At 36.5% G+C, this 241,670-nt stretch overlaps 2 protein-coding genes across 2 annotated transcripts; one reads left to right on the top strand and one right to left on the bottom strand.

The window, feature by feature from the left end:
• Positions 1–1,359: 1,359 nt before the first annotated feature.
• Positions 1,360–183,366, bottom strand: LOC129364191 (carbohydrate sulfotransferase 8-like). Its single transcript, XM_055036684.1, has 5 exons — positions 183,239–183,366; positions 154,874–155,373; positions 130,607–130,800; positions 9,210–9,238; positions 1,360–6,493 (listed from the first exon to the last, which is right to left on the bottom strand). The coding sequence occupies exons 2-5, from the start codon at positions 154,897–154,899 to the stop codon at positions 5,441–5,443; spliced, it is 1,302 nt and encodes a 433-aa protein (XP_054892659.1). The 5' UTR covers positions 154,900–155,373; positions 183,239–183,366; the 3' UTR covers positions 1,360–5,440.
• A 41,494-nt stretch (positions 183,367–224,860) lies between these two features.
• pepd (peptidase D) lies at positions 224,861–235,711 on the top strand. Its single transcript, XM_055036979.1, has 15 exons — positions 224,861–224,918; positions 226,596–226,779; positions 226,888–227,015; positions 227,103–227,166; positions 228,578–228,625; positions 228,921–228,982; positions 229,605–229,649; positions 230,585–230,660; positions 231,296–231,342; positions 231,676–231,744; positions 232,288–232,365; positions 232,580–232,728; positions 234,445–234,629; positions 234,968–235,159; positions 235,327–235,711. Exons 1-15 carry the CDS (start codon positions 224,902–224,904, stop codon positions 235,456–235,458), a joined length of 1,476 nt encoding a protein of 491 aa, XP_054892954.1. The 5' UTR covers positions 224,861–224,901; the 3' UTR covers positions 235,459–235,711.
• Positions 235,712–241,670: the final 5,959 nt, after the last annotated feature.

Genomic DNA, 241,670 nt, shown 5'->3' with positions numbered 1-241,670 from the left:
AAAAGTCTAAAATTTTTCTTTCCTATCAGTTATCTACTATGCTAGACAAGTTCTGTCAAAGGAATAGACAGCAGTATTTCAATCTGGATCAACTCACACAGAGAAAAATAAGCAGTTAGGAGATTTTAATGAACAAATCTTTGGCGCTCGAACCGGCGGAAGACTAGTGAGCGTAGATCGCCGGGGGAAGATGCTGAGTCCGGCGAAGCTCACTAGTCTTACCCCCCCGGTCCGAAAACTGGTGATGGAGCGGAGCCTTGGATGGAGGAGCGCGTAGGGCGCCTGGAGAATGGTCATCGGGCTGAAGGTGGAGATGGGGAGGAGGTGGGCGAAGCACAGCTGACGAGCAGGCAGATCCCCGAAGGCTCGACTTCTTGAATGGACCGGCTTGACGTTGATTGCTGGGACGCGCAAGGGCGCCGATCCTGATTGGCCGCAGCGGGGTGTGACGTGATTGAAGTGGATCAGCTTTGTTTGTAGATCAGCTGTGTTCTGTCTCCCAGCTTGAATTTACGCCTTAGCTCCATTACACATAAAATCTGTCAGAATGCATTGTCCTGAAACAAATCTTGACTTTACATAATCTGGTAAGAAAATAAAAGAATGAAAACATGAAAACACAGTGAATATGCTAAAAGACAGTTTTATTAGTAGACACTCATCAGCCAGAAATAACCACCTGAAAAAGGTCTTCCTGAAATACACCATTAGATAGGCAGTGTAAAAATAAGGCAAAGGGCTTAAGATAATCAGTTTCACACATTTGCACCAAGAATAGGTTATACATTCACTTGTTACTGTAGTTATGCTCATGATAAATTTGTCCCCAGTTACCTCAACACAACGGTGTAACAACACTTTTCATAATGCAATAACTGCTTTGGCAACAGCTTGGCAAAAAGGACAGAGTTTACCCAAAACCTCAACAATAGGTAGAACCTGGCAATGAAGCCAAGTATGTCTCCACAAAATGTTCATATAATTAACACCAGTTAAAGTTTATATTGTTCTGGTGACAGTGTTTTCATGAAACCTGTTATAATGTGTGGCATAGATTTTATGAATTACATTTTATTGTATTCAACAGAGAAATTAATTTCCCCATTATTCACTTTTCAACACAAACATTTCAAGAGAGCAAAAGCGCAAAGCAGAATAATGATTAATTAGGTTTTAATAGGCGTAAAAACATAAATATTTTTAGTTACAAATTGTTACCTTGAAGTTACTGTCTTGTGTGTCAGAAATGTAGTCATTTCCCCCCTCAATTTATCCTGCAAGCTAAAGCTAAATCAATGTAAATGTAAATGGTAATTTAGAGACCTCAACCTTCATTTCAGCTATTAGTCAGATTGAAGGTTCACAGTGAGCCAACAGTCTGAACAATTTTTATTTTTTTCTCTTAATTTTAAAGCCATGCTTAACTCTACAGTTAAAATGTAATTTAGCAAATGATTACAAAGTGCAAGTATGCATGAGTGAGAAGGTTAGTGCACATTAAGTAGTGTGACCTGCATCAAAGAGACAAATAACAACAACAACTAAAAGCAAGTCTTACGCTGCGTTCTGTTTGTCTAAGAAGTTGGAGCTTGGATCTGGGAATGATGTCACACTGATTGGGAAAACCAGTAGGATTTACGAGTTGCTGTGTTGCTACCTACCGTTAGCAATACAAGACAATAACAATGCATTTCTCTCCATCTTAAGTGTTTAAAACCACTAAAAGGAACACTTTTACTCATAGATATTTTACATCACCCTAAGTGCAACTGGTTTAATAAGATATAAAGTGTAGAAAGTGTTATCAATAGCATCTGCAGATTTCACAAGCTGTATAAGATACTGAACCTGCTCGGTTACTTGATGATTGCTGACTTTGGAAAATCTGACTTTTGAGTCCAAACAGAACGCACTTTTCGTGCTTTTATGTCTTGAAAGTTGCATTCTGTGTGAGGAATATATCAGTGGTGTATTATCATGGAGATGATAGTGCTGCTCCAGTGTATTTCCGCAGTGTTTCTGTAATATACACTTTCAGAAGGGTGAAAGACGCTTTTTTGTGACAAGGATCTAAAAACCGCATTCAGTGCCATCCATGAAGCACACACACAACTAATTTGGGGTTAAAAAAATATCAGGAGCCAAGATGTGTTATGAGGTTGAATTAAGCTCATCATACATCAGAGTTTAAATAATTAAAGAGCTTATTTCCAAACTTTTATATATCCTTCATTTTTTTTCTTTTTTTTAACAGAATAAGATGCTTTCTTTTCTAAAGGTGCATTTCCACAATGAGACCCAGAATTATTCCAGAGGGACTTAATTTCCTGGAAACATTTTTTTATCCTTGCATTTTATGTGCATTTTGTCTGTGGTCACTCACACACTATGTGCACTGACTCTGAGTCACAGACAATGACTTAGACAACCATATCTGATATTGTGATCACTCTTTATAGTTTACAGAGTCACTTGCATTCATAATTTTTAAGTTATAGTTGCAACTTTAACTTTGGAAGATTTTGTTGTGAATCAATTGAGAAAAAAGGAAAAAGGACAAAATGCACTGAGTTTTAAAACTTAAAGCCTCCATTGACAGGACTCAAAGGCTGCACAAGCTTCAATGTGTCTGCTAAACTAAAATAAAACCAAAGATATGCATTAATTAATGCATCTGAAAATATAAATGTGATATAATATTATAACATTGACAGTTAAAATGTCTAAAAATCAGCTTTCACACAAATGTTACTCTCCAATTTCCACAGAAGGCTGAAAGTAGAAATCTGTGATTCATTTAATTTATTCAATTAACCACTAAGCTTAGATGATTTCATTAATGTGCTTGAATGTTAACATGATGCTCAACAAGAGCGAGTGATTTATATGGTTTGCAAACACCATTAATAATTACTTTTGTCTCATTATTTAAAATTAACTGTAAAGAGGTTAAGCTGGGATGACTGGAACAGAATCCTGGGATATGTTCAACCTGTAAAAAATTATCTTGCAACCACAGCTCAAAGGCCATCAATTTTTTTTCCCACCTCTATCAGAACAGCTTTTGCATATATTTCTACCTTGGTTATATAATTTGGCCCTTGTTTCTGAAAAGGAAACCAAGGTAAAAAAAAAAAAAAAACACCTTTGTTTCCTGGAAAAGGTTCCTGCAGTGGAAACGCACCTTAAATCACCAACTGTTACAATTTCACCTACGCAGAATCTTGTGTGCTCAATTTGTTCCTACGACTTCAGAAAGATTTTCTGCTGGTGGATATTCAGCTTTGGAAAGAAACTCTTCAGTGACACAATACTACACTTGTATTACTCAAAGAGAGAAAAATGACATCAAATAGAGTTAAACGTACTTTCACCAAGAAGCACTAAATATACCTTTTTTTTTATATTCACATGGATTTTAGAAATACGTAGAAAAATATATAGTAATCTGAATGCCCATTATACAATTCTACTCAGTAGAGTCAGAAAGAAGCCTGTACAGTAGTGAAGATTACATGTGATACATATAAATAGGGCTACGAACGGCGTGAGATCTGGAAGTGAAAGCTGTTCAGGAGATATTTAATGCGGCTGATGGCCACAATCTTTTCCTCGTCCACATCCAATACTTAAAGGAAAACAATACTGAAATCAACTGCAACTGTTTTTGTCTGCATAACAACAGCATGCTGCTCATTTCATTTTGAGGGATTTGATTGACTGGCAAGTCAGCACCACCAACATACAGGAATACTGGCAACAACAACTTTTACCTTGCAAATATAGAGATGCCTTGCATTTACACCAACAACCTCCAGAAACAACCTCTGTTGACGGCAGACCCACAGCACAGTTATGAGTTAGACTACATATACATTATGTTTGTGTTAGAAGTATAAAAATGCTACTATAAGTGCACACAGCTTTCAAGCGGGCAGCATTTGACACATTTTAAAGTTTGTTTTTTTTACTCATAATATTAAGAGTGTAAGTTTGTTATAGTTTATATTAGTAAAGCCATTTACACAAATGATCTGCATTAGAACTCATATACAGAGGCATACTGACGTCTGACCTACTGTAAGTCACATAATATATGAAAAAACATTTCAAAATAAAAGAAGTCGATTTTCAAAAACTGAGGCCAATAGAAATGAAACATTTTTTAAAAGAATTAAACAGTAGTAATTCAAAGTTACAAAGCTGTGATGCTTTTTTGACACATTCAAATGTCTTTGTTTGTCAAACTAATTCTAATATCAGGGAAAATATTAACTGAGGAGAAACAATGTAGAAATAAAGTTGTTCAAACCAACCTGGCCATATGTGGAAAAGTAATTAAAACCTTTTCAAATCATGAATTAACTGTAAAACTTAACACAAAATACCAGCCAACAAGCATTTCTGATAAATATAATTGTCTTTTGTTAAGCTTGTGGAGAAACTCTATTTTCAAGAAAACTGTTGAAAGTAGAGAGAAAAACCTTATTTGTTTTGAGCCAGAGGAGTTGCTGGTGAACTTTGGTAAATGTTCCTACCCACATGCCCTTGAGCAGATCACAAACTGAACAGACATTTTCCTTCTGGATTTTTCAACAGAGCAGAATTACAATTACAGCAAGTCATTCAGAGCCCAAAGCAGCAACAGTCAGATATTTATATTCTGAAAGGTTATTATCAATGTGTAATGCAATGGGATGTAGTTTCAGTTTCATTTCATCACTTTTGAGAATATTTTCCCAAACTTTTCCCTTTCTTTGAATGCATTGTAAGACAATGTAAGACAACCCTCTTTCTAAAGAGTATTAGTTTTCACCTTGGCGTTGTTCTTCTCAAATTTTTCTCTTTAGATCGGGGAAAGATGCATTACTTTTTGAGATTAATCTTTTAGCCATGTCAATGTTGTCAAGCAGGTTCTATAAAAATTAAAACTTGATTCTGGAGCTCTCACAGTAATCAGCTGTGGGTGCAGCACAGTCAATTCATGATTTAACAAGAGCAGTGATTACTTTTTCTGTGAAGGTCCATGTTGTTTGAATGCTTTCTGTTTTTTTACTCTGTTTTTTTTTTCTGTTTAACCCTTTTCACTATAGATTTTGTTGCCCATTACTCACTTACATTTATTAAAAGGCCTACCTGACTCACACTAAGATTAAAGTCTATTAACTCTATCACTTTGTTTGTGTTTACACATTTATATAAATCATTGCTTAGTTGGACAATTTAATACAACTTAAATACTATGATTAAAATATTTGTGGTGAACACCCCCCCTGCCCCCCAAGAAAAAACAGGTTTTATTAAATCCAAATATTTGGTCTCTGCTTGGGTCCAAAGAACCAAATGATGCACATGAATTGCTATTTGTGTTAAGATTAAAACCATGGTAGAGATGTAGATGTGGAATGTTACTTTTTAACGACCCATGGCACATGATAGATTAGTAAAGATTATTAAAAGGCTTGGAGTAATTGAACATCAGATAGTCCATGTAGTAGAAGTCGTATGCTCTCTGTCTCTCCATCAAGCTGACCTGGGAAAAGTATCTTTCTGTGATCTCTTTAGAGGTCCGCGCGTCTTTTGGATTCCTGTCTTTAAAACTAGGTAGTTTGAGGCTGTCCGGTGCTCCAATCATTCGCAGCAGGAAGTTGGACTCCTCCCCCATGTTCTCAAACTTACCGATCAGATCATAGTCTATGAGACAAGGGTGGCAGAGCTTGTTCATTTGCTCCCAGTGGATGTCCATTCCCACCGGTCGATGTCCATCCAGCAAGTACTGCACAAACTCCTTGAATGTGACCCCATTGCCAGTTTTAAGGGCTTCTGCAGATGGTGCCACCCTGTATTTTGATATGATGGGTTTTCCAAACAGATTGTGGTAGTAGTCATTGGGATTCTCAAACTTGTCCCTGTATGCTGACACAACCCTATCCAGGGGCTCACGGACAAACATAAATTTCTTATAGGTTTGGAGACGGTGCATTATTTCTTTTTGGTTGAATCTGTTCAGCGTCTTGAGGTACCCACCATAGTGTACCTGTTCATGATTAAGGCTGTCTGGTTTGGACGCCTTGCCCGACAACACTATAAGGGTCCTCTTCCAGTTGGAGCAACCTGATTTGGGCACCTCACAGTACAATACTTTGTATTTCTCCTCCACATATATGTATTTCACATGATCTGGTGTGATCGTCCTTGAGATGCCGCTTTTATATTTTGCACACATATTCTTTATTACCTGCTTCCGTGCTTCTAAGATACTTGAGAGGTTACTCAGGCTCCCCTTTGCAGAAAAACCAGGAAGAGATGTTAGGGAGACATTTTTGCTGTGAATGATCTGAGGACTTGTTTTCAGTAGTTTTCGTTGTCTCTTGGTGATTTGAGGGGTGCCTATATCCTGCTCCTGAGAGACAGTGGTAGCTTTCTGTTTGCTTTCCTCAACGTTCGGGTGCTGCATTGGGGAGACGGGGTTGGCTTCTGCTGCTTGGAGGCCCTGATCAAACAATGACAACACAGAAAGAATGAAAAAGCAGCAGACATGAGAGACGAAACAAAACAAAAATATACACTCTGTGCTAAAAATGGGAAGCAAGAATGTGCTTGTCTGAAAAAAACCCTCCAAAAAATCACATCTTTCCCAGGCATTTTTCTCAAATTGGTCACTTGATGGTGCTGTTTTACCACTGCTTAAACAAAGGTATAACTTTGTGAACTGCAAATGTCACATAGAGCTCAATGGAATCCGTGACCTATCAATAAATGGAGCTGTAACATCATATAAATGTCTTATAAACACTGAATGGGGAATGTAAATTAGAATCATCTACTGCCTGATTATCATCAGACGACGGCTAAGGCCATCACACATTCTGACATTTTATTTCAATTAAATGCTGTAATGACATCATTAAGCCAATGGACTAGATGTATAATTTTAGTTTTACTACAGACAAGGTGACAGGGCCATCATAAATCTCCGGTCCTCATCTTTCTGACTCAAAAGGCCACATTCTTTCATCTGCAGGGACATATAAAGGGAGAAAAATAGGAAGTGTTTCCTCCCTGTCTGTTTAATGTGCAAGTTAAGCTGGACACAAAAAGCTATGCTGCAAAATCTCTTTTTTAGGTTTTTCTGTGCTGTAAGTCTCCTTGCTGCCGATGAATACAGCAGAAAAAGGAGAAGGCAAGGGTCAGCTGAGAGCCCATAAAACCTAGTTGATGAATTGTCTACAAGTGAAACATGCTCTCTCTCTCTCACTGGTGAACTATCTGAACACTTAACTGCATGTGGCTCAAAGGATCAATCATCATGCCAACCATTTATTTAATGTGATATCTAATATGTGGTTGTTTTTATTAGCAGAGCAGAGGACAAGTCAGCATATTATGAAACAAGGTTGTTCAAAATGGGGCCCTTGGGATATTTTTGTGTGGCCCCTGAATGCAGTGCAAGAACGGCACAAATTAGGCCCTCCAGCAAATGGAAATGATGTTTCTTTTGTCAACCATATTTCTTGCTGTCTTTTTTAATATGAAAGTAAGTAGCTTGACTTTTTAGACAATAAACTAAAACAAAAACAAAACCCCAAAAGTTGGAAAACAGTATGACTTCATTTTATTAAGCCAAACATCTGCAATACTTAGTTGTTTTCTCAATTTGATTAAAATGGGTAAAAGCAGGAAGAAATTTAAAATTAAAAATAAAATAAGTTTTGTGTTTTAAGCTGGAAAAAAATGGCATCCGAATGCTTTCAACGTACCGATTTGGAAAAAGTTTGGACAACACTAAAAATAATGAATGCATCTTAAAGAGCAAACATGTTTGTTAGAGAATATTAGTGAACAAATATCACAAGTGACAACACCTCAGAAAAAAACTTTTAGAGAAGTTATTGCATTGATAAAAAGTCTCAAAATAACTCAACTTACCAAGTAAACTTAAAGATCATGAAGAATAAATACTTTGAATACTGGTTTAATAAATTAATAGTTAGTTACTTTAGAACTGTTCAGATTTGTTGCCCAAATCCAACACATTTTATCAGTCATAATGACAGAAAAGCTGGTGCCAAATCACAAAATTTAGTGAGTTAAAACAAGAAGTTCTGAGTAGCAGCCAGATGTCTTACAATCTGTGTGTAGCACAAACACCCTAAACTGATAATGGAGAAAGGAGGACATATTTATAAAGGGTATCTCAGGAAATAATGTTTTTGTTACTGTCTGTCAGCTTGAGACAAAACAATAAATGTAAACAAAGTAATATTTCCTCACTGCTTAAAAACTAACAACAAATCCTCTGTTGATGTGGATCATGCAGAGACAAAGCAATAACGCACCACGCATTGAGAGAACATCTCTGACCTGAATAAGTTTCATGAGGGAAGAATGAGTCTTGAACAGCAATCTTGAAAATGTTATTGTGTTTGCCGCTTCTTAGTAAGTTTTGAGTTGTAATTATGTTAAGTATTTTTTTCCCTGAAAAGATAAACTTTATACTGTAGAGGCCAAATGCAAGCAGTCAATGCAGTAGTGCCAAATGTAGCCACTGTTATTTCTTTAGTGACATTGGTGATTTTGTCAAATCCTTTACTCAATAATAAATGGCTGTATGCACCTTTTAAGAAACACAGTTCTTAAGGAGAGCAAATTTCTTTTTGAAATGTTTATGTAATTGAAATGTATATGGCTATTACGGCAAATAAAAACCTCAAATGTTTGAGCTTTAAATTTTTTGTAAATTGTCATTATATAATTTATCAAAGTAACTATGCAACACTCAATATTTAGTAATTAGTTTTAAAGTACAGCTCTATCTGAAAAGCATTTATTGCATCAGCTCTTAAAGCTTCAATGGAAAATCAAGAATTGCTCTCTCCATAGTTATTGTTGTATTTTTCTGTTGTTTGCAACAAACATAAAACAGATCAAATCCTTGGTGTTGATGCTGTATAGATGAAAGCAATGATTAAAAAAAAATCGTTTTGTGAGAAATAATCTGAAAGAAAGGAACCTGCCCTTGGTAAAGTGGGATTGTCTACTCAGTAAAGCGACTGCAGGGACAGTGTAGGGTCAGCGTCTCGACACAGATGTTATCAGACTCGCTGAGAGGTACAAGGCTGACAATCACTTTTTTTCCCCTCTGATAGATAACAAGTCACGAGAAACCTGTGTGACTGTGTGTTGGGAGAAACAGAGTCATTACGTACCTCTTTGAACTGCCGTGGAGAGCTCATTCCTGGTGAGACACAAAGAAAAAAAAAAGACAAAAATGTCAGTTGTTAAGCATTTTTATCCATATGCCAAACAATTAAGAGATGGGCCAGATACCCGTGTCAAGCTTTACCAAGATTATAAACATTTACATGACCAAAACCTCTGAAATTTTCAATTATACAGTTTTTTTTCAGTTATATGTTGCATACAGAAATGCAGCAGTGTGCACCGCCTGTAAACTGCCTGTAAACTAACACTCTTTTCCCCCTCACTAAATAAAAACACTAATTTCATGGTCTGGAAATATCTATATTTCCAGAAACCAGGAATGGGAGAATCATCCATCATTCTTTTGCCATTTTGAAACTGAAGTAAACATGCATTAAATTGTGAAAGATAAGTATCTTTACTTGAAAACCACTACGAAATTTAACTGGTATTATTTTTTTTTTGTTGTGTTTTTTTTTTATAATTATCATTTGTCTTACATTATTACCACTGCAATAATCAATGTGAATATATTTTTGAAGAAGTGGGCATAAATGTTTTTTTTGGTCTGAAACAAGTACAATTATTGTGTTCTTAATGTTACACTACATTTTTATGCATACCTAGAGATGTATAATACTTTCATTCATTATTATATTACTGTGAGTTTCTCTCCCTGGCCCATGCAAAGTTGTGAGTTCATAAACTCCAATAATTAAGTACTTCCCATTACTTTACATCGCTCCTTTTAAATTATAATAAAAATATGAAAGCCTGATTATTACACAAGTAAAAGATAAGTAGCTCAATATGCTGTGTTAGGAATGAACTTACACAAGCAAGGAAATGGAGTTGTGCTCAATGTGGAGAAAGAAAAAGAAAAAAATTGAAAAAAGGCTAGTGACCAAACATGAAGAATCAAATAGATTTGTAAGAAAATGGGAAAAGATTTAATTTACTGTACAGAGTGGATAAAGAGGCAGCTTGATAAATTTCCAGAGGACAGTGGGAAACCAATGGAGACATAGAAAACAGTTTCGTGTTGTTTTTGGGACAGGTGCGATGTGTATTGGCAGATGCGCTGCAGAAGGACAGACGATGTGTTTAGTGGTCCGTCTCCAGCTGGACATCTTCTTTCCTAAGGTTCTCCCATCATGCTGATATGTAATCAAACTGACAGCTCCGAGTGGGGCTGCATGGCTGTTGATTTGGGCAGGCAAGGTGGGGAGGGGGGGTTGAAGACACCTCTGCCTGAGTGGCTTGTCACTTCCAATTTGAGTGTGGAAGTGATAGGAACCTGCATGAGGGGGGTTTAGGAGAGGGGGTCTGTTGATGCAGGCCACAAACCTCCCTTAAGTGATGAGATGTGCACTACCCTAACTCAAACTTAGACACGCCTCAGTGGGGAGGGAATAAAATATGTTGCTTTGGTTCAGTGTTGTTTTAGATTACTATGCACCACCAAGCTTGCTGTTGCTGTGTGGCAATGAGTGTTGAGTCTTTGTCTTCATTCTTTTGAACGAGAAGTGGAGAAAAGAGAGAAAAAAGGAGTTGTGGTCTGAGTCGACGGCCTTTGACATCCTCTGATCTTGTTTGGATGCTGGTGTATTATTTAATCACCGAACCCTATTTGGCGGTACATGTGGGATGTGAATTTTTCATTTAAATTTACATCGCCACACATGCAATCCATGAATATTTATCACAACCAAGATACCATCGTCTGGGAAGCACATTAGAGACCAGCGATAGCAGAGTTTTTTATTTTGTGTGTCTGCTGTTATGAACTGATGGAGCCCATTGTAGTCTCAAACAGGAACAGCGTTTAAAACATGCATGGGTATTGAACTTGAGCCTCCCATTAAAGTGGTAATTGAAATCTCCATGGATTTAACTGGTTTTTAAGAAAATGTCCAGTGTCTGGCCGTTTTTCCAAAGAGAATATTGGGAATTCTCTTTGATAGTTTCTACATCTTAATCCAAGTATAAACTTTAAAAACTTCTATATTTTTATATAGAAATCGCATACATTGCTGTCTGAAAGCTTACATCCATTTATTTGGGAAATAAATGTCATATTGTGGTATATTAAATAATACACTAGAAATACTTTTTTTTATCAGGATTGAACAATAATAATACAACAAACTAATTTAAAGAATTTTAAAAAGAATGATGTGATTCACATGTTCATATTTATTACAGATTTTCTCCATTAGTTACAGATATAGAGTTACATCTCAAATACATACAACGGACATCAGAGGTGCATTTATTTCATTGCAAAGAATGAATGAAGCAGCTAATACAGCTATGTAAACTGAATTTCAAGGGGATTTGTAAACATCATTTTTTTCTCTGTAGTATCCACTTGGTGAAGCTAATAGTTTCCGTTTGATTGCAATTTCACACTCACTCAATTCTACTCAGTATAACTATGCTATTGATTTTCACCGCTGTGCAGTGAAAGAGTAATAAATTGTTCAGAAGGGAAACTTCACAGTGAGTGAAACAAAAAAGGTCTATAAATTCACATACGCATGCAGATACAAAATATTTTTTTGCAAAAGTTATATTGTTCTAACTGGATGCTTTTAGTTATTTTGACACAGATGCCAATATAAAAACAACCAGTGAAATAGGAATATCTATCATGATTAATTTAAATTCAAATTGTGTTTAAAGCATGATGGGATTTATTTTCATTTCATTTTCAATTTATCAATATTTAAAAAGCAACCACATATAGAAAAGCAGAAATAGAACTTTGTTCAAAAATAAAACAAAAGTGTGAAAATAGCGTAAGATACAAAACAAATATTCATTAGACCTTATGATCATTTCAATCTGTTCAAGTTAAACCTTGAATAGATCCTTTGCTTTGTCTTGTCTCAGAGAATCCCAAATATTGTTTTTATAGAAACAGAATGGCACCGAGGGCTGAAATGTTTTAAACGCGTGATCTGCTTTAGGAAACAAATTAGTCCAATTGACCCTGTATAAAAATGGAATTGATATTTTGCTAAATCATGAATTAATGGTATTAATTGCGTCTTTAATGAAACTGAACAATCCCACCCAGGCTTGAACACTGTCAGATCTTTAAACTCAAGAAATAAATGAACCAGAACCTGTTTGACAACAGGAACTAGTCTCGAACACACCAAAAAGCAACATAGTGTACTTGTAAAGTTGTAAAAAATTTCAAGGTGAATAATAAAGTTGTTGACATGTCTGAGTCTGCAAAAAGTAAAAAAAAAAGGTATTTAAATTCTACAAACCACAGACTGAGCTAAATAGAGAAAAAACATAGAACAATGGTGAAACCTACCAGGAATGGCTGACCTACAAAGATCACTCCAAGATACAAACATGAGGCCAATAAGTAACTTGGTTATATCTGTCACAAAACTAACAAAACCTTTCAGATAAAAAGCAAACATACTAACAAAAACTTCAAATTTGTTAAATAAAGTTTTTGTCTTTTTATTGGATACCTAAATAAATACCCAGAATATTGAGTGGCTCCCATCTTGACTACAAAACTTTATGGAGCCACTCATGTGCTTTACTAATATAAAAGTTCATCTATTGAAAAGTTGTTTTTATCCCTTGACATTGAGACTTCATTTTGACTTGACTTTTTTGGGGGGAAAGCGCTTTGAGAATAGGTGCTTTGTGAATTGCACTATAAGAACAAACTGAATTGAATAGATTTGATAGCTCTGCATTTTTATTGCAATCAGTTACAAGAAAAAAAAAATTATCCACATTAAAACACAGTTTTCCACTTAATGAATAAAAAACAAATGCTGTTGGTTTTGTTTTCATTATACTCTGTAAATGTGATGATAGAAGGTGATTAAAAAGCAAATTCAAGTTCTGAGTCATGTCCCACTGTTGCCCTTCAAAAAAACCTTGAGCAGCCGCTTCTCTTTGCGAGACAAAAGCCTCTGAATATTCATACACAGCCCAACATTACTGCAAGGATTCACATAAGCAAGGGGCACATCATTAGTGGATCCATTAGTGCTTGTTCCTCTCAAACATCCTTATTCAGCTCCCTTACAGACACATACATCAAACATTATTTCTTTTCCCTGCCACAGCCTCTGAGGAGGAGCAAAGGACAAAAACAATGTGAAATAATGAGCTTGTTAAGAGAAGGCTTGTGACCCCCATGTTCGGCGAGAACTTGTTAAATCTTCGTTTTTAACCACAGACCGTCCAGGAGGGAGCTAGAAACCAGACAAGGCGTGTCTTCCTCCAGCCCACTATTCAGACTAGGCAGTCATGCTGCGCCACCATAAACCTTTCATTAGTCATTCAGCACACTGAGCGAGCCTGACCCCAACCAGCTGCACTCCCCTTCTCTCCCTGAAACCACCCACACCTGCACGCTGCAAAACCGATCCTCCTCCACTTGACTCTTTGTAGGAATACAAGGCACGGGCGTGCTAGTGAGGTTTATCAGAGGAAAAGCGCTTGAGAGTGAAGGTATTAGGCTTTGAGCTTTGCTCCATTGATGTTTTAAGTTGTTGTGCTAAGAGATAAAACGAGGTTTTAGCTAGTGCTAAATTCCTCCAGGACTGGGCAGGAGAGAGCAGCTGCTGAGGATGAGGAGGTGACGAGTGGGCAGGCAGTGATTTGAGATTAAAGTCGTGCTTGAGGAGGCTCTCCAAAGACCAAACGCCGACCATCTGAAAATTGTTTGGAATATCATCAGAGGACGGGTGTGTGAAGTCAGGCTTGGAAGGTTTGAGACAATGTTACTGACACAAAATACAAGTTTGGCTCGGAATGAATCAACATGTTTTTAATTGAATCACTGACAATGAGCGGCAAATGAGCCAAAACAAGAAAACAAAGAAAACGTGGCACCTTTCCAAATCAATCACATATTATTGCTGAATGAAAAACTGACTATAACAATTACAGGATTCAAGGATTAGATTTGAAAACATTCACATTGCTCAATGCAGCACTTAAAATCATAAATCCACATTTCAGGCCATGAAAAGCCTATTTACTGTTGTAAGTAGGCTTTAAGTAAGTCTCTCTGGGTTTAGTGTTTTGATAAATAGATGACAGGAATTAAAGTAGGTAGTAGTAGCAGTACAGTTATGACTGACTCAATAACATCATTAGATGCTTTTCAGCACATCTTTCAAACAGTTTCTATCTTTTGTCCTGAATTTTCCAGAATGGAAAATATTGGAATATATATATAATTAAACTCTTTGTCTGTAATTAATGGATATAATGTATTAGTTTAACTCTTTGAATTGAATTGCTGGAATAATATAACTTTTTAGTTAAAATTAAATTTATTGGGACACAGTACTAATGTTCTGCATTAACAAACAGAATCACAATTGACTACATTACTGTCACTAACACAAGCTACAACAACACATATCCCCTTACCTAGTTCAATAGCTGTAATAAAACCCCTGAAACGCAATGCTGTTTCAGAGTCAGTAGTTTTGCTTTCATTTTGATTTTATTTTAAACTATTTACTGCTGAAATGCATGAGAGTTGTGGGACAGAACTTAAAAACAGATTTTAAAGTTAGGCGTTAAATGTTTGTAGAGGTAGTTTTATCTTACCTGTTTTAAATAATACTTTTCTTTTTTTAATTCTGATGCTCCTGAATTTTTACTCAAGTAGGTTGAATATTTGTTCTTGTAATGGTGTTATGTACTGTAGTCTTATTCTTCTTTAATTAAAACTGAATGGGTTTATTCAAATGAGTGCCTGCCTCTACTCATATCCAGAAAATGAAACATATTTACTCAGGGTTATCTACTGAATTATCATGTAGTTTTGATATTTTTCAGAAATCCAACATTTTGTACATTTGTTTGCCTTTTATGTGCAGAATGAGAGTTTTCTATTTTATGGCTAGAGCCGTTTTTCTTTTTGACTTGCAGCCCCACTGATGCATTTCCTGCTGCTCACTAATGGAGGCTAATGAAGGTCAGTAATGACGATGGCCCTTAAAAGCAGATGAATGCAGGCACTATTGCAATGACTTTATAATACATTTATAAGAGCTGGAGATGTTTGAAGTGAAAACCTTTTGAAAGACATCATATGAAATGGAAATGCTAATGACGCTGGTAACGTAACGTTTTGTTTTTGGCTCTCCTGACTAAACCACATCATTAAAATTCTACTCCGAACAACACAATTCATTTTTCTGCAATACAACAAGAAGAAAGAATGGCCATGCTTACAATGACTGAAAGGAGTGGTGAAATGAATAAATATACAGCCTTCATAAAGCCAATGTGGGTTCCAACCGGGCTCAGGACCACAATTCAAGGTCGGCTCTTTGGACTGAACGTAAATCACCGGGAATGTGCTCTTTCATTAGTGGAAAGAGGGATGAAAAAGACGACACTTCCTCCAAATAACCTACTGTGTTAAATCATTGTCCCATCCATGGACCATAAATAACACATGGTTTGGCTCATGCTTGTCAGTGGAAGGTCAAAGGTTAAAACATACAAACTATCAGTGAGGTAGGAGCTGAGCACAGCAGACGACAATATGGAGCGAAACTGTGAGACCACACTAAGAAAGAACATCTGCTCACCACTGCTATCATCACTTCTAAATGTTACTTTATAGCACAGCATATAGGACAATCATGTTGAGAACATATGCAAAAAGAATGCTCAATAAGTTTATAGAACAGAGACCTCATTTCAACATTGATATACAAGTTGATGTAAAAATAACATTTCACCAAATCGGGACACTTCAGAAAAGAATTTATGTATTGTGATGCAGAAGATTTAGGAAGACTGGAGTAATGACATCCATCTGTCAAAGTTTTCCACATTTACTTTACTTTGTGTGCCATATTAAAAACTTAGTTCTCACACAGGTAGCTTGTGCATCCCAGGGGATGAACTTGGAGGTTGCTGAAGTTCTTATATGTGGGATCAAATAAGACACTGATTATTGTTATGACAACTCTTTGACAGCAACATATTCTGCGAGTGGATCCCACTTGGGGAACTTTCAGGGCTGAGAGATGCACAGACTTCTCAGGGCAGATTTCCATGGAAACAGGGAGTCAGAGAGCAGTGCGTGGGGGTGTGGTGGGAGGCGCCTTGTTTTAACACCACGTGAAGGACAGTGAGTGGCAGCCTGCATGATGATGGATGTGTAAACAGATGCTGCCTGTCAGCAGGAGGCTCAGGGTTAAGTGAATTATGTCATCTGAGACGAGGTGCTATAGGCTCTAATTGGCACAGTTCTGTGTTGGAGACTGCAGAACTCAAGGCATAGAGGTGGAAAATATGCACTGCAGAACCAGTCTGTGAATGTACTTGAAGAAAAGACTTTTGAAAGCAAAGGTACCGCATTACTTGTGTATTTGCAACCCTACAAGTCAAGGTTGCACCATGGTGCAGTTTGCTGCATTGATACATTGCAGAAATCAGGTTCATTTTCAGTCCCAACCAGGAGTGTTTTTGCATGGAGGTTGCATCTTCTCTCCAGCTTTCCTTGGGCAGTCCAAAAACAAGACTTTAAGATTAATTGAACACTCCAAGTGTGTGAATGCAAGGTTTTATTTCCTGTGTGTCTCAGTGTTGCCCTGTTATGGACTGGCAACCTGGTTTTTCACCCAATCACATCAGACCCACTGCAACCCTGGAAGGACGAGCGGAAATAGAAATAAAAAAAATACATTTTTGAACTAATGTCATCATAACATTTCTTATTAATAATAAGAAATACAATTTCTTACTATTACATTACCTCTACCTCTGACAAAACTTGAGACTTTCTTTAAAATCCTGCTGAACTCTTTAAAATCTTTACTTGAAACTTATTTTATTTGTTGAAATATGCCGTTTATATCACAAATGTTTCTCTTTGAAAATTTTTTGTTCCCATTAGAAATAATGGAAAATACAATAGTTCATTATGACCCTCCACCCACCTACTCTGCACTCAAAAACAGTAATTTTCAGTATAAAAGAGTTATTGATTCTATATATAGCACTAATAGGAGCATGATATGGCAAAAATAATGATCTAATACTAAAGAATAAGGTCACTGAACAGTTTCTGAGACAACCAAATGTTTATTTTTTTCTTTTTAAATAATTGTAATTGTTAGTAGGACAAATAACTTCCATTACGACTAAAGGGAAGGCATCACGGTGTGTTGTCATTCTGGGGAAACCTACAGTGGGCCCAGCATTGCTTTTACCTATATTTTACAAACTAATTCCCTAAAAATGCTGTCTTCACTCGCATCACTATCTCTGCTTACAATTGAAAACAAAATCTTTTCAAAACATTAGGAAAATCACAGCCTGCATAGTTTGTTAATCCATTACAGCGCAACACAAACAACTTTGCACACACATGAACTCACTCCACAAGGAATTTTGGAAAGATCGATAAATGTAATCGTGGTGTTTTTGGGCTATGGGAGGAAGTCAGAGTACCCAGAAAGAACCAGCACATGTACACAGGGAGAACATGCAAACTCCAGCCAGGAAGACATGAGACTGGGATTCAAACCTAGGACTTTCCTCATGTATTTTTATTCCTCCCCATAGGATAACCGTGTTTCATTTCAAAATGCCACTTTTTACTATTATGCCATTAAAAAGTATCAAAGGTAGACAGTAAAGACACCCAGTCAAGTTTTCAACAGGATTTTATTTCCTTCCTTTTCTTATATCTCTCACACTACCGACAGTACTAACAACCAAAACATGCTTGACACTAACCGGGACTGTCAGGGGCATCTTTGGTTCATCTGTAAATGAAGTACCACACGCAGCCACAAATCTCCCTCTGATTCCCCAAAGGCGAACCTCAGGTGATATGAAACAATTTGATTTCACTGCAAGCCCAGCACATTTTGGCTTGCACAGCTGTTCAGCTGATTGCTCTGCCCTGCTCATTTTCGCTTGGCATAACCTCTGTTGACCTTACATACAGAACACACAAAATTGCAGCAGAGTTACTGTGAACTCTGCTTGTACATTCCTCTCCTTTCCCCCTTTCCTGCTTCTACAGGACAATCATGTTCAGAAGAGCTTGCATCAGCCAAAGCTTTATGTTCTCTATCCCCACCAAATGTCACATTCAAATAAAAATACACAGCGAATGGTACCTCCAAAAGTTTAAATAAGTGTCCTGCATGTTCAGCTCTTTTAGTGTCCAAACAAGTAAATAAAAATCAAAAATGAAAACTGCTGAAAAAGCATTTGAATTGTGGTAAAAAAAAAAAAAAAAACATTTGAAGCTCCCTAAATGAAGATCTAGCAATTGAGAATCAAGTCTGCTTTAAAATTGCTGTTTTTTTTTTATCACCGGCCATGAATTACTTTTGGATTGAGAGCAACCTGGTGACCTTTACTGCACAAATGTTGACTTTGCCTGATATTTTGTGCAAACAAAAAGAACCCCATTGATACTTCCCAGTGCTGTACTTTGTTGTTTTTTTTTTCTTTTCAAAGAGCCACTCAAAGCATTGTGTACTAGCTTTGCTCAAAAGGGATTGAATAAATTGTTTGATGACCTTTTTTATGTCTTTCCCCTCACCCAACTTTTTCTTTCATTTCTTTGAGATTAAAGTCAGGACCGAATCCTTTTATCATGACCCGCTGGCACACTGGTGGCGAGCTGAGGTGTTGTGATCAGATGGTGCTATGTCTTCGTTAAGTCCCGGTGCTCCCCTGTTCACCTCCATTTGCAGTGAGATTGGGAACTGAAATTGGCCCTGTCACTGTTTACGTTGGCCTCTCATTTGAGTTAACTTCACGTCCCTCCAGACACCCCTGTTTTCCTGTCAGAACACTGCTGATTACAGCTGGGACTGATGAGTCCAGACATGTGAGTAAAGCATAGGGAGCATTGCTGAATGCTAAGTAAATAGTTAGGGGATTGCTTCAACAGGGTGCTACACCTGGAGCATCTCCATTCATTATAAACCTGTGGTTTACAGCAGTGCATTACAGTCATGGCAGAAAGAGGGCAAAAACTCAACATTGTGTTTGAAACAAATAAAATAACCATCTCTTTAGAGTCAATAGTTGCACTATTCAGTATAGTAACATTTGTAATTCAAATAAGATGCAAAGTAAAATTTTACGCATGTCTTGATTCTGGTATTTTGATAATATGCAGCCATAAATTTTACATGTTCAAATATAATTCAATAGATTAGAATATGCATTCTGAACTATGTCTTTTCAATACAGCTGGAATTTAATGTGCAAATATATTCAGCCACTCGATGCCAAGATGGATTTGTGTTACAGTTAAACATAATCTAAAAGACATGTTAATAAACAAATGTATTTCTCCAGCCCATGTAAAAGCATGGTGACATGTGTTATATATTAACATTAATAAGAAAGTCAGAAAAATTTCATTAAAAATCAAAATAATCCAATGAAAAATAAAAAAAAGTAACACAAGTTAAAAACATAAAAATATGTTGTCTATAACAATGGGGTGTGTCGTACACAAAGTATTTAATACAAAAAAGCATCTAAACCAAACATATTTGCATTTAAAAAATACACAAGTTTGTGTATTTTTTTGGTTCAAATTAATATATCTCCAATCCACAGCAATAGTCAATAAAAATATTTCTCATTATTACAGTAAAAGACAAGATATTCTCAAGCCTATTGTTGTAATGGCATTGGATGAAAATGCATTTCTTAACTTCGAGATGCTCCACTGAGTACAGCTGGAGTCACATTCTGGAAGTAGAAACGGCAAAGTCTCACTATTAACCAGCAGCAACCAAGTGCTCTTTGCAAGATTTCAGAAAAAATCTGAAATAGAAGAGTTTCCTAAAAGAGAGGTTCAGCAAGAGTCGGTATTAGAAAATCTGCTTTCCTTTTCTGTTTTTTACTTAGAAACGCACTTAACCATGTGTTTTTCAAACACACTTAGTGTGCTCATTCAAAACTGCTGCTGCAATGAAAAGTAAACAGTTGAATTGCATCTGAAGTTTACTGCAGAACATTTGGTCAGTACAGGAGAATACAGAGTCTGGTCTGATGAAATCAAAACGGAACTGTAAATTTCATTCCACACAATGTGTTTGGATGAGGAATGGAACTGCATATCACCACAAAACTCCCAAAGCGACAGTAAAAGTTGGAAGCGACAGCTCTAAGGTCAGAGGTTATTTTGTAGCTTATGATACTGACAAATTTCACTGAATGAATGCAGTAATGCTCCAGGAGCATCTTTTTAAGAATCCAAAGATGAAATAAGGATACATTTTCTACCAGGAAAATTTTGCAGACCACATAGTTAAAGAAAGATATTAAAGCTGCCAATTATGGTTTAGTCACTCACCAAATCTAAATTAACCTAATTGAAAATTGATGGAAAGAACTTAAAGTCAGTTTAAGGAAGAAGAAATCCAAAACTTTAAGATGTTAAGGCATTCCAGATATTGATTAAAGAGTCCAAATGTCACCTGAGCTATGTAAGACAGCTTCACATTATTTTTTGTATATGTGGATTTTGTTAATTTTTTTTTACTGAATTGAATCAAAGGCACATTCAGCACATCCAATACATATTTTGTATATTGGTTCATATTTTATAAAACATAAATGTTTTCTAATATAAAGTCAAAATACAAACATAATTAATGAAATAGCATTATAAACAGAAAAAAATTATTAAACCTTGAAGTTTAATGACATAAAAGGATATATCATGAAACTTACATAAAATTATCCTATGAGTTCGAGCCACTCTTCAGCCACTACACTTAAGTTAAAGCATCATATAATTGTAATCAGTTGGAGGGTCATGAACAATTATGCAGATATTCAAACTGGTGCATTTTAAAAAGTGATGCATTTGTCAGCTGGTCAACATTCTGGACACAGAGCTGATCATATTGCAGTCAATCTTGTCAAGCAGCAGACATTTAGAGGAAAACCCGAGGTTCATAATCCTGTATGAAAATGCGGTCAGAGTGGCATGTAACCCTTCCCAGCACCACAACTTCACAGAAAAAGCTGATTGCGGTTTCACGGATGTGTAAATGGCTCAGATTGATTAGCTGTCATGAGCTGAGCTCATATTATGTGTTGGGAATAATATGAACAGAAATAGCCGGATCAGTTCAGATACTGCCTCCGAGTGAAGCTTCTTTTTTTTTTTTTTTTTTTTTTTGTGAGTGGCCTTGAAGCTTTACATCCTTACTATTCCTGCCAGCTCAACTCAGTGACTCCAGCCGCCACACAAGCAGGACCACTAGAGACTTGATAGCAGCTTCTTATTAGCCTCAAGCCCCTTTCTGTTTTGCTCTGACTTGCCTCTGGTCTCGCCTCTGTTTTTCTCTCCATCCCTTCCATTATCATTTTTCCCCCTCCAGATGCTGGCCCTATACTCTCTCCTATTCAAAGCCTCTTATCTTCTCTCTCTTTATTTCTGACTCTACACCAGTGCATCACTTTTGGCCTCCAAATTCCAACCTATAATTTTTTTCTTTCTTGTACGTCTGCCCTCTGTGTCACTTTGCAACACTATAATTGCCAAAAGAACAAAAAAAACAAAAAAAACAAAGGAAGTCGCAACACCACAAAACAACCAAAGCATTTATAACACAATCCCTTTTGGAATATTTTTAGCATGTTTCTGTTCAAGTATGGTAACAATAGAAATAATAAGGGTAAAACTTTTCTTTTTTATTTAACTTTTCTAAAGAGCTTTAGTCCCATAGTGCTTTGTGCTGCTGAGCTCTGACACACAGAGAAATGTGTGTGAACTTCTAAACGCAGCAGCACTTACTCAGCCACAGTGCAGCTCTACACTAATGAGAAGATGACGTGCGTGCGTGTGGGCGCGTGACTGACTGCGAATGTTGCAAAAGGGTGTCACTGTGACTGACACTCCTTTATTCCTGAAATAACTCACGCACACATCAGGTGGCTGTTGCCCCAAGGTCTCAAGAGCAGAAGTGTCATTTAAGAAACAGCTTGTTTTTTTTGCTGAAGCTTACATGCAGCTGTCTGCCAGCGTGTTGCTGGGCTCTTTGAAGGGAAACAAGTGAATGTATGACAAGAGAAGGGTTGGGAAGATTTTGGAAAGTCCATGTGATGCAAAACTTGCAACACTGGTTCCTCATCCAGTGCATGTTTTCATGCAAAAGTTTTAACAACATGTTGCTGCTTTTGAGAACAAAGAGGCTCTTTTAATCCTCTAGCACACTGCGAAATCTTTTGATTTGAGTGATATTCCAGATTGTTTTGCAATTTGGTTTTTAAAAGTACAGAGATCAAAAATGATACCTCCCTGTCATGAGGTTGACTCATACATGCAACGTTGTTTTCAAATTTTATCACTTGACAACTTCAAAGTCCAACATGTTTCCTTAGGGTTTTATGATAAACCAACTGCAAAGTGGAAACAAATGACAAATTTTTGTTTTTTCTAAATAGAAATCTAAAGTATATGACATGCATTTATTTCAGAGCTTTAGTGGGAGAATGTGTATCCCCAACAACTAGAGCTGTGCATTAATTTGACCTTTAGGTAAAAATTGCAATAAAGTGATTGTTGAAGTAAAGTAATAAATCCTTTTTACTGTTTGCCACAAGTCATGTTGGGGACACAGAAAACTTGCGAAGGTTGTCTGGTTTGACTAAAATGAATGACATTTTTATCCGACACACAAAATGTCACATGCGGCTAAAACTAATCCCAACTGTGAAACATGCTGGGATGTTTTTATTCATCCAAATTGGCCTACGTTGAAAAGAAGACGGCTGAAGGTAAATATAAAGCAACCTGGAGAAAAAATACTTATTAGAGGCTGCAAAAGACTTGAGATATTGTTTAAGTTCAACAGAGAAAACACTCCCAGAGCTTCACTAAAATAGTTAAGAAATTGAAATTTATTGGAATTATCCTGCCAAAGTTTGGACTGAAAACAAATCAAGACTTTAAAATTGATGCTCATCAATGGCTTTCTTCTCTGAAAGAGCTTGAGCTAGCTTGCAGAAGAACAAGCAAAGTTATTTTGCTTAGATGTGCAATGGTGGCAGAGACATCGCAGAAGACTTGCAAATATAAAAGTTGATCATTGAGTATTGAGGAAGGTTGGACCTCAAATGCAGTTCACACTTTTTGTAGCTTATTTTATTTATTTTAAAAAACTTGAAAATCATGTCGTATTTACATGTTTGTTGGTGTGTCTCAATAAAAATAAAAAATAAAAAAAAGTAACATGAATTCAGTTCATGAGGAATTTTGTTTCCTCTTCTGTGTTAAATGCCTGGACATGTTAAGCTAAACTCCTGCTTGAAAATAAGTCAAAAATAGTATCCTGGTCTGAGACTGTGTGACTACCCGGCCTTAGCATTTAGAATGCTCATTGAGCTTCGAGCCCTCCCTCGTTCTGCTATCTTAGCCTCTTTTCTTCTCCCTGTCAGTGAAAATGCCAGTGAGGTGCAGTGGAAGCCATGCTCTGCTTCCAGCGCCGGTAATTTGACAGCGAGCAGAGAGGGTACAGAATAATTGGAATAGCATTTATATGACACTGACAAAGAGAGCTGAGCATTTAATATGTCCAACTGGAGCTGGAGGAAATCGACAGGCTCCTGGAGCAGATTCCACAAGTTGTCAAGGCAAAAAAAAAGAGGTTGGTTAATCAGAGAAAATAGACGTAGCCTGTTGTCATAGCTGTCTTTGTTTCTGGAAGAGAACAAACCTGATGATCTGTTGTCTAATAAACAGCTAATGATCAGAGCTGGAGAGAGCTGATGGTTTTATTGGTTCTGAATTTGCTATAACAGACTCTTCTTGACATTCTGTGAGGATTTGCAGTCAAGATCCATGTTAATTAACTTTTACACATTTAGTCTCATTGCGACCACAAGCTAATGTATTTTATTAAAATCAGACGCAATATTGGGATCTCGGATTTTAACACAACAATGAAGGGGAAAGTAGGGATCTGCATCCAGGCGTCTTTACTTTAATGTCCCAATTAAAATAAAGTAAATCAACACTCAGTCTCTAAACAATTAGCTCCATTCACAAACCTATGAACTACAATTTGTTCATAGGTTTGTGACACTTGCCTCAATATATTTATTTACTGGGGAACACTGGCTGAGGAGGAAGGAGTTTGTCCTGTAACTGGCAGGTTTGTGGTGTGAACACAAGCTCCATCTGTCTCAGTCGTTGTCCTTGAGCAAAACACTTCACCTGCTGGGGGTGGTGCCGATTATGTGCCAACTTCTTTTCTGTCAATCTGTCTCTGGCTACAATGTAGCTTATCACCATCAGTGTGTGAATGTATGGGTGAATGACTGACTCTAGTGTAAAGCACTTCTGAGTCCTCTGGACTAGATGAAGTGTTAAACAAGTACAAGGCATTCACCAATTAATGATTTTCTTTCACCAATTGCTATTTTTGGCTCTCTTCCACAACAGGGAGATTTGTGGAGTGCACAACAAATAGTTGTCAATATATTCTCCAACCTGCATACGGTTCTCAGCACCTTGTCCAGAGGTAGTATGAGTTTCTCTCAAATATCAAACGAAAGGGAGAAGAACACATATGCTTTTGATGTTTTTTGTTAAATTAATACAAATGAAAACCATATATCTTCCACTTGAAATGAATGCTCTACTTTGTGTTGGTCTAAAATCCCAATGAAACAGATTTGGATTTCATTTGGGATTTTACTGGGATGCAGAACCCACAATTGTTGATTTTGTTGGGGGTTCAGTACAAATGGATGTCAGACCTTACTGATGGTTATTTGGAGAAACACCATGTATCCTTTTTTCCCTATTACTCAGTTATACACTGTTTTTCATTGGTTGACTAATCCCAATAAAATATATTGAAGTTTGTGACTGCAGTGTGACTAAATGTGTAAAAGTTCCCTGGGCATGAATACTTTAACAAGACGTTGTATTTAATGATTAGCTTGAAGGACAGCTGGGAAGTCATGAGGCCGATGAGAGTATGATCCAAGAACTGAGCGCAGCCTGTGTGACAGTGCTAGCTGGCCAGTGAGAATGACTCTTCATCCCTCTTGCTCTGTTCTCATACTGGCTGCTGCTGCCAGTCTGAGAATAGAAGGGCAGCACAGTGTAATGAGCAGGATTACCAAGGGAGACTCGCCGGAATGGTACGGTATCAAAGGAAATCCACTCAATGCAGGATATTCAGACAGCACTCCCATTCTTTTATTCATTGCCTGCATGCCCAGAGTGACTCAGCTCACTCTCCTGCTGTCAAATCCTGTCATTATCCATTAGTGTGTTTCTGCCTCACTGGGGACCGCCTACTGCTGCTGCCGCCGCCATGTGTGAGTAGCTGCACTCATATCGGAGAGCATTTCTGTGTACTCTAAGAACAGCTGCACGTGGAAGCGGTACATGTATGTATGGGTAACTTTGTTTAGCAAGCTCGTGGTGGTGGGCTGGTTTTCTGCCAGTAGTGTTGTTTTCTTGGTGATGCAATGTTAACTGCAGTGCATTAGATGAGTAGTAACAGAGCCTTGATTAGGACCATTCAGCAAGACAGATAAGACAAATTACTTGCAGGGACCTGAGAGAATGAGTGCCTATTATGTCAGAATCAGGGGTATAATGGCACGTTTAGTTTTTCTCTTTTGAAATTCTGATTTCAAATGACCTTAAATTATTATTTTCCCTTTGCTTTTTGACCCCACAATGCTGTGGCTCTAATTCGTATGTCAGTACATAATTAATTCCTTCAAACTGTGGAAATTACAGGTTATGTATGTTGTATCATCACTCCACCCCGGAGGAAGAATGATTTAAATAAGGTTCAAATTATTACTTTATTACTCATAAATAAGCATTCAAACCTTTGATGGAAATTCCTTCTATTTCAACCCAATGTTACTGATTGGAAACATATTAGAGATTTAGAGTTACTTAAGACATGTCTCCTACTTCTGTCTGATCAGGTATAGAAGAAATACAACTTCCCGAATGGAACCAAAAAAATTGATGAGAACAAATAGGAAACCAAACACTGTTGGTGAAGAACAGTAAAAAAAAAGCTTGATTAAATGACACATTTATTAAGTAAATGCAACAAAAGGTCAGAAACATTCTGATTAAGTTTAAATTACAAAGAGAAAAATTCTGCACACTTTTTCCTCTAAGGGACTTTATTGGCTCTAGACAACACATCAACACTTGGCCTGTCACATCACCAATGCATCTATTTTAACAATGCAAGCCTTGCATTTTATCAGCAAATCAGGCAGGAATATTCTCTTCAATAAATACCTTGGTATAATGAGCACTTGAAAATTGTAAAGATTGAAACAAAGTTATGATAAGTTATGATGTTCAGACTAAAAGAATTAAATTATGTTACTAAAGACAATAATCCAAATATATTTTTCTCTCTTTCTCTCTCTCTCCCTTTTACTAATGTGTGGCTTTGTATACCATAAAAAAGAGTGATTAAGAATAAACAATTAATAACTGAGAGTCTGAGAACATCAAACCTTTTTGTTTTATGGTGGATATTTTGACATGATAAAATTTTCATAAATAATAATTAAGATTTATTCCACAGACATGGAATTAAAGCTGTAATTAAATTAATTAACTTCATCTGTATAATTATAACCTGCAAAAAAAATAACCTAGAGAAAATAGGAAATTTTCTCGAGGACTCATGACAAACTACTTCTGTGTGATGATGCAAGTATATGACCATGCGCATGTCTTTTCAGGACAGTAAAGGTGCTGCTCCTCTGTTCTCTTTGCTTCTGAGCTGCTTTCCCTGAGGAGGTTCAGCCAGCAGGTCAGAAATACCGGGCTCATAGAGGTTCAAGAAACAGACAGAAAAAGGGGAGAAGGAGGCATGCATAAAAGAAATCATGACTCTGACAGTCTGACAGTCATCAAAAACGAGTATCAGATAATTTAGAGGAAAAAAAAGTCGCTCACATTAATAGACAGTTAGGCTAATTTAGGAGAAAAGGACAAATACATGGCACAGTACTAAATACAATGAAAGGCAGCAAATTTCTTCAGGCATTGTGTCAGTATTGTCTGGCTGGGACAATACCACTGAGAGGAGGATCTGGTGTTTAGATCCTTCTGAACACCAGAAGAGGATCTGGTGTTCCGCCTACTGACGGTACTCCAGGATCACATTGATGACTCCAAAGATCACAGAACAATACCTAAAGCTTTGCAGGCCTCATGTGCCCCAGTTAAGGCCAGTATGCTTCAACAGTAAGGAAGAGAGGCAAAAAACAATCCATGGGAAGCTTACAAAAGGACTGAAAAACAAAATGAAATAAATAAATAAAAAAACAGACACCAAAGACAAAACATCTGAAACTCAATCCCCAAGACAGGTGGAAACATAATCTGTGGACTGATGTGGTAAAAGTAAAACTTTTGGAAAGTTATGTACATGTTTTGTAAAAGATGTATTCTCAGAAAAGTACATCTTATTATGATGATGATGATGAGCTGAGCCTGATTTCCTGCTTTAGAAGGACAAAGTGCCTCAGTTGGCAGAACTATTAAGCTCTACCAGCTTTATAACAGGAAATGCAGTTTATGACCTTAGGCTCTAACCCAATTGGTTTATAAAGTAAATATTTAAACGCTCACCAGGAAGACCAGTGATGATTGGCTTAAAAGAAAAAAAACAACTGAACAAAACAAGGTTCTGTAATGTCCTAATGGACTTAGATGCTGCAGCATGACCTCAGTAGGTCCTTCATGCTCCAATGTGGCTTAATTATAAGAATATTTTTGTTTTATTATAAAAAATTGTTTCATTATCTGACAAATTTCAAGCAAACAAAAACAGGTACATGTGAGAAAGTTTATTCAAAGCACTGTAAAAGCTTTTTATGAAGCTAAAGGGAATATATATTTTTTTTTACATTATGCATCGTATAATTTCTATTGACAATGCCACAATATTTATATTTCTTCTGAATATTGTGAGCATAGTCTAATCCCTCACCATCCAATATTATTATATCACCAACCCATACCAGGAGCTATATTCAGATTATTCAGTAAAACATGGCCAAATGACATCACTTTAAATCCTCTGTTGTGGTTAAATAACCTTTGTCCTTTTCTACCTTGTGAATCAGCGCCTCACATCTTTCTATATCACATTTCTCCAAATGTCTGTTACCATACCTAATATGAGTGACAACGCATGAGGGCATAATGAGTTTGGGATCCATTGAGGCAGGAACATAAGCCAAACCGGCAGACGAAGCCCACTAATGCGGTTTATTTCATTCATTCAATTGTCCTGCAAAGTGCATTGGCGTCAAACTGCAAGTAGTGGAGGCTTTTTATGTCTGAGTGGAGCATTTTCTCCAATGTCACCAACTCACGCTGAAAGGCAGTTAATGGGGTTTTATACTTTTATGTCCATTTCATGCATAAATTGCGAGAAATTATTTTTTAATTGAATCTATTGACAAAGAACCTGAGACAATAATAAAGGCATTTCATATATTTCATGTAATCTCATTTAATCTCATTTGAGGGGGACAAATTAAGAAGCAAATCACGGTATGATATCCTCATAGAAGAAGTGTGTCTCTGGTTTTGATCTGATTCATTGTTTTTCTCCACCTCCAGCTTGTGAAAGCAGAAGAGAAAAAAAATGGCGCCACGTCTGATAACTAATTCACTGCACTGATTTCCTCTGTATTTCAAAATGTTATGTTTTACTCCACAAATTCAAAGTATGTTCTTATTTCAAAGTGACACTAAAGAAATCATTTTAAAACCTTCTCAGAAATCTAATCTGAAATCATTTTAAACAAGGATTCATTTGTATTCTTCTCATATCTGCACATTTAAAGTGGCTCATATTTTCATAACATTGTGACAATGCATTGTCAGCTCACCCTTATGTCCAGATTATAAACATTGGAAGAGAACTAAGAGTTTGCAGTTTTGTTCAGACAGCCAGCAGAGTGGAGCTCGTGTCAGTCTGGGAGGCTGATTTATTGGAAGTTTAGTGTCTTCCTAAAAATTAACATACATCGTGACTTTTTGGAAGTCACTTGCATGTGACAAACAATTGACATACTCTATAAGCTTCAAGATATGACATTGTCTAGAAACAGTATAATGTGTAAATGAATAACAAAACGCTATTGGTGGAAGTCCAGCCCTTTTTTCATGTATGGAAATAATCATAATGTTCCTCGGGATGGTTTTTCTTATGTGTTTTCAGTCATCTCTCAACATGACAATGTTCCTATAATTTCTTTAAAACTCTTTAAGACCCAAAGAGTTCTTCACATATGCCCTTAGGTGGACAATGTGTATATTGATTAAAAATAATAAAATATTACAAAAAGTATTAGATTTTTCATTACACTGAATAATGTAATGAATAATGTTCAGTGTGATGAAAGCAAAAATAGCCTTATGTCTGACTCATTCTCTGTGCTCTGTGCATCCTCCTGTCCCCAATCCCCTCATTCAACTATTTGATCTCAATTTTTCACATCTTGTCTTCCATCTCATTTCAAGCTGCATATTCAATGACAAGCTGTTTTACAAAAACAACTAAAAGACTGCAAAGAAATTGTTCAAAAGTCAACAATAGACTCAAGAAAACATAAAACTACAACAGTGTTTGAGTACATCTAAGGCTCCCACAACAAATAAGCTTGCAGATATCTAATATTCTGCTTTATTATGTCGTGGCACCTCAAGTGGCAAATTCTCCTTATTCTCAGCATCTTTAGCTACCTCCACATCCTTTGATCCCCCAGCATCCTCCAGTTTATGGTTATTACATGGCATTGAAATGACTTAGATGCAAACTACCATCCTGTCTGTATGCCGTTTTTTATCTGCGTCACTGATGAGATAATGTGAATAGCTTTTCTTGCTTAGGTAAACTATACATGTTTTTTTTCCATAGTTTTGGCAGTTAGACAAACATTTCCTATTTCAAAAGGTACTGGTGGGTTTTAATGTTTTTCTCTGATGAAGGTCTGACACCAAAATATTGAATATTAAAAGCTTGTAAGTTTGACAGTGTGTAGTTTTCTCTCCTTTTTAAGGCTTTTGCTATTTTATGCCCCTGTTCCAGTTATATACCTGTAAGGTTTGTTTGAAGTGAACCTGTAAGCATTCCAATAAAAACAACTTTTGAATACTTGTCCACCCTCGTGTCCACTATGCATGAAGTTATTAGAGAACTGCCCAGAATAGAGATTGTTACATTATTTTCACTTGACCAATGGGAAATGTAACTGAAGCTAGCTCAAGGTCAGGTACATTTAGATTGATGTTTTGTATCATGTCAGCAGATACATTTTTAGATCCAAATATTCCACTTTGACACAAACCCCAATGTCCAGTCATGCAGTGGGATGAAATGATGTAGATTTCCCAGCACTGTTGCTCTTTGCTCTTTTGAGTTGCTCATCTAAAATTTTCATTTTTTCACTGGACTGACAAAAAAAAAGAAAAAGTCAGATTAGTTACCTCACCCTCCTACTGTGACCATCTGGAGTCATAGCAGCTGGTTTGTGTTGTACTGTTTGTTATGCTGCAATATTAAAACAGTTCCTACAGCCTCCTCTTGTTGATGGATTGACAGATCTGATGCTGTTTGAGAAAAGGGTTCAACTGATAAGGGCTCTGGCTGAGGGGGAGTGTGGCTGGCAGTGTGCCGGCTCTATGGGGGATCCATGTTGTTGAATGGGACTCTCTTTGAGCTCAGCTACTTGCTCAGGGGCTGACAATGGACTGTTACAAATGCAACACTTCTCTGGCCTGTGCAATGTCGACAGTCAGAGCAGAAGGCGGTTTGCGTATGAGGTGCACAGTGTAAACAAAAGAAGGGAGGCAAGCAAAGAGTTTAGGAGGCAGAGAGAAATTTTGAGCTGTGGAAGAAAGTAAGTGAAAAACGATACCAAGGGGCAGGGAGAGAGAGAAACAGAGAAAACAAGAAAGGAGACAGAGAGAGACAAAACGCAACGAAGCACGGAAACAGAACAGCACTGGAGCTCTGGAGTACAATATCTGACCCAAATATGACAATAAAATGAGATGAAACCCTCTCATTGAAGTACAGTCACTCGTTTAGATCATGGAGTACCCGGTAACCACATGGTGATGTGCTCTCTGTCTTCTTTATTTATTTATTATCTTATGGCGAGACCAGGTGGAAATCTGTTTGAGCTAGAGGGGTTCCGGGCTCATTCTGTCGGGTCAAATGTAATGTGTACTCTCAGAACCGCATGCTTCCCAGAATAGAACAGCATCTGTTCTGAGACAGTCAGTTTAGTAACCAGAAAAATATCAAGACTCTATGGTGCAGTGAATCTGGCATATCATATCCTCTGGATTCTATTTAAATCATAAACCACAAGGGTATTATGTTGACCGATCAGCTTTTATGGCATCATCTTTACAGGGGAATGCAATATTGTGTTTCAGTAAGTGTAGGAAGTACTACAGGTATTCACAGTGTCACATTTTTCCAAAGTTAAAGTAAATTGATTTCCTTCTGAATCTTTTGAAAAGAAACTCAAATGATGATGGCAAGTGAAAGTATCCAAAGTGTGGTCTAGTGAGAAGCAGGTAGTTTACCTCAAATTAAAAAAAGTTACGTTTTTGAGATGTTTTATTTGTCGTCTCTTTGGCTATGTTGTCCCCCGCCATCTGTTCATGTCGCTAATCACATCGTTATAGGGCTAGAGTGAAAATTTAATGCTAAAAATGTATAAACATTTTAATAACAATCTGTGAAATCTTCTAGGAGAAACAACAGACAACAGCTGAAAATAATAATTATGGCTTAAGCTATTATGGAATTCACTTGAGTGCAAAAAATATAAGTGAATTCAATAGGATTTCCACAATAAAAAATTGATGATGAAATATTTTATGGTGGCCGTTTCATTGCTGTTCAAGTTAAAAATACAAAATACCTAAAGTAATTCAAACTAACCTCAGGTATTATTCATACTTTGATATTTGTGAATTGTTTGTGTCTGTAGAATAACAATCCAGTCTATTGGTAACCGAAAATGTTGCAGCTTCCACCCTTACAAGCCAGGTCACCAAACTATCTTTTATCTTTTCAACTAGCTAAATAAAATGTTTAGCAAATAGTCTGTTTTGCAGAATCTATTTTATTGCAATCACAAAAACCTGATTGTTAAAATTTGATTATGCAGAGGCACGTATGCATATATAATCTTAAAATATGTGAAACCTTCACTCATACCAAAGTGATCCTGAGTTACAGCTTATTCTCTCATCTAATGTTTTTAACATAAAATCAATTATGCTGGAAATATTGTGTACCAGTGTTACTTGGAGGACTGGTTGAGGATAATGTATTGCGCATCAGAAAGTCATTAATCTGTTTTGCAACCCAGCATAGCAACAAAGCTGTTTTCCAAGACTGGAAGAGAACCACAAGATACAGATGACATCAGCTACCAGGAGGATGAGCTGTCAATCCACCGACTGCCTGAGCAACACCTGAGAGCGAGAAAGAAACAGATGATTGCACAGCGAGAAAAAAGAACGAGAAGGCAGTGAACCGCTTTCTGGGCATCCCGAATAATGACGGCCCACAAACCTACATTGAAGTCGAGATCAGGCCTGCATCATGTCAGAGCAGCATTATTAATGGCAGACACTTAAAACCTAATTACAAGCTCAGCTCTTGGGCTCGGCTGATGGCTCAGAGAGTTCAGTCAGGCAGAGTCTGGGCAGGTTAATGAAAAAATGACATGCTTAGTCAGTCCACAAAAATAATATTGAGCTATTTTAACTCTGCACAGAAAAAATTTGACTTTACAAAGGTGCAAAAGTGCCTTACGTATGAAGAATAATGGCTGTGAAGTTACAATAATGGCTGTCAGACACAGGCAATGAACAGGTTAGATTACGACCTGATGTGATAATGTTATTCCCCGTGGCCAATTTTTTACATTCAAAGGAACTTAAATAACTGAAATAAGACTTGGGCATTGGCTTAATGCCTGTCATTAATCTTCACAATGCTTCAACAAAATGTGAGCAAGACATTTTTATCTTTTATAGTGTCCTGTGAGAGGGTCATCCAAAAACATAAAGTTCACTTTACCAGGTAACAATAGACTTTCTTAGGCTATGCATTTTAAGCTACTTAGAGTAAGACATTTTTTTTGTTTATATTGCCACTCTGCACCTAAATGGAATCAAAGCCATGTTTAGATAGCATTTAAACATATGTTTATTGTTGTGCTTAAGAAAAAAAAATGTTCCAGCATCACAAAGCAGAAGCTAAATTCACTCTTTTTTCACTGTCTCTGTACTTTACTTCAGCATCTAAGGTAATGCATAGAGAAGCAGAATTTTCCTGTTGTTGCTGAAACGTTTTGTTCAACAAAGCCTTCGTCTGACTTTAATTTTCCCATCTCCATTCAATACATTCACACAATTCCATTTTTCTCCACTGGTGACCCTGGGCAACCACATCTCTCTTCGACTCCAACAATATGGAGAGGGTCTTAAAGCTGGAAATAATAAAATAAAATGCTTCACAAGCAGTCAGCAAGGAGACAGGAAGTTTGGAGTGTTATTTGAGCTAGGTTGCACTCTTCATCCCCCATCGTGCGGTGTAGTAATTGTGCCGTCTGCCAGCATGGAACAAGTGCCTCCTGTTGAGTGCTTCCATCATTTTGAAGGTTATGGCACTTTGATGTAACACGAGCTGCTTCATTTGAATAGATAATACCATATCCATTCTCCATTTAAGGTGGCTTTCTGGTGTACATCTCAAGTGACAAGATCACTGGTGCATTGAGGGTCTTAGGTCCTCTATTATCCCAATAAGATTATGCATTAGCATGATTGTGAGACAATAACTATTTTTAAAAAGTGATCTAAAGTTGTCAGTATGCTTATTGTGGTGTGGGAGATTGTTCAGTGGTCCTGAGCCATGCAGAGGCAGTATTATATGTACATCAACAATACAGTTTAGCTTAGTTGAGTAACTACAAGCAGCTGTGCTCTGGATTAGACTAAATACAGTATATAATTATTCAATTTGAATCATTTGTACTTATTGACACTGCTGAATATCCAAACCAAACAAACCATTCAACTCGACTTTCATCAAATGGTGCTAACTTCCAATTTGGAAATTAAAAACAAGTCTCAAAGTTATATTTCAAAGTAAATGGTAAAAAACTGGTAGGAGTGAAAAATGTTTTAAGAAATGACCATATTGTATAGATTAGTTGGCCACAACAGCCATTGACATATTAAATTTTGTGCTCCATGAAAATAAGTAGGACTGTTTTATTCACATATTTAAATCAAACTTGTAACAGGATGTGCATACAGTCATGAAGCAGCAACATAATGCAGACCTAGTGAAGACCCATTGATGAACTTGAAACTGTGCATCAGGAGTGGGAAGAAAGGAGACGGAGAGACTTTGAGAATGGCATGGTTGTTGGTGCCAGACTGGTTGTTCTAAGTCTTTCAGAGGCTGCTGATCTAGTGGGATTTCACACAGCCATCTCTCGGATTTGCAGAAAACGATCCAAAAAAGGAAGAAAATAAGAGGCTTATACCACAGAATATTTCTAAAAGAAATCCATAGTTTCCAGACTTAGCTAATCATTAAATCATATAGATTATAGTATTGAATGAACAGGAAGGTGAAGCTGGAACATTGTTTAAGTAAGGCAGCATAATGACTTAGTTAAAACACATTATGACCAGCATACATCATTATCCACTATTCATGCTTTTTTAAACAAAATTACTTGTGAATAACTTTAACTTTGTACATTTGCAATTTATTCATCATATAATTATTCTTCATAATGGCCAAAAAGCATTGCCTATAGAAGATATTTAATAGCTTTCTAAATATTTTAAAATGTAATGGAAAACAACAGTACGACAGGTTTCACTGTATCTGTGCTAAAGATGAAACATCCAACACCTGCAGGAGAGACTGGGCCAGTGCCCCTTATACAAGTTTTCCATATTAGCAGAACGAAACAAATGATTTGGCCTCACTAAACAATTTAAAAACCTAAAGTAAACTAATTACTGCTAATACCACACGTTTACATTCACTGTGCATATGGTGGCATGCAAAGGTTTATAATCCACACCCAGCAAAGATTAAGGGTAACTCAACATTTGCTAATTAGCCTTAATTGCAAATGAAACCTGGAAGGCATCATTCATTACAGCCAAGTATACAGTGGAGCTTTATGCAAATGATACAGGCCGGTGACATTTAGGCAATAAAGAGAAAACCTCCTAGGTTATTTCACACATTTTCAAGTATATTTGATGTGTTTTACTCTTTGGAGTCACTTTGTGTTTTTTATGAAATAACAAAAAGAAGCCTTTGATGTTATCCCTCCAAATTTGCAGCAGAAATAGTCATAGAACTGAACCGGTGTGCATCAGTAAAGCCAATATTGGCTGACAATGACACTGTTTGACCATCTGCCTCTGGAATGTGGACACACTGTGCTACAAAAAAGCATTTGCTGTTTTCGTTTTTTTTCTCACTTTAATATTTCTGAAAATCAAGCTCATTTTAATGTCAGAAAATCTAACTGAATCCAAATACTGACTAGAGCAGAGAAAAAGCTAATTCCTTTTTGAAAAATAATCAGTAATGTAGATCGAATGGAAACCACCTGTTTAGAGGCTGATGATGACTAGCATATCTCAGTTTCCAGTACTTCATACTGAGAGAGAGCCATTGTCAAATAACAAGTCGAACAATGATGGAGCTTCCCAGAACTGAGTGGCATATCAAAAATTACTCCAAGACTGCCTTGACAACATACCTGAAAGGTCAAAACAACCCCAGAACAAGCCTTTGTCATGATTCCAGGCTTTCAGCTCTACCTTGACTGTGCTGATTGCTCATTACCCTCACCTGCACTGTGCTGCAGTGAAAGGTGAGGGTACATTTTTGAAGAAAATGTCGACCACCAATTTATGACTTTAACTGAAACACACACTGGTTAAGTAATCTAACAGTAATCTAAAGCACATCTTCAACCCACTTCTGAATGTCAGAAAAATAACAAAACTGAGATTTTGCAATGGCCAAGACTTAAATCTGATTGAGATGTTCAAAAATCATAAACTGGCCATTCATGCTCAAAAACCTTGCAGTTTGTTTGAATTAAAAAAGTTCCAAAATTAATACATGAAAAATTTCCTCACAGACATGTAACTGTATACTGCAGTATCTGACCAGCCAGTAATAGATTTAGGGGTAATTACCTTTATATATGTAGTAATTACTTTTATATATGTAGCCTGATTGGAACGTACCAATTTTCCAAAGTCATCCTTGTCTGCTATGAAATTTGTCAGGAGCAAATGCCGACTCGCAGCAGTACACATTTTGAAAGTGCTTGCTGGGGAGATGTCACTTGTTCAGTGTAAATTAATACTTTTGATATAATAAAAGCAAAACGTAGTCTTACAGGGGCACAGGCGGTGTCATGATCAAAAGACAGAGCACACTTTAAGCCTCTTCATTTTCCCTTTGTCTGATGAAATGTGAGACAGATAAGGGGATAATATTACTATTGGCAACCTGTCTCAGAGCAAATGGACAGCTTCTGATGTTTGTGGTTTTGAACAAAATGAATCACTTTATCTTTTTAGGAGACAGCAGTGTGGGCAGTAGGAACCCCAGGAACCATCTTTGTGTCTCCAGTGTTACATTTTCATTACAGAGATTTAGTAGAAGTGCTCGCTCAGAGGCGGTCTCAATGACTACAGCTATGAAATAAGCTTCAATTCCAACATCAGCAGCACCAGAGCCTTGTGTGCCAAAGTAAGAGTTCAGAGACTGCAAGAAGCAGCCAGAGGGAGCTGTGCAGGGAGAAATGACATGGATGAGTTAGTGGAGGCTGATGACTGGGCAGGAGGAAGCTTTTTGGATGTTTCCATCCCCGTTCAAATGGCAATAAGTGAAAACCTAATCCCATAACAGTCCAATAAAGTACCGTTATGGGCCTACAGCTTCTCTTCCATGGGACCCCTTTGATGAGCTGCTAACGTCCATCCATGCCTGGATCAGAGAAATATGGGAGGGAAAAAAAACACCTCCTTATTGCATTGTGCGTGCCACAGTGATTGAATCCCACCACAACAAGTAAAAGCAACAAAAATCAACAGGAGTGATGCCAAGACAAGGATCACAACCCTCTCTGAGTCTATATCCTGCATCTCCGAGTGCTGGAAAAGGTCAGCTCTGTTTTCTCCGGAGGCGGTTAGAACTGGATCAAATCCAAGGCAACTGGCTTGGAGAGAGCCAGTGGAAGGGCGATTCATCCTGACCTGGCATCAGCCTTCTCTGTGTGGGTGCCATTCACAGTCTTAGGTCATCTTCCCTTCAATGTGTGTGTTTGTGTCTGCCTGCCTGCCTTAATAACCCTTATAAATGTACTGTTTAATATGCACACAAATGCACATGCACGCTTGCGCAAAGGAAGCCATCTGTTGAGATGAGTCATTGGAGTAATAAATCTGGCTTCACCTCCTCCCACAGTGGCCATCTTTTTCTAAATTTCTTTAAGAAAAAAACTCATTCATATCACATTGATAGTGCGTGAAAATGGGAGAAACAAAGAAAAGAAGGAAGGATCTTTGCAAATTGGATCATTGCCATGGATTCAGCTGATGGGTTTTTGGGTGATATTGCAATTTCACCAGAGCACAGGATTTATAGTGTTGCTCTTTTACATTCCCATCGCTGGAGACTTTCAAGAAGAGGTACACACTGCGGTACAGAAGGATAACTGCCTCCCACACAGAAATTCTTTAACGACGAGCTGAAATGCCTTCAAATATTCATAAACATTCAGATAAAGAAAAGTTGAAGTCATTACCACACCACTACACGGAGGACTCTAATGACTGTGAGGCTGAAAGGCAAAAAGATTGGTTGGTGGCTGAGCCTTCTTTCTGGAATGATATCAACTGTTTAAAATGAAGAAGGCTCCAGCAAGTATATATGTGTTGGGGGGAAAAAAATCCCTTTTAATTTGATTTATTTAGTTCTAATTTTATGAGCAACTAAATTTTGGATTTATTAGCAGCAAGCAATGATCATCTAAATTAAAAGAAAATGTTTAAATATATCTCTGTGTATGTTGAATCCACATAATATGTCAGCTTCACATTTTAATTTAATTCTTCAAATAATTACTTTTTTTCGATGATCCTCTAATTTCTTGAGAGGTGCCTATTAAAATTGGCACTATTAAATCCATTGCTCAACAGAGCGAGATTTTTATTTGGTTCTTTGTGTCCTTCTGCCTCCCACACAGGCTGTGAATGATAATGAAGCAGCAGGTGTAATGCTTGGAAATATTTCTGTCACTCCTCTGAAAAAGTCTCTTCTTACTCAAAACTTACAGCTATCCAAATAAGTCAGTGTCTACAACAAAATCAAACACACTACAGTTGTTGGCGATATTTTAAGCCACATTTCTCCGCATGTTTAAACAAAATGCAGCAATAGCCATGCATTTGTAATCACTCCCTGGATAATTGAAGTCAAAACACTTTTTTCTGAGGCAAAAATGGGATTTACCAGTGAACACGGTCACGGAGCAGAAAATTAGACTATAATACCAGGATATTAGAGCGAAATTGAATTCTCAGAGAGGCATATAAAGCCATATGAACGCACTCTCTGTCAAACTCACAATGAAAGGTCATAAAGTTAAAACATCTGACAAAGAGAACTTGACTTTTTTAGGAGTGGAATGCTGGGAATTTTCTCTGCGCAGGTGAATTTTTGAAACTGCAGAGAGAAAATATTAGCATTAGACTGACAGCAGTGCCTGTGACTGTATGCAGACAGAGAGCATCTTTGTGATCTTTGTGTCTGGGGTTTTTAAACGAAGACTACTGTCAATTCTAAAGCATTCTGAGGGTCCCGTGAGAAACCGAGCCATGGAAAGCCATGGTTCATTTACCCTCTGTCACGCAGGAACCCACACTAGATCTGATATACAGAACAGCGTTTCAGAACTCCTTGTGTACTCCAGTAGCATGCAATTTATTTGACACCACGGCTAATCTGAATGCTCCATCTTATTCCACGAGTGTTATCTGTGAAAGCACCGCATCTGTTCTTAGCTGCGACGTGTTAACGCCCCGTGCACACGATAAATTGCCACCTCCTGCGAGTGGGAGATAGATTGCAGCTCTTTCATGGTGAGAAGATCACCTATATTACCAAAGCAAAAGGCCACCGTCATATAGAATGAACCCAGCCGCCCATAGAAGAGGAGCTGAGTCCAGAGGGGGAGAGCAGAGCTTGCCATAAGGAAGAAAATAAAATACAACTCAGGGGTTCACAAAAAATTTCCATTAGAATTTGAAATTAGTTTTCATATATAGAAAATTGATTTTCTATATGAGTTTTCTATACTCATAAAGAGAATCTTCACTCTCTGAGGTTAAATCTGACCAGATATTTCTTGTTTTAGGTCAGTTAGAATTACAAACAATATTTTATTTATAATAATAAGAGAAGGAATCTTTCAGAAATGTATTGACGTATTTCTTCAAAATCAAGTTTACAATCCAAATTATTCCTATCTTTTTTTTTTTTTTTTTAAATAGCAAAAGTCCAAAGGATGATGTCATAGCTTTGGAAACTTCTGACAGGTTGACTTACCCATCAACCTGTCAACCAGGTGTGTTTTTAAGGTTATACCTGGAACACACTGCTTTCTTGTTGACATGATTTTGGTCATTCCAGTTGACCTAAAATAAGAGAAGTTTGGTCTGATTAAACTACAAACAATGAGAAGAACAATGTGTCTTTTTTTTATCTGCTATATATAAACATCAAGTTTCAACTTTATCAGAATAATTTACCTCGATGAATGTGCTTTGTCGAAGAGAGATGACAAATGACATTTTAGTTAGCAAAATATTTGGACATTTTTTAAGAAAAAGAATTTACTCTCCAGAGCAGGTTTGATTTCATAAGAACAATGACCTTAACATCCTGTCAGAGCAATAATGAATGTTGATTCAGGGGTGCCAAAAAAGATGCATGCAACATTTTTCAAATTTGTAAAATTAATTATGTCTTATTTTCTTTTCTGTTCCCAATTATACACTACTTTGTGTTGGCCTCTCATAAAACGACAACAAAATTCACTGACCTTTGTTGATATAAAATAAAAAAAGATGTGAATAAGTTAAGAAAACATAAATACATTTGCAAGACAAAAATGTATGAAAAAGTGACACATTATGAAAGCATTTACATTTTACCTTCTTTAGGCAGAAATTATTTCTTGCCAAAGAAAAAGGGAAGAAATCCTGTAGTGGATTAACTTGAAATTACAAAATTTGCCGTTAGGATCATTTTCATTTTGATTATTAAGCTGTGGCCAATTAGAGATGATGAGAGCTCGACCAATTCTTCTTTACAAAATCGCCCCAGTTCACTGAGCTTTAGCGGAGGTTTTAATTCACAGCTCATTCAAAGCACACTAGAGAATGTGTGAACCTCAGAACTATGGATCTGAGCTTTTAGGGCACCCTGACATTTGTTATACACCTCTTGGATTTTGAATCTGGCCTGAAGCATCACACCTCTTAAACTACACTACTCAACAGGGTGAGATGACAATATTCTGACATCTCACCAGATGGAGAAGATACTTTTGAGTGCACATTGCCTATTGGCACATTTGCAATAATGAACACTCTGTTGTGGGCGAGGCAAACAAATTTACGTAAAACAAATCAGAATTAAAACAGGAGAATAGATTCTTCCTATAATTTTACATTCATTCCAGCCGCAAATGGCAAAACAAAATTTGATGCACAGTGTGTGTTTTCATGTGTCTGCTTGCCTAGCTGTTGTGCATGCAGAGTGGCTGTGCAGTCTGAGAGGTAAAGCCTGTGATTTTGGGCAGCAGCCCTCCAGCTTTCAGCCCCTTGCTGTGTAAACAGTCAGAGCAGTGGGACAGACAGAGACTGCCACCACCTGCGGCTCTGCTGGGAGCTGCTGCAGAATGAGAGTTGAGTAAAGAAAAGAAAAAGTGGGGGAGGAGACCAGGTATTGGAGAGGAGCTGAGTGGAGGGAGGTGAAGAAGGAGCGCATAATTACATGGCAGAGTTGCACCTCATCTCAGCTTACTCCAAGATCCCCTTTTCTTCTTTTCCACAGGGTGCACACACACACGTACACACACACTCCACCTCCTTTATGTCTTCATTTGAGAGAAAACAATCCATCAGACAAAGGTCAGTCTACCACACACACAATTGTGAGAGGAACACACACGCAGACAAGACAAAAGGAGCATCAGAAAAACCAAGGAACAGTAGAAAACAATGTTTCTATCATTTCTCAAAATTAGTGGTGGATATTTTTTCCCTCTGTTGATTCAGTATAAATTCAATAATGTAAAAACACTGATACTCCAACCTTAATATGTTAATGCTGCTATTTTAGCTCAGAGATTCTTGGAAAAAAACATTAAAAAATGAACAGAAGGAGCCTTGCAGGGAGAAGAGCAGTGAGAAGGCCCTGCTAAATGAAAGTGCTGCGGGGGTGTTTGTGTCAGGCTCTGGTCCGCCACCCGCAGACCTGCCCAGGCAAAGCTGGCTCTGACTCGTCCCTTTGAAAACCCAGCTTGGCTCATGCACAAGCCTCACCAATCGATGAATATTATCTTAGTAGACAAATGAAATAAGACTCGACTGTTTCTCTTCCATGGAACAAAAATTGATTCTATTTGTGAGGGATTTCCCAAAGCTGTCCATGCAATACTTATGGGAATGTCAATTTAAGCCTACAGAAAAGCAGAACGAAGAAGGAGAGAGACCTTAAAAATTATAGGACCAGCAATGTTACAAACATATGAAGATGTCACACAAAATGCTAAGAGGTAAAAGGTGTAGTCTCAATGGTACTGTTGTAGTGTAATGTTTGCCTTTATTTTGGTTTATGAGGAGTTCTTTAATTGTCTTGATGTCAAGATAGACTGAATTTTGACTGTTTTCAGTTGACTGCAGGAGACCGTTTGTATCACTTTGTAAGAAGAGGAAGAACTGGGTTATTCATTGTTTCTTTGTATTCACAAAGATAAATAAACAACCAAGAGAAGAACAACACTGGTCAATAGTGCAGTTTTTCTCCTTCAAATTCCTTTAAAAAAAAAAAAACTATATTTTTTATCAGATCATAGTTTGATGGTTGCATGTGTTGCGTTAGGCTCCTAGCAAATTTGCAGATATGACACTATGGTAGAAATGAGAAAAGTGTGATAGACATTTAAAACAGACAAACATATAAACATGTAAATAAAACATAAATAAAATAAGTACAATGTCAGCGTTGGAAATTGTACCCTCTGGAACCTCTTGGGGCACCACTGATGGATAGCGTCCAACATATTACATCACTGGCAAGACAACATTGTACATGCAAGGCAATTTAAATCAAAACTGGAAAAAAAAAAACACGAAAAAACAATTTTAATCAGATAAGCATAAAAACCAGAGCAGATCATGTTTCAAGTAACAAACATGATTTAAGTCTTGTTAGATTTAAGTCCAAAAACTAATTTGTTAAATATTTTAGGATGCACACAGACCTGTTAAAAATAAATAATGGTGCTTTATATTGAGAACCTATTGCATTGTTACACAGCTTTTACAGATGTGAACAAAAGACCCTGGATAGTAAAGAGTTGTGACTGTCGGCTCCACTTTGTGTAGACATTGGCCTCTGTACAGATTGGGGGAAGCATTCTCATACTGAAATGCTGGCTGCACTGTTTAAGTTAAATAAGACAAGCTCAATATCAAAATGTCATTTTACTGAGCTCTGGTGCAGCGGAAACCAATAAATAATGTTCAAAATGACACAAAGCAATCCCACATTTTTTATTATGAATATCCAAAGCTATATCTTGTTATTAAAATCCTTCTGTCCGCAGACAGTGCTTTATATTCCTGTGATAGTCATTTTAATATCCTCATAATTTAATATCCACAGTAGGTCTCATTTTATCAAACTGCCTGAAATGACTCCCCACAACTTAAAGTTGGACACAGCCAGTGCAGATGTATTGCATTAAGTGACACTCCTGAATAATAATTTCAGGGCAATAACACAAAGATAGGATCTCAGTCTGTTTCTCTTTATCCACAAGAATGGGTCATTTTTCATACCAGCAATGACAACGAAGGACTTTATAAACTGTCCAAGACGAAGGGAAAGCTGATGATGTTGCACCGAATCAGAACCATTTGACTACGCAATCTTCATATATCGTTTCTTGTTAAAAGTGCCTGTTTTAGGATAAAGAGATTTGTATTAAATTCAACTCTGTATACAAGAAAGAGTTTGGTCACACTCATGCATTTTTATGACTTTATGTTTCCACATGCAAAACACAAAAGTTGTGTCCATTTTGTTTAACTAATTGTACCAGACATTCTATAACTAACATTTATTTCACTATCTTCAGAGTTTGTGTCATTTTTTCCATTTCAGAACTGTCCCCTCCATGAACTACATGACAATCTACAGGGAAAAAGGCTATATCCTTTCACTATTACTTCAAAGACTCTCGCTAAGTTTGAGTTGCTTACCACCTTATTTTAATGAACATTACTTCTCCCAGCCAGCCTCTAACCTCAAAGACGATGTTTTCGAATCCCGTTTCATCTTGCAGAGAAAGACTGCTTTTCAGTTTTTCTCAGTCAAAAAAAATCCTCAAAGTGAGGTTGTGTTATAAAACTTATGACCCCTCAAACTCAAACACACAAAGAGAATGCATTTACTTTGTTGCCAAACTGAAAGTCCAGTCAGTGGCCGTATGTTTTCCTATGGACAACTTTCCTCTCAACATAATTGATATGGTTTAGAGCAGTGGTGCCCAAAGTTGGTCCTTGAGGACCGGCATCCTGCATGTTTTAGTTCTCTCCAAATGCAGCTGATATTAAAGTATAAGATGGTTAAGCAAACTTTTTGCTGATTGGAAATTGATTATTTAGATTTGTGTGTTGGTCTGACACATTTAAAATTAAGAGTAATCCAGGCTTCTCACTTCTTTGACACTTAATGACTGCATAAATTAAAACCAATGAAAGAAAATATGATGAAAAAAGCAAATGTCTGAAAGACCTCAGAAGTGTTGCGTGCTGCTAAAAAAAATCCATCAAAGATAATGATTTTCTCCAATAATTTCATGGTCTAAATTGTAACAGAACAGCTGTGAAACTAGGGTTTTTAATCAAAGGCTATAATATTGCATGTGTCCAGTCATTTGGAGCAATACCCGAGGACACACTCCCGTTAAAAGCAAGAAGACACGGCTCTAAATTACCTCTTTGCATAATCTAGGTCACGGTGCATGTATAGGAGAATCTGAAAATTTAAGATAATCAAGAGTCTCGTTCAAATAGTTAAAGGTCTCTGACTTGAACTGGTGAAAAGCAGCAGAGCAGAAAATGAAGACAGGTGGGACAAAGGCAGGAGGAGATATCTGAGCTCGAACTTCTTCATGTATTTCAAAGGAAGGCAACATGCATATAGTGTGTGGAATATTAGAAACATTATCAGTGATTTTGAACATTGTACAAGATTTGGCAGTTCGACAAAATAATGACCATGTTTTTTTTTTCCTTTAGCAACTTTCACAGTTGCCTTGTAATAATGGCAAAAGTCCCTTAAATATTGAATTAACACTTGAAGCTCATCCCTTCTCATACTAATGGCATGAATTGATTCATTTCCAACTCTGGCTTAGTTTTAGGCAACCTGAATTTCAGTGGATTCACAAAGCTGATTAAAGTCTGTTGGGTAAAGCGCTAAAATAATTTGTATTCATAGATACAATCTAAGGCATGAGACATTTTTGATTGATTGATTGAATGGAACCTGTCCAGAATTTACCCTGATTCTCACCCAAAAATTGCTGGAAATAACCACCAACCCCCAAGACTCTGCATGGATGAGCAGGTTTAGGTAATGGATGGATGAATAAATCTACTAGTTTTTCTTTTCTTATCAAATGAAGGTACAGACCTTTGGAAAAGAGAGGAAGTAAAATTTTTAACAAGCTAACCTTTTTTGGATCTGGTGTTGGATCCTTTTTGTCACTAGCAATTTTTTATTTCTGTCACTTTTTGCTTTCCACCTTTTAAAACTCCTTCACCTTTACTTTATAGAGCCATGTACAAAATATTAAATCAGAACTTTTTTCTATTCAATATATTATTTTGAGATCAGAAAAACATTTCTAGCAACTTAGATTTTTTTTTTTGCCCTTGATCTACTTTATCACAGTAATCCACACATCAAATTAATTTTATTTCACTTTTTAAGTTGTTTTAATTGCATTATATGATTAATGTTTAATGAAGCTATAAAACAAATTTGAAGTCCCATAGAACTTCTTGGTACAATTTATAAATCTTCACACGCTTATCTTCTGACACGGACCTCGGAGCCTCAGCACATAAGATTTATGGGAAAGATGATTTGGAAAGTATGCATCAATTATTGATGAGAAGAGATTAGATATTACCTTAAGGACATGAAAACAGAGTTGGTGCAAGTCTATACTTTAACACATTTCTGAGTGCATAATATAAACAGATTGGTTTTGAACATTGTCTTGTTTTAGTAAAGTAGAAGGTAGGAATAAAGGCAATCCAACAAAGTGAAGGTAAAAAAAATCAAACTATTGAATTGTTCAAAATTACAATAAATACAGGAAAAAAATTTTATATTGTCAATGCACTACAAAACCCTTGTTTTTCTGGACTTTTTTTATTGCACATTTACATAGTGCAATAAGTCAAGACTGCTGTTCTGCTGAGGTTATATTTTGCATGGATTTAGCAGCTGCTAAAAAATATCATTGTTTTTCAATCCTCATTGAATAATAATGAAAAAAAAACATCTATATAAAAGTATTTAAGCAATTGAATTCACATTGAGATAAAAGCAGATTATCACAATGAAATTGTAGTACATGTGACAAAATCACATGTAGAAAACAAAACCAAAGTAGAATTTTTATTTTCACCATTTTTCACAACCAGAAACTAAAAAGAAATGTGTGGTCTCACCGTCTCGCTGAAAATCATGTGAAATTTGAATTTTTAAATTTATTCATTCATGCAAATTCTTCTCTTTTTTTAATCAGCATGTTGGAACATGATTATGACATATTTTATTAGCCAAAGTAAGGAAATGTGGGGCGTCCTGTGGTGACATAAGGGATGCTGCGACCCACATTTGGAGGAATTGAGTCCTCAATGCGGCCGTCACAGGGTCGACTCCTGGACCCGACGATATTTGCCGCATGCCTTGCCCCCTCCTGTCAGCCTACTGTCATAAAAGGGACACAAGAGCTTGCAAAAAGCCCCTGGAGGGGAAAAAAAAAAGTAAGGAAATTTTGGTTTAAAGTGAGAAATCAAAGGTGTCCAACATGTTGTCATTCAGCAGTGTTTCTCATATCAGGATAAGGAGCAGCTTTTTATCCTCACAGGGCAACTAGCAGACAGGATAACTCATTAGATCACACAGGAGGACACTAAGCAGCTCTCCACACTGACGGGCCAATAAGGCGTTCAGTGAAGCAAGCTGGGTGCCACTCAACTCACATCACACACGCTGCCCAACACTGTCAGTCCATTAATGGGAGACAGCAGCGTGTTCGGTGATTAGGCTGGGTAATGGGGAGTGACTGCCTCTAGAGGCTATGGTTAGCTGGAGCAATGTCCGGGTAACTTACTAACAAACCAGTGCCCTGTGCTTCCTGCACATACACAATGAACAGCTTTCTAGAGAGTCATTTGCATTTATTCCATTCCCACATGAAGAGATGTTGTGCTCTTTTACATTCAAAGATGGTTGATGGGATTAGAATAAAGCCATGATTCATTTCCTGACTTTTGGCACAGACACTTCACAGTCTCTGGGGGTATACAAAACCTGAATTATACTGGAGATGATTACAGAAGGCAGCTGTTAAAGAAATAAGAGCTTCTCTGAACTTATGTGCCCTTTAAGTTTCAGCCTTGTTTGCAGATGTGATGTGTCTAGACTTCTTCTATTATCTTACCAAGGTTAATGCACATTATTTAATTTTTTCTTCAGGATATACATAACTATACATAATACTGAATACTGAACTATACATAAAATACTGAAATGGTGTTGCTGTAGAAGAGGCCAGTCACAATGCCTATATTCAACAATATGTGGGGAATGAAAATATTTAATTTGACAAGGAATCATATTCCAAAAGTATTTATACTCCTTGAATTTATCTGTATTTTGTTACAAACTTTAATGTATTCTATATGGATTTTCTCTAACAGATTAACACAAAATAATGCTTAACTCTAACCTAAAATAACCCCCCAACATAAGAACTTTTTATAGTGTGTTCTGTCAAGGCTTCAGAGGTTTGTTAGAATGAAAGATTATTATTCTTTAATAATTTTCAATGCTAACAAATAAGGTTATTATCAAAACCAAGGAAGAAAATTAAACAGGTGAGGAACAACATTCATGTAAATTGAAAAAGAGCATTGTCGAATCAGACAGTTATTTAGCAAACATACAGTAAGTTGGCAAACAAAGGTCCATCTGAAAATGTTCAAAAACCAGCAGCTAGAAAACCTTGCCACTGGCTTGTTATAAATATTAGTATAGTAGTTAGTATTAACTCAAAAGGACCTATGCACAGTCTTATCTGTAAAATATTTGGAAAACAGATTGTCCTTTGTATTTCACTTATCATTTCTGCACTATGTTCTGTTGATTCATCACAGAAAATCCCAGTGAACTACACAGATGTTTGTGGTTGTAACATAAGAAAATGTAAGAAAGTTCAGCAGCACTTATGGACGTGGAAGATGCTGTATTCAATCATTCTTTACAGTATTACAGGATTTTTGGCATCAGCGAATTGATGCATATTCTAATTGAACACAATATGATGTTGGAAAAAGGAATACCCAACACTTTGCAAAGGTGTTTAACGCTATATAACTTTCCAGTCACATTATATAGACTGATGATATTTTCAGAGCTTGTGATGCAGGAGTTGAATCTTAGCTGTGCAAAGAACGAATGATTGATGCTGGATTCCATTTTGCCCCAGAAGAAATCCTTTTGGTCTTTGTTTACTACTTCTGAAGTTGTAGTGATTTCAAAAAGATGGAGAAGTCAAGCAGCTGAGCGGAGCAATTTTATTCTCATATGAACAAAACGACCACACTGTTATTGAAGAGGTCATTGGTCTCAGATTTGTCATCACACTCTTTTAAATGCAGATCAGAGAGGGATGCTGGCTTAATAAAAGATAAATACAGCCCTTATAATTTATGAGGACGGAGCTGAACAAATTTTCAAACAAGTTCTCTGTCTGCTTAAATTACTTTGATCCCTAATCATTTCAAAATTTAACACAAAAAACTGCACACATGTATAGACTTTGTCCTACATTCTCAGATCAATTAAAATGTATACAGAACTGACCCAGAGAGCAGCTGAAACACTCCTGAATTTTCCTCGAGTCCCCCTTCAGGGCCTGCTGGAGTTTTTGCTGCATATTATAGACTTGTCTGTTTTAAGTTACCTCTTGTTTTTGCAGAGTACAACAGACTTATGGCAGAGAAAAACTTTGGAGGATGTCAGAAGAATGGAAAGTTTGAGGTTGAACTTTAAAAAACAAACAAACAAAACAAAAACATAGTTCCCACTTTTGTACTGCTTTTTAAGTGCAAAAAAAAGCATGGTTTGACTTCAAGAGTTACTGGTGAATATAAAGCTAGATGTTCAAATGTAGTTTTGAAAGACTTTGTCCATAGAACAACATTTTAACTTTTTCACTAACTGTTCCTACTTTTAACTCCTTAGAAATATTTTTATTTTTTTGTGTATAGTGCTCAACAAACTAAAGAATGTTCCAACACTCCTATGTTGGGTTTATCCTATGGTTCATATTTGCATATTGTATTGTAATATATACCATCTATATTCTAGTTTAGTGTCCCTAATAAGCCTTGCAGAGAAAGGAGAATGTCAAGGTTTCATTTTAATTTATTGATGAGCAACTCACGCAACAAATCGTCTGCTTTTTCTTACTTACATTTTGGACAAGTAAAACTAAACTTTGCAAATCTCTTTAAAGTTAGTTTATAAAATCCCTGAACATGTCAGAATGTCCTGTCACTGCTGAGACTAACTAAGCGATTTAACATAGAGATAATTCTCCTTTTGTAATTGTCATCAGTTTCCAATTTGTAACGGTAATTTAGTCTTAACAAGTCAATTAAGGCTTAACGAGCAAATGTGGTTCTGAGACACACAGTGACTGGATGCCAAAGTACTTTTAGAGAAATTGTTTTCCCCCAAAAAGAAGTGAAATACAATTACTTTAGCCAAAATACACACAATATTCCCTGTGTTTTGTTTCGTATTTGGTGTTAACTTAAAGTAGAGACAGTTTATGTCAGATTTTGTCATTTCTAAGATAAAAACCACATGAATCTGTCTCCTCTGAGGTCCTGCCTTCTGTTCCCTCGTACTGTTTGTTTCCCAATCCAGGCTCAACTGTAGGCTGCCAGGCACTCCTCCCTCCTCACTCTCTCCTGCAGTAGTTCCTCCATGCTGGATGAAGGCCCAGCTCTGCCAAGCTTAAATAATGCGTGCTTCTCTCTTCCATCCCTGATTCTGAACAGGGAGCAGTCGTTACACCTGGAGACCTAAAAGTCCTTTCAGCCACTTACATCCAGGCGAACTGCATCCTCATCTCCTGCTTTATTTACCATCCTCCTGAATTATTCAGGACAATTTAGCCCCGCTTCAGTCAGCTGGAGAAAATGACAAGCTGTATTATGAGTCAGGATGCCCTTAAAAACCTGATGAATAATACACTGTAAGAGGAATTAATCTCTTTAAATAAACATTTGGGTGATTCATTGGGAGGCAGCACTGTGGGCCAGAAAAAAAAAAAAAAAGACAAACATGTTTGACAGAAGCTGCTCTCCTTATCGTGTTTGCATGAAGGGGGAGAGCCTGAGGAGCTGCATTGTTTGGTCAGAAGGGAAACTAATATCCTTGTGTATGACAGTGAATCAAGCCACAAGCTGAAAAGTACGACTTTGTACTTTTTTTCTATTACTTTATGTGCATAAGCCTCTTTGGTAGTTAATATGGCATTACATATGCATTCTAACAGAAAGAACTCGTTCTTTTGGATTCGTGAGCTAGTTAGTTAGGAATGCATGCAGTGGGATTAGATGTATAATTCAACCTCTTTCATTTTATTATTTCAGGTAAAAGATGAATTCTTTATTACATGCCCTGCAGCTCTGAGACGCAAGTCTCCTCCCCAAACAGCTAAAAGGTACTGTGTGGTCCCATTTTCCTAAAACCTGTCTCTCAGGGAAGCTGTTAAAGAGACAGCGCTCTCTGAAGCTGAAGCTAAGCTGAAAAATTCCTCAGCAGTGATTGCGGCCTGATAAATATGTCTTCAGCTGCCCATCTTTTCCTTAGCTGCCATCCAATTTATTTAGCCTGTAATTGATTACTTTCCCTTCAACGCCATGTGAGTTTAATATTACAGTTAGGGATTGTGTCAAGCACGCCGTAAAACCCCTATTCACTTTACATTAACTTAGAGCTGTGACTTGAAAACAGATTCTGGGAAGCTGAAGTGCTGCTGACCTCATTTCCTCACTTCACATTTGAGTTTTAAACTTGTGCTTCCACAGTCAACACCACTGATACCAAACCTAACATTATCATTATATTTGGCATGGTGACATTTGCAGTGTCCCTAATAAACCCAAACTCACACTGCTACTGATTATGTTATGTTTGGTTTCATTAGGAAAACTTCAAGCATTGCTGGTCAATAATTGCCCGTATTGATTTTTTGACAAAATATTTCTTTGAATAAGTTATTCCAATATAATTGAAGCAAAGTGAGACAAAACATCACCTTCAAAATATCCTTTTCAAAATATTTTTTTTCTCCTTTTTACTCTTTCTATATCTGTGGTATTTTATTGTTTTCCTATTTTAAAAAAGAAAAAAAATGACAGAATAAAAACTAGCACAATCTTTGGGTCGGATGTTTAAATCCACTTCAGGCACAAAACTTTGAAACATTTCTACATCTTGTAAAGCCATGAATTATTTGATGTAACTCCAGTTCTTCTTGCCCAAATTCACCCCTATTATGGCTTGTAAGCCCAGACAGAGGTGAAGAAGCCCAGATGTTATGCATGATTTTGCAATAGGTCACATGTAGAAGACCTGTATTGCTTTTGTCTTTCTTTTTGTAAGACAATGAAAGACATGCTCATACTGGCCAGGCAAGTGAGCTGCAAAATACCCAATCAAAGGGCAGCAAAGAGTCAGAAAGCAACAAGCTGAACCTGCAAACAATACAGAATGATAATTTTCCATATAAGTAGAAAAGGGCTGAGTTGGTAAAAAGGACAAAATGAAATTCTGAGGTGCTTTGTGCATAGAAAAAATAGGATATGCTGCACTGCATACATCAAAGTAATCTGGGTACAAAAAGAAATATAATTGATGCAACCTTCTCAGATCTCTGTAGGTTGGGAAAAAAACTCCTTGTGCTTTACACAACTGAGATAAGCTTTATGCTACGTTTTCAAAATGTATTTTCCTTTGTCAGAGACACCTGGCAAACTTTTCTCTGAGCTCAGTTTCCGCTCCCCGCAAATTTTCTTCTTTCATACATTCACAAACACACTGAGGAGTTAAGACGTTGTGTTTTTCATCGCTAAAGCTTTGGCTGTTGTGTGCTGCTGCAGGGCTTTTGATCTGATTTATAAATAAGTAATGCATAATTAAAGAACTTTAAGTTCCCTATGAGTTTCTAGTACAGCTTTTGACACAAGGGCCAATTTTAATACCTACATTGAAGCAGATTGAAGGAAAGAAAAATCTAATAAAATTATTTAAATATTTCTGTGATGTAGAGGATATAATGAAATAATGTGAGTTGAAAAATCAAGTGGTTTGATCAACTATATTAAGTTGCTACTTGTGCTTTAATCTTCTCACATTGCTTTTCCGCTGTTACCCAAGTACTTGTGCAGTGTACTGGAGCATTTTCTTCAAAACCACCTGTTTTTCCCTCTGCTTTCCCTGTGTGTTGGTATCTTTTATGCCTTGTACTAAATTAATACGGCTCCCACTGCACACTGGCGTCTGTCGGTGGGAGGCTGCTTGGCCGCTGTATTTAAAAGTGAGTGAATGCAGGCCAGAGCCACCTGCCAACAGATAGCAGTTATAAAATGCAGCCACTTTGATTAAAAAGTTTGCCACCGAAAATCTATAAATCCTCAGTGTGTTTACCTGAACACTGCCAGGAAACACCATATGCCACAGAAAATTTTTCTTCAAAGCTCTGAAGAAAAAGTGAAGCGTGATGAAGATTGAAAAAATTAAGAAGAAAATCATTTCAAAGCAGAGCTATATTTTTGGTTAAAGCCAAAATGATTTGAATGTTTTCTTGAAGCAACGAGGGCCTATTCTAATGATCAGTCTTTGATTAGACATAGACCAAGATAAGAATGGCTTTCACAAGTATTTGCTCCATTTGAATATTCTGCGTTTTGCATGGGAATTAAATACAACAGATTAGATCAAAAGAAGGTATTGAGTATTTGTAAAGTGAAAGGAAAATGACACATGGTTATGTAATTTTTTTTACAAAGAATCTGAAAAAGGTGAAAATAATTTGTATTGAAATTCTTTGTCTGATTTTAATAAATAAAACAGTGAAATGATTTAACTTTAGAAGGTACCTAAATGGTCAATAAATGCAATTTCATCTCAAGGAAAATTTTGCTCTGCAAAGGCTATGGAGGTTTGTAGCCTTAGCAGAGCAAAGTGTCCTGTAAGAAAACCTGGCAACACAGGAAACAGTTCAAAGATTAAATTGTGTAAGTAAGTATGTAGGAATGAAGGAAGGAGAAGGGAGGAACATGCAAAAAAAAAAGAGTTAAAGTTTAAAGCAGAGTAAGAACATAAAACGATTCAAGCTGAGTATCTCTCAGAAATCTGATCAATGCATCATCTGAAAATAGAAAATGTATGGGACAACTGCAAAGTGTTTCGTGATATAGTAACAAATCAAATGAACAAATGATTTATACAAATAAAATAGTATAAATAATTTTATATTTATGGGCCCATAAAAATAAAATGATTAATTAATATGATAAACATAAACATTTACATATAATTATCATCTAAATATGTAATATACAAGAGAAAAAGAGATTTTAATTATAAATATGTACAGTTCTTGTGTGTGTAGCAGTGACATATGTATGATAAGTCATTTTATGGAGTTCTAAAATGCTGTGCAAACTGCATAAAAGTGTTCATATAAAGGCAAATAAGTTTTTAATTAGAGGATACTGTATATTTTATGATGTATTATTTGGATTAATGAAATAAATTATAGGATTTAGAAGTTAACACTAGGATTAAGATCATATTTCCTTTAAAGCAAATAAATAGTGATTTTTATTTTTGTTCATATTTCATATGTTCTTTCAATTATATAATTTCAGCTATGCATATCTTTGTTGTAGATTAATATAATCTTCTGCACGCTTGCAAGTTTTTGCTTATTGACAGAAAATTGTTTAAATGCTTAAAAGTCTTGTTCATTATTTTATTCAGTGCAAAAACAGGAATATGTTTAAATGACAAAAGTTTTGACAATATAGCTTATTTTTATTTGCAAACTGACATTAAGACACCAATAACACCTCATATGGTTCCTTTAAAAACCTTTTGTGAAGTCCACAGTAGTCCAGACACAGTAAACCACAACAGCTTTAAAAAGTGAAACTGTCAGTTTGGAAATGTTCATCTTTTCAGTTTTATTGAATCCTGGTTCACAAACATTGTACTGGGCCAATTTTATAAAAGCGTTTCTGACAGTAAACACAGAGCACCATGCACAAGGTGTTTATTTATATGAAAACAGATGATGCACCTGTCTCTGCTGAAGGCATTTGGCTGAAACAACAAAAGAAATCCCTGAACCGGGTTTCCAATCCAAATGGAAATGAACCCTCCAAGATGTTTATGATGTGCACAGCAGTGGGGCTTGAGAATCAGAAGAGATTATGAGGGCTGCCTCTCTTATCATCCTGTGTTTACAAGAAGAGAGGGACTCATCTGGTATGCTGTCAGTGCAGACACATGAAAACTGACAGAGCAGATCGACGATAGAGCATTTCACTCATGGGTCTCAATTTATCCAGAAATCATAGACAAGTACTCACCACTAAAGGATAATAAAAGTTCTAGCAATTCATACAAACCTCAAACCTCGATAGCAAGTTTGTTATTTCATAACTAGAGTTCTTTGTACAACAGGGCATAATTTGTCTACAGACTCAAGTAAGGCACTTTTATTTCACCACTCAGAAATGTCACAGAGACTTCCAGCTGACCTTTTCAGGAATTTTCTCCTCACTATTTGTCCCTAAGGGTATCTTCCTCTCTGGGAACAAAACCCACCGCATATTCACTAAATTATGTTTCGAATTCTTTGCCTCCTGTGTACTTTCCTGACAGATCAGTTAAACTGGAGAAGCTTTGACCTGACCCATTAGTGACTTCCAAAGGCCTATTGCTGTATTTCATGTCGGTTATGCCTGACGTTAATGTAATTACAGAGGCGTGAGCTGAAAAGGGCACTTTGACCCTCAGGGCAGATTGGCCTCATAACCACCCTGATAGTTGTCTGTCTAATGGCATAGAGACATGGCAAGGAGCTCATGGGTAACATGCCCTGGTGTGACAAGAGAGAAGCGCAGGCATGTGTTCATAGTAAATTTTGATTTATTAACCTTTAGCTAATAGCAGGCATGCAGGTAATGAGGGCAATGAGTCATGGTGGAAAACAGTGAAGATAAAACATCTCAATCTGTTTACAATGTTAGTCATTTTCTTAGAAGGGATTTAATTTCATTGATTATTTTTTACGTGATATAGTGATATGGTAGCCATATTCTTCACTGAACATGATTTAATGCATGCAATGTGTTGTGTATATGAATGGATTACACAGAATGGAAAAATATTTAGTATATTAGAAGAAATTATTTAGTGTATTAGTATGTCTTTTACAAAATAAAAAAATATTTAGTATAAAAATATTTATTTTATACCAAATACTTTTATAATAAAATATTTAGTATAAAATAAGCTTAGCCGATTTTAGAAAGGAATATGCACTTTTTATTTCCAAGTTTGATTATTATTCATATTTTTATTTTCTTCTTTATTTAATTTTCTAGGTAGCTATGATGAAAAGTGGCTTTCATCATAACTATAGCTGTATGTTATAGTTATCCTGCTGGAAGACAAACATCTGCAGAAAAGTTCTGCAGCTTTTAATAGGTTTTCCTTCAGGATTGCCTGCATCGAGCTCAATCCATCTTTCCATTAACTCTAACCAGCCTCAAGACTATATTGCACTGATTCATCAAACTTTCAATCAAACCAACAGTACAACTAAAGAGGTGAATAAAGAGATTACTGAGCTCAATAGCATTGTAACCATCTGTCAGTATGGAAAGGTTAGGGAATATTTTAGGAACCATCATAAGAACTGAAGCGAGGAAGTTCACTTTAGGTTAGCAGAGAAAAATAATCTAAATAGACTTTTATAGTTTGTAAAAACTTTCAAGTTCTTATTTTTATCAGTCTTAAGATCCAAATTTTAAACTGGTTATGACAAGGGCATGAGTTAGAGTCACTTCTACAGATTATAATTTTCACCAACTGATCAGTAGCATCTCATTGCAATGATATTGTTTTGGGTGGCTTTCAACTTCAGTACCATGATGCATGGAGTTATCTTTTGAAGACTAACAAAAAAAAAAACACAGTGATGAAATAAAATTCCCGGCTTTTGGTCTTTTACTGTGATGAATGATTGGGTAGACAGGTCGCGGCATTTAGAAAGCAAAGATTGCTTTGAGGTGATACATTTAAAAGTTTCTGCTTTCCGAATATTTAACTTTTTGTTCATACAAGTTGCCTCCGAAAATTAAGTCATTTCTGCTTGTTGGCAAACCGTCTACTTTATACCATCCCACAATCTACCTGAACATGACCATCTTATTTTTTTGTGTTCAGTAATGGCCTGAATATCTTGGAACAGTCTTGGAACAATTAATGGACTATATTTATAGTCACTGAAAGTCATGATATAAAGTATTGATTTTTTTTTTACCTGTGACATCAATGTAAGTGAACTTTCTTGAGTGCAGAAGGAGCTTCTCATTAAATCACTTGTTACTCCTAATGGATCATTGCTGCTACATCTGGGTAGCACTTGTGCTAATTCTCCAGGATATGTTTACATGTGCGGTATGGTGTCTTGGAGTTGATATTCTTGTCCCACGACGTAAAAAAAATCAATGTAAGATCCACAGCAGCCTGGTGATCAAATTCTATAAGTTATAGTATTGGATGTGCATGAAGGTAATACTGAAAATTGTATGTATTTCCTACATATTTCAAATACAAGGCAAAAACACAAGTGTGATAAGGAAATATTTATGCCAGGCCCTCTGCTTCAATATCTTTAGACCAGCTGTTATGAGATCATATTTCACAAGGTTCTTGATGACCAAGATTTGGTCCACCTCAAATCATAATTGAATTTTCTGTAATCCTCTTCAAACTGCTTATTACCAGTATTCGGTGGAGGAAGGTCATACTCTCATTGCCCTGCTACATTCTCTGCATGGTAATGCTACCATTTATATAATTACCTTCTGGGTTTTTCAGAAAGTTTTGAATCTGTTGTGTCAATAATATAGGAAACTCTGTTCTGTCTCCATTCCTGCCTTTCAGACAGCCACTGTCACCAACTCTTCCAGAGTCAAAACCAATTTTAGACTTCAGTAAGGGAAACCATTATATATGATGAATTTGGGGTTATTGATCCCTACATCTCTTAGGTTTACACCTGAACAATAGAATACCAGGGCAATAACCAATAACAATATTGGGTCACTGATTCATTTTAATTTTTTAAGGAGCGTCTATCTGACAGAGGAGGTTTATTTGATTTGTATTAAAGTGATTACAGTCATATTATACTGTATTTATTTATGTATTTCTGAAAACTTTCTGGCAAAAACCAGAAAGTTTTGGGAAAGGGAAGGAAAAATGGTGTAAAATAATTTCTTAATTTAACCGTTTCATGAAGAAAAAAAGAGCACTTCACATATCTAAATACTGCAAATATGTCTAGGTAAATTTGTCTTTTAAAATGAATAATGTGCTTAAATCAGTGTTTTCTTAATTTACTTTAAATACTCCCTGTAAGCAGCTTCCGTTAAATAGGTAAAGATAAATCAATCAAATTTTATTTGTACAGCACATTTCAGCAGCAAGGCATTTCAAAGTGCTTTACATCATAACAAACACAAAAACACAAAGTCATGCACCATAGAATCAACAATCAAAACATGACATTGTGTCAAGTTCCATCATTAAATTTGCAATTGATTACGTTTCAAATACAATTCTAGACAAGTGGGTTTTTAGTCAGGATTTAAAGGAAGTCAGTGTTTCAGCTGTTTTAAACTTGAGTACATCAGCAGTAGTAAGGATGAGATCTGTAAAAGTGTCCTTCTTTTATTCATTTGTTGTTCATCAAAAAGACCTTTACAATGTTGCCAAAGAGACGGGTGCTGTTTCAAAGTAAGCCGACTGCCATTTCAACCTCAACTGTAGAAAATGGATGGGCATTTTCTATAATAGCTTCATAATTAGTGTGAAGGGCAATCTGCAGCTCTATTAGATCTCTCACATTCATTACTCAAGTCAAAACCAGCATTTCAATTTTATCCCATTACTGAGCCATACTGGAAAATTTGTCAATCTGCCTTTTTAAGAGGATCTTGGTTTCAAACAGATGCATTATAATTCTGAAGCAGAAAAGGGATTTTTCCCTCAGTAATCTAGAATAGTTTTAACTTCCTCTGAGTTCTTTTTCTCTTCCTTACCAATGAATGTTAAATATTTCAGAAAGTGTCTTTTGGGGTTAGAAAGGAATCAGTGACTGGTAATTAAACTGCATTTTCATAAAAGGCTCAAGCCAAGCATATCCCAAAGAGGACAAGCCTCATGCAATGCAAATAAACTCCAATGAGAGCTCTCCAGTTCATTGGAGCAATTCAGCACAGCGCCAGGATCTTATTCTGGCGCTGTGCTGAATTGGAGGTAGAGCAACTTTTTTTTTTTTTTAAGTCTGTAATCCAAAGTAGCAAGTTCATGTGAATACATCTTTGAGTTCATCATGTAAGGTCACCACAACAAACTAAGTTGTGCAATAAATTTAAATACAAATTCATACAACAAGAGAGTCTAGCCTTGACTTGGTCCAAGCTGGAGTACAAGTCATGAAATTCTTCGAGATTTGTTGAGGGAAAGTCTTCATTTCTTTTAAAAACTAAGGCAGAATCTCACCTTCTTGCATTACTACGATGCCTCTATTCCCTTTGGCACAGCCTTCCAGTCAGCAGTAGTGAAATATTCCACTACAAAATGTGATACCTGTAATGTCTTCAGTCTCTGTCTACTCCCTTTATGTAAACAAATGCTATATAGCATGTCTATATTTGTCAAGTTAACAGCCTCCAGGCCTACAGCAGATGTTGGCACTTGTTCTTTTTTCTGTCAAGTGAGAGTGTAAGTATTAACAAATTTGACGCATTAAAGACAACTCAACTTTTCAATGGTTTTAGGGTGTTAATTGTTGCTTTCAATAAATTTGTTATAATTGCCATGAAGAATTTATAATGACACAAAAAAGCAGATTGGAGAACATGCTAATAGATATTGCAATTGTAGTTGTAACATTAAAACATTTTCAAATTTAGAAATGCAGTGTTGCCTGTCAGTACCTCATCACAGTATTCAATATAGGCTTTGTGTTTTAGCAGTAGATATGCTGCTGTTTCAACAAACTGGCTGATGCTACCACAGTGTTAAAGTAAGGTTTTCAGTACTACCTGAAGTTTTAAGAGTCTTACGTCTTTATGGCTCAAGTCCTATTTAAAAGTATTGAGACTTTTTTTAAAAACATTTTTATATGAATGTGATTAGAGTTTACATTGTATGTTCTAGCATTGGTAACACAGTTGCCTTGAGCTACATACTGTGAACAGGAGGAAATCTGAGAAACATACTTAACTATTTATTCTGTGGGAAATAGATTATATTTTATCTCCACCTCATTTTTCAAGGTCTCCTCTTCAGGCAAAAGTTGGCATATTGCATGTCAGTGCTGCTCAGTGTCGCCTTGACGATCCATGATTCATTGCTGAGTCATGCAAAATCAGCTGTGAGGCTTATTCAACTGTACTGAAAGTGATTGAGCCAAGTGAAGAGTTACGTTTTTGCCTCATTAATATTCACAGTTAGAGAAAGAAGAAACGAAGTGGGTGGATCATCAGGAGGTGAGGTCCAAAGGGTTACTATGAGTGGGTGGAAAGTGAGATGTTTACTGTTTCTTAAGCAGGCTTAGAGAAGAAAATATCTTCAGTTTTCCAGCGGTACTATAACGATCCAGGTGCAGAGCGTGTCTGTCCTTCTCCCAGTGGCTAAATATTGACTGTGCTTAATAGCAGCAGATGGGCTGAATGCTGAAGGCAGGCTGTGCTGGAAGGATCGAGTGAGCGTATGAGTGACATCTGGTCCTTCCTGTGCCCAGTGGACCTGGTTGCTACATCAAGCTACCTCATTAAACTAGCTGGGGCTTTAGGAGCATTCTGCCACTCAAGCCATTGCTCTGGTGCTCCCCATCAAATCCCTCATTTGCCAGTGCCAACACTGAAGCAGGGCATAAAATGTGGCGTTGGCAACTTTTGCACAGCCTCCTTTTTCTCAGCATTCTGCAGGGGTCACTTACTTTCACTTTAGGTGACTTCATTCTGCCAAGCGTGAATTAAGCTGTATTGGATTTCCAAAATGCCCCTCAAATGAACGTCACATTATATCTGGCTCTCAGCACAGCTTGCTGGCCAGTGGGATGTGGCTTTTCAAGTGACACTAAAAGTAGAAGAGGCCCTGCTTGCAAATTTAAATATGGAGAACCTCAGTCAGTTCTCTCACAAATTTGCAGTAGAGAAAGTTTAAAAGATAAATCATTATAATATGGGGCCTGAAAACATGACGTTATTGCATAAATATCAACAGTCAAATGTTTCACTTTTAATTTTATTGTACTGCAAACTATGTGCAATGACATTAAATTTTATCTCATCTCACCTCATCTAATGTCAAGTGTATGTTGGATCCTGGACTGATTTTGTACACATGACTGTGTGATTAAAATAACTTTTAAATGGTGTTTCCAAAGTTATTTTAATCAAGATAATATGACTGCTTCTTTAAGCAGTCATTATTTATTGAGTCCTTTTGCACCAAAGATTATCTCAAAAGAACGAACTGAATGAGCCCAAGCATGGAGTACTCAGTGAGAAGATTACTGGTTGTTTGTCTGTTTGTGAGCACAAAGTTTAGTGGGCAAGAAAATGCTTTCTATAACAGGGTTCATCAATAATTATGCACCTTCACAAAGTGAGTGCAAAGCATCTATTGAACAACAGATTGCTTGCAGATTTTGTGCTCTACAGAGCGCAAAATTCATGGAAATACCATGGTTAGATAAACTATGGTATTTCTAATTCAAATATTAAGGATTTGATCCCGAGCCCCTCTTGATCAAAGTATCAAACTAGCAAGAATATTCAGTGTCCACATTTCTAGTGATTTGCTCATAGTAGATAAGAGCATATGTGAGTGTGTAAAGGGAAAAAAGGCATTGCAAAGCACTTTGTAGAACCTTGATAAGGTTAAAAGGAGCTATGCAACTGGGCGCATTTTCAACATCTACCATTAGGTGGCTGAGAAGGGAATTCACATCAGTGCAATCTGAGCCGTTTTAGCTGCTGGTGAAAGCAACAGGGCTGGGTATCTGTTCAGCAGCCAAACTTACATCTCCTCACTCCTGTAATCATCATTATGCACCATCTCTTATCAAAGCAGGTTCTTTTGACTACCCCAACGTGCTTAAAAGCAAGCTGCAATATCATAAATCTTACAATCTACAACAGAAGAATCACTACTCATCCTGTGTCTCTAATACAGAGAGCTTCTGCAGATTTATGCATCAGAATTTTCCTCCCTGTGGCACCTCAAGGCCTATTATGCAGTACAAATTAACCTGGGAACTAAGGGTAAAGTGAAAAAAGCAAACCATAAAGACAGATAAGCTGCATGCAAATTTTGCTTAAATATTCAAACCTTTCCCACTGGAACATTAGGGGACTTAAAAGGAATGTGATGAGGTTCAATATTCCCGAAATCAAGCCTTAATTATGAATACAATTGGAAAGATTCTACTTTACTTTTGCCTTTCAGCGAAATAAATCAAATCACCAGTCTGTGACAGAGCAGGCAAGTAATTTGCAGCATGCTTGAAACTGACTTATGAAAGAAGAAATGGAAAACTTGTCACATTTTCTCATTTAGACTCAAAGCTTCAATCACAGGACTAAACTCCTAATCCAATGAAAAAGTGTAATCTACAGTGGGTGAAGGCACACAGAAACGAACAAATCAATACAATTCAATAGGTCCAACATAAAATCCTACCCTTTATAAGTGTATTATTTTCCCAAGAGTGTGTCAGAGATCTGGGAGTTCAGAAAACATTGAATTGTTGTTTTTTTTAAAGTATTTTTATGCTTTGCTCTAGTGGCTAGAAAGATTACCTTTTAACGACTTTGTTCCAAATATTTTTATGAGTACGTAAGATCCATGATCTGTTTTTGCTTTGCTGTCTCCTTTTAAATATAATTTGGCTGCCTTCATACTACTGCAAGGAAAACAGTCAAGACTGTCAGTTTATCTCCTGAAACATGATGACATGTTTCTGAATCCCAGTCGTTATAATGAATGCTCCCTCCTGCTCTCTGCAAAAGCAACATAAAAAGTCTCACAAAGACAAGAAATTTGGAGTCTCCTAAGTTATGCTATCTGTGCAAAAAGGTTCATATTACCCTGAGCCAGGCTAGCTAATGCAAAAGTATTCATGCATAAATCTGCATCTGATATTACTCAGATGCAGTTTGAGTCGTCTCAAACTACATCACATGCAGTGGACTTCTTTGTGCTACTCATCCACAAAGACCAGAATTGTGGACTGTATAACTTATAGCTTTCTTTGCAACAGATTCTCCCACTAAGCTATGAGGCTTCTCTAGCCTACTTCTCTGATTGATGTTCCCCTTGTATAACTAGACAAACCTACGTATCGTTGGAAGTTTGCAGTTTAACCATGCTCTTTCCATTTTTGTATTATTTCCAAAGCTTTGAGTTTGATTAACCAAATCTTTTGTACTTAGTATAATATTAAGTGATCTCAGTAAAGGGTAACTGGATGCATATGAATGCCATGTCTGATTTTATTGTGGATAGAGGGTAGCTATAAACTGTCCAAATCTGTTCTACTACATATTTGTCTGTGATATATGATCCCAATAAAATATATTGAGGTTCATGGTTATGACTAATACAAATGGAGTGGTAACACGTTGAAAAAGTATAATGACTTATGTCTTGGTCAAAATGATGATATTTTACAGTAAACTGTAATAGTATAACATTATTATTATTAAAAAATTAAACCTCAAAATATTAGTTTAACAATCTTTGTTTTGACATAATATCGATTTAATTTGACACTGTTGCAGCAGGCCTTGTGCAGCTGCTGACTAAATATAAGCCCTACACTCAGGTGATAAGAAATATCTGAGAACTATATTAACAGAGAGAGGGTTACTGCCTGATGGAATATTGATAAAATGTATTTTGTTTGCTTCTCATTGCTCAGAGAGCTGATGCCGGCTCACTGCACTAAATCATAAAGCCCAGTTGGGTGCACAGCAGAGTCAATAACCAGTTCTTTCTCTATTCTTGGAATACTCAGGTTCCGAGAGGGTCTCCATTGAAGCAGCAGAAGTGTTAAAATACAGAGAACAATTCTTTTCCTTTTAAACCTATTCCAGACAAAAATGTGCAAAAATACTCTGCAGTCCATTCAAAGAGAAACATTCTTGTGTTTAGTGGGCACCTGCAGTTTATCATTAGGATTGATAAGTCCTAATGTATTGAAGTGAATTAAATGTACCATTTTAGACAATACGTTGCTCTTTATTTATGGACCACAGTTCACCCCAGGTCAAGGGTCAGTCTCTGCCTCCAGCTGAGGACATCAAGTAGATTTATATCTTGTTTTTGAGTGACTAAAGGATGGGGTGGAAGGTGGACAGGGACTACTGCATCAATGACTGTGGTGCTCTTAAACAATAAACACAGTTTCTCAATGGTTATTGAAACAATGCCACGATGCATGTGTGCCATAATCATTGTTAGAGGTGGTCAAAAGAAATAACCTCTTTTTTTTTCATTTTTGGTGGCAACTTTCTTTTTTGTTTTGGCCATAAGTCATTTAAGTTGATAAAAGTTAATAAATAAAATACTAGGTTTGAAGAACTTTCTTGAAATTATTCCCTGTGATAAATCAACATCTTAAATGTTCACGCTCATCAAATGCATGTTGACCTAAACATGAGAAAATTCAATTTTGTAGTACATATAATTTTGTCATCATCATCGTCAAAGTATGTCTGTCATTTTTTAGGCGTTCTTAGCTTGAATAGTTCATAATGTATACATAGGGATTGATGATATATCTGTAATTGATGTCAAAGTATAATTTTGTATTATATTACAGAATTATCTGATTGTCTGGGATCTGCCTCCAAGCATTTAGTCAATAAAAAATACGTAGGCTAATCTATCAATTTCTTTTAGCTCATTGAGTGGATCTTTTGTTATTGTCAGATGAAGTAAGGTGATGCTTGATTAATATTTTTCTACTGCATCATGTCTACGGTACTTAAATGAAACGCAAGCAACCAGCATTGTCTGGGAATATTACTTCATTTTTTTTCATAGAAAACTAGGATCAGTTTTAAACTGCTACCAAACAGACATGTCAAAATAAAATGTTGGTCAGGCTGCAGCAAATCTTTTGTCCCAGCACCTACAGTTACACTAGAAGTCTTTCTCTGTTGCTTTCACCTTAATACTACCTTTAAAAGAATGTTTTCAATTTTGCTTTCTGATGTGTTTACACTTCTATAGAACCAGAACAAACACAATGCAAACACTGGCTTTCTGAACCGATCCATTCTCTGACATGCCCTGCCTACATGTGCTCATGCAACAACAGGCACATATCACATCTGAAAAAAAAAAAAACAACTGCAGATATATGCTCTAAATCTCAGCCATTTGACAGTTATTGTAAATGCTCGTGGTTCTCCTTGTGGGCTACTGACATGTATCTTCATAGTCAATGAAATGTTTTCCTCTGCATGGTGACAGGTGGATTGAACAGCCATGCTGGAGCTCTGGCAGTCTGTGCAGCAGCAGCAGCAGCAGCATTGAAGCCAAGAAAAGAAGATGGCCTTGCCAGGGGTTGTGATGACGCCAAGAGCTGAGGTATCATTACAAAACAATCTTTCCGCTATGAATTATACACTAGCTCTTTAAAACTTAACATAGGTACCTCTAAGTGATGGGTACCTGAGTGTGTTACTTCCTTAATGGATATGATTGATTTTATAACACATTATCTGAGAAAGAAAATAAATAATCGGCAGAAAACCCAGAGGAATCCTTACTGCTGGTCAGTATTATTCAAGTAGTGGGTGTTTATTAACCACAAATAAGTGTTGCTTATAAAAATGTTAAAGCATGTATTAAATGAGTAACTCATATTGTGCATCATCAGTCAAAAACAGTCAGTGACTTGACGCCAAGAAATTGTTAAACTGCGAAGTTTACAATTATTTGGGAAACTCATCATTTATCCTGACAAACAAAGAGAGGAGCTCAATCGATGTGTTATCCGCAGCACCCTGGCTGTCGGGCTCGGTGTTGAGACCGTATCTCAAGGGACAGAGGGCAATGGAGCTGTGATGTGTTTATTTATAGAGTACAACAAGCCTAATTGGTAAATTGGTCTAATGATTGATTTGCGATCGAGTTTGGTGTCGTCTGTCTTGAGTCTACAGTGAGGGATGACTTGAAATAGCAGGGTTGACAGCAAGGAGAAAGAAGAGCCAATACTTTTCCCTGAGTGCAGGATCATTTGATTAACTGTCCGAAGTCTCCCTGAGAGTTTGGCCCACAATAAGCAATTAGACAAATCAAGGTTACGACCCAGTCTGGCTGTCACCAGGCGAAATTAAAGCCCTGTGAGGGGATCATTGTATTTTGGCACCTGCTGAATTTCAGTTCAGATATCCAAGATTTCTTTGCATAACTTTAAATCTATACCATTCTGCGTAAAGATTTGAGCAGATTTTTTACAAATTTGTTTTAAAGAAACAAATGCCAACCTGATGATTCCTGTTCATCATACAGAAAGAGTTCATATTAAAGCAGAAATATCCAATTTATACCTTAAGTATAAATTCTTACGTATTTTTTTCTGGATTTTTAGGCTAGAAAATTAGAGGAATAAAGCATAAAAAATATGCCATATGTTGAACAAATTCCAGTGCAAACAACTTTATTTACAAGTCACTCAACACAAAAAATTGTCTAATGTTGGTACTTTCATTTTAGATTAAATCCAGCTGCTAATGTCTGTCTTAACATAATAAACAAACTGCGTTAAAAAGGACAAGTACTACAGCAGAGTGGACCAATGCTGAATCTTTTGGTTTAGATATTAAACTATATCCAGGAGAAAAAATAACACCAAACACCAGCCAGAACTCACCATCTAATGGTGACCTGGTGGATTCAGCATCATGCTGTAAGAAAGTTGACTCAGAACAATGGGAAATCCTGGACGGTAACATGTTGGAGGCTACAAAAGACTTGAAACTTATCCAAAGGAAAATGCCCCTAAATGTACTGCTAATGCTCAGGCTACACAATATTAGCATACCTTATAATGACAATAATATTGGTAATTACTGTGATGACTGAATATAGTTCTGTTTTCTTCATTCCTATCTTTGTAGATTGTGCTTCCTACTCTTCTGGACCTGCAGCATTAATTTGTGATGATCTATCACATAAAATCCCCAAAAATACATTAAAGTTTACAATATGAATGCTTTTCGCTAGACACTGCAAGTCTGCTGTTTACCTTAACACTTCCACAAATAATTATTCCAGCCAGTGACAGAAAGCTGCACATTACAAGATTTGATATTCACAAATAAATCAAGAGTGTATGCAGAACGGTGTTCCACCTCATGCTGAGGCCTTAGCTCAGGGGCCTATCTGTTTCCTGGCTTCAGGTTTGAAATTCAATTACCTACTGCCCTGGGAAGCTGCTCGCTGGAAGCAAATCATGGATCTGAGGTAAGGTTTAATGGATTTGAAATATAATTTAGCTCTGGCTTGGCTCCTTGGAGACAGGTCACCATTACCTATAACCACATTAGAGGTAATCAAAGATTCTCCTGAATTCGTTACATTGGCTTCCAGCTTGCTTGAAAAGTGTTCCATTTTTTGTCTACCTGTGATGCATTTAAAGAGGGAAAGTTATGTGCAGGCATAAATTGTGGATGTAATGTAGATTTATTGCCAGAGACAGCATTTTTTTCTCCTTTATAGAAGCGTTTCTGAGAGACTCTTTACTTTGACTATTAATTTGGATAATTGCAGCATGCCTTCATTGAGTGTTGTATAACAGAAAGACCTTCAATGCAGCTCATATGAAACAGTAAACATACAAACAGGCTTCCCACTGCTCTTTACCTCTAATTGCACACAGTGTCTTGCTGCTTGGCCCATCTTGCAAAGAAACCTTTTCCCAGACACCTGTTATTAATTTTCCCCTGTTTAATCAGAGACCTGGGAGGTATCAGCCGCTGCTCAGGCTGCAAGGATGACAAATGAATTGCCGACTTTGAAAAATGGACCCAGATTCATCCTCCACCTGAAATTTGTGTTCACATCCATGCATTGTCCTTATTCTGGGATAATGGATGGCATGGAGGGGCTTTGAGGGAGCTGCCACAGAATTCCAATAAATAGTTAATGTTGCAAAAAGTCTCCTGGCAGTTTGGAAGTTCCTCATCTTGCTAGCTCGATATGGAAGGAAAACTGACACAAAAACTGGCACATATAGTGTACTGACACAAAATACAAAACATGTCAGTTTTAGAGCATTTAAGGTTTTCTATTGCACAACAATAAAAATTATTGTAATAAGATTTCCAACTCGTTTGCTTTGGTGTCTGTCCTCCATCAGAAAATCCACCTGGAAATGTCACCGCTGCCACCCCTCATGATCATTCATTCATGGTGCATGCAGGGATCAGGCAGCATTATAGATGTGCTCCAATATTACCATAAAAAGATGTTGAGGGCTTTACATTTAATTAATTTTGGCTGGTGTTAAACAAACCATAAAATTCATTTTTTATTAGTTTAGAAGAAACGTCAGAGTGATCAGCCATAAGTTAGTTCGCTTGTTCTCTAATAGCCATCTTTTGCACTTCATTCATATTTTCTCCCATCAGTTTTCTTAATTCATTAATCAGCTCATTAGTATTACCAGGCGAAGAAATTACTTCTCTGACTGCATAAAGATAAAGCATGTGAACAGCTTGAGAGAGCCCCAAAAAATGGCACAGTGGAATAAAAAAGTTTTCTAGGATGGAAAAGTGCATTTAGTCAGAATTGCGTCATGAAAAAGAAGCAATAGTGTTATACAATTCAGCACCAGGTGAAGTGCTGAATTGTATTTCAAGGGTCAGAGAAGGAAGGATGTTTTTCTCTTGTCAGCTGGCATTCATAGCTGGTCAGAATGGCTTATGACTTTGTTCTGCTAAACTGTGATGGGTTGATTCCATTCGTGGCCATTTCCAACTCTCCTATGGATTTAAACAAGCTTTGTAAAATGACGCTGTCAACAGTTGTGCTTTTAAGAAACTTTGGTCAGTAAGAATAAATAACACTTTAACTCAATGGTGTCAAACTCATTTTCCTCAAAGGGCTGGTGGTAGTACAATATATTAATAAAACTACCCACTAATAAACAGTTATTGTATGAATAAATAGCTGTCTGCATTTGTAGTACTTCTTAAATTAAGTAAATATTAAGCCTCTTTCCAATTTGGCAGTAGACTAAAAAAAACTGCTTTGATTTGAATGATAAAATAACATTTAGTCGCACAAATTGTGGAAAATCAATGCTGCCAAAAACTAAAGGAATGTGTCTGATTTGGTTTAAAAAAGTGATGAACAGATTGAAAGTAGTCACTTATTATAATTTACATAAACATGCAGTTTCTACTGGAATTTTTCAATTAACTGAAAAACCTACAGAGGCTAAGAAAAAACAAATCTTAGATTCAATGCCAGTATAGTGAAGTAAATCATGTTTCATCTTAGCCAATTTAATTACAAATTTTTTAGGATACATTTTTCTATGTGGATCGTGCTGTTTAACATCAAACCATCATCAAGTAAATGACTTCATACAGTGTAACCCAGCAACCTTCTCTCACTGTAGCACAGCCAGCACAGTGTGCTCGGTTTTAGATGTTCTGTATGCTTAGAACCTTAGTTGCATAAGTCATGGCATTGATTGAAGTTTGAAGCCTGCTTTCTAGGATTTATGCCCATTATGCACAATTTAATAGTGAACATAATATCCTAAGAGGTTTAGGGTGCTTTAAAAAAGAAGTGGATGTAAAGAAAGGCCCTAGTGGCTATAAAAAGAGGTTGTGTTTCTAAGGCTGCAACCATCACAGTCAGGCTTGTGTTTCAAAAAATAAAAAAAATGACATGCAACTGTCTGTCTACGCCTGCTCACCTGATTCAATAGTGGCACAGAATTGGATTTCTCTCCTTTAAGCTATCAGCCTTTGATGTGACACAGTGACCGTGAGAGTGAGTCAGTGGGTGCAAGAATGAACAGAAACCCTCCGATGCTGCAGGTCTCTCAGGTCTCAGACGTTCATCGCTGCTTTTCTGGACTTCTGACATGCTCAAAGCACAAATCAAAGCCTGCAGCCTCCTCTCTAAGCTGAAAACTGTTATCAGGGTAACTGAAGCTCATGGTAATTAGCTAATTATTCCTTTTCTTTTTTAATGAGTTTGAGGGATAACTCGCTTTTAAGCATTTGCTTGAAACATGATAATACCCTGCATTAGGAATGAACTTGACTTTTCTATTTAATGAGTTTAAAGTCACCAAAAACTATACGTAATGAACAATATCTAAGGATGGAAAATGTGAATACACAGAGGCAAGAGTAAAGAAAATAAGAAGAGAGGAAACTGAGCATAGAATAGATAGATGGAGGGAGGATTTTGAGTGACTTCAAAGCCAGCAGTTTTATCAGAGCCATCCTTATTGTGAGGATCCAGCCCACGGTAAGGTGATAATCAGGCCGCTCTGCGCCGCATCCACAAAGTTTGTGGATAATCACGACGGACCAGTGGGCTGGTGAGTAAGACCTGTGTGCTTGCCTGTCCTTCGGCTATTTGATCACTGTGGGTGGACAGTGTTGAAGCACAGCAAGAGAAACAATCAATGCAAGAGAAACATATCCATACAAAGACGGCAAAACAACCAGAAATATGTGAACAAAAAAGCAATAGTGACTTTTATTCCCTCACTAACGGGACATTAACAGTCTAACCAAAGATGTTTACTACTTCATATTAAGTGTCAAACAGAAAACAATCTATTGAATTCTGTTGCTGTGATACAAGCAAAACCTAGAGCAGATGAATGGCATCGTTTTTACACTCATCAAACTGTCCAAAAGCTCCTCACACACCCACACACACCTAGCTGCAGCTATGATCAGTCAAAAACTACCAGAGCACATTGTTTTCTATTGTTGGACTTATTTGATTTTGCTCACAGGAAATAAATACTGTAATGATTTGTGAGAACTTCTTCCTATACTGCAACATGTACCCAATACCATGCCGTCAAAGTTGCCCACAAATGCACAAAGCAGGGCTAGCAGTTTTTTTTTAATTGTTTTATTTGGGTTTTCTGTGTTAGCCCAATATAAACTAGTGGAAAGAATTTAAAGCAACTACAAAGTTTTGCCAAAAGTACACATTTAGATTTAAATCTGAACCCACAGGATGATCCTGTGGATCCACAAATACTATTTTACAGCTTAATTTTGTACCCAGAGACATGGCACATGCACACAACTGCATCTCCCAGAGAGACCAAAGAAGAAATTATCATTGTTTAAGTGAAAATAACAGGATGTAATGTTGTATAACTCGTTATTTAAAAGGAGCATTTGGTTTCAATGTCTGGACAGTCACGTACACAGAACACGATGACAGCATGAATGCACCCGCACCCATGTTTGTCAGCATATCTTTTGTCATGATTATTTCAAAATGATTTCTATCTAAGCAAGAGAGGTCACCCACCACAAGAGCAGGGCAGAATGTGATGCAGAGTTGTTGTTCGTTAAAGAGAAAGTGGAAGGACAAGGTCAGGGTAGAAAAAGTAACATGTCTCACTTGAAAGGATGCTCAAGTGAGGCGAATCAAAATAAACTGGTCTGCAACTGCAACATTACAGATATTGTACCTTCATCAAGTGGAACTATGGATCATAGGAGAATATACAATGTGGGCAATTACAGAATTCAAAGTCAGCACTAAGACACAAAGATCTCAACTGCAAGACCTGCATGCCATAAAACACCTAATAACTCACAGATATTAGGTTGATGAGCTTTACGCATCAACACAGCTGCTACATCTAAAGAAAATGTTCAATACTGGGTAAAAGTTTTATATTTCTTGCCAGTCATCTCAGAAAGTGAAACTGTAATTTCACTGAGAATCAATAAAATTTAAAGCTTTTATTTTTTGAAATTTAAATGATTATGGCTTACAGGTAAAACCCTAAATTAAGTGTCTGAGAAAATTCTATCACATTAGACGAATCAAAGATGGATGTTTGAAGCGCAAAATGTAAACCTTTGACTTAATGAGCTGATAGGTCTAGGTCATAATCATCAAAATTATAAGAAACAAAGATGTTGAATATAGCCCTGTGAATGATAATTTTACAGGGTTAGGGTTACTGCCTAAGATGACTGGCAAGAAATCATGCATTTATTGGAAATATAACATTTTTTGAAGTGTAAAATTATAATACACACTTTGTATAGTTATTAATTTAATAATTATGTGACACACTGTGGTTCAACTCACATTTTAGAAATATCCACAGAGGGCGGAGTCAACTCCAAAAGACAACCAAGACAAACTGCACAAATGGGAAAATCCTCTCATCCATGTAATGTTCTGAAATCCTCTCAACAGACTGGTGCAACCATTTTACCTTTTATGTTGTGTTCATAGTCATCTTTTAATCCACTTTTTTCATCTTCTTCTTTTTGCACTGCTTGTCCCCCTGTCCTCCCAACCCTAAGATAAAAGCTTTGATATTAATTTATTTATTTATTACAGTCTAAACTACATTGTGTGGATAAAAATACTCAGACATTGCTTAGGGATGCTAAGTGGTGAGATAGAGCTTAAAGCCATTTCTGTCTTAAATGGTATTTTGCTGATTTGACATCTCTGGGAAATAAAATAAATCATCTAGTAGTGCTGCAGATATATGCCAGACTCCAGTGGTTCTCTATAAAATCTGTCAGATTGCAACTAGCAAAAAATGGTGCAGACGGGGCAGTATGTTTAAAGAATAGGACATTGCAGAACTCGTTAAGAAGTGGTACAAATCTCCATATGTTCCGTGAGAATAAGTCAGAGTGTAAAAACTACACTGTCAGGGGAGAGATTAGGTCTTCATCATCAGCTCAGAGTTCATCTATATTACTTTAGAGCTTTGACAAAAAAAAAAAAAAAAATTTGCATTCACTGAACTCTTTTGGTATTTAACAAACTACGCCTGCTTTCTGCTTCTATTTAATCCTTATGGATTTGTGAATCTACTGCCGTTTTTAAAAGCTGTTTCTTAGATCATTTATCTTGCCACACTAAAGTTTCCATTAAAGCACTGAAAGAGCATTATTATATTCTTCAGGTAAGTAAAACCTTTCTTGACCTTCCTCAGCCAGTCGACTTGCTCCATCTAAAAGAATGTTCTGATGATTTGAAAGCTCAAGAAATGGTTTTAGAATCCTGGATGATTGAAGAATTTTTTATCTGACTTGTATTGTATATAGGGTCACAGCAAGATTCTGGCTCCAGTCTGATGGGGTCACTAAGAAGCACAGCTGCAGGCAGACAGGAGGAAATATTGTTTGCTATGTTGGAATATCTTTATTGAAAAGCTTCATAAAAGTTAGAAGAAGTTGTTTACCTGAAATATACTATCAATTTTTACTGCTATTATAGATAAAATAGTTTAGGTTTTATGTTTGATGAATATTTACTTAGTTTTAGAACCAATCTGGTGTTGAGACTGACCACTACAGATCCTTTTTGTGGGCAAATTCCTTCAAACCAGAAAAAAGTCCTGCTGTATGAAGCTGACAATGCTAAAGGTAGCATCTGCTTCATATTGATGCTAGTGATATGCTAAAGGGCTATTTGACCATTTTAATTCGTCAGGACAGCATTGATAATTTCTAATCAAAAATCTACTTATGCTTGAAAACTCACACAGAGCCCCTCCCCACACGACTCCCCAAACTGCCCCACCAGACTAGCGGCAGCAGGATTTAGCAAACACCTGGGTGAACTGTGTATCTGCTCAGCTCCTAAGATGGTTGTAAAATGCATAATGCACAGAATGATGTTGTGATGGCATGCTGAAGGTGTAGTGTCTGAAAGGGTAAGAGGTTTTTTAAAGCGACAGAGGACATCACTACTAATGCTATTGAATAATATCCATCGATGCACTGATACGAAAATTTGGGCCGATGTCAGTCTGATGTAAATATTGCTAATATGGAAAATAGCCAATATTTACCGATATCATTTATATCATATAGCTCCCCTTTAGACACTTGAAAATAATAACCACACCGCTTACTACACCACTGTTCTCTGCTTAAACTCCCCACAATCCCTTGCTTCAGGACTGTCACTGTCACATGACTAAACTAATACCACAAAGCCAACCGCCTAGATTCCCCCTCTAGAAACACTTGGATAAATATTGGTTGGTAATATCTGCCCAAAGTTAACGGATTGATGCCGATATGTTGGCCGATACCAATGTTATTACACATTCTGAATAAAACCCTAACATGATTTAAGCTTAAACATACACTCTGGACATTTTTTTAGCTTTAATAATGTTTCACTACATCACTTAAATTGTTAAATGGAAAAAGAGCCAATTTTTTTCAATAAGTTTTATTTTCACACTTTTATTGTACTTCTATTCTTCCTGGCAGCAACAATAAATTCAGGCCTCATCAAACCTTTCCACTGGGGCTTAAGAAAAACTGACTGAAAATGGTATCTAAAACTTGCAAAGCTTTTTGTCATAAAAACGTGTCCACAAAGACAGTGTGGGCTAGTTTGGCTCCAAATTACCAGTCTGTACGTCACCATACACAGAGTTCGAAATACATCTCCAATTCTCTACACGTGCATAAGTGTATTTGTACACATATACAAGAGGCAGAGGTAGAGCATGCACACAGGGTTCAGGAAGGTGGGATGGGTAAGAGCAGGATTATACTCTGGTCTTTCTGCATGACTCTGAGCCGTGGGAGGCTGACCCTGATAAATCACCGGCTGTGAGGCAATGTGGCCGTATTTCGCAGAGACAGCCTCGTGTTGAGGGGTTCAATTTATGTGGGAAGACTGAGTGTGAGATGGGAGCAAAGCAGGCGGACGGCGCTTAGCAGCCAGTCTCAGCAGAGCAGCGGCAACAAACAAGACAGACACATCTCTCATGTAACTGAGTGATCTCGACAATACACTGGCAGCTGATGTGTCATGTTGCTGCCCTGCAAAAATCAAGAGTGTTGTCATGAATGCAAAAAACAAGCTGTGGGTGGATGCTCGGAGATATGCGGTAAGTTGGAATTCAAAGGAATACTGGACTAAGGCTTTTCCCTGCTGAGTTTTTGATTTTTATCAGGCTTAAAGTAAATCACAGAAGAAAAATAGAACTATTTCAACATGTTTTCATTTTCTGTAGCATGATGGTGCACAATCTGTACCGCCACCAGAGAATTACCCTTGTTGGCACCCCATGTATAAGGAATCGTTTTTATACAGCTGTGGATGATAGACTGTTTTGGTTGTAGAAAAAAGGTGTTATTTTCTAGGACAAGACGTCTCGGTTGCAACATGGATTATCATACAAATCAGACACTCACACCCAGGTGTATTATCTTCTTAGCATTTTGACATGAATACAATGTTATATTTTATACAAGGTAAACTATTTGTTTCTTTCAGCAGTTAGCCAACTCCTGTGAGGGAAGCGTATTGAAGCTAATTGGTTTAACTCTGTATTTGAATGGTAACAAACTTTTGGAATAGTTCATAACAGATGTTGTGATGTCTCATGATATTTTCTACATTTCATTTTCCAACATGCTGACAGACCTCTGCAAATGTGATTTCCTCCAACCAAACTTTCATTACTCTCTAAGTTTCTCCTCAACAAATAGTCATTTTCTAATTTTTTCTTTTTTTTTTTGATGCAGCAGCCAATGAACACATTCATTGCACATCCATTGCAACTACCGCAAAAATAGAAAACAATTCAGTAAAAAAAAAAAAAAAAGTCCTCCTCCACCAAGCCAAATTCCTCCCGGGGAAAACAATAGCCTTCATATCTTCAAACAAATGCAAGTATGCAAGCTCTGCTGAAATGTTTTCTGCTGTGCTGCACTGTGCATAGGGATGTAGTTTGCATATCTATTACTCGCTTTCTCTGTGAACAAGCAACCTTGTGGAACTCATCCGAAATTTGCCTTATTTTTGCTCTGAAATCAATATTCAGCTTGTCGCCGTTACCAAGTCAGCCTACAACAGCTTGCCTCCGGGCCCTGAAATGATCAGTTTTTGTATTAAAACACTTAGAGCTTTGTTTCACTTCCCTTTTCAAGCAAAATTTGTGGTGACTTTTCAAACTTTGATGTGCTGGGCAAATTACATGTTGAGCCTAAAATTTGTTGGGCTTTTGTAACGATGCAAACAAGATATATTTAAGCAACAGAATAACATTTGTGCTTACCTGTCAAGTGTCCACAATGCAGCACATAAATTAGATAGAAAAACAAGAAGGAAAAAATGTTAGTCATGGATTTGAAAGTGAGATGTTTCAAAAACACAAAGTGCTCTTTGAGGATGATTTATATTTGTTTACAATTTTGCACAAAACACAGGGAAAGAAACATGACATTTCTAGTGACTGAAACACATGATGCAGTCAAAGTAATTGTCACTTTCATGGTTCTTGTTGAAATAGCAACCCTGGAAACTAACATCAGATGTTGCTGCAAAAAGATGAAGCCAGCAAGAGCATGTTTAAAACAAATATGTATTTATAAAGTCTTCTCAGTCAAATCAATATGAAAGTAAAGAATAATGCCCTTGCATCAATATTCGTAAGTCAACAAATCATAATTTTTTTATTTTTTGAACACTGGTATATATTTTCCGTAGGTTTATAAACTGTATGAAAAGACGTGACTTTAAGTAAGCACACCAGCATCACTTTTCTATGCATCTAATACTGTCTGACTTTTAAACCTTTAAGGTAGACTGATTAGGACAAATCACCAACCAACCCACAGAAAACATATATTATCCAAATATATACACGTCCCCAGACATAACACTAAAAGTTTGAATTTAGGGGGACATTTATTCTGTTTAAGATTAACCCAAATACAGATTAAAGTCAGGGTTAATTTATCTGATTATTCCTAAACCTTCTCAATCATTTTTAGAAATTGGAAAGCAAAATCTGATGAGATGCCCATAAAATGTGGCTTTCCAATGCTCATTGCATTTCTACATTATATAGTTAACGGTGAACATTTTCGGATGAATCAGCAAAAACAAAATCACACCATAACTCGACTATATAAATAACTTTGCAGGATTTAAATTGCAGTGCTGTGTAGAATGCAACCTGGAAAAACTCCTTTCTTTTTCACTGGTTAAAATATGAGAATGTGGAACTGCTTCTAATCCTTTCTGTCTATCTGCCCGCCACCATCTCCGTTTCTACGAAAGCATTCCTGTGTGAGCCAAGGAAGACGAGCTCCAGCAGAACAAGAAAAATGCATAAAAATCACTGTACACACAACGTTGCACTCATGCACAATCTATTCAGTGTCAAGTTTTTGGATGCAGCAGACGGTTAGGAGCAGTTCAACCTTGCTTGTGATGAGAAAAAAAAAACATCTCAAAGGCCCATTCAAGCGGACTTGAAGACAATCTTTGCACATTCTTTCTCCCCTATCTAAGACGCTCTAAGTCTTCTACTGCCAAATTAATTTTTCTAGGTTTGTATTCCTCCACTTTTGCCCAAAGTCATTAGCCCTGGGGCTCCAATGAGGTTGGCCCCTGGCCTTTGGCCTTTGGCTCCTCTAGTCACCTGCAGTGAACAGTTGGCTTTAAGACCTCGCCAAAGGCAACTCAGACCAAAATCAATCTGGGAAATGTGAGGGGGTGTTACTTATTTTCAGATGAGGTGAGTGAGGGTGCAATTAAAATTTGCTCCCTCTTGTCAAAGCAAAACTGTGAGTGGATACAGTAAGAAGGAAATTATCATTTTAGTACAGCTTTCCCTGTCATTATCTTATTTAGTCTTGACAACCTCTGTTGCTGGTCCCTAATAAATCGCCAGTGATTTAATTAATTATACAGTAGTACTGAATAAAACATTAGGAAAATTATTTTTTATTAAATTAACTGTTCACCTTGGCAATTATTCTCCATTTAATTTTCCATAGCCTCTTTAAATAACTAAAATTACAGTGGCTGCAATTGAAGGTTAGAGAATATAAAGCACATATCCCTCCATGAAACATTATGCTAATGACAGTGGATGATTTTATAATGAACCTTCCTTTTTGGTACTTTTTAAATGGAGGAATAAGTTTTTGGCTGAGCAGTGGAAGCGACAAAAAGCTGAGCTTCAAATAAAATGCTTTCAGGCAAGAACATTGTCTTACATTGTTAATATTGTAAGAAAACCTTAGCTAGGGTTGCTCCTCATTAAGTGTGCTTTAGAAATAAAATTGCCTGTGTGTGTTCACTGGAATCAAGTTGTGATTTTATCTGGAGGTGAAATAGTTAAAGTCTTTAGTAAATATTCAGTAAATAAATCCATAGAACCAGTATTATGACAAAATGAGGCAATCCCATAAAGTAGTGCATCAAATAGAATTGCTCAATATAATAAGTATAGTAAAACTTAACATGAACTAAGCGATTCACTCTTCTTAAAATCTCTGCTCATGTTCCGGATGAGCCACAAGGACACAATATTGTGACATTGAGAAACTGTTAGTACCCACATGTGCACTTTATAGAAAATTACTATTACGTGTATAAATGCCTTGTTTACATTGATTTTACTATTTGCTTGTTTAAAATTATATTTCTTTAACACAATTTAAAAATAGAAACTTTTTCTTATTTGAAAACATCTTTTTTTTTTTACTGAGAACATACAAACCTATTAAGTGCAACAATCCCTCTATATTTAGTAAACATTTATTTTGAATAAAATTCTAACAATGTATAATGTCTCTGAATAAACACGTGCTCACAAAGAGCAGCTGTTTGTGTTTCACTAAGATTTGCCCATGTTGAGAGGACAAACAACTTATCCTGTCTGCAGTGAAAGAGGAAGCAGAGAAAATCCCCACAGAGTAGAAACGTATGGTGCAATGTAATGGGAAAAACGCCATTAGTGGCAGCAGTGGAGATGAAATACAACTCTGAGTTGAAAAACGAAAGTAGTTATGAAGACTAGACTTAACAGAATGAACATTATAAGATGATAATGGTTTCTTATGTTGGTTTAGAGCCAAGCTTCCACTGCCAATTTTGTTTTGAGAAAAGTAAAGTATTAAGCACCACATTTGTTGTAAAAATATATGATAAAGATATTTAAATCAAATGTGTAAAATTACAATATATCTTTGATACTTTAATTTTATTTAGAAATATTAATAAGTGATGCAAAATTGCAATTTATTTAAGCATCAGGAGTCATGTTTAGTTTGCTGTGTTAAGAGCACACTGACCACTGCTCAAGTGAAAGAAGATTTGAGAGCTACTGCTGAAAATTACTTTGCAAATCACCACTTAAAAATATGCAAAACAACCCCTTAAACATTAATCTTCTAGATTTTCAAAAACAATATCTTATGTAAAAAGACATAAATCAAGACGTCTATTAACGTCTTTATTTCAGTTTGTCCTTAATAATTAATTATTTATATGTTATAGAGCATATAGGTCCTATCAACATATTTTATAGAAAATCTAAGACTCTTAAATATTAAACATAAATGGTCTTTAAGCTGGTTTACAAAGTGGAGAAGGAATTTTGAAACAAAATTTTGTGATTCAAAAAGCCCTTTTCAATAGCATCCACTAAAACATAAAGGCTCGACCACATAAAGAAGATGTTGTGTTGTCTGGAACTGTACTAACTGGAAATGTGAATACATCAAACAAATGTGCAACCGAGTATGGGCTGCACAGAAAAAGGATGGTGTGACTGTGACTCCTTTCGCCACAGAAAACATCTATGAATAAAATTCTGTGGGAATAAACACAGGGAATGGATGGATGTATCCTTCTTCAATAAAAACAGCCTCTCTGGTGGGAACACCATTTCACCCTGGATAGAGAACTATTAGAATCAAGAAACAACCTGAGGGAGGAGGACACAATATAATTCATGGCAGATAACTCAAAGAGGAAGTCACCAGCCAAACTAGTGATGCAACTCTGGGTGTTATATCTGAACTAAAAAATAATTAGGCAGGACTTCCCTCTTAGTAGATGAATCCCAATAAATTTTCAGAGATCAGAGCTGCCTTAAAATAATTGTTGGCAAATATATAGGCTATTACATGTCAGAATGGCCTTAAACTGTAGGAAGTAGAACAAATTTTACTTCATGTGTTGTAGGATATGCTGTTAATTACATGGTGGATTACATTGGGCTGCTGACTACTAATAGCATTACAGGGATAAATGTGGCTGTGTTACAAAAGTGTCCATCAAATAACAAATGTTAGACAGCTGAGCCATGCTCAACCTTTATAGTGGTATTGAAATGAGCACAATCGCCAGTACTGACACTATCCTGATGTGATATAAATTCTGAGTACTTAAATGCAAGAATAAACCCAACAACATTGTGTAAATCAAAGAAAGAAAAGTGGAAACCCATACTATACCGGATTAATATTAGAAAATGTCTTTAGAATACATTTTTTCAGTCCTTACAGTGACCTTGCAGCATTTATTGCTATTTTAAAACCTATTAATTATTACTTTTATTTTCCATTTAAAGCTGAACCAGTCATTTTTCTTTGACCAGCCTGAAGCTGTTGACTTTTTTTCTACCTTTTCATAGTTTCCACCAACTCAGCTAATTCTGTTATTTCTCACAGGTAATGCAGAGATAATTATTAGAGTCAATATGTTTTTGCAACTTATGCTCAGCACAATTTTAATCTGGCAGTCTTAGTTTGGTGTGCAAAAAGCTAAATTGGCTGAGGGAGAATGTGGGCTCATGTAATGAACTTTCAGTTGTGGTCTCAGCAGACATAAAAAAACAAACACACAAACACACATTGATGGTGCACATTCTTGCTGTTTGTTTGGTTTCATTAGGGTTGTCAGAGTCTAACAAGTTGGAAGAATTTTTTGAAATGCCAGAAAAAGTTAAGCTCTTTGCCTGATGTAGAGCACAGATGTTTTCATTTAAGCTGCTTAATTGGGCCAATCTGTTGTGAACCTTTGTCATAGCAGACATTCTGACTTGATGTGGCTGCTAACAAGCAGATGCAACTGTTGTTGATGACAGTTTAGATCAAACCCTGTGAACAAATATGCACTTCCATACAAAAAAAAACTAAAGGTTAATGTCAGTGGTGTGCAACGCCAGTCCTCAGTTTTACTGTCCTGCAACTTTTAGATACATCCCTACTCCAGCACACCTGAATCAAAAGGCTGAATTACCTCCTTGGTATGCCAGCTAGTTTTGAAAGGCTTTGCCATTTATGATAAATTTGACTCAGGTGTGTTGGAGCAGAGAAAAACCTCTGGGGTAAGTTAAATGGTAACTTAAGCGGCTTAAGCCCCACTTTTTGGCAATCTTTATGAATTCTTCTGTTATTGCAGCATAGTAACCTCACACTGTATAAAAGCTCTTTAATTGTGTATTTTTTTTCAGGAAGGAAAAAACTATGTTAAGAAGCAATTGCTTTGTACGTAATTCTTGGTAGCAAGAGAATAACAATTGTTTACCACCACACACAGTGGGCATGATGATTTGGAATGAAACATTTCCAAAGATTACTTTCAGATTAAGTCTCCATAACAACCAATATTAATTGGTTAATTGATTTTCTGTCTTACCATCAAAAACTTAATAAGTGAGTTTGCTAAATTCAACTGAGATCTCAACTCAAATATAGCAGTCAAATAACAGTGACCAGCCCAGTCTCTGGGCCGTCCATGACCAGCCCCAAATAACAAAGATAGTCAATGCAAAGCCCCGTCCATACATTGCCAAGGACCTTACTGCTGCAAGGCAACAGTGCTGCAAACAGAGGTCAACTTCACATGAACTTGTGAGACTCAAGAAATCAGTGTTAGCTCTGCTCATAATCCGTTCTCGATGTAGATGGGTGAGAATGACAGAAAATGAAATTATGGTGGTGCTAACGGAGCAGAAACCATAAAATAATAAAATACATAATTAATTAATTATATGCACCAGGTATTGTCAGTTTGCATTTTAATGTTTTTATTACATATTTAATAAATAAATTATCTATTTAATGCAATCATGCAATTTAGATGTAATGAGTTACTTCCCAACCATTTTACCTGTGTTTATCAGAGGGGTCCATAAATGTGCCTAAGACTTAATATTTCACTTTCAATAAGCTTTTATCTATCATTATGTAAATACAGCACAGACAAACAAAACACTCTTTATTACTTTGTTTTATCAATCATTTGCCTTTAAGCATCATCTTTGCTTTGGAAGTTGTGGAGATGAAACTCAGTTTAATATGTGTTCAAAATTACTAAACTGAATTAGATTTTACCTTTAATTAAAAGGTGTTCATATGTTAACTTTCAGTTAATAAAATCTTCAACTTTAAAAAAAAAAAGATTGTGAATAATATATTTTTGGGGCATGTTAGACATTCACCCAAGCCCTGATTTTTACCAGCCTACTGTGACTGTGAGGAAGCCTTCATGTAACAGCTGAACTGGGAAGGGCACAAGCGTGGCTCATTATGGGAATGTTGTTACGCTCCAGATCAGTCAGAAAAAATAATTAGGAGCTATATTATGCGGTGTCATATATTGTGAGAGACAGAAGCCATCCAGTTGGGAGCGATTGTACTCACTTTGCTCAGGCAAAAGTAATAAACATAATTATGCTTTTTTTTTTCTCTCTCTTTGAATTGGAGGCACACAGTGTGACTGAGCAGGATATGTACGCACACTGAAGCAGAACGTCTTGCCAATTACCACAAATCATAGTCAGCTGATTTCCTACCTACTTTAATAAGATTCAAAATTTTTGTCTGCTTGGCATCGTCGAGCACGACCCTTTGAACACTTCCATCTAATGTCAGGCTCATTAGAATATAAATTGGTTCATGATTACTACCTGTAACTTTGCAATTGGACGGTTGGATAATAATTTGGCCAGAGCCAGTGAAAGACTAAAGAACAACATGGCCCATTGCCAAAAGAAATATTATTACAATTATCACTAATACAACTCCATGATAGTCATAGTTCGTTTTTCGATCACTTTGAGTCTACTCTTGACAGTAATTAAAATGAATACAGAAAATTCTTGCCATAAAAGTCTTGCTGTAGAATTAATGTATTAAATATAATCTTCCTTTCAAAACCTGTGACCATTATTTCTTCTCGTGTGGGTGAAATGTTATTTGCTGGAGGATATCATGTGCTAAAATTACATGCTGAGACCATTGAGAGTAACAAATAGCTTCTTAAATATTAAGTTCTCAGTTTACCCCTCTGTACTGTAAAATGGTTGCACCTCAAGTTCTTCAGTGGAGGGCAGCAAATTACCATCTTCCAACAAGTGAAAAGTTACACAAAAAAGAATAATACATTCTACTCACAAAAGTACTTATATATTACATGGCAAATGCATGCTCCTGAATTTGCACTCTTTTCCAAATTAAAAAAAAAAATTGTCTGTGGCAAAATACTGGAGTCTGTTCCAGTCAAAAGTCCTGAACTTTTTATAGCAAATATGTACTGAAGAAAATAATTAGGTATTTTTGTAAAAAAAAATGTCTGCATCACAAGAAAGACCATTAGATATTATATAAAGATTATATCACAGACCATTTCAGGTGCACTGAACTTTTACTAAATATGACAACAATAGTGTGGGTTTGACTGTGTTTTTCTACATCAGATTTTTGGACTTTATCCATGTGAAAAATGCAGTGTTGTCAAAAAGTATATCCCACTCTACAGTTTTGTGCTGTTTTTGCTTTATTTGTCATGCTTAAACATTTCCAATAATCCAAATTTTGATAACTTAATTTCATTTATTAAGGGGGATAACTAACATATTCCCCTTATTGAATTATGGTTAACTGTGATTAAACCATGTTCAGTTTCACAATCCACATCCATTTCTGAATGATACCTGATGGTCTTTTACACTTGAAATAGTGTAAAAGTTGTCAACAACAAAATCTTGAAGCGGGAAAAGCCAATGACCAGTATTTAAAATGTTACGAAGCCATTTCTAAGGCTTTGGGACAAAGAACCAGAGAAACAGAATTAATAAGTAAACATGGAGCATTGGAAAACCATCCAAGGAGTGGCCGGCCAACTGAAACCAGGAGTGTATGGATAATTCCTCTGGAATATAACAAAATAGCCTAGATATCACCAAATAACTAAAAGCAACACAAAGACTCCATAATTGACAAATAAAAATAAAATAATCAGTGGAAGGACAGGACAAAGTCAAACCTTCTGACTGCAACTTGCTACATCTGGTCTACAGCTTACAGTTTTTCAGAAAAAGAACAACAGAGTAAACAACAGGGTGGTGGTAGCATGATAATATCGGAGCAGCTTTGATGCCATCAAGTCATGGTTGATGGATCCATGACTTCTGCTCTCGAGCAGGAAATACTGAAGAACATCTAACCGTCAGATTAGGATTATATGCTCAAGTCCACTTTTGTTATCCAGATGGGCAGCAATCAGAAGTACAGCGGCATAAAAAATACTGTATAAAATGCTTTCATTTTCATACAGCACTGTTAAGCTGACCCTTAGGTCACAATAAAACCAATAGATTTCTTTCTACCTTCAACAAAATAAACTTATTTTCAGCATACTGAATTTAGAAGCTATTTTTTAAGCATCTCTGCTGTGTTGCAATTCTGTGATGTGTGTAAAAATGCAACTCTAGCTAAGATGACAGACAGTGTGAGCGCAAGACGACACATTCGTGAGCAGCCAATATGAGACACAGATGTGCATATCCATGTCAGGAGCAGAGCATCACATAATATGAAAACCTGATTGATTTTAATATCCTACCACACAAAGAGTCTGACATTTATATTGAATTAAAAAGTGGGACTTTAATTAATTCATATACTTCCACAGCTTAATAATACCCCATCTATCTTCAACACATTGAATTTAATAAAGCATGAGTCATTAGACACGTGAAATGGATGTTTGGCTCAAATATGCATTTTGAGAGAAGAATGAATGTGCCTGATGAAATTTAATACAACTAGGAAGGTTATAATGTTTTATTTTTCTTCTCTGGCACTGGTAAAGAGTTGTAGGAATAAATTAACAAAATAAAAGAAGAGAACATTTTTTAAATACCAGATGTCAAAATAACTAAATTTGATAAATGTTATCTTTATTTGTTGTGAAAATTCTGCACATATCAAAGCTAACTTAAAAGAAATTTGTCTTTGCAGCATAGCCGTATCTGACTCCTCCTTTTCGACAGTCACCACCCCTTTTCAAATTAAACATTCAGAATTATGATAGAGATAAAAATGTAAATCTAAAATGAAAACGTATCTACAAATGAAGTAAAAAATAAATTGGCTTGTAGAAAACATCACAGAGGTCCAAATGTTGCTAATGGAAACCTGTTTATTATAACTCTGCAAGCGCCAATTGGAAGAAAAAAATAATTTCAGTGGGTGAACTTGGCACCGATGCATACATTGCAGTATACTGAGACTGCATTAATTGTTGGCAAGAGGTTTGCAACTCCCTAAATTTGGCAGGAAAGATACCAACTTAACTTTAGTTAACAATTCTAAAATCAGATGATAGACACTATTTCACCTACTGGAGAAGTGTGCAATTTGCAGAACACAGGAGAAAATGTCATTTAAGTACAGTACTGTCATCTGACAAAAACATATCTAAACTGTCTCCATAATTATCTAAACAGATTATAACAGTGGTGTTTAAATCATGTCTGGTTTGCACAATTGCCACAGTGTGTCAAGACAATATTTTCCTCACCATTACTCTACTAAACCATTTCTGTAAAGCAGATCCATAATTTCCTAATGTCTATGACAAATTCTGATCCCACTATCTGAAAGTTGCAGCTGAAATTGAGATGCATCAAAGCTGAGGATGTTTTTTTCTGTTATCAAATGTAACTAAGCCTGTGCAAATGTAGCATCAGGCCCCTATTAGCAGTTGACAGGGTCCTGGGTCCTGGTCTTCTGCTGATGGAACCCTGCTTTAACATGGAGCATGTTGTTCATTCAGTGAAGCTACCTTCATATTGTTTGGAGAAAATGGTTACTTGAGCTACAGTTGCCTTCATCTAAAGCCAGTCTGCCAATCTCTGACTTCAACAAGACATTCTTTCCAACACATGATGCTAAATACTTTCTTTTTCCCTTTTTTTTTATCATTCTCTGTATATGAGAGAGAGAGAGAGAGAGAGAGAGAGAGAGAGAGAGAGAAAGAGAGAGAGGTTGGCATCAAAGTTAGATCAACAGGTTCTGCTGGTGTCAGACCAGTCTGTCTGATACCAACTACCATACCAGCTGCCATGTAAACATGGTGAATCTGATTTTTCTGTTAACAAGCAATAGATTTTTAAATTATCATTATTTATTTTTCAGGAACAATGAGTAAACATATTTCTTTTTACAAGAAGAGATGCCTCACCCCAAATTTAGCTTAGAGCTACTTACATTTACTTTCTCTTGGAATGAATGTTTCTTTGCAGTATTTTAGTCCAGAAATTTACTTTTTTCTTTTCCTTAAACCATGTAATGACTGTGATCCATACTATGTAAACATCAGCTAATCATGAGCAGCACACACAAGCTAATGATCAGTTACTGAAGAGTATTTGACATACTGATCCGCATCAATGGCTGCTGCTACTAGCATCTAAAGCACTTACTGTGCACTTTTCACATGCTGCTTCTGCATGTTTTATTTGTTTGCCTTAAATAAATGATGATATGCTATATTATGCTAAGCAAACAATGTTCGTTCTCATGTATTTGCTGTTCGTCTGATTAATTATTTTACTTAGGTAAACAGTTAATCTAAATGACCTGCTCAGGTTGATTCATTGTATTGTCCTTTTAGAGCTGAAAGAGAATGGGCTGATATGTTGTGGGACTCTAGGAAGTCATTGCCAGTTCTAAAAACCATAATTAATTACCTTTGTAAATTCCTGATATAAAACAGAAAGGGGTTCCAGTAAAAATATTTCTCATTGATGTTGCAATGGTCCTTCAACTTAAATTTCTTGACACCTGAAAACAGGAGAGGTGGAATCATTGGATTTGTATATTTTCTTTTGTGCTGCTTCAGGAGACTGCTTTGCAGTATCACTCAGGTGACTGCACACATTTTGTTATTAATAAATTATTATGTAAGACGCTTTGACAACTGTCATAGCAAGCAAAATAAGCATGAAACATAGTGGCAATTGCAAGGAAAATAAATTGTTAGCCTTTCAAAAAGATGTTATGTAATCTATCTTCTGCTTTCAAATTGAGCCTGTGGTTTTACAGCTTCCAAACATTATTTACAACAAAATTCAAGAGGCCATTTTCCACGGATTGGCAGGTCACACGTCTTGAGATGTGGTGTGATACATTTATTCACAAAAGAGAAAAACCCGCATACAAGTGAGGCCTTTCATATGAATAAGTAGAGGTGCAATGCTGTCCAGCAGACCATGATAATGTTTGCCTGAATTAAATGAGCTGCATTAAGTAAACACTGCTGAACTACGAAGGAGACATTATTTAACACATGCGCACATCAATACGAAAAATGATCCCAAGTACAGGACAGCATATCACAAACGTGCTGTGGAATTAATGGCGCTGCCTGTGTTTTCGCCTTCTTCCGATTTACTTGGTAAGCCTATCATAAAATAAACATAGCGCCTGGTTGTGCCTCATAAACCTCTTCCACAGTGACGGCAGGTCTTTTGACAGAAATGCCCAATCAAAGCAGCACTGGGTCAATGCAGAGATGCTCCAGAAGCGTGAGTTATAGCCAAGTTCAGAATGTTTGTTTTAATGGGGCAACAAGCTGTGGTTGTAAAATCTCAGGCAGCATGTTGCCTCCATGGACACAATTCCAGTGAATATGTTGGTTGATACAGGTGTGAGGAAACAATCTATCTAAGCGACGGTTTAACACAGCAGCAAAGCATGATGCACTTGACAACAAGACAAACAAGGTGGCAAATTATTTTCTGTTGCAACATCAAGTTAGAAGTGCAGTTTCAAGTCACTCCAGATTTCTAGATACAGGGCAGGTATCAAGGGTAGTTAGGACAAGGCACAGAACAAACTGGAGCTCCTGTTTTTGCAGTTTCATGAATCAACTCCCTTTCCCAGCACACCTCTCAAAGCCCTGACAGATTGCGATGAATTACACTTGACAGCCCTCTCCACGTAATTCCTCTCCAGATGGCTCCCTGCCCAACATTTAGGAATCAGCAAATAAAAAAAATATAATTGAATGAGCAAGGAGTGATGTAGACGCAGAGTTTGTCTAATTATTTTCATGTGACCTCTGAAACAATAGACTATTATCTTCCCAGTGGTTTGCCCCCACCCCCTTCTCAATTTACAATGCAATCACCAACCAGTCCGCCAAACCGCTGCTTAGCAAAATCCTTTTAGTATTCATAGACAGTCAACTCAACATCTTCATCATAAGGTAATATGCCTCATGTTTTTTTCCGCCCAGCACTAAGCCCCATTTGATGATAAATTTATCAACATCATGTTTTTGCTCTGCCTCTTGTGGAGTCCTCATTTCATCATTGTAAAAGCAGCAGCAAATTGGTTCATTTAAGACACAAACAGCAGTGTACAACTGACCCCACATGCACCACTGCATACGAAGGCGTTTGATCTCCTGAAACACAAATGAAGTGTAACTACAAATGTGGAAAATGTGAACCTTCCAACAAAAAATTGCCCTTTTTAAACATCTAAAGACAATCTAGTGATTTTTGACAATTCTCCAATCACACAAACATTGAATTGTCCAGTTTGATGCCACAGTACTTACATGAGACTTTCTAACACAAAAGAGCTCTAATTACTGTGTACTACAAACCTTTCAGTAGGAGGACAGGCTTTGGGAGTGTAGATGCTTGTCAATCCCCTAAATGGGTGCCACAATAATAGGCTACTAAACCCAGGGGGAGCATAGAGGGAATGCCTGAGTCATTTGACATGCAAATTGAATAAGAAATAATAGCTCACAAGTTTAAATTCACAAGAGATAGGAATTTGCAACTATGTGATGTAATAGAACCAATGCATGAACATGAACTCCTGTTAGTTTATAGCTGAAATCATTATTTGATCCAATTTCCCACATGACTTTCTTTCTCGTCTCTCTCTGTGAAGAAACTGGATCAGATTTCTGAACAGAGGTCATGCATGAAGAGACAGGCCTATAATGGTTTTGGTATGACTTTTCTCTCTTTTTTTATAAACCTTGTACATGCTTTTGAACCACTCAGTTATTTGAAACGAGTCAAATTATATATTGTTTCCATATTTCATGTAAATTCACTGGCCACTTTATTAGTTATACCGGTTCAGTTGCCTGGTACTCAGGCAGCAACTGACAATCACATTTACATTTCAGACAGTAACATTTCATTTTTAAATCACGACTTCATATTTTTTAATTTTTTGTTACCTTTCTTCAGTTTTGTGTAATTAAAAAAGTAATTCCTCATCTTTGATTACCACATATCACAGCAAAATGTAATGAAAGAAAGCTTATAAAACAACAACATATGTATATTTAATTTGTATATGCCTTTATATCAGCCAGTGTAATTCAAGGTTGATTGAAACATGCTGTTATTTTAATGTAATATTAGAACTGTGTAGTTGCCAGGAGATAAAAACACTACTGACATAAAAACAATAATAATTTGTCAAAATTTCTTATATTCAACACCTTTTTCACCTGTTCTCAATTCATTTATCACTCTTAGTGACTCGATGGGACATAAAAAGTGATTAATATGTTCCTGTAGAGTCACTGTACTATGTTGACTTACTAATTTGGTCCAGAAAGTTAATTTTGTCTGTCTCTAAAACCTTCTGTCCATCAAAGTCTGGAGTCAGTATTAGAGGATCAAATCCTTTCCTTGTAGCTTCTAAGAAACTAATAAGCTCAAATCACTGCTTTGACTTTTAATCTGTTTTAATAATGGATGCATCCATAGATAGGTTAAAATTAATCTTCTGTGTTTGTTTGATGGTGATCGTTTGATTTATGCTAATCATTTTTTGTTTTCATGTAGTTTCAGTAGTGAGCACTTGTTGTTGGCTATGAAAAAATTTAAAATCATGACTCTACTGGTTATCAGTGATCGTCAATTTTTACTTTTATGTAAAATGTCAAACTTGGTGTTTCTTTTAAACAAAATGAATATCTGGAGAAATAACACCAGGCTTTCCTTTAGTGTGATGTTGAACTGGAAAGAAAAAGCATATGGTGGGTCTGATTTAGGAGAATTAAAGTATTTCAACCTCATCACAAAACTTAAAGTTTTGCCACGCTATCGAAGTAAGGCTTATAACATGTCATAACTAGTTCTTGTATTTCCTGAAGACATTTTGCCAAAGCCTTTTGGATGAGAAGTATTATTTTAATGAAGAAATTAATTTTGTTAAATTGTTAAATAGAAAAAAAAGCCTCTTAGCATTTCAGCATTCTATTTGAATTAAAACAAATTATTCAAATGTCTTTTTGAAAGACAGCATTAATGAATCGACCACAACAACAAAACATTTGTGTTCACAGCCAGCCACTGATGCAGAGGTGGGGAACCAAACTTGAGTACAAGAATCCCAGCAACCACTGGCAGACTCTGAGTGCCGATAAGCTGGAAGAGGAGGCAGTGAAGTGATGTTTGCTCATCATATTAAGAATTAATATTCCTGGATGCGTAAAGCAGACATTTATTGATGAGGCGTGTGTTTATGATGAGAAACAATAGTTGTTTTGTGTTCTTTGTGATAAATAATGAAAAAGTTCTGTTGATTTTTTTATTTGTAGTCGAGTGATTGATCAAAAAATGATGGACAATGAGAATGACAGCAGGAATGAGAGGGAGATGAACTGTCCTCCAGCATCTGCTTGCTATGTTCACATTGCAAGCAAATGATGCCCATATCTGATTTTTTGGAGTGAGATTTGAGCCACCTCCATATGTGGTCCTGAATCCGACTAGTATCCAATCTTTTTGAATGTGATTCCAGTGGGAACAACCAAAACGGTTTTGATGTGACTTTGATTCCACTTTCCATCAACGTTTGTCATAACTGTACACTGGCGAGAGGTGTTAGTACTTAGCAACATGGACATTTACCACAGTAATCTCCCCCCTTTACAACCAAACACTACAATGCTTCTTCACAGAGATGGGTCACCTCAAACAACTTGCCAAAATGCTGAATTTGACTCTTTTTTTCATTTGTGCAACTCCATCACAGTGTCTTCTGACACATTAAGCAGCCAATGTTGGACAGACAATTTAGAAAAATAAATGCACATCTCTTTCATGTTTCCTGCACCAAAGAATGCTGTGCAAGGTATCAGTGTTTAATGTTCTTTTGTCCAAGTGAAACAGTTCACACTGATATAGACAACATTTTAATAGCAATGTGGACAACCATGAAAAAAATATATAGGAAGAAATATATATATATTTGATTTGAGCATCAAAATCTGCAGTATAAATGTAGCCTTGGAAACCAGTCAGCACAAACAGCTCACCACAGTCATTGTTAAGAAATTTTCCATGGAAGTTCTTAGATAGAGGGATGATTAGTTAGTTGCAAGTGCATCTAATCATCCCTGTCATTGAAAGGTTAATTTATTTCAGTAATTCAAAAACGTTAAACTAGTATATAGATTCTTGCTATTACAGAAACCTGGGCTTTGTTAACACCTGAGCAGAGCCACAGACTGATTCCCTCCATCACACACAGTAGTGATGCAATAATTCATGCAAATGAAGCCGGTGCCAAGTATGAAGTGAAAACACCATACACTACAACGACACACTTCAATCTAAGTGATTATTTCTGTATTAACAATCCTTGTTAGCTACTCTTAAATAAAATTGTAGGTTTCGAAAACACTCAATTTTAGGTTTTAATTAGTTGTAACTTCAAGTACATTTATTATATAAAATTAATTTATATAATTCCCTTTTTGGATTGATGAAACAATGTGGTACAGATTAATGTAAAGAATTACTGTGTGACATAGTACTTGTCAAAAATTACACAGAGAAAATCAAAGCCAAATAAAGACATAGAAACAGTATATGTGGGTTGTGTGGCACATCAAGGTTTTCAAGTTCAACCCTGCAACACATCTCTTTTTCACTTTGGCTTGGTGCATCTCTTTTCCACCGTACAGCTCTTTTCATGCTGTCTCTTTGGCCTCACCGGGGAGTTCTCCCTCAGATAACATCACATGGCTGCCAAGATAAAGTTAGTGACACACGGATAAAAGGCAGCACAAGCTATCAGTAGCTACTAGCTAAAGTAGTGTTACCCATAGCTTTGCTGTGAGCTTTACCACTCTTGGTCAGTTAATGCAAACTGCTCTGCTGTGAACCTTTATTTAATTCCTCTTTAATACAGTTAAGTGAATGCGGCAAGATGAAATTCGAAAACGCCCTGGCAGCATGATCTGAAGTAAAAAAAATAATAAATCCTGCTGCTCCAAAGTTATTCATCTGCAGACTCTAAGCTTTGAATTGTTGTGAAGTGCCAAGTTAAGTGATTGAGAGCATTATTTTCTTGCTAAATTAATGGGAGGCTTTTTCTAATTAGAAGTGACATTTGACTGAGCAGAGAGAAACACTGCAATCGAGTGATGTTTGTTTCCCCATTTGTTAAAATGTATTTGAAAGTGAAAATCATTTCAACAATTTACGGGTTTGCTAAATGACTCTTGGAGTGATTAGGAGATAAACACAACCCAAAATTGTCATTTCTTGAATAAATCTGATCAGTGTTTTCAAAGCGATTTTGCATGCAGTCCTAGAGTAACTGTGTCCACACCAGCTGTGAGTCCCCAGGCTCAGATTTTCTAATCGAGAAAGAAAAATAAGTTTAGCTTGTTAGTTGTGGATGAGTTGATTAATGGCCATCCTTTCTGGTCTGCCTGTTACATGATGCAGAATCAACCTGGAGGGAATTCTTACTTAACTCATAAAAGGACTGCTAGGAAATAGTAACCATGTGCTAAACTGACATTTGCATTAGCATACAAACAAGCAGAGATACAGGGCATCCTTTTGGACAATCAGCAGAGTTTTTGTTTTCTCTTTCTTTTTGCTGGATTCTGGAGATGAGGGTAATGAATTGTGTTTCACATATGGCACATTGATAAACTCACTTCATGCCATTAATCAGTACTGGAAGGAAATGAGAGCGTCCTGGGAATGTGCTTTGATTGACAAGCTAATTTAGTGGGAGAAACAGCCTTTCTCTCAGTGAATACAGCTCTGCTTACATGTGCAAAATAAAAGTGGCAATTTTCTCCCAGATTAGAGTGTCCACCACTATTTTTTGCTAGATTAAATATTTGTGGTAGGGTTGAATTAGTGTGTCACAGTGAGTAAGACAAAGGATCTGGAAGAGCTACTGCAGGGCAGAGGTTTTCCACAGATGCTGGTCAGTAGTTGCTGTAGGCCGTCTGCCCAGTTACAACCATGCCAACACTGGAATTGTTTGGCTGGAGGGGATTATTGCTGTTATGATTGCCTCAATAAAAAGTGATTGTGCTCTGTGATAATCTCACTCTGAGTCTCATCTTCTCCTAACAGCAGTAGAGCTGAGATGGCATTATACATCCAGTCTGCCTCCAGTCTCAAAATATCTTCTGTGCATTGCCTCCCCTTTGAATTTGTCCGAGGGCAATTCTTCTTTTCTATTAGCATCTCATCCGGCCTTACACATAGAATTTTCTCACTTTGCATTTGTGTGCCAAGCAACGCTTCTGCTTGAATAGCAGAATAATCCAATCAGCACAGAGCGCCTCATAACCTAGACATCTGACCTCTACAGAGGATGGGATCTTGTCAAAGAGCATCTTATTTCACAAAATAGCGCTCTGCATTGGTTGTAGATTCTCCATGCTACAATCTGTAAGATATTATGACAATGCCCTGGAATATTTTCTGAAAGAGGCCTTTTATATTATTAAATCGACACCTACAAGAATGATGGCACTGTGTGTTTTTGCCTGCATAATTTCTGCCTCAGGTTCCCATTCAGACAGATTTACCTTGGAGAAAAATATCAAAATGAATGTGCAAGAGTTTGGTTTTTCTGACTGTGCACTGATTCTTTTTGGCTCTAAAATGTCAGAAATCTATGCTCCCTCTTAAGTTGCAGTATTGTCCAGCAAAAACTATCAAGTCTGTAGCCTTTTTTGTCACTTCACCTCTAGTTCCTGGTGCATATGTTAACTTTAGGATTAGCTTCTTCTTAAAAGTTCTTGCCAAACAACACCGTAATAAATAAAGAGTAGAACTTAACTACAAAAGTCCAAGGCTGAAAATATGACTGGGTTAGATATTAACTAAATTAAAAAGTATATTTTCTTTGACAAATCCAGTAGCAGGCTTAGCGGTTTTCTGATTTGAAAAAAGAGAATGTAATGTGTCTTTAAAAGAGGAATCGTAACTTTAATTCTGAAGTCTCTTGATTCTGAATAAACACACAACTATAAACTAAATTATATTTTACCCACTATTTCCAAAATTATTGAAAAGTCAGGGGCAGATACAAATTTTGATTAAAAAAAAAAAGATGATTATTGATGTGTAAGTATTCGGATAAATGTGGACTGGTACATCAAGGTTCAGCATTCTTTATGGGCTTACATTGAAAGCAAATAAAAGATTTGGAAAAAAATGGCGCCATACTCACTGGAAGCAAACCGTCTGTTGAAACTTTTAAGTACTCCAAAATGAAGCCAATAGATCACTGAGAGACTGGACACAATATATCACCGAATTATCCAAATTATCTTATCGCCACATCTACCCCTTTCAGGGAAAATAGCAAGATCAATTGCTACCTGTACAAAGCTCACAGAAATGCCTGCTGGGAACAGCAGCCTGCCTGCTTCATGTCATCTGATGATTTAAGGCTCCTAGATACAATCTCAAGAAAGCCAGTAGTTAGGTTCTGCGTAAAGACAGTACATCAGAAATTTAGGAAAGTTTGCATGTTTTGCTGCCATCCACATCCTTATACACAATTTTCTTAATCAAACTCATGAATCATAGAGAAATGTGACCAACTCTATACCACCTACAGCAGCTCGATCACTTTCACATTTCATCACATTACAAACATCACACTGCTTTATTTGGATTTTTTTTCAGTGATGAACCAACATATGAAATAAAATCAAGTGTTTTCAGATGTCCTCTTACAAGCAGGTAAACATTTTTGCCATTACCTTCCCAACATTCTCTTCCCCCAGATTGCAGAAATATCATTAACATTGAACCCAGAAAACTAGCAAAATTTGTGATGTCATTTTTGATGAGATACAGAGGTTTAGGAATGCTCAGTGAGGTCAGCGTTAGGTCAGAAATAATGATAGTTAAGATGCTTACAATCTGCCTGATCCTGACCTTGATCTTGTGTTTATGTTATAAATATATTAAATTTAACTCATCACATTCCACCTCACTCCACATTAAAATCCTCTTCATCAGGATTAGAAAAAGATTATTTCCCTTAAAATAGATCCGCTTAAAGCGTTTGTCGATTGCCTAAATAAAATAAAAAATCCATATTTCCTTTCTCACAAGATGAAAAGCTCCAGCTCATTTGGAAATTGCACAAGACCATTTTTGTCAAGAAATATTTTTTTAAAAAAACAGAAAACAGACTGAATGCTAAATTGCCACAAGATGACTTGAACACACTGTAAATGCTAAAAACCTAAAAGCAAAACAGAATATTAAAAACTATATCTTGCAAGAGCTAGCATTTTTTTTAGAACAAAATTTAATATCCATTATGGTCAGATATTGGTGAATCTCAGGAAAAGTGTGGTTTTCATTGGTTGAAATGGAAATCTCAAATTGGAAGTTGCTGCTGCCAATCTCCAGCAGCCATAAGGCAGAGGCAAGTTCTGGCTTTTAAAGGTCGCTATGAACCAATGCGATAAAATCATGTGCAACTTTGTGCAATGTAAATCTACATATGATATATTTTTGTCTTCATCAATAAAATTTATAAAATCAATTTTTGGTAAGATTGTAGTTAACAGAGATAGACCTTTAAAATTTAAACGGGATGCATTATTTAAATTCTTAAGCATATTAATAATGTTAGAAAATACTTTTTTGGTAATTTTGGTCAAAGTGTCAAAGCTTAACCTCCAAACTATTAATGGATTGGTTGCTGTAGATACAGTAAGCCATGAAATTTCAGTTTAATCTGGGCCCAAGGAAGAATAAAAAAAGCTTTCTGCAGCAACAGAAAAGCAGTGTGACATGTATTTTTACATCCCATTGTGTTTATTAAACATACTAAGTCATCTGCTTATCAGTAATAACAGAGCTATGCATGCTGTTTTTCTTGAACTCATGTCTTGTTGTTAAGTCACATAATGCTTAAGAGAAATTATGCCAGAAGTGCAAGTAAATTCAGAATATTAATGAGGTATAATTTCTGACTACTGGCGAGGACACTGGAGCACACTGCGGCGAAGGCTAATTAGAAAAACATGATAAGTTATGGTTTGATGGGTTTTCAGCCCCCACAGTGCTGACAGTGTAATTCTTATTTACCAGTCATCTCCAGATGCATGCATATCTTTGGCTTTGAAGAAATACTTGTCAGTCACAGAATGCTTATGTTGCTTCACCACATTAGGCTACATATGTTACACTCCTGTTAATATATTTTTTTATTTTACTTGTTAATTGTCAGCCCTTTACTATCTATTCTTGACGGAGTCCCCAAGTTTATGTAACATATTAAACACTTTATGAGCTGTTGGGGAATATTAAACCAAAGCTGTGGGGAAAAACAAGGAGGACGTTCGGCACTGAAAGGAGAGAGTGACTAATATTCATGGTACATCACTCGCTCAGCGTATGAGGAACTTCTGCCATGGTAACATAAGCCTCGACTAAGGCCTCCAGATTATGTGAAAGGACACGGAGCCTGAATCTTTCATTAAAGGAAGCCTTAATTCATTATTTAAAAGGTGTTATTATCTGCCTCAGCTCACAGGCTAAATGCCAACTGGCAAGTCCAAGGCCAATTTAAACGAGCTAAATTCCAGTCCCATCTGGCCGCTGCATCTTCCTATTCTTCCCAAAGAGTGGGTGGCAAAACTGGATTATGCTGTCTTCCTGTGCGACACAGACTGTCCTCCGCTCTGTCTTTCATGTCCCTTCAGAGCACCTCCACTTACCTGCACAGAGGCCTTGGTTGCAGTAATATGCAGACCTTCCATACAGCCACAGGTAGCAGCATCAATAATGGAAACTCCATGGCAGATAAATTGGTCAGGGTATCATAAAGAAATTACATTTACATGTCCCTGCTGGGGCAGTACCATATCAAGAGAAGTTGGAAATAACTTATAAAAGAAGTTGAATGGCAAGCATTTTAACAGCAGTGGTAAAAAGGCTGAGAGCACTTTTCATTAAGAATCTTCCATTTTAATAAAATCAGAGGTTTGGTGGTAGAAGTGATATTGGCTCTAGCAGGAGAGAGAAGAAAAAGGGGCCATTTTTTTTTTTTTTTTTGCCTCTAATGTGCATAAAGTATTTGTGGATCTCTGTGTTTTTAATTCCTCTAACAATTTTGGAGAGGAAGGTTAAAATTTCACACCACTCATTTGCTCCTTTAATTCACTACCCTGAAGAGGAGGAGAATAATATCCCATTGTGGATCAGTAAAGAATATTTCTATTGCTTTCTATTATTCTAAACAGATACATTGCTTGGCAAAAATTTACTGATATCCCTTTGGTGACAGGACAGCAACAAACCTTGATCAATTATATGGGGATTGATTTTAGCATATTGTGGGTTGCCAGGAAAATGATGCGTATTTTTTGCCGTTTTTTTACAAATAAAAAATGTGGCATGCCTTTGTTTTCAACCCCCTCAACTTTGATACCTCTAAATCCAATGCAGTGTAATCAACTGCCTTCAGAATTAACTTAATTAGTAAAACAATACTGGAGATAACAGATTAGGTAGCAGTGATGTAGTGATGTTTTTCATAATCAGAAACAAGGAATTTTACAAGGCACTTCACTAAAGGCAAAAATTATAATTAAGTAAAAAGGTAAAGGCTGTGCTATTGTTAATGTTTCATACAATATAATGATATGTCGTTTTAATCAATTGAAAAATTTTTATATGTCAGATAACACCAACAAAAAAAGCAAAAGAAATTTATTGTATATGGCTATATGTATCTTATGCATATTATATGCCAAATTAAACAAAATGCTATTCAAGATTCTATTAATTGTTCATTGAACCAGTCTACTGGTAAAGTTTCTTCAGAGGGAGACGGAGGCCAAAACAAGTGAACTTTGTGAGGCATGTGAAGTTTTGTTTGATTTCACATCAAAATACGTTTCTCTCAATAACATTTGCAAAAGGTCAGTTTAAGTTCATCAGCATATCTGTGCTGGAGATATTTTGAGAAATGAACATTCTGCATGCTGTTGTGACTGCACAAGGCCAAAAGAGTCATTCTTGCTTTACATAAATTACATCACAGACATACATTATGTTCACGCAAAATAAATGGTTTTGTACTTTCCCAGAGACATGAGAAGCATAATCATGTCACCTACTTTGAGATTTCATGTTCACTGTGAATGAATAGCGTCGCTTTTATAGCCCGTCAAATAGAAAGCATCATTACACACAGATCAGACTGCTGACGGATCATTTGAATAAAGTACTAGGTTTCATTATTATCTCTTTCATTCATTATTGACTGGTAGGGTGGCTCTGTTCCCATTACAGAAGGATAACACTTCACTGTATGAAACCCTTCATTTAGCAGCCTGCGTTTGGCATAACACTGTGTGCTGTCTCCGAGGAAGAAGCCATTATCTGCAGAGCAGAAATCCTCCCAACATAGAAAGCCCAGAGCTTTATAACCAACAAAAACAGTTTCTCCCCCTTTTACTTAATTTTCCAAATGACTTAGCGAATAAATCTCTGCTGAGGAATAAACCAGCCTCCACAGCTACTTATCGAGGGATTTGTGTAGCTCTGAGCGCTAAATAGCAAACAAAGCCAGGGGAAAAAAATAGCCAGCACAAACCCATAAATATATCTGTTAAAATTAGCCTTTAAGTTAATTTTGACCGCAATGCGCATACTCCATAAAAAACTGTCAGTTTGTTCCAATCTGTTACAGACAGAACACCATCAAGCTGATGAAAACTTCTGAATTAGAGAATTTGGCACTCTTCTCCAGTAAAGCTTCCCTCGTGAGCAATTTGATCCCTTGTTACACTAATGTACGAAATAACTCCCTACTTGGCCGGATGCCCCACTATACAGCGCTATGTGTTAATTATGTACGAATACAACAAGACATTCCCACTTGCAGATCCTTGAGCTGTCTCAACAATCTAAATTCATAATGTCATTTTTAATGTGGAACTGTAGCAGATTTTTCTGTAACAAATGTTCTCAGTGCCAGTTGTCCCAAAGTAAGCAGGATGAGGTCAACCACAGGTCATTTCTGCTGAAGCAGTGTATTTTCTTCTCTTTATTTTGAACAAGATCAATACGGAATGGATGGCTTCATCCCATGCCATCCGCTACATTGAGAGAAATTTTACACAAATGTTGGTGGAGAAATGCAGTCAAGACTGGAGTCAATACTGTCCTGAATAATTTCCTGATGCAGGTCTGTAGTGAAGTTTGATATAAAGATGAATATTGGCACCTTGAAGCACAGGATTAGAGTAACCGAAGGACTGTTTTTTTTTTTGTTTCACCAAAAAAGAATATGCTATAAAGACTAGGATTATAAGCAATGATATAACAGAAGGGTAACTTGAGCTACCCATGCTTACATACAGATCTATTTGGCACCAAGACATTGCAGATTCATTAATTGTGGATTAACTCCAAGAAAGTCCTTTGGTTCAGACCAAAAGCAGATTTGATTTTTTTCTTTTTCTGTTCAGTGCAGTTTTTTTTTCACATTGTGTTTCTTTCGCAAGCAGATTATAACTTGTTAACAAGCCACTTGGGTAACAATCTTCGATCCATTAACAGAGATGATTGTTAATGGATGGGACAGAGCACAGATCCAGAAAGTAAATAAACATGGAAGTCCTGCATTCTTGTTGTGCAGATTTGCGCTGTAATTATAACTCAAATACAAATTTGAACATCAAGAGGAACTCATTCGATGCCGGTTTTGCAATGGGATATTTCTAATTTTGAAATGGTATCAGCAAATGCATGCTACAAGCTGAATGAGATGAGATGCTCTGTGCGTCCCAACCCACAGTAGCAGCAACGTTCTGGGTATTGCACGATTTCAGTACAATAAGTACATGCAGTGGCAGTGTTAGCAACATGGAAGGGTTCATTTTTAACATAATGCCCAGCAGTGGTGGCAGCTGTTTCAGTCGCCTAACCAATCAATTCACTACACAGCAAACTTCAAAACTAACACTTAATTGGTAAACAGCTAACCCAAGAATCATTTTAAGTTTTCTTGGGGGCACCATACTGAAGGTCTTTTATTAATCCTCTTGAAAAGGATGTGAGAACCAGAGGATATTACAATATGAATTATTTAATTATTAAAAACAGAAAATACACAGTAGGCACAGTTCAAACTGCATCTGGCTACAAGGTTGTGAAAGCTTTTTCAAGTTTTTCTCTCAGAAGTTTTACTTTCATTCTGTGAGTGGAATAGTTGATATCCTGTCTGTTTTTTTTTTTTTGTTTTGTTTTTTTTTTGCTATTGCTTTTTGCTTTTTTTTCTCAGGGAGTAATCAGAGGCTAAATCAAATCAGTAGTGTAATTAGGTTAATTAAAAAACCTGGGAGAAGGCAATATTTTGGATGCCACAATTCACAAAGCACAGTCCCTGAGTGGTAATTACATATATACACTCCCAGCTTGAGCTTTGTTCAAGGTTTTGCTAAACTAGCCTTGAATTGTGTAAGAGTATTTTTGTGCATGCAGAAGGGACATAATTATATTTAGAGTTGAAAAAACTGCATTTCAAACTGAGACACATTATAAATTAATAATATAGGAAACAAGAAGGAGTCTTTGTCTTCACATTTAACCTCTGCAGTAAATCTAAGCCTAACTGAATATAGTAAGTGATTTTCACACGAATTTTGATTCTCTTTGGGGTTTTTTTTTCAGATGCATCTTCAATCTTCAAGCATGTAAGAGAAAAAAAATAGTCCACCACATTACGTTTTACATTCCAGTGTTAATTTTTTCTGGTTGTCCTTTTTTAGAACACACTGTAAGATTTGAAGATATGGACTGACAAACAAATTCAAGGGGTTCAGAAGTTCAGCTGAAAACTGCAGCTGAACTTTGTGAAAGCAAGCTTTTAGGCGGCCCTGAACAGATACCACATTCAAGGATTTCTCAAACACGCATGAAAGAATCAAAGCAACACGCCAGATATGAGTTTGATGAGGGAATAACATTATTACATGATATAGAGTTTATGACCCCCTTTAAGAAGTAGATGAAAAGCCACTCTTTTCAGAATGGCTTTTAATGACTTTTATGCTGTATAATATTACATGTGTTCTGTTTATCTTCTCTTTTAAATTTTAGCCTCTGCTTTCTGTATGCTTGTTTTTATTGTAATGCTATTTGTGGTGCCGCAAATGCTCCACTGCTGGCTTTATTATCAGCAGTATATGGTGTCCATTTTAAATGGACCATTAATTAGCTGAAGTTTCCTCCCAACCACTGACATAAAACATGAAAACATCAAATAAAATAAGAACTTATCTATGAAATTATATTACTAATATATATTTACATATAAGGACATCACACTGTGGAACTACTGGCTTTTTTTTGTGAACATGCCCCGGCTGATCAGTAGGTGGCAGTGTCTGTAGTAACAGATTTGATTCCAACATGTAAAAATACTATCAGCATCCATACTTGGCACCAGTGTAGCTGTCCACTGAGGTGACCACTGTGCAGAACAGAAATGTCGTTATTCTACAACACATATTTTCCTGAACTGCAGCAAAACCTGATGAACAATGTCATAATAACTAATATATGTGATATATTTTGAGTTCATATTCCATATATTGAATAGATTATATAAAGATATCCTTGATGCATTACTATGCTAGTCTTTCACATTCTTCCTGGTCTTCAAGTACTCTAGTCACTGCATATGAGGTGAAATGCTCATTCCCACTGCACTGTGAACCTCTCCAAAGTATCAGGAGTACACTTGTGAACAGACATGGTGTGATGCTGATAAGATTTGTGCTCCAGTCATGCCCCTTTGGTGCACTTCGGTCTAGCTGAAGAGGCACACTCATGCACCATTATAGAATCATTTACATTCTATTGAACTCAGCTTGCTTCACAACATGGCATAGATCATCTCTGAGGAGAAATATAAATTCAGATATTGGAAAAGGAGTGATCCATCTCCATCCTGCAAATTAAAATTCCTCTGCTAGTCAGACCTGGTAAATAGATCACATTTTGAGGGTAGCTTTTATCAAACTAAAGTCAGCTATCTCATGACCCAAATGCTGCAAATAGTTTTGGAGATATTATTTTTTAAAGAAAGAAGGGTAAAAAGTCAGCTCTAGTAGGAATTTTCCCAGCGCACTCTTTTCTGACTTTTAATTTTACAGCAAAAAAAGGCCCCATTAAAACTCAAGAAGGAGCTCTGCTCGAGCAATTTCATAAAGTATGCCAACTTTTTCTTGCAAATTACTTTTTACCGTCTGTGCCAAGGGGGGCCCATTTTGTTCCCCTGAGACGAAACAGGAACATGGTAAATTCCTTTTCCACATTAAGAATCCAGCTTGTTTTCCAACTTGTGTTTGGCTGCGTTACTTCCATTTGATCCCTTTTTATGGAAATCAGGATTCTTGTCTACAGTAGAAAGGGTGAACTGGAGGACGGCTCTTATTTCCAAGCTGATGCAATTAAATGGTTTGTAAAAGCCAAAGCTGGTATTTATTATGCTCATTGCCCTCATATTTTAATAGTGTATTATGGTAGAGGAAGAGGTAATGCTCAGTCAAAGTAACTTGAATATTTGCTAATTAAGAATGAATTTTTTCTTTTGCAACCGACTGATTAAATTACTTTGACAAGTGATATGGGCAGATTTAATGACGAAAATGCACTTATGTTTTTCTTAAAAACCCATCCTATAACTAGTGGTGTGCTATGAAAGCAGCTTTTCCTGTGTGCGTAGACATTACCCCGAGAAATCTCATTAAGTCCCAGTCAATTATCATCACATTGCATTTGGGGGAAAGCGAGATACAGGTAGATAGTATCAATACTAGAATTGCTTTAGGACTGGCTCCTCATTCACTTAACAAGTGAGTGATCCCAATGCATTTTAGATGCTGTAATTAATCATTTACATACTCTGAGTGCCACCTGATAGGTCATCCTGCTGGGCTTCGCTCATGCTCTTCTCATTAAAATGCTAATTTAAACCGCTGACCCGCCCTGCTGCTAAGGAAGACTCCTCGTAATGACTTTCCATCCGGCGTCTTCGTGCCCTCTTAAGACCCCCATAATGGCAGGTGCTGTGGGACGAAAACAGGAAAACTTTCCCATCACAAAGAAGCCCTCCAAGTGTGTAGATATTCATTTATTCCGATGTGCTGCAGTGCAGAAGCAGGCCTTATTACCCAAATGTTATTTTTATTTTAAATAGCAATTTCCACTCGCCTTGTCTGACATATATTGGATGATGATATAGGTTGAAAAGGTGAAGTAACAAGATATTATGAACTGCTCAGAAAAATGTCAACTCATTAAGACTGCACAAAAAAAAACCCATCAAGATATACTTTGGGTACTTTGGAAGAAATATTGTAAAATATTTTTACTCTTATAACCAATTAAAGATGATATTGAAAATGTTACAATTTTCATTGTCAAAGTTAGCGACAACATAAGATAAATTCATCCTGAAACATAATTTCAAGAGCAATTATTACTTTTTCACTCTGATGGTAACTAATTTTTGTAAGTGGTTCTGTGAAGAGTTACTAAACCATGCTCAATAAGAGTTCAAAAAGGTTTCCTATAGGCATCCTATAAAAATAACCTGGAATTTTTGAAGGCAAAAATTATCCACAAATTGAGACTAAAATATGAAAGATGATGGATATCAAAGTGCTACGTGATAACAGTGTTATTTTGACCGTATAGTGCCTGCAAGCAATGCGTGTAAGAGCACACATGAACGGACGACTGCACAGTCAACCAAGCATGCTGGCATCACAAGCCAGGCAGAGTCTTCCAATGGCTGGTAGGGTCACGGCAATATAGACTAAACATATTCTCACACATTCACGGTTCAGTACATTCCCAAAAACTGTCGTTTACTATGGAATGTTTCTTATTTTTTAGAGGAAAGACCTTTACAAGTTTATAGATTTATATACTTTTCTGTTTTGGAATAATGTATCTCCATCCTGTTTTCAAATGTTCACAGCATGAACTTAAATATAAATGACATTCTGATTCTTTTAAGAAATCTCTACTGAGCTCAGGGCATGCCCAAGGCAAAGCAAACTAACCATCCGCTTAGGGCCCCATAGCCGCCAAGGGGAGGGGACATTTTTGCAGACATTTTTTAAGTAATAATTTCTGTCATTATAATATAAAAAATACACAATTTTGCTATGAAGTAATTTGTTTTTACAATAATATATATTTGATAATGCATGTAGAAATCATTATTTTATGGATGAAAAGAAAAAAAAATACATTGCTCTTGGGGGCTCTCAGGGGCCCCTGGTGGCCACAGTCGGTACCACACGCTTTACCACATGAGCTGCAATGTGCAGTGTGCATCCAAATGTCCAAAGCTGTGGTCAGAAGTTAAGTAACCAAAACACTGTCTCAAAAAAGGACTTATCCCTCAGGAAGGGAGAAAAGAAAGTTAGAATAGAAAAAAGCCAATATAAAGGTTTGTTTTAATGTGTCTTTGTAATGTAATGTAATCTATTGTAAAATATTTTTAAAGCTGCTAATAGAAAATTAGCTTGATAGTGACCTGGAACGGTCCAGTTCAACACCCAAACATTTATGCCAGGGTCTTTGTGTTTGTGTAAAACTGAGTTTAAACTTTAAATGAGTCATGGTTCTGACCAACCATGAGAATGGTTGTCTCTGTGTATTTCTGAGGTATTTTGGGCTTCAAAACATCATATTTAATAACATTTGATAACATTAATTAAAACTTCTCAATGTTTGACATTGTCTAGCAAAAAGTTTTTACGTCATGCTTCAAGGCTGCTACATCGATACGTAATTGGGGATATGTTGTTTGCTGTTGAGAATAATCATTTTGTGGCTAAAACAAACATTATTTTTATACCAACTTCTAAGTTATGTGATTTTTTTTTATTATTATTTGAAGGCTCAGGATCAGTTCAGTACCAAATCAACATGCTCAGGGGAGAAAGACTCAGCTGGTATAAATTTAAGTTTTAGCTATTGGAGTTACGATTGAGATAAATTTATTTAATCAAAGAATGTTATGAACATGTGTGGTATGGCTGCAACGATTGCAGTTTTCCGGCTGATCCCTGGCTACTGAGCTTTAAAAAGCCTGACCAGCGGATTTTGATTTTAGCTGATATAATTTTTTTTTTGTCTGAAATGTCGCTAACTATAGCAAGAAAGTCACTGACTTGGCAACAGTGGAGTGAATATTATTGACTGCAAACATGCAGGCCTAACCTGGTGGGCTGGTCTGTTAGTAACACCTCTCACTGCAGAGCAGAAGAGGACAGAGACAGATTTTTAAACCTTTGCTGATTAATATAAAACTAGGGGATAAGATGGGCTGCATACCTACGTATCGGCCGATCACAATCCCCCAAAATGAAGGAAATCGGCGCCCAGAAATCAACTGGTCGATAAATCAGTTGGCCAACAAAATGTATCCTTTATTATACATGTATATAATGTGAACAGCACATCGCAGATGTGTAAATGATCAAATGATTGGACTCCTGATTGCAGCCTGTCCACATTGTTAGCAGAACTACAGGGCCCCAAAACCAAATTTTACTTAGGGCCTCAAGGAGGCTTAACAAATATTTAAACCTCAGAGACTTTCAACAGATATCTTTAAAATGATGTTTCAGGGATGGCTTCCCACACCAGGAAAGAGCAATAACATACACAATGTTGCTCAAAGGCGAATTACATCGTACTGATACATGCAAATTATGACTTAGGTTACAAAGATCCTTAAATGGTAGATTAAATCCATTATAAATTTTGACCTTGTCCAGAATTCAACTCAGTGTAAAGTTAATGTTTCAAGCAACTTTATAGCATAAATGAATCACAAGAATTTGTAATTAAATTCTTGTGATTCAATCAAATCACAAATTCATAAATTTGTCATTTATGAATTTGTGAACCACCTACTGTGAAAGGAAAATGATGGTCCAAAATATTATATTTCAGTCTAAATATTTCTGTTTTAGCTGTAATTGTTATGTTTTCTGAATCTAAATTGTCAACATATCCATTTACTATTTTTGTAATAGACACAATGACAGCTTCCTTCCAATTACTGGCAACAACCAAGACAGCAGGATCATAATTAATATGTTTCACTGTATATCATTCTCATTAAGCCTAAAGATCCACTGTCACAGCAGCAGATGGGATGAGTCAAAAATTTAAGTGGGTGCCAAATCAGATGCATAAACAAAAGATTCCAAACTATACTGTGTCACAGAGACAGAATACAGTCCAGCATTCAAAAAATGTGTACAAAAAGTGTAGTAAAATGATTTTTATAAAGTTATCTTGTTTAATTTTAGACCAAGGCGAAGCTCATTTATTTTGAGAAACCAAAACCAGAAATCTGCTTTTTTAAAAATAGGTTTTTATTAATACCATCCATGATGGTAACCACATCAAATCTTCAATGGAGTCAAGATGAGGAGTGAGAAGCATGCTTCATTCACAAAATAAACTCTCAGTGATTATTGATAAAGTTAATCTCCAACAAAGAGCAGCTACAACTCTGTTGTTGACAAAAGTATTTACACTTTATAACATATGCAGGGTCACTATCAAAACTTTATAGAAAAGTTAAAAACTGTAAATGAACTTTGCAGATGGAGAGTTCTAGTGGGGGCGTATCAAAAATGAGATTACAACCTGAGATCTAGTCAATTTATCATTTATTCAATTGTGGTTAACCCAAGACTTTAATAATGCAAACCAGACAGATATGCCTCTTAAAACTAATGAAATGGAAACAGCAACTGCAGAGAGTCTCCTCTATTAAAACTTTGAAAAATGATACACTCTGCTGTCGGATTGTGATTGTTTAAATTGGCATCTCAGGCCTTAAGCTGTGAAACATTTTTAAACAATTTGAGTTAACCACAACTTTTCTGTGAATGACTGGCTCAGTGAGTAGAGTATTTGTCTTGCAATCAGAAGTTTATAGATTTGATTACAGCCTCCACATGTCGATGTGACCCTGAAGGGCACTTAACCTAGAGTTGCCTACTGATCAGTGATTTGATGTATTTGTGAATGTGGCTGCAGCATAAAGTGCTTTGAGTGGTCAGTAAGACTGGTAAAGGGCTACACTAGTTCAGCTCATTTGTAATAAAACTGGATTTGAATTCAAAGTTACTTTCTTTGTCTACAAAGTCCAAAGCTTCATTTGATTGAATTAGTTAGTATTATAAATGCATTTGTGATATTAACACTGTAAAAAACTGTTATGAGTGACTGGGTTTAAGTGTTGTGTTTGTCAAGGTAAGTATTAATGATTCCTGTTTATTTTTTAAAGTTCACAGAAAATATTAACTGGGGAATGACAGAAATAAAATGTCTGGAAACCAAGAAATGTTTAGCATCCCAAAACCACAAAAATCCATATGACTCAGGGTCCACGCAAAAAACAACAACTTTTTTTCCCTATGATATATCCACCATAGTTGCAGGTCATCTGATTTGGCCTCAGATAAAATAATCAAAGTCAAAATTATGGTAACAAAAAACTTGCTTATTTTTGCTAAATGTGTAGAGTTGGGCTTAAGTTCCTCCAATTGAGGCTGATGGTTGTATCAGTGAGATAAGATGCAACTAGCAATCCACTGTAAGTTCACCAAAAGTAAATGAATCTTTTGGATTTGATTACATGATGCTATGGAGCTGCATTTAAGTCTGTACATTCCTGTGCTTTTCCAGGTCTCATAGATATTTGGAAACTTTCCTAGTGGACTTATAATCAGCTATTGGGGGGATTAATAGTACATTGACAGATCAGGCGGCCTCTGCCAAGTAGTAGGCATAGCACAAAAGTTGCTTGTCGACTAAATAGCCACAAAAACAGCCATTATCATTTGTGAAAGTCTGGACATGTATTGATAAAATGGTTTTGTATCATGCAAATGTAGACAGTTTGCATTTGAGTTGTTTCTAACTGATAAAATCAGCTGAAACAAGTCATCTGCTAAAATAGTTGATTCGCTTTCCTCATAGTTCAGTAATATTACATCTTTCTAGAATAAATAAGACAAAAATATTTTAAAAATCTAAACTACGTTTTTTTTAAAAAAAACTACAAAAATACCATTCTCATAATGGCTTTTGTAATAATATCAAACATGACAAAACTACAACTCTAATTATGGCAAATGTGTTTATATCTCAGAACTCCAATTTGCTGGAGAGGGATTTTGCATTGTTTTGTTTTTGCTGAGAAGAACTTCAGCAAAAAACATAGTTAAGTTTAAAATAAGCAGGAGCAGCTATTTAATCTTCCAACTGCTGTGGAGACATCAGAACAGCTGCTGCTTATGCTCTGTTGTCAAGATGCACTTCATTCACGGCACCTCCGGAATTGCTTTTCTCATTTTTCACCGACACTGAAGCAAGTGGAAATTTCTTTTTCTGTTTACCAGCTTCAACTTCTGGCAGAGTCATGCAAAACCTACCTATCTGAATTTAATGAAACTTCTGCAGATGCAGAGGATAAAGAAGGAATCTATTCATTTTTGATGCTGATCTGAATCCTTTTCATTAATGTAGCAAGATGGGGTTGTGGCCTGAGTAGGCGTTGTGTCACTTTTATTCAAACCTTTCTGCTTTTATCTCATTGAAGCAGCATTTGGGTCTTTTTGATTAAGCTAAATTAAACTTCACACAAAATCATTTGGATTAAAGTGAAATAGACTTTTTTTTTTACAATCTTTTCATAAAAACTGAGGGAAAGACACCTTATTTGTACCATGCAAAAGGTGTACCTCAGCCACAGAGTGGATCCAATTAGAAATCTAAGCCAAAGTAGCACAAAAGGAACTGAATCAATAGTACGATTGTCAAGATAGACCAAAGCCAATCTAAAAATTCCCTCCATCTCCCACATAAAGGATAAGTATTTCTCATTGTCTCCCTGGAACTTTACTTATTGTCCTTTTAACTTTAGTAAGCCTGATAAAGCAAGCGTGATTTATCACTGGTCAACAGAGAGGCTAGCGATCGCTGAAAGAGGTTTGTGTTTATGCATTATTCAAAACTTTTTCTAATCTGAGAATTTCATATTATAGACGGGGTTGTTCTTTTTTCCAAAGGCTTACTGAAGCGCCTTCTGATTTCCAAACAGCATTACCTTTTCAGTGCATATGTGTCACCTGCAAACCTTCCTAATAAAAGGCTTATGAGAATTCTCTGAGATTCATATAAAATATTTTCAAGCTGATTACATCATGGAACCTTCCCTGTGGTAGGGAGCATCTATTCAGCTACAACAGAGTCAGACGAGCCAAGTGTAAATGAGGTGAGTAATTAAAGAGGGGGTTATTAAGCCTGCTGACCCCTCTGGCCCTCATGAGCAGAGAGAAATGGACCACGAAGCCACATTGCGCCAAGACGACTCATTAGATGCAGTTGGTCACACATGGTGGCCTCACCAATTTTTTATGCTCCCTTTGCTGTGCTCCCTGGATATTCATAGCACCAAAAACAGTTTACTCTGCTGGATGGTAATTTGTTTAAAACGCACCACTGCAAATATCACATAAAAACTACAGATCTACTGTAAAAAAAAATCTACTTTAATTGGACGAGAGACATTTAAAAACAACTGATTGCACAAATCAAACAAGTTTCTGGAAATGCAAGTAAGATGTTTCCACTGTAATTAGTCTTTTTTTTTTCATTTCTGTAATATATTCTGCTGACAGAACTACATCTTTCTTTGTGCAAATGTAATGTGCTGGCCCTATCTACTGTCTTCACCATCTACATTTTATTATTTGCTATTCTTCACATTATACATTTGTCTTGAAATTAAATCAATTAGACCTCAATGTAGGAAGTTACTAAGAACTCAAAATCCTTTTTTCACCAAATTTCATAAACAGGGCAGCCACATTGAATCCCTCGTGGGATCAGTAGGGATACTGGTGCCCATGTCCAGCAAACGTTTCATCCATCGCAGGGTGAAACATTTGTAGAGACATTGCTTTGCAATTTATCTGAATGCGATTGATGGATGGACGGATATACAGACGGACGGACGGATTACATAAAGTTAAACATAACTACAATTTTAACGGTTAGAGTTGCAACAAAATCAGAGCAAATAAAATACATATTTAAAGGCCTTTAGGATTTGGCACAGAAATAGATGAGCCAGAGTTTTGAATAAATCATCTGCCACAGATAAGTTTCCCTCCCTTTGGATATTGACATAGAGTGTGAGATAAAGCTCAATAATCCAAAATGCTTTATTGTCCCAATGGCAGCTGACTATGCTGATGAAAAGTATTTTGAACATTTCACCCTCATTAACTCTGAGCTTTGGCTTTTAGCAAAACATTCATCAAATGACTTGGGATGTGTGTAATTACAGAGCAAGTGTAAGTACCTTCTGATTTGTACTTTCTGAAATAATAGAAGCTTTTATCTCACTTTGATGTAACATAAAATGCAGGTTCTGGCAGAAATAAATCACTGCAAAACAACTTCTTCTGCAAACCAGCATCATGTCAGTGGCTTAACCCAGAGAATACCAATCAGAAATAATAAGCACTTTATTCAATCACTTTCTGTCCCCAGCTTGAACTGAGACCCCAAAATAGAAGCATCCTTGCACACGTTATCCCATGGTCATCACCTGTATTACAGAGCAGCATCGTTCTCTAGAGTGTAAACAGTCACTCCTACCTAATCGCCTGTTCAAATTTGTACATGGCAATCATCTCTCTGATGAGCTGATTGGCACAGAGTCATTCCTAACCTGGCATGTTGCGCTGAAAACCAGTTAGCTCATTGCTTTCCAGGAAAACGGCTTCTCCTTTATGGCATGTCTGCTTTAAAATTTTGAGAATACAAATTGGGAATCTGTAATGCCATCTTGGAGAAGCTTATTATATGCAGTGTCACTTTTCTTGAAGGCATTGAACCGTGAGATCCGAAAATATATTAAAAAAAATGTTTATTTTTATACGGGTATTTGTGAGCCAAAATCTAATTTGTAGAGTAGGAAGAGCAGGAAGAGTATTTTGAGCCGCTGAGATTTCCATGAAACCAATCTATGAATAACAAAGTAAGAATACACCCACATCCTCTCCTCACTGTATGATTCCATCAGTTATTAAATATGGAGAAAAATAGTTTTAACACCCTAGTACTGACAAGAAAATCAATGTGCAGTTTTCTCGCCCACACTCAAACTATTTCTGTCAAAGGTGGATAATCCATAGCAGTGGCACACATTGAGGTAGAACAGTGATGTAAAACAATATTTGCTTTAATTAGGGACACCTGTGGTGATAAGAAGTCATTGCTTTGGTGTCATAATTCAATGAAATCATAGGTTGGAAATCCTAAACTGACAGGTGTACTAGAAACATCAATATAAAATGTCACAATGGGTAAGTACAACCAAACTAAGGAGAAAATATATACATTTTTAAACTTATGTTATAATATCTGATTAAATTAACTGTATCAAATTAATATCAATAGTTGTGTTTAGATTTTATTTTATTTATTTCTATTTTTTTTTACTTTTTATAACCCTAAAACTTTGCAGGGCCACCATATGCATCAGATGTCAAGAATTTAGAACTACTTTGCCAACTTTTGATATTGGAGATGTGGCTTTATATCCAGTGAAGAACAGACTGGAAAGCATTACAAGAAAATAAAGTAGAATAAAAACTGAAAGAACATTTTTCAGTTTCACTCCAAATGGCTGATGTATTGCTTATTGATAAAGCCATAAAATGATCCTCGAAACCCCATACAGACTCCACACCATACAGCTAATATATTGTACACTATTCATGGCTGACAGCAATATATTATCAACTATTAAATGGTTGTGTCAATGTTTCTGAGGAGCTTAGATTTTCTTTTGACCATGGGTAGTTAAAGATCTTAGATTCATAGAAAATAAACTGCATTCTTCTACACTATATACCGAAAAGACATATGTCTAGGAAAATCAGTGCAAATTATTGACATCCAATCAAGCGCCTTTAAAATGTTTTCAATAAACAGTAAATTAATTGAATTTTACTGACTGCACAAAGTGCTTTACACAAGAGCCACATTGACCTAGCCTCTCTCATAAACGCACTCATACACAGTTACACAGAATGATAAGTAACTTGGGGTTAAGTTCCTTGTACAGAACCACATACACATGTAGGAGAAGTGGATTCTGGATTTTAAATTTCAACCTTGTGATTGCAAGGTCGTCACCCAAAATTATTGCACCATCAAGCATCTCCTCATTGGTAAAAGCAAAGAGGTTTCAATGTCATTGAAGCAAACAATGCTGATGGCATTGGTTCAGGATAACTATTTAAACTTCTGCATTTTTTGAGTAGGCACTGTTAGGAGGATAATCCATAAGGGGAAGGTCATAATTTCACCATGAAGGGGCCACAGCTCGGTGCTCCTTGCTACATTTCTGATAAAAGAGTTAAAAGTACAGTCTGAAGATATTTCAGAGTTAAACAACACTCTCAGAGATCTTTAGAAAGATCTGTTAGCAAAGATTTTTACATTAAAACAAGAAGTGATGAACTCAGCCACGTCTGTAAACGCTCTTGGTTCAAGTATCCACCACTGAAGAAAAAGCATGCATGTAGCTTTAAGCCAGTAAAATGTTTGGTCCTAAACATGTGGACAATCTTACGAAAAAGAAAGAATAATGGTCTAATCAGACGAGACTAAACCTGAACTCTTCAGATGTGATTGCACTTAGCTTGTTTGGAGGGAGACATGGTACTAAAGATAAAGAAAACCACAATACCTGGAGATAAATTTGGAGATGAAAAAATAAAGATACGGGGCTGTTTTCTGCCAACATCAAGACCTGCTTTTCTGCTTTTCTGGCAGACTTCAGTGAACTGATCATGGAGAAAAGCAACTGGACATTGTTGAGGATGCTGAAGCAGAGAAAGATTGCAAAGCAATGCCCTAAACACAGTCAACAAAACTCTCAACTGATTTCACTGAAGAAAAATAAAACAATTAGAATAAAACAGATGTAGCCCAGTAAGTCACAGGGCTTGATTCCAGTTTAAAATCTAGATACAGAACTGAAGATCAAATACACATAAGATCTCCTAGAACTTTAATTTAAAGATCTTATTTAAGAAAATAATGCAAATATTTTCTCTACACAGGGAAAAGGTATTTACCAAAAGGGGTTTTTCTAAGAATGTTGAACATTTAATTAACCGAGTTCAATATCTATCCAAAGTATCATTCCGCTTCATTAAACCTAACTTGATTTATGTACTTATGTTGACTTGTTTGTATGTGCAGCTTGTTAACAACAAGCAAAATGTTGAGTTGTTCAATACTTATTTTCCTTGCTGTGTTATTTTTGGGATTGGCAGAAGAAGGGGCCCAAATTAAAGGACAATATTGTGTACAAGACTTTTAAGCAAAAACAAATCTCCCCTGAAAAATCTAATAAACTAGAAACAGTTGAGGGGGTTTCTGAGCAGGCTTTCATGCTGAGTCCTTCACATCCATCAGGATAGCAGAGAGCTCACACTGCTCCTCCCATGGTGTAACTGTACAGATGAAGGCAGCCGAAGCTGGGCATCCAGATGCTGCAGCTGTTGAGTTTTCCTGAGCAGGGTTGATTATACTGTTAAAGCCGACGAAGCCTCTGAACTTTACACCGTCAACACATCCGTCATGTTCCAGCAACAAACCGTGCTTCTCAATCAACACAAGTCATATCTGGTTTTAGGTACACACTCTCTGCCAACATCAAGACCTGCTTTTCTGCATTTTCTAACCTGAATCCAGGAGGCACAGCATGTCTCCTTCTTCAGACACCCTATGATCATCTCCGAAGACAGCCCAGAACTTACGCTGAGAGAGTTCTTAAACTTTAGAGAGAATTCAAGTTAGTTTTCTTCCCTTTACTTTTGTGATTGGTGGCATTTTCTCTATGCCGTTCAGCTTGGATTCTTGGCACATTCTGATACCAATAAATTCCAAACATGAAGGGGAGCAGATGAAAGGCAAACAGAATGAGCATTTGAAAATAACCTGTGCGAAGACACGTACAGAATTAACATCTTAAGCAGTTCTGAAATCTCCTCCTTATTATTGCCTACACCTGTGCCTGTGACCCTGCATTCTGCAGTGCAGCTTAGGCTTCTGATGGAAAGTTTGTCTTTCCGGCTGCTGTCATGGTAGTAATGTATACCATGCAATTATCACCATCTGCCTCAATGACTCGTCTTAACATTAGCCCTTCAAAAAAAGGTTTACATTTGCCATCTAAATGTTTTCAGTAATGCAAGATCTGTCTTGTTCCAAGCATTTGAACACACACAAAGGGCCACTGAGAAGGTATAATCGAGGCAATGCCCCAGTTCTGTCAAAATGTTGCCTCGCTTAGTCCTCCCTGCTTTTTTCTGCAGTGCTTTGTTGCCTGGCTTGGCTGCAAGAATCAATCCATGCTTTACACCTGGGGTATGATGGCCGCCACTGGCTTCTGTGAGCTAGAGAGGCAGCATTATCAAAATACCCTTTTTCGCCTAACTCAAATGTTGTACTTTGACAAAGTCTAAACCAGGGTGTTTTATTAGAGAAAGAACAATAATTTGTTTTAAAATCAACAAATATAGCAAGTGAAAATGAGACATTTTTGGCAAAAACAAATAATAGAGTTTCTGAACAGATTTAAAAAGGATAATACAGACAAGAAGCCTTTAATATTTTTAATATACAATTAGAATGTTGTCATAGATGTCTTCAGTCCAACAAAATATTTGCATGCATGTAATTCTACTTCTTTTAAAACTTCTACTCTAAATAATGGAAACTTTTCAGGCTGCAGAACACATTACTGAATGAGCAAATGCAGCCTGAAGCAAAATGTGTGGACGTAAAAAATCAGTACAGGTTCCATGAACGTGAGCTGAATGCTTATTCTCAGCTATGGGTCACGGGCAGTGACCTGGCTCCAATCTTGGTGACAGATCCAAATGTCTCCGGGAGCAAAATGACAAAGATTAACTGTCCCTTGGAACTTGAAGGCTCATAATTAATGCCGCCTCACTTCTCTATGTGCACCGAATTGATAGACTTGCCATTTAAGGGTCAGTCATACCATGATTGGATAGACATTCCCAGACATGTCTTTGTCAGGCTTAAGCCTACATTGATCCATTGATGGATCTTTTTAATTTTTATACATTATTTGCATAGCACAAAAGTACACCTAATTAATAAGGCTTGTATTTTCCACATAAACATTTTTAAATAATTCCTTCTTCTGCTCAAATAAGATTTTGATCACTCTGTCCAAGCCAATCTCACTTCATATCTACTAATATTTAACTTTACTCTTAATACAAGTATGACAAGGTATTATTAGCTGGTTACTAAGATGGATAATAATCAGCCTGCTCTCAGTTGCTGAACAGAAATCACTCATAGCGAGTCAAGAGGCTTTTGAAAATAGTATTACCCTAAGATAGTGAACGTCCTTTAGTTTTCAACCCATGACTGTCCATATGTCCTGGACAATGATTAGTTGACAAGTGAATGGTTTACATTCTATAATGTTCTAACTGAAACAAATTATCTGTATAACTTAGATGTTTGAGCTATAAATTAGGTGCTTCAGGAACTTAAGTATTCCTTGGTATTTTGTGGTAGCTAGTATGCATCCCATAATCTGAAAACTGTGCCTATATGAAAAAGAAAAGTTTTTACCATGAAGCTTTTAGCTGTTCTGTTACTTATCTTTGGCAGAAATCAATAAAACAGTCACAGCTGGTTTTGGTAAGGTCCTTTTGATTGTGTCAGCTGAGTCGAAATCTGGTGGCTGATGGCTGAGGGGAACACTGAACGGCTCCAGTCTTTGTGCAGAGTACAGTGCAGTAAACAGGCTGGGAAAAAAAGGCAGCTTTCTAAAAAAAAAAAAAAAAAAAAAAAAAAAAGGCTCCCACCAACCTCAGAGTGGGCTTTGCAAATCCCTCTATTGAAGTGGGCTTATTTCTTAACAGTGCTTCAACAATTTTGTATGGATCCCCCAAAATCCTCTTTACACATAAACACCCACAATGAAGTTGGCAAAAAAAAAAAAAAAATGAAGGAATGTCTTGTCATGAAATATAGTCTGATTCATAATCAATAGAAATGGGTGTGAGGGATGGAGTTCTATTTTCAGTGTCAAGAATGAGACAGAGTGGGGCGAGTGTATCAATTTCAGCTAAGATGGACAAAATCCCCAACGATGAAAGCAGTGAAAGGAAGTCATACAGTGCTATATGGAGTTAAAGTCCTTTAGCCCCAGCTTACCCAGAGTCAATGTTCATACAATAATCACTGTTGCCTTTAATGGTAAAGAAAGACAAAACATTTCAAACTCACTCAGATGTCAGGAAATAAATATGAAGGGATATGTGTCTAATTCTCCTTTGCACCAAACTCTGAGAAATTAGAAATGAATAGTGAACAGCTCAATTTATCTTGATGCAATTTAACGGCCAGTACCTGTTATGGGCTTGGACGGATGAAGTAAAACACAGAGTAAAAATGCTTCTTGGGAAGCAGACTGAAAAGTGCCTGGCAGATGCCTGAAAGCTTTTCATTTTTCTGAGATAGTTCTCAGTGTAACTGGCAACAAAGACATAAAAGGGAAGAAAGAGAATAGGTGAAAACTGACACACTGATACTAAAAGACCGTTTCTGAAAACGTCAAATTAAGAGGTTAATTTAATGTGTCTGAACTAAAATCACTGCCTAACTGCAGGAAAACAGATGGCCAGCAGGGTATAACCATCTCATTTCATCAAAATCTCAGCTTTGAATGGCAGTTGCTTCAGCACTCTGAAATTACAAAAACGCATCTAAGTAAAGCTTTTGTTAGAAAGACAATACCAAAGAGGTGAGATAATGTGGTAAGTGTTTGCTCTAAATAATAGCTGGGTCATAAGATATATTTTTTATAGAAAAATACAACTCTCGTGTAACAGATTGCCTGACTGCAAAGTGCTCTATAAAAATATTGATGGAAAACAGCTTTGTTAATATCATACTGCAGCCGCCATGACATTAAATGAACTGAAGTCAACAACAGTCAGTCATCCCATGAACATAGCTCAGCTATTTGCAAACAAGAATCCTTTACTATAACACACAGTTACAGTGAAATTTACTTCACTGTTTATTATTTACAAACATTACAAATAAAGTCTTCTGAAATCTTGTCATCTTACATCTGCTTATATTTCAACTTACCAGGCTTTTCAGACTATGCTCAAGGTAAATTCAAATTGAGGCTGTCAAATCTGACACATTTCATCCTCTCTTTCTCATTCTGCTTCAGGTGGCTAGAATAGACAAAACTTGTACTCCAGCTAGAGTAACACTACAACATAAATTCATTCAAGTAAGAGTAAAAATTTCTAAAGATAAAGTAAAAAAAGTACTTAGTAAAAAGGCCACATAAGTACTGACGAACTGGTCATGAGAGTAGATATTTTAAAATGCAGTCATCAGACAGACAAAAATATAAGTCCATGTGCAAATCATGGTATTTTAAAGACTAAAATAAAAATGATACAAGTAAGTATAATTAAGAAATTACAGAATATAGCAGAAGAAAATATTTTCAGTCTCACAGAACACAGCATATGCAGAAATTTAAATAAAGTCAGAATAAAAAATAAGGTATAGAAAAGAAACTATTCCTATTTTTTTTCCCAAAAATGTCACTTAAGTAAATGTAACTGTGCAAATGTAAATAGTTACTATCCACATCTGCTCTGCTCAGACAAAACTCGTGCCACTTAAGAAAAGTGGTTGGTCAACCCGGACATTGTTTTCCACAAGATGCCTATTATTGGTCAATCAAGAAGCAGTGGATGTTTGTCTCTTCTCATTTTTTTTAATAGCCAGGTCTCCTCACCAATCTCATCCTTGTCTGTGGGCAACACATAAACAAATACACACCGATGCCAACCACTGTCTGTGCCAATGAGCTTGCTTAATGGAGCGTGAAAGTCCCCCGACTGTGTGGAGCATAAACAAAACTTTGCAGTGAGATTGTGGCAGCTCATTGTGGTAGCACTGCATCCTGTGAGCAGCCTGGAAGGAGCAGCTTATCCATGATGTATGCCCACGCCTAACTGCTTGACCATTGAATAATTTTAAGGATGACTGATTATGCTGGGCATATTCCCAACCCAACTATTCTGGCTGACAGCGCTTGAAGTGATTTAAGACTTTGTCATTTAAATTATACTTATTTATATTCATTTTAATTTGTATAGTGTTTGGCACCATGACTGCTATGTCCATGGCTCTTGCTGTTGTGAGACGGCTCTCACCAATAAAGAATATACGCTCTCTAAACAAATCAATAAGAACAATATGAAACCCAGTATGTGGTGCACCCCCATGATAGCTTCTTACTTGGCAGAAGCATGCACCATCTTAAGTTTAAAAATTTCTCGATTACAGTTCATGTACAGAATGTATTTCAACAGCTGTCAAAGAATCCTGGCGTTGATGGTGAGGAGGAAGGAGGAAGAGTGAGCAGTGACTCATCTGGTTTACAATTTGATTTTGTAATAAATAACGCCACAGACATTAGACAGTTATTCCTCAGATTTTTATTTTGTGCTGTGTGTTTACCTCAAGCAAGAAATGAGGAAGTACTCAGAACAGAAATATTGCAATTCCTCTCCTAAATGGATGAAATTACAGATGATCTTTCTATGGTGTATACCGCCCCTCTTTAAGCTGCACACATTAACAGACCAATCCAAACTCAAGGTCAGAAACAAAAATTGACAAATCTTGATTCTAGCATTTGAGCATTTTCACTGTAGTCTGGCGGTCGACTTTAGTCCTATGTGGGTATGCAAATAATTCAATTATGCAACAGAGGACAGGTCTCCATCTGACCACAGCTGACAGTTTTGAGGAAATTACTTTTGTTGGATACTTTGATTTGACCTGCTCTGCTCAAAGAAAAGTCAGACGGGTCCACAGGACGACATGGATCACAGAGTATCTGACAGGATGACAAAGTTTGCAGGAACTGGGTATCAGGGAACGTTCTGGGCCACAAAGGCACCACGCTGTCCATGCTCATCCTCAATTGTACATGTCAAAAAAAGTTAACTTGTGAGTCAAGAAAAGGAAGACTCAGCAAAGTAAATCAGTCAACCAGTATTTTGTCTGCATATAATAATCTGTATTTAGAACAGATCACGGGTTCACAAGTCAGTTTTTTCAAATTCAAGACAAATATCAAATTATTAAAACTGCTGGAGGTTATAAATGTATACCATTGTTGTTGAAAAATCAAGAAAATCATGAGAATCAGTTGCATGGTTATTACTATAATTCTGCAAGAAACAGGTTTGGATGCACTATTGGTAGTTCGAAATTGTGAACCTTTAAACGTTTAAATCCTAAACGTTCTACCCGCAATCCAGTCAAATTTGCAGCACTGTAATTCCGCCGCACTTTGCATTATCTGAAAAAAATCCAACAGTTTCTGAAAGGGGAGACGCTGCACTTTCCAGCCAATATCAGGTTATTATAGTAATTTCACGTAAACGTGTTTTTAATTGTATTTCTTGTTACACATTTGTAAAGCCACGTAATAGAAATGTTGCTTGGACTGACAGCTGGTCCTTTATTCACCCTTATGCAGAAGAAACAATAGATCCTTTATTGAAATTATCTGCCCCTACAGGGTTATTTTCATCTCTGATTATGACACAAGGATAGTTTATGAGACTTTATCATTTTGCAGCCCTTAAATCGGCATACTTGCAAGAGAGTACAGTTCACACACACAAATCCCACAATTAATACATAAATTAAAGTGTAACCATATAATTTTTTTGTTTTGTTTTTCTGCAAAAAGACCTGTCATTTCCATTATCCCCTGACTGGTGCACGTCGGGGGATAATGGAATCTGTTTGTTGTCTTGGTAATTTACTCAGACACCTTTTGTCAGTAAAGAATTTCATACCAAAACGCATCATAAGTTCCATGGTATCCAAAGACAAAAGAGTCTAAAAAGTGATTTTGTCTGTATTACAAAAAACAAGTCAGAGTACCTATTCAGTGTCAAAACAGTTAAGTGGAGGAATCCAATTTTAAGCAGACTGACATAATTTTTGACAAAGTATTTTTTTTTTCAAATAACTAACAGCAAATGACATCCTTTACCCTATCAAAGAGACAACCCACACAGAGATTTGACATATCAATAAAAGCTTGTCAGTATTAATAATTACTATGATCTAAGATGCCTCTATGTGCTTTATAATCCACCTTGCAGCAGCTCTGGGTAATTTAAAACCTGCTTTAAAGTTTTAACATTTAGAAGGACCAAACAGAGTGGGCGAAAGGGAAAACAAGATGAGAGACAGAAAGATAATCTAGGTGAAGGCAATTAGCTGTTTGACAGTACCCTTGTTAGAACGTTGGTCCACGTCCAGTTTGGATTGCTTTACTGGCTGCAACGTGATGAGAGCTCCCATATCACAGCCTGGTATTCACTGAAGGGTGCATTAGGGTGTAGTGTTGGCAGCAATGTGGCTTTTACATTTAGCAACCTGGACTTAGACACAGTGGAGGGACTCCAGAGGCATGCTGACAGAGGAGAGCATCCCATCACTTGTCAGCATTGTCAGGGGGTAATTCCTTATCATCCCAAGTCTATTGGGTGCTATTCATGCCTTTTATCATTTCCAATGGCTTTTCTTTGTGGCTCACATCAGAGTGTGATGGGAGGTCTAGAGGGGATATGTGTATATAAATATGTTGAAAATTGGCTCAGTATGGATTCCTTTGCCCATGCAGACCTCTTTGTTGGATGCAGACAGAAGTGGCTTTTATGTATCTGCCAGCAGGGCCACAGCTCTTTCCATCAATGGCATGCCATTCAGGAGATAACCATCAGCTGGCGACCCACTCCACTGACACCACCACTTCCTCCAGCAGTCAGCAGATTACATTTTAGAAGTTGACAGCTTGTTATCACCTTGGATAGTAGGAGGGCTTAATCTTTTGTTCTTTTCTGACTGAGGGAGGGCTGAGGAATCAGCAGCACAGGCCACTGATTCGAGTAACTTCATTCCTTGTGCCCTCTGCAATGACACACATGGTGAATGGGCCACTCTTTTCATCTTCCTCTAAGAGTGTCCATACTTTGTAGAGGGATTACAGTGATGGAAGTCTTAGCCTTCCACAATGATATCCATTCAATGTGTCTCACTGGCTGACAGGGGATGGGTTAAAGTCTGATTTGATAATGAGCACAGCGGATTCAGTCAGCAGGGATGGATCGCTGCTCCTGAAGCAAGGATTATCCTTCAGGAACAATCATATGGAATCCCTTTCAGAACAATAACCATGACTCTAACAGAAGAGGAGAATGGCATGGTTGTCGTACAGTAATAGTCTATACATCTAAACTGAGAGAAAGACGTTTTTTCTTTTTCTTTATTTAACAAAACTAACTTGCCAAAATAGATTTGAGAACAGATGTTATCTGGAACAAGCCAAATGTCATTGGTGCCACCAGAGAAAATGTTTAATTGGGTAAGCTAATGGATTTCAAATTATAAATTCTTAATTACTATATACAGAAGTACAGTAGAAATACCTTTTTTAAATATTACAAGTATTGTACTTCAAAATAAAAAAATTTCCTATGCACAAATTTATCTCTGGAATAAAAACAAAAAAATTACCATGATTAATATTTTTTGCGTCATTGTCAAATAATTTGTCTTCGACACGAAAAGATTTACATGACAGGTAGTTATAACAACTAAGCAAATCATTATGACCTTGATAGATGGATAACAATAACAAAGTTCCTGACTTTTAAAACATGAAGTCCACAAATCGCTGAAGCTGTGCATTGCTATCCGACTTGCTTTTCTAGCACATCTAAAATATTTTTAATACGATTAGTGTCTGGGGGACATGAGACCATGTCAACAACTCATTGTTTCCTACACAGGTGATTCCTTAAACTTTTTTGTCTTTGTGAAATTCTTCCAAGAGAACCTATTGCCATGTTCTTACACACAAAACTGTCCATGTAATTACAATTTTCAGAGATGCGTGGTGCAGAATATTTGGTCAGTGCAGATGCCATGCAGAGGGGCGTGGTTTCAAAATGGCTTAAATTGGAGCCTGGTGGACAAAGCCCGGAAACATTACTGAAATGATGTGAAAACCTTTCACATCATCATTTGGATATATGCCTTCACAAAATAGGACAACCAATAAAATGTTGCTTAAGAATGATTCTTGCGATTGTTTAAGATCCGTTAGAGTGGTGTGGGTGAACTTCGTATTCCACCCAAAAGCCTGAACACTTCAACTTCCAGGCACAATTTGATGATGACAGGGTGGCTCAAAGGGAACCTTACATACCTCAACACTTCTACCCTTCTAGTCAGTCAACATCTAATGTGTTGGAGTTAATAACAGAAGTTAAAAACATGTGAGATGTTAAAAATGTAAAGATGTTAAAGCCTAAAAATGCTATATTTTATTATAATGTTTAACGAACACTATGATTATATTATATAGTATAATTATGTAACCCTACATGCATTCTTGTAAAACCTTCCTTCACTGGCAGTATAATGACTTCAGTAACCTTGAACAATGGCATTTATTATCACTCCTTTGCTTTTTAGGCTGCAAGATATTTCCTTGGTGAGAGCAGTGGTTATATAACCTCTTACACTCCTCCCGCTCTCTCTTTGTGTCTCCTCCAGTCTGTAGTATTCCCACAACACTTGAAAATGTCTGCAATGTTAAAACTTTCAGCACTTTTTTTCCTGAAATGAGTTGTTTGATCTGTTACCAGCTTTAAATACAAGATTTCTGACTGAAACATTATGTCTGATATTAACAGACTCACATGGATGCTGTGATAACATTGGAAAAATCATAAAGCTTATGCAACACACCACTGCTGTCTGATGAAATCAGCTCCGCTGTCAAAGTTTTGCTATGCAGACAAGCATATGGATAAATGATATTTCCATCAACTTTCAAGAAAGCTTTCAGGCTGGTAGAAATTATTGATTTGCTTCTTTACCCTTCATACTCACATAAAATTGTGTGTCACTTTAAAATAATTTCAGCAAACTTATAACTTTTATGAAATGTTGGCTTTGATAGGGGTGGTTGAAAGTATTTTAACCTCCTTTAAACAAATTTACTGTTTATGTATCACTGCCACCACAAAAAAAAAAAAAATAGAAAAACATCACCAGGATAAATTCAACAGACTATGGCACTTCTGTCAGAACTGGGAGCTACAATGAGAAGTAGATAAGAGGAGTGTATGATATGAGGTTAAAAGAATGCCAGAAAAGTTGTATTACTCAGCATTGTTTGATAAAAGCCAGCTACAGATAAAAAATCTTGAACCATTTAGTGACTGTTCAAAAAGGAGACAAAGAGAGTGCAAGTCAAGCTTTAACAAATTTAGCTTTCTATTGCAGATTTTAGAGAGAAAAATGTCACTTTTGTAAAGTTATCCTCTCCTTCTGCATTGAATTTCTCAGGGGGTTTTTTATGTCTTCTCTATTGGACATAAATATTTTTCACATGGAGGTCAGATTTAAGAGAATGAATTCATGCTGTGTCAATGAAGACCAGTCATTGAGCTCTGCTTCTGTGTCTTATGTGAACTAAAGATTTTATTTTGGCCTATTTGTAAGGCAGTTCCCTGCTTGCATCTCATATGCATAAAACGCCTAAATAAAATAGCCATTCATACAAAATGCCTTTGTTGGCAATGGAAAAGAATGAGAGCATCACAAGACAATATTTGTGATCTCTGCGTACAAATAGTTTTTTTTTTTGTTTTGTTTTTTTTTTGTTTTAATCAATCTCACTGTTGGATCCACCTTGTGTCTGGACTCATTATGTTCCATTTCCTTTGGAGTTTAGAAGGCTTCCCAGCATGGTGTTTTGCAAAAGGGCAACCTGAAAGGCTTACCCACCAGCAGGATGGATAAGCCATGCGCTGCTGCTCAGGAGGGAGATCTGCATCTTTAGCGCTGACAGTATTATGAAATATCACAGGATATACTTTTCTTTCAAAATTAACGTTTCATTTTTCTTCCTACAAAGTATTATTCAGGTTATCTCAGACTTCCTGGATTTGTATTTTGATATTATTTTAACACTACGACTGCCGTAAACTGTTGATTCAGCTGTGCACTCATTCCGAAAATCTTACTCGGAGGGAAGTAACAGAAATTTTTTTACAAATTTTAGATTTTTTTAAAAAAAGTTTTTTGAGCTTCTTCCTACTATTGTTGAGGGGTTTTCTCGCCTAACCTTAGCCAGACTTGGAATGTGAAAAATAAAATCTGTTTCAGAATCTGTTGGCAGGATCAGATGGCAGGGTAAACAGATTAGGTTGCAGGGCTCCCATGGCACAACCCCCAGCATTAATGTTAATGGAAAACCACACAACCTTTCTGTTGCCTCTGAGCTGCTCCATTTTATATCCAATTGGCATGACCTAGGTCTGGAGGAAGCTCAGGAGACAGTGATGCAGACACCTGATAACAATGAATTCATTTTTTTTCCTTTTTCAGTGCAAGCATGGTGTCAATAGAAAATGTTTCCTGCCACCTGAGGTGACCATGGAAAGAAACTCACTGTGTGATGGTAGTTTCTTATAATTGGGACTGGGTTATACTACAAATACAAAATGCCATATATAAGATCCCAAGAATTACAGCAAAGCTTTTTTGTGCCAACGGGTTTAGAATTGCATTTAAAGTTTTACAAAACAATGTAATTGGATTTCTTTAACCAGGTATTATTTCCTGCATCTTTTGATTCTTTGTGCTCTGGGAGAACCACAACAGCCTGTGCCAGAGCAACACAAGCAACCTTTGTTAGTTAAGCTTTATCCGGACAATGAAAGGAGAAAGGTAAAATAAAACCGACAGAGATCCACTAACATTCACTGGTTGACTTTCTTATGAGTGAAGTGGTGACCTGTTGCAGCAGAGGCCATCAGCACAGTCTAATTACATTAAGAGACAGCTTAATTGGAAGATGCAAACAGAAAAGGCTTAAGGGATTACTGGACCTCTGACAGAGAGATCAAATTTTTCCTTCATGCATAAAACCCAGTTCCTTGCACAGTTGATGTGGACAGAGGTCAGTGGGGAGATGGCAGAGGGCATTCTGATAGGGTTTGTGTCTGTTTTTCTCTGTAAAGGTCCAGTGTCGCTGTGCATCTAGAGACAAATGCAAATATATTAGTAGATAAAATTAAAAAAAATAAAAATAGAATAAAGTTTGTGCTTGTAATATGGCAAATGAAAATGCTCAAGGGGTATGAAAACTTTTCCAAGTTACTGAATGAATTTAATGTAATGAACATGAATGATCTGTCAGATCCCTCTAAAAGACAAAACATGGACCACAGCATGCATTTCATTCTCTCCTGTTGTGAAATAATGAATTTCACATTTCTGCTGAGTAGAAAGTGACATTTGAATCTGATGCTACATAATAAAATGTTGATGTGACAGTCTGTTGATGCAGACTATTTCAAAAAGACCTGACTCATTTAGTTCCCTTTACAATTTATTGAAGGAGTGTCATAATGGAGCTTAAATGAATGGAAGACTACATTTGTAAATCCTGCATATATAATTAATTTAGCTCTGTGTTCTTCTTTACAAAAGTCGTTTAGTGAATTGAAGGTTTACAAAGCCTTAGGCTTTACCAACAACCCACCCTTCAGATACAAGACATCAGACATGCGGTGCGACATAAAATGAATATAATCATTGAAGACAACATCTCACCAGAAGGCTATTTTAAACATTGGCTCAAGCTATTAGGTCCAAGATAAAAGTATGCTACAACAAGTTTTAGATGTGTTACAAGTTGAGATATTGTAACAACATTGTACATTTTTATTGAGCCTGTGAAATTTCTCTCAATACTATTTAAAAGTCAAAGCAGTTAAACAGTTCTTCTCACTGTTATTGCAGATTTTGCTGATATGATTTTCAGCATACAAATTTTAGTTTGAGTCAAGGAAGAGTGATTGTGTGTAATAAATCCTAAATGTCCTGTTTAAAACTGAAGGTGTTTCAAAAACTGATTTGACTGTCACTTTTGAGTGAATATAAGCAACAATTTTTGGTTTCATAAGAGAAAATCAAAAGTCTCAAAATCTCTAAATAAACTTATTGACATGATTCTGGGTTTTGCTTACATTCTCCACTACTACATCCTTTGACATATCCAGAAGTACAAATAAACAATTTTACGTTTCATTTTGTTATTATAACACAAGCTGAGTGAAAAACAAGCAGATCCAAATTCTGCTGTAGTTTCCTGAAATGCGCCAGTACTGTTTACTGCTGAACAGTTCTGCATGTTAATAATACTATAGATTGGATGTCTTCCGAACATCATGCAGACCTATTTTAATAATATCACCTACAAATACGATATTTAAAAAATGTCTAAGCAATGTTCTCAAATAATACTCAGAAGGCTGTCTGCAGCTTTAGTTTATGGTATTGTAAACATGAATAAGTAGAACATTTCCAATGATTCTATGTCATCAGCAGTGGTGTATTTTGTGCTAACATTCATCTAGATTGTATAATCTGGAAATGAGTCATTCTAGCAGCATTGTTTGTTTCTGGATAATATTTGTCAATGGACTACTAGAATATTTACTAAGTGAGTCAAATCTCAGTTGTTTCTGCTTGATTGTTACTGGCATTGATTGCACCTTCTGTGCTGTACATCATATCCTTCTACTCTCAAATTGGCTTTCTGACAGCATGTCACTGGTGACAGAGATAATACACCTCAAAGGTGTGTTGGAAGCAAGAGAAGTGCTGTGGATGAGTCACTAGATATAATTCAGGTAAATTTAAAGTAAATATATGGAAAAGGATTGCAGTGTAAAGCTGTAAAGAACTGCTAATGTAGGACACTTTTTGCAATGAACTTCAAAGATTGCATATAGCAGAAAGAACTTTCTTTCTACAAAGTGCACATTTTCTTCTCTCCTCCTTTTGTGAACAGTTGTGTGCTGGGCCACGTGAGATGACAAATATACAGAGCTTCTACTCTCTAAAGCAGCTGGTCATCATTCCCAAAGCAGTATCCAAAAAAAAAGAAAAAGGAAAAGAAAAAGAAAAAAATGCCCAGTGGTGCAAATTTATCCAAACCGCTCTGTGAGAAAATGGCTGCTGTTCCCGCAATTGTCCTCAAACAATTATTGAGCAAAGATCAGGGAGTTTTAAAGAGCAGTTTTTCCAACTACAATAATACAGGCCATCTAATGCAGGGGATACAAGACTCTCAGAAACAAACCAAATAAAGAGCTAAAGAAAGAATGGAAGGCAGATAAAAGCTGACACCCAATGTATTAGAACTCAGCTCTATTAGATATGAGCTTCTGCAAGGGTGAAGCACCACAGCTTAAGGCAAGATACTGCTTGCTCATTGTGCTTTAGAGAGTGAGGCTGTGAAGGCAGTGTTGCCAATGCCTTCTTCATACAGCATACAGTCCCTCATGCATGATTTAGGAAAGTGAAACTCTTACTTTAATATTAAAGTAGGGGTGAAGTAGAAGAAACAAAAGGATGTGCTTAGGCTGCAAATCTCATTAAAAACTGATAAGATACTTTTGAAAAAAAAAATTGCAAGCAGTCAAATGAGAAAAAAATAACTAATTTGCATCCTAAGAATAATTTTGCAGCTTTTTCTTTCTTTCTTTTCTTTTTTTTTTTTTTTGCAATTTGATCATTGCACAGTGGTACAGCTGGCAGCACTGACTTTCAGCCTTTCAGTAAGAAGGTCCTGGATTAGAGGTCCAGCATTAGCACTATGTGTGCCTGGGCACTCTGATTTCGTCAGTCCAAAACACATTTAAGTTTAACTGGTGTTTCTCAGGCATGCATGTGCACGGTTGTGTGTCAAGTGTTTTTTAAAGGGTCAACCTCTTTCCAGGAATATACTTGTCTTGTAATTAGATATAATCTTTTTGAACAGGTTATGAGTAAAATGCTACTTCTATTTAAATAGTTTAGATCATTTCATAATAATCACCTCCAGTTTTCAGCTCATCATTTCAGCTTCCTGCTTCCACTTTGGATTTATTCAAGAAATTACATTTTTACATTTTTGCAGATATGTTGCAGATACTCAGTGGTTGTGAATAGGTCTTCATCATATAAACTTGGCTTGGTGTTTCCAGTATAAAGCTTCAGCGCCTCAGTCTTTCATGAGTTCAGAGGGTGAATCTCTGAATTCCAATGCACCACACAGCTTTACTTTGAATTTTCCTCCACCAATGTTTTACTCATACATTACAGAAGTACAGAGTTACCGCTTGACATACTTCAATCTGTTATTTGGGCTGTAAATTAAAAACAGGTTAGTTTTAGCCTAACCTCTAACTGAAGAACAGTTAGAGGTTTTTCTTCAGAACCTCTAACTGTAAATGAGAGCTTGGGATGATTGGCATCAGCCACTGTTTCAAACAGAAGAAAATGCTTATGGTCAATCAATAAGCATGTCTGTGATCTAATTTTAGATTTAGGGAGGTAAAATCCCTTAAATGCTTTGCTTAATTTTGTTGTAAGTCAGATCTGAACTTCGGTTTGCATCTGCAGAGCTCTAATAGACACTTCCATATTAGTGAGTCATTTTTCCATCACTTCAATTCTGACCAAAATTATAAACCGGAGCTTGCCTTCCAGATGTTTTATTATTCAAACAGCACAGAGAAAACAAAATGCATATCTACTTGATCTAATCATGGTATCGTGGTATCATGATTTCCTCCAACCAACGATTTGTCATTAAACAAAGATGTCACCTCTTTTAGTTTCTTACATAATAGTAATTTGTCTTGCAGGGTGTCTGATGTTTGGGTTTTTGGGTCTTTCCTGTTTGTGTTCTTGTAATAGCTCCATTTTTGGGGGGGTAGCAAAATTGGAGCTGAAAGCTTGTGCTGATTGAGTGAATATTAAAGGGTTGGGGAGATTGCACTCTGGATAAGTGGCTCTTGTTACCATGGAGTGTGACACTGTTCCTCTTTGTAATGATTCACAGTGCTCTTGACACATGATATTGTAGATGTTCAGAGGATTGCTGGTTTTATGCTGGTGAGAATTTTACCTCCAGGTTTGATGTGTTTCTCAGCTGTTGCTTTACAACATATAAACTCAGTAAAGCTAGAGGATTCCATAATTTAATCTAATTTCTGTGTAATTTTAGGTAAAAGGGATTCTTTTTCATAAACTGTTTAAGTATTAAAGTAGACATGAGAGAAGAGGCAGAGAAATAGTGCTTTATTTCATTTAGCTGAAAGTGTGGTTGCAAAGCCAAAGATGTGCATAAGCTCATAGCTGATCTCTTTTTTCTAAGACATGAACCAGCTTAGTTTTACACATCCATTATGGCTGCTTAAAGTCCCAATCTCTTTAGTCAAACAGGGTCAGACTATGTCACAATTTTCGGATAAAGTTTTTCCCATTTAGAAATTAAATCTGGAAGTAACTTTGAATAGAAAAAGACACATTTTCATGCTGGACAGTTTTATAAATCTTCCTAACATTCCTGAAGTAAGTCAGGTAATGTGGTGTTTAATCAGAACAGATTCCTCCCGGATTTTGTTCTGATTAAACAGTTTTATTTTGAACATGTTTTGTTTTGTTTGCAAGCCAACACCAATTACTCCTCTTTTATAATTAAAAGTTAATACTGTGAATACTTAACCAGTCACTATCTAACAAAAACAAACTCCACCTATAGTACAGGGTCTATTAAAAAATATGTACTACCTCGTGATTAAGGCTGCTGTTTGGGGTAGATTCAGACTCCAAACAACAGCTGGGCTCTGTAACAAGAAAATTACCCTGGTTTTTGGAAAAGGATCCAGCTGTGGAAACACACCTCAGTTAAAGAAGATTTGCCTTCAGGTTTTGTTAACAAGTTCAAATTTACCAATCAATTTCTATAGCTATAAAAATCCTAAATATAATTTTTAGTTCCAAAAATCTATAAATATGCTTAAAACCAGTTCTGAACACTGTTATTCTTTTTCTTGTCTGCTTTATACATCCTTTCCACTATGCAACAGAGCAATGGACACCATGGAGATCTTTAAGCTGAGCAGGATGTAAACTATCAACATGAGCCAATAAAGGATATGAGTGTTTCCGAGTTGTAAATTTGTAGGAGACAACACAACAGATTAGTTATGATGGATTATAAGGCCCTGAGATCAGGGACATCAGACATCCTGCCATATTTTCCACTCTCACACTGACATAAACATTGCTGAATAGGCATCATGTGCATTTCTAAGTGTCTGGATGCCTAACACACAGATTAAATTTATGCAAGGAAACATCTATGTAATTGAAATAAAGTATATATTTCAAGCTCAGCTTTATAAGATTTTTTCAACATACTACTTTCTATTTGGAAAGTTTATCAGTTTAATCCATCTTTATTAGAATATTGCATCCAGGTGAGATGAGCACTCACAAGATTGATTGTAAGTATTCCTCCACAAAGATTCTTATCAAACTTTAATACAAAAAAGTAGAGACTAACCAGGGCTTTGCTGTAGGAACATCTCTGACAGGATCTCTAGGTGAAGGAAGAGAAGTGCACCTCCAATGCCAAACAGCAGGATGAACCAAAAGCCACGGGGCATTCTTCGTAGTCGTATCCAAAGGGAATCCATCTCCATCCTTAACTTCATCCACACCATAATGCGGCACAGTATGGTGCGTATATAATAGGTTCTGGGGAAATATTAAAAAAGAGAGAAATGACGACTGCTTTTAGATTGTTTTCAGTTTAATCCATCTTTATAACAATGCAAAATAAAGCAGCAGGCATAGCAGCACAGACCAACATAAATCTGATAAACAGATTTTCTTCAGCTCACACAATGTTCTTGAAGTTTTTCACATTACAAACACAGATGTTATGATAATTTGTTGGGATTTTATTAACAAAACATGATCCATAATTGCTGCACTATCGAGTGTAGCCTCTGAATATAAGCTCTACAACTGATCCACCTGGTGTCCCCATTTACAGTCAGTTAGAGAACATCGAGTTTTGCAGTCTCATTGTCAAACTGAATTCTTTCTTTCCGAAATACTGATTATATTTAGAAGAAATGAAGCAATTATTACTTGGTTAATTTATTTTCTCATTGTACATTATACAATCATATTAATTTAATGCTTTGACACCTCTGTTCAAACTTTGGCTTTGTCTAAATGATGTAAAGGAGCAGATTTCAAGAAAATTCTACTAAAACTTCTACATAAGTTTTCTTTCAGCTGTGAAAAAAAAAATATATCAAATGACATTTATTTTCAGTCATTTGATATGACTTTTTCCATTTCATACCCTAAAATTACACCTTTGAGATCCATAGTATTCAATTCAGTTTATTTATTCAGAGACATGTCACAAAAAGACATTTAGCAAGAAAAAAACAAATCAGTTCAGTCAATTGATCCTAGTTATCAAACAATACACTCAAGGTCATTTTAATATTCAAACTGCTTAAAGGAAACCTATAGCAGAACAAAACCCAGAAACAACAATTTAATAAATTTAGCTGGATCAACAGTCAAGCTGCACTATACATACAAATTCTAAGCTCTCACATAGTCACAGTACAATTGTTTCATAAAACAGTAACACTTTGTCTTGTTCTCACAAGTGAAAGTGTGAGGGATTAAAGGTTATAAGTTTCCAATTTGTAGGTATCCCTGCCAACCTATTTCACTTGTCTTTTTTACTGACAACACTGCACTTCTATATGAATAATAGTGAAGTCAGTTTGTAAGAAAAATGAGCAAATGCCTCGAGTTCAGGGAGCCTATAGCATTTCACAAGTTCATTAAATCTGTGTTTATGAGACTCACATTGAACTTTTCAAGAAATAAAACAAGTCTTGATGTTAAAACTAAAAGAACATGAAACAATAGAAACCTTAAAGAACTTAATTTTTTTCCATATGCGTTTCCATAGTAAAAACCATATGATGTTCTGTGGGGAAAACATTAACAGTAGATAAGGTGGGAGTTGTGGATGAGGTGTTACCCAATGTGAAACATGTGGAAGTTCTATTTTGTGGCTAAGTATTTTACCACATGTGAAATGTTTTCTAATGTTTCATAAATACAAATCATATGGCCTTGCAACAAGGCCATATAACAAGTGTTTCACATGTGGTAGTTAAATTATGCATCTGGATTTAACATGTAAAAATTGTGGTGAAAAGATGTACAGGTTAAACATATTTCACATTTTTCTCAGAACACCAAATTAAGTAGATGCCTGATCACACTGCACAGAGTAGAAAATGTGTTTATGATACTTGGGTTTTTGTTTTTATTTGCGCCTGGGTTTCCCTCACTTGTTGATGTTCATTTGTGTTTGACATTGTCAGCAAGGTGTTGAAATTCTAGCTAATTTCTTTGTATTTAGTTTTCTACTTTATTCTTTTGTAATGTTATTTGTGCATTTGGATTTATTCCTGTTAGATCTCAGTCTTTTCCCTGGGTTTGCAGTCCATTTGGAGTTTTTCTTCAGCTGTTTTGTGTTAATCAGTCTCTCTTCCTCGGTTTCTCTGCTTTCATTCTGTAACATCTATTCCACATTTCTTCTGATAAGCTCATTTGGTTCGTTTGCCATTTTCCACCTCTGCCTCTGTATTTAGGCTCATATAATGTTCCTTGCTGGAATCCTCTGTTACTCTGTCTGCACTCCACGACCTGCTCTTCATACGATTCCCCTGTAAGGTTTCCACAGTGACTGTGGCAAAGTCTGTTCTACCACAGTCACTGTCTGAATTTGAGTCTTTCACAAACAGCAACATGAAACTAACTGTCTGATAATTCTCTGTAGTTACAAAGGAAACTGCTGTCTATGTCTGAAAAGGGATTGTCTAAGTATTTATTTAGTGAAAGAATAATAATTTTAGGGTGACACTGAATTTCATATCTTCAATATATTTTCAGAGTACATACTAAAGTTGATCAATAAAACTGCAACCGTTTTAGACTTAGACTCGTACTTTATTGATCCCTTGGGAAGACTCCCTCAGGAAACTGAAGATTCATCATTTTACTCTAAAATTTTAAAATAAAATATGAAATTTTTACAATTGAATACCTTCTCTCATGCATTATTAGGCAGCCATGTTTAAGATCCTTTGATTTAAAAGTTATTAATTAATCCAATTGAAAGAAAAATCATAATTTTTGTCGTTGCAGCAGGACTTTCTATTTTCCATAAAAAGTAGTTTACCCTTTGATCAACCAGTCACTTGTGAGCCAAGTCAGACAATGCATGTCCGTCTGTCTTTGTTTTATAAAATCACCTCCAGATTATTACATTTGTTTTTAGTTCATCTATAAAAATCTTTGTTGGTTTTAGCAGTTATGCTTTTTCATTACAATTTTAGTTTTTCTTTACAAGGAAATAATCACAGACCCTTGTTAAGATAAGGTGAATGGTTAGATCTAACAGTTATGTGGCATATCTAAAATCCAAACAGCCAGTCCTTTCAATATCAAAAGGTATATTAGATCCAACTAAAAACAAACTCATGCAAATACTCCTTCTGTTACTTGAACATACAATAGATACAATCACTTATAACACTTGAACTTATTGATTTTCACATTCCCACTGCTAGATTCTCATCAACAAGTTTCTATATATTTTTGACAAGAGATATTTTGTCATAAAAAAGCAGTAATAATAATAATATTGCAGGTAAATTTGCTCTTTTGGTCCCCTTTCCAGTCTTATAAACGATGTACTGTCTCAACAGAAGGAACATCTACGCAACTTGAAATGCCTGTTTTTTTTTTTAATGAACCTCATATTTTCCTTTGGAAAAAAGATTAATACCATAACAACATCATTTTATTCAGGGGAATAAATGACAAAATTATTCTGCTACATTCTTTAGGCCAGTGTATTTTTTAAATATTAAATTGAAGTACAAGGCTACTCAGGATACCGAATGAGTCATAGAGCAAAATAATGTCCCTGGAAATGTCCGAGTGCGTAGCTTGACGTAACAGTACTTCGGACCTTTCTTAGAAAAAATATGCAGAAAAGCTGGAGAGATTACATTTTCTATACAATAAAAGATACTGAAATAAGGGATCATTAAGAATTGCAAATATGGAGGTTCAGTTGTTTTCAATATTGCAATGGAAAAAAAAACTAGCTGATATTTTATCACAGGTCACTATCATTCTAATGTTATCTGATTGGAAATCAAAGCCATGCATGTTCAAAGTAGCTTTTTTGAGTCAAAGTCTACAACTCTTTTTTTTTTTTTTTTCATAGATTATGCACCCTAGTGTAAGTGTGTCCATGACTGATTGTGCCTTAGTGGATTAGTGCACCATGACATATAACTGTGTGGCACATTGGTACAAATGAGGATGAAAATGGGAGTTAATGTGCAGTACACATTCATTGTTTTGTTGTGATTTTATGTGACATCAAGTCAAAAAATAATGACACATGGTTTTCAAATTGTTTTACAAACAAAAATCTGAAAAGCGTGGTGTGAATTTATTCCCCCCTTCTGAGAATAACGAATAGTTTATACTACAACAAATGCTTCCACATGAGCTGTGGATCTCTGCAGCAGATTAAGCCATTTCTCTGAATAATGCTGTCTTTGCCTATCAGTGAATTTAGACAGCTGTTTTGATTGCAGTTGTACCAAACTCTCTATAAATCATGAGAGTTTTCATTCAACATAAATAAGTTGAATAAAAAAAGAGGTAAAACACAGATGTTGGAAACCATGTATCATTTTTCTTCCAGTTCACAATTATGAAAAGCTTCATATTGGTGTTGCATAAAATGCAAAGAGAAGAGATTTAAATTTTCCATGTTACTTGACAAAATATTGAAAGCGTAAAAAAGTAATATTTTCACAAGGCAGTGTAAATTTGTGTGATTATTGTGTTATTTAAGCAGACACAAACTAAACGACAGCAGCAACAAACCACACAAAAAAACAGGAAAACACCACCTGTGTTTGGAACAATGCAATAAAAAAATTATCATTCATTTTGATATTCACAATAAATGTTCAATAATTCAACAATTAGACTACACAATGTGTTTGATTGCAGTTGTGGCTGGTGAAAAGAAAAATTGGTAGGACTGACATGGAAAAAATTTAATCTAAGATTTTCATTACTAGTCCAGTATGAGTATTGAAATTATTATATATCCACAATAATAGAGAATTTTTCATACAGCAAAATACTATGAAGACTTAAATTAGCTAAAAGTAAAACTTAAATGACTTGCAAAATATAAAGGAATTAATTATTGAATTACTGTCAACAGCTAAGACTGAATCAGACTCGAAATGTGCATATTTACCTTAATACAGTATTAAGGTAAATATGCAAATACATTATTTAAAAAAAACATGTTATAGATTCTTTTTAGATTCCCGCCACATTCCTTCTTCTTCACATACATGAGAGTGGTGCCCCAGCGCCCCCTGTGGACCAGCCGCCATTTGGATTTGTGTACTCAATTAAAACAAGACATAGCTCTTTAAATGAAGACATGCAGAGATGCAATAAGCACATATGCATGCTCGAACGGTACTCATTCTGTGGACAGTTTTGCCCTTTACATTCTAGATGCCCTTTTCAGACTGAAATACCAAGGTAGCATTTTCAAACAGAGCATTGATGGGTTAATGAGATACAGTGCAAGAATGCAACAAGAATGAAGATTATTAATGCTACAGTTTTATTACACACAAGTAGGAATGAGGTGGTTTTTGTTAATGTGGAGCATGGTTTGCCCACTAAAGTCTAAGTTTGTCTTTATAGGGGCACATAAAGACTGTGGACTTGAACAAAATTTACTCAAGCTGCAATGAGACACAGAGTAAATGTGCCAGTCAGAAATTATTGTGATCTTTTTATTTTATTATGGAAAAAAACCTAAATCCAGCTGTTTAAAACTATTTCTGATATCCAAAACACAGGCTCCTAGAGAAGCATCTCTGTTCAATATTTGTAAAACCATTCACACAGAGATTATACGCTGATAAGCTACTCCGAAGCCACAGTCTGACAGCAGTGAGACTGTCGCATACACCAGCTCCACTGGGCCCTCTGACCACCACCAGGTAAAATGTCTTGTCTAAGGACATCGCAACTGAGAGACGGGATTGTACAGGATGAACTCCTACCACTGTCGCTACCATCATCAGATTAAAGTTATTGTCCCTTTGTACATTTACAAATTCCAATCTGCTTTTGAAACATTGGCTTCATTCTCACTGAGTAGCCTTTCATCACACAATTTTGGACAACACATGTATGATTAGGTTGCCAGGTGAGGGGTTGGGGTCAGCTTGGGTTTTCTGGGTAACAGAAATATGCAAAAAAAAAAAGAATTTTGCAAATGTCCCCTTTAAAATACATTCATAGGACTGGCTCCAATTACTCAAATGTGACAATCAAAGTCTGGGCTTTTCTTCATTGTCCAACGAAATGATTTACAGTCATTGGAAAAACAACACAGAGACATCACTTGGCAGCAAGAATGAAAGTTATATCCTTTATCTTCCAGGGCTGTCAGTTCAATGGCTTGTTGCTCAGAAAACAGTCATATTGTTTCTCTCCCATTTCACCTCTTCTTTACCATAATATTTTGTACAATATTTCAAGTGAGACATAGCCTAAAACACAGATTTGCTTTGATGTAAAAAAATCTTTTGAATAATTGCCTCCCACTAATCATAAATATTTTATCAGTAATTGATACATTATAGAAGACAATTTATGCAAATTCTTCCCCAATCTGTTTGAAGATACAAACTTCAAAACAGCCTTTTTGAAAACTATTTTTTTTATCTTGAAATCATGTGTCCATTTTCCCTTCACAAACCCAACAGGCTGTGTTGTCTGTGTGAACTATATTTGCACTATATTACTTTTAACAAAACTTTAAACATAATATTAAGCCTATAAGATAAGATTTAGAAATTGTTGTTGTTTTTTTAAGTTGGAGTTCTTTGAAGAATAAATTAATAAAATATTATTTGGAAATGGCATTGAAATAAAACTATTATTATCTATCATGTGTAAAGATTCATCTGTTAAATTGGCACAACAAAACTTGACTGTCAGAGCAATCAAGTGTTGACAAATGTGGAAAATATTTCCCCAGTGCATGTATATGAAATTTATCTGTTGCTGAACAGATCAGGTAAAAGAGCAAAGCAAAAGAAAAAATGCTTGATGTGTAAATGTAACTTTTACCGATGAAAATCAGACCGTCAGCATACTTTAAGATTGGACAGACATACTGCGAAGTAACAAAAAGCACATATAATCTGACAAAAGAGATTTGCCTGTTAAACATTTAGAGTAGCTCTGGTTATATCACCAGGAATAAAGACACAATCCAGTAATTTAATCTGCATCTATTGTATGAAAGATATCTACATAAATAAGGACAAATTATTACTGCATGTTTACCATTTCAGTAAAAGCTTTGTTAGATTATAAATAATATTAAATGTATTTAGACATTTTGCACACAGGTATTTATTGGACCGCCAATGAATTATAAGATTCTTTGCTGTATTTTTAATTTCTCAGGGTTTCTTCAAGAATCTGTGTATGCTTTTGTGCCATTATGTTCTTCACTATTATTATTTTTATTGCTGTCTTATGAATCTCTTCAAGTGTTTACTGCCTTTTTGAACCCCAGCCAACCTTCATGTCTTCCCTAACTTCCTCTGCCAAAACAATTTCCCAGCTCTGGCAAAATCAAGCAAGACTTACCTCTACTAACACAAGATGTCATATATTTCACTGGATTCTAACAAAATGCTCCTGCATTTTAGATTATGTTTGCATCCTGGTCCTCTAATTTGAGTGGGTTCTGCTGTCCTGGACATGCAGGTATCAGGAGCCACCTCTGGTTCTGTTCCATTTTCATTCTGGCCACCAGCCATCTGTTCAATCCGTAGAGGTTTCTCCATTTCACCACGCCAACCTGCGTCCTGAAAGAGTCCCCAGGGGATCTTTGCTCAGTCAGACTGGTCTACAGCCAGAATGGCCTGTGAACTGTTTTTGCCTGTTGCTTCTACACACTGGCTTCTGACTGATGTAGACTATTTTCGTCCCCCTTAGTCTTTAGTTGTTCAGTGGTTTGGACATCATTATAATTAAGCCATGTGATATTAGGTGGTGAAGGCACTAATATGACAGCTTGAGACGACATCTGTCTTCTCAAGAAATGCATGAGTTCATGAGAAATGAGTTGCACGCATTGCTCAGGACTTATTTTGATTTCTTCTTTCAAGCATTGTCTTACCATTGTCAATGCCTATATGCACTCCAACCTTCAATTATTTTTATGACTATCATATTTCCACTACATCTTCAAATAGAGTCAAGCCAGGTGATTGTGCAGGCAGTTCTTGCAGTTGTATTGGTTTTCTCTAAAACCATCTGCAAGTGTGTGTAGAATCAAGTTTACTTCTTAAAAAAACAAAACAAAAAAAAACACCACCAATTCATCTTCAAGAATTAGGGTTGTCAGGCATAGGGTAAATAATGCCCTGAAACTGGATCACATCAGTAAACCATGCTGAAGATTCCTTTCATGTTCATTTTATATTTGGAATTAGCTATAAGAATTTTCAATTCTTATAAAATGTGAAACTAAATTTAAGACTAAACTGTTATTGAATTATTAAAATTTTATTTCTAGAAGATATAACATTGGGGCATAAAAGGTTTATAGAATCACATCAGCAGTTTTCTATGATACTCTTTAATGTCTGCTGACTACTGAAAAGAAATATGAACAGGAATGCTTACAGTCTTCATACATTTTTTATGAATGGCTGTTTTATGAAAATAAACCACTTAATTTACCACATAACATAAATGTTTTCTAGCATTAAAGCTCTTCAGATTGTAACATTATTTACCATAGTTAAAATTATCTGAGAAATGCTTGCATAAATTAGAAATGTTTTTACAAACTTCTTTGTTTTGAAAAACAGAAGTTGACAGACAAACTGAGTTTTTTCTATCTAATGAAGCTATCTAATGAAGCTTTTTTGGAGAAGCACCTTTAGTATTCAGGTTATAACTGCTTCTGGGTTATGTAGGATGCAGCAAAACTGATAACGATGATATATATGTTTTACTTGAACATACTTCTCTCTTGGGGGCAGATATGTGCAGCTGCAGCTGAATGTTTAATAAACCAAGATTCAGTAAGCATGTGACATATGTGATGCAAAATACAGAAGGCACCTAACTAGAAGTATGTGTTGCCATATGTTTATAAAATGTGTTAGTTTAGCATCCCAGGTGACCGCCACTGATGTTTAAGTTCATAACTGAGGTTGACCATAGCGCTACTGTTCTAGTTTGAGAAATGTAAAGGATATTTGGTATTAGTCAAAGGTTAAACAATGCATCATATCTTCTAAATGTTTATAACAGATAAAAACATTTTTCTTTTTTCTCTGATAGAGAAAAGACTGTCCACTTTCTCAGACAGAGAAAAAGGAAAAATCCCAACTTGATTTTCACAGATAAAATATTCAAAAAATTACTTTCAGTCATATATAAAATTACATCTAATCCACTGGTTTTCTGCACGTCTCAGTAAAGATGAAGTGCTGCTAAACAAATTGTGGATTGTTCGAAAATATCTGTTTGCCTTTGGTTGGAATGAATTGTCCCATCTTGACAGCCCTGTAGGCGTTGCACAGAGGCTCCATTATTAGACTAGTCCTGTTTATGTTGTATGTTAATGATTTCCCAGATGTTTGCATGTACAGTGTCCACACAACAGAGAGATTTCACTCATGCAAACATTGCCTCTAAAGTATGTTTAAATTAGCACAAGTAGAACTATTTACTTCTTAAATCTTATATTGAATACTAAAGAAAACTGTGTTTGTGATGTTCTCTGAGTACTAAAGGTTAAGTACCAAATAACATGTAGTTGCACTGACTGGCCACCCACCCAGGTTTTTTTTAACCGCTCAGCACAACGTTGTTTTTTTGGGGCTTTTTTTCCAGAGGCAGCCTTCATCAGCCTAAAAATAAGTTTGTTATTATCACAGGCTATCAAAAGCTACTGCCTGATTTTAATTGCACATGTATCCCCCCACACACACAGGACATTGCGAAAGTGGGTGCAGTTGGTATATCAAAATGACGGAACTTCAAGGGAAAAAGATTATATTTGGATATTGTTTTCCGTATTTTAGAGCACATTAATGATAACTTTCAGTACCGACTACATATTCTTACCTTTGGTAACACATGCCACATCCAATCAATGTAATCTAAAATAACACAAATTCCTGCGGGGTCAGAGTGGAGAGTCTGCAAGTAATTACATGTGCTAAATGAAAATCTAATTGAAAGAATGACTCTCTATCAAGGGCTTGTGTTAAATCAATTTGGGTAACAAAGAAGAAGTAAACAAAATCATTTTGTTTTGCAAAGATGCTTGTGGTTGTGTTTAAACTCATCTTTTGACATAAACATTTTATAGGTGTTCGGTTAAATGTGATTCTACTAACTCCTAATTTCCCAAGAAAGTTTTATCAGCTTTAAAATATGTATCATAATATTTAAACTTTCAAAGTTTAAATATTTTGTCCTTAATATTTTTCATTCTCTGGAGGATCAACACAAAGCAGTATATGATTGTAAATCAGAATGAAAAATGTTTTTCTGCAAATAAATATCTCAAAAGTGTGCAGTTCATGTGTACTCAGCCCCATTGCTGTGATAACTCAAAACAAAATCAAGTGAAATGATTGCCTTCAGAAGTCACTAATTCACCAGTTTAGTAGTTGTGATTGTATCTCCATATTAATTAATGTGGCTGCTTTGTGAAGTTTTTTTTTATTTATGTTTTTTTAGAAAATATTAATGAATAAGCTGCAGCACAAGGACAAGTTTAAAGATGAGCTATACTATAATACAACATTGCAAGCAAAGGTTTTGACTTCTCAAAAACCATCATTTGAAAGTGGAAAGAGTGGTACAAGTGCAAACATGCTGTAACTTGGCTATACAAAAATATTTAGAGATGAATAAACATAGAAGCAGCCAGGATGATGATAATAACTCTGGAGGCAGTAGAATCAAACATGTGGAAGAATGATGGCACCAAAAAATGTTGGCCTGCATAATAAAAACTGTGGAAAAAAAACCTAATTGCTATCACCCTGTGCATACCATCCATTCTGTTGTGTTAGTAGCGTCATTAACTAACATTAAATCTGCTAATCCGTGAATTCCAATGCCCTTCTTTATCAGGGACAGGAAAGCTGGTCAGGATTGATGGGTAGTTGGATGAGACTGAATATAGAGCACTACTGGAAGAAAATGGAAAAAAAAAAACGGAAAAACAACCTAAGATTGAAATGAAGGTTCACCTTTCAGGAGGAAAACAACTCTAGACATACAGCCAGAGGGCCAATGGAATGATTCTCATCAAAGCATGATGTGGACTAGTCAAAGTCCAAATCTAAATCTAATTGCAAATCTTTGGTAATACTTTATAATTGGTCTTCAAAAACATTATCCATCCAGTCTGTCTGAGCTTGAGGTGGTTTGCAAAGACGAATGTTCAGAATTCCCAGCACCTAGATGTTGAAAGCTCATAAAGATTTAAAAAGGAAAGATAGTTCTTCACAATATTTTAAAAAGTTTTTTCTTTCTTAAAAAGGAGGTGTTAAAGAAAATTTAACCAACTATTAATATTATCCTGCCATTGTCAGATGCTGATTATAACCCCCATGATAAGTGGTGTGAAGTATTGCAGGTACTGATGTGAAGCTGTAGACTATTGTTAATGATGGTGCCTAAACAATGACACAGAGGTTCATGAAATAATACAATATGCTATTGAGCCGTATCAAGTACACATTTTCCAGCAGCAGAAGTCTTTACAATTGTAGACCACATTCAGATTCATCAGTGACAACATATCCCCATTCAAGTGAAATGAATAATGCTAATCAGATTCTTCAGCGGAAATTTTGGGTGTTTGCAATCAAGTAAATGTTATATATTTTAGTGATGTGCTCTTTGTCTTACATGGGAAGCCTACAGAACAGAACTCAGAGAGCAAACTCAAAAAATTTAATCTTCAGTGCTGTTATTGTAAAGTTTGTGGCTGCAAAAAGAAAAAATACAGATATCCTCTAAAGGCACTGGAAAAAACATAAAAAAAGAAAAAAAAGACTGGGAATATGCAAAATAAAAACATTTTGCTTAATTAAATGCAAGTGATTAGAGGCATGCTTTGCAGCATTGTGACAACATGGAATCTGTAAAGAAGAAACATGGTATTATTTTGCCTATTGTGTTAGTATTACATTGATTTAAAAAAAGAAAAGCATAGTACATACAACAAAAATAACCGATACAGAAAATATTTATACATACAGAATTCACTCACATTTAACAGAAGCACATTGATAAAAGATTATACCAGAATAGCCTTGTTAAGCAAAATTAAGCCATATACATCAAAGATGACTGACATTTAAAGGCCTTACAGGGATTTGGGGATAAAGCCATAAAGACTCTCACAGTGGGGATGCACACTGAGGAGAAATCATTCTTTATTCCAGACAGCAGGTTACAGAATTATCATTATTATTTTGAATAAAGAGAGAGAAAAAAACACCCAAACTGTTCTAAGCAACAATTTGGAAAGCCAGGTGGGTCTGTTGGTTTATCAATATGTTTACACTTTATATCTATATGTGTGAATGAACTAAAGGTTGAAGTAGTGGGCAGCTCTAACTTTAGTCCCTGCCACCAATTAAACATATTTGGGACTTTTTGAAGTGAGAATTATGTCAGAAACCTCAAATTCACTAAAATCTTACTTCCCTATCTGTTTTGGTTGTGTCCAGATGCCTGCAAAACTGGATTGACAAAACAACAACACAAAAAAACAAAAAAAAAAAAAACAATGTTAATGCTGGATCTTACTAAAGATGCACTATGCAGATGCTTTGTCCAAACTAATAAAGATTCACATCATCTACGTACTACATCCTAGCACAGTAGTGAAACTTGAATTCCCCACCCTTAATGTAAATACACACACAACATTCAGAAACTCATCAAAAGCTAAGATGTAGACCACACTTAAGTGCTTCAAGTTTAAACCAATTGTTTACGTAAGAAGCACAGTAACAGCAGCTTCATTGTTAAAGTTATAACTGCTTATCTTTGATTTCTAACGTTTTTTTTTTCCTCTAAGCACTCTCACTAAACCGGTGTTTCGTCAGCCTTTTGTTTACAGCTATAAGATAAATGGCCATTGTCACTTTGTTGCACAGAGATTGGAGAAAATAAGGTTAGTGTGTCTCAAAGAAATATTGACACAACCCAACCTCTTAACGTCACTCTGTGCAAATAACATGTTTTCTAGCTAGAATCTGGAATTGAGTCACTTAAAACTCCTATAGAATACTATCAACATTATTTAATTCAACCAAGTACTGCAATAATTACAAATACTGCATTTTGGATGTTCTGATGGGTGCTAAAATAAAATTTTAGATGATAACTAAATTTACTAACTATGGCACTACTATTACTGTTTCTGTTGTATGTGTGTGTTTTTCATATATATATTTTATTGGCTCTATAGTGGCCTTTATTTGATAGTTAATTGACAGGAAAGTGGGTAATGAGAGAAGGGGAAGACATGCGGCAAAGGTCGCCAGGCCAGCTGTGTCGAGGACTAAGGCGGGTTGTGCTTAACACCAGCGCCACCACAGCACACCCCACTCTGTTGTGTTTTTAAATCTTCCTCAAACACACCGACAGGTTGTTACTGTCTCTGATAAGTTGTATCAAGTTTGTTGACACGGGTACAAACTAATTAATAAAATCAAAATAATACTTTTTTCCCTACTGATGAATACTGAAGTACATTACATCATTAATCAAGTATTTTGTCAATAATGGCAGCCTTGATAATCTTCTCTGTCTTCAGTAAGCGCCTCAGTACAAACTGAATCTGTAAGATGGTGGCCATAGGAGGATTCGATCGATCTGTTGATTGCGTTAACAGCGACAAACACTCTCCTCATTTGATTTTCTCTGGGCTCCATGCCATCCGTTGCTTGAAAAACATGTTCTGTATCTATCTGCGTATGTACTTCTGTTATTGCTCAGCGGTAGTAGAGTTGGCATAAGCCTTCCCCCCCTTTCACACATAGATGAACACGTGCATGCACACGCACACACACTTTCTGTCCCTCAGTTTACCCCCTGCCTCTCGCATAACAAGATGAACATTTTCACTTTCTCTCCTCACTAAGAATCCTTTCCATGCCGCTTCCCTCTAATCCCTCCATGCAAGTGACTCACATTACACCATTCTTCAGTTTAATGCACTTTAATAGCATTAATATCTGCGTTTGCCTCTTCAGCTGCAATAAACACCTCTTTCCAGTTTAAGAAAGCTGCTTAAGAGCAATTGACATATCTTGTGTAACCAAAAACAGAAACGCACCTTAGGTGAAAAGCAAAATAATTCATTGTAAAAAGAGTAATCTGCTCTTTCTGTACAATGGCACCCACCCACCACAGCATGGCACATAGTGTACAGTAAACAGACACTGAGGGAGATTGGACAAGGAGCAGTCAGCTCCCTGTTGTCCTTCCTACTCACTCTCGATGTGTGGAGGAGGCCTGCAGAAACAGGAAGAACACAAGTCCTTGCCACCTTCTGTGCCACCCGTGTTGCTGCGGCAGTGACAGCCAAGGTCAGCTCAGGAATGACAGAGGGTTTTTGCATAGAGATAAGGCTCTCACAAACATCCAAACCATAGTGCCACTTTTTGAAGGAAAGAGAATCCTGCACCTGAATTATTCATAGGGGTCTCCCCCACCCTAAATAACAGCCGGCAAGCATTGTTTGACATCCCGAATGAATAATTAAGGACTGACCTTTTGTTCGCATTAGAGGTGATGGACTGAACCGCTAGACTTTGTGGAAGAGGCTAGTGGATGATGTGCTGCGTACAAGAAATATAAATTCTTTGCAATAAAATCAGCTCAACTCTTGTCCACAAACAATGACGCTAAAAAAAGGAAGACGCCATATCCCTTTGGAACACATTAAAGTAAAACACAATGAAATCGCCGCTGATTGCACCAAAACAACTGAAGTTTCTCTTTTTCACTACTTGCATTTTCTTCTGAGAGTTTTACTGTTCTTTGTCCATGGCACATCAGAGGATGTGTGATTACGCTATTAAAAAACTGCATGTATCAGAAAGGATGTCAAGGAAAAAAAAGTACAAACCCAGGTACAGATCGTCAAAATTCTACTCAGTCAAACAGGTTCCAATAAAATTTCACAGCTTTCAGAATTTGAAGTTGATGGTAATATGGGCTTGGATGATTTTTTTTCATTGTCATGCATTTTATCCAAGGTCTGGTCATGGTGGTGGCAAGTCTAGGAGAGAAACCAGCAACCTTCCATTCCTTTCATCACTTTTGGTTCACTTCAAAGTGAACCAAAAGTGCGGCACAGTCTGTCCAGCAATTTCTCAGTCGGTACCAGTGTCTCCTCCCAAAAGGACATGCCCTGAGAGCCTCCAGAGATAGGCAGCAGAGATCAATGAGATGCCTGAGCCACCTAAACTAATTCCTTTTGACGCAGAAGAGCAGTTGCCCTACTCTCAACTTATCCTGGAAGGGAGAGTTCCTCAACTTATCTCAAAAGCTTAGCTCAGCCACCCAACGGAGGGAGCTCATTTGAAGAGCTCATATTCAGTGTCTCTTTACTCTGGTCACTAGTGGCAATAAGTGAAACTTGGAAAGTGGATCAACCAGTGAATCAAGAAATTCACTTTTGGCTAAGCTCTTTCTTAACCACGATCATGGCAGAGGAAATCAACATCCATCTGTACATTTTCTCTCTGTCCTATTCATCAACAAATTAAAGAAACTATAATTTCTCCATTTCAGTCATAAAACCAGAGCACAACTTGAGATCCTGTCCATGAACACCTCAAATATTATCGATGAGAAGGGGCAGCCTTGATGAAGTTCAGTGAAGTGTGGGGACAAGCTTGACATTGTGCTTACAAGTTTTTCTTTGGATATTCAAAACCCGCACCTTAAAATCCATCTATGTGTGATGTACTCCAGAAGCACACCCTTGGAAATACTTTGAGGGTTACAGTCATAAGGTTTTTCCATATATACAGAACATTCGTAGAAAAGACAAGCTAACTCCCATGAGCAACTCTATTAAGTTAAAGATGTGGTTCACTGTTCCTGAGTCATGAAAAATGCCACACTGTTCCTCATGAATACAAGTTTGGTCCTTTGCAACCTGCTGGAGTAACCTTTCCCAGGGAGTGTTGTTTTAATAATGTCACTTACTGTTAAGTTACGTTTAAACTTTACAGCATTTGGTGAAGACTTAACAAAATCTTCTCCAAAATGCCAACCAATGAAACATTGACAACACAAACCAGCAGTCATTCCTCATAAGTTCTACTTAAGAACAGCTCAATTTAAGAAAAAAGTAAGTTCTACTTTTCACAACTCTGAAAACTGAATGCTTTTTGCCCCTTACTTATAAACATTATTCAAACTAGTTTAAATTTGACATCAACTAATGAAATGTTTCAATGCCAGTTTGCTCTAATTACACTCTTTTATTAAAATGCATTGTTAATTATGGCTATCAAATATTTTGAACTGCAAAGACCCACTATTACTTTAAATCTGCACAACATTCTGCTTCCACACAGATGGCATATGGGCAAGCTTAACACTTTCATTTCGGCATTATTACAGCTTTACTAGCCTGCAGTAAAAATATTGATTTAATTCCAAATGGTGCTACTTTTGTTTATAGTCTAAGCAACTGTACCCAGCTTTTCCAGATAACAGGCGGATGAACACACCTTTGTGAAGAGCAGCCTTTGTGGTCTCACCAGGTCTTAACATGCTTTTATCTCGATGTTTTTCTCATCTCTTTTTCAACCATTAGCAGCTATAGCACTGCTGGTAAAAACTTGTCACCATGTTATGAGATAAATGTTTACATCAGTTTGCTTCAAAGTGCTCAACTAAAATGTGACCTTTAAATTGAGAAAAAAAAATCAATAATTTGAGTGGTTTTAATTTAAACTAATAACTATTACTATGTGTCCAGCATTCTGTGGGACATGCTCAGAAATAAGAACATCCTTCTAGAATCTGAGACAAATTTAGAGACTTTTCTGATGTTGTTGGGACTTTTCATTTTTACTTTTTCAATTGAACAACACGTCCCTCATTATCTTGCTGTCTGTGTACAACAGTCCTTCACAGCTGCACTCACAGCAGGAGAAGTTCACCTTTCTGCATCCGGATTGTAAATTTGTCATTTACCTGTTTCAAGAACTTGCAATGACTGTTGCATCTATGTTGTTGCCTCACTCTAATATTGACATCAACAGAATACACAGCCAGATAACCATGATAAAAAGGACTGACCTTTTTATCATGGCACAAATCAAATGAACTTGTAGAATATATTTTCCATCCAATTTGTACGAAGGACCTATCCAAACAAACAAAACAAGTTTGTGGTGTGATCTATATCTATAGATGCAGAAACTAGTCAAAAAAAATGCCTACTTTTTGTTCTAGAAAAAATATTTATTTTATGTCTGAACTGGTGTATGCCCCAACCTTTCTTTAAGTTGAAATGTGAGATTTGGGGAAATGGTAAACACTACCACAGGAATAACATATTAGCTAAAGTAGCCAAGCAATCCTTTAGCTATGTTCAGGGTCTTCTTTTAAGTTCTGCAGTAAAGTTGACCATATACCCACATGCTGTTACTAGAGATGTAACAGCAGTGTTGGCATTTAACAAGCAAGTGTAAAGATTGTTTTCTAAATTGAATGACTTTTTTTTTTATTTTAAAACACCTAGGATGTGTAACAAGGGCCAAAAACTGTATTTAGGTTTACCTTTAGCACCAACTGCCTAATCTCTGTTTCTTCTTTAGCTTTGTGACACATCAGCTGATTGTTCACTTCAGACGGCTCCTTTAATTGCTTTGCCATAAGATCTCTCTTTCCTTCTGTCTCTGTGTGAGAGAGTGTGTATTGGAGGGTTTGAGAATAAGAAAAACAATGAACTAGAACAACTGGGGCAGACACCAGTTATTGTGTCACATTGCCAATGACAGCTTTTCCTGTCATCTGTTTGTGGTGCATTTAGTTTGTTAATATTGATTACATCCACCTTATTCTGATAACCCTTAATGCTTTGTTTGAATTATGTGCACATTTTCCAGGCTAGCATTGTTGAAGATTAACAAAGGGTCTCTCATGAGGCAAATGCATTATGCGTTTCACACTTTGAATACGATAATATAATCTTAGAAAATTAATTGTTCAAAGACTGTCAGGCTGATGTCAAACGTTGGACTCTAATAATGTATACCTGCACATTTATCTGCCTCATCAATTTCAAATCTTAAACCTATACAACTCCACTGAATCTTCTCTTTTTGGTCAACTTTGGTAATCCAGAGCTCAGATAAAGGAGCATGGTTGGGAACTGTCAAATTTACAGAGTTAACTTGTCATATCGAATGTGTCTGGGGTTTCTTTTACTCTCCGATACACTCTCTTACATCATAATTCGCAGTTTTATACATATGAAAAATTACGCAAACTAGATGGTAACATTATTAAAGAATTTTCATGACTTTTAAGACAATACTGCTTTATGCAGGTCCCGAGTGCATCCCATAGAAAACACAGAGAGAATGACAAACCACCACTAAGGCACACAATTAGTCAGTTAATGTGACTGTGGTTAGAGAAACTCCTGCACCCAGAAAGGCCATTCAGTGACAGAACACAATGACTCTACAAAGAAAAGCCTCTCCTGAGATCATGTTTCTGTGGGGTGCTCACAATCAAAGCTCATTCAAAAAAGTAATAAACTTAACAATTAAAAAAAACACAGTGACGCTCCTTGGTTAGCACCTAAAAGGAGGTGTTAAACACAATTACCTTCCCTCTTGTAGTCCCATGACTGACCTATTTCATAGCCAAATTGATTTAGTCTAGTCTTCAGGCTACAGGTCTGAGCAATGGGCTGTTCTAACTGGATTATGCTACCCACAATGAACAGTGGTGCAAACAATAACAAGGTTTGACTAAATGTAAAGTATTTTGTAATTTTCCAGACCAATTTTCCAGACTGCAGCAGTATATAATCAATACTGCTGCAGTCTTCATTCAAACAAGTTAGAGTCCCATGGCCAACTTTCCCTTTATTTGGCTGAAGATGGGCAATGTTGCTATTTTCAGTCAGTAACTTATTGATATTCAAACTGTACTGCAGGAAATATTTACTCTTTTATGGCGTTCTCAGTCGCTATGCATTAATTCATTGACAATGCCTGTCCTGAACAAAACTTGAAGTTGTTAAGAAATAAACTTTAAAGGTTCCTGTGCTTCTCAGTACTCCTGGTTTTATAACCTAAAATTCAACTTGGTGTCAAATCAGCACTTAGCTATCTTGAAGTACTTGCCTGATGTGTCTTCAGAACACTCTAATATGAAATAAACATGTGAAATGACCATGTTGTCTTCAGAGTATTAAGTAGAAAAGGCAATTAAAGTTTTCAAATTACCTGGAGACCACTGAAAGCAATGGACTTGTGTTAGTTTCCAGGGTAACTACAAGAATTTTAAAAAAACAGATGATGCAAACACTAAAACCGAGCAACAATTTTCATTTTATTTTCCTTTTATTTGTTATATGAGGTTGAATAACAAAACAAATAAGGATTTTTGCTTCCCGGGGACAATGTTTTCCCTGAAAAAATGTCAAATATTTACTGATCTTTCATCTGTATCACTCTTCATTGTGGATTTGATGGCATGTAAAAATAAGGTTCTGATCATGTACTGTACATTTTGACATTTATTTTCAATTTAACATTCTGAATTGACACCATGTTGTCTTTAAGTGCTTTTCAAAAGTTTTCCACATTTTGCCTCATTCTAACAAAACGTTTCATGTAACACATGGCAGGTATAAAAAAATCACAACTGCATATATATTTGTAAAAAAAATAAATATTATATCCTTCTGTTTTACAGTTATACACTGATTTGTAATGGTCTATTATCTAAGGGTGTGGCACTGTAAAGCAGCAAAATCAAAAAATTAATTGATAGGATGAATACTTCTGCAAGACAGTGACTGTTTTGAGCCTTTGAAAAACTGCACTTTTACAATACAACGGATGTAATAGTTAATCAAAAGTTTTACTACCATGTCTTAAGTGAATTAAATAAGCACACACCAATTGCCTATACTTGTTTATTTCTGATCAGGGTTGCGCAGGAACAGGTCCATATCTCCTGTGGTCACTGGGCAAGAGGCATGTTTACCCTGGACAGGTTGCCAGTACATCACAGGATAGCACAAAAACATGCTGTACAAATAACCATGAACACATGCGATGCTAATTTTGGCAATATAAAGATGCCAATTGAGTTAATGTGCATGTTTTGGGGTTGGTAGAGGAAGCCAGAGTACCTGGAGACAAAATGGTTGGGGAAACCATGGGAAAACCTCTAAAATCCATGGAGAAAGGTTTTAAACTCAGGACCTTCATATTAAAAGGTAAGTCATAAACCCAGCAGAAATTTTGCCAAAATTTGCTCCAGGCCATTTTGAAAGATTAAAAGAAAGTTTGACTCCTTTGGGGCAAAATACACCAACCGAGGAAAGAATTTTGAACAGCATTGTAAATATTAAAACCTGACACAAGTCTAATTTCAGCTGAGTTCCTGTTTAGAAGACTCCAGATCAGCACCTGCTGGAGTCTTCATGGGTTATTGCGCATCAAAACATATTAACTATAAAACAGCAGCACATGTTGCTATGTTGTATAGCAAATGTGTTTTGATGTCGAGCAATAAATTCTCAATAAAGATGCCACAGGGTGAACAACATGTGCAGACAGTCTATCGATCCGGTCTCCTTTTAGGGCGTCCCACACATACACACACGCAAACGCACACACAAACGCAAAATTTCACTTAAGAACAGAGCAACAAAGCCTCTGTTTGATTTCTGAAATTTTACTCTTTTTTTATAATCAATGTAACGCCAACACTCAATTGGATCGAACATATTCACTGAAGTGAGAACTGTGGCTCTTTTTCACTGTGAGAAAGGAAACCAAAGCTGCAGTACACTCACAGTGACACGCTCATGGGGAGAGCCACTCAGAGGCAAGCACTGATTCCTAGTTGAAAGTGTTTAGGGGGAGAGACTCGGCAACATAGACAGACCATATTTATAGCCAGGGAAAGAAATAATTCATTGTGATCAAAGTGCAGATCATGCTCCATTCCATCACAGAACAGATGTGGCAGAATGAAAAGAGCTTTCTTTCTTCTCCACCTGCTCTCTAGTGGCTTCCCAAATGGTAACAGTGAGGCAACTTTATCTGTGTGAAGCCTCTGTGTGTTCTCCGCTTGCTCTCAGGTGGCTTCTCTTTAGACGCCTCAAAGTGGTAACAAGCAGCAATAAAATAAGCGTGAGAAAAAGCCTCCCACATGCAACATGTTTTTAACATCAGTGTGATGACTGAATATCAGAGTATGACCCTGCAGCGGGATGGTGGTGAAACTGAAGTGCTTAGATTTGAAGCAGATAGCCCAGAACAAAAAAAAAGGTAAGGTCGAAGCTTCCAGAATACTTTAAAGGAGGCTTAATATTAAATGGACTTTGCACAGGTGTATAGCAGGTAACACCAAAGACAACAAAATGACCAGGCATATCCTACACCAGTTTTCCCCTCCTTCCTTATTTGACTTTACTCCCTCTCTTCTCACACAACATTTCCCACACATTTTATTCCTTTGTTTTGTTTTTCCTCCAGTGTTTCCTCTTCCTCTCTCTCTGCAAACACGCACCAGCAGACACATGCAGAACTGCATCTTCCAGTCTCATTTCTCTCTTTCTCTTTCCCTCCCACACTCAAACATTCATGCAAGCCTGTTTCTTTCTCTTTTTGTATTGCCCGTCTTTGACTGTTTTTACTTTCCTGTCGCTTCCTTCAGCATCGACACACTGCAGAGGCTGCCCTTCATCTTCTCTTTCATTTCTTCCTCCTCCCACACTTTTCCTATCACTACTTTCATGCAGTGGAACCCTCATAGAGGCGCCCATATAATTCTCTCTCGAATTCTCTTCCTGCCCAATCACTCCCTAAAACATGCTCATACTCTCTTCCTCCTCTCCAGTTTCTTCCTCACGTCTCTCATCCTCTCTCCCTCCCACAACCACGTGCGCACACAAGCAAACGACACCGGCCGTCCAGCTTCCCGGACTCCCAGCTGGGCTTGGACAGCCCTCTTCCTCTGGCCTTTCTGGGCCATCTGGAGTGCAATGTCCCTGCTCTGCTGGTCTCCTGCCAGCAGCCGAGCCTCCTGGGGATGAACGCAGCATCTTCAAGCACAATTTGTACGCGTCAAAGCTCTGCTGTGTGTCCGGTGACCCATCTGAGTGAAGTCATTGAGTCTTGAATTTTCCTCCTCAAAGGAGCCTCATTCTGCTTTGATGACACCTGCACCGTGTGTCCAACTGCGAGGACAATGGCACAGTAATTGATTAAAGCTGCTGTGCAGCCTTATTAGCAGTTACTGCTCTGTTTATGGTCAAGTTGATAAGTTGTCCTTGCATAAAGAGGGAATGTCACAATTTGGCTCAAAAGTCAACCATTAGGAAAAATACACCATTCACCTGCATAGAACTAAACGTTCAGTAGGTATATCGTAGAATATTATAACTCATTTCATTTAAGAAAGGTAACCACATTTGGACATGCAACATCCTCAGTTGAATTTTTTGGTCAGAGTAGAAAAGGTGTCTGGAAACAAGGCAGCCTACAAACATGGCTGAATTACACTAGTTAAATCAGGAGGACCGAACCAAAACTCCTGCGAACTAAAGCAAATTCAAAATATTTCCCCATCACACTGTTTAAAACGCACCGTTCCTGCTGGTAATTTTCTCTGTCTGTGGAGCAACGAGTCACACAGTGCTGCTCTCCAGCACTTGTTGCTGGGTAAAAGACTTCTACTCTTTTCCTACATTACTCAAAAAACAAAAGAAAAAAAAAATCAGTTTCATTTTCACAAAATAAAGGATGTCAATAAATGCTACATGTAACTATCCTTAAGCCTGTTGTTATAAATAACTTAACAAAATTTTGATTGACCATTTTATTGAAAATCCTCTTTCGTAGCAGAGGAACATTTAACTTATGTACATTCAGTTACCTACTGCTCTATGATCGCTACATAAGGCTGCAATTTGCACCGCTATCTGAACTGTTTATTCTTTTGATTCAAACTTCTAAGTCCTATTCAAAAACTTCTCATTACATTATTTAATGTGTGTTTTTCTTATTTATCCATTTTACTTTTAGGTGACCTGAACTGAAAGACTACCTGTGAACATTTTTCCTTCAGCCTAAACCTACAGCTCAATGTGACATCAAAACAAGTGTGATGAAAAAGAAATCAGCAATAAAGATTCACCAGTCACTCTCATACTGATGCCTTGTAGGTCTGACCTGATAATTATAATTGTCCTGTTGATTTGAATAAAAACAAAACAGATTATGCAAGACATTCTGTATATTGCTATGTTATTTTGAGAAATTATTGATGCTGCTATGAAATAAAACGCCAATTAAATCACAATTCAAATGGAGCAAAAAAAAAAAAAAAAAACGAAAGAAAATTCAGTAGCATTAGATTCACTGACAGCAATTTATATTCTTTAAATCAGATAAGTGTCAATATACAACTTCTGTAAAATTCGCAGGGCTGGCCTGCTAATTTGAACTGTGACACAATATAAAATAAAGAAATTAAAAGACTATCAGAATTAACTAAAAAATGCTTTAAGCTGCTTATGTCTGGGCCAAGGGGGTAGAGATTGAAGTGTTTAGTTTTGAGAAAATAATTTTAAATTAAAAAAAATGATAATAATAGTAATCCTCAGATTTTGACCTAACAAACATCAGACAGATCTGATCAAAAAATCTGCCAGTTCCAACCTCCTACCCCTGCCAGATCGATGCATTTTTAATTAGTGATTGTGGAACAAATTGCTCAACTTCATCTCAATGAGAGTTTTTTTCTAATCTACTAGCAATTTGCGAGTTGGACACAATAAGACAGAGAATGTTGTGTAAGGTGGATGTGAGTAACGTGAAGTTTTAGGTCGCAGAGACCAACAATGCACTGGGTTTCCTCCTTTACCAAATAAAAACACTTAACTGTTTATAAAGTTCTTAATGCAGCAATGATGGATTGGACAAATAAAACATTTAAAGTTGTTCCAACTTATTAACTCCAAACTTGCTATGCCAATTAATTAGACTCATTCATATATAAGAAAGATGTCCTTAGACATCTTTCTTTAAAAAGAAAAAGAAAAAAAAGGTTAAATTCTAAATTATGGAAACTTAAAAAAAAATAAAGGGAAGATACAATAACAAATTGCATTTCTGAATTGGCTATGAAGTATTCAGGAGAGAAACTTTGTGAATCTATTGGTTCAAACTTGAATAAAGGCAAAGCATAGGTAACAGACACAGAATCACATAGTTTTAGCCTACATTCGCTTTAACACAGCATATTAGCTGTTAAAACTGTTAACCTCCGTTTCTTACACTCCAAAGCACATTACAGGACTCACCTAATCAAAGCTCCAACATCTACCATGACGCTGGGGAACAAAGTGAGACTGTCTCTCCTCTTCTTCACTAGTTGATCAGCCGAGCCCACCCGTTTCAGCACCGCGGAAAGCGCGTCCTTTCCTCGTTGGGTCCTGGCGGGGCGGGAGATGGCGCAAGTTTACCTACACAGCCCGCTGCTGCTGCAAACGCGTCGACGCACGTCTTCTCCAAGTTTGATGCCTCCCCGTGAATTCTCTGACATGCCTCGCCCGATGCTCCTCGGTGGCTTTCAGGATGAGCGCGGCCAATCACAATCCTTCGCTCACTCGTTCTTTTTACTCTCACATCTCTGCGCATCCCAAGCCGCGGAGAGTCTCCGAGGACCGGCGCCTGCTGTCTCGCCTCCGGGCGGGGACGCTTGCAGAAACAAGTGACTTTACAGGAGCGGCTTCTCCCGCTGCTGACGGCAGGCCATCTTCACTTTGCAGGGCTCCTCTTTGTCTTCACGACGATGGAGACACTGATAGAAAAAAGAAAGAAAAAAAGAAAAAAAAAGAGATGGGAGTTGCGAATTTCCTCCCGCACATCGACTGGCTGTAGAGGAGCGGAGCAGCGGGAGCAGGAGGAGTGTCTTCTAATAAAGACTCTTCTAATACGGACAGTAATGTTCCGACAGGCATTTTGTCCAAATGACAGAAACAATGGCGCTCTGCGAGAGTTAACTGGCTCATCTTTCTACAGACATGCAAGAAGTCTGTTATTGGTTTATTGTGAGGTTGGTCTGATGTGAAGTTTTATGTTGAAACACTTAACAAGAGGATCAAATCGTTAATATCACAATTTAACTCTTCATCCCGTTAAGACCACATTTGATCATATTAAATCTTAAAGGTGGCTAGATTTCCTGAACAATATCCACTTGTGAAAATCTTTCCAAAAACATTTATGAAGTTGCAACTGAAAAATTTCAGTCACAAACGCACAGAAATGTATATTTATTTGGAATTTCTTTTGCAGAAAGTCATTTGATGCATAATTATGGAAATAAGTTATTCAGTTATTTTGTGCAACTAGAATATAAAGCAATTTGGTTCTTACTTTCTTTAGAGATTTTGCCATGATTTTGAAACAAATGTTTTCTTCTCACAGAAGGCAAAATAATTGATGTCAGAGTTTATGTAGTTCACTCATTTTCCCTTCTGTGCATCACCATCGGTTTCCACATCCTGGTAACCATCAGTGTCATTACCTTGAGAAATAATGAGCTTTTGTTAATATAACACAGGCTGGGCTACATTCAGCTCACCTTGGTGGTGACTCCAAGTGGAGCAAAGATTGTAGCATGAGTTCAGCTTTTATTTTCTTCTCATTCTTCTCCCTCTCTAAGGCGTTGGCCTGCCTTAATCAGTTTTTATGTATGTGACTGTTGCCAGTCTTATATGTTCTGGCAACTGAAAGATTTGCCAGAACCTCACAATAAACCAGTAAAACATACCATGTGGTGTACGTAGTTTTTTTTTTTTTTTTTTTTTTGAGGAACAACTGAATATTTAATCACGTCTCTAATTAGTCAAATGCACCCTGTTAAATTGAACATTTGTACATTTTAATCTTCTTTTTTTTTGTCACCCTGGAAATATGGCAATGTTCACAGAGCAACCTATGCACCACAAAAAAACAAAACAAAAAAACTAATCAGTTTTCAAAATTACAGTATTGAAATAAATTTTCTTTCACTCTACTGAACATGTTATTACACTAAATTTTGCTCTGTATTCAACAAGTAAAAAAAAACATATTTAAACAGTCAAAGATCTCAAGTGGTGAAATTTTAAAGAAAAAAACCTGCACTGTATGTTTAAAATATGCATATTTTTAGTTGTAGTTGTGCTTTTTAGCAGGACAAAAGCGTAAACACTGACAAGTCCCACCATTTTGAATGTTGAAGTTACAAAGTGGCGTACTGTCCCAATTCTCAAATTATTCCACGTATGTAACCTGCACACTCAAACCTTTATGTGCAGTTTGACTGAGTCCCAGTTCATAGAGTAGATTGCACCCTGAGTATTGTCACTCCTCTTGAACCTCATGCATTCCTTTACAAATCATTAGTCTCTTCTTGCTTTATTGTATTATAATATAATTGAGCAATTTTTTTGCTCAAATAGTTGTAAATCAAATGTGTATTAAATAGGTATTTGCTTCAAAGCAATATTATTACCTAAAATTGTGGTCCTGGTTCTGTTTGAGGTGCCAGGACTCAGTGAAAAACATTCAGAAAGGAAGGATATAAAAGGAAAGTATGACCACTGGCTACATTAGATGCTGCTAAACCAATTAAATGTGGCAAGTAACCAAAGCTGGTCCTTTGCTTTAATGAATTTATGAATAAAAAACATTCTGTAAATTTTGGATAGAGGCCAAATATTGGGAGAAACAAACACACTGAGAGGCTGTTTAAAACAAAATAAATCTCAGAAGCATCAGCATTGAATTCATCCTCCAGAGCTACAGGTTGCAGACCCCTGATCTAGTAGATTAAAACTATCTCAGTACAGCTAACGGTAAAAGTGCAGCACCTTTATTTTTTTTATTCATTGATAAATAAAAACTGTGAAGATAAAAAAAATATATATATATTTCAAGGAACCAATTAGTTACGCTTTCTGAGACAGCACATATATCACCCAAAGAAACTGATTTAGTGTTATTGCCTTAGTACATGGGCCATAACTGGGAAAAAGAACTGTTCTACAGAGGTGCTAGCATCTGTTGGCCCCCATCTACAACCATCATGCCAAAGAGAACCTTTGGAGGAACATGCAAAATCTATGCAGAAACATAGCCGTGAGCAGCATTTTAAACCCAGGACGTCATTAAATGGCTCTAACAACACAAAATTAAGTTGGCTCCCATCTTGCCACCTCTTTCTGGAGGTGTCCCTATATAAAGACAACCCCAACCCCCACCAACATTTAATAGTTAGTCAGTGGATGCTTGTGCTGTTTTGTCTTAAATTCATAAATAAAAAATATTACACAATATATTATGGCCTCCATATTTGGCAAATAGAGAAAGGCTGTATTTTGAAATCATGGAGGCTAAAATCAGTGTTGTCTGCCAAATCTGAATAGAAGCCGAGACAAAAATTCTGTATATATTTGGAAAACATAAAATTACTGACTGTTAAGGTTGTTAGTTAGCAAATCTACAGTATGCTGGTGCCTGTTGACCAACTCCCAACCAAGCCAAAAGAAATAAACTGAATTTACTAAATAAAGTAAATAACTTCTTGGATCAGGAAGTTCAATTAAAACTATAGCATCAACATGAAGACGCTTTTTTGGAGGGATATCGGATGGCTTTGGGCAGATGGGAGGCAAAGGTAGACTTTCGTGTGTGAAAGTCTACCTGCTGGCTGAACACACCCAATTCAAATGTGGAGTTTACCATTGATTTGAGCATGACTATCGTGATTTGCAGTCCTGTCAATCTCTCCACTGTGATGAGATCAAAGCTCCACTTCAGCACGTTTGCTTTGCCAAATTATGCTGGAATGAAATGTAATAAATCTCCGAGCCAGCACACATTCATCAGCCTTGAAAAGAAAGCTCACACAATGAGCTATTTCATCTGGCACTGATTCGAACTAAAACATTTTGCCCAGTCATTTTCTGTAAAAGACGAATGCATCATTGGGACGGAAAAATAGAGCTTTAATGAAAAGAGAAAATAGGCCTAGGAGATGGATATCAAAAGACAGAATATGCATACATTGTCTCAGATTATTTTCATAACAATCAGCAGAAATGCTTTCTTTAACCATTTTTATTATTATTAAAATTTTCAATATTAGAAAATGACAGGGACTGTTCATTTATCTCTGTTTGAAACATATTTTTCAGTTTGTTCCTAACTGACAGCTACAAATCCTTTCAGACATCGCAGATCTCAAAGAACCAGACGAGCTTATTTAATAAAAGCTACTGATGCAAAGCAGGACATCACATGCTTATTAAACCGTTATGTCTGGAAACACATCAAAAATTAATCTTTGTACATAACAATGTTTCAAAGTATGTATGACATGTTGCGGGTCCATCAGGCTCCCACCATTTTCTATCCTTCAGTTAGTATTACATTTAGTCAGTTTTTGTTGTGACATGCTTCATATCAGGGTGTGGCTGCTGAGAAGCTTCAGAGGGTCTAGCAGTCATGGCTGACACCTCCTCTTGCTTTTCATGACTTGAGTACACCCCCATCTGCTGGTGCTGGGCAGCAAAGAAATTTCATTTCTAAACTTAATATGGTTGCAGGGGTTTTGGTTGCAAATCCAAGAACAGCAATGCAGACACTGGAAAGACTTTGCTATCCACAGCAACAAAGCATTGGCTTCATTGTGAAGCTTCTTTCTGTTTTTTCTTTTTTGTTTTTGTTTTTTTCAAATTGACAAAGCTCCCGCATGTAAGTGGGGCAGAACATTGCCCAAGTCCTGAAGATCTGAGAATCACTATCCCAGCAGATGTTGCATGTCTCTGCTGGAATCATGCTGTTTTACTGCGGCTGGTGTCTGCAGACCTGACTGGAAAACACAGAAAAATGCTCAGTCAGACCTGTTGCATTTGAATCAAATTAGATCTTATATTTTTCAGATAATTTTTAAAAAAATTAATATACTATTATTACTAATTCATTTCAAAATGTAAAACTCAATTTTTCTGCAAAGTTATATATTTCAAGAATTTATTATTTATTTAAGTGAAAATGCTGAACCATTTAAATTTTAAGCCTGTATTTCTGCCACTTATGAAGATTTATTTATTTTAAGGTTTATTGGCTCTAGTGGCCTTTATTTCAAAGTAGTTAGACAGGAAAGAGGGTAATGAGAGAAGGACATGTGGCAAATGTCCCCAGGCTGGGAATTGAACATGCGACCACTGCCACAATGTTGTGTTTTCGAAAAATACATCATTTAAGATTAGAGTATTAAGTCAGACCAATGAGAACAGATTTGACGTTAATACAAAGATTAATCTGTAAGACTATTTACAGATGGTTTTTTTTAGAAGTACCTTTAAGGAACACATATTTTAATTTATTGTATATGACTGTAGCTAATAATAAAAAAATACACTATTACAACAAACCAATAGCAAGAGTTTTAAAAACAGAAATGCTATTATGACCCACACAATCACAGGGATGACAGGTGACTATTAAAACCTGGACTCAAGTCTTTTACCCAAAAGGTCAATAAATAAATCACTTGTTTAAATAGTGCCTTGTTCTATGAGTTCCTTCAGTGGAAGGAAAAGCCGTAGGAGAAAAGGGAGCCTATAAGCAACAAGGATAATAGCACCCTAAATGGGGAGTTAGGATTCAAGAGCTTTAAGATGCCCCATACTCTGACATATTAAGGACATGTGCTATGGCTGAAGCATTCCTTGTGTTAAACCACAATGTCAGAAGTCTCTTACACTGGAGAAGGATAAGCTTTCTTCAACAAGATGTGACCCCTGCAAGGATAAGTGGTACAGCCAATGAATGGATGATATTCATTTTTTTTAACTTATATACCAAAGATCAACTCAAATAACTTATTCATTTGTCGTTCCAATGACAGTGACTAGGCAACAAAAGCAGGTGTCATTTTAAAACATGGTGGGATATAAAGTGTCAGGTTGTCTTATGTGCTTTAATAAACCTGTTTTCTGCAGAATGGCCAGAAGCTGATGAATTTTGAAGGTTGTGAGTTTTGACTCAATTCCCTTGCCAAAAGACAAACAACCACCTCGTGGCTCTCTCATCAGTTTCATCCTCTCAGTGCTCATCGCTCATCCAACTCTGGCATCTGGTGTTGCTCATAATCAATAGTGTAGGGATCTGAAGTCTCCCTGCAGCAAACAGATGCCATTATATGGTACCTGCAGAATATTGCTGTTATCGTGGTCCAAGTGATTTTTTTCCTTATCTTATAGCAGGTTACTGAGAGCTTCACACTGTCATTCATAGCACTGGCTATTAAAAAGGAGAAGTTATATTTTTTATTTACCAAGCAGTGCCTGTACGTCAACAGTACCTCATCTGCTTAAAAAAAGTATGGATTTTGAAGTGGTAAATGATTAATTACACTTCTATACAATCTGTATCCAAAAGTCCAATACATCCTTATATAATCCCCAACAAGCCTATTACTGACTCAGCAATGGCATATTTCTGCAGTGCTCTAAATTGCTCTTTCGGCCCAACTGCCCCCTGATTGATTTTGATAAATGGGCATGAGCAACAGCTTAATAAGTTACAGTGGCCAGAATACAGCCAGGATTCCCCCATCAAAGCAGGCTGTTTTTCTCTTTGCTATTGACTGTTACACAGCATACAAACGTCTCCAAAGTCATGCAGGTCACAGCCTCGAAGGTTTGCTGTGTTTTCACTGAGGATTCTGAGGCCTCCGGTGGAGTGGTGATTTATCAGAGTAAACCAGCAGAACAGAAAAACACGGATTTCTCAAATATTGGGGGCATTGGGTTTTCATGCTTCAGTCTGAATCAAAGTAAAACATAAAAGATACAACAGTGTTAATGGTCAAAGGTTTGAATTAAACATTGCATGAAACAACATGATAAGTAAAAAATACTTTGAGAAGTGACACATTAAAGAGCTTTTGGGATAATGAGGAAATAAGAAAAACGACCACAATATAATAAATGAGATTTAAAAAAAACAAAGGAACATCTGGTTTCTGTAGCTCTAGTACACCAACTGAATAATTTCTGATAAGCACATTTCAAAAACATGTACCTCTTAGTAAATTTGACACTATTTGCATAAAAAAAATGTATCAAATTCTATGAAGTCTGGATGTCCACAAAAATCTGGACTGCAGGTGGTTCAAAGAAAGGAAGAAAGAAAAAAGGAAGGATGGAAAAGAGAGACAGAAATATTTGATTTTAACATGTATTTTTCACCAAACAGAAAAAAAAAACATGCTAACATTTAATGATTTAGACTAGAATGGATTGGAAGATAAATATTTTAATGGGGAGTTGATGTTCTTGTCTGTTTTAATAATGCTCAACATATACGTTGGTACTCATGAAAAGTTAAATATATATAAATATACATATAAAGTTTATTTCTGGTACCATTACCAAGCAGTACAAGACTAATCTCCACTGCAGCTGAAATGAAGAAAGAGCTTTGAAACTTTATCTTGCAATCCTCAGATGAAGATGAATGCATTTGTTCTGCGCCTCATTTGAGGTTTTGAGGACACACTAAGCTGGAGTCAGGCCCTGATCAATTGACAGGCAAGGCGCTGCGTGGGCAGCCAATCCCCAGAATGAATACTCCTATGTCTGGATGTGGAAGGAGAGCATTGGACTGAAAAGATATTTAAGACGGGCGAGCTACAGTCTATGCATTTTACTCTCTGTGTGCTTGTCATCTGCCTAGATTCAGACAGTAAGCTCTGGGTGATGCTTAAACATTCAGAGGATTCCATGGCATTTGAAGTTGTTTTGTGGAATAAGGCGTTTCTCAATGTTTTGGCTTGCATTTTTATTTCTACACAACACTCTTTTCCTTTACCTCCAGACTCTGCCTTTGACCTCTTTTTGTTTGGAGAGGATAATAAACAGCCCCAGTGGCTCCAGGCTTTGGTTTCTGTTGCTGAGCACCTGCCTGCAGGTGAAGCGCTTTGGGTTGGCTTTATTTTGGGGATGGAGGATTCATGAAATAGACAGGATGGCCTGTCTATTTCAAAACAGGGAGAGGTAATGAGTTGTGGGCCCCAGGTCTCCTCCAGACATATATTTGACTCAAATATCTGCCAGGCCTTACCTCCTGCCAGCTAACTGTTCTTCAGGAAGAGACTGTCTTAAAATGAACAGTTGCTATTGATTTCCTGTTGTACACAGTCTGATGCATTCTCACCAGAATGCAGCTATCTGTAAATGTGCTTTCAATACCAGTTTTGGCAAAAATAAATAAATAAAATAAAATAAATTGAGAAAAATCCAAATGCATGTATGCATGTTCATGTTAGAACTTCTCAATTTTATGTAGATAAAACATTTTGGACAAATTATCCATACTTGATTGCTGGATTCTGTTTGGAAGGTATCTGTAGTTGCTAAAAAGTGAGAAATACTGAATTTAAATTTCCTTTAAATTTTAAGCTAAATCCTGAAAACAATCTTCTAAAATAACTTTACAAATAATTGGCAATGCCAGAAAATTTAGCTGTTAGCATGTCATGGCAGTCGTACCTCCATCATACAGCAACAGTCTTCAGTGAGAAGCTTCTTTGGCATTGTTGCAAGACTGATTCCCGTGAGATCCTCCCTGCTTACAGCACCATCATTTACAATGACGCTGAGGATACTTGCATGACATAACTTATGACAATTCAATTGTAATATCCATTTGGGATATATTAAGCATTTTTTATTTAACTGAATTGAACTGAAATAAATTAAATCAAATCAAATTAAGCTGAATTAAATTTAACTAAATTGAGGGGAGGGTTCACCTAAATAATGTTCCTAAATATATTAATGAAACCTATATTTAAATCTATATTTAAAATAATTTTGACGGGCTATAAAACAGTTTTGTTTGACAGAACAGGCTTGTTTGAATTTACATTCTCTAGATCTGAGTTACATCTAGAGCAAAATGCATTACTAAAGACGTTTTGCCATGAACACATGAACAGAAACTCTGCTGGCTAAAAACTGGAGGCCACTTATGAGGGAGAAAAATTGGTGGAAATGTTGAACTGTTGGCTGTATTGAAACTGGATCAGGAAAGTCACAGAAAGTTGAGTTGATCCTCTTCCTTTACGGTTTGTCTAATATTTTTACAAACAACAATTCAAGTCAAATAATCGTTTTCTGTAAAGGCAAGTCAACCATATCTTGCCGCTTGGGTAAGGTGCAGCGATGAGTCTCTGTAACAGTAAGCTGTTTAGCAGAGGATGATGCCACTGACCAGGGAGAAAGTGACAAGCAAAGCGCTCGGTCTCTTTTTCTTTTATTGATACAAACAGGATGCAACTCTCTCGTCTTTCTCTTTTTTATAGATGTTAATGCAAGATAATATAGCACATCTATTTACTATGAATGATGAACATCTAAGTTTGATCAATATTTTTCATCTTTAAATGAATCAATTCAACAGGGCATATTTCCACCCTCTTTCGTTATCTGCAGCATCTCTTATTGATTTAGAAACACCATTCCAATTTGATTACCACAGTCAACTACTATTTCTAAATTTCTGATGAAAAGCTTGCCATGTAGGATCCAGATTCTATCAATTGAAGTGAAAAATTAAAAGCCAAAAGTTATCTTTGTGTTTGTGGATCAGAGGACAACTGGAGCAAGATGCAAAATACTGGGTGCTTAGCTGGATGGATGTGTTTGTGTCAGCATGCATTTTCTGCAATCTGCTACATAAAACCAGTGCAGAAATGAAGAAAATAGTGTTAGCTAATTTATTGCAAAACCATGGATGCCCATGGTATTAATGTATCAAAAATCAAGCAAAAAGAATTACAATGTAGGGTGTTGCTGTCCATCTGAAAAGGGGGAATCTTGTTATCCACTCCATTTTTTAACATTGTTTGAATTATAAAAACCCAAATCAGTTTATCTTTACTTTCTTTGACACATAGACTGATGTGTCAGATTTCAGCTGGATTTTAAATTGCATGAATATCAGAGGAAGTGGAGGTTTGAGTGAGTGTTAGCAGACCTAGTCTATCCCTTGTGAATTCCAAGTTTGCAGCAGGCGTGGAGCAACTCATGCTCACTGCCAAAGGGAATGTTTTCTTGCCGCACTGCAGCTGCCAACTGCCAGATGAAACTGGTATCCCTGCATGCCATTACTTTAAAAGATGATACACCTCTGATTGCTGGTGCAACCAGGTCTAAGATATAGTCTAAGATGTTTAAACCAGGTTATAAAAATGTTCAAAGTGAAATTTTGATAGATTTTAAAATAACATATTGTATCATTCACAGATTTAAGCACGTATTTATAATAGATTTAATATATTTAAATAATTCATTTATTTTACAAAAAACTAGATGTAGCTAAAAACTCTAATAACACTGAATTGAATTACGTTCAGTGGATGTCAAATGTTTACACCCTGAAAAAATTTTTCTGGTGATGTGACAAATAAATTACCTCTGAAATTCTTCTACCTTTTATTTATACTGTAAAATTTAACTAATCAAACATGTAAGTGGAGAATATAAAATCTCCCCTGCGTATCCCAGAGCTGACAGAAATTCAAACAAGCCTGTCAAAATGTTTTGAAAAATATAGGTAGGCTTCATTGATATATTTAGTCTTACTTGGAAAACTATGGTAGGAACATAATAAGTCCATCCATCCATTTTCTTCCATCCTTGTCCCCAGTGGGTTCGGGAGGTGCTGGTACCTATCTCCAGCTAACGTTCGGGGCGAGAGGCGGGGTCACCCTGGACAGGTTCCCAGACTGTCGCAGGAACATAATAAGTGGTCTACTTTATTTCCCCTACTTTCTTTTGAAAACCCGCTGCCTTTCCTCATCTTAATCTTAGAAATGTTGATAGTCAAACTGACTTTTTGAGCTAGTTTTATTTACCAACATACACTGTGGCTCCATGTTTATAAAATTAGGGACTAGTAAATAAAGCAGAAATTACACTTTTTCCAGTTCTATAGCTTTTAGCATCAAGATAAAAAAAAAATGCTTTGCTCTGTAAGTTGTAAAAGGGTGGTAAAAGGATTTAAATTTAATCTCAAGTAAACATAAAACTCACTGTTCTCAACATGTTGACTCAACGATATTTGCCATTTCAATTGTAGGTTTGCCAGATTTATCTAGAAAACATCTTTTGTCCACAGGAGAACCCACAGATTTATGTTTAGTTTATGTTCATTTCAGAACTTTATTTTTGTCTGGTGAAGTCATTCATTTTTTTTTTTTTTTTTTTTATTTCCATGTATGCTGTGATATTGAAAACTAAAATCCATAAAATCCTTGATTTCATCAGTCCAAAACACATTCTCCTTCAAGGATTTGGGAGATTTTAGCCAAGCTAGTCTTGTAATCCTTCCTCTTGATCCAGAGATAATGAGAATACAGGAGTTATCATCATATGAAGAAATCTATCTTTGCATGCTATGCTGGCTTATCAGATTAACTATAACTGATTTTAAATGTTAACCAAAGCAGATGGAAAACTGAAACAAAATTTTAGTGCAAAGGGAACCAATTAGGATATTGATCCATGTTTTTTTTTTCAATCTAGCATGCTAAAAGCCATTTGTATATTTTTAGATTCTACTACATATAAAAAACGGAAGAAGAAAAGAAAAAAAGAAAGGAGTGGTAAACTAATGCAGCATTACAGGGTTTTTTTTTCATTAACACATATTGTGAATGATGCTAAAGCAGCCAGAAGGGCTCAGGGTGTGTGGGAAGCACTTCAAGATGGATGGAAACCCAACAAGAGGACGACCTTGAAAAACTGAATTTAACAACACAAAGCTGGAGGCTGTTTTGTTGGGTCTAAAATCCAAGTGTAACCATAAATGTGTCATTTTCTGTGTGGTTCCGGTGTCCTCAGTATTGCTTTGAGATGCAGAAGGCCATAAAAATAATGACAACTTTTAATGTGCAGGTTGGTTTAAAAATGTATTTTTTAAAAATTGCAATGGACCCAAGGTTGCTTCATCTTTCTGCAAATAGTTTCATCTCCAATCATGTTTTCTCTCAGTAAGGTCCCTCCCCCCCCCCACCCCAACCCACTTCCTCCCTCCCCCATGCATCACAGTTGGTAGTGCAGTAGATACCGCTTCAGTCCCCAAATCCCCTTAATGAATCTGAGGGATCCACAGGGCATGGCAAAAGCACTACTGGGCAGTCGTGGCACTGCAGTCATCTCCTTGGGAACTCAGAGTGTTATTTCAGCTCTTTCTAATGTACTCTGGGGCTCACACTGCATGATCGACCTGACCTAACTGAAACCACTTTATCCTTTCAGCTCTCTCAAAGAACCACAATAACAAAATCCATGAAATCTTAAAGCTTTTGAAATATCTGACATGGAGAAAACAACCATTGTAGTCAAATGACGTTTTTTGTCATTTTTGTAACACAATGACAACAGTTATTATTTGGGGAAAAAAAGGTAAGCTCTCTCATGCAAGTGGATGTGATCCCTGTTATTGACCACACCTAGAAAAGTGTCTGCTTTTAAAATCTCAACAGTGAACCTCAAGGGAGTATGAGAGCACAGTAGATTAAGCAAAGTGCTTTCTACAGTATGCGTGACATTTACAAAAACATGGTTTATAACTAAACTGATGCCTGTGTAGGAAACAACACAATTGAAATCACACAGTAAAGCTTCTGTTGTGCGTTTAGTAGGAGGATTACCCAAATTTCAAACACAGGTAAAATCACATTCGTTCTTTTTCAACTCATGTTACTAATGAAAAAAATATAACATCTACTGTGAAAACAAACTTGAAAGAAAGTATAGTTGAGATAGGTTACCAGCATATTTTCCCATAAAACTGAAGCACAAGGCAGACTCGCAATAGTGTTACAGGAGTATTAATGTTCACAGCAAGGGAAGTGGTGTCCCAGTTCTTTTTGGCTTGCAGATGGAGATGAAAGTGGAGAGTGTGACCCAACAAACATAGACAGAAAAGGAAAAAAATGAATCTATTCATCCACTGTAATTACTTGTTTGTGTTTGTAGGATCACAGTGGGGCTGGTGCCTGTCTCCAGCAGTCACTTGGTGATAGAATGAGTGCAACTTGGACGGGTCATAAGTCCATCGCAGGGCTACATAGAGACACAAAGGTCAGACTGCCACACAGTGTACACACAAAAAAAGCAATCTTCCTAAAATTAACCTAAACCTTTTGAGACTTTTGGAGGAAACTAGAGTGCCCAGAGAGAACCCACACACAGAAGGGGAGAAAATGCAAACTCCAAGTAAGTAAAGAGTTGGCAGCTGCAGACAAGCTGGTGATAATAGTCCTTATTCAGTTTATGAAATCTGTATTTCTGTCTTTAGATTTTAGAATTGAAACAAGTGTAAACACAAGGCATAGAACGTGAGTTCTGATGGTTAAAACATCAATACCCACATGCTTTAGTGGCATAAAGTAAATTATGGATTGGCCTGCTAGTGGCTGATAAAGATGCTCACAGCAGTCATTAAAGCCCTTTGGCTACTACTTGTGATTATACAATGTACATGTGCATTGACACCTTGATGCATCTGCATGATGAAGAATGAGCTTGCAGCCATGTTAATTTTGATATTGCAATTATTTTCAAACTTGTCGCCTTCTTACCCAACCAGCTTGGCCTCAAGTGACACTACTTTAGTTAGTTTATCATACTTATTTAGGTGATCTAAAGGAGGTTCATGTAACATTTTCAAAGTAACCCACAAGCACTGCAGATATATAGATGTGTAAAATCTAACAAAATCAATTAAGGTCTTGGCATGCATCAAGACCAAAACCAAGGACATATCTATAATCTAGTTCCTAGAAGCAGGAGAAAATGCCAGGAATAAACCCGCTGTGATTTGCATCTACCCACATTTTCTTCCACTGAGGATAATTTGCCCCTTTGCCTTCAGTCATGACAATCTCATCCAACTTTAAATTGCACAATATGGAGTCCCATGCTTCAAACTGGCATCTCCTATTTCTGTAATAGCAAGACTCTCAAGTCAACAGCTTGCAGTCCATATCACAAACACACAAAAACCATCTGAAACTGGGACCTTGAGAGCCAGTCATTAGAGCAATGAGACCAAGTTCCAGTGACCCCTGCCAAGACTTTTCTACCTCCTTTTTATCCCCCTGCCATTTCCTCACATGAAAATAAATTACTCTGACAAGTATCCTGTGATGCCACCAAGACTTCATTCATTCTTGCTTCCAGTTTGTCACTTCATAGCTTCACTCTGCCCTGATTTTTAACTGGAATAACATCACTGCTAGATAGTACTTCTGCATGTTGGTGTTCCAGCTAAAGCCTTTTTTTTATATATGTTTTTTGCCCCAATTTTCCTTCATGACAATCTCCTGCAGTGTGTGGTATATTACTTGGTGGTGACTTGAATATGCCCGAAGTAAAGTCGGGCATATTCAACCTCAAGTGACACTTGAGGTTGATTTTAGATCAGAATATGCCCTACATCAGGCATATTCAACATTGTCTTGGCCCGACTATGCAGCCTCTTGAATGTGACAGGTAGACAATCAGAAAGCGCGGTGACGTAAGAGCAGAGGGGAATCCCAAACAGTTGACGTGACACAACTGAGAGTCCATTGGAGATGATAAATGTTTATTATTATAAGTAAAGGTCATCATTATATGTTTATTATATGTGGTTATGCTTATTCAGTTAAAAATGTTAACTACGAAAAAACCTAACTCGCCTCCAAATCATAGGGTAGCAAATAGCAGCTGCTCCCGCTGTCTTTTATCCAACACCTTTTCTTTTTGCTACATCTTTTATCACTTAAAGTGAGCCCACAAACTATCACTACTGCTTCTACATCGTCATCCGTGTCTGTTCATTCTAAATTCATGTATGATATGTTGGGGGTTTCATTGGATTTTCAGCAATCGGGATGTTGGCGATTGGAATCGGATCATGTGTGGTGTGTTGCTCCTGCCATTACCTCTAAAGTCAAGAAAAGGCTTAAGAACCTTTAGTCTGTTTTAATAAAGACATACTTTATTATAAGAACACTTGTGTGCAATTCATCTCACAAAGCTTTTTTGTTGTTGAGATATTTTTTGTTGCTCTTATATTGTACATGTCAGTTATCTATTTTTAAAGCACTGTGAAGCACTGAATTTCTGCAGAACACCAACTACTCCATGTCAGATAAGTTTGACTGTATTGTCTCTGATGAGAAAAGTATAAAAACAAATGAGTAATATGACAGCAGCAGGGTTTTAATTATCACGACTCAGATGATAAACAAGGTGCTGAATGTTAAGGTAATAGTGTTTCTGGAACCAGACCAATCTTGACACCTAAAGGATGAGAGCGCATTTATCAGCTGCAGCTGAGCACTACTCATCGGTGTCCTTGGTGATTTTATAAAGCCACGGGCCATTAGTAACTGATGGCATATACAGTAGTATATAAAGCCTGATGTCAAATTGATGGTATCATATACTGACAGTTTGTCAGAACCTTTTTTCAGTCACCAGATTACATTTCCACGTTCCTTCCGTGTCTAATGCTTACCCTATTCTGAGATATTATGTTTGACCTCAAATAGTTGTTGATAAAAAAAAAAAGAAAGTGAAATGTGATACTCCTGTTGGAAGCCAGCATTTCAAATATGTTTGCTGTTTTTTGTGCACACATGGTCTGTCAAATGAAGCTACCACCACATGCCCAATACTACATGGGCACATGCCCAATGATAGTTGTAGTTGCAGTCAAAAAGAGCCAAGTAATGATTGTTCGTATCAATTGTTTGATACAAGTTTGATGAAAATTTCATCTGGTCATATGAATAAATTCCTAATATATTACTTGATTTAACTTTCCCCTACAGAAGTTCTTGACAACTAAAATCAGAAGGTATGAGGCAGCATTTATACTAAATTAATATAATAACTATTGAATAGTAAATAAAAGCGAGAAAACATTAAATGTAATTTTACATATTTTGTAACACTGTTTGTTACCAAAGAGGTTCCTGTCCAAAATCTAATGCCGTTTTGGGGGAAAAGTTTGAGAACTCCTGTCATAATGTGTTATAAAGTAACTGTACAATAAGCTGACACAATCCTCAAAAAAAAAGTTGTGGCAATCAGTTTATGCAAAACATTTATTCACATTCACAATGTTGTTAAAACAATGTTTGTTATTGGATGATTTTTTTAAAACTGGGTTGGCAGTTTGTTGTGGATGAACAAGAGAACCGATGACTCTTGTGTTTTTGTGAGGACCCTCACAGGATTCTTACAGAGATGGAAAACAACCTCCTTTTGCTGCCTGACACTGAAGGAGGCTTATCTTCATCACACTTGAAAGTCATCAGCCTCATTTTGAAATGAAAACATTTTAGGGTTGATATGGGAGAATTAAATTTTTCCTTTCGATGTTTGTGTGGAGCATTAAGCCCTCTGTGGTGTGCGGTGAAACGGAGTCATCTTCAAAGAGATTCCCCAGACTCTTGAGCTATGTCTTTTCACTGAAGCTCAGCTGACAGGAGCACTCTCTGATATGACTTTAATCAGCAAATTGAATAGGTGTATCCAGCTTATCTTGGAAAGGTTCTCTCACGGTGTGACGCTCCTGTGGATGAGTGCTTCAGCTTAATGCTGATTACAAAGGAGGAATATTTCCATGCTTTTTTCCTCTCTGTTGTGGATTGTTATGCATTTATGCAGCTCCTGGGTGAGATTCAGCCTTTAAAATTTCTTCTGTTGTACTAATTAGGGCTGTGCTGGCTTATCTCCACTATTGTGCTGGATGTGGAAGATTGGGAGGCACTGTTTCTCACACAGTAAGCATCTTATTTTCCCTAGATATCAGTGCTGATATAGCTGTAATCATAGCAACACTTAAGTATTAGCTTTTATATTCTTAATTGCCAGCAAACAGCTTGTGAGGCATCTTGTCCAATTCTGTCAGATAAGCACAAATAAATGCTTAAAAAGATAATGAACTCACATCCATGTATATAGGTTACAATTTAACACGGTAAAAATGTTCTACATGATCCTCAAATGAAAAATTATTAAGAACAATGTCTACTTTTTCCTCTTTTATTCTCCTTTGTCAGAGCAGGTCTCGTACATTAAAGAAGCAGCTGGAGCAGCTGGGTGAAGTCTGTGCCAGCAATGTGAGATTGTAAAAATGCTGCGAAGAGGCTAAATGAAACCCGTGTCCTTCTTGCTGTGACAAGGCAGCACTAACCGCTGAGCCACAATGGCTCAGTGGCATTAAGTCAACACAGTTAAGCTGGAGCACGCCGTGGCGGATGGAGGCCAGTTGTGCCTTTTCTCCCTGCAGTGAGCCATCCCACCTGACTCATTTGCTTGACCTTGACAATGAAGTCACTGTGACTCTGATGGTGTAAATGTAAGCGCCCTCAGGAGACAACCTAACCACGCCGTTCACTAATCCACTCGGTAAGAAGCCTGCACCACAACCTGCCTGCAGCCTCCTCATTTAATGGGGTTGGTTGTGTTGACAGGTTCTGCAGCCTGTGAGCAAAATATTACCTAACAATGCAAAAAACATTGTCAGGTGTTGTATAAATGAATGGAAGCTCTTTTTTTTTATTTTAGCTTGTTTCATGTCACAGCTATTTTGTCTCCAGTGCTTCTTGTGATGGGAAAAAATAATCTTGTTTAAACTGTAATTTTTTTGTTGTCTACTGTGTACATAAAGTGTAAAGGCTTTCTAAATCTCAAACTTTCTTGCGCTGTAAAAAATCTAGTTGTTTCAATAACCACTAGCTGCATTTTCAATGACCATATGCTTGACTGACATTTCAAAAATAAATTTGCTAAATGGAAACAGACCACTTAGTTTTCTTCTTTTGATAAAACGTTTTGGCGCTAGGATGTATCAAACTGTATTTAGCAAAAGGACATTTTTCACATCAAATGAGTCATGATCAACAACTGGATGTTGCTACAGGTGGAAACCACGAAGGAGAAAAATGACAGACAGTAGTTGGAACAACATGACATGGCATGTTTTTGAATGGCATATTCACATATGATCCTAATTGCATTTCTTATTTAATGGAAACACCACAATTCAGAAATTGTGCTTTTACAACATTAACGGAATATTGAGAAAGTTTTGCACCGATCTGTAATGGAAACAGAGCTACTTTTGCACATCTCTATAGAAACTATAACAAGAAAAAAATGTTTTTCAAGTCAAGAAGGAATACAAGTTGCTATAAACCAGTCTATTGTATTTTTAACTTTATTTGTAAAAACATGTGACACCAATCAATCATTCTCTCCACTGCAGTTATGCACTACCTTGCTTTACTTAATTAAAACCCCCAGAAACCACATTGCTGTCTGTTGTATTTCAGCAAACTGAAAAACTTCAACAGGTGTAAACAGACATGGAACAATACATTTGTACCCTGTGGCACTGTGACACCAAGCCCTTCAGATCATTGGCAAAACAACCCCTTTCCAAACTTATTGAAGGCCATAATTTTAGCTAGTAAAACAGTAAAAAAAAAAAATGGCTAGAATACATTTTGAGGGCCTCGTCCATCATCATCATCCGCTAATGCTAACACTACAAAACATTTTGTAGGGGGGGATGTAAAGTCTTGTCACGCATCCATTTGTGTTCTATTAAACTGAAATACATATATTTTTTTTGTTCCGTGAACTTCCTTATCTGTCACCAAATCTCCTGTTCATTTATTCAAATGAACTCGCCCTGCACTGCCTGCTCAACTGTGTTGTGGTCCAGACTGCTGAATGTTGAGGCCCTTCTTCAGTCTCTTAGCAACAACAAACCTTTGTGTTTATTTCATGTGTGACATTGTTTGTATTTTTTTGCTCCCGCTTAGGTTATGCTTTTAATAATTTGATTTGTATGAAGGGAAATGATCAATTTCCGGCATGTTCATTTGGTTAAAAGAACCAGATGATGTCTGCCGTAGCAGCTGATCAGTGTTCAGTTGTTATTTACCCGCTATTTTAGGTCATTTGTTTCCTCAATTTTCACCAGAATTCTTATGAGCATTGAGATGACCCTACAATTATGTACCTGACCGCTAAGGCAGGGCACAAGCCAAAAACACAAATCCGTCCAATTTTTGTAAACTCTGAGCTTCTTTGAACTATTCCAGTTCAAGTATGGTTAGTTCAGCGGGAACAAAACAAGCTGCTGTTGTTCAGTGCAAACATGTGAAGAATAATTAAAAAGACAGTAAGATGTGAGGTGTTTGATATGGAACTCTTTTCTGAAGATTCTTCCTTCATTTTTATTCTAATAAATGATATACTTCATAAAATTAGAAGCAGGGGGTCCTGACCTCTATTGTGTCTGTCATTGTCTCAGACTCTCTTTTAGAGTATTGTATTTTCATCTCGAAACAATGAAGACTTCTCAGATTTTTTATCAGAAACTGTTAATATTTAAAAAGTTACATATATATACAAAGCTTTGCAGAAATACTATATCCCTGAACAGGATCGAGCAGGTCCAGTAAATCAACAGATGTAAAAAGGGCTCGAGTCATTCATTTCTTTCTTTTTTGCTTCAACAGTTATCTTCTTGCAGTGTTCTACTGAGGCAACTTTCCCTTTTTCTGCTGCAGAAAAACATCCCCACCCATACTACTGCCAGGATCATGTTTCACCATAGCAAAGTGTGCTTAGTTTGTTACCACAAACAGTGTTTTGCATATTTCTGTGATTAATGCTCCACTTGCATGGCCTGTCACTTTAAATGGACAGCAATGTCTTATAGGTTCCCAGTTGTTTTTAAAAGCTTGGTATGTTAAATTGGATGCTTTTTGCTCACTATGTCTTCTTCAACAAACTTCTGAGGGATTAACAGAAGACATATATTTAAGTTGGGATAAAAATTTAACATGTTGACTCTGTTCTCTAGGTGGCTTTGTAATTAAATAAATAAACAGTTACAATTATAATTTGACTTTGGGGTATCAGAGTAAATAGGGATAAACAAATACAAAACAAAACATTCTCCTCTGAGTTTTATTTCTAAAGAAAAATGTGGAAAATAAATTTAATAATTATACACTGTTTTCTATTGTATCTATAACATAAGACTTGTATAATGTACACTAATGTTTGTGGTTATATTAAGTCATAGTTCATGACTTAATATGAACCATGCTGATGCACTGCAAGTCAAATAGCATAAACGACATCCAACTTGGGTATTGTTGGATGTTGATGACAACATGACTTCAGATCTGCATAGAAGCATTCCTACCTTAGAAAGAAGAAGGACAAACCAACCTCAGCATACACTATGGCTGTCACCAGTGATAAATTCCAGTGGAGACTGAGTTGCAGGGTCCAAGCACAAGAGTTTCAGCTGAAGCGTACATTTCAAAATGTCACAATAATTCAATGCTGATAGAGAAGTTGCATGAAGAAGCATTTTTTGCAACCTATAAGTAAAAGGAAGTTGTTTAGGAAATGAAATGGAGCATTTATACACAAACACCGAGGCATATAGACTAATTCTAAAATGCACCTTTCCTCATGGCCAACATCAGCTGGAGTCGTATTTTTCTCTCGCAAGTAATGGAAGTGTCCAGGTGTGGAGATGCATGTGTTTCACGTAAGTAGTGAATGGAGCAAGGGAGACATGTAGGCAGGTTGCCTGTGGCAGACTGGCAGGTAGCATTTTCAGAAGGCAGAGAAAGAAGATGGACATTAATTAAGGAGGAAATTCAGCAAGGCAACACTGGTATTACCAGAATATCACCACATGTCTCCTCATCCAAGCAGAGACAAAAACAATCTGGCAGAAAGCAGAATGGGGGCCAGGAAAATATCCGTCAGCTTGATGAGGTGACAAATCACAGGCCTGAACAAAAAGCTCTAGGAATACATCCAGGCACATGCCCAACACACACCAGCCCTAAGACAAACCAAAGAAGAAACTGTTCTCATTACTAAATTCTTGTTTTATAAGCAATTATCACATACATATTGATGCCCTTCCAAACCAATACTTAACAGAGAGTGAATATATTTGAAATTGGTAATGTGACAACATTACACCTACAGCTCAGAAGACTGGAATAGGGTGGAAACAAAGGTCAATATTTTTTCACTGGTTATAGATTGAGTATTGAGTAGAATATTCCAGGATTTTTTTCCTTGTAATTTTGATGATTATGGTTGGCAGATAATGAAAACCCAAAACTCTTTGTGTGAAACATGGTGGTGGCAGAAGTATGTTCAGCAGGGAAAAGGAAGCTGGTCAAAGTTAAAAGATGGAGCCATTTACTTCAAAACATTTGAGACTATGAGTGGAAGTTCACATTACATCAGGTCAACCACAAAATTACAGGCAGATCCATAATGGAATCATTTGGATCAAAAGAACTTTAAAGTGGGCATTCACAGATCCTTTATATCCATTTTGTCTTAGCTTGAGTTATCTTGCTATGAAAATTGGGTAGCAGTTTCTGGCTCTCAGTGTGATGCTGTTTTGGAAACCAACCGCAGAAGACCTGCAGCTAAATCTGCCATGAAAAATGGTAATACAACATTTTTACTCAGAGGGGCTGAAGAGAAGTGCAATGGATGTTGTATTATTTTTTTATTTGTGGAATATCACTTTGTTTTTTTATTGTGAAATGAAGTAATACAAAAGAAACTCAATGCAGCAACTTTATTAAATTGTTGTCCATTGAAATGTGTTTACTATGGTGGTACTTTCCTACTTGGTTGAGAACTTGTTTCTATAAGTTATTTTTAAATCATAATGTGACAATCAGTAAAAATGGCAAAACACTTTCTTAGACTCTCTAAAGCTAAGAAAGGATCAAATAAAACAGCCATATCAGCAACACTGTCCTAACCTACTAAATCTGATTTGTATAGGCTTACAGTAAAAGTATGCTGAAATTCTATATTCATGTATTTATGCTAAGCATAATGATTTGGAGATAGGCTTGTAATTACAGGGGGGTCAGAGATCCCTTTGCCTTATGTAAAGAGATTACTTTGCCAGGCTTTCAGATTGCTCAAACTGTCCCACTTGAATTTGCAAGGCTGAAAACATTCATTACATGGAGAGCTACAGTTGAAGTTAAAGGCTTAAAGAGGAAGTGAACAAGATAAACTGTGCCAGAGAAATCTTGGAGCTTACAAAACATCTGCAAACATCTCTGATTTAGGTGGCTGTGGCTCTTTTAAAAGCTTTAATATTTCTTAAGTTCAAACCATTTCCATATGCTTTATAATTAGATACAACCTTTTTTTTTTCCTCACAGATGCTAAACTGTATCACTCAGGTCAATGTTTTGGTTATTCCAACTGAGAAATTTACTTTTATTGAATTTTTAGGGTCATTGTCTGTTTGCAAGCTTACCACTTTTTTCTGCAAATGTCTTTCTGGCTCTAGCCTGTTATAATAAATGAGGGAAATTATAAGCAATCTGTAATGCAATTTAACTAGAACCTTGCCGCTAAAGAAGTCACTGTTGAAGTAATTCAGAGGTTAATTGTCAAAGCTGTGATATGAATTGCACTCAGTAATATCATCATTCTCCAAGACAAAAAATAAATAAAATTACAGTAAACAGAATGGATTAGTGAATGACTTAAAAGCATTGATCCAAAAAGCTCTAATATACAAGACTCTTGAATAAAATTAAAAACCAACATGTTTGGAGTACCTTAATTCCTTAACTAAAGACTTCTGATAAAAAAAAAAAAAAAAAAAAAAAAAAGACAGGAAATGCATTTTGTAAGTCTCTGGTAAGATAAAATCCTGTTGAATGTGGATTCCTGGCTGTGCTGAATAGGTACCCCGACTATCTGCTGTGCTTCATGACCAGTGGATGCATATGACTATCCAACTTGGACAGCTGATACTGAACAACCATTCATCCAGCTGACAAACATCTTGGTTAACATAAGTGTCTGGACTTAAAAAATGATTTACTTCACATCCAAGCTTTTTCCTGTTGCCAGAGCTGTAGTATGTGAGCAGTAAGTGTTTTAGAAGTTGTACACTCTGCTAAAACCAAAGCTGTGTCAACAAGAAAACACAAACCAGATGAGAACATCAGAAAGATAATAAATAATAAATGGGGGTCCATGAAACTCTATTTAGTATTTAAGTGTTTCTGTCTTTTCAGTTTCTCATTTGTAATAATTCCAACTTCTGTACTGTGCATCTGGAAAGTGTTTCACTATTTCCATTTTTTGCCCTCTCCAGGATATTCAAGGGTTCAGAGGGCAGTCTTTTGAGATGTTGGCCTTGAGCTGTCATCCTGCTGAAAAATTAACCGTCACCCCAGTTTGAAGTCAGGAACGCTAGAGAGCAGATTTTCCTCCAGGAAGCTGCTTAGTCCATACCGACTAAGCATGGAGCTGCCACCACTACCCTTCACTGCAGGAATGACCTAAGCCTGGTGATGGTTTCCTTCAAACTTGATGCCTGGCACACTGAAGAGTGCATTCTTTCATCATCAAATGAGAATTTTGTTTCCATATGGCCAGAGATTCCTTCAGGTGTGTGCCTTCAAACCGAATCCAATCAACTGAATCTACCCCAGCTGGACTCCATTAAAGTTCTGGAAACATCTCAAATATGACCAATGGAAATAGCTCAATTTTGAGCTTCGTGTGAAAGGCTGTGAGTCCTTATATAAATGTGATGTATTTTTTTATTTATTTTCTATTTCTAATAAATTAATAAAATTGTTTTTGACATTGGGGTAGGATTTGGAAAAAAACAATTCATTTAATGCAATTTGCAATAAGAATGAGGAAAACAGTGAGGAAAATGTGCAAAACAGGATGTGGTGAGAATAATTTCTGGATGTTCTATGTATTATGTGCATTATTTTTTATTTTTTACCTGCAATCAGACATGGGTGATAATATCATTCACATTATCTGCTTCTGTCCATAAAGCCTCCATAACAAATGGAGCCTGGAAACAACCTTTACAGCTTTAGGACAATACACACTGTTTCATGCATTCTCCCAGTATAGCAGCTGTATTCAGATTTTAAATATTCAGATTCACAAAACTGTATTAAATTGGATTTCAAATAAACTATTTGAAAAAAGTCACACTATTACTGTATATTGAAAATGTGACAAATCTATTCTGCCAGTATGCTCAGTGATGCTCTGTTACATTTGACATGCAGAGCCCGGAAATTGCTGAAGTCAGCTGTGACTGCTTGTCAGAGAAATGCTCTTAAATTTGAGCTATTATTCTTTCTTCTTTCATAATGTTTCAGGTGTACACCAATTCTGTCAAGCTGATGACAAACTACAAGAAGAAAAAATATTGTTTTCCATAGTGCATTTGCACCCTGGCCCAATCATTGCAATGAGGTCAGTTTGAAGTATGAGTTTCTGTCAGCCGGAAGCTTATCAACAGCAACATCTCGGTATCTCATATGTTCTGTGAAAAGCAGCAGCAATACCATGTTTAGAGAATAACATTGCAAATAAAAAGATAAAATAGACTGAAAGCACTCCTGATGAGCAGACTTTACCACTGAGAGTGTAATGTGTTTCTAAAGTCTTCTTTAATATAGAAGCATGTCTAAAAAACCCAAATGGGTTCCTGATGATTTCTGCATTAAAAATCTTGTTTAAATTATCCCCTTCTATACTATATAATCTCTGTAGAAAAGCCCTTGTGCCTGGAGCTGTAATTAAAGCTTCTTAACTTATCTGCAACAGGCAAAGAAGCCCATCTTGATTACTTCTAATGATCATCATTTTCCACTTAACTGGCAAACAGCTTTTTATGAAGGTGGGGAGCAGATTTTAAGTCCCTCCAGATTCCTAATCTGTGCCGAATAGAAATCACTGAGCGTGTGGAAATATTGTAATCAGAACTCGAGGTGAAATCTAAATTTGTGGAAACAAGCTCATTTAATTGTATGAACTGCCATTAATTACATTGATAAATCACATTACACCACATAAAAAGTAAACATATTCAGCTGAGTAAAAATTATTTTTATTCAATGTTCATGACTGCCCCACTGCAGGAATCATAGTGAATAGCTGGGACTGACATGAGGCTTTGACTTTAAAGACGATTTGCTGGCTTTAGTAAACTATGATGAATTTGAAAATCCTGACAAGGATTATGAAGCATTTTCATCTAGTCTGACTTTTCTCTGGGGAAAAAAAATCATATTGAGCAAAGAAAAGAGAAAAGCGAACATTGTAGATGCAAAAGGTTTTAACGTAAATATTTGAAAAATAATGAGATGATTTACATGATGAATGCTAAAGTTTCAACTTTAAAACCTAAACTGGTATAAATCTATTTGTATTCTCTTTAAAACTATGAGTTTGATTGATTTTTATGTGTCTAACAGTTGTAAAGGTTATACTGTGCTTGTTTTCCTTAATCTACAGTATGTGTCATATATGTTTGTTGCCTGGTGTTGAACCGAACTGCTGGACTCATCTCAAAGTCTCGGAAAAGTGCTGCAACATTTTACAAACTCCTGACTCGTGTTTTCTGTTTATGGTTTTTACCCTCAAGCATCAGGCCACAGATGCAAGGTGAATAACTCAACTCTTTGCTGAAAGAACATGCTCTAAATACTCAAAGCAAAAACTGAAAAAAGGTTACCTTAAAGGGAAAAAAGTAGGTCTTTTTATGCAGGCTTGTACTTTATTAGTTGAGGGTTATGGCTCCTATATTTCTGGGATTTAGGAGGTGGAATAGTATACCTGTGAAGATTCACCTTGAAACTCAATCACTGTCAAAGAAATCATTACTGGAGGAAGTAAATAAAATGAGAATGTCATTAAAACTGACCATGCAAGTTTTGCAGACCATCATTAACAGCCTTATAACAATAAAACTGTTTGTCAAAGGCTGACAATCATGTGTACAGCAATTTGTTTTCATTGGTGTTGTCTGGAATTTAAATAAGACTGTTAACCTTAATGTGCTTTGATTACATAAAATAAATATTAAGGTCAATGATTATGAATGTATATTGCATATTCATACATAGGAAAAGTAATTTCTTTGACAGGTGGGTTAGCTACGTCACAAAACTAAGGATGTTTTTAATGGATATGATTCAAGTTTTTGAAACTTATTATTTTATGTAGGATCTATTACAGATGTTCAACTATTATTTCAGAAGCAGGTAGATCCTCTACTTCATGACACGTTTTTATTATAAAACCATGCATGCTGTCATTAAAATAAAAAAATGTATATGTTTAAAAGAAAAAGAAATTTTATTCAAAGAACACCTTTAATCAACTTTAACACCTCAATGCCCAGGTGCTGCTGTAACTTTTTCTCAGGTCTCTTTCAGTGTGAAATCAGTGACAACTTCAGGGCTCTGACACACACACACACACACACACACACACACACACACACACACACACACACACACACACGCACACACACACACACACACACACACCCACACGATGTACATCCATCGTCTCCATAAGCCAAGTTGAAAGTAATTTTTGAAGATCATGGCTCATTTTTCACCCATAGGAAAATTCATTCTCTCTTTTTGAATTGTGTGAAGGTTTTGGGTTTTGATCATAACAAGGACACTCAGAATAGAATTTGTGTGTCAGTACGCTTCCTTTAAATAAACATGGCATGCGCTCAAGAAGAACTATGCAAACTGCAATGCCTTTGACAATGTGTTGCTCCTTGGATGTGGTGATGACTGGAGAAGTGGTATTTGTCTCACAGCTGAAACTCCACTTGCTTTGACAAATCACCACAGAGTCAGCGGGGCACTGTCCTTGTTGGCGCAGGTGAACGTGCCCTACTTGGAATTACCACTGTGGATTTCAAATCTTTGAAAAGCATTATTATTGACCTTCGCACTTTGGAGTGAGATCGTTGAGATGATTACTCATCATCTGCACAGTGACATATTCAGGTCACTGTTGCTGGGAATCTGGTTTGACAACTCAGATTTAAATGATAAAAACAGAACTCCTACTGCTCAGCAGGGGCAAACACTCTCAGAGCCTTGATCAGTCTTGTGTTTGTAATGACTGCTGACATGTTTATGCCACCCAACCACTGCAGAAGCAAGGCCATAATAATGTATTGACCCAAGCACACACAGCTGTTCACAACTACTTTCATTACTTTTCTCCGCAGGAACACAGAAATAGTCTTACTAGAACTTTATTTGCATAATAACTCTTCTGCAGTGACACAGACTGTATCCAGATGAGTTGCTATAAAATGTGTCAGAAAGTACGCTCCATATACTTCAATAAATTCATTGACATAAAAACTTTTATTTTTTTTGTAGCCATCATAACCAAACACCAGTTCAAAAACATAAATTATAGTAATTAGCATTTTATATTGCTGGGGTGGGAATTTGGTCCCTTATTCAGAGTAGCTTCATTTCAGCCACTTTCGAAGGTCATTGAGCATGTTAGCATGAAAATAGCCAGTTCTTTCATATTTGGCATTGAGAATGAATGGCCTAGTCAAAGGCTGCATTTAAGACCCACTAGATGTTGTGGCATGACTGTTAAGTCAACATACACATGCAGGTCCTGTTAATTGCACTTGAATGCCATAAAAATATGTGTAAGGCCATCCTTAAAGGGGGGTAATATGTATAATTAACTTTTTTGAGCTTTATATTATGTTATAGTGTTATTGGCTCATCAAAAACATGCCTGGAGTGACTTGATTCTTTCACACGTGTTTGAAATGGTAAATGGACTGAAATGACTTTTCCAGTCATTTTGACCACTCAAAGCGCTTTACACTAGAGTCCCATTCACCCATTCGCACTCACATTTATACACCAATACGCAGACCAGAAGGCAATTTGAGGTTAAGTCCCTTGCCCAGAGGCACATCGACATGTGGCAGGAGGAAGCTGGGATCGAACCTACGACCTTCCAATTGCAAGATGAATACTTTGCCATACAGCCACAGTCGCCCTGTGAATCTTGAATCTAACTTTCTTAAATGATCTTACTCAGTTACATATTTAACTGAATTTTTGTCTGTGTGAATCTTATCCTTCGATTTGCTGTTCATTTTGTTGTTCGCAAGATATATATATATTATTTTTTTTTTGTCAAATCTTCCAAGTCAGAAATATACTTCCTAGTGAGTTTCACACCCTTCTGCATCTTCAGGATTTTCTTGCATAGAGTGGATTCTTTGGTTCCATCAATTACAACAACTACCCCATGTCTCTAACACTATAGTCCAAAACAGACCCAATATTGGCTCTTGCATTACTTCTGCTAAGCCAATGTAGGCATATTGCACATCTATGTAATTGGCAAAAGCTCATTTAAATGATAATAACAAAATTTTCTACCTCAACAACACCCAGCTCAAATACTAAGAATTTAAAAAAAGACAAACAACAAAAACAATTAGGCACTAATTTGACTCACCTGGTGAACCAGCAGCAACCACACTGCAACAAGGTCCTGCCCACACAAACTACTAATCAGATTAAAACCCAGACTACGCTGTTTCCAACAATACCAGAATTACCAGGCTATGTGCAAAACTCTGAACCAGCAGCCAAAGAAGACAAAAACACAGCTAATTTCGTAGCTAATTTCACGAAGCTAAAAACATAAATTCAGTCCTACCTTTTTTGTGTCACGGTCATAATCCATGTCAGAGTAAATATTTCCACTGAGGTATTGTAATATATTGTGTCACACTTTTATATCTCACTATATTCTCACTATATTCAACTTTTCTGTCTCCATGGATACCATCTATTTACTCAAACGACTTCCTGAGTTCGCGCTCAGCTGGAGCTTTCCGCTCGTTTACGCAAATACGTTTTAGCTCGTTCGTGATTGGTGTATATTGTCGCTATGATTCTATTGGCTGTTTGATGTGTCAATCACTTAAATCAACCAATGGGCTGCAGAAAATCTCCCCCGTAGGTTTGGTTCTCCGACTAGTAGTAATTCACAATTTTATTGATTGTTTTTTTTCTTTTAAATCACTGCTATTAATTGCAAATAATCTTTATAGTAAGATACTGGGGGTTAAAATAAATAAAGAGAGAAGTTTGTTTTATCAACCAATACCTTTATAAAATGTCTATTGTTTTGGAATTAAATTTGGTTCTGGGTTCCCACTGCATGCTTTTAAGGAAAATCCACATTACGTAATGTATTTCATTAGAATTTATGTTTATTTTGTATTTTTTTACTGGGTGCCATATGCATTTGTTCTTTCTCAGTAATACAAATGTTGATTTTTAGACGTCTTGAGTATTCTCTGGAATATTAACTTTATTTTGACACCTTTGTTGATACGAATTGTTCATCACCTTATATGCCTCTATGAAGGTTTATTCTGTTGGGCTTACTATGTACTGCTTAATGTGTAAATTATGTAATCTGAACCATTCATATACACCTTGTAGTTCCTGAGATATATGGAATTTATTTTGGGGGGCTGTGTCATTTTTGAGAACCCTCCTAAAAATTACCAAAAAAGAGGCTCTGGTCTTAGGTTATTAGACTACAACCAACCACTTCTTAAACAACATCCAATGAAACCCTGATCTTCCAAAGAAGATACGTATGAGAAGTTTAACATGAATGACGGGTGTAGAGCAATGAGATCTGAGTTTTAATTTAATACCTCAAAGTACTGTTCTTCTCCCCCTTTCACTTGAATTAAACCTTTGCATTGTTTAGCTATGTACCACCAATGGGTGCTTCTCAGGACTAATTGCTCCTATCCTCCAGTGTGCCTGTGAACATTACCGAATCAAAAATGTGCTCCTTGACACTTGAGTTGTTTGCAGAGGGGTAATAAAGTGTGCTAAGCTCATTTCAGCCTTGCCTTTTAAATGTTTTCCTCTGTGCCATGGGAGCTATAAAACCGCATCACCGCTCAAGTGAGACATGTTCTTGTGCAGAGCCAGAAATCACAGCTTCGTCTTTCCATCAGATTAGTTTGTCCCTGAACGCCTGTAGGAGATATTGGCGCACATACAATAGGCTGATAGGTGGATGGGCGTGTTGGACAGACAGACAGATGAGCAGACTGGTAAATGAAGTTCCTAAGGGTAAAAAGGGAACACAGCTGTTGAAGCTGTCTTCAAGGTGAATGAAGCACAAAGTACAAAAAGTAAAAAGACAAATATAAAAAAAATAAAAAATAATCAGGACCAAAGACCATTCTCCAAGGATAGGTTTGTTTTAGAGTACCACTAAACTGCTTTACAGGAAGCAGGAAGCAGGATTAAGAGCAATGTTTATTTTCAATTTAGCTTAGTTTTTTTATGCAGCACCAAACATCATCCCAAGGCACTTTCCAAAGAAAAACACACCTGCTAATAATGCTTGCCAGATATATTTATTGTATATTAACAGAGCAAATATACTTTAGAGCCACTTTTAGGAAGCACTTACGTCTTCAAAGTGATTCTTGAAAATTGTAAAATGGATTGTAAACACTCCATTCTGCACCATTGCGCTAGTAAAATGTTTGACAGACATGTTGGTGTGTCCTCTGTAGAAGTATATTGTATTGCAGCTACATGTGGGAAAGGTCTCGTTCCAGCCGCAGCAACTACAAGACACGCCTCCTTAATTCATGTTGATTTTGAATTGGACAACAAGCCCCCCCCCCCACCCCGAGTGAGTGGTTATCCATAGCAGAAAGTGGATGCCAATAATGGTTCATATAGAACTACATTACTCTAAATCATAACGTTATTTCTAATTCTTAAACTTGGTAGTTTAAGACTTAAACTACCAACTTCAGCAGTTTACTACAACAGGAAGTAAACTGCTGAATAACAATTATTTGCTGTGTTCATATACATGACATGTTTGCTTTATATGTCATTATTGACAAATTATTGTCATTATTAGTATAAAATAAAGTTAACTTTGTTTTTCTGGATGAGTGGTCAATTTGAGAAGGTGTGGTCTTAAAATACATATAGGTGGAGCTGGATGAAGGACAGAGATGAATTTTGGAAGCTGCTTTGTATAATGAGTGGAAAACAATAAACTGACTTATTTTGCCGCTCAGTCAAGTCATAATGCTACATTCTCTTTTCGACACCATACATTTCACAGCCACAAAACAGTCTTAAAGATTTGAAATCAAATAAATCACAACCGTTTTCAATTTCCTCAAGATGGGTTAAAGTATGTTTAAAATAAACATTTTTGATAAAAAAAAGGGGGGCTTTAAATACTACACCAAGATATGTATGGATAATAACATGATGTTTATATCCTTTTTCTGGAGGACTGCTTCTATCCACTCTACTATACAGATAAAAACAGTTTTAATTCAGATATTTCATTTGGATCTGCTGCTGCTTGTTGGTGACAAAGACGAAGGAAATAGTGACAATTTTTGCTGCAAAAATCCTCTGCACTCTGCAAAAGAGAGTTTGAAGAGGACAGATTCCTTCTCACCCACCAAAAGAAGGGCTTTCTGTTTGAAGACTTTTTGGCCCTGCATTTATAACAGAGGGATGACACAACACAGTTCATGTCATGGTCACCCAAACACACAGTAAACATCCAGATCAGTGAGGCAACCTCAGGTGTTTTTAAGTGCAAAGATTTACAGGTGAGAACAGGCTTTGCTGTAGTGTGGTTTTCCTCATTATACGTGCTCTGCTAGTAAAAAAAAGAAAAAAGAAAAAACATCTGCCATCTGCAGTCAGCGGTATTAAATAAACCAACTCTCACTAAACACTGCTCAAAATCTACTTGCAATTATTAGCTTTAGTTTTATTTTATTTCTCCAGAGCACATTTGACTCCAGAAGTGTATATCAGTATTTCATCTTCCCTTCCAATGACCACGTCTGATACCATTAGCTTGATGTGACCTTTTAGTCTGTAAGTTTTGGGAAAACTAATTGCAGGTACATTTATAGAGTTTAAGTTGATAAGAGGGTGTTTTCCGAATAATGTTTTACCAGCTACATTACTGCTGCAGTTAGATCCCTCGAAGTAAAACATTTAATTATTGTGTGCAAAAAGGCCCCTGCATGACTCCCTTACATAATGCAGACTATTCTGGTGGCTCGGAGTAATGACTCACAGCTATTAATTTAGAACTGATGAATCACAGTAGTCTTGCGTCACCACAGATAGCTTTTAAATCTCTGGGTATGGCACCATTTTATTAAGTCTCCAAGCCACAAAAGTCGCTTCCTTCCTCTTCCTCAACGGATAAATTCCAAAAATAAATTATTTGGGGTTTTTTGACCCAAATAAAAGACATATAAGATGAAAATGCATGGAATAGGTGAGATTGTTCTTCATCTTTACTATTGGATACATGGCAAGCCATTGATGTATTTTCTCAAAAATGGTCTTCACAGTGAATTGGACGTTTTTTGAAGAAAGATTGTGTCCTCTCAATATCAAGCAATCTGTAACATGTTTTAAATTATAAACCTACATTTCGTTATATTTTCATTGGTTTGACATGACATAAATTGATGGTTTATAAGGTTTACCCACCAGCAGTTCAGACATCAGATCAACACAGACCTAATGACAGGCTCATTTTTCTCACATGCAGCGAGTAATGAATGATAATGAGTTGGTTAAATTTGTTGGCTCTACAAATTTGAGCGAACCTGTTGTGACTCATACATGCTGTTTAATTCAAGGCACTGAATTTGCATAATTTGTTTAATATCTGAGTCAGCAGAGAGCTTTTCCCGACTGTAAAGGAAGCCAGCACATTATGTGTGCCATCAACCACAGTGCTAGATCACAATTTTAGAAAACAAAATCATGTCCAAGTTCCTTGCTTTTATTTTAAAAATCTTAAATGCCAATTTAACCAGGAGCAGTCACATGGTTGGTCTATTTAAATCAATGCATCAAAAATAAGATTTCCACAACAGTCCATTATGTAATTTTCAATTTTCATGCTCACACTGCTTCACTAGAAGTGATGGTTAAAAACTGTTTCTCTTCTTCCTAGGAATGATGACCGATTAAGCAAAAAATATTACCTGTTTTACTTAATCTGTCACAATAAACCCAATGGGTATGAAAAGTTAACACTCCCTTTCTGTCAGTTCTTGGTTATGTAAAAAATGAGCTTAAGGTAAATAAGTTAGGAACTCTGTCTTCCTTTAAGGTTAACTATAAACTGTACAAGTCAATTATGGAAAAAAAAAAAAAAAAACTATTTCATAAAAAGATAAAAACAAAATAATGTAGTTGCATAAGTATGTACATCGTCTTATTACTGGTTTTGTGGTCGTGATCACATTCAAACTCATGTTAAATTGACATGAGTCCAGCTCTGTCCCCATGCTGAAGTAGAGCCAACCTCTGACAAACAAACAGTGTTATAATGGCAGAGGTAGTATAACTCAGTGCTTTTCCAGAGATATTTTTTGTGTCGTTTTCGCCTTATCAGTCGATACTGAAGCAAAGACAGTGGGTAAGAAATTTCCATAACGAGTCCGACATGAGGTCTGTAAGGTTATTAGTGCCTCTCATTATTTTTCCAAGAGGGAGAATGAGGGACACAAAGTCTGGTTGGATGTGAGTGTGAATGCTGTGTCAGACACATTTTGCATGTACAAAAAGGGGGAGTAATGACTTAAATAATACTGGCTTGTGAAAATTTGCCTTTTGTTGGGGTTTTCTCTTCCACTGGAAATGGGACCTTCATCAAGTTGGATAAAGATATGTATAGTTCCAGACACAAGTCAATGTTGGCAAAACACCTTTCAGGACCACAACTCAAAACTCAACAAATGAAGAAAAGTACAAGTTTGGAAAGGCCAGTCAGAACCATGACCTGAATCCAATCTGAATTACAAGAACAAGCATTTCTGAATAGTTTTAGATCCATTGTTGGTACAATAAGGTGTCTGGAGACTTGAATCTTTTTTTATTTTAATCTTTTTTTCATTATGATTTTGATATCGTTTCTGTTTTTCAAAACTTGGCTACAACATCACAGCAAGATACTGACTTTTTATAAGTGTTATAAACAATACCCACTTTAAAAACCTAAATTATTCCTGTGAAGCCTATCTTACCTCTACAGTTGGTTCTGTTGTCATCCAGGCTGTTTTTTTCTATCCCACAGTCCCATCAACATTTACTGCCAGGGTATCTTGCTGTCTAGCTGAACAACCACCTGTCATAACAAACACTAAAGACTGGTCTTGACTGAAGTAACTGGGTTATAAAGAACAGTGAGGCCTATTTGAATCAAAATGGTTTTGTTCACTGCCTTTTGTTGAGAGGTAGAGACTATTCATGACAGTAGAAGGGATCATGGTATCATATAATACACTGTATACCAGGTCACAAATAGCATAATTGAGTGGTTTTACATTGTGCAAGTGACGGGATGAGACAGTCAAAAATATATTTTAGTTAATCAAAATAAAGAAACTGAAGGAAACACTTTGATAGCACAGACGATTTGTGATTAAACTGCTCTGTATTTTATCAATGGAACAACTTATTCAGGTGTATTGCTCCTTTTGCTTGCACACACCTTTTCAGCTTTGCCTACAAATTGTCTGTTTATAAGGTTATGAAAGCCATTCCAAAACAATGAGTTTGTTGTTCTTCAAGCCACATTGTTCAGCGATACACATTCGGTAATTTCCCATGTAGATGACCCAAACTCATTTCAATTCTCTAATTTATTACCAAAGAGCAATGGTAAGATCACTTCACATTTGTTCCAGCATATGGTCCAGTGCTGCAATCGTATCATTCGCCTGTGATACAAAACACAATAACCAGAAGAAAAAGCTCCTCATTAAAAGTTGCTTATTGAAAAAAAAAAAAAAAGAAACTTAGCATTCTTTATGAGAATTTATTCATGTTTTATTCATGCTGCAGACAACAGTGAGACGTCCATGACCTGTTGTCTGCCCTCCTTGCTTCTATTCTTTTCACTCCTGCAGTCCAGAGGAAATGCTTCAGGGAGTGTCCTTGCTGCACATTCATTGGCTGAAGAAAAGTATTTTTAAAAGATGACATTTCTAACATGTCTTCACCCTTGGTACCACTAAGAAAATATTGGCTGCAGCATGTCAAGATAATTGTGTCCGAAGTCAAAAGCAGGTTGGGGTGTGTGTGCATGCATGTGTGTGTGTGAGTAGGGAGAGAGAGGACTGAGCTGTTTTTGGCCTCCCAGACAGAGCTGTGAGCTAGCATGCTCCTCTGTAATGGTCTCCGTGCCTTCTCGACTGCCCTTGGCATTAGATGAAGACCTTTATTACCCTGTACGAAAGCAGTTCATAACAGCCACGCTTCTGTCCTTTGAAAAACTTTTCCTCTCCTATCGCTTATTACTGAAGATCATCAAAGATAGTTGAAGAGCTGAACTGTTCCGGTTGTGTTACATTTCTCAAATAAGCCAGGACCCGGGGATGGCACATCTCACAGTGATGCATATTTCTCGAGGTAGATGGCAATTAAAACGTGTTTTCGTCCGTTTCAAAACTAAAACTCAGGAGAGTATTCTGAAACAGTGTTGTTGCCTCTGATTAATTAGAACTTGGGGAGGACTGGTTGGTGGGAGGGGAAGTTGTGAAGAGATCAATGACACCAAGTGACGTAGTCACTGTAACCATGGGTTACTGCTGCTGCTGTTATTTCTGTGTAACTATTTTTGTAAAAACATTAATAATCTCTGGTGTCTGCTGCTCTGTGAGTCATCGGAGGTGCTGCTTCTGGTGAAGAACTGTGAGCAGGAATCTTCAGGGAGAGTGACTGAGGATAGATCGTCAGACAGAGCAGCTCACTAAAATTTCCTTGACATTTTAGAGGAAACAAAGGCCGTCTGGCAAGCAATTAGAAAATAACACAACATGGAAAAGTTGACTAAACAGCATATGAATACAAAGGAAAATACTGTAATAAATTAGCAGAATAAATGATGGCAAAAGTGGCAAAAATTAGTTAATTTCACACAAGAAACATTTGAAGCAGCATTTGTTCATAAAACCATGTTTAGATGCATCATGTTAATTTACCGATTTTTTTCCCCCCAGCACATAATGACCATACAAGTCACAACAATGTTGAATTTAAAAACAAAAAATTGGACACTGAAATTTGTATTTGTTCACATCTTTTATTAAGTTCTGTTGAATGTTTAAGGTCTTTCAACTTGAGCAAGTTCTATTGGCTTCCTAATATCAATCATGATAGACAGCAGCTATTTTATCATGTCAGGATGAAATATGCTTGTTTGACATAAATCTCTGGAATATAAAGATTCAAAACAAACTCAATTATGTTTAGCAATGAGAAATATAGCTTTTACTTATGTATTTTGTGCAATTTCTATCCAACTACAGACACAAGTGTGATTCCTTTGGAGAAATAAAGATAGATGTAAATCATTTGTATATGTAACCATTATGTCTAAGTTTGGAAAAAGACCCAACCTTTACCCACAGATAAAATAATTAACACCAGTTTTTCTGTCAGTTTTACTGTTTTACTTACAAATTAGTCATTTTCTTCAGTAAATGTGGAGTATTTATTAAAGTAATTGCTAAAATTACTCTAGTAGATATAGTAATTATTAGAGTTACTGACAAGAGTAATAGAGGATTCAAGTAATGTGCTCAAGTTTGGTTAAAACACATGGTATATGCTCTTGTAATGTAGCTTTTTCTCTGACTTATGTTGTAGCATATTTAGATTAATTTCAGACAAAGTAATGATCATAATAAATGCTTCTTGACAGTCCCAGATATCAGGTACCAGTGAAGTTTTACAATATCAAATAGTGCTTCATACAATACAACTCAAAGGTCAGCTCAGCTGCAGTGTTCCTCGGTTCTGTCCATGCATACAAAAGCAGATATTTAATAAATATTCAGCTAGCAGACCAAGTAGCTGATGTAATGATCAGAGAGAAGGGATCTTGGCTGCGTTTGTTGCTCTCTATTCTCCCATCCTCTGATTAGGACAGATAAGGAGTTAAGAGTCCTGCGCTAACAAGATTTTCAGTCAAGCTGCGAAACTTTGCAGGGTTGATGAGACCTGCCACATGGGAAAATAACTTGCTGTTAAATCCCGTTTTCTTGAAAAGGCCATGATGGAGGTATAGTAGAGATGGGGGTCTTGGCATTTTGCAGCTCTGTGCTGAAGCAATGCTGGAGTAGGTCATCCCTAGAGCATCGACAACAGACTTGTCAACTAAATGTTTTAGTTGAACCGCATTGGAGAGTGATAGAGATTTACATGTAAGCTCAACAGATTTTTGGTCAGTTGTTCACTGTCTTCACTGTGTCAATCTTGTTTGTGTAGTTCAGCCATAAACTCTTTGTTTTCTGAAAATATTTACAGGAAATACAGACATTAAAAGCAGCTTTACTCAAAATGCTTAGTAAGAGAGCTTTTGACAGCAATTGAAGATGAAGAAAAATCAATAGTGGTGAAACGTCTCAATGTTTGAGTACCTTGTAAATATCTTAACCTACAAAAACACTTGCACAATTAAATGTTCTGTTAATGAAACGTGTTATCCTAACAGACATTTATCAGCTGCAAAGTAAAATCTAAAAATGACAGAATTACTAAGAATTTTAGATTCAGAACAACTTGGGTACAATATAAGTCATGGGAAAAGGCTAGAAATTTATAGAAAGATCAATGCAGAAAAAATCTGTCCATATTTCACTGATATCTAGAAAGAAAACAAAATCTGTCTGCCCTTGTTAATGGACTGAATAAAAATGCATAATGAGATCTTAAGTGGATCTCCAATCACCAACGTTGCTACAAAGCCTTTGTCTTAAGAACATCCTTCCTGCCAGCAGAACCTCTTGGCAGCTGAATTAGAGGTTCAACATTATTGGAGTTCTGAGAGTTATCCAACTGCAATGCCTGAACAACAACCACTTCCTACTTTTTATTATTTAGTCTGACTGGAGAACAAAGCAAAGTATGCTGGCATGTTGCAGAGGGTTGAACAACACGCATAAAAGATAGAATAAACATGACTGTCCTGATTGGCTCACAATGCACAGTGACAGAGCCGTTTTAGATTTTTATTTTTTTTTTACGTGTTCAGGCGAAGCTTGATGTAAAAACCCATGGGCCAAACTCTAACAATCTGTGTAAGGATAGTCTGTTAAAGAAGCATTAAATCTTGAAACCCTTTAATATTTTAGGGTACATTATCACCACAAATATGGTGAATGATTTTTTTTCCTATTGTTGTATGCAACAGACTAACAACATCCTAAATATTTAAGTGTTATCCTTTTATTATTTTGTTTGATGTACCTCGTGCTCTGTTTGTAACTTTACTGGATTTCTGTAAAGTGTCCTTGAGTGTTCAGAAAAGCAAATATATTGTATACAAATACAATCTATTAATAAGTAGTGTTGACCGGCTATTTGTTTCACTCCAAACTGCATCATTCCAGTAACAGAATTTCTTGAACCAAACTGAACCAAGTGTGTTGTTTTCAAGTTGTGAATCTGAAAATGGATTGTAACATAAAAGATCGGTCAGACACCTTTGTCTATTTTCTGAAAATCTGAAATATCTTGACTTCTTCCTTTTTGTTGTTGGATGGTCGTGTTGAAAAGGGCAAAAATAATTCCATGACAATGTCATGATCACCTCTTGACATTTCTGGATCTGTTGAAGGTCACTTATCAACTGTAGCAACACTGAGCAAGTATGCATCTAGAACACTTGCTCGTCCATCCATTCCCTGTGATTTTGTGTGCAAAAAGGAACAAAATAGTTGAATTATACTGTACGTTTTTTATTGAGAATATGAAACTTGTTCAGTGTTGTTAGCTTTGGATCTGCTATTCTCAGAAAACCCTGAAGGTTTGCTATTGCAAATCATTGATTATTATGTGTGTGTTTATGTTTTATTTTACTATCTGTCAAAATATCTCAGGAAAGCTCTGGAAAAAAATAATTTCCCTGTAAATTACTCTGGTAATTTTTCTCATTTGTGATTTATAGTTGTTAAAATCTGCTGATCTAATTATAGAGATGCAGCATAGCTTGGAGTATTTAAGTATCTCAACTAAAGCTTTCTGGGTTAGAGGACATTACTATGTAGGCCTACTCCAATGTATTTTGGAGTTGTAGAACTGTTCCTGTGGAAGGGTATTATTTAAATTGTACATGTGTAAATCCAAAAAAAGAAAAAAAACACCCACAGTCTCTGGCTCCAACCTAGCAACTTGTCACAGTTGCTCACATATATGTTTGTTCAGCAAAGATACTGTTCTCTCCTCTATGCAGGTATTTAAGACTTTTCTCTCTGCAAACTCATTTTTTCTACAGTGACATTTGTAGGTGAACACCAACATCTGGCATCTATGTTCAGTCACTTTTAGAGTTTGTTGAAATGTTTCTACAAGAGCAGTCATGCAGAAAAAGTCCAGATGTATGATGAACCCAAGAGAAGAAAAATCTTGCTTCCATGAGTGGGTTTTAATTTGGACAATATAGTCCAGTTCTCTAAGTTTTCCATTGCTTATTTGCATGTCCAGATAATTAAAGGTTGGACATTCTGTATTGTGTGCAACGTCAGTAGTGTAGAAAAATGTTCATGGCCATGCACACAATGGTTATTTAAGTACCGGTAGTTGACATTGAACTGTGTTGATGAAGAGCTTTTTAAAAAAATCTGAAGTCTTTCGTAATTTCTAAGTTAAAATCTCAAATGTCTTGACTTGTAAAACTTGAATTTGCTTATTCTGCACTGGGCAAACATTTTTAGAGATTTGTTTAAACACAGTCCTTTACTCTATTTGTGCAAATAGCCCAACTTGTGTTTAAACAAGCAGGAATTTTGTACGTACACTTATCAAATGTAGATTCAATCAATCTGAGTGATTAGATTATTTAAAATAAATAGTTACTATTTCAAATGTATTTATGGACAGTCAAAAACATTCTAGCTCTCTCAGTTGCAGATTTGCTCTTCAAAAGACAGAAGGCAAGGCATTTTTTGTGCAGTAGCGATGATTTTCTGAGGTAGTGGTGAGCCACGTTGAGATGCTGCACAGCTCAGCATGACCTCAGGGGATCAGGTGTGTAAGGACAGCAGCAGTTTCTCGGTCAGGTGGTTCTCAGGAAGTGGAGATGCTGCTGTGCTTTCAAAACAAGCGCTGGCGTTTGTTTTCAGAGATGTCATCCACATGCAAACTCAGAAATATCACATCAGCTGATTCTTCTTCTTAAACTCAATGATGAATTTCCTAGTTCTTTGTGGCATTCACTGGCAGTTTTACAAACAATATTAAATACACCCATTCATTCATTATAGACATATTTTTCCCCAAGCATTGCTGGTATAAACTGTAAAATGAGAATCTATTGCATGTCAAATCAGATCCACGCTGAAGTTTAGTTGTGGGTATCATTTCACACAAGAGACCAAAAGGCTTTCTACTAGTGCCAAAAAAAATAAAAAATTCCAAAATGCATAAAGCATTTAAGATACTTTATTTAAGTGTTGCTCCCTGAAGACAGATGACCATTGTGTCTTATTTTCCAGCAGGAGCCTTGAAAGGCAAGGCTGATTTCTCCGTTTGCCTCCCAGTTAGCCCGGCCTTGAGCTTCCTCGGGCAATTGCCTGGGCTTTCTGCTTCCATTTTGAGCCGGTGATGTGTATTAAATGACATAGGTCTTTATAAGTGTCATCTCTGGCTTGATGAAGACTTAAAAGGGCTCTCCTTTCACCGGCTTCAACAATTTTAACAGTAGAGGGATTCTTGAAGAAATACAGGGATCTGGTGGCATTAGGTAAAGAGAGAAAGAAAGAAGGATCAATGTACATGAAGATACATGTACATTTCCTTCATTCTTATGCATACACTATATATATTCTTCAAGTGTGTTTGAGTCGCATGAACAAGTCCATGAACAAAGGCTTGTGCATATTCAGCTGGAAAGAGATTATTACTAGAGGGACTTGGCCATCTGAAAGGTCACAGAAGCACACAGCCTGCTTTCTTATAAGTGCAGCACAAGTGGAAAAGAGGAGATGTTCTGTTTCTCTCACTTTAACTGGGTAAGTGTGTTCTACATTATGCATGCAAGCACATTACTTTCCTGGTTATTTGAACTCTAAGTATTTTCACACAGGGAGGCTTTAAATAGGATCTCTCATTAAATATTATGATGAAGCTAATGGATTATAAATCTGCATGACTACATGCTTTATTATTGGGTAAGGAAATTTAAATCTGTATTTTTAGTTTCGTGCATTGGTGTTCTCACAAAAGAGGTGTGAACATCATCAAATCATTTTAATGTTTAATGCGTGATGGTAGATATTTCATGGATCACCAGGAAACCCTGCAAGCAAAAACAATATTGAAAAATTCAATTTGAAATTAAAAAAAATTTGGAAGAAACTTATTTTAAAAAGGCAATATGGATGATGGCTGTCTGAGTGATGAAAAAATATTTAAAAATGTAAAAAAAAATAAAAATTGTCTGCTTGCATTTTAGGCATCTTGTATGCATTTTCATACTTTCATACTTGTCAGAATCTCAATGTCCCTGTCATGGGTTAGTTGTCTGGGATTAACTTGCTATAATTGCAGGTGTGCCAAACTTCATACCAAGCTTTGATTGGGTTAGAGTTTTATTTTTACTTAACTATGAAACATTGCACTACATCGCAGTACAATAAAATATGTAATTTTATGCCACTGTGCAAAATAATTGTATTAAATCCACTCTGTTAGCACTCCAAGCTAGAGTTCATTACTTTTTGTGAGAGAGCATCTCCTTCTGTGGTGAGCAGAAAGAAAAGTTCTTTCTGTGTGAGAATGCAGTTTGAGCCAGTTCTGAGGAGAGACACAGGCTGATTTTTCGGCTCAGTGACTGTAAATAAATGTGTCTAGAGGATCAATACGTGCACTGATTCATTGTGACATTTCTTGTTTTTGTTTTTTTTAACAGAACTCTGCCAATTTTGTCTGTCATCAAGAAATGTTTAATATCACACTTGCTCCAGACGTTGCTTGTCTCAGCTTAACAACAATGAAACTGACTGACAATCTGTCTGTTGTTTTACTCAAACATAATTAAACTTCTCAGGGAAGGTGAAGGAATTGCATCAAAAAGCCAATAAAACTGGCAGCAAGACGAATGTGGAAGAAGTGATTTCTTTTATCTCACTTTTGCTCATTCATTATAATAATGTAAATAAGCAAACAATACAACAAAATTAAATCATATAAAACAGACTAATAGGTAAAAAGAGTTCTTATTTTAAACCCTTTGATTTTCACATTTTGACCCATTTCATGCAAAACCCTCTGTCAAAACAATGCGAGAAAAATCACAGATGGTTTTCAAATGTTTCATTGTAAAAATTAGAAACTTAATGCATGCATATATTTATTCTAATACCCCTAAATGAAATTTAGGGCAACCAGAATATTAATGACCGTAGTTCTACCTGAGTGTAATTTAATCTCAATATAAATACAACCAAGAAGCTCATAAGAGAATAATCAGTGAACAAACAGCATAATAATCTAAATTATGTGTTTTTTTTCCTCTATAAATCTGGTTTTAATGAAAGAGTGACAAGAAAAGAGAGACAGCAAACAAGTGGAAGAGGCTCAGGGGAGATGAAATTTACATTTTATGTAAAAATTGAACCCTATAAATGATGTGAACAACTGGAAAACCACATCCATAGTTAAATCTAGAGCAATCGAGCTGGTCAGACTTGATGAATGGAGCTAAATGCAAGAAAAATCCTAGAAAAAAGTGCAAAGAGGCTGTAAAAATTGAGACGGGTGGAGGATCTGCTTCCAGGACAGCAACCCTAAAAATATAGCCAAAGCTGTAATAGAATGGTTTTGATCAATGTATGTGAGAAAAAAAAAATCCTAAATTTTATAGAGAATCTGTGACAAGATGTGAAAATTGATTTTCATGGAGGCTTTGTATAAATTTTGCTATATTGTAAATAAGAATGGACAAAAATAGTAGTCTCTAAATGTGGAAATTTGAGTTTTACCCTGAAAGACTTGCAGTTGCAATTGCAGGAAAAGGTAGTGCTGCTAGAATTGGAAAACCTTGTCCTTCACTTTTCATTAATGAATTAGTTTGTGCCATGCAACATCCCAACAAAATTCATCATATTCTGTGGTTGTAATGTGACATGCCAACAGTTCAGACAAGATGATTACGTTGCATGACACTTTAAATAATGTTTTTGCCAAATGGTATTGTGTGCTGCTGTTGATTTCAAATAAAATCGGGTACAGATGGGTGTGTGGTTAAAATAAATCTAAGAGCAGCTTGGTAAGCTGAACTACTGCTGCATAAATGTATTTACATTTCAGGTTTAAGGTCCCCTGTGAAAGATGCCTGGGTTGATGGGAGGGTTAAATGCCTCTCAACCATCTGCAAGGCATTTTCCTTAAAGCATATTGACTAATCATTTATATTTTCAAATTATTTTACAGACTCCAGATGGCAGAATAGTCTGTTTACTATGAAATGGTTGATGGCTTAAAATACAAGGAAATATCCTGAAGGAATATAAAAGTGTACCACAACCATTATTCATAAAAGTTCAGTAGATTAAGGATTAGAGAAGGAGCAAGAGTTTGAAAATACTGCTTTGCACACAAGCTTGTAAAGTCATTTTAAAGGTACAACAGTAGGAAGCAGTGAAGTCTGGAGGCTTTTCAAGGCCAGTATTTATGATAGAGATGCATTTTCACAGATGGGCTTCACCCAGTTGTGTACTGCACTGAAAAATGTAAGAAAGTGTCTAAAGGCCTTTAGTATGTAGTAAATCTGACAAGGGGCAGACTGCACAGCCGTTTGACCCTTAGAGCAGTTTGATGAGAAGGTGCTGTGCGCGGTTTGATCCGGGGAATAGAGACACACGCTGTGTCAACTTGATGTAGTACGTTATATGAGAGGCCCAATGTGAGGTCGTCTCACTTGCGCTCACGCTAAGTCAATATCGATGGAGGAGGGGACGTTCTGTGACATCTTGGCCGCATGTCCTTCAGCATTGTTTTCAAGCTGACCGCGCCATCTGTCACAATGGAAAAAAAAAAAAAAAAACTGGTGTGGCTTTGTGAGGAAAATACTGTTGCCTGTCATCAACAAGTCTGAAATCCTGTGGGATAAATCAACTACTGCTGACAAAAAATTTAAATAAATTCAACACATTTTGAACTGAGCAAAATGCATGACCATCAGACTCCCTTCTGCCACAAACTTTGCAGGGTGCAGTTATTCTCTTAGCAGCAAACTATTTTGGCCTCTCTGAAATGTCAAAGCTTTGGGGGAATAAGCCCATTTACATGTCCCCTGCCCTCACAAGGTAACTATCCTCGACTTTGACTTGACAGGGTCAGCCTGCTTTAGTTTTGTGTTCTCTTGGGACGTCATTAAATTTCAGTTTCCAGCACCTGAGCCTCTTTCAGAAGTCTGACCACGTTCATTCTTATCTCCCTGAGCCTTGATGTGATGTCCTCTTTCCATTACCATGCTTAATTTTTTTGAACATACAAATTCCCTCTATCTTTAAACACATTTTTCCAGCCATAACTCAACTCAGCTTGTGTTAAGAGGCCCTTCTGAGCAGTCATTGTAAAGCTGCCGCAGTGCACCGGAGGACAGTCGCAGTGAAAATGATGATACTGAAAAACTCTGCTCCAAATTTGAAAGTTAAAGCTGGTAAACAATACGTGTTTTTGACAAAAGCGTATATCACAAGCTCACAGAAACACACACATAGTGCGTCAGCATAGTCCAAATTAAAAGCAAGGATATTTTTATACATGGCAAAACTGATAAAAATGCAGAGTCAGTAGTTAAGGAGTTGAGGAGCTTTAAGCTGTTTTTCTCATGTGTCTTTAAAGATAGTGATTGAGCTGAAGCTCTTGATGTTGTCTGCTGAGACTGTCCACTGAACTGTAGCATTAGCTGAGAATGCTGACTGTTAAAACAGTGCAACAAAAAGTTTCAGGAAAAAGATGTTCTTAGAAGGTTTATTCCCTCAAGTTTTCTAAAGAAAAGTTAAATAAGGACAAGCGAGGAGAAGCCAAACCATTTTGTGCACAGCAATCAACTTTCTTTCACTGCATGAAATTAGAGATGACTCAGTTCCTTTATGTTTTCAAATGTTCTTATTTATTTATTGTTCTGTTTTCAGGATGCCTTTTGTGTCTCCGATGCTGCTGTATCAGACCTCTGACCTGTTGTTCTTATATTCAACCTTAGAGAGAAAGATTTCTCTTTTCTTCTTTTCTGCTTCTCTTACTAGTATACCAAACACATTGTTTTTCAAAAGTTCACACATTCATTAAAATATGAAAATTAATGATTTGTTTGATTTTGTCTTGATGCATAATTACCCTTGATTGAACCTGTAGTTCAATCAAGCTCAAAACCTTTGTGGGGATAAGCACAGTTGATCTTGCCATTGACCTGTTGTTAAGAATTGTGGCTTGTCTTTAATGTTAAGGAGAGCATTTCGGATCCTGATAAATTCTGGTTCAGAAAAGTTAGTCTGGACTGCCAAGAACCTGATTACTGCTGATTTTTGACACTGTTGATGTTGATGGGGAGCAACTGACCAATTTTCTAACACTAATTAGTTAATCTGAAAGCAAAGAGGGGTGACGAACATTCTCCATTGCACACTTTGAGGGTTTGTCACATAATGTTCTAATAAAAAGCAGTTAAGTCTTTTAGGATTTTTTGTGTCTGATCATTTGATTAAACTAAATTGATTTAAATTTCGAGCCTAAACAGGGAAACATCATCCACAAATCTTTTTGTAAAATATCCCATATTCTCCGGTGGGGTTTTTGATTTAGCTTTTTTGTATTCAGTCAGTACAATTAAACCAGGTGTACCCAGTGGACTTGCCCTTGGAAAGACCTTTGAATTTTAAATTAGCTCAGACAAGCAAATCTATCAGAAGTGTTGACATTTCCCTGGACAGCAGTGTACACATCAATCAATGTGCTTATTGATTTATTCTGACAGCTAACAACTTTCAATGTGTTGTCATTGTTGTGCAGAACTAATGTTGACCTTAGCCAGACTGGGACAATCATAAGAGCGTCTGTGTTACGACTTCAGCATCTAATAAGTGAAAGAAATAGAAATTCTGAAATATTTTCTTCTGTGAATTAATTGAAGAAAATATGTGGAGCTTAACCCATGCATCTGATAAGTTCTAATTACTTATTGTACAATTAACTATAATGCAGTGACAATGCACTCTTATACTGCATGTATGGTGGAGCTGCAAAAATCCAAAGCTCATGTCGATCTGCTGATTGTGTAACAAATATAGCCTTAGTGTAAGAATGGCAAGAGGAAGGCCTCTGTAAAAATAATTTAAAAAATCAAGTTTTATTTAAAGTTTGTCACAAACTATGTAAAGACACAACAAACATGTAGACAAAGATATTATCATCAGATGAAAATGAAACTGATTTACATTTTGTTTTCTCCGAAATTTGGTCTTTGTTTACGATTGACAAGAAAAGTCAGTTGTTGAAAGAAGTCAGACAAAGGAATTTAGGGGACAAAGCACATGTAAGAAAGACGGTGCTCTAAATACATTGCAGACAGAGAAAACCAAACTCAGATTAGCTCAGAATAAATAGAAAAACAGCTTTATTATCAGGAGCATATATTTTCATTGTCTTTGTTGACATCTTGATAGACTGACAGGTTTATATATATTTCTAATTGACCCTAAGAATAATATCTGCTTTGTTCCTGTTCTTTGTACCTGAGCAGTCTGCTGCTGAACACAAGTGAGGGACAGATGAAGAGTGTTCTCTGCTTGTTTTCACGCTCAACAACACTTGTTCAAAGAACCTAAACATGTGAGTCTGACTTGTCTCCTCAGCAACACTTGTGTACCTCACATCTATGCCGTAGTTTGGCAAATGCAAGTGTTTATTTTATCTACTTCTGGGATTTTAAGCATACTTCCACAGCCAGAATCTATTTTTTATGCTGAGTGAAGAAGTGACCTGTCAAGAGAACACCTGGAATGTGAACATTTTTTGCCTTCAAGCCATACCAGCGAGCCTTAATATGCATAACCCACATTTCTGTGCTAATTTCCTCTGCACTATGGTGGCTTCCTGATGTACACCTCATTTAAAACAATAACCAAAAGGACAAAAATAAACAAAGAAAACACATTGGCTAAAATTAGCTGCTTTGTGGTATAGTATTCTAAAAATAGCCTTTTGTTTCAGAATACTCATCCTGACACAGATAAGACAACCACACAGCATCTCCACAGTCCTCAAGATTTTCTTTTGCACTTCCACCAAGCCACGATGTGATTTTGTGCTCAATTGTGTGCCCACTGAAAGGATTATTCCAAACAAAACACCACAGGCTTCCCTAGATAATTGTTTTAGCCAATCTGTTGGAGTGTTGTGTGTCCACAGCCATCTGCTGTGTTAGAAATGTAACTACTGACCACAGATATAACTCCATCATGAATATCTTATCTCATAATTTGATAGATCTTTTAAATTTCTCTGATACCTCTGCATACATTCTGGTTGTTTTATTTCTACAGCGGAAAGAGGTAAAATAGGATTGGACCTGGAATCCCTTTTGTCTGTGTTTGAGGGGCTTTAGCATTGCCATGGAGGGATTCCTTTACCTCTCAAATGTTTATTCTTTATTTCTGAGATACTATGGTCAGCCTTTGAGCCAGTTAAGACGCTGGAATGACATGGAAAACCAGGTGGAGCTTAAAGACAAGAATAGTGGACACAGATAGACTGCAATCCTCTATGAAAAGGTCATGATGCAGTCATGTGCTCACTCTGAGGGATAGTACATGACAAGGGGACAAAGCCAGTGACCCAACACTTACAGAGTGTCCTGACACGCTACATTCTGCTCAGCACACATTTGATAGGACCTATCTGCTGTCTGATCCACTATCTGTTCAGCATATTAGCAAGGCAGTGATCATTTTAAAAGCACATACGATTGTTGTTTACATTTTCTTTAATTGTCTTTGATCTTGCTAATCGTAAGAGTGATAATAGCTCACAAATCCAAATTTGAGAAATGTTTTTTTTGTAATGGATGAAAGGAAAAACATGAGCCCAGATGAGAGCACCACAAATAGTCTTAAAAGGCTTTGGCATCAATATGAAGTGATAGCTGACTCTCCTGTTGCCATTTCGATTCCATAAGTGAAAATATATATCCCTACTTGTCCTTTGATGAGAACAAAGTTGAAATAAATTTAGTCAGTGGCTGAGAAACCCAACAAACCAGCACCCCATCCACATATTGTACACTAAGTTGATGTGGATGGAAGAGAAGTCAAAATGCTGATATACATCTTTGCCCTCCCTTTGTCTAGGATCTGAAGGAAAGCAAAGTCAGAATGGAAACAAATTGTCAATAAAAATCCTATAATAGGAATGTGAAGGTATTGATTAAATGATCTATGCAGAAATCAAAAGATTGTTTTCTTGACATAGGGCAGAAAAGTAAAAGTAATGTAACTCCATCGTCACCAACTGCTTGTGTCATCATCAGCTTCTCCGTGATCCTGCAAGTATAAGAGGGTATCACCGATAGACGAATTGAATAACTTGATGGAATCAACCCATATTGAGATTTAAATAAAACACCGGATTATCATCCAGAGAAGCACAAATCTAGTGAACAGGAAGAATCCACAGGCTCACAGTTGGTGGATGGGATGATCTGTTCTCCAGCCTTAATCTCTGATTCTGGCAGAGATGTCTGCAGTATTTTTGGATCATGAAATGCTTGAAGAGCATCATTTTAACTTGTCAATGCATGAAGCAAAACACCAAATGCTGTTTCAAAAATGAAAGAAAAGCTCCACAGCTGCACGCCTTTCAAATACAGATGAGCTCAGTGGATGTCAAACCAACAAATCTAAAAGTGCACCCACTGAGCAGAACAAGATGTTGCTCAATTCTGTTGTGACAATAAGGGAAGGAAACAAGTTGGGTATTTATTATCCATGGGGATTCAATATGTCAAGATTAGAGAGCGTTTGGTGGTTTCATTAATGAGGTTTGTTGCATTGAGTGATCACAGGGTCTCCATCATCAACAATGCAGGGAAATCTAATTACTCTGACAGTAATTATTCATTCGTGCTGTTCGGAGGATGACTTTGGAAAGATAGTGTTTGATGCCCTTGCCTCAAATTTTGATGAGTTACAACTGAAGAAGTTCCTGTGATCACTCGGCGCTACCAGCATCCATGGTTTGATTGTCATGTTTTGAAACCAGCGAAGGTTGAAAGAGGTCGGTTGTGAAAGAAAATAATTATGTGACATGGAAAAACTATTTTAAAAACAAGAATGTGGTTTATACAAACTCACTTCATATTTTTTACATGCTACATGTTGGATTTTTTTTGTAGCCATGAAAAGAGAAAGATAATTTCTAAGAATTTTTAATTTTCAAATCCTTCTGTCAAAATATTATTACTATTGCTGTTTATAATTCCCAGTCAATGAAAAGAATCACTGGATTTGTGATGGCTCGTGGTTTGGCGTTACGTTTGTTTTTCCTCGAGGACTTTACATTGTTCATACCTTTTGGAGCACCCATTAAAACTGGAAATAATTGTTTCCCAGTGGCACCACCAGTTGAGCGCAGTTTACCCTGATGTCACTTCACAGCGCTCTTTTAGGAAAGAACAAAATATCTGCTGTGTTTTTCGGGGGCAAGTTTTGGATATTTCAAGCAGAAAAGAGCCAGCAATATTTTCCCTAAAGGCAAGCACCAAGTGACTCCTTTCTGTTTCTGTTTGCATGCAGGTAGGAGAGACACTCAGCTGCTGCACTCAGTCTTTGCAAAGACCCACTATTGAAAATATTTGTTATAAGCATTGTTATAATGTCTTTGGCATCTTTTCAAATATTAGACTAAAAGTTCTAGATTAAGGTGAGTTATTTAATTTTTCATTTCTGAGATTCTTGTGTGACATCACTAATGGCCTTTACATTAATCACAAAGGAAATAGGCAGCAAAGGTCAGAAATGAACCCAGATCAGCTGCACAGACTCAGTAACAGTCATTTACAGTTTTTGTATTTTAATACGAATCACTGGCAATAGCATCAAGTTTAAATTCATAAATACCGTCCCTTTATTTTCAAAGGAATCATTGTTTAAACCAAAGTTAGGTTCTGACAGCTGCTTACAGGGAGGTCCTCACTGATGGATATTGTCTGAGATTGTAAGAGGACAACAAGTCACTACATGTCAGCTTTACTAAGAGCAAATTGCCTTTGCTCTTTGTGAAACATCATACTGTACATGTTGTGTTGGCCTGGCCTCTGCGATACATGTCACATCAAGCAACAAATATCCCCTTCATCTAAACACTCCAAACCCTTGTGCAAGCTCTTTGTTTCCTGTGTCGTTATTGTTGTGTTCATTAAAAGTTTATAACACAGGCGTGAGGAACACATGGGACTAAATACAAATGAATTGACCTGATGAAAATTAGCCAATTGCTCTAAGCTTCGTACAGAGGATATTGGTTGATTGGTCAAGTTACTTGAAATAGTAATTGTTTAATTTTTATTTAACCGGGAAAGTTGACTGAGAACAAATTCTCATTTTCAACAAGAACCTGTTAAGGAAACATCATGTAATCCAGTTATTACTAATTAAAAAAAAAAAAAGCTACTTTAATAATTACTTAGATACTTTAAAAAGCGCAAACTCAATATGTTATAAAGCAATTTACCGTTTAGCCTAATTATATTCTTTCTGCATATTCCATCATATGCAATTTAATCAAATGAAACTTTTGCTTTGCATTTTTAACATTTTGAACACTGCATCACCAAAAATTGGATTAAATACAACAGTCTCTAATTTGGAGAATTTTTTTGAATATGTCATACATCTTGAAAGAAGTCATGATGGGTTTTGAAAAATTTACTTTTGCTTTTTTTTATTCCAGCTAGAAGTTAATTAATCTGTGTGTTCATAGTTTAGGTATGAATTCAGGATAAATTGAATTTAGCTGGTCTCTGTTTTTGCACAAATTAACTCATCAAAATAAACTTTAAATTGCAGACTTATTAAATTATGTCGGCAAACAATGGAATGATGCGGAATCGATAAAAAAAGCATTTCTCCATGGCAATGTTTGTGGAGTCATCAAACATTTAATGTGCAACATTTTTTCAGTCAAGATAAATAAACATCGAACAGGCTTGAAAATTACACGATGGGCTCATTTTGCCTCTTTAGATTGAAAGACAAGTTGCTATGGCAACTCCATCACTTCACTTGGCTACATAAATTACTCAGAATCAAATTAGCCCTTCATAGTCACCCACAATCTATTATGACAACCTTTTATTTCTATTTATTGGGAGAAAACTTGTTTGAGTGTGCACTCCTGTCCTTTGTTTTTAATCGTTTCTGTTGAAATGGAGAGTTTAATCATTCTTTTCAAATATTCAATTTCATGGAGAGGGTGTATTAATTGTTGCTTTATAGCCACAAACCTTCATACTCAGTCCACTTATACAGCGAGAAAACACAACCTTTCCCTACACGAAAAAACACTTTGTTGCTTTGTTTGATACAAAGACAAGAAATAGCATCGGTTCACCTGGGTTCAATGGCATCACTATGGAAACGGCTCTTTTGTCTGAACTGAGGGAGCACACCTCAGTAACCCAACATATTGCCACATCCCAGGTGTCTTTTTTGGGGGTTTCTTTGTAGCACGGCTATGAGGTTTTTTTCAAAAAAATATATTTTCTACAGGACTGGACTCGTGTGCAGTCTTTATGTCCACAAGATGTAAAATGTATCAACTATAGTTTTTCCACACTGTTGTTTTATGTGGAAGTATTACAACCTAAATTCATTTTACATATGGATGTTTTAGCTGTTAAAAAAGCTAAAACATTTCAGTGTTCAATTTCAGTGTCAAGTGTTTTGCAGCCTCTTACAGTTTTTTTTACATGATTGTAAATTACTCCATCCATCTTTCCATCAGGTCTGAACAGCTAAGCTGCATCTGTTGAAGAAGAACATGGTCACAGCACTAAGTCGCCATCACATTTCTCACAGTCATAATTGTGTGGTCAGGGTCATGTGCAGTGTAGTTCAGACTCTCAGAGATTTCCAGTTTTGTTGTAGCCTGATGTGTCCATCGGTCACCATAACATTACTCCCCTCTAAAAATCAAAAATGCTTGTCTTATGAGATTTAAAAGCCATTTTCAGTGAGATTATGATTCTGTGAAAGGTTTATTTTGCAACATACAATATATCTGAACAGAAGCTGCAAAAACTGTTTCTAAAAGACTCTTCATCATTTAAGAATTCTATAGGGGACAATTTAAAGGTATTGACCATGAAAAACTGGATGCAAGCATTAATAAATAAATATAAAAAGCCTCTAAGATTCTGCTACAATATAATTATAATGTATTGCCAATTCTGAAAACTCATTCTCCTGAGAAGCTTGTGCAATTACTATAATGTTACTTTGCAGTGCTAGATATTAAAAACTGCTTGTATCTATTTCAAAGACTGTGGCTATCTTCATTAATGGTGTTTCTTGTGAGCATTTCATTCTTCAGTCATTATTCTCTCTTCATTAAAGCCTTAGAAGATGCAGCTTTGTTCCCCTTTTACAGTGTTAAATTTACAATTTACTTTGTAGTGCTGTGAGCTTGAGACAAGTTCTTCATCAAAAAGAATTTCACACAAAGTTCAAGTTCATTTGTCTTGGTTGTCACTGGCATTTCCCACTCTGGCTCTCATTTTATCTTGAGTTATACCTTTATCTGTAACTAGCCAAACTACTACAGCAAACTAGCCAACTACTGTTTGCCTGGTGTGCAAGTCATAGTGCATCACACCTCTTCTGTCACATTGTCACACAAAAGAGGTAAAACAAACAATTCAATTTGATCATTTCTGACAAAGCAAATGCTGTCCCAGCTGGCACAAGGTTAAGTTTGTCCTCGGTCGAGGTTGAATCGACCGAGGACATCAGTTTTTTCTGGTCATTCTGAATCTCACAGTGTAGTTGTTGGATGTCTAGTTTGGGAGTCTCTGGGTATCATCTGTGTTTTTTTGAAAATGATCTGTAGCATGCACTGGAGTGTTCCTGTAAAGTGGCAAGGACAGGAGTCATCTTCTTATCTGGAAGAAGGTGGAAGGTACCCTTTATGTCGGGGTCAGGCTTTTGGAGAGCTGTTGCACAGTGATATTAGAATAGAGCAGAAGATGTACAGACTGAATGGATCCTTCTCTGCAGAGATGTTGGGGTGAAAAAAGAGCTGGACCTGAAAGAATTGTGTACATAAGACGCTGAAAGTGAAAAAGTTCAATAGGAAAACTTTTGCAAGGCCCCATATTTCCTCCTGTTCTCATCTCACTGTGTATAAATTAAACACCATATTTTTGGAGCAGCTCTTTGAATTTTTTTCTCTTTTTCCATGTCTCAGTTTTGAAGTATTGTTGTCAGAATTATTCCTGTAGATGTTTTGATGCTGGATCAAAGACAGCAAGAGAATTTAATTTGCTGAAGGTCATATCTTCCTCTTTCTTGTTGGCGTTATACTGACATCAGAATGAATCAAATCATTATTTTTAGGACAATATTCATTCTGACATTCCATGCACATTTCTCTGTTCTTTAATTTGAGAACGGAAACGTGACTCATCACATCATAATCTTTTAAGTCTCTCCAAATTACATTACAAACAAGGTCAGAACACTTTCAGAAAAATAATAAGATTTCGATAATCATTTCTAATCCCCCTCTGCTGCTTCACCACAAGATGAATTGCGGTCTTGATTTATTTTCTTCCAGTGCTGTTTCAAGTAAACAGTTTTGGTTTCCTCTTTTGGTTCAGGGATTATTCATTCACCTTCTTTTCTCTCTTCCCTCCTTCCAACAGGCAGTGCTGTTTATTTGCTTTGGTAGCTGTTGTCGAAGCTTGTGAGCATGCAACATTAAACAGTGGAGACAGTTTCAACTCTATACCCCACAATGCACTTGGGTCAAGTTCATTTAGGTGTGACTGCAGGATTGGTCCCTTTGGGGGCAATTAGTTTTTACTAAAAGTTCCGGGATGGTGGAAGCAGCAAGATGTCGAACAATGACTTCACCCCTCATCAGCTGCACGCCTGCTCCCCTCTGTTCCTCAACTGTTGGTATTTTTCACTGCACACCAACCCAGCCGCATGTACCAATGCTCTGCTCAACAGAGCCTGCTTTTCTGCATCAGTGGGAAGGACCGGGTAGTGTTAAAATCACCCCACCCCGATTCTAGATCAAACTCTTTAATAATCTGACACGTTTCCCTTTTCTTTCCATCACTTTCTCAATGTAAGACAAAGCATTACTTCTCATGCGATCATCGAGCCTGATGGAAACTGATGAAAAACTGTCATCTCCTCATCTCTGTCTGCTGACAAACAAAAGGATTATTTTTGGAACTGAAACAGTAATGGTTTCATCGTTCTCTGATTACCATATTAAAGTAAATCCACACAGCAGATATCACCATTAACAGGTTGTGAGAGTAACGCAAGCGCTGACAGCACTGATGAAAGTTTTTGGGTGCAGTGTCAGTCTTTTTATCTAAGGCACAGAGACACCTAGTGACAGGATTTTTTTTTCATTCAGCAAAGAGAAAAGACCAGTTGTTATGGTTACAAGTTATAAATAGAGCAGAAGTGCAGGTGACAGGGGAACTGAGTTTCAGGATGAAAGACACTGATGACATCTGCCCCACAAATCAGAGCTGCAGATCTGTCAACGTGGAGCAAAACATCAGTGAAGCCACAGTTGCACAGAAATCTAAGCTGCATTAGTTCATGCCTTCATGCAAGTTTTCAGTTGTTTTTTTTCTGATTAGAATGGCGGTAACAAAAGTTGTCCTGCAGATTTTGAAAGCAGTTAGACATGGGCAGCTTGTCTTGTCACCAGAGACTTGAGTTTCCAGACTCCCCTATGAGTTTTTTGGGCATTTGTGTCATGCACATTGTTCTCCGCCCCAGTGCCCATCACCAAGGGCCTCTCTACAAAGCCTGTAATTAGAGTCAGCTCAAGGACTTAATAAAGAGGCGCTCACTAGATGGCAGAAGCACTCGAGACATTGCCAGTGGCTCCAACTTCAAAGCTAGAGATATGGCTTGCCAGGAATGGCCAGAGAAAAGCTGCAAAGAGATAACAAGTCATGGCTTTCTTTTGATTTGTGGGATGCCAGAACTCTTATTGTACTGGTTTTTGAAGCCAGAAAGGGCATGCAAATGGTTTGATCAATCTGCCATTGCTCTTCTGGGCAATGAGAGTCTCCTATATAGTGCCCAGTAATGTGAATTGGAGGCAAGATAAGTTAGTTGGTGTGAATTTTCTCTCCCCAATTTCCAACCTGTAAGAACAAGAATCTCTTCCTATCAACTGCTTTGGAGTACAGCGCCTTCCAGAAACAATCTCAGGAGGAGTTTTGTGATCAGACGGGGAAGTTTAGTGTGGGTGGATGCGCTTTGACTGTTGTGAACTCAGAAAAGCAGCAGCTTCAAAAGAAACATTAAATGGCATTTGCAATTTCTGAATAATTATTGTTGTTAGTTGCCAGCCTGGAATTTTGTGTTTTTACATATTGGTTATTTTGATCAGATTGTTCACGGAGTTAATTATAGAAGATCACATTCTCATTTGCATAGCTGAAGGGTGTCTTCGCTCACTTTAATTTTATATGAACTACACTCAATCCCTTTGACTTAATTTTGCTGATAAGAAACTTTTTTCTTCTTGCTTTGAAAAGCCCACAGAATGCTCCATGAATCCATTTTTAAACTATTACATAAGCCTCTCCATGAGGTCAAGAGAACTCTATATATGCATTACCAATTACTTCAAAAGTTTTGAGAAACTTTGAAGTCTATAAACATCAAAAAGGCTATAGATATCAGAAGTCTTTAATACCCCAAAATATAAAAATTTTTTCTCAAAGCAAGGCAAAATGCAACAATCACTTTCAATTTGTCTTATCTAGAATGCTGCAATTTTTTGCACAAGTCCCTTACAGTTAATCTTTCAGAACTCCATTTTCAAGTTAAGACTTAACAAAAATGATACTATACTGATTGTTACACAGTTCAAAGAGGAAGTGGATTTTGGATAGATCAACTATTAAAATCAGCTCATTATGAAATAACTTGTCACTGTCTATTTTCTTTAGAGTTAAAACCAGATGTGTGCAGCCACTGTATGAAAAAAAGGAATATTCTAAGTTATCTCACAATAAATAAAGCTAAACTTTTCCTATTCTTGGCTTGTCCGGATTGCCAAAATAATTTTTATTTGCGAAAAACTAGCATGTTGAGTGAGTTAATCTTTTATGACTCTTTTTGTACAATTTTCAAGTGTTTAACAATTGCATGTACAGCTATTAACCTCACAGTGGTCACTGAAATATTTAACACTGACAAAAGTTACAATACAAAAAGAATTGAGTGAAAATTAACCCTTGCAAATCAGATTCAATAGAATCACTTTAAAAAAGAAACTAATTAAACAGCCCTGGGCAAAACTGATACTTCCAGAAAAAATATGAAAACAATTTGACCATAGGGACATGGTAAGGTATCTCTTCTACTTAGCATTACAGGTGTTGTCAAGCTTGCAATCAGTCAAACGGCCTGTTTAAAGGGTGAATGTAGCCACTGTGCTGTTCCTGGCAGCACAGAGGCATTGAACACTCTGCTGCCACTGTGCCAATATTTTACAACTATTTGGTTGAAAAATAGAATAAAAACATACATTTTTTGTCAGGTTCATTTAGTCTTTTCCCTCGTGTCATTTGGTGTGAGCAACAAGAGAAAACCATCCTTCTCATTGTCGCAGTTTCTCTTTTTGCTTTGTTTCTTGCATAGAATAGCACAGCTCTAGAAGATGAGAAAGAAAACTATAGACAAGCATGATAAAGGTAAAGGCAATAAGACCAACTGCAAGCAGCTTGACACTCCTGTGAGTACAGTTGCACATGTTGTTCAGCATACTTGCTGATTAAATGCAAGGAACATCATCTAATGCAATGTTTCCCAAAGCCACTCCTCAATACACACTGGCCTGCATGCTTTGAATGTTTCCCTACTTTAGCTTTGACTCCAGTTGATGGCTAACAGGCCGTTACTGAAGTGAAATCATCTCAATCAGGTGTGTTCAGGTGTAAAATCATCTAAAGCATGAAGGAAGTGTGCCTCAAGGACCAGAGTTGGAAAACAACAGGCCTACTCCTTTTTGTTACTGAGTTAAATTTATGTTTTCATGTTTCTAACCAGGTTGACTCTGTTTTATTATGAGAGAGTATTGGGGTCAAAGGGAGTAAAAAAAAGGGAGAAAATATGTTGCTGCTCATCCATTTTAAGAATAAAACTGAAATAGCATGAAGAAAGTCGAAAATGAGGTGGGGGGGAAAAGCCAATGAGGTGTGAAAAGATCTGATCAAAGACCGCTAATAGGTCCAATTACCTCACAGCATAACATAACTTTTGCTTGAATTCGCCGTATTAGTATGTTAATCCCACATTAAAGCTACCTAACAAGAGAAGCAATTATTTGACAGTGTGAAAATATCGCTGATGAATCTATTACCACTTGTCACAGCACATTGCTCCGAACAAGAGGCAACTCTCTGAGAATATAATGCCCAACGCATCCACAATTAACTTTTCTCCTCCAAACCCCTTCACTGTATGATAACATTTCTGTCCCAATTTTGCCATCTTTTCACTCTGCTGAATTTGCTCCACAGGATTAATCAACCTATTTCAATGGGCTGCAAACAATGTCTTTTATTCTCATTAATTTGCTAATCTTGTTCAACTCTCATTGTCTGTATTAAATGAGAAATTATGACCTGCAACATGCACTGCAATATGTGAAACCATCCTTAAATATAAAGCATGACTCCATGTTTTATATTTAAACCATGAAACCAGTCCCAGTGTTAAATACTGAATACAGTTATGTGTGTGTATGTAATTAATGACATGATTGGCAGGACATAATAAACAGAGCAAAGTATGGCTATTCCTAGCCATTTCATTGCAAACGTACTGACTGCACCAAACTCCAGTGGGCACTTGTCTCAGAAAGAAAGGAAGCTTATTATTTTATGATGTTTCTCACACAATCTGACTCTCTGTTATGTTGCCAGTCAGCAAATTACATTCCACAAAATGAACAAAGACAATAAGAAGAGTTTACAGCAAACCCTAATGTCAGGTTTTATGACTTTTCATAGTGTGTTCTTCCAATTACTATAATTGTCTTGTCCATGTATCACATCAAAACCTCAAACGCTTCTGGAAGCCAACAACTCATCAGCTTGTTATTGAAACCAGACCAGGATGTTAAATTAACAACCACGGTTCCTTCTGATGTTTTAGTCTCTCGCTTTATGGGGTTCAATGAAAGCATAATCGGCCTTCAGAGTGCTTGTTTCTCTATGTAGTATGTAGACCAAGGAGAAATCCAGATTAAAGTGCTGGATTGCTTTCAGCTGCTTGCTTTTGATATTCATAAGAAGTCGTACAAAATAAATGGGGAGGGCTGCATAGGTTGGACTGTTTAAAAGAAGGAAGAATAGAACAAAGGGAGCCTGTTGTCTCACATGTCATATTTATGTCAGCTATAAAGTCTGATGTGGAAAGCTCTTCAGAGCAGAAATTGTGCCTGTCCTTGAGGTGCTCAGATAATTTAATCTCATATTAATATTTCACTATTTGTGATAAACCTCCAATTATGTGGTATGTTTGCAGTCTGATGATTGGACTGTGTGGTATGATGCAGTGTTGAAATTTTACAATCTTGGTTGTGTACCCTTGTTTTTGTGCAGTTTAGATGTTCTCTTCTTGTCAGTAAGCATATGTTCTGTGTACTCCACCATCGTTGAACAATTTAGAAATATGTAGTTTTCTCCAGTTATTGCCGAGTGGCATTTCACCTGGCTGAAAATGTTAACTTGGACATTTTCACTTGCACTGTTATAGGTTAGCTTGCAAATGGGCCAATGAGATTTTCTTTATACATTTGCAGCAACAACTGTTTTACTTTTACCATCATTAATACACCATTTGTGCTAAAAATGAGCAAACTGGTTGGTTCTTGAATTTGGATTTGTCTTGCTTCTCTCAGATTTTTTGTATGTCTGGCTTAGGAAGACTTGAACTGACTGAAACTTGACACAACCTTGACTGAGACATTCTGATTACTGGATTCTGATGCGAAACTCCTTTTACCAAAGCATGTGTTGCTCTTTTGAGCATGTTTGATTAGGTTGTTGTGCTAGCCTTGTGATGGACTGGCTCCACAATCACAGAATATTATGTGTTTATTTTGTGCACAAGCCATCAAAACACAGAAAGTGTTTTCACAAGTTCACATTTCTAACCCTAGAGCTTTTCCTGTCTGAATTGTAAATGTCCATTTGGTTTGGTTTTTCATATATTTTTAGCAAAGATTACAAAAAAAATGTAGCCGTGAACATTTTGGTGAATCTAGGCTACTGCTTCCTTTTGAAGTTTCTCTCAAACCTCAAATCTCTTTTGTCATTCTTGCAGTCTGTGATCACTCTCAGGCTCTTCAATCAGGTACTCTGAGTACTTTGTATGTGATTTAAGCCGTTTCATTATGTGTATGACTGCCATCGTCCCGAGTGAGTCCATGGAGATTACCTGTCACTCACAAGTTTAAGGAAAAGGGCAAAGGAGGTTAATTTTGAGTGATGATGGATACGTCAGTCTGAATAGGAGGCATTTAAAGTCCACCAGCTTTGAACCTTCAACTATCAAAATCAAAACCACTACAGAAACAACTGAACACCTTACTGTCTCATTAGAAATCGAGCTGTTTTTGCTGTCCCGTCTTGATGGGATTGCAAAAATCCCATCAAAAGTCAGATAGGTTCTGTCTGACTCTGTCTAAATCCATCTGAGCTTCTCAGACAGTCAGGAAAAGCTGATCTGCTAAGGCAGACTTGACATAATTCAACAGCTATGACATGCATCTATCAAACCCAGTCAGAAAAACAGATCGAATATTTTATTAGACTTTTACTATTAGACTCAGAGAGAATAAAAATGTCAAGAGTCGAATGATAGAAGTAACTATTTCATAAGTTTTTATGTTCAGAGTTTCAAAATTTTAATGAAAAAAACAGGTTTGCATTTCAGGTTTTTGCATATTAATCATTAAGAAAATATAAACTTATAATGGGATGTATTTCAAAGCTTTCAGACATTTAAACTTTCACACAAAAGGAACACTGACATATATTTACAAGAAAAGCTATTCTATTTTTTGAATAGAATAGAATAGCATTTATTGTCATTGAACAGGATTCAACGAAATTTCTATTGCAACTCTTGTGCAAAAAGCCAAATATATACAATATAAAAATAAACAAACACGTTTACTTTTAACGTTTTAATAAACGTTAAAAAGTAATTGGGTTAACAAAAACTTTGTTAACCCAATTGAGTGAAAGCATATTGAGAAACTTTTCAGAATCAAGATTAGATATCTCTGTGCATCTTAGCTCAAACACTTTCTGCATGAAGTTGATTGACTGTATGTCCACCATGAGCATTTGAGTAATTTTAAAAAATGAAAACAGATGGTCCTCGTTGTCTCCTCCCTGCACTGTTAAACCTGAAGGACATCTGAGAATAATAATGACTGATCTGCCAAATGCCTGTGATGCCAGTAGGGATGATCTCTACTGGACAGCAGTTGCATAATAATTTAAATTATTTAACAGCTAAAGTGAGCGGCTTTAGACCAATCCAGTTTCACCGTATGACTGGGACAAATCCTGATGAAATATGCGTGTTGTCCCTAATCTTCATCCATCATAAACAGCTGTGCTGGGTTGTGAATGCGGCTTGCCTAACCTGCAGAGGGAGTGGCCTTTGATCTGGATTTGGCTCTGCTTACCCTAACCTGATCCACTTTTCTCACCATCTGTCATTCCTTTATTAATCATCTTTCAAAAGCAGATTTCAAAAGCTAAATAGCATCAACATTTTCATTTGCTTGTTTTTAATTATACTCTGAGCATGCTTACACACTTGTATATTCTAATTTCTAACCCCAGGTCCAGGCGTTAACTGCAAATCCAATATTTGTCGTTTTTAAGTCAGCCAGTGAATTCTTTCCTGCCAGGTTATAACTTTTCTATTTGAGTTAATTATTCTGTTTTGACAAGGTGTTTACAAGAATCAAGGACAAAATTATAATTTACCCTGCACATCCTTGAGAGGGAATTAACATAAAAAGGATATCAAGAAAATGAATTTTGTCCTGCTATATTTATTTATTGCTCTAGCAGCAACAGATGTCTCATTGTCTAGTATTTTGTATTCAGCCCAGATAATCCTAAAATTAAACTAAAAGCTTTTCTCTGGAACTGCAGTATTGTAATTCTCCACTCTCAAAGGACAACCTTCTGCGTTGCTGTATCATCTCCCTTGATATTTGGACGGTTCTCATCCTTGCAGTTCAGTGTAATCAAGTGTGGTGCCTAGTTTTAGTTTATTGAAATCTGCAAAGACTGCGGCAATGCTAAAATAGAAGTAACCACTTTAGGGAGCGCTCCAATTTAACTTATTTACAGCAGTTGACTGGTGCAAAAATATATATATTGGAGCTTATTTACTAAGAACAAATCCTATTTATTAATGAAAAAAACTTTATCAGATAAAATTAACAACAATTATTAACGACTCAGACAGTGGTGAGCAACAATCTATATAGAAGATATAGTGGATGTTGAGTGCTTAGCTTTAGTTTTCTACTGGATGCTACTAAACAAGAAAATACTCCATCTGCTTAAAGTCAAACATACTTATCAATCGGCAGTACGTATTATTTTGCACATGAACTGCACTTTTTAAATTTCAAGATGCCATATGATTTTAATACAAAGATATTAAAAATATGTGTTTGTTTTATTATATTTTGTTTGTTCCTTGCTTTCTATTGTGCTATTCTAGTTCTGACAATTCGGAATTTGGTGTGTCCATTTGAGTCTCTCCAAACTTTACAGTAATATGTACATATACATATAAAATGAGGAGTTCAGATTTGCTGTCAGACTTTGTTTCATCCGGCACCCAAAAAATACTGGATTTAATTTAACAACTATGTACACTAACTGATTTTCAAGCTAGTGTATTGCATCTAACAAAATATTTTCTGTGACTGACCATCATAACTAACATCTTACTACAAATGCATATAAGTGCAGATTTCAATGTCTTTACTTTCTATGCACAATTAAAGATTACTCACTGGAAATTGTGAGCAACACACAAGCTTTGTAACCGATCAATCTTATTTTAACATTTGAAACACAATTTTGTACTTTTACGTCTTGTGCAAATGCATTTTAAATTAGCACTAACCATCTGTGCCTTCACAAAAACAAAGAAGTTAGAAATGACTTGTCCTCTGCATGTCATGATGTTATTTATTCTGCTCTGAGAATTGTCCCTACCTTGTATAGCCATGTTTATCTTGCAGAGCTCTCTGGAGACAAGCCTCAAGTCAGCCTTCTGACAACAGTATGACTCTCTGAGGCATACTAACAAGATGGAAACAAGCGAAGCTAATTCCACCAAACCATTCATCTCTCCGTCTGGCATCTGAGCAGATGGAAACGTATTAGCACATGATACTTGTGCCACCAACAGCGCACCCATGGGTGCACAAACGAAGTAAAAGTCAAACTCTGAAGGACATACTGTTTGAAGTTGAAACTATTTCTCACAACCAAGTACAGATGTGAACATTTTAGAAGAGAAGTGAGATCTGGTGCTACATTTTTTCTTAATCAAACATACTACTGTTCAATTTTCAATTGGGATTAATGATGAAATTCTAGAAACAGCAAGAATTACCCTGAAGTTTCTGGGAATTTTTGTTTTGACATATTAAAAGGACTAAGAATTTTAAGGGCACAATGAAAATAGGATTGTGTGAGTTGAAGTGTTAATATGGAAACATACTGACCTTGAAGCAGTGTTCGTGTGGCTTCAGTCGATCAATTCAAGCAAGAAGAGATCCAGGCTGTCATACAAGGGGCAACAAATGCTGCTTCCAATCATACAGACAGCTTCCATCCTGGTAAAAGAATCAGTCTCAACTTTTATATTTACTGTTAAACTTTAGATCTAAAAGCACCTTAATAGATGCTATGCCAATTTTCTACTTTGTCTTGCACCACTCAAAAAGCTGGGAGGGGCCAGTTTATAGTAGCAAAACATTTTCTGCTTTTAATCAGTTTTCCATCTTTTTATAGTTTTCAGTTTTATGAATCACATCTTTTCTGCTCGTATCTTGAACAAATGTCAAACTGGCAGGCTGCAACACCTTTACATCAAATGTTTTGTAAATTAAAGATGATCTATGACACCAATGCATCATATAGGTGTATGTTATTACTACAGTCTCTTACTGTATGTAGTACATCATGTTATAATATATGTATATTTAAAGTGGCTTTGCTAAGATTGATATCTGGTTCCTGAAAGGAAACATTGAATAAGGAAGCAATGAAGCAGAAATCAAAAAGGAAGAGAAATAAAAACTATGCATATTTTCCAAAATAATCACAAAATCAACAACTCAACTCTCTTAACTGCACAATAACATACTAGGTTTCTGGAAGTGTTAGAAAGAAGGCTGGTGTCAAGTAAAAGTCACAGGAAGTCACTTTCAACATTTGCATAAAATCAAGTGGGAGTAACAGAAAAGATCGAGGAAGCAACACACAAGCTCACTACGAGATCAAAATATAATCTTTGGCCTGCATGAAAAATACTATATCTGGTGGACAGCTATCACTATCTGCTAACACATCGTCTGCACCATGAAACATGTCATTGGCCACAGTGTGCTATGAAAATGCTTTTCTTGATCTGGGGCAGGTCAAAGTTGATGGGAAGATGGGTGAAGCTACATACAGGAAAATCCTCAAAGAAAATCTGATGCAGGAGTGCCTTGGTCTAGTCCTTGAGAGCTACTAACAAGCTTGAATCAAATGGCTGAATTCCCTCATAAGCAGGTGATTCAGGTGTGCAAGTGAGGGAAATCACCTAGAAGTAGGGAGGCCATTACATTACTTCATCGTCCTGTTCAATTCTCATCTTCCTTCAGAGCTCCATCTGGGATTTTTCCCATTGACCTTGATTTCTCAACAGGGTCAATCAGCAAACAGAAGGAGTTGTAAACAATGATTTAGAATCATTGTTTGCCAATGGTCATAATTTAGAAATGGCAGCAGAGGAAGTGAATAAAGATATTCAGTATGTTGGCCATGCTTATAAATATTTAACAAATAAGGCGAGAGCAAGAGGAATGTTTAAGACATGTTATTGTTATTGTTATTTATCAAGGTCAAACATTAATAATTGGGTATAATCAAATCCAATTGTTAAAAACCTTCAGCAAAGGCCAGGCCTTTGGCAAACAATCATTTTTCAACAGGCAAGGCTCCAGAACCTCTGTGCAAAGGCTGATTTTTACCAGGCAACTCTTAAAGTAGCAGAATATAGGCTCTAGTGGATTAATTTTGGACACCTCTGCAAGCTGCAAAAAAAGTTCACCTACACTGGAAAGGTACAGGTCAAACTTTGAATATGCTAGAATGATAAGTTCCAAAACTAAATCCATTTGAGAAACCAAGACATTAAAATTGATGTTCGCAGATGTTGTCTAATCAAATCTGACTGCACATTAGCTATTTTGTCATAAAGAATCAACAAAAAATTTAATCTGCAGATGTGACAAGCTGGTGGAGACGTACCTCAACAGACATGCAGCTGTAATTGCCCTGCAGAGTACTGACATGGGGAAAATATTAAATTACAAACAGGTGGACTCTAGTTACTAATCACTTATGTAGATGTGTCAACTCAAAGGGGGCTGAATACAATAGTGTGTTGCACATCTTAACTCAGTTTATATGAGCAGTGTGAAGTCAAGAAATAACTTATTTTCTAATGTTATTGATTATGACTTTCCCTTTTGGCATTGTGTGAAGACAAACTTGCATAATAGCCATGGAAATGCACCATGAAAGCCCTATGCCACGCTCAGTCACTGTTGGAGAACATTTAATTTTCTGAAGGCATTGTGTCTGATGTCAAAACAAATTTGGTTATGCATCTTGTTGTTGTGAAGGTTTTGCAGTAATTAGTCGGTAACTCATCTTGCTCAAGAGCTTCTAATCAGCATAACTCTACCTCAAAGAAAACCCCTCCTGAGAGAACTGCACCAACAAATTCCTCTTGTCTGTTTTAACTTTGCTCTGCAATTCAGATGGTAATCAGCTGTTATGATACAGGTAGAGATTTATGTTTAAGAAGCTCATTCCAACAGCTCTGTTGTTTATTCAGTCTTTTGCAGATTCATGTTGTGAAATCAGTGAGCAATGCAGCAGATACATCTGTATATTAAAGCCTGATAAGAGATGACCTAAGCTTTGTTTCTGTAGATCGACACTGACTATAAGCCTCCAGTTTTGAAAGGTTTTATCAGAATACCTTGAACTAAATTGTGCTTTGGAGAAAAAAACAACTGTTTTCTTTAAATTGCTTAAATTGGGAAATCAGTCATACAAGCACACAGCTTGAATGAATTGAAAATAAACCGCAGTGCACAGTTATAGGAGACATATGCAAATTTTAAAAGGTCAGGAAAAGCAGATGTGTTTGATGTGACTGGTGGTGGGAGGATCAGAGAATACATCATCCTAAAGCTGCTCTGCTGGAAATGAAGGTAGCAAACATAGCATGTGACATGAAGGTAACAGAGGGAGGTCTGAGGTGATTAGCATTGCTTAAATACTTTTTAACCCCATGTCACTATTCCAGGAGTTAAATGCTGCGATAGACTGATTTCTCCCTCACACTTTTTTTCCTCCTAAATATACCCGTCTTAACAGGTTTAAATAATTTTATGTACCAGACCAAAACAAAGGGGTGGATAATTGTGGAGTACAAGGAATGAGATGTGATATTTAAATATATTATAGATAAAAATCTAAAAGTGTGGCAAGATTAAATCATATCACCGTTATCCACAGTTTATACAACCCCCTTTTTCTGCAATTACACGTGCAAGTCATTTGAGGTCTCCAGCCTGGCACATTTATATAAAAGAGGAACATTGTGCTCATTGTTCTTTGCAAAAATTTTCTAACTGCAACAACAAAAAGATTTTAAAATAAAAAATGTCATGTTAACTGATCTCCTACAGTACATTATGCATATTATCCAATCAGTCTAAAGCAGAAAGAGGCCAGATAAACTTTCCTCTTATTGAATGACTCAGAATAACAGTTTTGGAGGAACTGTGATTGATAAATCATGTGGATTTGTGCATAACTTTGAAGGACTACCAATACAGCTTCTGTTTGTAAGCGGGGCTCAAAAAACAACCTCTGGACATGTGACACAACTAAAGACATTTAAAATATATTGTTCAGCTCCACTTGACAAAGTTCAAGCGCAATGCAAAAACATCCTGTGTTATCAATAAAGCATGATGGAGGAGAGCTAATGATATGGGTTTGTTTTGCAGCCAACCAGGGCCTTAATCAGATAAACACTGAATCAAATGTGAGATTTCTAGACTAAGCTTGGTTGAAAGTGGGTCAGGCAACATGTAGCAGCAGCAGTTGAAAAAGTGAAAATGGAAAAAAGATCAAAGTGTTAAAAGTGGCTCTTTTAAATTCCGGACAGCAACATGATTGAAATGCTGTGATAGGTCTATGTAAAAACAAATTTTCATAAGCTTCAGTGACCTGAAGAAAAGTAGGTTAAAATGCTTTTTTAGACACCGCAAGTGGCCTGGGAGGTCATCCAGAAGACAATTATTTCAGATTCTTGTCTTCAATATTCACTTTACAAGCTTCTGAATCATGTACTGTACTTCGCACAGTTCTTTTGCATTTTCATCCTTTCTTAGAGAAGATTATAATTTGGGGAATTTCTGGGTTCAAAATTTCAAACACATCCCTTTACCGACACAACTCATTATTGTCTGAAAGAGCAAGAGTCTTTGAAGATGCCAAGTGCTTCCCTGAAAATGTCTAAAGTCCACAAGATGTGAGCTTTCAAGTTTCAAAGCCAAAATGTTCAGTTATATCAGCATAACTTGCATCTGGTACCAAAAACAGAATATAAAATCCTGGGAAACTAGTCCCCAATGTACACTAACCTGCTAGACGCCTGATGTCCTGCAGCTTTGGACTGCCAGAAGAAACATGTCTTTCCTACTAGTGCACAATTTGGATGAACACTGACAATATGTCAAAACTATGTGTCACACACGCACACACACACACAAAGAGTGACTTGAGAGAGAAGTGGTTGGAAAACAGCCTATGAATTTCTCAGCATGACTGCACAAATTATCAAGAAAGAAAACCTTGAGCAGCAAACCTTGATTATATGTTTGCCTTTTATAAAGTCCCAGGTGTATTTACACATGTAAAGTGAAGTCTGACTAAACCTTCTGCTGTTTAAATCTTGGCATGACTCATTGAAAGCTGGTGGCTTTGCAGCGAAATGAATAGTGGAAAAGTTGCCAATCCTGTTAATAACTTCAACTCCAAGTAACATATTTGCTTTTTGAGACATTAGAACACCAGTGCACATCTACAGAAAATGAATTCATGCCCTTTAAGTTTTTTTTTTTTTAAATTAAGTTGTCACATTAAAACCACAAACTTCAATATATTTTTCAGAGATTTTATGTGGTACATCTACAAAAACCATCAAAGCTGTCCAGCTGCCAACACACCCAACGGGCTGGTATGTGTTTGGTGATGTGCAGCATTAGTTTTACTCCACATGTAACCTTTTTCTTGGCGGGAAAAAGTTTTTTCTGGTCTCATCTGAAAGGGTGTTCTGCAAGTTGTGTCCTCAAAATGACTTGTGTTAAACTCCAAAAAGGATTTCTTAAGATTTTCTGTCAACAGTAGCTTTTTTTTCTTGCCACTTTTCAACAAAATGCATATTTTCTGAGTGCATGAACAATAATGACCAAGTTGGCAGATTCTTCGACAGAGTTTGTGGATTTGTTTTAGCCCCCATGCTTTGAGTTTTGGTGTAGAGAATGTGTTCTAATACAAGAATAAACAAAGTCACATTCAAAGAAAATTTCAAAAAGCAAGCAAAAGCAGAACAGCAATTAAAGTACATTAACGTATTCTACGTCAAAGTACAAATTTATTTTAAACCTGCCGCTCTTCCAGCAGTTGAGTCATCCAATGTATTATTATTGATTTGATTCTAACATTCTTTCTTAGCATTTTCTATATCCAAATCTATGACTTGTAAAATGCATTAATATTTACCGTTATTTATTTTACAGTGTTCTGTGAGTTTTTTAAATTTAACATATTGCTTTAAAATCAACACAGTTTTAAGCATCACAAAAACTTAATTGAGAACAAATTAAACAAAAGTGGTCTCTGTTTAAGCAACTTGTGAAAGTAACTGGCACAAATCCATTTAATTTAGGCAAATCAGATTTAAAGAATCAGTTTGATCCAATTTTGAACTTCCAATTAAATGTCATCCACTACTTTGTGATGGCCTGCCACATAAAATATTGAATACTGTGGTTTTAACATGATAAAATGTTTTAGTGGTACTAACATGTTCACTACTGCGAAATTTGTTTGACTTTGTGAAATTAGAAATGAAAAATCTTGTAATGATTGTAAACTGCCTTTGAATGTGAAGGGTAACATTTTGTACATTTTCTCTGACTGGTCAAATAAACTATGTCTTCCAAGATTTTAAGCTTTTAAAGGCTTAACGAATCTGCCTTTCAGGAGACCAAAATAAAGGACTGTCAATGTCTTGTTATCATTAACCTATTATCAGCCTTTTGTCTCTGGGGGATGCTAACCATGTTGACAGTTGGCCACAGTTGGATGTTGCCATTCATGACTTATCATTTAGAGTTCTTGCATCATTTATCTGCACTGATCCATAATGATAATTATTCAAACTGCTCCACCGTTGTTTTAAAGGGAGCTGCATCTCCCCCTGCTGTTTTTGCTGTAACTGCACCATGGCACAATTAAGTAAAACAGGATTGTGTGCAGTGTAGCCAGGGACTTTTGTGTTTCCTTGAGTTCACCGCTAAGTTTTAAAAACTATTTTGATGCAATAGTATTTGATGTAATTTTTTTTCTTCTTAAATTAATCACAAAATGAATATAAAGAAGTAATATGCTATTTTTTACAAGCACCCTAAAAAAATAATTGTGAAACAAATTGTAGAGAACTGAATTAATATTATAAACTATTATCTGTCTGAAATTATGAGGTGTTTGCAGACATCTTTTTGCTTGTTCATTCATTAAGATTTAGTGTAAGGAGGCTACAAGCCTTTATAGAAGGAAGTATTTTTTCATTATTATTGTATTTTTTTTATTTAAAAAAAAGTACCTGAAAGAATTAATTTTAATAACAATAAAAATAATAATAATAATTTAGCCAAGACACAAAAACTGCATAAGGCAGGTGCATCCCAAAGGTTAAAGATCAAGCTTTGAGATATGTTGTGACTTTTGATATTTTCGAAGTTTATTAAAGGTTTCAATCTCCAAGTAAAATTATACAATAAATAAACATTCAAAGGAGTGGACAACCTATGAACGTTTGAGGTACGTTGTAATATAGTGATGCTTAGCTGTACAAGATTTAAAAAGGAAAAATACTACAAAAAAGGTGATATGTACTGTCACCTTGAACAAACTAATATCTTTAAATAATATATTTTCCTTTGTAGACTTTTAGAAATGACTTTTGATCAAATGTATTTTCATAAATCTAATATATAGCAGTAAAACAAGTTAAAACGAATGATGCACTAATCATATTGCAGCCAGTCGGCAAAAGCACGAAGGTTCGTAATTTTAACGATTTTAAAATATTTTGTATATGTTTTTAAAAAACATTTCCTCTTTATTTAAACAGTTTCTGTTTTAATTTTATTCATTCCTTCTGAATGGTAGCCTCGTCTTTTATAGTTTATGTTCTGATGTAGTATGCCTAATTGTGTTTTATGTCGATATTGATAATAACATTTAAAAAAACAAAAAGAAACAGAAGCACGACTTCCCGTCAGCTGATGGCGCTGCGTCGCAAACGTCACGTGACCATTTTCAACACGTGACGCTCTGGACCAGAAAGCGTCGACATGGCTTCAGCTGCACAGTGAGTTTCCAGAGACTTTTCTATTTAATGATGCAAATGTTCGCCTTAAGTCACAAAATTCAAACTTTTGCCACTCATTTGTCATTGTAACTGCTGCCAGAGTGAGCTGCGCGCTGGAGCTGTTGCTCGGCAGAACTTTAATTAGTAATGATGATAATAGTTTCAGCCCGTATCTTATCAATAACGATACTTTCAGTTTTAATTTCGAGATAAATAGATGAGTGTAGGTGTTTTGCACAGTTCTAAACAACTGAAATGGTGTTCTGTAGGTTTTATTTTGATTTATTTCTTAACAGGATGCTCACAGCCGAGGGGATAAATGTAAATATTTTTAGCATTCCACTGGATTGTAGGTTATATCTTCAAAGGTTAGAATTAAAACAATGCATTCGTACATTTCCAAAAAAAATCACCGTTTTAGTGGAGGTAGAAAATATCTAAAGAGATCGCAAAGTTTGACTGTAGTATAGAAACAATTTGTTCACATGATGAGAAATCCAGGAAACCTTGCACAGAGAAACATAAAGGCATATTTTTTCTAATTACTAAATTAGAAAAAGCCTTATTCATTCAGGTTGCAATAAGATACTTTTGATTCATGGATTAACCTCTGCTCTAGGTGGAAACATGTCGTGTGCTTTATCTTATCAGCAGACCTCTTGCTGGAGATCAGGTTTATTTCCTAAGATCTGTCAGTGACAAGTTTGCTTGTCAGCATCTTCTGGCTAAACTGTTTCTTCTAAACAGAACTGGGCTTTTATGGCCGTTGCCTCTAATCCCTTTTAAGCCTATCAAATGGATAATTCGGTGTGCCTATATTTCAAATAGATTGCCATCAGAAATTGGTGTGAACAATGTAAAATTTCTCTTTAAAATGGAGCCTTGCCTTCTGTATTCAAAGTATTCAACCTGCAGAGAGCGCAGAGCCTGAACACTTATTGTAGGTAACGTAGAGCTAGTGTTCAAGATCCCAAAGGTCAGAGAATCAGTCAGAAGTATTGTAGTGCCAGATGAGAAAAATAGATGTTAGGAAAATGTTGATTTATCTAAACATGTATCGTCATCACATTATGTAATTATAATATTGTCATTACATTTTCTAATATTGCATAGAGATTTAGAGAGAGGAAGTGTGTATCGGTTCATTTTTGTAAGCTGGCTTTTAAACAAACAAACTTTAAAATGTACTAACCTAATAAAATTACTTTCATCAGAAAATATGCATATTTATGAATAAGGAACTATTACCTTTATTTAAAGCCACAATTTAATACCATGGTGTAGATACAAATATAGACAGACATAAAAAACTGTGACATGTCTAAATAAGTAGTCTTGTTATTTTTTATTAAGTCATTTTAGGGCTAAGCTTTTTTTCAATCCCTTATCATGTTTAATTATTGTACCACAGAAAGAGAAATTAAACTTTAAAGACGTTAGTCTTCAACTAAATGTACTGCAGGTCAGCGATGCTGCAGTACATCTGTAATGGTTTGCCTTATCCATGAACTACATGGATAAAAATAATAAGCGTCGGTATGGTTATCATTTTGCAGGAGGTGCAAGACAAACTAATTTTAAGGCTAGTCTTAGTAAAAACCAATGAAGTGAATTTCAGTGTCACCAGCCACTGCCCCCACCCTGACCTTCCTGAGATGTATCTTCTTGTCCTTTCAGACCCATCTACTGGCTGGGTAATGACACCCTCAGGGTGTCCGCTGCCCTTTTCGCTGAAAATCGTCAAAGATTGTGCCTGGGGTTGAGAGCTAAAGAGGCTTTACTGCCAAAGTCAGTTGTGTTGCTGCAAGGGGGAGAGCAAAAACAGAGGTACTGCACAGACACCGACGTCCTCTTCAGGCAGGTGGGTTGTATTTTTGCATTTATTTATCACTTTATAATCGGTTTACCATCTTTGTGAACAGAAGATAAAATTCTTGTTTTTACATTTCTGATTCTTTTTCCTGTGCAGGAGTCTTTCTTTCACTGGGCTTTCGGAGTGACAGAGGCTGACTGTTTTGGAGCCATTGATGTGGACACGGGAAAATCCATTCTTTTTGTTCCTAAACTGCCTGAAAGCTATGCTACTTGGATGGGGGAGTAAGTCCTAAAACTCCTCAAAGCGTGCCAGCTCTATGCTTAATACCACATTTGTGTGTTCGACATGCTTTTTGGATCTGTGTGCAGGATCTTTCCTAGGGAACACTTCAAGGAGAAGTATGCTGTTGATGAGGTGCAGTACACCTGTGACGTAAGTATGTGTTACGTTTCCAGACGTGGCGTTTTAGCATGACTGTTGGGGCAGATAACCTGTTTAACCTTATATTTGTAGCTAATCTTAATGCAAATGATCCAAATTCAATAACTGTTAATGCAGGAGATCAGCATGTCCAATAGAAATTATAACAGTAAAAGATATTGAAAAAATATGTTTGATTCATAGCTGTATATGTATATGATTCCTCTTTTAAGCCATGTGAAAGCATTTTTATGAAAATGTGGGAAGCTTGTATGGTCAGCACTCACATTTTTGAGCAATACCTGAGGTCAAGTGCTGAGGAAGGGAAAAGACGCAGCAGCTTGTGGTTGTCCACAAGCTAATCATTAGCTCTGAAAGATGTCACAAGTTTATGGACTTTAGGAGCAAAGTTGACAACAGCTTCTTCACTTTTAAATGATTAGCTGGGCTGGTTAGGTTCGCCACAAAGTTGTCAAACTCTTAATATTGCAGAGATAACAGCAAAGATAAACGTATGTCCCTTGTGCGTACCTTCTTAGACATTTGAAGCGGCAGCATACACGGTTTTATAACATTCTAGAACAGCTTGCCATTAATTGTTTTGGAAATGTTGAAATATTTTGTGTTAAGAACATTACCACTCTGAGAATTCATTTGTAATTCACATTTGCCCCTTACATACAACATCTATGTTTTTAAATAGCGCAGTAATGACCCTATAATTACATTTCTTAATTGAATGTGTGCACTTTGCAAATACTTTCACAGATAAAGACGATGCTGTCACCTTGAGATGCTGAATAACCACAGCATCTCCAACTGATGCACTCTGATTAACTTTATAATTAATTTAGCAATTAACTTATCCATTTATATAATGAACAAATCTATACGTCAAAACACTGCAACACACACTACACAAAATAGGAGCATGTCATAAGCAGGTCACAATGTTTTTTAAATTTTCTTTTTTTTTTGTTTTGCTTTATTTTTAAGTAATTTATGTTCTTTTCAAAGAGCTGACAGGATTTAATGCTCTGCAAAGTGTTTCATTTTGTCATTCTTGTATAAATGGTAACATTTATAGCAAGATGAAAAACACTTGTCATATTATAGATGATTATTTATCATTTAAATATTATTTATTGCGTTCTCAACCAAGACCAGGCAACATGCAGTATACTGCATCTTAGTAAGGTCAACATTACATTCTCAAATCCCACCGCAATGTTTGTGAGCATTGAAACAAAAATTTGTTTTGAGATGTTTATGCTGCTGGCAGAGTACAGCAGACTCTCGTCATCAATTGTGATGCTTATTACTGGAAAGGCCACAGCGTCAGAGTGACCTTTTTCAGGAGGACTGGTTCTTGTCTGTCTTGAGGCTCTGCTGGGAGTCTGAGTCTCCTAATTATTTTTTGTAGGTTGCTGAAGTCCTGTCCAACATGAAGCCATCAGTTCTCCTGACACTGGTAACTATCATTTAATTAACAGGATTATGCTTTAGATACTTAAATACTGAGCAACTGCATTAGAGGTGTGACATTATACATATTTGTATTCGGTACAGCAAAATCCAGGCTAACCTCCATTAAAAAATAAATTTAAAAAAATCAAACCGAATCTTCAGTCAGTTCTATAATGGACATTTTTTAATTTGTTTCCCTTGATTGAAGAGAATCAAAAACAAATCTTGACTTTAAAGCTGACGTACTGTTATTATTGTTTTATGCTGGTAGAAATGTAATAACTTTATTTCCTTTAAAGCGAGGACAGAACACGGACAGCGGGAGTACCTGTCGTGAAGCCTCCTTTGAAGGAATCAGTAGGTATGTCTAATTGGCTGTAATTTGCACGAACAGGATTTACCTTTTATTTGTTAAGGTTGGCTGTGTGATAGAAATTCTTTATCAAAAGAAGAGAAAACTGTTTGCTAAATTGGAGAAAGATCGATAATTTTAAATGCTTTTTTCGGAGGCAAGTCAAACGAACACACAAGTATGAGATGAAGAACAAAGGGAAAACCCAGCACCTGTAACTAAAAGATAAGCAGCATATAGAGATACAGGTCAAACCAACTTCTGCTTAAACACTTTTTCTTTTTCTGTGATTTCACCCAGATTGTGTGACCTTTGGTTGCACATGTTTCTTGCACTTTGTTCTAGATACTTGTTTGAGCTAATTAAATACAATTAAACAAACTTGTCTATAAGAATAACAAATCAGACAACCGTATCAAATTTTCTATTACAGCTGTTTTATAAGCATACACCAGTCTTCTGCATACATGTTAGTGACTGTAATTAGGTAGACATCCATGATTTTTATTTGTTAGGTCTCGCTTTATCAGAAATATGTGGCCTGCCTGCATGTATTGTATTTTTCTCCTCACAAATACTTTTTGTGAACCAGTTGTACCACATTACATTTATGGTGCACTTCTTTTTTCAGCTTCCAAGTGAATAACACTCTCTTACACCCAGTCATTGTGGAATGGTGAGTGTATCAAACTGCATTCATACTGCATGACTGAGAAAGGTTGTGTCAGGAGCTCCAAAATGTTTCTTCAGCAGATTTCTTAAACACATATCCCAGGGAAATTTTGTTTGTGGTTGTTTTCAGGGTGGAAGTTTTCTACTTCTGCTTTTTTTCCTGTGAGTCAGAAATCTCTCTGCATGGACATAATGATCTACGTGCTCGCCTGGTTGTCTTTGCTATTAGAGTTTGAGCCCTCCAGATGAATCGATGTTCTCAGAAATGAGAGAAAGTGCTTTTCAGTCACATCTCTTTGAGCACAGAGCCTGATTGAACCCTCTGCCTCGCTCCTCTTGCTAAAAGTAGCATTGGTCTCTTCTAATTGGATATCTGTTTGTAGAATAGACGTCAGTGTTTCTACTGGCTACCCCTGCCTCGAACTTATTTGATTCCATTATTAAAGGAATTGCTAAACATCATCCCTAGCAATTCCCCAAAAGAATGAGAAAGATAAGAATTAGCTGTAAGCTAAAGAAAAACTGCAGCACTGTTTTGTTGTGAGCTGAAGATTGATGGAGGTTCTTCCCTTGAATATTTGATTCAATTAATGCAGAAGAACCTGGGGTTAATGTTAGACATACTGTTTTACACAGTTCATTTCCAACATGTACATTTTAAAAAATTAGAAGGATGAAGTTTGTATTTAATTAATCTTCTCCCACACGCATATAAGACACTTAAAATTGTCCCATCCGAGGCAAAAAACCCAACATATTTTCATTACAATGAGCTTTTATATCCTGTGACTAAAACGATGTTTGGAGCTTCCTTTAATTGTAACTTTTTAAGGTGTTTTAAAACATTATAGATTTAAAGGAGATTTCTGTAGGGTGTCCACAAGCTGTGTGTTGACCATAACATGAACTGATTGCTCCTTGTTCTATCTGGTGTTGCAGTCGCCTCCTTAAGACTGATATGGAGTTGGAGGTCTTGCGCTACACCAACAGGGTTTCCAGTGAGGCCCACAAAATGGTAATAAACTCCTTTTCAAGGAAGGTTATATGAGAGGATGACTAAACTAGGGCATTAATGGAGAAGAAGTTGCATACCACAGACCCTTACAACAAAGAAGCATCGTATCAAAAGAAGTTCAAGATTTATTTATTGATGATAAAATAGGAAGCAACATAACAAAAGGGTACATTTTGTTTTTCATACATTGCTTGTGAATTTAATGATTGCATCAATATTTGAATTAACTGGGTACAGGTAGGCTTTGATTTTTCACAATTTAGCCAGTTAAAGTTTTCTGAATTTTACACAACAGAGAATTAGATCTGTATTTTGTTTCTTTATTTCTTGTTTTTCCCTGAAATAATTTCATATACTTATAAATCAAAAATGTAAAAAATTTGATTAGACAAAACACAAAAAACCCTAAGATGTCAATTCATGATTCGTTTTCACCTATTTTGTTGTGGAATTGATGTTCCAGTTTTGCCTTCAATTTTACAAAATAAAATTAAAGGGGTTCTTGATTTCTGTGCATCTAGTGGGTGCAGATACTTTGTTTCAAATTACTTTAACCATTATAGTCCCTTAATAATGAATTCTTGATAATTCTGAGGTTAATCTTAATGATAATCTGTATTTACCCTTTATTGTAGGTGATGAAAAATGTCAAACCTGGAAAAAAAGAATATGAAATGGAAAGGTAAGTTGTAATATTAGTCTTTATCAGTGGATCTGTTGCTCTGCATTTGCTGACAAGACATGGCAGCACAGCAGCTTGTCCTGATAGATTGCTGTGAAACCTTTAGCTGATATTTGTCTTTCAATTTTATATTAGTTCTATGGAAAGAGACATAAAATATTAGCTACCCGTTCTTCTGTCTTTATAATCCCACCAAGGATTGTGAAGGTCATTGAAGTTCTTGACCATAAAGTAAATTTTACTTAATGCAGACGACAAACGTTTTGACTGGGCTCAGATTGTTTACTTTTCTTCTCATTGGTAATGCTGTATTTTTTTGTTTTTATTTGTAAGTTTGTTCCAGCACTATTGCTACTCCAAAGGTGGGATGCGACACACTTCCTACACCTGCATCTGTGGAACGTGAGGCTTTATTCATTAAAATTCATATAAAGTACTTTTTAAGTTTCTTACTTTTTACTTGATAATGTATTCAGTAGCATTCTTTTTCTTATCACATAAATTTATCATACTTTTCGTATAGGGCATAGTGCATTTAAAGTATTTTTGTAGCAGAGTTGCATTTAACTATGTAAATACTTACAAATTAATCTGTTTCATAAACTCCTGAAAAGTCTGAAAAAGTAGGCTTTGTTTCCAGGGAGTAATCTCTATTTTCTAATCTCCAACAGTATTCCAATCAGTAAACTGACAGAGCTTGACACAATCAATAATTAGTCTTTACTCAGGTTGCCATGTGGATGGCCCTACAGAGACGTTTCGGGATGATCTGGAAAAATAAACACAAAGGCAACTCATATTTTGAGTTTATGAGCTTAAAACACGAGAGAAAAATGCGTAATGCCAGTTAGTTTGCGATCTGTGTCAATGTTGAATAATTGTATACCAGAGAGCTGAAGCTGTGAAATGTTATTGATTTCTTTCCTCCTCATTTACTCCCATCAGGGGCAATAATTCCTCTGTCCTCCACTACGGTCATGCTGGGGCTCCAAATGACAAGACAATTCAAGATGGAGACATGTGGTGAGCAGACTTTAGTAGTTGTTCATCAAACTACTGATTCATGACTCACAATTTGTTTTGTAAGCATTTAAAAAATTATCTTGAGACGTTGGCTTCAAATTGCCTTTCTATTGTTTTGCAAGTTTAGCAACACTGGAAACTCAGAAGAACTTGAAACCTAAAACCAAACTATAAGAAACAAATTAATGAGTTATAATGTTGCTTTCCCTTGCAGTTTGTTTGACATGGGAGGAGAGTACTACTGCTACTCCTCAGATATAACCTGCTCCTTCCCGGCCAACGGAAAGTTCACTGCAGACCAGAGGGCAATCTATGAGGCGGTCCTAAAATCCTCACGCGCCGTCATGGCTGCCCTCAAACCAGGTTATCATCTTCTGTCGTGCTGAGAACAAGTTATCGAAAGAAAATGTGACCTTTTTATAATTTTAGAAACAATGCATGACAGAAAGTCTCCTCATATTCAGTACAGTAATTTTGAAACATCCTACTCAGTTGTTTTTGCTGAACAATATAGCCACAGTATGCACCTTTATGCTACTGCTTTTTCCTTTTTTTTCACAATCAAAAAGAACAGAAGAAACAGAGCATATCAATAGTTAGATTATTGCTAAGTTAGCAACTACAAAACATGCATAGTTGTTTCATGGTTTCATTACAGACCGATTGATATATTTCAAGTATTTATTTCATTAAATGTTTATAAATATAGAAGGTGACTGTTAATGGCCATGTTTATAGAAAGTAGAGTGCAATGAGAGGGTGTTGTAGAAAACATCTCTGGGATTTTAAGGCAAGACCTGCAAACAAGAGAAAAGAAACTGAAATGTTGCTCAGTGAGGAAGTAAACTTTGCAAAAGTCAAGAACACATTAAACTCGTGGTCTGCCGGCCAAATCCGGCCCACCAGAACTTTGTATTTGGCTCTTTAGACTGTAGAAGTAGAACCTTTGAGATAACACCTATCCATACATACATGCATGTTTTTTTTTTACACCCTTGTCCCAAGTGGGCTCGGGAGGAGTGCTGGTGCCAATCTACAGGAAGATATTTCAGGCGACAGCCAGGTGGGATACACCCTGGACAGGTCGCCAGTCCATCACATTTCTTTTTTTTGAAGCCATTTAGAGATTCTGATTTAATTTTCCAGCAGAACTTACTCACACTACCATACATACTAATACATATTTATTTCAATGCCAAAGTCATATCTATGCTTGGTTGGTCACAAATTATCCTAACATAAAACCCGTAAGAATCTGTAAAATATTGACTGGAGGAGAGGGAGAGACACCAGAGCTAACAATGCAGAAGAGCTGAAGGCTTTTCTGGGTTTTCTATGCATCTGAGAAGAATCATAAGCTGCTTATATTAATAGTTAGATTATTGCTAAGTTAGCAACTACATTCCCAATAAATTACCAAAAATTTATTCAACATTTAATCATCAGAAAGATCTTTTGTCGCTTTTCCAGAAAACATAACTTCATTCATATGTGATAGTGCCTTCCTGTTTCAGTGGGTCTGACTCAAAATACTTTTTTTTTTTTTTAAGAAAAGTACGTTGTATCATTATTTATTCAGCTTGAAAATGAACGAAAAGGAAATGTAGAAGGACCACCACACTGTGTTGGACATGCATGGCAAATTTTTAAGACTTCTTACCACTTGTTTTGTATATTCTTTGGTGCATTTGAAGGAGAGCTTGATCATTTCTGTTAGCACACACAGCAAGCAGTCACAAAAAATCCAGGCTGCACAGGGGCAGCTGGAAGGACCCTGAGGCATAGGGTATAGATGACTGAATTCATGTGAGGACTAGAAGACAGTGTAAGAGGTATGAATCTCACCTTAGAGAAAATCTCATCCAGTGCAGAGTTGTTCACACTAAATATTAGTGACAGCAGCTCTGGCCCAAAACTACCTCACCTCTACTTCCTCTAGAGAAGGTGCAACTTCTATGCAACCACATAAGTCCATATGTATTACAGTTTGACTGATGTCTGTATTATTTTCCAATAAATAAAATGGAGGCCTCAATGCAAAAACACCTGCTGTTCCTTAGTAACCAAAATGTTTTGAAGGTGTGAAATGGACTGACATGCACCGTCTGGCTGACAAAGTTCACCTGGAGGAACTTGTGAAGATTGGCATCCTGCATGGAAATGTTGAAGACATGCTGAAGATCCACCTGGGTTCTGTCTTCATGCCGCACGGCCTGGGACACCTGCTGGGCATCGATGTTCATGACGTGGGAGGTTACCCAGAGGTAACAGTGTATAAAAAAAATAATAATAAAAAATATATAGATATGGGTCAGTGTGCTTTTCTTTTTTTTTTTTTTGAAGCTTTTCCGCATTTATACATTGGATCAAATATGCCTAAAATATTACTGACTCAAAGTGAAAATAATCAAAGTAGATGCTTTTGGTTAATGTATATTGGCCAATTATATTAGATTTTTAATGCATTTACAGCTGATGAAGGAGAAATTGGCTGATTCTGACACTAACCCAGTGTTATAGATATACATGAATGATCTTGTTTTCTAAATGGAAATGGTTGTATCTTTTTTGTAAAAAGACATAATTACCTATGTGTTTTAAGGGGGTGGAGCGGATCAATGAGCCCGGACTAAAGAGCCTGCGTATGGGCCGCCTGGTGCAGGAGAGGATGGTCCTCACTGTGGAGCCTGGGATATACTTCATAGACCACCTGCTGGACAAAGCCCTGGCTGACCCTGCTCAGAGCTGCTTCATCAACTCCCAAGTGCTGGCTCGCTTCAGAGGCTTCGGAGGGGTCAGTGTGCTTCTGGAGTTTTTATGTCTTTTGGTCCTGAATCAACGGGAAATCATTGAATGTAAAACGGTTCACAATTCATTCACTGTTTTTTCAGTAAAATAAATGTTTTCACTCACAGGGCCTTTGAGTTTATGAACTGACCTCAGTTTCTCCAACTTGTCCAGGTCCGCATCGAGGATGACGTTGCAGTGACAGCCAACGGCATGGAGCTGCTGACCTGCGTGCCTCGAACAGTGGAGGAGATCGAAGCTTTTATGGCCGACTCTGACAAAAACTTCGGTGCTGAGAATGCCTAAATATTAAACAGTGATCAGTCTGAAATTACCTATGATGTAATTTTAAAGAAAGACATAAAATGAAAGATATCATTAGAAAAAAATTCTCTCATTTACTCCCTGATCCTCCTTATAAAGGTTTTTGGTGATTTAAAGTTTTTATCAATATAAACAGCAATGTCCTGATTTTTTTGGGATTTTTTTAAAACAAATTTTTCTTATTTCTTTGTCATTTTCTACAACAAAATGAAGTGAAAATAAAGATTTAAGCTTGTGCAACAGATTTGTTGATATATTTCATTTTAAGAAAACAGTCATTTTAAACAATGTGTATTTTCTTTGTCATTATGGTTGTAACCAAAAGACCGGGATGGAAAATGATTGCAGATTTTTGGTGGATGTTTCTGAAATTATATATTTTTTACTGTTTATGGTAATTCATCCTTAGACGTACAGTTTGTGTAACCTATACAGCGGTGTCCCAAAATACTGTAGATCTGTCCAAACAAAAAATGGGGTCAGTAGACGATCAAGAAGAGGGGAATGTAAGTATTTGTCAGATGTGTAATTGCAGTCCACGAGAACCTGGTGAGACTTGAGGTATTTTTACTTGTCTAGCTTGTCCCTCTTGTGTGATTTAAAAGTAAATCAAAATGAAAAGTAAAGATGCAAACTATTTGGAAACTTGAAATTATCTTTTCACATTAACATTAAGTGTATAATCCTTAAAATCCTCCCCAAAAAATATTTCTGGGAAGATGTTTTATTTGTATCTGTTCCTCAGAAATCATAAATGCATTTCAGCCAGTAGAAAATGAGTATTATTTTTCTCCCCAGACAAAACCTAGATATGTTGGTGATGAAAATAAAACTCCACAGTGATAGGCTTTTATTGATGTAAATATTGTTAACCACTGCTTCGCCTCAGTGCCTCTGTGTCTGATTCTCTAATGTAAACTAGATGTGAGTCAGAGCACCTTATGACAACAGAACATTTTATGATTACTAAGCAAAAAATACAAGGTGTTGCATCATCCTCTTCATAATAAATCACTACATCTTGTCTCTGCAACTGTGCCGGGGGGTAATGATAGTGTAAGATTTTCTGCTGCCTTATGGGGAAAAAGCTGCAATTTTGTGCTTTTCTGAGTGATCTTTCAATTTTCTTGGAGCATTTTTATTCTGCTGGGCTTTCAGATTGACAATCTGGTCATCAAGCACTTCTGTCTGCTACAACTCGGAGAAAGCTTTCATGTTCTGCAATTTGGTGTTTTAGAATAGCAATGTTGATCCTATTTGGCTTCAAATACAATAAAATAGTAAATTTTCTCTGATCAAAAATTTGTAAAATTCAGTAGCTTTGCCAACTATGCATAAATGTTGATGTGTTTTGTTTTTTTTATTTTACATTTTTCAGTTTGCAATCAATTTGCAGAATAGTTGATGTGCATTTTATGGGATAAACAAACAAACTGTGCATAGTAAGTATTTGATAGTATTTGACAGTATTTGAAGATAAAAATTATAAAAGTTTGTCTGCTTGTGTTTAGCTAAGTTCTTCGTTTTTAGATCTATCTTTCCTTTAATTACAATTGGTTCAGGTTCCTATCAGCTTTCCAAATGCAGAAATTTGGAAGTTTTGGACTTTTTTGTTTGGAAATCAGCCCAGGTTCAACTCAAAGATTATAGTTGGATGCATGTCTGATCTTTCAATCATGTTTGCTCTAAACCAGGGGTGTCAAACTCCAGTCCTCAAGGGCCGCTGTCCTGCAGTTTTTAGATGTGCCACAGGTACAAAACACTGGAATGAAATGGCTTAATTACCTCCTCCTTGTTCTCCAGAGCTTTGCTAATTATTCTATTCAGGTGTGGTGCAGCAGAGGCACATCTAAAAGTTGCAGGACACCGGCCCTCGAGGACTGGATGTTGACACCCCTGCTCTAAACCCCAAGGTTCACGTACATGTTTCTATGAACTCTGAGGAGGTTCTCTGTGCTGAGCAAAAACTTTAACAAAGCTGCAGCTCTGCTAGAACCTTAGAGTTGTATCTCTTTTATGGCATGATTGACCAATATCTCCCTATTCTTTTGCTTTAAATGGTTCACTATCAGTCAACAGGTAAAAGGCACAATACATATTCCCCTGCCTGTCACAGGACTACATACACACATAGTCATCTTCAATTACACTTATAATACTTCTACTGGAAGCAAGAGATGGCCAGACAAACATGATTTGGACTTTATAACCAGTATATCAGTGGAAAACTGGAGAACCTAACTCCACACAGTTTTATTAATTATGATGAATGAATTATGATGAGTAATTATTTGAACTTAAGTAATACATACTCTCTGTGAAATTAAATAAATCCCGACTGTGAAAAAATATGAATGTATGAAATAAGAGCTGACAGACTACCAACTAATTAAAGGTGCGATTCCTACCAGAGGGCTTCTGACTAAGTAATTCTACCATCATTACTTTGTAGTAGTCACTTCTACGCTTAACACTTGTCAGCTATAATTACGTTAAAATAAAAAAAATAATTAAATGGAAATAAGTAATAGATGACAAAGACAATTCATCTTTAGATTTAAGCTACTCAGCAGCTTATCTTCACAGTGTTTACAACAACAAACATTTTTTTCTTAGTTTTTTTTTTTTTTTTTGTCTCTTTGTGAGGTGATGGTGTTGCAGCCTTGAGTAACCCGACTAAGACAAGTTTATGTCACTCTTGGTACAACTACCCCCTGTTTAAGATAATCTGTCTTCCTGGCCTTGAAGACTTTTACAGAGGTAGTGATCCTGCAGAAAGTACAGACACTAATGTGTGTCTCTGACAAATCGGTTGTCTGTAGCTTTGCATTAACTTACTCTACTCTGTTGCAGCAGCTTGTGTGTCTTTTGGTAGTTAAATGTTAGTTTTAGGAATACAAGAATATTTTTACAAGTCTGTCAATCCAGTGATATTTGGAAAAAGTTGTGTTAACTAGATGGTTGTCACAAAATGTTAGAGATTGAATGCATTACAAATTGTCTCAGCTGTGCACTGGCAAAACTGGACTTCCAATTAGCATTTAAGGCTGGTGACGTGTTAAATATCCTGCTTATCTAGTTTGCAAGCACTCAGCAGCAAAGTGATCATTTAATTTGTCTTTTTTTCCTCTTTTACCCCAAGTAATTTGCAACAGATTGCCACTAATAATCCCCCTGTTTGTGTTAGAGGTTTCTTAGTCCTCAGAGAGTTGTTCAGTTCCTTCTTTTACTCAGGATCAGGAACAAAGTCAGTGACCGGATGCAACAAACCATTTATTGTCATCGCTTGCTGAGAAGAAGTGATTGCAGGGAAAACTATTGATTCAACGGTCTAATGTTGCCAATAATTGGTTAGGAGGAGCAGTTGCCACAAAGTTAATGGCTCAGTGCAGTTAGGCGTCCACTGTCACCACATGTGAGCTCAGGAGGAGGGATTACTGCAGAGACAATGATTGGACGCAATCAACCAGCTAATCTTCCCACATGCTTGCTTAGGAGGAAATACTTTCCTAACGTTATTATCACCACGAATCAACTATCCGCTGCTGACACATTTTTAGTCAGAAACAGGATTGCTGCAAATTTAAAAACTAAGTTGCTTTAATTGCCCACCTTCACCACATGCCTTTTCCTGGAAAGTCACTGACTTCACACAATTACCAAGAACAAATAACTTTCTACCAACTTACACTATAAACAGAATTTCACTGCATTGTTTTATAACTACGATCAAATTCAAATGTGCTTAATATAATTTGAACCTTTTTATATGGTTGTGGAGCTGTAGAATTATTTGATTATATAATTTTGAAATTAATTGTCCCTGCCTGTTTTAAAAGGGCCTGAAGCGACATTTGCTATCATTTGCTACATGAATAAATTCAGTTGAATTGAGTTGAGTTTTCGAAATGATCATAAGGTGTTTATCCTTATGATCTTTAAATCTTAAGACAGAATCTCAAAGAAGAAAAACTGGACTTTAAGAGCTTTTCTCTTATAAGGAATAACATTTCAGTTTGTCTGGGAAACAACTTTGCACTCATTTTCATACTTCACCCGTATCCTGGTGACACATCGATATTTATCAGTTTTTTTTTTTTTTGGCAACTGTACAAGGTGTTAGATTTATAAATAAACACATTTTATGATGCACATGAGAATTAAAATTTTTAGTCAAGCCAAATAACACTGCATTATTAAACGAGAAAATGCAATAGTGTGACTGCACTACTGCAAGCTTTATTCACGCTGACTAGAAATTACACAGGCTCTGCAAAGTGTTAATTAATAAGAAGTTAAATCTGCTTCAATGAGGAGCTACAAAGACTGTATCTCATTCTCCTCCCAATACGTGATGGACAGCAAACATACATGAATGTATATGAAAAAATACCATTTATGTTGTTAAGAATTGACAATGTGTGTAATCATTCAATGATTTTCACTTTTTATTTGCATTCCAGAAATAAACAAACTTTTCGACATTATTATAATTGCACCTGTGTGTGCCACTCTTCTGAAAACACTCAATAATTAACTAAACGAAAGCAACTATGTCCACATGGTGGTCACTGGGAAGAGCTGGGCTGATGGTTGTCCAGTATAATCCACAAAAGGTAATTGCTAAAGAAGCCAATTATTCAAAGTACTGCAATCGAGCATAATCCAAAGGACGCATCCTCATTAAAATCACAAAAAAAAAAAAAATGCTTTTATTATGTTGAGTCCATATTTGTGATTGCAGTTGTTCAAATTACATTACTACAAAGGAACATTTTGGTCATATTCTAGTTTATCGAGATGCATCTTTATGTCTCACGTAGTGGCATAAATATACTTTTACTTTTCTTTTAAGTCCATCAAAAATGAGCCTTCATATAAAGTCACCTCAGCTTGTTGCCCTCTGGAAAAATGTCAGAAAAAACTGATGATTAAACCAAGAGCCTGAAAATGAAATATAAACATATGAGGCTGCAGATCATTAGCTTACAGATTCCCTTTCCACTTTTAATGGGAGGGCAAAGGTCACAGTGCCCTGCTCATTCAAGGCTCATTAAACATGCTGGTTGTTATGCTGCAAACTCTGTAATCCCTAAAGGTTGCAGATGTGAAGTCGAGGTGAAAATCAAGAGCGGTTTTCATCTCAGAGGCTGCACATTTCTACAGCGTAAAACCACTTTGGGATTTCATTTGATTTAATTGTTGGTTTGGTTTGGATACACACATTCCAGATTTAAATGCTATGATTTAAATGTGTGTGTGTGTTTTGTCTGCACTAGATGGAGCGTGTGGGCAATACTTTAACTTGAAGAACAAAAAAGCAAACGTTTTCTTATGTCCAGAATTTGTTCGATTTCAATTGGCTAAATTCAGACCTCAATAAATGTTATTTAAGGAAAACATGCCACATTTTGGCATTCATGCAGGTTACTTTTTTGGGCTTTATTATAAACTTACATGTTGTTACATCACGGATCAAATAACACAAAAAAACTTTGTCTGAAGACAGAAAAAATGTCTATCACCAAATTAACCATGAAAGGCATCACATTTCTTCAAAAAGAAAAAACATGAAAATAAAATATAAAATCAAATGTCACTGACAAGCTCCTGGTTTTGTTCAGAGGTTAAAATGCATTTGAGTCAATAGAAAAAATAAAATTGCCATCAGCAGTGATGACAAGCAATTCTTGTCATCGCTGCAATTATGCAAGTATAGAATTACTGACTATGATCCAAAATGACAATACTGTGCATGATATCCTGCAGAAATGTAGAATGTGAAGGGATTTAAAGAGAATGTCTAATAAAACAACTCCTGAAGTAAATATTCTGAAAAGGCAAGAATACACAGAAGTATGTGCTTGGAAAATCTATTTTAAAATAATTTTTGCTTCAATGTGTCTGAAAAGATGAATGTGAAATGTTCAGAAATTTAGAAATTGTACTGAACTATGAGACATAGTTCAGTACAATTCCTAATATATTGATGTTTTTTTAATTGTTTTGATCATGAGTTTTCAATTATGTCACAGAGGGAAGCAGCGTTTCATATACAGATTGTGAGGGAAATTAAAACATATGAACCATAGCAGCATATTATTGTCTTTCTTAAATTTTTCAAGGTGCAGCAATCTGAGTGTATTTGACTCAGTGACTGTTTCTCATTCTTCTGGTATTTAGCGAGCTGAAAT

This window comes from Poeciliopsis prolifica, unplaced genomic scaffold, assembly GCF_027474105.1.
Source record: "Poeciliopsis prolifica strain line A6 unplaced genomic scaffold, Auburn_PproV2 SCAFFOLD011, whole genome shotgun sequence".
Taxonomy (NCBI): domain Eukaryota; kingdom Metazoa; phylum Chordata; class Actinopteri; order Cyprinodontiformes; family Poeciliidae; genus Poeciliopsis; species Poeciliopsis prolifica.
The sequence above is the reverse complement of the archived record's forward strand: the minus strand, read 5'-3'. Positions and strand labels throughout refer to the sequence as shown.

Excerpts from the sequence above, each read along its gene's own strand:
- LOC129364191 (XM_055036684.1), bottom strand. The coding sequence starts at position 154,899 with ATGGTAGATGTTGGAGCTTTGATTAG. Across the intron at positions 9,239-130,606 it reads GTTCCTACAGCAAAGCCCTG|GAATGAGCTCTCCACGGCAG; the intron begins GTTAGTCTCTAC and ends GTGTCTCACCAG. Across the intron at positions 6,494-9,209 it reads CTCCACGGCAGTTCAAAGAG|GGCCTCCAAGCAGCAGAAGC; the intron begins GTACGTAATGAC and ends TTGTTTGATCAG.
- pepd (XM_055036979.1), top strand. Across the intron at positions 227,016-227,102 it reads TATGCTACTTGGATGGGGGA|GATCTTTCCTAGGGAACACT; the intron begins GTAAGTCCTAAA and ends ATCTGTGTGCAG. Across the intron at positions 232,366-232,579 it reads ATTCAAGATGGAGACATGTG|TTTGTTTGACATGGGAGGAG; the intron begins GTGAGCAGACTT and ends TTTCCCTTGCAG.